At 33.4% G+C, this 279,284-nt stretch overlaps 3 protein-coding genes across 3 annotated transcripts in view; 2 read left to right on the top strand and 1 right to left on the bottom strand.

The window, feature by feature from the left end:
- Window positions 1-32,017, bottom strand: part of fng (Fringe glycosyltransferase) — a 510,279-nt gene extending 478,262 nt beyond the window's left edge. The window contains exons 1-2 of the mRNA XM_072525349.1: window positions 31,688-32,017; window positions 1,991-2,233 (exon numbers count right to left, since the gene is read on the bottom strand). Coding sequence (XP_072381450.1) covers window positions 1,991-2,233; window positions 31,688-31,792 — 348 coding nt within the window. The 5' untranslated portion in view covers window positions 31,793-32,017. The remainder of the gene's footprint in view (window positions 1-1,990; window positions 2,234-31,687) is intronic.
- An 8,794-nt stretch (window positions 32,018-40,811) lies between these two features.
- Taf2 (TATA-box binding protein associated factor 2) lies at window positions 40,812-77,549 on the top strand. The gene is made up of 14 exons (XM_072525343.1): window positions 40,812-41,043; window positions 41,116-41,169; window positions 41,239-41,402; window positions 41,454-41,670; window positions 42,039-42,531; window positions 44,609-44,842; window positions 48,420-48,619; window positions 55,567-55,775; window positions 61,255-61,494; window positions 65,033-65,282; window positions 65,407-65,953; window positions 67,852-68,071; window positions 68,790-69,099; window positions 76,860-77,549. Exons 1-14 carry the CDS (start codon window positions 40,984-40,986, stop codon window positions 77,223-77,225), a joined length of 3,564 nt encoding a protein of 1,187 aa, XP_072381444.1. The 5' UTR covers window positions 40,812-40,983; the 3' UTR covers window positions 77,226-77,549.
- Window positions 77,550-153,178: 75,629 nt separating this feature from the next.
- On the top strand, window positions 153,179-278,304 carry LOC140435683 (uncharacterized). The gene is given in 24 exon segments (XM_072524404.1): window positions 153,179-153,337; window positions 161,418-161,510; window positions 173,541-173,681; window positions 182,086-182,238; window positions 183,751-183,907; window positions 186,835-186,914; window positions 186,916-187,024; window positions 193,814-193,998; window positions 197,391-197,580; window positions 202,365-202,537; window positions 208,712-208,847; window positions 213,430-213,577; window positions 214,572-214,746; window positions 225,988-226,110; window positions 255,082-255,219; window positions 258,831-258,971; window positions 264,125-264,281; window positions 264,352-264,537; window positions 267,514-267,698; window positions 267,960-268,146; window positions 271,851-272,017; window positions 272,387-272,519; window positions 274,262-274,409; window positions 278,028-278,304. Coding segments are annotated over 24 exon segments (3,543 nt in total). The 5' UTR covers window positions 153,179-153,280; the 3' UTR covers window positions 278,209-278,304.
- The last annotated feature ends 980 nt before the right edge of the window (window positions 278,305-279,284 follow it).

The following is a 279,284-nucleotide window of genomic DNA, read 5'->3' as shown; positions in this document are numbered from 1 at the left end:
CGGATATTCGGATCTTATATATAAAAAATATTTTAAACATTTTCTTTACTTCATAAATCAAATCTTATTAATTTTGGAACGAGAAAAAAGAATATAATAAGGAAATTATTAGCTCTAGATTTTAATATGCAATAATCTGATGTCTTGTCGGAGAAGATTCTATTGCTGTTGTCGGGACCACATAAGTTCTGCCTTGTCCTGTGATAACTCAAGATCATGAATGAGGTCACTAATTGAGGTCACTCATTGCTATCTATGATTCTACTTCAATCTATGCAGTTTATTATCTTTTCTTTCAAAATCAGGGTCATAGCATGTGAAGGATTTATTTGGTTTTCCTTCTTTGATTTTTAAGTTAATCGATTATTTATGTTATGTTTAAAAAATTAAGTTTTGTGAGTTTTTGACACATTTTCCAAAGTCTTAACAGTTGATATGGACGTGACTCTTTCAGACTTGTCTCCTTCATATAGAATAATCGTCAGTTTATTACCAAAAAATATCTTCCTTGAATTGATTAAAGAGGCATTAGTTTCTTTAAAGACTACTGTGCTTCTTTCAGCTAATTATTGACGAGTAACATTAGTAAAAATAATGGAAACATTAATTGCAAAAGAATTAGCACCACTTTGGTTAGATCACCATGTTATTCAAGTCTTTCAACAGAAATCTCTGCAATTTCTACTCTCTAACAATACAATATTACTATCTTAATAATAAAGTAATCAAAATAAATTGGAAAATATAAAAATGTCAACTTTATATTGATCAGTTTTATACTGTTTAATTTTTTTTTCCATACAATTACCAATTTAGTATTGTTCTGTTGCGATGAATAATTTTTGCTATATTTATCTTGTTTAAGCAATTATCCGAATTTTTAATAATTTATCTTTGTTACAGCTACAGTTTAAAACCGTCCTGAACTCACTGATCCTATTAAGTAATAGACGGTCTTCTATTTTTAGTTTCTAATAACAGAAGCATTAAAATGCGTGTGGTTTACATAAATTGGTCATAATTAATTGAAATATGCAATAATCTTAATAGCTCATGGGAGACAACTAATAGATTAGTCACGTATAAAGCTTTTTCATTGGAAATTTGGATATGTAGATATATTTCTTTCTAACAAACTAAACAAACTTTTTTATTTATAAGAAATTGGTCAGTAAGTAACATTGGTAAATGTTATTGTATTCCTTTAATTCTGCCATTTCTTTCCGTTGGTTTTTTATGACTCTCCATATTTGTTTTTGTGTACCGTGGAAGTCACTTTCCATCCTTTTTGTAAACTGTTGATTTTTTGTTCTTCTTACCAACTGCTTTGTGTCATTTCATGTTCTTCTATAGGTGTCTCGGGATACTGGTGTGTCTTTGATATTTTGTACTTCGTGTAGGCCTCTCATTTCTCTTTACATTTCTCGTTTATTTCTTTTCTGAACCGTGGTGTTTTGTTGTTGTTTCTTTTGTTCAGTATGACTTTGCGTTTTCCTAGAGCTTCTATTGCTGCTTCTTCAATGTTGTTTTTCATTTTCTCCCAGCTCGCGTTTATATCTTCGATGTCGTCTGTTTGTTTCAGCTGTATCGTCTGTGCTAGCCTCCTTTGGTACATTTCTCTTGTAGGGTCGTTCCACAGTGATTCTACGTTGAATTTTTCCTCGGTGATTTCCTGTAGATAATGTTTTGGTGTTATTTTCATTCTTATTTTTGCTAGTACTAGTTTGTGTTCACTCCCTGCGTCTGCTGAGTTTAAAGTTCGGATATCTAGAATCTGCTTTCGGTGGATTTTTCTATTAGTGAATATAAAATACTAATCTAATATTCTAAAAATTAAAAATCCCAAAATAAACATGTTAAACAAGGACAGTTCTATATATTAACAATAAAAAATAATTAAACCAAAGCACATAAAAACAGTTATTTTATAAAATTATATTCTCCCAAAGGGACAACTTTATGGCAAAATTATGACTAATTCAAAAATTACCTGTTTTCTGGCCAGCTGAAACCAGGTCTTCAATATGATGGGTAACCTCTTATTATGGTAGGTTTTCGTAGTTTTTACGCTAATAAAAACGTCGTCCAATGTCGTGGACGGCGGCTTGGCAGTGGCGGTTACAATTTCGCCGACGTAATCTTGAGGGGGTTCGTACTCGGTTTGAGATCGGTCTTCCGCGAGATTCCGGTCGAGGTAAAACGGTTTTGATTCGGGTTGGTCGTTGGTCGATATCTGCAATAAGAAGAAATCATAATCAAAGTTTTTAATATAGCAATAAAACAAAGTTACTATATACCAGAATACTGTAACCTTTTTTATTCTGATTTAGCTAGAAAGGTCACTAATTGATATAATGCCACAGGCAACTTGTTGGTTGGGTTTGAAACTAGCTTTTGAAATTGGTATTTAGTTAAACAAAACAAATTACCACAGATAAAAAGAAAAGGTTTAGGAAAGGGGAACGGAAGAGGGCGCAACTTGTAAATAGAAAAATTAAGAAATCTTAGATCTTTAACAACAAATTACGTTATTAAAACCAAAAATATAAAATTAATTAAAGTTATAATTTTGAATAAAATGTTGCCAACACACTCTTTATATAAATAACAAAAATGTTAGGTAGAAATAATCCACACACTTACGTAAGGCTTATGCAGCCTGATTTTTCGTTCTCGCCTTAATAGAACTCTCAAATTATTTAAATTTAATACTCAATCAAGGAAATTGTAGTTAGTAAAAGAAATAAATAACTCAACTTGAAATAAGAACAATTTATTATATCAAATTGTTAAAATAAAATAAAACAAAACAGATGAACAACTCTATAAAGATTTTAGGTTGTAAAATACAGGAAAACTGCACTTTTACAATTCTCCAACATACAGTGAATGACATTCCAAATCAAATGGCGCTCAAAGCGGCGCTTGATGATCGTCTCGTACGCAAAACAATAAGAAGGGGGAGTAGCCGATTAATACAACGGCCGGTTAATGCGGGACCTGTTAAGGGGGAGTCTACTGTATCTACCAAAGAAACAAATAAATTCTGTATACAGTGAGGAGTACGGCAAGGAAACACAGTCTCTCCAAAGTTATTCACGACGATTTCAGAACATACTTGTAAGAATGCACATCTGAACGAGCATGGTATCAACATAAATGGAGAGAAGCTCAGTCATTTGAGATTTGCAGATGCCATGGTCCTTATAGCTGGTCAAGTATTATTTATGCAATAATAATGTTTGAAAAATTATATCACACTTTCTTGGAGGTCGAACTAAAGAATAATATAAACAAGGTGCAAATAATGACTAATCTGGTGCTAAATCGAAATATTGCCTTGATGGAAAGGAAATTCGGATGGGCAGAGATAACCAGTGTTATTCTCTTCTATTAATTTTTCACAATTATTTACAGTTTTGGCCCATATTTCTGTAGTTGCAGTTTTAAGAGCTTCTTGGCACATTTCCCTAACTGCATCGTCACTCTATCCACTGCATCCAACGTGATTATCATAATACGTTTTACATATACCTCAGATGTGTTCGATGGGATTAAACTGGCAGTGATACGGCGGTAACCGTAATACTTGATGTCCATAACTTAATACAATTTGGTCAACTATATAAACTGTTGGTTTTTCATTACGTTTCGAAATTTCCAGTAACTCTGATTTGAAGGCGTATTCAGGAAAACTGACATTATTTTTAACTAACCAATTTTTTATGCTCGGTACGTTCCACGTCTTTTTTGATTGTTTCTTCAAAATCTCCGAATGGTAAGGTGCATTATCTAAAACTATAACTCAGATGGTTCACTCAGACTAGGTAACAGTTTCTCCTCAAGTCATTTGTCCTCAGATTTTTATTTTGACGGAAAAATCTAATCTGCGTTTTCTATAAAGCCTTCTTTCCCCCCTGCATGAAGAATGATGTGTCTTTTGCCTTCGCTATCTGTGTGTTTTATTGATTTTATGCTGTCCTCTTGTCAAATTCTTTTAATTCTACCCTTTGCAAATATCCATGTCTCATCTAAGCATACGAATGTTGCATTTTCATGTCTAGTATATTCTCTCAAAAATATAATTCTTTTGTGAACCACACTACTCCTTTCACATAAAAGTAACCTATTATTTTCCTTTTTGAATTTAAATCTAGAGATACTTGTCTTTCTCTTATTTTGGGCCAGTAAAGTATTTAAACTGACATGTTGATTGTTTTTATGCATTCGATACAAAATATTGCGAATTTCACATTTTTCTCCATCAGGTAAGTCAATGCTCCTAGAATGTTTACGAGTTGTTTTATTTTCTTCGTGATATTCAGTCACAGTAAGATCTTCCTGAGAATCTCTGACAGTCTTTATTACAGTTTTTAGTTTACTTTCAATTAACTCGAGTGCGTCAGAAACGCGTTGATTTATACACAATAATGACTGTAAAGGTCCACCATTGTCTCTTTCCATGGTAAAGTATTTATGCACATTTGCAATTAATTCATCAACATCCAACTTACGTGTAGGCATGATGGTCACTTGAAACTACACGTTTGAATTACAATATACTGAGTATAGATCAATATAACAGAAACTTTCTAACTGTTGTGCTTGAGAGGTAAAATATAATATAACCGCTTACAAAGATCCTAACACATTAAGCAAATTAGCCTAATGATGATTAGAAATGCTGATTGTAATTTAATTATGTTTGATAAAAAGTTTAGAAATAGTTGGAAACCGTACGTAAACAAATTAAAATGGTTCCCACAAATATTTTTAGTACAAGTATTTTCATTTGAAAATAAAAAGTAAAATATATTTACCAAAACCCTAACTTTAACCCGTAATCGCAGACGTCTCAAAAACGGTACACTCTAACAGACATATGGTCAATCTAACCACCCCTATTTAAATTGACAAAATATTCTACTTTACTCGGAAGTATTTTTTAACAAAAACTAAAAGTGATATTTTAGTACTTTGTATATCTACTTTGTTGTTGTTGTTGTTGTTGTTGTTGTTGTTGTTGTATATAAATCAACAATAAGACCGAAAATGACGTACACAGCGGAAACAAGAGCAGATACGGCGAAAACACAAAGACTACTGGAAACAACAGAAATGAAAGTCTTGCGAAAAATAACAAACCAAACTCTAAGAGACAGAGTAAGAAGTGAGGAAATACGAGCGAGATGTGGTATAGAGGAAATAAACGCGTGGATCAAAAGAAGAAAAGTGGAATGGAATCAACACATCGAAAGAATGACAGAAAATAGAATAGTACGAATAGCAAGAGACAAATCGCCAAATGGAAGAAGATCATTGGGACGACCGAGGAAAAGATGGTCAGACAACGTCAATTGAGGCTAAAAACCGAAGTAAAACAGGCATTTTGCCTATTTATAAAGTAGGAAGAAGAAGAAGAAGTATATCTACTTTGAATAAAAATTATCCTTAGCACGGTAGTATTTGTTTAAAAAAAATTATTAAATAAGTAGGTGAAAGAAATTTACGTTACATAAAATTATGCAAGAATACTATTTATTTAAAAAAAAAGTGTAATAAAATATTCAAAACTATAAACAACGGGTTAATGACACATATAATTATTTTATACCTAAAATTTAGCAAAGTGTTAAACATTATGGAGAACACCAGTGCAGTTTACCGTACCTTTCACTACAGTTTTCTGCGAATTCCGTTAATCGTTTAGAGGTGTAAGTTGGTTGAATGTACTGTAACTTTTAAACCTCACACTTTATTATATTGTGTAAAAATTATATAAAACCATCATATGCACAATTGTAATATATCGATCAGAAAATTGAAACTTACTTAAATAAAGCTGAAAAAAAAGATTGATTAACATTTGAAAATCGACTTGTAAAAAAAAATTTGAAAGCAAATACGTAATCAAAAAGTTCAAATTGTTTCAAACGTAAGATTATTACTTAATTTTTGTTTTCTACTTTTAATTGTTCTATTTATTTACATTGAATATTAATTTTTTGTTGTATAATCCACTTCTGCAATAATTATGTGATGTATTTGATTTAAAATAAATTAACTGATTTTTTTTGTAGTTTGGCAACAATGTCAACTTAGATCTTTAACGTAGATAATGACGTGCATCGGGATTTAATTTGTTCCAACCGTATAATATGATGTTTTTTTTTAAACTATGCTTGAAATTTTAAGGCAGTGATTTTTTACTTGCATCAAATTCTCTTCTTTATTTCCTTATTTGTATTGTAACTGAAAACAATACTTGAACACCTGGAAAACAAAAACGATAATCATCGTTAAAAATTATATTGACAGTCTTCAAGGTGCCAGTCTTCCGTTGTTGCTTTGTTTGTTACCTGCAGCCCCTACTAATTTATTTTTTTTCCTTAAAATTTTATCAGATAGGAGTAACAATGATGCAGGTAAGAGACAAACAAGCCCGTGCTATGAAGTTAAGGGTATAATTATAAAGGATATGGGTATTTTTTGCACCATTTGTTAATGTTTGACAAGTAGGACTTAAAAAAACCCAGTATACATCGTAAAATTCTTTTGTTCCATTCTGATTAAGTTACAACGTCGTAACTTATTATGTCGTACCGCCAGAGAATTATAAATACGCAATAATGTAACAAAAAATCATTAAAGTGGCGATAAAAGATGTAAAAGTGTTATAAGGTGATGCAAAAGCTTTTAAAAATAGTTGCAAATGTACAAAAAACATCAAAAAAGCGTTATAAATCGTAAACTTTTACACCGTTTTTTTGGTTAAAGAATTATATAACTAGCCAGATGTAGTAAAAATAATAAAGGTAGACGGATTAAGATAGCCTGTCCATCTCAAGCGACAAGATCAGCGTGTCGTAAAGCTGGTCTGGGAAGAGAACCCGAAAGAAAAACGACCGGTAGGGAGATCAAGGATGGGGTGGAGAAATAATATTGCAACAGATTTAGACGCTATAAATATAGAACAAGCAGAGGAACGAATGATCATCATCACCATCATTATCATTCTGGCTTTACAACTCTGCGTGGGCCCTAGCCTCCTCAAGAATTTCTCCCCATCCATCGCCTTCCTCCGCCAAACACGTATTCCCATATTTCTCATGTCTTCATCGATGTTATCAAGGAACCTTGTTCTGGGTCTTCTTTTTCTTCTCTGACCAATAGATCTATCAAGGAGCGTTTTTCTAGCTGGGTTATTTTGTTCCATCCGCATTACATGCCCTATCCACCTCAGACGTCCTATCTTCCTGGTATATTCTATAAATTTCGAAGTTGTATCGTCTTCTCCACACTCCATTGTCATTCACTGCTGTATAGATTCGCCTTAGTACTTTTTTTTCGAAACATCCTAACATGTTTTCATTACTTTTTGTTAGAGTACAGGTCTCTGACCCATATGTTAGGACTGGGCATATTATTGTTTTGAACAGTCTTATTTTTGTATTTCTCGATATAATTGTAGATTTAAGGCGGAGATTGTGTCCAAAATAGCATCATCTGTTGACCGTGCAAATTCTGCGGTTTATCTCTGAGATAGTATTATTTTCAGTGCTCCCAGGTATACAAATTCATTCAGTGCTTCAATGACGTCGTTTTCTATAACAAGTGGTCGTAGGATTTGTAGTTGCGTGATTATTTTCATATACTTCGTTTTGTTGGTGTTTATTATTAAACTCCTTTTTGTAGCTGATACTTTTAATTCCACATACGCCTCTGGTACAGCGTTTTCCGTTCTCCCAACAATATTGATATCATCAGCATAGACAAGGATTTGCACTGATTTATTATATACTGAACCAATGGTTGTGATTTGTGAGATACGTATTACTTTTTCCAGAGCCAGCTTGAACAGTATACAGGAGAGAGGGTCTCCCTGGCGCAGTCCGGTATTTGTTTTAAAAGGCTCCCCCTGAATTCGTACTCTACATTCAACTTTTTCAAGTTAGTTTTGTTAAATTTACCAACTGATTTGGTATTCCTAGCTCTTTTATTGCTATGGACATTTCCCTTATATTCACAGAGTCCATAAATATGCGATGAGTAGGTATCTATGCCATATTCGAGTGTTTTTTCTAGCATTTTTCTCAGGGTTGCAATCTGATGAATTGTCGATTTACCACCTTTGAAACCTTCCTACTATCCGTTCTGCATATGGTGCCATACGGTGATATAGTACTGTGGAAAATATTTTATACGCTGCATTTAGAAGCGTAATTCCTCTGTGGTAAGATCATTCAAAGATATCTCCTTTTTGTGTATAGTGCAAAGTATTCCAATATTCCAATCATTGGGGAGGGATTTCTGTGTCTATATTTCTTTTATAAGCTGCTATAATGCTATTATGGTATCGTGGTCACCTTCTTTATATGGTTCAGCTGGGAGATTATTTATTCCGGGTGATTGGTTTCTAGCTAGTTTTTTTAACTGTATCTTTAACTTCAAGAATCGTTGGTGGTTCCTCTTCCTTCAAGTCTGTTCCCTTTACCTCATCTCTTTCATCTTCCAGGTTTTCTTTTTCTTCCTCTATATTAAGTGCCTGGTTAAAGTATTCCACCCATCTATTCAATACATCTTTCCTTGTTGTTAATAGGTTGTCATTCTGACTTCTGCATTGTCTTGTGGTTGCCTTGAATTATTTTCTGTTGATGTTAACTTTCTTATGTATTGCTCTGAATTCTTTATCTCTGTTGAGGTTTTCCATGTATTTAAGTTCCTTATTTAAGCAGTTTTGTTTCTTTATTTTGTGTATCCTCTTTTCTTTTCGTTTTTTTTTTCTCTGGTAATTCTCAACAGTTGTTACAGTTCGTCGGGTAAGCATCTTTCTGTAGGTTTCATTTTTTTTCCTTTGTTGCATTCTTGCATTAATCGTCAAACCAATGATTTTTACGGGCGAAATTTCTGTTCTTATTTCATCTTTCGCTGCTGCTTCCATATCTTATTTTATAATGGTCCAGCAGGAGTCTATATCTGTCTGGCCTTCTTCATTTACATTTTGATTCCATAGCCTGTTGGTGATGTTTTCCAAGTACCGTTCTACAATTGTCGCATCTCTCAACTTTTGCACATTCCATTTTTTCTGTCCATTCTAGTTTCTTTACTCGTGTTTGATCTGAGTTTATGTTTCCTCCTATATAACTTCTGCAGTTTATTACGTTTGTTCAATGTCTTGAATCTATTAAGATGTGAAGATACCTCTATTATCATGAGGAACTAATGAGATGGACCGTTGCAAATTAGATCAGCGAAGATTTATCTCAGCTTGTAGTGCTAGCGAGAACAAGAAGAAGAAGGACAGGGATCACCGGGGTGAAGAAATAATAGCACAAATGGAACTGGGTCGGAAACGTAGCGAAAATGAGTGACGCCAAATAGATTAAAGGCATAGTTGAATGAAGTCCTAGGTTTTAAAAATAATGGAGTAGGGATAGACCTCCAATAGGCGGAGCAGATATTAAGAATGTTATAATAATCTAAATTTACACGGCACAAGATCAGGAGCATTGGAAATTATTGAGAGAGAATTATGTCTGTGACTGTGCGTTGTACATGTAGCAATTGCACCTACAAACATAGAACAACAGTAAACAAAAAAATATATTTTCTTAGTTATCTCAAATATCCACTGATTAATATACAATAAACCAAAACGAAAATGTACGTGGCAACTTGCTATCTCAATTCACTATGAGAACTCTTCAGAAATAAAATTTTAAGTGGTCCAAAATAGATTTATATGTGAAAAAGCCATGACGAGAATGTAAAATATTCCACGGACCTAATCAATCTCACACTATCGTACTACTAAATACCCAAATCTAACACGGTAGTTCGTATCCTTCTTACCTGTACCCGTTCTTTAAGTAAAAGAATCTCGAAATGGCATCTTAAGCGGCCACTTTTTGAGTTCTCGCATGCTTGGGACTCATCTTATTTGAAATTTATTATTTTTGGCTACCTATTTATTATATTTTAAACGATATCTATTAATTTTTTTTCTTAAACGTGGGTCACGCAACAAAATATATTGTTGGATAAATATCATTAAATCCATATCGGAATCTTTAGGTGTATTTAGTTATTCGATTATGTCAATATGTAGCTGATAAATTAGCTCTGTAGACAATTGGGAAAAATAATGTTCAAAGTTGAGTTATTTTTAACAAAACTAATCAATTCATACACGAAAATGTTTGTCTATGATTATGAGACAGTTAGTTTCTTGTTTATTGCATATTAAATGGTATTAAATTGATATATAAATTTGCACGCCGTAGAAAAAATATGTTTAAAATAAAAAATTTAGTAGAGATAATTTTGAACTAAAATGTTTATTAGCACTTTCAATATAGAGTTAACTGTTCTCTTAGAAACAACATTTGATGCAGCCGGCGAATTTGTGTGTCAGTTACGCGCTCGAAATCAATTTTAACCCTTTTATAGTTTATTTTTATGAACGAGAGAGTAATTAGCATAATTTTAACTGGTAGCTCCGACCACTCCATGGGCGTGCTCAAGATTAATTGAAAAATTACTTTGAATAATTGTAAAAAATAAATGAATTATTTCAGTGTTATAAAGTGTTATGTGTATGTAAACAAAAGTGACCTCTTTTATCACACACTATATTAGAACTGACTGGCCTACATTAAAAAGGGTTTTAAAAAATTCACATTTTTTTTTAATTTTTAAAAATTACAAAAGGGAAAAAGAGTTTTTAAAACCGTCTAAGGTATGTTAAACAGATGAATAAAAATATTAATATAAAACTTACAGCTACTTGTTACAAATCCAAATCAGATTCAGAAGATGAACTTTCAGAACCAAGATTTATAATAACTGGCTCGATCATTTTATCAGTAATATTGTCCAGCTTCCACATTTTTTCCTCTTCTTTAATAGTGTGATTTACTGCCTTTTCCCAGTTTTCAGGTTTTACATTATTTACGGCCTCCAAAAACAACTGTTTAACATCATGAATTTTAAAAGTGGTATTTTTTCTTGAAACTTCACTCTTTATCTGTGCCCATACCAGTTCAATCGGGTTTAATTCACAATGATATGGTGGGGATCTAAGTACTGTCATTCCACGATTTTTGGCAATTTCATCAATTTCGTATTTTTTAAATTTTTCTTTATGAAGGGCACACAACGAATAAAGTTCCTTTCTTATAGATCCGGGATGGTACGTAATATTTTTTGAACTCAGCCAATTCTGCAAGTCTTTTTTTAACCACTTGGTTGTGGGCAGTCCTTCTATAAGTCTGGAGTGATAACTTGCATTATCCATTACTCTTACACAGTTCTTAGGAAGAAGACCTATCATTTGTTCGAACCATTCTTGAAAGACATCAGCGTTCATGTCTTCATGGTAGTCACCGGTACGAGTTGATTCAAAAGTTAATAAACCACCTTCAACAAAACCGTCTGAACTGCCAATGTGTACTATTATCAGTCTGCGTCCCTTTCCTGATGGTGGGTTTAAACCAGTAGATAAGTTATTTACAAAAGCGTGCCTTTGACTTGTAACAGTTTCATCCTGCCAAAATTTATTTGGTGTATGACCCTCGTTGATCCATGTTTCATCAAGATAAAATATTTTTCTTTTTTGGTTTCTCATTTCCTTTATGGTTCTTAGAAAATGTCTTCTCCATATGACAATATCGCTTCTTTCTAATAAAATAGACTTTCTGGGATTCTTTTTCCAGCGGAAGCCTATTTCTTTTAAAAGTTTCCATAACGTACTTCGACTCATTTCTGGGTAATCCTTATCATCTCGAACTGAGACAAGAACTTTATCCAATGTTGGAAATTCTTGTCTAAAGAAGAATTCATGCACTTTCCGTCGAAGTCCTTCTTTAAAATGATATTCTATTTGAAATTTTGGTTTCCCTGGAGCATTACGTGGCATTTGAAAACTACCACATTTCTCTTCTTTAATAACTCTGTAAATCGTAGATTTCCCAACACCAAGTGTACTGCTAACTAACTCAACGGTCTCATCAACACTTTCACATAAACGTTTGTCTGTAAATGATTTAAAACAATTAAATATTAATGTTTTTTCATTAACTGTTAGAGGACCAATTTTTCGGCGTTTACACGGCACTTCCAAATTTTCCATAACACTAGTATACACAATAAACTGCACCTTGCAACTGAAGTACCTACTTTTAGTGAACTGTTAAGAATTTTGAATACGCCACTTGGACCTTCCTACAAAATGGAAAAACCCACTATCACATTTTCTGTGGAATAAGTTTAGAAGGTAATTATCTAGTCAATTACTGTCGTAGATTCCTGGAATTAAAGAATTAAATGTTTGATTGTTGAAACCCTTACTTCGTGGAATGCACTCATTTCAGATAAAATAAAACGTTTTATTTTATCTAAAGAATTAAACTTTATTTTGCAAATAGGTAGGTACTTATTAAACTTTTATTGGTTATATATAACCAATAAAATAAAGATCTTACATTTCTTGCAAATTCATTAGTACCTGTTAACCTCCATCACTCCGACACTGGCAACCTTATTTAGGGATTAGTAACCCTCACAACTATTGTATTCTATTCTGCTCCAACCTTTATACCTGGTGGTCATACTCAATTTAAAATTGTTTTCCTATATACTTCTGTAAACTTGTTGACAAATATCTGTTTTTCATTGAGTCACCCGTATCAACAGTTTAGGGATTTGCATACATAATTTATTGTTTTATTACTCTCTCATACATAAAAATACACTATAGTCACACTAAAAGAAATACTACAAACAAAAATCTGAAACTTGCCAGCTTAGTTTAAAATTAAATTTAAAGTACTAGTGTTAATTTTTGTCACAATTTCATAATTATTCCGTCACTAAGAAGAATATAAAAATGCTATTACAGATGTAATAAAAAACTATAACGAGATCTAAAGTACAATTTCCACCTGGAAAATTTCTTAAAAAGACTTTTTTTAACAAAAATTCCTGCGCTATCAAAAACCTTTTGATAAATTTATTCCTTTGAAAGCGTCGTTAATTGCCCAAAGGGTTCCTTATTAAAATCAGCGATAAAATTGATTCCAACCGCCCACCTGCTGTCGTGTTGTCTGACAGATATTCCGGGGTGGTGATAAAGAGTTGTATGAGGGTAAGGAATTTGATTTTTCTAAGATGCGGGCTTGCGAGCAGTCGCTCGAACGGTGGAAGAGGAAAAAGTTTTGTAAAAAGAATCACGTAGCTCCTTGTTTTTTGTCATTAGTATTCGGAGAATGTCGGAAGATGCGGTATGGGTGTTTTGTTACAACTTGCATGCTAAAACATAAATAAACATTTTTATAAAATTTACGTTGGGTTTTGTTGCTTGAATCGTTTCGATGCAATTTTTCAGAATGTGTATGTATTCTGAAGAATACATGCAGATATGGGACGTATCGGTGAAAATATTGGCCAAAATAGCGAAAATAACGCTCAAATTAAATGAAACAAGATGAAATATACAATGCAATATTTTAGACGACGTAACTTATTAGTTTTTAATGAAAATTTAAAGTATTTGACATGTTATTTGGTTATTTATTTGTAGAATGTATTATATTCGTCTTCTTCTTCTTTTTGTTCTTCTTTTTTTCTCTTTATAAGCAATTCTGTTTGTTTATTGGTGGATTAATAACTCTATGGAAGGTTGTCACTCCAACTTTTGCCCGGTCATCCGATACTTATTTTGCCGATTGGTGACTTATCTCGTGCTATTTTGACAACACGAGTCTCCCCATTCTGCTTATGTGGTTATTTCATTCTTTTTTTTTTCTATTTAGTGTCCGTTTGTTTATACAAATACAATGGGTAATATGATTCAGGAACTAAAAGAAATTAGGAAAGAAAATAGTGAATACAAATTGCAAATGAAAGAAATAATAAGAGAAAATGAAAATCTAATGAAAGAAATGACTACGATGAAACAAAAAATAGATACAATAGAAATAACCTTGGAAGCATGTCAGAAAGAAAAGAAGAAAAATAACCTAATAATGAGAGGCTTACCAATAGACACAATAGAAGCAGAGCAACTAGAGAACTTCATAGAAAAAAAATGGGAGTAAAATCAGAAATAAATAGGGTACAAAAGATAAATGAAACAATGTGTGTTATCGAATGTAAAAAATTCGAAGATAAAATGAAAATACTGAAAGCCAAGGGTAAACTAATGAACTATAAGCAACATAGAGTATATATAGAATGTGACCTAACATTAAAAAAGATAGAAATACAAAGAAATCTTAGAAAGATAGCAGCAGATGAAAAAATAATGTGAAAAGGACAAAATTTGGATATGGTTTTATAGTTATTGAAGGCATTAAGTGGAAATGGAATCAAAAAAACAAGCCGGATAGAAAAAGTAACATACAATTCAGAACCAACTTGTTCAAAAAACTAACTGAAGAAAACACAATGACGGGCCGAGAAACAAAACAGGCACAGAACAGGGACATGAGCAGATCTAAGGATAATAACACAAACGGAAGGAAAAACAAATTGAAGTACAACTTAAACACAGAAAAGAACAAAACAATTTTGAAAATGGCATCATGGAATGTGAGAGGTATAAATGGGAAGGAAAGAGAACTGGGGGAAGAAATTAGAGATAAGAACATTGAAAAAGTAGCTATAGAAATACCAACAGAGGGAAGCGAACATCTTGGTCGAACGTTGAAGTGAAAAGAGAAATAAAAGAAAAGAATAAATTATGGAAAGAATACATAGAAGATAAAACACAACAAAAATATGAAAATTATAAGAGACAAAGAACAAAAGTTAACGAGATAGTTAAGAAAGAGAAAAAGAAAAGTTGGGAAAAATTCGGGGAAAAATGGAAGAAAACAGCACAGAAAACGTAAAATTATTTTATAGAACACTGAAAAACCTAAGAAGCAACAAAGAAACAAAAGTGAAACAAAGAAGGAACCACAATTAACGACGATAAAACAATATTGGACAGATGGAGGGAACATTTCCAGCTGATACTGAATGGAAATCAAGCGAATACAATGGAGAAGGAAAGCCACAACTAGAGAGTATCCATGAGAAACACGGAAAATCCAGAAACTATAGAAAAAGAAAAACTGGAAGAAACAATAAGAAAGATAAAGATTGGAAAAGCACCAGGAAGCGATGAAGTGGCACCAGAAATGATGAAATATATAGGAGTAAAAGCAAAAGAAAAATTGTTATACATATTATATAACCTAATATGGAAGAGAAAAGTAATACCCAGAGAATGGACAAATGCAGTAATTATACCTATATACAAGAAAGGAAACACAAGAGACTGTAAGAACTATAGAGGTATATCACTACTGTGTGTAGTAGCAAAAGTATACGAAACCAAAATAGAAAGGAAAATCAGAAAAGAAATGACCAATCACAAGACCATATATTCACCATGCAACAAGTAATAGAAAAAGCCTTAAAAAAATAGAGAAATATATCTGAGCTTTATAGACATGGAAAAAGCATTCGACTCAGTCAAAAGAAAAGATATATCGGAAAGCCTAAAGAAGAAGCAAGTAAGTGAAGAACTGATAGAAGCAACAAAGAGTATATACATGAAAACAACAAATACAGTAAGAATGTTAAATCTACAAATTGCAAATGAAAGAAATAATAAGAGAAAATGAAAATCTAATGAAAGAAATGACTACGATGAAACAAAAAATAGATACAATAGAAATAACCTTGGAAGCATGTCAGAAAGAAAAGAAGAAAAATAACCTAATAATGAGAGGCTTACCAATAAACACAATAGAAGCAGAGCAACTAGAGAACTTCATAGAAAAAAAATTCAGAAAAAATCAGAACCATTTGAAACAACTCAAGGAGTTAGACAAGCGGGAAGTCTCAGCCTAGTGCTTTTCATAAATGTAATAGATGAGATAGTGAAAGAATGTAAGAAAATATTCAAGAAATACTATCGGTTGGAACAGAATGCAAATGATAAACTCTGAGATGTGTATATTTGCAGACGACATAGTATTAATTGCGGAAACTGCAGAAAAACTGCAATATAACTTAGAGAAATGGAACCTAGAAGCAAGAAAATACAACTTAAACGTAAATAAAGAGAAGACTCAGATAATGAAAATATCAACGAAGCAAGGGACGGAAGATCAAATAGTAGTAATGATAGACCAACAAAAAATAATACAGACAAATCCATACAAATACTTAGGAACAGCAATCAACAACAAAGGAGACATCGAGGACGATCTTAACAACAGAATGGAAAACACAGGAAAACTATTTCAAGCACTAAATAGAGGGTTCCTTAATAACAAAGAAATATCAACAAAGACCAAGATGACAATATACAAAACAATATATAGACCTACAGTGACATATGGAGCAGAAAATTGGATATTAAACAAAAGACACCAGAGCAGAATTCACGCAGCAGAGATGAAATACCTCAGAAAAACGATCGGAGTACAAATAACTGATAGAATCAGAATGAAGAAATAAGAGAAAGACTCAAAATCAAACCGATACTCGACTCAATCAAGGAGAAAAAATTGGCATGGTTCGGACATCTAACCCGGATCGACAATAATAGACAAGTAAAAAGAGTGTGGGACGCCAAACCAATAGGGAAGAACAGAAGAGGAAGACCCATTAAAGAATGGAACAGTGACATCTCGCAGATACTGCAGAGTAAGGGTAAGACTTGGCAGGAAGCAACACAGATGGCATCCAATAGGAAGGAAAGGTACAAATGGGTCTACTGTATGAGTAAAGTAAGTTGTTTATACACTGTCCAAGTTTATCATATAAACTAAATAAAGGCTATTCGACGAATTATACGAATTTCAGAATGTTTCGAATAATTCTTGCATATATTCTTTCCATTTTCGTAATTTATCTTCAATGGTAGTCAAAATCTGGCCTTTAATGTCTATAACTATGCCTGCATTGTATTGTTTTCTCCTTTAATTTTTGTGCATATATGGAAATCATCATGTTTGCGTTGTAGTGTTTCAATTTCCGTACATTTCTCCGTCAGCCATGCTTCTTTTGGTCTTTTAATCTCCTTTAGTATAGTCTTATATAACTTTTTGTACTCGTTGTCATTTCTACCTTTTAATTTTCTTCGCTCTTCCATCATCTGCAATATTATATCTTTCATCCCTTCTTGCTTCTTTTCTCTTTCTGATTTTAGATATTCATGCGAAATTGTGGTGGTAATAAATGTCTTTATTTCATTCCATTGTTCTTCTATGCCTCTAGTAGTGTATTCAACTATTTTCGCAAAATTCTTATTAATTTCTGTTTTTACTTTTTTCTGGATGTCATTTTCTTTTAGTAGTCTTATCTGTTGAGCATGTTGCAACGACGTTATTCATGGGCTTTTTAGAACCAACCTGTTCATAATTTCAAGTTTTTACACACTGTGTAATCTTACTCAACGAAGCAACTACTGGACAACAAAGGTCAATTGTTTAATGTGGCAGTTTGGGTTTTCCCAATCCCAAACGATTATATAAAGTCTACCTGATTAGAATAATTATTTGGTAATTCAAAGATTATTTGAAACTTTTGTAAATCTAAACAGAAATTTCTATTGTAGAGTCTGTTAGAAACTTAGCGATTTCGTAGAACATTGTAAGATGTATTGTTTTGAAACAATTTCTTTGTGCTGTTATCTTTTTTTTTTAATATCTTAAATTTCGTAATTAAATTCTTAATTTGTGACATCTGAACTTTCATTTTTCATATAATTAAAGGGTTTATTTTATAGTCTGTGGTTTATTCTTAGGCAGATATTTGAAAAAATCATTATAGATTGACAAGAATATTATAAACGAACAACGGCATTACTTTAAATCAGCGCTGATTGAGTCTACAAAGACAATGTGTAAAAATGCAATATATAAAACAAAACAGGAAAAGATGATATTTAAAGAAAAGTGCGATCAACAATACAAAGTATACTGATATCAAATGTAAAATAAAATTATGGTGGAACAAGAAATTTTTTATAAAACACAATGTGAAGAATTTTAGAAGCTACAATATTGCAGCTTCAATGTATATAAAAAAGGCTAAAAAGTTAGCAGCACTACAATGACGGAATGAGACCAATATTATACAACATAGACAACAAAATAATAATAGATATTATAAAAGAAAAACTAAAACATGGATGTCTTTATTCTAGAAACAATTAATGAACAATTTGAGATTAACGAGACACGCAGAAGCTATTTTTTTGTAGATGTATTAATAAGACAAATTGCGAGTATATTATACAGTTGCGATCGAGCGACGCGCAGAGTTAAGCGCATCAACTAGGTAAATTTAAAATTCCTGTATTTTAGCGAAAACTGCATCAAAATGAGTACAGTAAAGCTCCAAATGTTCATTTTTCATTGTAGTATAGTGCTCATTAACATAATACTAAATTTTTTGATCTCAGACCACCGAAAAATCGTTATAAACAAATTCGTTTTTTTTACACCTAATTTCTATACGTTAAACTAATATAACTTCGGCAAAAATTATTAAAATTTAATTTTTAAAAATTTATTTTAAAGCTTGTAATTATACCTTTAAAATAATGTACTTTCAATTTTTCTATGTTGAGCAAAAGCAAAGTTTTAAGCAAAATTGTCTGATATAGTCGATAATTTGTTATTTTTTCATAATAATTTTTTTAAAAATAAAACATAATTTGAAAAAGGATATATCTAGAATTGCCATCTAGAACCTATTCAGACATCGCCTAAGGATCAGAAAGATCTTCTAGCAGAAGTTCATCTACAATACTGCCGTCTACTCCGTCTGGAAGTGGTACAGCCAAAATAGACATATTAACTAACTACAAGCATATACGTAGAAAACGTAAAAATTGTACAATTTACGACTGTTTAGAACACGAAGATTCAGAGAGGACACCCTTTCAAAACAAAAATATAAATGCTTCATCATTAAGTGAAGATGAAGCAACTGTCGATGTTACCAATGATTTTAAGAGGTGGCCTAAAGTACCAAAAATACATTTTGAATTTAAAAATTGTAATTATGCAGAATTCACGGGTTCGAAAGTGATACCGTCTTCTAAAGACCCAGTAAGTTTCTTTAATGTTTTTTTCAATGATACCTTATTACAAGACACTGTAGAACAGTCACATTTAATGCTGTCCAAGCCAACAAAAATTTGGATCTGTTATTATTATTATTATTATTATATTACAAATAAGGGCAGAGGAGCGAGCTCCTATTATGCCCAAAAATCAAAAATAAAAAACATCCTTATAAAACTAATACCAATTATAAAGTTAAGTAAACATAAACAATTAAGTATATCATACAAAAGTTGAATGGTGAGACAATAAATAAATAAATAAATAATGCTGTCCAAGAAAAAAAATCCTATAAATAAAATAAACCACTATCAAGTTTATTTTTAAAGATGTTAACACTAGTTGCCGATATGGTGTCTTGATCCAAATTGTTCCAGATATTAAAGATTCTATTTGGCAAGAAGTTCACCCTGGACCTTGCAGTAGTTTGTTCCCTTTTCAATTTGTATCGATGGCCTCTTAATCTTTCGTCTTGATTCAAAGTGAATATGGTGCTTAGGTTCCCAAAGTTATGTTTTAAAATACGGAAGGACATAATTAGATCACCTCGAAGACGACGCTGCTCGAATGTCGTAAGATGAGCCATGGATAATCTATCTTCATAGTTCTATGTTCTTTGATGAATTGAAAGCTTTCCTAGGAATTTTAATTCTAACGGGATTTAATAGTTTACCTTCTATCAAAAAATACTGGTCTGCAGATCCAAATTTTCATAATGAAAGGATTAATAATATTTTCCCTCTAAAGAGATTTCTTAAAATATTAAAATATATCCATTAGAATGATAACCAACAAATGCCAGCCAGAGGAACTCGGGAATTTGACAAGTTGTACAAAGTGAGACCTTTTATTCAAATATTAAAAGAACCCTTTATCGAATCTTTTTCTCCAAGCAGAAATATTTAAATTGATGAAAGTATGGTTGCCTTTAAAGGAAGGACTACTTTGAAACAGTACATGCCAATGAAACCCATAAAAAGGGGTATAAAAATTTGGGCAATGGCGTGTGCTAAAACAGGTTACATTATCAATTTTGAGGTATATCAAGGACGAGAACCTTGAGAACAGACTAACGAACATACTCTAGGTAGAGGAAAGAGCTATACTGAATTTAATTAAAGTTTTGGAAAAAAGGAGACACTGCTTGTACTTTGACAATTTTTTACCACACTTCCTCTTATGAATAAGTTATCAGAACTAGTCATTTTGGTTGTGGAACAGTAAGACAAACACGAAAATATTTTCCAAAAGCACATTTAGTAGATGACAGAAAAATGAAAATGGGTGAAATTGATGGAGTTGTCTGCAATGATATTACTATAAGTAAGTAGAAGAACCATTGTAGACTACAATATGTATCCGGGCGGTTTTGATCGGTTTGACCAACGAATGCAAACATACTCAATAGCTGGGTAAAGTCGTCGATAGTGGATGAAGTTATTTTATTATCTTTTCGATGCATCCATAGTAAATTCTTACATACTTATAAAGAATCTCTTAGGCACAGTAACAGTAGAAAAAATGTAATATCTCACATTAGATTTTTCTGCGAGAAAAAAAGTTGGGAGGCCATTGAGCATGGAGTATTTTCAAAATTTTGGTCATTTACTCAGAAAACCACGCAAAGACCATGCCAGCAGTGCTCAAAAACGGGATTACAGAAACGCAGTGATATAGAGTGCGTAAACTGAAAAGTGGCTTTGTGCTTGGATTGTTTTAAACCATATCATTCAAGTGCCTGAACTATTATTTTTATTACAATATTTTTGTTTGTTTATTAGAGAGAGAATAAGACAATTATTATTAAGTATTAATGAAGTTATCACACAACTTTTTCTGCAAAAATCCGAATGCCACCTCTCACAACCACCTCAAAACAGATCCTCCCTGGTCCAATAAATTTATGAAAAGAAACATAATTTGCCTATTAAAATATAAGTTTATCGTGAGCATTCTTAAAAATATTTTTCAAAGCTAATTCTTAATGTTTTACCTACACATATTTTGATTTTTTGGGATTTATAATAATTGTTAGAGAGACATTTCGACAATTCATAGGGTCCTAATAATCTGTAATTCTATTTTGTATGTTTAATATAACCATTTTAATCCATCCACATGCTCCTATATTAACCGAAATTTTAATATAAAGGACAATGAATAATGTTGTACTGATATCCAATATTTACCCACCGATTTTAATCAATCAGTGTAACATGACAGCAAAATAAAAATTACGGTAATGTACAAAACATGAAAAATTACAGTGCCGATGATAATATAAAACGTATTGATGTTTGTGCTTTATAGATTAATGTCATTTTTATATGATTGTTTATTTGTTTATGTACCTATACTAATATTTTTATGTATTGGGTGATTACTGATTCAATACTAAATGAGTCGATTAAATAAAAAAAATATGACAAGGAAATAAAAGATTCATAACAAAAAAGTGACTTTTTAACTAATAGTACAGGTAAATAAATGTCACTTAAACAGTTAATTGAGTCGTTATTACCGAATACTTAATAAATAATTTAATTATTATATAATAAAATATTAAATAATTATTAATAATAAGAAAGCTACAGAGAAATACACAAAAATAATAATAACTTTAAGTGTCCCATTCATTCGTTGTTGGTTCTTCTCTTCTAGCGTCTCAATATGTTTCTTTCCCATCTTTACATAATACTTATATATTTATATTAATAATATTATTACTTTGGTAACACTTCAAATTTCCTTTTGCCATCATAAAAGCTATTAATAACTAGTAGGTATTGTTTTTATCTGAATTTTTATGACTATCAGAAATATCATAAAATATAGTTCAGGAGCCATATAGTTTTAACTCTTGTTTCTAATTGTTACAGAGCTGTCTTTACCAATACCCGTGAAACTAAGAAGAAAGATAGAAAGTAATTCTATCGTGATAACTGAGGTGTTGAATAAAATTATTAATTATGCATAGAAGCAATGTCCTCATTAAGCAAATCAACTTAATGTAGGAAATAAACATAAAAATAGAGCAAGCAAAGAAAAAGAAATGCAATTTTCCCGAGAATATAATTTTCTGCTTGATAATAAAAGAATAAAAATTTGTAAAACGATGTTTTTAAACACGCTGTGTATATCAGAAACCTGGGTTACAACTGAATTGAAAAAAATTGGAGAAGGTGGCACTTTATAAAAGGATATGCAGAGACGCCCAATAAAATTGCAGAAGATCTTAAGGAAAGTGTGAGAACTCACATTAAATTTTTTCCATGAGTTCCTTCCCATTATAATAGAAAACATTCAAGGAAAATGTATTTGGAATATGGTTTAACTATTAGTAAAATTTACAGAATGTACAAAGAGCATATTGGAACCAATTTAGTACAGATTGCAAGTGAACGGCAATATCGTAAAATTTTCAACTCCGAATTAAATATAGCATTCTTTAAACCAAAAAAGGATCAGTGTCAACTATGCATGGGTTATACAGATGCTGATAATGACATAAACTTGAAATTGCAAGAAAAATATGACTATAGTGTATTTTTATGTATGAGAGAGTAATAAAACAATAAATTATGTATGCAAAGCCCTAAACTGTTGATACGGGTGACTCAATGAAAAACAGATATTTGTCAACAAGTTTACAGAAGTATATAGGAAAACAATTTTAAATTGAGTATGACCACCAGGTATAAAGGTTGGAGCAGAATAGAATACAATAGTTGTGAGGTTTACTAATCCCTAAATAAGGTTGCCAGTGTCGGAGTGATGGAGGTTAACAGGTACTAATGAATTTGCAAGAAATGTAAGATGTTTATTTTATTGGTTATATATAACCAATCAAAGTTTAATAAGTACCTACCTATTTGCAAAATAAAGTTTAATTCTTTGCCTATTTGCAAAATAAAGTTTAATTCTTTAGATAAAATAAAACGTTTTATTTTATCTGAAATGAGTGCATTCCACAGAAAATGTGATAGTGGGTTTTTCCATTTTGTATATAGGAAGGTCCAAGTGGCGTATTCAAAATTATTAACAGTTCACTAAAAGTAGGTACTTCAGTTGCAAGGTGCAGTTTATTGTGTATACTAGTGTTATGGAAAATTTGGAAGTGTCGTGTAAACGCCGAAAAATTGGTCCTCTAACAGTTAATGAAAAAACATTAATATTTAATTGTTTTAAATCATTTACAGACAAACGTTTATGTGAAAGTGTTGATGAGACCGTTGAGTTAGTTAGCAGTACACTTGGTGTTGGGAAATCACGATTTACAGAGTTATTAAAGAAGAGAAATATGGTAGTTTTCAAATGCCACGTAATGCTCCAGGGAAACCAAAATTTCAAATAGAATATCATTTTAAAGAAGGACTTCGACGGAAAGTGCATGAATTCTTCTTTAGACAAGAATTTCCAACATTGGATAAAGTTCTTGTCTCAGTTCGAGATGATAAGGATTACCCAGAAATGAGTCGAAGTACGTTATGGAAACTTTTAAAAGAAATAGGCTTCCGCTGGAAAAAGAATCCCAGAAAGTCTATTTTATTAGAAAGAAGCGATATTGTCATATGGAGAAGACATTTTCTAAGAACCATAAAGGAAATGAGAAACCAAAAAAGAAAAATATTTTATCTTGATGAAACATGGATCAACGAGGGTCATACACCAAATAAATTTTGGCAGGATGAAACTGTTACAAGTCAAAGGCACGCTTTTGTAAATAACTTATCTACTGGTTTAAACCCACCATCAGGAAAGGGACGCAGGCTGATAATAGTACACATTGGCAGTTCAGACGGTTTTGTTGAAGGTGGTTTATTAACTTTTGAATCAACTCGTACCGGTGACTACCATGAAGACATGAACGCTGATGTCTTTCAAGAATGGTTCGAACAAATGATAGATCTTCTTCCTAAGAACTGTGTAATAGTAATGGATAATGCAAGTTATCACTCCAGACTTATAGAAGGACTGCCCACAACCAAGTGGTTAAAAAAAGACTTGCAGAATTGGCTGAGTTCAAAAAATATTACGTACCATCCCGGATCTATAAGAAAGGAACTTTATTCGTTGTGTGCCCTTCATAAAGAAAAATTTAAAAAATACGAAATTGATGAAATTGCCAAAAATCGTGGAATGACAGTACTTCACAATGATCCCCACCATATCATTGTGAATTAAACCCGATTGAACTGGTATGGGCACAGATAAAGAGTGAAGTTTCAAGAAAAAATACCTCTTTTAAAATTCATGATGTTAAACAGTTGTTTTTGGAGGCCGTAAATAATGTAAAACCTGAAAACTGGGAAAAGGCAGTAAATCACACTATTAAAGAAGAGGAAAAAATGTGGAAGCTGGACAATATTACTGATAAAATGATCGAGCCAGTTATTATAAATCTTGGTTCTGAAAGTTCATCTTCTGAATCTGATTTGGATTTGTAACAAGTAGCTGTAAGTTTTATATTAATATTTTTATTCATCTATTTAACATACCTTAGACGGTTTTAAAAACTCTTTTTCTCTTTTGTAATTTTTAAAAATTAAAAAAAATGTGAATTTTTTAAAACCCTTTTTAATGTAGGCCACTCAGTTCTAATATAGTGTGTGATAAAAGAGGTCACTTTTGTTTACATACACATAACACTTTATAACACTGAAATAATTCATTTATTTTTTACAATTATTCAAAGTAATTTTTCAATTAATCTTGAGCACGCCCATGGAGTGGTCGGAGCTACCAGTTAAAATTATGCTAATTACTCTCTCGTTCATAAAAATAAACTATAACAAAGTTGCAGTCCGAAAATTGAAAGATGTGGATAAAGAACTGGGGATCCCCAGCTACTGTGGATAAAACTTTATGTGTTGCGTGTTTTGACCTGCAAAATGTATTAGTTATCCCTTAATCAGAAGTAAGTACATTTTATTATAAAAGTAAAATTGCCACCTATAATTTTACAGTCTACGACATAGGTAACATTAAAGGATTCTTTTACGTTTGGTATGAAGATTAGGAACCAAATGAAAGTAATAGTTGCTTGTTAGACTTTCTGAGGACACAAAAAACTAAAGGGGTTGAAGGTGTCATCTTATACTCCGACAATTGTGGGGGGTAAAATAGAAACCGTTTTATTTTCTCCATGTTTGCTTATGCTTCTAAAATTCTCAATATAAAGATAACATATAGTCGGTTCGCTATATTTACGCGGGTTTCGGATTAACAAAATTATGCTAATGACTCATTGATAACCAGTTGCAGTAAACGACTTAAAGTCTATCAAACATACTGATGGAGAAGGGAAGCGACATCATACGGTCATCAAGTTTTACGTCTGCCACCGTATCATTGCCAGTTTAATCCCATCGAATATATATGGGGAATAGAAAAACAATATTATGACAACCATATTGGGCCTAACGGTTATAGCGACGACGCAGGTCGGGAAACTTGGCGAAAGGCACTTTCAATTGTAACTCCAGAAGTGTGGTGCAACTGTATATTCGGGTACACGTAAACTCATCACCAATTACCATAAATACCCTCGTACATAGTACAAACTCATCACCGCCATAAAAGTAGGTTTTTCAAAATAGACCCTAAGAGATCGGTAAACTGATCACTGGCGTACCTGCACCCCGGATCAGGTATAGATCATAAAATCCTTGCAAACGGCTAGTTTCTGGTAATTTCACAGAATAATCCAAATCCAGATGTCTTAAATGTAACTGCAATTTATTGGTTTTTATTTTATCATTCCACAAAATTCTATTAATAGCTACCTAAAATCATGCGAAAAGAAAAATTTCTCTTCATTTGCCCTTGTTTCTTCAACATGGATAGTGAACTGCTAATTGATTACGTTTTAAGCGAACGCGGACAAAAAATGTTGGTTATGAATAATTTCAAATTTCAATTGCGAAAGACTCTAAAAAAATCGAATTGCCTTTTGTGGACTTGTGCGACGAAAGGGTGTAAGGCTAAAATGTCATACAACTGGTGAGTAGAAATTCTATACCGTTTTTTAGTTGTTTCGCACTGGTTTTCGCAAATCATCCTGATCAAACAGAAAAAAATCAGCGTAATTAAGTTCTTTAAGTTAACTGTAGAAGATGTTTCTTGTAGGTAAGGCATAATATTACTTTGTTGCTGTAAATTACTTTTTCTGATATTTATTACATTTTGAGATTTCTGATTAAATGGTTAAAATCACATATATATATATATATATATATAGTATCCAATTAAGTCGGCACCATATGTGAAACCTTTTTATTTTTAGTTTTATGAATTTGAAATAATTATGTTACATAAAAAGTTTTGAATGATCTAAAACCTAGAATACAATAATCAGATATTAAATTTTTTTTAGTTGTATACGCGGTTTGTAAAAAAAATGAATTGTGGATATTCTCAAGTCTTAATAAAATTCATGTTGTTTAACGAACCGCCTAAATGACTGAAGAATACTAATATCTGATTCTGATGATTGAAGTTCTAGATCATTCAGAACTAGAGATTAATTTTTTTTTATAAATATATATATATATATATATATATATATATATATATATATATACTGAAAAAGCGATAAAAACGCTTGTAGTCAACGCTGATCAGTTAGACTACAAAACACGACTATTTGGGTGTGCAGCCGAAGATAGGACAAAGAAGTACTCTTTTTAGTCTACCAAACTTTCCCAAATCTTTATTTGCATCATCAGGGTTCTACAATAAACAAAATTAGTACAAATTACAGAATAAAAATTATTTTGTATCTTACACTAATTGAGGTTAGTTGTCATGATGTTTATAAAATGAATTGGAACAACTCATCTGACTCCTACAAATAATGGCGAAAACTAACCAAAAAATGTAAAAAAATTGCTTTTAACAGCACTGTAGTTGTGGGATCTTTGTACAAGTTATTTAAAGATAAAGTACAGAAAACTGTACTTTAAATAGTACTTTAAAGTACAGTACTTTAAATTTAAAAATTTCCGCCAATGATGCCATAAAATGTAAAGCTTTTTACGTGTCAAAAATTAAATTTTACTTCGACTTCTATGCACTAATAGCACACTCAAGTTTTCAGCTTTTCCTATTTTTTAGATATTTTATATTTACTAACTGTCCAAAATCGTCTATTATTTTTAAGATAGTCAAATAACGCCAAAACGGTAAGATTTAGACCGAATGTATGCTTAACAAATTATCTCGAGAATTTAATAAGAAATATAAAAATACAATGAAAATCAAATAACGAAGTTGGGGACTACCTCCGATATAAACAAAAATAGCACATTTTGACAAATATTTTCATTTTAAAGTTCACTATCGAAATCCTATGCAACTAAATTATTAGATCTCAAAACCATTTAGATTGGCAGATACGCCTAATAGGCCACACCGTCAGACATATTAATATCTCAGTTAAATTTTAAAGCAACTTGTTTAAAATAATTTCTCAATTTATTAAATTATCACATAAACATAAGTATAACAGGTAAGAGGCAATCTTTCGCATTAGAAACCAGGCAAAAATCCCGGTGATGAGTTTACCTATCTGCGGTGATGAGTTTACCAATCTCCAAAGGATGCCGGTGATCAGTTTACTATATCTCCGAGGGTCTAATAATTTTATGGGGGGCTATATAGTGATGAGTTCGTACACGTCCGTATATTCAAGTGCGAGAAACTAATAGAATATTGGTGGACTCGTGAAAATAAAATAAACGAAATAAGTCCAATCATAATAACCATTAATGGTGATGACAGTGATGATGATGACGATTATGATATTTTTGATGATAATGACTGATTTTCATTTTTGTTGGCAGGTTAAATTTTTTTATTTTTCATTAGAAATTTTCTCCATGGAACAAATATACATAGACCATATTTTCTGTGTGAAGTGTAATATAAAATTATTATTAGGTTTATATTAGCCACATTAGACTCCATTAATGAAGTAATTCTCCTTATTATACTGTCAATTATATAAATGATTTTCCATTATTATTTAATTAAAAAAAGTTATGGATTATTTTTCATTTCATTTGACCAGTTGATATTTCCCCAAAGAGCAGGTAATTAAAACTGGGTACTTACAATAAAATTTTTAATCTGAAACCCGCGTAAATATAGCGAACCGACTTTACAGGTTTTTGGAGAAGGAGCATACTCAGAATGAAGGAGATAGTATGCATGCAGTAATAGATACAGCTAAAAAAGCGACAGGGTGCTGTCTACACCCCCAGTCAATTGATAGCATTAATAAAAATGGTGAAAGTAACTTGCCAAACCTACACAGTAAAAGAAATGTCCCAAGCAGACTTTGTAAAATTTTCTGACATGGTAAAAAATCAGAACTGGAGAATGGGCGAAACTTTTAATCGAGTAAAAATTAATAAAATTCGGGAATTGTCGTGGCTACCAGAAGTACCTAATACTGTTCAATTTAAATAGGATTTTGCAGAAACCCCAAAAATAATATGTCCTATGTCTGAAAAAAAGTAATCTCTATCTGTTGATAGTAAAAAATTGAAATAGAGATTTGCAGAGGTGATCCACCTTCAATACCGCGTTTATACCATAACTTCTTTTTTTCTTTACGGTCAAAGGAGGGAATACAGACGAAGAATGATATACTCCATTCCACGAATATACGACTGTTTTAAATTCGGTTTAAGGTATCGATTTAACTGGTCCAATGTGCTGAACTGTACAATAGTAAATTCTCCCCATTTTTAAATACTGTTATGACAGATATAAACCTTAGATTTAAATATGAAGTCATAATATAAATATAGAGTTGATAGTACAGTAGTTGTAATTCAGATTTTGAAGTATATAATTACTATCATTGAGTTTAGTATTGTATACAAGTTGGTTTAAGTGTAATGTAATGTAAAAGTGTAAAGTGGAAGTGTAACAATACTTAAGTGATTAAATAGTGTAATTTATTTAGTCGAATATTCAATTAGTATTAAAAACACCAAAAAACTTACTTATTCTCTAACTTTTTTTTTCTTTTCGCGCATTTTATATACTGTCTTACGGATTTCAAATTTGCAACCTTCGGGAAGATCTATAGTCTTTGGGGCAAGATTTATATTATGCGACATTTTGTTCACTTTGTCCACTTTTTTTTTGCTTTTTGCAAAACCGACTTTAGTTTTGTTTCACTAATACAGAGTGCATCACACACACGTTTATGTACGGACTGAACTGGTCGCAAAGGGCCCCCGTTGGTTTTCTCAGCAGCAAAATAAGAAAGTACATTAAATATAAAGTTGTCTACATTTAAAACACGTCTCGACATACACCTCTCTTTACCGGACACCTCTATACGGACGGTTTTCAAAACTAAAATCAGTCGGCGATATATGAAACTGTATGTAAATTTTCGTTACTTTTTAATATCTGTAACGATTCGGTACTTTAACTATCAATAGCCGGTATGTTATACCCGTTATTTTCGGAACTTTTAGAGTACATCCACTCAAAACAAACAAATATTTAAAACTAACAAAGTGAAATATTAGATTCTTTTTCTGGTTTCTGAACGATTGTTCTACCAATTTCTTTTTATTTATGTATATTAAAAATGGTATATTTCTTTTTATTACAGTTGTAGTACCTAATAAAGTAATAAAATAGTGTAATATCAAAGAAACCCGGCACGCCTCTGGTGTTTACATTTCACCGAAAACCAACCCAAATGTCTGATGAACTTTGGCTTCATAGACGTCATTTTATTTATTTGTAGGAGCGTTTGCGTAAAAATATAGAGAATAGAGAATATAAAAAGAATAATCATGAATGTGTTGCTTGTGTGAGTCCATTTCAAAAGGTAAAAGAAATAATAAATTAGACTTACTCACAATAATTTTAATTTAACTAATCAGACGACCGGTTTCGCTTTCTACAATATGCAAAGCATCTTCAGGTCACGATACAAAGTTAAATAAATGCTGAAAATAATAAACCCATATTAGGGTATTGTCTAATAAAGATAAAACAAAGATAGGTGATATAAATTATATAAATTACAGTAATTATGCCAATATTACATGTCTGTGGTTTTTCAAAATGAATAAAATGTTTAGGCAGACAAGGTAAGACCCACAAATTGGTAAAATAGTCTATTAAACTGTAATGAATTAATAAATAAACTGCAGAAAACAAAACTTTTGTAGGTGTGTTTATTTAAATGCAGTTCCAAAATTTATCACTAAAAAATTATATTTTTCTTAATATATTCTGTTTTTTTTTATAATAGTTAAGTACTACATTTTTCGTCGGAACAATTTAGGGAAAAAATGACATAAGTACGATCTTTTTGAAAGAAACATTTTAATATGAACTTTATAATTATATCTTAAATTTCACAAATTTGTATATTTTAGAAACTGTTAATCAGTGTTTCTTCTTCTTCGCGTGCCATATCAGAGTTATCCGACGTTGGCGATCACCAATGCGAAAGCTTCTCGATCTTCTGCAATATGGAATAATTGTCCTGTTTTCTTCCTACACCTCTACGGTCCTCTATTTTGGCTTTAAGTTGTAATATTTTATATCGACTTCCCTTACTATATGTCCCAGATAAGACATTCTTCGATGTTTAACAGTCTTTAGCAGTTCTCTATCTTTGTTGACGCTCCTTAGTATTTCATCATTAGTTTTCATAGCTGTCCAAGGTATCTTCAGCATTCGTCTATGAACCCACATTTCCAATGCTTAAATTTTGTTCATGATCGATACTTTTAGCGTCCACACTTCTGCACTATACAAACCAGTGTTTATACTAACTTGTAAATTAATTTTCTCAAAACCATCTATATCTAGTCTTCGTTGTATGAGTCGATACTTTTCAATCGTTTATACAGAAATTAACACAAGTTAGCATTCCTCTGAATAATCATGCATAGCAAAATACGTTTTTAAGACCCGCAATTCGTATATCTTCAGTATCTTGAATAGAGTATACAGACACCGTCTGCATGTTGCATACACTTTACGGAATTAAAAAAAAAAGAATGAATGTTGGCAGAATATAAATTAGATAGTATAGGGCAAAATACTTATCCCTATGACAACCCATGACAAACAACTCTTGAACATTAGAAACGTATAATTGTAATTTATATATATATATATATATATATATATATATATATATATATATATATATATATATATATATATATATATATATATATATATATAGAGTATAATTATATTAACAGATTCCGAAGCATATTCGGAGGTGGTTCAATCTTAGTTAGCGGTGGCATGTTTTGGCGGTTACATCGAGATACTAATTTTAGTTATATTGAATGAATTAATGACGATACAGAACAAACACTTAATTACTCTAACCATTATTCTCTTTTATCAACAAATTGGAGAAGAGAAAATATTTATATAAACCATTACATATACCTAATATAAACAATCTATCAAGATTTTATCAACTAATTATCTATAAATCTATTTATAGGAATACGGTTATTGTTTCAAGAGATACATAACCCCTATCATTAACTTACCCCATTATTCCCACTGCTAAAAGTCTGGTAAACCAACAATATACTATAAGCAAAAAGAACTGCACAACACAGAGTCTGCAAACATTTCTTGTGTTTGAAATTCATTTTGGCGCCACTATACACCACTAAATAAGTCACCCTTTTATATATCACAACTATTTAACAGCCCTAAATTAGAGCACTCCGCGACGATATCAAGTTTGTAAACACATTGACCGGTGCTAGAAATAAACAAATACAAGTCGGCAATGCGCGCGTCTCGATTCGACAAAATCAAGCAGGCGGACGTGCTCTCTACGCGCAGGGTAGATTGGGACTGTTCTGCTCGCGGCTCCATGTTGGTTGGTCGTCGCTCCATTCAATCAAGTGGTTACGGGTGGGGGTAGCAGGGGCACACGCCAGCGTTGGGCCTCTGTCTTTCATGTGGTACCGGTGAGAGAGAAGGGAACAACGATACATTAATCGGATTAGGTCTAGCAAGCTAAAGGCCCTTTAATGAAGTAATCACGATTCTTCAACAGGGATTAGTTTAGAGGGAAGCTTGTTGGAAACAAATTTAATTAGAAGCATTTTATTTGTTTTTGCCGAATCTACAATATTCTGTTCTATAGGCTCATAAATACAAAGATTTACAGAATTTAAGAACAATTTCTTTATTATATGCAAATGGAGAATGCAGGGAACTAACAGTTTTCCCATATTAACCGGTAGTAAATTATAATATGGAAAAGGGACACAATTTTATTGAAAAACCATAGAAACTCCTTTAAAATGAGGGTTTGTACAGTTATTTTTGTAAGTTTGTTGCTTAATACTTGCAACAATAGCTTCAAAAGTCGATTGTTTAAAAATTAATTAATAACTTTTTTTAAAATGCACAAAAAATTTAGATTTCTCGGGAACTGTAGGACTTACAACAAAAACAGAAAAAATGGTAACATGTTTTATAACACAAAATTTTTAAAGTCAGATTCCAAAAAAAATTAAACATATACAAACAAATATAATATACAGCGTGACCCATTTAGATTGGAAACACCTCTATAAAAATTGAAGTTGTTAACCGATTTTAACCAAATTTTTTTTAATGTCATGTAATAAAAAGTCTATTGCCGGACAAAATATGAAATATTTAGTTAAAATATTCAGGCCATTCTACGATACTTTTTCTTCGGCGAAAATGAAGAATTTGTATTAGCAATTGTTTTATTATAAAAATTTCTACGCCACTGGATTTAGAGTGGCTTCGAATAGCTATGACAAAAATTTCATTAAGATATATTTATTAATAACAAACTTATGACAACTTAAAAAAAACTCACTAAGAAAAAACACTCTGTATTAAAGTTAAAAAAACACTCTGTATTAACAGAAACATGGAAACATAATTTTAGTTTAAATCCTAGTTGTCTCTATCAATCCACCATCTAATTGGATACAATTGTCGTAACGTTTATGAATATTTCTTAGTTGTTGGGGAGTAATTTCTGCACATGCCTGTCGAATTCTTGCACGAAGTTCGTTTACGTCTCTTGCACGGGTTTGGTAAACTTTTTGTTTGATAACTCCCTAGAGAAAGGAGTCTAAAATTGTGAGATCTGGAGATCTGGGTGGCCAATCTATCAACGGACTACCCCGACCTATCCAACGGTTCGGAAAATTTTCATTTAGCCATTGCTTCACGGTTCTGGCGTAATGAACAGAACACCCATCTAACTGGATATACAAATTTAATCGTTCATTAATTGGGAGCTCATGAATAGCATCCCACAAGTCGGTGTTTAAAAATTCTAAAAAGTTCTGTGAGTTCAAGTTTTCTTCAAAAAAGAAAGGACCAATAACTCGCTCGTTCAGTATACCACACCAGACATTGATTTTTGAGTATACTGGCTTTTACAGTTTATTACCCAATGGGGATTATATGCTGTCCAATAGCGACAATTCTGTGATGATACTACTTCCATTTGTAGTGAAAGTGGCTTCGTCGGTAAACAACACGTTTTTTAGAAAATTTATATTGTTTAAATATTCCCCTTGGGCCCATAAACAATATTCTAAACGTTTTACTTCGTCGCCTTCTTGTAATGTGTGTAAGCATTTTGGTTTGAAAGGTTTAATATTATTTACCTTAAGACATCGCCGAATACTCCATCGAGGCACATTCAAATATAAACTGGCATTCCTTAAACTGGCTATTATTTCTGAATGTTATTTCTGAGGGTTATTTCTGAAATGATCTAAAATGATTTGATCATTTCCTCTTATTCTTTGTAACGGGTTGTTTTTTAAAATTAGTTTTGATACTGCACCATATTCAATAAATATTCTATTTATTTTGTTTACCGTACCGGAGCTAATATTAGGACGATCCACATGTCTGTCATTAAATATTGTACAAACTTCCCTGGCACTTCTATCGTTATCTCCCAACAGACGTTTAATTTCAATTTTTTCTCTCAAACTTAATCTTGCAGCCACGACACAAAATATTATTAAAAGAATTTGAAGTAAATATTGTTGCAGATATTATGCATAAATTTATGCTAGTACTGAAATTTGTATGACACAAATAATGTCAAACAGTAATATCGTTGTCATGGCAACTGAAATTTAAGTTGTAGCATGCAAAGTTAATAATAATGTAAGTGCGTTACTTGCATTAAATTTTTATGCTATTTTAAATTTTTTTTGTCTAGTAGTGTTCGGTTAACAACTTCAAATTTTATAGAGGTGTTTCCAATCTAAATGGGTCACATACAGACAGGCAAGTGCAGAAATTACTCCCCAACAACTAAGAAATGTAATTAGAAATATTCATAAACGCTACGACAAATGTATCCAATTAGATGGTGGATTGGTAGAGGCAACTAGGATTTAAACTAAAATTATGTTTTCATGTTTCTGTTAATACAGAGTGTTTTTTTTTTAACGTTAATACAGAGTGTTTTTTTCTTAGTGAGTTTTAAAATTTTAAGTTGTCATAAGTTTGTTATTAATAAATATATCTTAATGAAATTTTTGTCATAGCTATTTGAAGCCACTCTAAATCCAGTGGCAAAATTTTTTTAATAAAAAAATCGCTTATACAAATTCTCCATTTTCGACGAAGAAAAAGTATCGTAGACTGCCCTGAAAATTTAACTAAATATTTCATATTTTGTCCCGCAATAGACATTTTATTACATGACATCAAAAAAAAAATTGGTTAAAATCTTTTAACAACTTCAAATTTTATAGAGGTGTTTCCAATCTAAATGGGTCACACTGTATGTAGTTTAAAAATAGGTACATTTTATATAAAAAATTGTTAAAAACAACATAATTGCAATTCTGCACAAAACCTGCAAATCACAAAAAACGTTAAAAAACTATTCTACCCTGGTACAATTTATACAAATTTTTCGAGAACATTTCAAACAGACGGGTTTTTGACACGTTGTGCATAAATATGCAGTCTTTCTTCTTAATTTGGATGGACAGATGTAGCAATGTTTTCATATTTAAAGATTTTCTTTTCGGAAGGATACTTCCGATCAGTTCTTTCAGCTGCCTTTGTAATTTTGGCATTTCATATCTTCTATGCAAATGTGAGGAAACGAGTTCATAGACCAGGGCTTCTATAAATTTGAATCTATTCCAATTATTTTCGGGAATCGAAGTAAACCTTATATGAATTTACTCCACATACTGTAGCGTGCAAATCCGCTACTTTTTAGAATCAATTTTCAAATACCCACATTGCATTAGAGGTCCTCTCATTTAGCCGTGTTTATTTTCATTTTAGAAAATATTTGTTAGTTGGTCCATCTACATTTTGTGTCCGCCCGGTATAATACATTTTCAATTTTATAATGCACATAGTGAGATCCGATTCGGATTTCAAAAGGTATTTCCATTATCCCGAATAGTATTTATTGAGAAAATACTATTGCCATTTTCATTTTGAATCCCTACATTATTTCCCGTAAAATAGTCATTCTTATACGATATTTTATTCCGAAGCAAAATTATTTATCAAGTCGTTAATTTTTTTGTAATTTTAAAACATTCAAAGTTTGGCAGTCCCAATAGAAATTTCTGCTTCCTTATCAGCTAATACTGACCTTCAGGTAATTTCTTTTGCTGTTATAAATACCACGCTGGTCCCATTGAGTGTCATTTTCTATCGATTCCAGTCGCCAAGTAGGTGTAACGAAAATGCGTTCCTAGTTGGTAAGTTTTTTTATTTAATTGCTTAGTTTTCTGTTCACATTTTTATTAACTGGCTAACTCGAATTTGCAGACCTATATTTGTACTTATTTTTATTGTAAATTTTATGCATCAATAAGGTAATGAAAATGTTTTTGGGGTATTTATTTTCCGTGAATGCTATTTAATTCATATATCAGCAGTTATGTTAAATAATAATTATTTTCAAGTTTCATGTTTTAATTTAAAATTTGTTAATTTATAAATATTTGGGATTAAATTAATTTATTTTTATTTATTTATTAAATTGTAGTTTCTAATAGTTATTATGGGGAGTTTTAAAATAAAACATTTGGGTTCTAACTTTTAGTTCAGAAGTCACATGTAGGATTTTTTGTACTGCTGACAGGGGGTACTAGAATTTTATTGGCTTGGGTGGTGGGGGCCCTTCATAAATTTATGCTGCGGGTTATCTACACCTCAATTTCTCTTTTAGGCACCCAGGAGAAGGGCGTGGCCCTGATATTACGATGTTTCGTTCCCAGAAATAATATATAGTAGCGGTTGCCCAAAAATAAAGGAAATATGTAATAGGTACCAGTTCCCAGAAATAAAGGAAATATAATATATGTAATAGCAGTTCTCCAGATGGATCCATCCTTTTAAAAAAACCCAGCAGTTTCACAAACATCAGTTCCAGAGACAACAAATGAAAACTACCAACTGACGCCTCACGAAGAAGATCTTGAGCTGGAAATAACTCAGGACAGCACCGGAAGAAGCCCGCAGACCACAAGCTAAGTTTTTTTTTAATAGAATTTTGTACTTGCCTGTCAACAAGGACAGATTATTTTGTATACAGTAACTTCAATGAATACTAAAATGTAGATCCTTATTGTTACTAATAAATGAGAGAATAAAGCATTTATACCGAAGTTCATTTCTTTTACTGATAGTGTACCGTATGCATAGGGAATGCAGAGGAGTGGAATAAAAGGACCCACAAAAGTCTCATGCTCGCCGCGTTGATGTTGGTGATGTTATCTTGAATTTGTTTCTTGGTCAGTGTTGGCATTATGAAATAAGTTATATATTTCATCGTCAACATGAATACGACAATACGTCTACTATTTTATAAAATATAGCCATGGGCCATCTACGTGTTCTGCGGCTACAGGAATATTTTACACACTTTTCATCCATCACGTCCTACACCCCCTTTGGTCAAGTTGTAAAAAGAATTTATTTCTGGTAGTCCATTATCTGCATCTACTTCTATGGAATGATGCACGGAAGAAATTAATATTACAGCTTTATTTTTCTTAGTTGTACGGGATAAAAGTGTTAGGTCTTTGGTAAATCCATACAAAGTGTCGCCTTCATTACGAAGGAAAGAACTGTGGAGGAATTTCTTTTTTATTTCTTCGCATTGTGCCAACGTAAGTGAGTTTATGTTGTTGTAGATGGTGTACTAAATCAACTGAACTAAATCAGTTGTTGCCAGTTACATTTCTATTAGTATTATAAAGATGTTTGACCAATCTTATAACTGCTTGAGTAGGTGTGCTCATTCTTCTTTCTTCATTTGTGAGTCTAAATCCATTTGAACCTTTCCCAGCATAAATGTAAGCATTATGTAAATACCCAGTTCGTGCATCAGTCATACTCATCATACAATCAGTCATCAGTCAGGGTTTGCTGGGAATAAACATTTTAAAGCGACATCTGCCTCTGAAACCTACCAGCATTTCGTCTACACACACATTTTTTCCCAACCGTATATGCATCTTTTGAATTGCTTACAAATAAGTCAAAGAATTCTTGGATAGCAACAGCTGAACTATCCCTTGCTCTTTGTTCTCGTCCGAGGCATCGTCAAAACTTAAGGCGGCCATCAGGGTCAGGAAACGTTTCTGCGACATAACTGCTCTAATATAGACTGTCCTTTCCCGTTCGTAGCAAACAGACTTCGTACATCCTCATGATTTGACTTATAAGTCCCAAGAAAGCTCTCAATTCTATTTCATCAGTATCAGCCAACTCGGATTTGTCTTTTTTATATTGTTGATATTTTGGCCGAAAAGTTGCTAGTTTTTCGTTAGTTCTCTTGACAGCAAGACTATACATATCTGGTAAAAACAATTTACTAAAATAATAAACGGGGCTCATTGACTTTTCTACTTTTGAACAGATTGATGGGAGTATAACAATATTGCGAGCAGGCGTACGGACGTTTCTAGTTGCTCCTTTTTACTCCACTTTATACCTATTCTTTCCATAGTAATAATTGCTGGAATTGACACACTCTTCTTCATCTTTGCTAGATATCATTTCTGAGTCTTGTTGCTGTTCATTTTTACTTAGTTCTTGTTCACTGTCCGTAAAATTATGAACTTTCTATATTGTAATATCCTTCTTCCACATCATCATCACTAATGTCACTGTTCGCCTCATTATACCATTTTGTGCACACTTCTTCGAAATCATCGTATAATACTCTTACAGTTTTACAAGAACTATCCATATTAAAATAACACTATTGGTGACCTTCCGTCTAGTAGACTCCGCGACGTAAATACCTACATATTTCGAAAACGGGACGAGCGAGGTACCTCTCGGTACATCAAAATGGGATACATCCTTTTCGCAATAAACAAAGTCTCGGTCAATTTTTAAGAGAAAAAATGGAAAAATATTTATGGAAAAAACTTTGACAGTTTATTAAATGACAGAAAACCAATTCAAATAACGGCGAAAATACCAGCAATTGTCACTAAAATTACAACCAAAACCGTTGCTCAATTGTGGTATTTCTACCTCAGCAGTGGAATATGTCTCTGTATTAGTCTGGATCCTCCGTACGTGCTTACTGGAACAATAACAGATGTAATTTTTAATGTAAGCCATCCAGTAGAAAAATATAGGAATAAAGAATCAAACGCTCATATGGTATTCATTGATCTCGAGGAAGCATATGATACAGTTTATCGAGAAGTTCTGTGATGACTCATAAAGCCGGGATCTGACAGAACATGGAGCGGCTTTCTTCATCGGCGAAGAGAAACAGACAATAAATAATAGAAAAAGACACAAAAGACGGAATACAGCGCTACGTGGAATACCGTGTTCCGCTCAATATTTGTGGGCAAAACTGTCTATTTACGGTGGGCGCGCGTTGTCCCGTCGTTTGTCAGCAAATCAACAGGGTTCACCCATACGCGGACTAACTGTCGACTACTTCGCCGCTGTCCTTTGAGTATGCAGAAGAATCTGAGACAGTCGATTTCACATCGCTCAGAAAAACCTAACAGCACATTTTACAGCACCTAACTTAGTGAATTTTGCGTCGTGACCTGGGTTTGCAACCATAGAAAATTTAACTGATCCACACGCTGAAGGAAAATCACCATAAACAACGACGCTTTATAACAGTTGAAACCTAAGTCTAATTTCCAAAGCATCCGATGCATCCCGGAATAGTCACTGTTTGGTGTGAATTTTGGACTGGCGGCGTCATCGGTCTATATTTCTTTGAGAACGACGTTGGTCAGGCCATCGCCCTTAACGGCGAGTGCTACAGGTCGATGATTACCAACTAATTTTGGCCTTAATTGAACACCAACGACATAGTGATTTCAATCGGACAACATTACGAGTGACACAGTTCACTGCACATTCAATATTCTGCAGGAGTAATTTAGGAGCTTGGTCATCTGGAGGTGATGTGAACAGCTCATCGAAATCATGCGATTTGATCCCTTAGAATGTTAGATACTTTCTTGCGGGTTTTCTTAAGTCGCAGGTCTATGCTAATGAGCCACAAACCATAGCCAGGCCGCCGAGACGGAGTGGGCCCCGGTAAGAAGTGAAGGGCGGGCCCCCGGCAAAAAGTGAAGAGTAAAAAAAAAATTCGTTTAATTTTTATAGAAATAATATTATCAATAATAAATAATCATTAATATTTATAATAGATGTGCTTTTCGAGATTTACGATTGGCAAAGATGTCTATAATTTTCGAAAAGTCCCATCATTTTAACAAATCATGCTCAATGCGAAAGGTGTTAGGCCAGTTAACCGATCTTGCTCCATTATAGATCTCGTAGCATTTTTTGCGAGAAAGACAACTGAAGATCTTTCCGCTTCTGCTACTGTCACCGCTAATGTAAAAAATATTCTTAACGAAATAACGACATTAGGAAATAATGATAAAACTTGCGAAATATATAGTATGACGTCAACGTAAACTCTTAAATATTTCTGCCATTCGTTTTCCATTTTTTTTTTATAATCTGCTTCTGTAACTATTTTACAGTTGCCCAACTTTCGTGCTCTGGAATTCTACTATATAACTTTCTATAACCAATTTTTTGTCCCCAACCAACAGTTGTACATAATGCAGATCTTTGTGAAAGGGCGGTTGTCGACATGGAAAACAAAAAAGAGATTTTTTGCCATGACTCCATACTAGCCAGTCACGTTCTACATACTCATTATTTTGCATTTTACACCTCAAAACATATGTTTTAAAGGAAATAAATTCCTATACATATCATTTGAAAATACACTGGTACGATAGCAAAACCAAGATATCTGGTGTGAAATGTCCTAAGATATAGAATGATATAGGCTTATACAGCTATGAAGATATGTATTATTACCTGATCGCCGCTTATGTATACAGGTGGAGATAATGATAATGTATACAATAATAACAAAAAGCATAATAGTATATAAGTTTTTTTATAATATATAATTATTTTTAATTCAATTTCATCCTCATATTTATGTCAAAAATATTAAGAATTTTTTATTTTCTAATAAATTAATATAATCCTTGATTTAGAACTATGGTGTAGTTTGGGTCACCTATCACTTGGATGAGGCTATGACGTCATGGCTACCGCTAATGACAGTTGACGGGATATACCATAACCTTTCAGAACCGATGTTTGTTTTGTTTACATTTTACTATATTCAGTTATTAGTTATTATTAAAATACAATGAATAAACCAGTAATAAGAGTAAAGAAACATGAATTAAAACTAGAATATTTTAATTAAATATGTATTTTATGAATTAGAATTTTAATAAATACTAGCTTAATCATGAAAAAGGAAAAAACAGGGGATAATATTTGTGCTGCAGAGTGCCGACCTTTTAAATTATAAGTATCTTTTATAATTCGTACTTTTTTTTTAATTTAAGAATTATTAACTAACCTGGCTTTATTTTTTACAGCCCATCAAATCGTAAGCTTAACAGGTATAAGTTTTGAAAGGAAAAGTATAATAGTAAGTACCTAAATTATAAATAGACAATTTGCAATTAACAATTAACTAATCTCTTTATGTTACTTTTAGGGATTTGTTGAACTAACGGTAGTTCCTTTAAGAGACAACTTACGTATTATCAAACTAAATGCCAAGCAATGTCGTATCTACAGGGTGATTCTAAATGATCACTATGAAGCACATTTTCAATATTTTGATCCGTTTTTAGATGTTTGTCAGTCAGATACTGAAACGTAAGTAAACCAATTTTCAAATATTCAATGTCTAATTATTTGTGTTTACAGGAGAAGCCTCGAAGCATTTTCTCAACAGCATCTCACCGCTGCGCTAAGAGTGGATCCAGATAATAATTCTGGAGAACTAATTGTGACCATACCTCCAGAGGCATCACATCTAGTAGCAGAAGGAACGGCTTTACGAGTTGGAATTGAATTTTCTCTAGAATGCCCACAGGGTGGAATACATTTTGTGGTGCCACCCAAGGAGGGAACTTATGCAGAGGTTTGTACCAGAGCTTATATAATATGTATATGGGTGTGTATATATAGGAATTTACATGCAGTTCGAACCATACAAATAACACCTTAGCTGCTGGCTGTGGGATTTCTGAAAATTTGCCCTTTTGAGATATAGTTTATGAAAATTGGCTTTTTTGAGATTCAGTATGAAGCTCTTTCATACACTAATTGTAATATTTAGATAATTTAAGTATATTTTTCCAGTTTCTGGTTGTTCAAGAGATGATATAAATATTTCTTACATTTTTGATACCATTGATGTCTAACATGAACTTGATATTTCCTTGCACTTCATTGTTATGTGTGCTGATTTGTTCCGAATTATGTATTTATTGTATTTTTATATTTTAGAGAGGAGTCCATTTATTTACATATGGCCACCAAAACTCATCTCGTTTATGGTTCCCATGTGTGGACAGTTTTGCAGAAACATGTACTTGGAAATTGGAATTCACAGTAGATGAAGAACTAACAGCTGTTTCAAATGGAGACCTCATAGAAGTGGTCTTCACGCCGGATATGAGAAGGAAAACTTACCATTACACACTAAACATTCCCACGTGTGCACCTAATATATCTCTAGCTGTAGGACCTTTTGAAATTTTTGTAGATCCATACATGCATGAAGTTACTCATTTTTGTCTTCCAAATTTGTTACCGTTGTTGAAAGTGACCACAAGGTATATGCATGAGGCTTTTGAATTTTATGAAGAAACATTGTCCAATAGATACCCATATTCTTGCTACAAACAGGTTTTTGTAGATGAAACATATGATGATTATAGGTCTTATGCTACTATGAGTATTTTGAGTGTTAATTTGCTGCATTCAGCAGTTATTGTAGGTAAGTAACAATAACGGAATTTTGAAACTAATAAAATGTTTGTGTTTAGTAGTCATCAATAATTTTTATGTAGAATTTTCATTTGAGGTTTTTTTTTCTTTTATTGTGATTGTGACTGTGATTTAAAACCACAAAGCAGTTTAGAAGTGTTATTTTTGGGCCTTACTATACAGAAGTTTGTTTATACAAAAATACTCTAATATACCCACAAATAATCAATTTATGACAACAAAACACAACCAAAAAACAACTACCTAATGATTGGTGGTTTTAATATGGTCCATTAATTTGCTTTTAAACATTTGTACAGATGAACAACTTTTATCTATTTGAGGAAGCTTATTAAAAATATCAAAACCCTTAAACAACAAAGAGTTTCTTGAAGCTGTCTTTTCTATTTTCACAATGTGTAATTCACAATTACCTTAAGTAGGGTAGTTGTGAATATCACAATCCCATGTAATAAACTCACAAAAGTAAGCAGTAGCACTGTAGCATTCTAAGCATTGATGGTATCGCTGTTCTGAAAGCATATTGACACAACTGTAAAATGTTGAAAAATGACTGCATTAAAAACTGTAATTTTAGTTAAAGTTGACAAATTTTTAGATATTGTTGAAAAAAAGTACAATTTTTTAGAAATCCTTTTTAATATAATTAAAATGCTCATTCAAAGACAATAAATTATCCAATTGAAAACCAAGGTACTTAATTGTTGTGATGATTTCTATTTTATTATTGTCAATTTGAAGATTAATAGTATTTATATCAATATTTGAGTCTTTATATTTATTTGCCATTACAATATCCTTCATCTTTAAAACATTTAATTGTAGTTTGTTGATCGTCAAATATTTATTAACAGACTGTAATGCTGAATTCATTCGAGATAGAGCATTTTCTAAGTTTGCTTTCTATCCAATAAGTAATCTTTAAACAATTCAAGAACATTTCCTCCAATAATACAGCCTTCTAATTTAGTGATAAGTATATTACGATCAAAAGTTTCAAAAACTCTTTTAAATCAAGGAATACATAATTATCATTGTTTAATTTAGACCTGAATTTACAAAGTGAAAGTTACAGTGCAGTCTTGAAGGAATGCTTTTTACGAAAAGCTGACTGATTATTCATTAAGCTTTCATTTTTATCAATGTGATCCATGACTTGATCATATACTACCACCCCTAATAAGTTCTCAATGGACGGAAGTACATTAATAGGTCTAAATTCATCCGGCTTAATAGTATTATTAACTTTTGGTATTGGAACAATTGTAAGGATTTTTAATAAATCTGGAATTTTGGATGATCTATGTAAGAGAAGTATTTATAAAATTTAAGATAATGTGACCACAAGTTACAAAAAACTCTTAAAATTTTGGAGTTTAGTATTTCATTAATGTTATTCTTATTATCTAACGACTTAACCATGACTGCCAAGCTACTTAGTGATAGTAACCTAAATTCATGAATACTGGGATACAAATTCTGATTATCATAACTCCATAATGCTTCGTAGTCGATAGTTTCAAAAATTTGCTGAATACTAGAGACTCACCAAACTAACGCACCATTTCAACTTTGTCACTCAGAATGCATAACTGATTCTGAATCTTAAATTCAGTGCGATAAGGGAATTTTTTACAATTATTGTCAATTAGTATTTTTAATGTTTTCCACATAAATCTAGAGTTATTTTTATACCTATCGATTTTATCAAAATAATATTATTCTTTTTTGACACCAAACAAATACCTAATGAAATTGAAATATTTTGAAGACCTGCGAAAACTTGAAACAAGCATTTCAAGAAGTTACTTAGAAACAAATATAATGAGAACCTAAGCAGAAGAATAGGAATAAAGGTAATGGAATGGACAAAACAAGGAATGATAAAATGAATGAAAATATTTCAACAATGTAAAAGGTAACCTTCAAGAAAAATAAGCAACATGCGTAAATAAACGAAGAAAATAAGGTTTTAATTTCTTATTCACATTAACTAATGTTAAAAATAATATCCATCATAAATATTAATTTTTCACCTATTTATCTTTTTATATCTTTTATTTTAGACCAAGTATATATTACAAGAAGAGTTATGGCTCAAGCTATTGCAGAACAATTTTTTGGATGTTTTATTTCAATGCAAAACTGGTCTGACATGTGGCTCAATAAAGGTATCAGTCAGTACTTGTGCGGCCTGTACTGTAAGAAATCATTTGGTAACAATGAGTATAGGGAATGGGTTCAAAGTAATTTGTTTGATGTTGTCAAATATGAAGAAGATTTTGGAGGAATTATTCTAGGTAAGTCTGAAATGTAGATTCATTTTGATAATCTAGATATTCTCAGTGCCGAATGTGTTCTAATTTTGTAACGTATTATACCTTCACTGTCACTGAGCCATGAGCCTGTATTTACTATATATTGTACTACTTATACACACTCAGCAAAAAAAAACGGAGCATATAAATTATATGTATTCGCAATCGACTCCGGTCCAGGCAGTTGGCCAACAATTGGAGTGGGCTGCTGGATTCTGAACTATTTCCAAGCAAATAGGTTGCCTCTCCCCCCACATGTAAAAGTTAGGGAAACCACACATCATATTTCAGTGGGAGGGGGAGAGCATAAGATCGATTTCGGTAGTCAATAATCATTTATAATCGATGGGGTATTGATGAACTTGGAACATACATATTTTTATGTATTTCCTAAGTATTAGCTTTCGGTGGTAAAATTATTTGTAAAATCTGTTTACAAATACTGATTCTTAAAAAAATAGGTGTGTGGTTTCTTTTTGCCATAACGCCTTTAAAAATTAAAAATAAATTCTTATAAAAACAAAACGTGATTATTCCAAAACAAACTTAAAAGATAAAATTCTAAAAACAACTTAAAATACCTATTTAGATAAAAAATTTAATGAACCAAAGATTCAAATGATCCACTTGTTGCCAAACAATTAATAGCTGAAGCTATTAAACAACGATACCCTTGTATTTCTGAGTTGATTCGGCGTAATGTTGGCACAATACTGGACAATTTTCGTCTTTAACTCCATTAAATTTTCGGCACGTTCAAAATTGTGCTTATAAATGTTTGGTTTAAGAAAGCCCCAAAAAAAGAAATCATTTGGGGACAAATCTGATCTTGGAGGCTACTTGAGTGTACGGTTTTGTTGCAATTATGCGGTTGGGAAATGTCCTTTGGAGAAATTCGGTAACTGCCCTGGTATTATGATTGGGACATCCGTCATGCTGGTATTAAATATCTCCAAAATTCACAGGAAGTTGCTGAATTGCCGGCTCGATTTGATTTTGTAGCAGTTCGAGGTATTTAGTGCCGTTGAGGTTGCCCTCGATAAAAAAGGGGCCTATTACATAATCACCCAAAATTACCTGACAAAACTTTAAGTTTTTGTGGGTATTGTGTACGCACGGGAATTTTCCCAAGACCAATATCGAACAATGGATGGATTGTGTTTCCTGTGAAGAGAAAATGTCGATTCGTCAGTAAATAAAATGTTGTTTAAAACATTCTGATCATCATTTTGCTTTTCCATCATCTCCTCACAGAATTTAATTCGTTTAATATTGTCATCGGGAAAAAGTTCTTGAGTGGTTTCAACTTTGTAGCACCGATATCAATTTCTTTTTAAAATTCCTTGAACAGTACTTTGGCTTAAGTTTACTTCTTGACTGGCTTCAATAGCGCCGCAAACATTAATTTAATTATTTAAACGTCGTTCACTCTTTTGAGGAAGACGTGATTCACCAAGATTATTACATTTCTGATAGTTTTGAATACGACCACAAATTGTAAAATTTTTGAATTATTCAGTCAACTGTGGAACTTGAAGGAACTGCCCTATTCTCAAAAGCAACAACGAATAAATCTACTATTGCTCGAGTTGAGTAACCTCCAAAATACCAAGTTAAAATTTGTATCTTTTCTTTGACTGTATACATCTTGATGTATTTACGAAATTATTTTACTTAACAACCTACTCGGTGAACTGCGTAGGCGGGACTGAGTGTGAGAGCGACGTTCGATGTGAAGCAGCCAAACTCAGCTTGTTTGGCTGCTTCATTTACTATGTTTGAAAAATTTGTAGCTAAAGTGAGGCTCAAAATAACTACCCACTATACCATTCATAATGAAGTGATTCTACCGGCGTATTAAGCCATGTAACCTACCTTATTTACTGTAATTTCTGAATGAACAATCAAAATGGTTAAAAGTGATGCCAGGGAAAATCATGAAACTGGAAAGTTTTTACTTCTGCTTTCGAGAAATCTATAAAATGTATATTTACTTGTAAATTATGATAGCTATATATCATATATTATAAGACATTTTAGGCCAAGCTGTTCAAAGGCACAAGTTCAAATTTTGTCAAGACAGTCGAACAGTTGTTTCAATAAAACAGTCGAAATCCTTCGTTTGTTGTATGCTGACATTTCTTTTTCTCCTTATTATTATCTATATTAACTATAGTAACAGACACTTACAAATATCTGGGACACGAGATCAAAATAAACAGAGACAATCAAACAAATGAAATACAGAGGCGAATAGGCCTGACATGGGCAGCATTTGGCAAACTAAGCCATATTCTAAAAAGTTCAATTCCCATGTGTCTCAAGCGAAAAGTTTATAACCAATGTGTTTTGCCTGTACAAACTTATGGAGCAGAGACTTTAACACTCACGCAGAAATCTGCGAATAAACTAAGAGTTACACAACGAGCCATGGAACGTGCAATGCTGAATGTGAGCCTCCGAGACCACATAACAAACCGACAAATCAGGCAAAGATCAGGAGTTCAAGACGTCATCGAAAGAACCACGAGACTTAAGTGGAACTGGGCAGGACACTTAGCCAGAACACAAGATGGACGATGGACAAGACGAATTATGGAATGGAGGCCCAGAAATTATAAAAGAAGCCGAGGACGACCACCGACTAGATGGACCGACGACATAAAAAGAGTTGCGGGAAACTGGCTACAAGCGGCCCAGTGTAGAGAACACTGGAAAGAACTGATGGAGGCCTATGTCCAGCAGTGGACGGGATTGGCTGATTGATGATTATCTATATTTACATTTGCATTCCAATCTGCTATTATTGATACATATTCGCTATTTCTTCTTGATCTGGTAACTGTATTTTATAATTTGTTGTAATACTTTCCATAATATCATCTGCAGTTTCTTGTATCGGGGCGCAAATTTGGATAATTACTTTTATAATTATAGGTTAGAATTTGTCCACCCTTTTATTTAGTGAGGTTGCTACTACTATCCCTACTTCTTCCCACTTCCTATGTCTTATATGCCTGAATAGTAGAGGTTATATTGCCCAATCTGAATATTTCCTGAGTATATATTTTTTAACATCTATTTTAATAACACAAAGAGCTTTATGTGCCTATGATTGAGGAATGTATCTATTTTCCCTAAAGATAAATTCAGAACTTAGCGCTTCAGAAGTTAGGGCAGTTATACTAAAAAGCAGATCATTAATAGTTTTCTGTCTGGCTTGCCGGGAAGCAGTTAAAAAATTCTTAATTTGGCGAAGGAAGTGAGATCAAAAGAGTAAAACAAATCTAAATTAGACTTTTTAGACATCTTGAAAAAAAAATTCGAAAATGTAAGTCACCAATCAGGGTAATATACTGTGTACCCATCGATTTAATGATAGTTCAGAGCTTCTAGCTGAGATGAAAAATTGTACTATCAGATCAACTAATATAATATTGTTTTATGTTACAACCTTCTACACTTTTAAAGCGTTCTCCTGAAAAATATGTTCTTCTAGGGTTATCTGATTTTTCCTTTGAACTCTTTCAATTTTCAAAACATAATTCTTATTTTTTAGATCCTAGCCAACCCCCAGCACCTTTGCCAGTGGGATCCAATCAACCGCAAACAATGCAAAAAACCAATGAGGAAAAGTTCTATTTTTCCATCAGAAATCTGCATACTATGTCGTCAATGTATATAGATGCTCTTTATAAAAAAGCGTTCTTAGTAATGAGAATGTTGGAACATAGAATTGGTTTGGAACTACTCCTTCAAGTAAGTAATATTTTTATACTAGTATAATTATAATAACTAGCAAAATTATTGTTAAAGTAAACCAATGAATATACATAAAATGCGAACAAAACTTAAGCAATGAACAGTTCGGGTTCCGTCAAAGATGGTTATATGTAGTTCATTGATTATGAAAAAGTGTTTCACGAAGTAAACACATCAAATTCCTTGATCTTGTAGCAAAAAACTGGGGTGTGTAGGAGGAGAGATGTATAAGAAGAGTGGTCTATATATATGGGATAAAATTGATAGAAGTAAAATAGATAACAATTAAGTAAAGAAGTATGAAAAAAATATTGAACGGAATGTGGCTAGGCTAGCAATGTAGGCAAGAGAATGACCACTAGAAACTCAAGGATGGATACGGCCAATTTGCATGCCTTTTAAAGACAGTAAATCAGGAAAATATGTATGATGGATAGAAAAGAAGATATGAAAAATGAATAGATATAATGAAAATTAACAAAGAAAACAAATTGAGGGCGCCAGAAGAGGGATACTACTCTAAAAAGAGTAACGGTCACTCTTCCAGGTATCGTATACTGCTAATATTAATTAAAGTTGATGTAATAAACAAAAATGCTGTAAATGTAAAAAGGTAAGGAAATATTAATAAAAAATTATATGCAAAACAAATTCAAGTTTATTAAATATAACTTCTTAGATTTTGACAATCTCTAAGTTACCAAAAGTATATGAAAATTTCACAATATAATATTTTAACAGAAATGTTGAAAACAACTATAACAAAAAGTTGAAAACTACACAGAATAACTCTGATATAGAGTGTACAACCTACATCTAGGTTAAAAAACAACCCTAAACAAAATAATGCTAACGTTGGAAGAACGTATAGCCAAGTAAATATATTATACTTACCTACAATATGACCAACAATATTGCTAAACACCTCTAAATTCAAATATAAACAAAGTAATATATAAATGGGAACAAGCCAAGTTAAACAATTGAAACGGTCTATTATCCTGAAGGGATAATAACCAGAGTTAATAACGCAAGATGAAATATAAAAAAAATTTAGTTAAGTAAACAAATAATGAAATAATTAAAGTTAATAATGAAATAAATGGTTAATACAAAAAAAGAATGGAAGATAATCTCTGGGTAGAATTTGAGCTCAAACTTACTGATACCTTACACCAAGGGGAGTTATATTAATTAATATATATATATATATATATATATATATATATATATATATATATATATATATATATATATATATGTTATAAAAAAAACCTATAACTGGTGAAACAAGATATATATATATATATATATATATATATATATATATATATATATATATAGTTCTGAAGCAAAAACCAACTGTCCTCCTAGGTGAAACAGTTGTCTGGAAGGATACTCCCGAATGGCTTCGGTGTCCCAGCGAAGTCCTCTTTGAGGTCCGAAATTAGCACGGAGCTGGTGCTAATTGGCTCAGTTCCGATGGTTACTGTCCTGCCCTACCTCTAGGTGCAGGCTGGAGAAAAAATGAGGGTGGAGTAGACAATACCCCCTGGCTTGTCCCAATGACCCTGATTCTTATAGAGTTGAAGTGGTACTCTCCCTCGGATGTTCTGAGGGAAGTTTATAATTCCATGGTAGGTGGCTGAAAACAATTCCCCGTTACTTCTAGTCTCAACATTGATAAAAAGAAATCAAAGAAGAAGTGAGGAAAGTTTCTTTCAGCATAAGAAACCGGAGCAAAAAGATAATTATAGTAGATGAAAAAAAAAAACACATCCAATCGGATGTAGCGTGACCTTGCTTCACATAGAGTAAAAATATAATGGCCTTGAACAAAATACTATATTAAAATATGGAATAATGAATCTGAATAATAGGATATGGATAAAATACTCTAATGTTCATTAAAATATCTGTGGAAATTGTACTAGATGTTAGAGATTTACGGAAAATTCAGAATTTTAATCAGATTCATGCCAGAATGATTGTAAGCGGCCATACTATGCTTGAATTCGTGACCCAAGGTCATTCTGAATACCTTAAGGATGTGGGAACAAAAAGTTAGTTTTTATAATATAAAAAAAAAATAGTTACCAGATAGCTACTCAATTCCATGCTAGAAATTTCACTTCAGCCTCCCGAGTTTCCGAAAACACCGTCAATTAAATTGTTATGGTTATACTTAGAACATTTAACTTCTTGAAGTGAAGGAAATTCTATGCATTAATTGGATTTTCTTTCGCTAACTACCACATTTGTACCACTTCAAACTCTCGATCAAAAGTGAATTTTAATTCACAGTTAATTAACCGAGAAGAGCCAATTTCCACTTCCCCTAATCTCCTGTCATCTCTTTGGTTCGCAATGTTACCAAATTAGATCAGAGTGACAACTTAAATTATTAAAAATACACACTTAATGAGCAAATGAACACTTAAAGTTAGGCAACCCATACTACATCTCTGAAATTACTTTAATATAAATAGTAGTAAAAGTAACGACTGTTACAATCTGCTCACTAGATAAGGGTTATACGAATGAGATGTTAATTTGTATTAAAAATCTGTATCGGAATGAGATATCCAAGAGTTTCTGAGTTGGCTGGTTTCTTCCGTAGGACTCTAATGTCCTTTTTTTCGAGTAGTGATCTATATGTTCTCTTAAAGTGAAATTATATAACATCGATCTTGTGTCCCAACAAATTTCTAGTTTAATATATTTTTAAAATCCCATTTCCCAGATGTATGTATTTAGTATACTAATGAATTGAATCAAAGAATGCACACAGAACTCATAGAATCCGTTCATCATTATAAATATATGTATTTGGGCAGCACATCTAATGAAATATGGGATTTCACAAAAAATATGATCTCTAATACTAAATAAACTAAACTTAAACCAACTAAACAAATAGAGATCGTACATCCCAAACCAAACTAAACAATGGTTCGTTTCCTCTTAGAATTACAGGCAACCAAGAGATTTAACAAAATATATCATTACTTTCCAATAAGAGGCCATTTGTTTTTGCCTTTTGACCGAGATTTTGGATGTGCAAAACGGAATTTCAGAAAACATAATCGAATTTATACTCAAGAAGAATACGATGACTTAATGACTTCCAGAACAAGGTAACCATTTACTGTAAAGCAAATCCGATACACTGATTAACCGATTTTAACTGGAGGCCTAATTACTATAAAAAAAACGTGTAGCGCTCGAGGTATTGGTTCCAATAAAGAAACATTTGCTGTGTCAAAACTATAGGGAGTTGATGTATTACAGTTCAAATCCGGGAAATGTTAAAATGTGGGACTATATAGATGGTTTACAGTCCCACACTTTTAAATTGCTCAAAGAACACAAGAACAACCCACCACTGCCCACTAGTAAGGCGTATAAAGAACCCGTTTCAATTAATGAAAAAAAATCCTGGACATCAAGAAGGTAATGACTTAGACATACCCAAGGCGAAGCACTGGAATTATATTACCACATGACATCATGGAAAACTTCAAACTCTGAAAATGATGATTAAATGATTTGAGATATCAGTTTTGATATTATGTATTGAATAAATGTTAAAAATCAATCAAGAAATGTTTACCTATTTCTTTTCATATACAGGATGAGTCATGAGGAATTTTACATACTGCTACCATATATAGAGTCCCTCAGGGAGCATATCATGTGGCCACTAAAAAATGTCAACTCCTCTTCTTTATTAATTAACAAGGTAATTTGTGTAATTGACCATTTATTTCATTTTACTGTAGTGTTTATACGGCTCATTTGATTTTTTTAATTTTTGCATGATACAGTACACTGCTATCAAGCATTCGACTGGTATTAGCTAAACTAAAAAAATCCAGGACTGGCTTTGGAAAAATTAATTTAGGGATTCGTATTAAATATTACACCCTGTATATATATATTTTTTTTAAAATGCAATAAGTGATTTTCAAACTACATAAATAGCCAATGAAAACGACATATGCGACAATGTTGTCGCACTTTTATTAAATTTTTAGTGAACGATCAAATCTTACCAAAAATAGAACAACCATAATGAAGTATCAAATTATAAGGTAATTAATTTAAACAAATGCTATAAATTTCAAACATTTTAATTGAAATGATAAACTGAGTCACTGCACAACAAAAAACAGTAACTACTAACAATAACGAAGAACAATTTAAAAAAAAACTAAAAATATGTACATAGTTATGATAAACCCATAAATTAGAACTGGAAAAGATACAATAATGGTAACAAAATAAAAATAATTCAAAATAGATTTTCGAAATGGAACACTGCAGCCTGTACACATTTTTGTTGCCGAATTGTTAATTGACGTATTGAATTAGGGATACTCTGGGGATTGTTTCTAATAGTATTACAACAATGTATAATTCTATCAATTAATTGTTGTCGGTTATTAATATTCACTGCGTAAACTAGTTGCTTCAATCGTCCCCAAATATGGTAATCAACGGGATTGAAATCAGGGGATCTTGAAGGCCACGAAATAGGACCTGCACGTCCTATCCACCTGTTGCCATAAACATTATTGAGATGTTGTCTCACTACCAGTAAAAAGTGTGGGGGTGCCCCATCATGCTGAAAATACATCCCTCGGATAGCAACGTTCGCGTTGGCAAGCAAATTCGGCAAAATATTTTGTAGAAAGTTCAAATAGACCTGCCCTGTTAAAGGACCATCAAAAAAGTGAGGACCTACTAATTGGTTATTTATGACACCAATCCACGCGTTAACCGAAAACCTTAACTGAGAACGACGTTCTCGAATAGCATGGGGATTTTCTTCTGCCCACACATGTGAATTTCGTGAATTATTTATCCCGTCTCTGGTAAATTGGGCTTCATCTGTAAATAGTGTCCTGTATAGCGTTGGTCGATTATTGTTAATCCATCTACAAAATTCCAACCTATCGATCTCATCTCCAGCATGTAGTCGCTGAACCATTTGAATGTGATATGGGTATAGATTATTTTTTTGTAAGACTCTACTTACTTTTGATTGAGTAACATTGAGTTCTCGACTTACTTGTCTAGTGCTTATTGTAGGGTTCATAGTAACGGCGTCCATAATGTCATCTTCCTGCGCTTCATCTACATGTCGCTCTGTTGTTCCACTAAGAAAAGTGCCATTTTCTCGCAAATAATTAAAAACTGACCCAAATGTTGGATGACTGGGAGTTCGACGATTAGGAAATCTCCTGCGATATTCTCTACTAGCAGCCCTACCATTCCCATTACAGAATCCATAAACAAATATTATGTCTGCATATTCTGTGGTCGAAAACTGATGTGGCATTTTGAACGAAAGTAACAAAAGCTCTACCAAAACTAACACAATGTACTTAACGTAGATATGACAGAAGAAATATGTATTCTTGTACACATAAATAACAATTGATAATGACAATGGGTATAAAATATCAAGAAACGTCAAACGGTCAACGCCAACCTTCATTTTAAACTTTTTTAGATTTATTTTTATTTAGTACAGTTGATGCAATGTATTATTATTTGACATAAAATTTTAATCATTTACAATCAAAAAAAACTAACACATACAAGAGGTTTGACTTTTTAATCAATTTAATTTATTATTTATCGAAAATAATGCCCCAATACGATCTATGAGTAAAAATTTAAAATTGAAAATCAATTGATTCTATCGTAGAGATAATACAAAGTGACAGTAAAGATGTTAATTTTCTACGTATTAGATTATGTTGTAGGAACTCATTTTAATTAAAATGTTTGAAATTTATAACATTTGTTTAAATTAATACCTTATAATTTGATACTTCATTATGGTTGTTCTATTTTTGGTAAGATTTGATCGTTCACTAAAAATTTAATAAAAGTGCGACAACATTGTCGCATATGTCGTTTTGATTGGCTATTTATGTAGTTTGAAAATCACTTATTGCATTATAAAAAAAATTTATACAGGGTGTAATATTTAATACGAATCCCTAAATTAATTTTTCCAAAGCCAGTCCTGGAATTTTTTAGTTTAGCTAATACCAGTCGAATGCTTGATAGTAGTGTACTGTATCATGCAAAAATTAAAAAAATCAAATCAGCCGTATAAACACTACAGTAAAATGAAATAAATGGTCAATTACACAAATCACCCTGTTAATTAATAAAGAAGAGGAGTTGACATTTTTTAGTGGCCACATGATATGCTCCCTGAGGGACTCTACATATGGTAGAAGTATGTAAAGTTCCTCATGACTCACCCTGTATAGGGTTGAGTTCAAAAATCATAAAAGTTCATCCTCCTTTTTGATCTGTCATTGGTAGTCAATTTTATTTTCTAAAAAACTACCATTAAAAACACATTGCAAACTAAGAAATTTAAAGCTTTTCTATGCATGTCAGTAGTCTATGTTGGATATTGTTCTGAAGCTATTTTCTTGTGGCATTTTAAATTAATTAATATTTAAATGGGAATAAGCCACAATTAAAGGTTAAAATACATTTATTGACGTTTCAATTTCCACTTCGGAAATCGTTCTCAAAATACAAACTAATGTTTGTATTTTGAGAACGATTTCCGAAGTGGAAATTGAAACGTCAATAAATGTATTTTAACCTTTAATTCTGGCTTATTCCCATTTAAATATTAATTAATCTATGTTGGATAGTTTTAGCGGTAAAAGTTTATTATTGAATTTCTCGGAACGCAGATGTTGGACATGTACGTTTTTCAAACTCACCCATTCAATTTTTATTTCGATTCGTAAACGTTCGTGCAAGTATTATCCTTGCTCCTTACCATTTAATTTATTATCTACCTAGTTTCTGCATTATGTTTTGTATATCCAAGAAAATGAAAGTAGTCGTATTTGGTTTTAATTGTAGAGTGTAGCTATTTTATAGCAGCATTTTATTTTCAGGTATTCAATAAGCAACTGTCCTTAGCTACTAACGCTGCTCAACAGAAGATAGGAAGTGGACTCTGGGGCCATATGCTGATCAGTACAAATGTATTTACTAAAGCGATATTTACTGTCACTGGTAAGGATATGGCCGTCTTCATTGATCAGTGGGTCAGAACTGGAGGACATGCGAAATTCCATTTGACATCAGTTTTTAATAGAAAAAGGTAAGATATGTTGCTGAATTTTGCCGAGAAGGTCAACTTTGGGACCCCAAAAAAGCTAAATCCCCCCACGTAGGAGGGAAAATGGAAAAAAATCGATTTATAAAGAATCTGTACGCCATACAAAAAATGTTTCTAATAAAAAATATAGGTCAGATCATTTTGAACAAATATGTTAATTAGCATTTTTTATGTAGAATGAACCGTTCTCTTAGAAACAACGAACTGAGTTCATTTGCGGTAAAATTCAAATATTGCATACGAAATCTGCACTCTCCACCTTTAAAACGCATTTTGATTTTTGTCGATAGGACACTCTGATCAAAAGGTATCTAATTTTTTCCGTCGAGTTGATACAAATTTTATTTAACATTGATTTCGCGCGTAATTGATATTCAAAATCGCCGGTCGCTTCAAGCGTTGTTTCTGAGAAAACGGTTTATTCTACACAAAAAGTGATAATAAACATTTTTGTTCAAAATTATCTCAGCTACATTTTTTATTTGAAACATTTTTTTTCTACCACGTACAGATTCTTGTTAAATCGATTTTTTCCGTTTCATCCCTACGAGGGGTGGTTTTAGGGGGAAGCCCGGGGGGTAAAAGTGGTAAACTTTTATGCATCTTTTTTGTGCTATGTGTTGTGTATGATTTTTAGAGGTTCAGTGGCATTTTCTTCTCTGACATATCTCGCCGATCCGAATCTAATTGTTACCATTCGTTACAATAATATATATGATGAGAAAACTGGAGCAGGAATATACAAAGAATGGGATGGAAATAAACCTAAAGAAAACTGAATACCTAACAACGGAGAATACACAAAATAAAACAGCTGGAAATAGACGAAGGTAAACAAATCAAAGGAACAGACAAGTATAAGTATTTAGGTTTCATAATATCAAACAAAGGAACAACGGAGGAAGATATTAAAAATAGACTAGGACAAACAAGAGACTGCATACGAAAATTGAACCCGGTACTATGGGATAAGAACATCAGCATGAAAACAAAGAAAAAAATATATAATACCATGACAAGAAGTATCCTCACTTAGGGTGTGAAAATTGGACAATAAATAAGAAAACCAAAAACAAAATAAGAGCAACAGAGATGGAATTTCTAAGGAGAAGCTGCAGAGTAACAAGAAGAGATAGGATAAATAACATGGAGATTAAGAGGAGAATGGGCATGAACTCCGACATAATAGACTACATCGAACAGAAGAGGTTAACCTGGTACGGACATGTCAGAAGAGCAGACCAAAATCGGTGGATAAATAGAATAACAAAGTGGAGCCCGATAGGAAGAAGAAAGAGAGGCAGACCCCGAAGATCTTTCAGAGATGAGGTGGACGAAGCAATGAGTAGAAGAAACCTACAGGAAGGGGACTGGCTAAACAGGAAAAATTGGAGAAAACGGTTGAGTGAAGGAATACAGTGAAAACTGTGGAAATCCTTGTATATATTATTGTGATATTTAAAGTCTTGGTGCGCCAAGCAATAATTAGCTAATTAATTTTTTTGATTAATTAAAATTATTTAAATGATATGATTATGACTCTATCACAATTTTTAATTCTTTTATCTCAGGGTTAAATTCGTGCTTCAATATCTATGCTATTACATGTGAAAGGTAAGGTCCAGAGAATACCGGAATAATAAAAAACACATATGATCTAACACTATATATTGAAATAAACATAATGAAATAATTCACACTCAAAAGTTTTCAATAAACAAATCTCATATAAGGATTCTCAAAATTTTGTTCTCCGTACGTGAACAATCAAAATTAATGGTACAAACAATATTAATTGAAATCTCAAAATCCCAAACTATTCTAACTCTCCTAATCAAAATATTTATATCCTTTCTAAATTACGTGTAAAAATTGTGTTATCAATAAAAGAAAAAACTGCAGAAAACAAAAATATCTCTCTCTGATGATGAGTGGTCCAAATCCTTGTTCCTTGTAGACTGTATTATCTCCTCTCAACCGCTCCCTATGTAATCAGCAATCTTACATCAGATTGTTGCAAGTATATCGTGCTTAATGATCTCCTTCAAAAGCAACAATCATTCAAATTATGATAGCCTTTCTCCTCTCGATAAACTGAATCTCTCGTTGGCCCGAGTGAAAAATGACTCTTGGAATATCTTCTCTTTACGATAAACTGAATCTCTCGTTGGCCTGAATAGTGACTCTTGGAATATAAGTAGGAAAATATGACTTACAATATTTTGCTGCTTCAGCTTCTGTCAGATACACTAACTCCACAAAAACTCACTAACATTCAACACTACTGCTTGCTACTTCTTGAGAACCACCAGAGAACAATCACTGTTCGTCTTACAGACTTGGAAAACCAACTGCCTACCTTTTTTCTCTCCTAAATCTAGCCAAACTCTCACTCCTACATACCTATCCCACCTTTTTCAATCTCCGCCAATCAAAACTCGTCACAATTCCCCCATTTTTTCATTTCGATAACAAACAAATTTTTACCTATAATTATAAATTTCCTAAAACTTATTTACAAATAATATTTTTCTATAATTCTTAAAAACTAACAAAAACCTCTTTCTAAAATCCCTTCTATTGTCTTTGGATTTCACTTAAAATTATGCGGGTCACTCAAGTATAACAAAGAAATAATTTATGTATAGCTTACATTTTGTTTAGTACAGGAAATCCAAGAATTTAATAACTTTCCTTCTTCGAAATGTTTGTTGTTTATTATCCTACTTATCTGAAATATTTTAATGTTTTTGAACTTTGAAATATTTTAATCAACCCAATATTTTTCTCGATTTTACATATCATAACAAATCCCCGCCATTTGATCTGCCGAAAACTCTTTGTTAAATTTTAAAATGACAAAAGTTTTCCAGGATCAAATTATTTCGGGGGTTCGCTATAGGAAAAAACGTATTTAAAAAAAAAAAAAAAATTTTAGACGCTGTATTGCTGCAAAAAATCTGAAGAAATTCATGAAAGCGTATTTTTCAAATTTTTAGCTTGAAAATTAAGCCCAGGAAAAATATTTGAACCTTTCAGTGATATTTTAGGTTATGTCGGAAATTTTTGGCCAACTTTAAAACAATGTTTTTTTATGGGTTTTTCCCGTTCTTTCGAATGGCATAGGTATTATTATCATTTTCAACGTCGAAAATGCCTAAAAATCGAAAAAAAACTGCTTTTTTTGGTATTTTTTTAAAGTTTTTAGAAAGATAACATCGCGAGAAATTCTTGATTTTCCAGAGATGACAGAGAGAGATCTCAAAATATTCTTTTCGGGTACGTACTAGTTAGGTCAAGCTGTATGTTACCTAGCTACGTTATTGTTATTGTTGAGTTATTGAACGATAGAAACGAAATTAATTTAGAATACATCCGAATGAAACCGAATATTATCAAGGTTTTGATACAATCCAGACATATCAAAAAAAAATTTTGATTTTACGTCACTCGTGCGATTGTGCTAATGGATTGAGAACTGTTGGATTCTGCTCACGTGTTGCTGCTAAGGTACAAATCGGACATTATTAGAGCAGCTAAATTTTTTTTCAGAAATATTTGGTGAAACGGAGATTGATCCGGTAATCGACGAGGATAGTGAGAAAGATTAATAAAATGTAATTACCCTGTTATTCAATGTATCTAGATTAAATAGAATATTGTAAATATAGATTGTTAATTAGTAAATATATGAATTTTCTATTCCTCTAAATATCTAAAAAAATATTTTGTTTTCCTGCGTACGATCAGCTGTAATAAGTCTTTTGAGGTTATGTAGTAAAAACATGGAGAAAACGGGTTTTTCGGTTTTTGAGAATGTTGTGAGATAAAACTAATGCATTGAATAGCTGATTTTGATTGTAGAGGAAAAGATACATGTAAATGTAAATGTAAATTATCATTCATTTATACACTGAATTTAGAGGTTATATAGCGAAAGCTTAAAAACAACGACGAAAAAACGGGGTTTTTCTGTTTTTGGAGCATGCTGTAGGAAAAAAATAATAGTTTTAATAGCTTATTTTGATTGTAAAGATAAGAATATATATAAAAATATGAATTATCATTAATTTATGTATATGTTGTTGAGGTTATGAGTCAAAAACTTCAGAAAAATGCCAAAAAAGCAGTTTTTTTCGATTTTTAGGCATTTTCCACGTTGAAAATAATAATAATACCTATGCCATTCGAAAGAACGGGAAAAAAACCCATAAAAAAACATTGTTTTAAAGTTGGCCAAAAATTTCCGACATAACCTAAAATATCACTGAAAATTTCAAATATTTTTCCTGGGCTCAATTTTCAATCTAAAAATCTGAAAAAATCGGGCAGTTTTGTATTATTAAAATACGCTTTCATGAATTTTTTCAGATTTTTTACAGCAATACAGCGTCTAAAAATTTTTTTTTTTAAATACGTTTTTTCCCATAGCGAACCCCCAGAGGCACCTAGGGACTTGAAAATTTAACTGAGTGAGTTTTTAATTATGTCCTTTCGAATGGCTAGAGACAAAACTGAATCGATCATGGTGCAATTTTGACCATCTTATCCCGCTATAGCCTTTGGACCGAGACCCTAGATCCCAATTTGGGCCAGCGTTCCTTATCCCAATGAGGACCGAAGCTCACAATCCCAATTTGTAATTTGTATCGATCGAGGTCTATGTTACATTCATTTTAAGGAAATCTAATTACCCATCTAAAGAGACTGGATTTAATTATGATGTAGCACTTAATATTTAAAATCTTTTTAATACTTTCATTATTAATATTATTTGATATAGTTTTTTGTGCCTTCTCTATTTTAATCATGATTAAAGGTGAAATGGATTAACTAAACATTAATTTTTGTTGTTGTTCGGTGTATCTCTTTTGTATGTTTCTCACCTCCTTAAACTTAAACGACTCCGCCCGTCACCGGCAACGGTGCCCTCGAGTCAAGTGTATCCAGTGCCCTGAGCTTACTTCATAGTAGTTTAGTTCACTGTGTATAGCACATCCTATTATTGATTCACTTGCTTACTTCTTCTATCTCACATCTTGTTTTTTGTCTTTTTTCTGTCTTTCAGCGTTTGGTTTCTTATCTTTTGTAGGATTTCCATTCCCACTGTCTCCTTTAATCTTTGTTTGGTTATAGTTTTGTGTCTTCTAGGTTTTTGTTGTAGGGTATTTGTTTGTACATGAGGTCTCGCTTATACATTCTGCTGGTCTCTTTTTTTTTATTCACATGCTCTCGCATTTTTTTCTTTACTTTTCCGTTAGTAGAAAATTTGGTTACGAATATTTCACTTTCATCACTTGTTCTATTCTTTTATTATTAAGAAGTCGGAGTGTCGTATCATTATTATCTAGATTATTTTCTCTCGTATTGTATTATTTTCTTTTCTGAACTTTTTTGCGATTCCATCACATTGAAAATTAACGGACTTATTTATATTGTATAAATATTGTAATATTTTTAGGAATACCATCGAACTGGAAATCCGACAAGATGCAACATCATCCTTAGGGATCCGGAAGTACGTTGGACCTCTCTTAGTTACTCTACAGGAATTAGATGGTACATTTAAGCACAGTCTGCAAATAGAGAACACCGTTGTGAAATCGGACATAACTTGCCATTCAAAAAGTCGAAGGAATAAGAAAAAGAAAATTCCTTTGTGCACTGGCGAAGAAGTTGATATGGATTTAAGTGCAATGGAGTAAGTTATTTAATATTTATTTTGTTAATGATGGTACGGTCAAATAAATTCGCGGTTTTTTTCTAATGTAATTAAACATTGTTTGTATTTTGAAAACGAATTCCTGGAAATTGAAACGTCAATAAATTTATTTTAAACTTCAATTGTAGCTTATTCACATTAAAATAGTTACTTTAAGATGCCACAAGAAAATAGCTTCAGAACAATATTTATTGAAAAGCGAACGAATTGCAAATTTTACCTTGAAATTACCATTAAACATACAAATTACTGAAACACCAGATTGCAGCATCGCCAAAAATACAGCAATGTCGAAGATTTTAAAAGTATGTAAATTATACGCTTGGGATGAATGTACATTGGCCCACAAGAGGTTATTACAGGGAATGGACAGAACTTTGAAAGATATTCGAGACAATCAAAAACATTTTTGATGGAGCCATGATTCTATTTTCAAACTGTTCATTATTTAATAATTATTTACCAATTAACTGCTGCCGATGAACTAAACGCATGCTTCTTCTTCTTCTTCTTTAGGTACTGTCTCCTCTAAGGAGGTTGGTAATCATCACAGCTATTTTCACTTTCGAGATTGCAGCTCTGAACAAGTCGACGGAACTGCAATTATACCACTTTCTCAGATTGTTGAGCCAGGAGATGCGTCTTCTTACAATACTTCGTTTTCCCTGTATTTTTCACTGCATTATGGTTTGTAGCAACACATATTTATCCCCTCTCATAAAGTGGCCGAGATATTGTAACTTTCTTATCTTAATCGTATTCATGATTTCCATTTCCTTTGTCATCTTTCTGAGGACCTCAACATTTGTTATTCGGTCTACTCAACTTATTTTTAATATTCTTCGGTAGGTCCACATCTCGAATGCTTCAAGTCGATCGCTCATCTCTTTCTTTTAGGTCCAGGCCTCCACCCCATACAGCAGCACCGAAAACACATATGAACGTAATATTCTTATTTTGAGTTGCAAACTAAGGTCCCTACTGCATACTTATACTGCATACAATACTTTTCTCATCTTATTAAATGTTGCTCTAGCTTGTCCAATTCTCATTTTTATTTCTTCTGTATACTCGTTATTTTCATTAATAATTGTACCAAGATATCTGTATTTTTTTACTTTTTCTATTGGAACCCCTCTTATGTTTAAAATGTCTTGTTGTTGTGTTTTGGAAATTGTCATAAATTTGGTTTTATTAGCATTAAGCGTTAGTCCGCTTTCCTCACTAGCATTTACTACATTATCTAAAAGTGTCTGTAGATCTTGTAGGATCTCCTCCGAAAGTTCTTTGCCTACTCTAACTTTTGCTGTTTGGTTAAAGTAGAGATGAGTTATTATTCTTAAGTTTTTTTTTGTCAATGTGTTTATCTTTAAGTAACTGTATAAGACGGTTGTGTCGGACCTTATCGAACGCCTTATTGTAATCAATAAAACAAACATAGAGTGGTTGGTTTACATCCATACATCTTTGCATGAGGACGTTAAATCCAAATAATGCCCCTCGTGTACCCATGGCATTTCTAAATCCAAATTGGGTTTCAGTGATGTCTTGTTCCACTTTTCTGAAAATTCTTAAATGGATAATTTTTAAGAATATTTTTAGTGTGTGACTCATTAGACTAATTATACGGTGGTCATTACATTCCCTTGCGTTAGGTTTTTTTGGTAATGTAATAAATGTTGATTTGAGCCAATCTCTCGAAATAATACCCGTATTGTATATAGTATTATATAAGTCTACTAATACATTGATCTGATCTTCTGATATTAATATAATTATTTCAGTTGGAATTGTGTCAGGCCCCGCAGTTTTATTAGATTTTGCCAGATTTATTGCATGTATTATTTTATCCTTAGTTATATTTGGACCTATATCACGTTCCTCGCAATCGTTCATGCTATTTTGTTGTATCCTGTCATCCTCAAACAATCAAACAATTCTTGTACGTATTCTCTCCATCTGTTTAGTTTGCCTTTGATATCAGATATTATTTTACCATTCGTATCAACCAGGGTGTTACTATTGTTGGACCGTCTTATATCTGCTAATTCTTTAATTTTTTTGTGCAATTCAAAACTGTCATGATTTCTCTGGAGTTCTTCTATCTCTAAACATTTGTCGTTGTACCACTTCTCTTTAGCTGCCCGTATTTTTGTCCTGATCTCCTTGTGTGTGGCTTTGTATTCGTTTACATTTTTGTTTTTGTATGATCTTCTTTTGTCCATTAGTTGCTGGATCTCATCTGTCTTCCATGGAGTCTTAGCTTCATCGATTTTGTGACTACTCAGCGTATCTTTAATTGGCATCATTAATGTGTTCTTAAATGTTTCCCATTTTCCGTTGGAATCTTCATTATTATTGATTATTGTTTTGCTTAACTCTTCGATAATTTTCAACGTTAGTTCTCCTTTTATATTGGGTGTTTTAGCAGAGTGCTTATTGGTTGTGTCTTTTGTTGATTTTTTATTTTCTTTAAGTGGATTTCGAATTTTACGATTACTGGATTGTGGTCTGATGACACATCTGTTCCTGGATATGTCTTTGTCGATTTGATGGAGTTACGGTATTTCTTATTGATAAGGATATAATCTATCTGGTTTCTGATAATTTTTTCTTTCCTATCCATAGGTGATTTCCATGTATATAATCTACGTGGTGGTAACTGAAAGAATGTATTTGTCGCTATCATTTCAAACTCCTGACAAAATTCCGTCAGTCTTTCCCAGTCATGTCTTGGAATTTACCTTTTCCTAATTTGGCATTAAAATCCCCCATTGTTATTGTTATATCTCTATTATTGGTGCTGTCTAGTGCTTTTTTAATGTCATTGTAGAACTCTTCTATTTCATTTTCATCTTTATCTGCAGTGGGGGCGTACACCTGTAACATATTAAGAGTTCTATGCGCTGTTTGAGCTGTGATCATTAACACTCTATCCGATATAGGAACAAAACAAGTTACAGCCTGACAAAAACTGCGATCAACCACTATCGCGACGCTATTATAGTGGTGAATATCTTCATTTCCTGAGTAGTATATTTTGGCACAGTCGACTTCGATTTCGCCAGATCTAGGCCATCTGGTCTCGCTTAGTCCCATTATATTTAAAGACGCTCCAATTGACAAATAACATGCGAGTGCTTTTGCAGCAATTGTGTTATCGAAGCAGTTGTTAGATATTGAAAATGGTATATATAATGATATATAGCTATTGGCACCTCGACTGGATTCATTTAATTACCCAGAGATACATTATTAAATTAGAAAAAGGGCAATTAAAATATTAAGCTTAAACGTACCTTGGAAAGAAAGTGACGTACGCCCAAGTCCAGTAGCCTAGAAAGGTCCATTTTATTAGTGGCAAAGTTGGGAAATACAATTTATCCTCGGCAATCTCATTTCTTGCATCAAAAAGTTAGGTAGTTTTTTTTTAAGTTATGAATATATTATTAAGTCTGAAAATATGTTCACACTTTGACATGTTTAAGTAATCGGTTCTAATATAAATACTTTTTAGTGATTCACCGGTTTTATGGATACGTCTGGATCCGGAAATGACTCTTCTGAGGTCAGTTGTTATAGAACAGCCTGATTACCAATGGCAGTACCAACTTCGACACGAGAGAGATGTTACAGCTCAAATCGAAGCTATAATTGCTTTGGAGCGGTATCCCACTCCTCCGACTCGTTTAGCTCTAACTGACACCATCGAAAGTGAGCAGTGTTACTACAAAGTTCGATGTAGAGCGGCCAACTGTTTAACAAAGGTAAGATGTTAAGTAGCACCGCAGCTTGATCTATCTTTTATATTATATTCCAACGGCAAACTGTAAACAATTAACAGATTTTCTGATAATGTTTTGGAAACTTACTGTCTTGACTTACTTTTAGGTAGCAAATGCAATGGTAGCCAACTGGGCCGGTCCTCCGGCGATGTTGGCGATATTCCGAAAATTCTTCGGGTCTTTTGCAGCTCCGCACATAATTCGACAAAACAGCTTCCAGAATTTTCAGCACTATTACCTTCAGAAAACCATTCCTCTCGCAATGGCTGGTTTACGAAACACTCTCGGCATTTGCCCTCCTGAAGTGGTTCGCTTCTTGCTAGATTTGTTCAAGTACAACGACAACTCAAAGAACAGACATTCTGATAACTATTATAGAGCGGCTTTGGTAGAAGCTTTAGGTAATACCATAACACCAGTGGTGTCCGTTGTTGCGCAGGGTACTCCTATAACAGCTGAAAGTCTCAGCACAGAAACCAAGTTGATCCTGGAAGAGATTACCAGGCTGTTGAATTTAGAAAAAGCATTACCTTGTTATAAATATACAGTGTCAATGGCTTGTTTGATAGCAATTAGGAAGTTGCAGAAGTTTGGGCATTTGCCAAGTCGGCCGACTCTGTTCAAGAGCTATGCAGCTTATGGTCATTTTATTGGTAAGTAATACTTTTATTTCTTATATTTATCCATTCAAATTATGAATATGAAGTGACTAATTATAAAATCAACTATAGGTAGAGGTGTTTGATGCAGGTAATTCCATATTTAGTTTTCTATATACCGGCTGGTAGAAAAATTAGAAAAAGTTAAAACCTAAACATTTCACCATTTCTCTGCCAAGTTTTAACAGAAGTTGAGATAATTTGTCTATTTTTGGAAAATCATCAGTGTACAATGCGCGTCTACAGACTCTCACGCTCAGAAATTTGTTCAACTTATAAGAAAACGCACATTAAGTTGTCGCAGAGTTAAGTTGTCGGATTGCTGTTCTTGTTTGTCCTAATCTTTGTGTAATTTCTGCCTCTGTTCTTGCTTTTTCGTGATTATAAACCACAAGTATTTGAGTTTATCTTTTCCTTTGATTGTTACGTTGTCGTCAATCTGTAGATCTTCTGTCTTTTTCACTTGTAGATAGGTACTCTGTTATCGCGAGGTTAGGTCCATCCTAGGTAAGGCCAGCCTTGGTATATATGTAAAGCTTAACGTATATAGGTATTCGTTCCGTACCGGTACTCCCATGCCTTCGCATTTTCTTTTATATGTAGTCAAGGCTTTCTCTAAGTATATTTTGAATAGGGTTGGAGATGGGGAACAACCCTGCAGGAGCCCTTTTGTTGTGGTGAAGTCTCCTACGATGTTCCGTCTGTATTTCTAATTTGTACATCACCTCCCATAGTTTTGACCTTGGTACAGAGTCATACGCCTTTCTCAGGTCCACAAATGCCAAATGTATATCTCTATTTTTTACTTTTTTCTTTTCGAACAGTTGTTCCAGAGTGTATATGTGGTCTATGCATGATCTTCCTGCCGTGAAGCCTGCCTGATCCTCCCTGATTTTGCCTTTTATTGCTTGCTCTATCTTTTCTCGCAGTATCTTACCATATAATCTTCCTATTGATGATATTACGCTTATTCCTATGTAGTTTTCGTATCGTTTTTTATATTCTTTCTTAAATATAGATGTCATATTTTCCTCCGTCCATTCCTTTGGGAGCTGTTCTCCATTTATGGCTTTCTGAAATATCCATTGTATCATCCGGTGTCATTTTTTTGATCCGTATTTTATAAGCTCAGGTGAGATGACTCCAGGTCCCGGTGCATTCTTATATTTGATTCCTTTTAAGCTCATTAGTCATTACGATAATAGAAAGATTTATGAACTGCTGTTTCAGAAAATATCTGTTCTCACTCTAACTCACATGCATACCCATTTGATTTTAGATTTATTTATATCAATTTACGGCGTTATTAATCAAAATTCAGAGTTGGCACAGTGATATGAAATGATTGTAATTTCGATACGAATCTATTCATGAAAATTTTATTGCATTTGAGTGACATTACATATTCCATAAGATGTGTACGATCTCCTTTATCGATGTTCGGTTAACTGAACTATATTCATAGTTTCGATGACGTTTTAGTGACGTAATCAGTAAAAATGACGGACAGGTGCCTCTTCTAATGGAAATAAAAATAGTTTCAAATATGGCAAATAATACCTCATTCCAAAAATTCGTTTCTAGTTCATTTAAATAACACCAATAAAATGGTCAGGTTTTCTCAATGAGCTTACAATATGTATTGAAATACATATTGTATACATTGTATGCATTGCCGCGATTATCATTGCGCCTAGCTTTCGACATTCCCTTTGATGTCTTTTTTAGGGCTTCTGAGGTCTCAGTATCCCGAGCCCCCAGACGCTACTTCACCGATCACTAACCAATGAATGACTGCTACTGGAAACAGAGGACGGTTTATACGTCCGGGTGAATGCCCTTTTTTTACGTTACTTTCCCTGATTATTTACTCTTTTTGTGTCATATTTTAGATGTAAGATTATCCGCAATGGAATGCTTAGCAGACTTCGTACGAGCAGATGGTAAATATGAAGATTTGCAGTATGTGTTGGATTTTCTAGAAAATGATCCAGATCCTGGTCTCAAGCACAAACTAGCTACTATCTTGATTAAGAATCCTCCGTTCAAAAGAGCACACCGAAGTAAATTGGACGTTCCAGATCTTGTAGAAAGAATATGGTCCAATATAAAGTAAGTGATTTTTACTAAAAGTGGTGTTTATCGAATTATCATAAAATTAAAAAATAATAATGTAAATATACATTGTTATCGGGCGTTATAAGCGGTATTCCGGGATGGTTTGTACCTTCATCCCGTCATCACTTACTTTCTACCTTCTACTTACTCGAGACCGTTTACCTATCGAAGTGTAGCCTGTTGTTATTGTAACGTTTTAGTCTCTTACGTCAAAGTGTCCTACAGACGATGTGACAGACAAAAAGCAGAAGCCTTGACAGCCTCCATGTTAGATTAACCACGTGTTGACAGCTGACAGTCGCCATGTTGAATTGGCCACGTGATCTTAATGGGCGCGGCCACGTGACATCATTGGGTCAGTAGAAACCCGGCGGCATCTTGGAATGGAGCGTGGCTTACAACTCACCTGTACACGTGTCACATATGGCGGCAATAATCAATGGATGCCTACAAAAGATCAAAGGATGCCGCTTTTCCCGTGATGGGAAAAATTTTCGCATGCCCAACCACCCCAAAAATCTGCTTGCAAATCATGCACACTAATCGCTTTAAATGAATCCTGCTTTAAGAAGAATGCGTTTTATATATAGACATTTGTTAAAAACATTTTTCGATAGTCCACAACAGCATTTGCCTTCTGTTTACTTATCTCTTAAAGACACATCTAGTTACTATAAGTAATACATTTTAATGACTTCCTAATTATTTACAGCGGTATGTTATCCCACGACACACGACTTCGTTGCGACTTGGTCGACATTTACTACACGCTTTATGGAACAAAACGGCCAGTGTGCCTTCCTATTGCCGAGCTTCACGATATCATGAATCCCAGCAAACATGACGGAAGCAAGAAAATTAAACTACCCCCGATTCCCAAAACAGTACCACAACCGACTGAACAAGTTAAAATAAGGACCCCATCTCCAACAATACGGGAAAGTACCTCTCAGACTTTGATAATGGAAACAGTTGATATGGATATAGAGGTGGTGGCTGGCGAAGAGAAGATAGTAATTAAGGTCAGTTAGAAATTTGTTATATTATTTTGTTTTTAGCAGCATATTGTTAACATCTTTTTTTGTAGTAGTAGTCAAGGTGCAATTTCTATCTTATATAGAAACGTTACATTTTTGCATGTTTCCAACAATCTTTTTAATATTTATGGTTTTTGTTAAATCTAGTAGTTGTATTTTATACTTTAACCCGTAATAATCACGGTTTGCTTTATTTACATTTTTATTCATTTCTACAATCATCATCATTCTGGTTTAACAACCATACGTGGGTTCTAGGCTCCTGAAAAATTTTTCCTTAGTCTTATCTACCCAATGCGTCTATTAATGAGTGTTTTTCTTACTGGATCGTTTTGCTCTAACCGCATTACATGTTCTACCCACCTCAGATGTCATATTTTAATGTGTTTGACCGTATCTTGTTCTGTACACTTCGCAGTTGTATCGTCTTCTCTACATACAACTGTCAATCACCGCCCCATAAATTTCTCCTCTGAACACATCCTAAACTGCTTTTATTGCTTTTGTTAGAGTCTGGACGTCTGTTAGTGATATCTGATACAGAGAGGAAGGTGTGTTGTATGTTAGTCATAATGAAGATGACGCTGCAGATTTCATTGATGTGTTAGAATAATTTGCAAATTCTGATAGCCGTGATACAAAGTACGTTTGCAACAAAAATAATTTGCCTTATATTGTTTGGTTTGATAAATAGTTAATTATACCGCCAAATAGGATAAATTCGCTTATAAGTAAATGGGGTGTGTTCGAAAAAAGGCAAACGAAAAAAGAGTTGCGCATTCATTTACAGTGGCAGAAATCAACTGTTTTATTATAAAAATACAATGTTCTGTATATTATGCAATTTTTTGCCATGGATTTACACACACTTGTTACATATTGAGCCAGTGGTTTTAATTTGTGACGTGCATATGTGCATACTGTGTCCATCTAGTTCTAGGTTAAACAGTATAAAGTAGAGAGAGAGAGAGAGAGAGAGAGAGAGAGAGAGAGAGAGAGAGAAGAGATAGTTACCCTGGCGTAGACAGTTGTTATTTTTAAACGGTTCACACTGCACTCAACTGATTTGAAATTCGTATCTCATTGCCTTAAACGTCTCTCCTCTGTTTACCGAGTCGTAGTCAATAAATATGTGATGAGTATATATGCGATACTCAAGTGTTTTTTCTAAAATTTGTCTGAGGGTAGAAATCTGGTGAATTGTCGATTATCTTTGAACCTATCCTGGTATTTTTCAATTTTATTCTACATTTAGTGCCATACGGTGTCATAGTGTATTGGAAAATATTTTATACGCTGTGTATAGAAGCTCAATTCTTCTATAATTAGGGCATTCGAAGATATCTCCTTTCTTGTGTAGTGTGCAGTGTATTCCGATATTCCAATCACTAGGGTGAGATTTGTGTCTCCGTATTTCTTTAGAAGTTGTCATAGCGCCATTATTGTATCTTGGCCTTTATATAGTTTGGCCGGAAGATTATCTGTTCTTGGTGATTTGTTTCGGGCTAGTTTTTAACTGCCTCTTCAACTCTAAGAATCGTTGGAGGCTTCTCTTGATTGTAGAAACAACAGGGTTTTCGTAGTGGAAGGTCGTGTACAGATGCAATATTCGTTATGAAGCAAATTACTGAAAAATCACTAGAGTATGACTCAAAGATGTAATCCATCTTCTGTATAATAGAGAAGTTTCCATAAATATTATAAAAACTATCGAAAACATCTGCCAAAACAACACAATGGAAGTCAAAATGATGGACAACTCACAGAACCCATAGAAATAGACAGCGGAATAAGACAAGGAGATTCATTGAGTCCCATGCTCTTCAATTTGATCATGGATGAAATCATCAAAAGCGTTAACAAAGGAAGAGGATACAGAGTGGGAAACAATGAAATAAAATTACTCTGTTACGCAGTCGACGCAATATTAATAGCCCAAGATGAAGATAATCTACAAAGACTGGTCCAGAGTTTGAACGTTAGAGCAAAAGAATTTAATATGACAACTTAATCTCAGAAAACTAAAACAATAGTAGCCAGCGCAAAGTACTAACCAGATGTAAAATAGAAATTGATGGCATCAGTATTGAACAAGTACCTAATGGAAATAAAATACCTGTGAATTACACTGTCTAGCTATGGAGACATGGACAAAGAAGTGAGTACAAAAAGCAAATAGATTGGCAGGATGCCTTAATAACACTATATGGCGAAACAGGCACATTAACACTGAGATTAAGTCAAAAATTTATAAGGCCAGTATAAGGCCAATAATGACATATGCCTCAGAAACAAGACCCGACACAGCCACAACGCAAAGGCTACTGGAAACGGCAGAGATAAGAGTACTGAGAAGAATTCCAGGAAATACGCTGAGAGATCGAAAGAGAAGTGAAGACATTAGAAGAAAATGTAACGTACAGTGTATAAATGAATATAAATGAGTACAAAATAGAAAAAAAGAATGGAATAACCACATAAACAGAATGGGTGAGACCCGTGTCGTCAAAATAGCAAGAGATAAGTCACCAATCGGCAGAAAAAGTATCGGTAGACCGCACAAAAGATGGAGTGACAATTTTCCATAGAGGTATTAATCCGCCAATGAACAAGCAGAATTGCTTATAAAGAGGAAGAAGAATTAGTTAAATAAAGTTAAACATTTACTCGACAAATCTGAATATAGTTTTCCCCATCGAACGCGTATATTTAATTTCTATCTATTACTGGGTCAGGGTCCTGAATATATTGCTTTGCTGAGGTTTGATTATACAAGTTGTGTGTTTCTGTATTAAGTGGGTTAATAAATAATTTACACAAACAATTATTTCTAACATTAAAGGCGCATGCATACGTCAAACTTTTTTATTAATGAGCTTCTCCTATATTGCTTTATTGAACTTAATAATTCGATAAATTATGTTCATATCTTGATGCTGTTCCTGTGTCTCTCATGTTATCTTTTATGCCATTTGTAAATGGTGTTTTTTTAAAGGTATAGAAATGTAAGTTGGTAACACATTTTTAACTGTCGGCCATTTTGTCAGCTGTCAAGTGATTTATGTTAAGTTCGGTTTGGCATTTCAGCAAGAATAGACTTGACGCCCGGACAACATTTCCAAATTGTACAAATTTGGAAGCGTTTGGAAGTTTGGAAGAATTTGTACAGTTATATTAAAAAAAAAGGGTACAAGTATTAGAAAGAGAAGTTAACGTCATCCTATTTGTGTAAAACCGGCTGGGATTTTTGGAGGTTATCAAATGTCACAGGTTATTAAAAATATAAATCATTGGCGTTGAGCATTAATTAGACGAAACCATTTATTCAACAATTATATAAAGAATAATTTTAATGACTGTTACAAATAGAATTTAGTATTTGATGATAGAACCGTCTGCTTCTATAACTTTATTTAGTCTATTTGGCATACTTTGAATTATATTAGATATCATATTTGGATCAAGATCTTCCCAGCACTCTAAGATTGTATCCCACAATTGATCTAAATTTTGTGGCATAAAATTTCTTTTATATATTTTTTTAACAATTATGCCCCAAATGTTTTCAATTGGATTTATATCTGGACTGTGCGCAGGCCATGGCAATACTTCCAGGTTTTGCGTTTGAAACCAATTCCTTACGGCATTTGCAGTATGGACTGAACAATTATCTTGTTGATATATAAAAGTATTATTAGGATACAATTGCTCAATAGAAGGGAGCATTACGTGTTCCAAAACGTTAATGTAATTGTCGGCAGTAAATCTTCTCTCTAATCGCCAACAAACACCAGGTCCATGTATACTAATCCAACCCCATACATTTACAGAAAAACGTCCAGATTTATTATGAGAGTGAATATATCGTTCTTCAAACCTAGTATTGGCTGGACGATAAACACGGATTTGACCGTTATAGGTCGACTGAAAAGTCTTTTCATCAGTAAAAATGACGTTGTTCCAAAATTGTGGGTTGCGGTAAATATATTTTAGTGCAAATATTACTCTTGCTTGCCGATGTTCAACAGTTACTAATGGTTTTTTAGCAGCTGGTCGGTTTTTTAATTCAGATTCATTGATCCTTCTGCTTACAGTAGGTTGGGCACCAGGAAATCCCGTATGAATTCTTGAATCCTTCGACGTCGCAAATGAATTATCTCTTAAGAATTGAACTAAAGCAGCATCTTGTTGAGGAGTGGATACTTTGGAACGCCCTGAACCAACTTTTCTTTTTAATGATTATTGTTGGACCCATCGTTGCTTAATTCTGAAGATTGTTTTCAAATTTCTATTATAGAAATTTGCTAGCGCACGAATTGACCATCCTTCTTCCATTTTCGTAATTATTTGAGCCTTTTCAATCTCACTTAAATGACGAGGCATATTAATTTTTTATTGTACGTAACGTTAAACCTTCTATCAAATTAAACGTCTTTGACGTCTATGAGTTGCATTTTTGATCACTTATGACATTTGATAACCTCCAAAAATCCCAGCCGGTTTTACACAAATAGGATGACGTTAACTTCTCTTTCTAATACTTGTACCCTTTTTTTTTTAATATAACTGTACAAAACTGCACAGCAGTTGGATACGTGTTCATACATTTTATGGAAAATCCAACTCATTCAATCACGCAAGAATTGAAGGTATATCATAAACGAGCAAGGCGTAGATTCGGTGAGTGGGTCCAGAACGAGATTGCCGTTGATTCCGATATTAATAAGCAAATTTTGTTTGGCGATGAAGCTCGCTTTTGGTTGAATGGCTACGTCAACAAACAAAACTGCCCTATTTGGAGTTAAGTTAATACTCAAATGTATTTTGGGAAACCATTACATCCAGACAAACTGACTGTTTGATGTGTTTTATGGTCTGGTGAAATCATTGGACCGTACTTATTCAAAAACAATGTTGGCCAGAACGTTACAGTCAACGGTGACCGCTATAGAGCCAAGATTACTCCCTTTTTCATTCCCCAATTAAACAATCATGATGTGCAGGAGCTGTCGTTTCAATAAGACGGCGTAACATGTCACACAGCTCGTGCCACAATTGATTTAATAAATTAAACTTTTGGTAACCGCATATTTTAACGCTTCGGACCGCTAGAGTTAACACTGCTAAATTATTTTATGTGGGGATATGTGAAGGTGCTAGTCTACGCCGATAACCATGAAACGATTGACCACTTGGAGGACAACATTCGCCGCCTTGTTACCGATATAAGGCGACAAATATTGGAAAAAGTGATTGAAAATTGGACTCCAGATTAGACTAGGTTAGAGCTAGAAATGACGGTCATATCGCAGAAACCATATTTAAATTATAATCTTAAAAGATTATCTTTCGAATATAGTCAATTTCATGTACTACTACTACTAAGGATTTCCACAGTTTTCACTGTCTTCCTTCACTCAACCGTTTTCTCCAATTTTCCCTGTCATTCCAGTCTCCATCTCGCAGGGTTCTTTTCTCCATAGCCTCGTCGATTTCATCTCTGAATGACCTTCGGGGTCTTCCTCTCTTTCTTCTTCCAATCAGGCTCCATTCTGTGATTTTGTTTATCCAGAGTCCTCTGTCCGCTCTTCTGACGTGGCCGTACCAGGATAGTCTCTTCTCCTCTATATAGTCGATTATGTCTGATTGCACTCCCATTCTCCGCTTAATCTCTGCGTTTTCAATTCTGTCTCTTTTTGTAAGTCTACAGCTTCTCCTCAGGAACTCCATTTCTACTGCTCTTATTCTACCTCTATTTCTCTTGTTTATTGTCCAGTTTTCGGACCCATATGTCAGGATACTTCTTGTCAGGGTATTATATATTCTCTTTTTTGTCTTTATCGTAATGTTCTTATCCCACAACACTGAGTTTAGTTGTCTTATACAGTTTCTTGTTTGTCTCAGTCTGTTGTTTATATCTTCTTCTGTTGTTCCCTGGTTCGATATTATGGTTCCTAAATACTTGAATTTATCTGTTCCATTTACTTGTCTTCCCTCGTCTATCTCTAGGTTTCTCATATCCTTGTTTTCTGTTGTTAGGTATTCGGTTTTCTCTAAGTTTATTTCCATTCCGTTGTTTTTATATTCTTCTTCTAGTTTTCTGAGCATAAAGCTGAGATCTTCTTCATCTTGTGCGATGACTACTTGATCGTCGGCAAAACTTAAGGTGTATAGGTATTCGTCTCTTACTGGTATGCCCATTCCTTCGCACTTTCTCCTCCATGGTTTGAGTGTCTTTTCCAAGAATATTTTAAACAGAGTAGGGGACGTAGCACAGCCTTGTAGAAGTCCTTTTGTCGTCTTAAATGGATTGTAGGCTTTATTTCCACATTTAATAGCTACTTTGTTTTCTTTGTATAGTGGTTTAACTGCTTTTATTAGTGTTTGTCGGATTCCGAGATCATTCATTGCTTCCCATAATTTGACTCTAGGTATTGAGTCATATGCTTTCTTTAGGTCAACAAAGGCCAGATGGACCGGTCTACCTTTTGCCATTTTCTTCTCTATCAGTTGTTCTAATGTGTACGTATGATCTAGGCATGATTTTCCTACTGTGAACCCTGCTTGGTCTTCTCCAATTTTTCCTATTATTTCAGTTTCTAGTTTTTCCTTAATAATTTTCCCGTAAAGTCTACCTACCGACGATATTATACTAATTCCTCTATAGTTTTCACATTTTTTCCTGTTTCCTTTCTTATGTATGGATGTGATGTATGCTTGTGTCCATTCCGCAGGTATTTCTTCTCCATTTAGTCCTCTTTCGAACATTCTATGTAGCATGCGGAATAACTTTTCCGTTCCGTTTTTAATTAGTTCGTTTGGTATTCCTCCGGGTCCTTTGGCTTTTTTGTTCTTCAATGTCTTGATTGCTCTCTTAACTTCTGCCAGGCTTATTTCTATCTGGTCGTATGCCCCATTTCCTGCATGTTCTATATTCTCTTCCTGAAATTGGGGACGGATTTCTGTAAGTAGTTCTGCGTAGTATTCTTGCCACTCGTTTTCACTAATTTTGCCGATCTGGGTTTTCTCTGTCTTATTTCGTTGAAGTGCTTTTAATATTCGCCATGATTCTGAATTTCTCGTTCCTCCGATATGTCGTTCTATCTCTGTGCATGCTTGTTCCCATCGTTCGTTCTTTTCATTTGTTACTCTTTTCTTTACCTCTCTGTTTTTCGCTCTATATAGGTCTAAGTCTTCCTGTTTTTTGGTGTTTAGGTATTTTATGTGTAGTTTTTTCTTTTCTTTTATGCATTTCAATGTATCTTCCCTTAATTTGATATTCTGATGGGTGTTCCTTTGGTCGTCTTCTCCAAGAGCTTCTAAGGCCGCTGAAATCAGGCAGGTTTTTATATGTTCATGCATTTCATCTAACGTGTCATATTTGAATTCTTCTAGTTTTTGGTCTAGTCTTCTTTTGTATAAATCTTTTATTGATTCTTCCTGCAATAGATGTAATTTGAGCCTCTTTTCGTTTATTGTCGTTCCCGTTGTAACAATCGATGTATGTTTTTGTTTTGTCCAGATATAGGGGAATTCCATCCATGCCACCACAAGTTTGTGATCTGTCAATTTCATGTCAATTGATAAAAATCATCTTTGTTTTATTCCATTTCAAAGTTATATACCTCTAAAAAAACACGCTTTATTATCTTCACTCATTTCCATTTTATTTTACTTTGCTATGTTTGTACTACTTCTATGAAATTAACTTTCATGAATTATTAACCCAAATTTTCATATTTTAGGAAGAAGAAATCATGGATATAAAAATAGAAACTTCCATGGTCCAAAAACAGGAATACTTCTCCGACAATTCGGTATCGTTACCGGGTCTAGGACAAAGCGGTCCGATCGGTTTCGAACCGGGTATGTTCAAAAAAGAAGATGAAGCCCGGCATAAGAGCGAATCACCAGGAAAAATAAAGAAAAAGAAGAAAGATAAAAAGAAACACAAACATAAACATAAACACAAACACGAACATAAACATAAGGATAAAGAAAAAAAGGAGAAGGATCCGAATAAGTTGAGGTTGAAAGAAGATACGTTGAGCTCGATGAGCTCGACTCCTAGTCCAAATCCCATGTCTATAGGAAGCGCAGAAACAATATAATTTGCGGAAGAAGGGTAGCGGCTATATTTGTTACGATTGTGTCGTAATATTCTCCATCATATCTTTTTATATTAATGTCGTAAAACTAATTTCTCACTATTTCAGATGTCACGAAAGGGCGGAGGAATTTTGTGTGAAATGTGCATAGGGAGATTGAGGGATTCGTCCACGAAATGTTACCAAAAGTCCGGTCAAGAACTCTTCAAAACAGAATAGAATAGTGAAAAGCACAATATAATATAAGAGCCCACAATATAGCTAATATCACAAATTTGAGTTACATAAGATATTTTTTAATAAAAGTCATCAAAAATTTTTACTTAATATTTCTTTTACTTTTAAGAATTTTTTCATTTATCTTTGAACTTGTCATAGTGTGTGACAGTGTGGTAGATGTGTTAGCCGCATGCGGAACAAGCATTATTAAATGTATATATTTCTCATTTATATCATTTTATGATCAGTCAGTTATGATTGAACTATTGTGATACCCTTTTTTTTTCATTAATATTTGCAAGCAAGGTAATGTCTGTCAGATTAGTTCTTTTTTTTAACAAAGGACGAATTAAATTTTTTTCTACCTCAACAATTTTTATATTAAAATTAAATTAAAACGTTTCTTCATGACACAATACTTGTTAATACAACTTTCGCTCCAAATACAAGGTGGTCCAGAATTATGTACATTAATTTCTAGAGCTCATAGTACGTCCAAAAATAAGGGTACTTCTTTATGTACACTTTTTTATAAAACTGAATAATAAGGGAGATACAACCCTTTAAAGGGGTGAATTGAAATTCTTATTTTTTCAAATATCTTCCAAACGGTTTTGAATACGGAGTTCATATTTTGGGAGTGATTATAAGACATTAGGATAATTAATTTCATGTCACCACCTACCAAATCCTATATTAATACAGGGTAGTTTTGGAGGGTAGGTGGGGGATATTGCGTCACATGTTTTTTAATTTTTACATATTTTAAAAAAATATTTTAAAAATTGTTTCCTTAAACTTTTTTACGCAAAAAAGGTGCTCTTGTAATATTTCGATAGATATCACCGTTTTCGATTTATTTAAACTCGAAGGTATACATGTATTTTATTGTAATCGTTACATTTCTTAATATTCATCAAGTATGCTTTAGAATTGACACTTGTGTTAGCAATAATATTACAAATTAAAGGAAAACTTAATTAATACTTAACATTTAATTAATGGCGAAAATAATATTTCACAACAACTGTTCAAAATGTCCTCCATTTTGATGAATATATAATCTAATTCTTTTATTTAGCGAACGCATTAATCCATTTAATGTTACTGGATCGTTTTGTTAATCGGTAAATACTTGTTCAATTTTGTCTCTTAACTCATTTACTGTATTAATTGGAGTGTTATACACTTTTGATTTCAAATAACTCCATACTGTAAAGTCCATTGGATTAAGATCACAACTACGAGCAGGCCAATGAATCGGTGCATCCGCACCTCGGCCTATCCACCTATCAGGGAATTGTTCATGTAACCACCTTCTACAAATTCTTGTGTAATGTGGTGTAGCACCATCATGCATGAAAAACATGTTTCTTCGTATTTGTAATAGAATATCTTCCAAAATATTGTCTAGAAAATTGTAATACATGTTGCCATTTAAATTTCCGGGAAAGATGTGGTATCCTATGAAACTATTTCCTAAAGTAGCTGCCCAAACGTTTATCTTGAACGTGTGTTGGAAGTGAGTTTCCATTGTAGCCCTTGGATTTTCTTCAGCCCAGAAGTGCATATTTCTAGAATTGAACATACCTTGTCTTGTAAATGTGGCCTCGTCTGTAAACAGAATGTTGCTTAAAAAATTTGGTGCAGTTTGAACTTTATTTTGCAATACTTCACAAAAAACAACTCTAAGTGGCATATCGTCAGGTAACAATTCCTGCACTTGTCGATAGTGGTAAGGATGTAATTGCTCTTCATGCAGAACTCTTAAAACACTTTGATGGGAAATATTCGTTCTTAATCCTAACCTGCGTGTACTTATTGTGGGGTCATTTATTACAGCATCCAATATTTGCTGTTCAACGCAACATTTCTTGCTTCTCTACGACGACCAGCATCTGTATTCCTTCTTTGAAGACAACCGGTTTCTCTCAGTCGTCGTTCAGTACTTACAAAAGTCCTGGCATTGGGAATATTTCTGTAGCGTCTTACAGCGGCAGCAGCATTTCCCGAACATTCCCCTAATACTAAAAGTATGTCTGTCATCTCAGAATTTGAATAGTGTGCCATATTGCGGGCAAACAAATTTAAAAATATAGCAAAAGAGACGTGTTAAACAAATTTCACTGTCGAGTACAATAAAAATGTAGATAAAATAATTTAATTGTTATTAAACGTCACTGACAATTCATAGACTACTTGGGATTAAAGTGTTGTTGCTAACACAAGTGTCAATTCCAAAGCATACTTGATGAATATTGAAATGTAACGATTACAATAAAATACATGTATACCTTCGAGTCTAAATAAATCGAAAACGGTGATATCTATCGAAATATTACAAGAGCACCTTGTTTGCGTAGAAAAGTCTAAGGAAACAATTTTTAAAATATTTTTTTAAAATATGTAAAAATTAAAAAACATGTGACGCAATAACCCCCACTTACCCTCCAAAACTACCCTGTATTAATATAGGATGTGGTAGGTGGTGACATGAAATTAATTATCCTAATGTCTTATAATCACTCCCAAAATATGAACTCCGTATTCAAAATCGTTTGGAAGATATTTGAAAAAATAAGAATTTCAATTCACCCCTTTAAAGGGTTGTATCTCCCTTATTATTCAGTTTTATAAAAAAGTGTACATAAAGAAATACCCTTATTTTTGGACGTACCATGAGCTCTAGAAATGAATGTACATAATTCTGGACCACCTTGTATAATAAAAAAATTCTTCTGGCAAAAAAGTATTAAAAATTAAAAAAGACATATGTTTTTTACACACTTATGACAAATAAATGAATGGAGAAGTATTTTAAGTTTGTAAAATATTTATTTCCTAACTGAGCGCTAGCCTGAACCTGAACCTAGCGCTAACGGACATAGACGAGGGAATACTTATAAACGGAGAACGATTGAACAACATAAGATACGCTGATGATACTGTCATTTTTGCAGATAGTCTTAAAGGTCTGCAGAGACTTGTCTCCAGGGTGGCAGAAGTAAGTAGCAGGTTTGGGCTTGATTTTAACATAAAAAAAAACCAAATACATGGTTATAAGCAAAAATAGGATACCACCTGGTCAATTACTAGTTAACCAACAACCTATAACACAAATCACCAACTTTTGTTATCTGGGTGCAAACTTAAATGAACAGTGGGACCAATCGACGGAAATTAAGATAACGATCGAGAAGGCAAGATCAGCTTTCGTCAAAATGAAAAAAATCTTTAACAGCCTCGATATAAAATTGGAAATAAAAGTTCGTTTACTAAAATGCTACGTATTCTCCGTTCTTTTATATGGCGTGAAGTCATGGACCTTAACTGAAGCATCACTGAAGAGACTCAAAGCATTTGAGATGTGGTGTTATAGACGCATGTTGAGGATTTCCTGTATAGACAGAGTTACCAACGAAGAAGTGCTACATAGAATGAGTAAAGAGTGCGAACTAGTCATAACCATAAAACGTTAGAATACCAGGGCCATATAATGCGCAATGAACAACGATACAACCAAGGTAAAGTACATGGGAAAAGAGGTCCAGAACGAAGAAGAATATCCTAGCTGCATAACCTACGAAAATGGTTTAACTTAACCACTACCGGACAAGTCAGAATAGCCATGTTAGTGTCCAACATCCGTAACGGATAGGCACCATAAGAAGAAGAAGAACTGAGCGCTTCGGCTTACAAAGCCATCTTCAGAGCTGGGGTCAAATTAATAAAGTCCTCAGTTAAAGTCCGTTATATAAAAATATGTTTAAAATAAATCAAAAACTTTTTTTTGAAAATATGTATGTACACTGTATTTAGATATGTATATAAAAAATGCAAAATACAAACAAAATTCTATTTAATTGTCTTCGGACATTCGTCGTGAAGTGACGTTTCTGTTGATATCGGCGCGCTTGCTGTCGGTAATTCCGTTTTGAAAAAAGAATCAAGTTTCGTTTGCTCTTTCCAATTTGCCGTTTTTTTATGATAACACTCTAAAAATACGAAAATGCGTAGTATACAGTTAAACTTCGTTATCTGATGAATAATCAATAAATGTTATTAGATCATCAAGATGCGATCTTACCTCAACTTCATTTTTGGCAGTGTTGTTTTGTCGTCTTCTTTGTTATCTTCACTTCCATCCTCATTTTGAAGGTCCATATCTTCATCTGCTATTTTAATTTCAGTCATGATGTTATACCCTTGGTCACCTTTATCTACTTTATTGTAAAACATCTTCTTCAGCTACATGTTATCCGGCATTATGTATTGTCCTACAGAAATCAGTAGCTTCCAACCCTTCTAAGTCTATCTCTGCAACTATTTTTTAATGTTTGCTCTTTTACCTCCTTCCGTGCTGCAGGAAAATTAGAAATTGTTGATTTTAAATTGTAAGACCATAAGTTTTGCAAGGTACGCTTCCCTCGTACTTCTGCATTATGTACATCGTCCAATACAACCATTCTTCTTCTACTTAACGTGCCCTATCAAGTCCCCTTGACTTTGGCGATTAACATGGCGAAAATGTCTCTGTCTTGAGCTATTCTAAAGAGTTGCTCAGCTTTCCTCATTCCTGTCCACTACCTGATATTCTTCAACCAAGAGGCCTGCTTTCTACCAATTCCTCTGCGTCCTTCGATTTTACCCATCATAATAAGTTGAAGAATATTATATCGGTCTCCCCTTAGTACGTGTCCAAAATAGGCCATCTTTCTACATTTGATGTTATCAAGCAGCTCGCGAGCAGCATTTGCTCTCTCAAGGACTGCCACATTTGTCATCATAGCCGTCCATGGAATTTTTAGTATACGTCTGTGCAGCCACATTTCAAAGGCCCCCAGACGATTAATGGTGGATATTTTTAATGTCCATGCTTCGACACCGTATAAGAGGACTGACCAAATGTAGCATTTAACCATGCGCTTTCGAAGTTGAAGTTACAAGTTATCATTACAGAAGAATGACTTCATTTTTAAAAATGTCGTGCGGGCTATCTCGATTCTACGTTTTATCTCTTAATCTGGATCTAGTTGTTCAGTAATATGGCAACTAAGATAATTAAAACTGGACACTCTTTGAATTATATGACCATCAACATATAATCGTGCATCTTGATGTGCTAAACGGCTAAACACCATGTGTTTTGTTTTTGAACAGTTTATGTTTAGGCCAAACTCTCTTCCCACTGTATCAATGGTATTTAAAAGGCATTGTAATCCATTCATGTCATCACTTAAAATAACTATATCGTCTGCATATCTGATTGTATTTATCAGAATTCCGTGAACTTTCACGCCCCATTCCAAATTATGCAGCGCTTCTTTAAATATTCTATCTGAATATAAATTAAATAACAGTGCGGATTGTATACAACCCTGTCTGACACCTCTTTGTATTTTACATATTTCTGTTGATTTTCCGTTTATGCGTGCTGTCGCTGTTTCACGCCAGTATAACTTTTCTATGAATCGTGTGTCTTGACTATCAACTCCTTTATCTTTTAATATTGTAATTAATTTGTGATGCTGTACTCGATCAAAGGCCTTTTCATAGTCAATAAATATAGCAAAGAAGTCTTTCCTTTGATCTAGACATTTCTGCAGTAATACATGAAGCCAAATTGTGTTTCATCCTGGTCTTCTTCACATTTATCTCTGATTCTACTGTGGATGATGCGTAGAAATATTTTCAAAGTATGGCTCATAAGACTTATCATTCTATAACCGCTACAGTTTTTCGGACGTTGTTTTTTTGGTAGTGTTATGTATTCGGACTTTAACCAATCTTCAGGGATATCACCAGTCGAATAAACATCATTGAAAAGCTTGACCAGTATTCCAATGTTTTCCTCATTTATAAGCTTTAACATCTCTGTCGGTATGTTATCAGGGCCAACGGCTTTCTTGTTCTTTGCTAACTTTATAGCATACAACCATTACTTCCTCTAAAAACTTTCTACGATATATTCGTTTGGTTGCCAAAATTATTCCCTGATCCATGGGTTAATTAAGCGATGTTATAGTTGACAATAGTTCTTCTGAACGTAGAATATTTTCAGAGGGGTTGCCGTTTCAGAGCAGCGTTGTCTAAAAGTAATAAACATTTCACCGCTTCAGGCGATATTCCCAATTTCTTCTCTTGAAATTTTCTCATTGAAGGTAAAAATTCTTTGAAAAACCAATTTTTGAAAATATCTGAGGTGAACCATGCCTTCTTTGAGCTATAATATGAAACGGGCAGATGATGCATTATATCTTTTAAAACTATAGGTTTACGAGATTTGCCAACCATTATAGAAGTCAATTCCGTGCCTTTTGCAAAAGCGCCAGAGCCATCCATCACTTGCTCTGAATAGTATGTCCATATGATTTGCTATTTTATTTGCAGTAGATTTCAATTTGACTGCCTGGACCTGGTCCCCACTAGAACGTTGTTGACCGTCCCATTTTAAGATTACTTATTCCAGTGAAGTTTCACGAGCCAATTTCATTCGTTTTCTGAGATTACTGTTCTCTCCTACATCACACATTAATGCAAAATTTTTTTGCTTTTGTTTTTTTTTTTATGTCCGAAACAGTTTGCTTTTTTATCTCATATTGATCACATACATGAGACACAGACGTTCCAGACTCCAACTTTTGTATAATCTCTAGTTTTTGATTAATCGTTAGATTGATTCTTTCCGTTTGTCCATATTCAAAGGGTAGGATTGCGAAAATTTTAACTTATTTATTGGCGTACACTAAATGTGTTCATTCACAACGAATAAAGAAGTCAAACTGCTGTAGAGTTGCGTGAATATACGCGTTATTATATCAGGGAATCCCCTAATAATATGTGATGTTCTCACTTTCTGTCTCTTGCCTACAGATTTGTAAATTTATATCTAATGTGTGTAGATACATGATATTATGTTTATGATAAAATATTATATTTCTTTTACAAATGTTTTATTTATTTATTTATATAAGTACATATTACTACTAGAAATGTCTCCTCTTATGCTAAATTTGATTGAAATTCTTTGTAAAATACAGTGCTATGTGACTGGTTAAGTGTGTATAATATTAACAGTATGTTTTCACTTTTTTTACATTTGACCGGATTTTTTGTCTGTTATATCCGAAGTCAGTTAAATAGAACAGCACATTATTTGACCCTAGCTCTGAAAATGGCATTTGTAAGAAAAAAGTGTTCAGCCAGGAATTAAAATATTTTACATACTTCAAAAGTACTTTTCATTTCTATTCATTCAAAAAAATATTAAATTTTTTCACTTTGTGCTTTATTTGTATACAAAAAACAGTACCTCAGTACCTATGTATTTTTCATTAACTGCCTGAGTAAGAATGTCTCCACTATGAGTCAAAATCGGTAAAATGTCACGATGTTATTTTTGTCAATAAGTTTAATTATTTTACTATTATTTTTCCTGCGAATCCCACAACCTAAATGTGTTTTCATGATTTAATCTACTATCTAAAAATGAATCCTTATTTCCCTATGTCACGCCTTAACTTGGGAACGATTTTACCGATTTCATTCATCTTTTTTTAGTTTTCTAATACTGTGTAGAAGGTTCTTGCGGAAAAAAAATTGAGAATTAAAAAAAATTTGAGAATTAAAATAGCTAGTTTGCGTTAACTTTTACCTTTTGTTATACTTCTATTAAATTTTAATTCTAATTTTTTTAAATAAATACACAATATGCAAATAAATCTGTTTAACCTTATGGTAATAAGTTTTAGTTTTGTTATTGAGACTGCAATTTTTATATATTATAAATAAATATTTGTAAATAGTGTATTTTAATAAACACTCAACTCCTGAATCTTCATCTGGAGAGTCTTTTACTTCTTCTGTTCAAAAACCGACAGCTAAAACAGAGGTGAGAAATGAAGAAAGCATTGTGTTGGAGCCGAATGTAAATGCGATGGATACCAGTGATGGTAGTGCCAGTTCGCAACATAAAATAAAAAGGAAAGCTGATCCAAGTACTTGGAAGAAGAATATACGAATATTTAAACAGACTGGTAAGTGCTTTATTTCTATACGAGGCAAATAAGTTAGTGCAAGGAGTGTAAAAACAAAGGATTGTTCTAAACGCCTCAAACAGTGTAATAGTGAATTTAGTGAAAAATATAGGCAGCGCTGTGTCACTTTTCATTTTTGAATGAACTTGGAAATATCGAAAAGAAAAAACAGTATATTTTTTCTTTAATTGAAGTAAAACCAAAAAGTTTAGTTTGAACAAAAGGTGAAAATTCACGACGTTCATATACAAAAGAGTCTTATTTAGTGAAAGAGGGTAACAAAATCTAAGTTGTTCAGGGATTTTTTCTTGTCACGTTTAACATAATAGAAACTTTTGTGAAAAATATACTAAAAAATAGATCGGATTGTTTTGTTTAGACTAGTAAAAGAGGTCGTCATCCCCCTGGAGTAGCAAGACTGAAGACGTTGGGAATTTATCAGAAGCCATACTAGGTCTTTCCTACAGTTCCTTGACATTGTAGAAAGTCTTCAACCTATGAATATCTGCCACAATAGCTTAACGTACAAAAAAATGTATGATTGTTATGTTCACAAATGTAACATTGAGAACATAGTTCATCAGAAATCGGGGTTGTATAGACAAATTTTTCACAATGACTTTCACTTAAAATTTCAAGTTCCAAGAAAAGCATGTGTGATACTTCTTTTAGGTATGCAAAATGCAACTGAAGATGAAAAGACAAAACTGCATGAGAATTATGAATAAAATGTCAACAGGACAAATGCTGCAATAGAATTTCACGACAAAGGTAAGGCAAATGCGTTGGCAAACAAAATAAATTTAATTCAATTTGATCTGGAGGCTGTAAGATACTGCCCTTCCACAAATTTCGAAGTAATATTTTCCAAAAAACGAATGGCCGTGTATAATCTTACTGTTATAAATATCTACAAGACAATTGCGATGGTAAAGAGTTTATTGTAATGAGTACCACGTGGGGTGGTTAAAATCGCAATGTAAATGTTACTGCTATGTTGCTTTATGCTGTTCAGACATTAGAAATTCTGATGTATCAAATAATGTAGACATATTTGACCCCAAGGGGTGTTAGAGTCATTAGAGTGGCACCAAAGAAATCAAAATACACTGTACACGAGATTGGACAGGGAGATATTTATGACTTCAAAGCTGTTGTCTCAATTCTAATAAAAACTGAAAAGTGGACATCGATGGTAGTAGTATAAATTGGCTAAAATTAACATGGCTGCAGTACAGAAACGACGATAATAAACATATGTTTTTTAAATACAACAAGCAAAATGAAAATTTCGGGTCTTTTGAGGTTATCTCAGGAAAGTAGGAAATTTTCCATGCCAAACTTAACAATGGCGTATGAAGGACCAAGGCCCATAAAGAGGAAAGATATAAGGATTTAGAAGAGCTGTACAATAAAGGCATTATTCCTTCCCACTATCATCTCTCCTATAAGTCGTTGCTCACCAACAATGAGGTTAATCAATTAGCAAAGTGACATTAGGTGTGCAAAGTGATTGTCAATTGGAATTATTGAAAATGTTTTCAAAGTTCATGTTTCATTAAAAAAAAAAACAAATGATACATTATTAAAACTTTATTATGGTCCATTACTTTTATTTTGTGATTTTAAATAAAGTTATAAAATTAATTACGATAATTACTTTCATTATTAGTAAATTTGGGCAACAGTCAGTTGTGAGCTTAGGTTATAATGCTACAGCAACAAAGAATTACAAATAAATTACTAATACCCAACAGTAAGTCTCTTTAATAATAGACTTTTCAGTTAGACACAAAAAATGTATCGCTGCTACTTTATCTGTTGTTATTTTGAGAACACAAATTATCCATTGTTATGTAATAACCTATAGGTCATTACAAAATGTAAATCATTTTTAAAAAACCTTAAATAAGCTCTGTTAAATAAGCTCTGCCGAAAAGTACTTATTTATAAAATACAATTTTGTGTCCCTAAGCCGACAATCTGAGAATTAAATTATTTAGCCACGTAAAAGTGGAGAAATAAATACGAAAATAGGTTAATAGTACAAAGAAAACAGTGGAACATCTAAACGATATTTTATGGGAAAACAAATACTTCATAACTGAGACAATAACTAGGATATAAAAAACTATAAATAGTAAGGCGGATAATGACATACACTGCGGAAAAAGTGCAGACACGACAAAGAGATTATAGGAGACAGTAAAAATAGAAGAGATAGCGACTAGAATACTGCGTGATAATGAGCGGTAGATGAAAAAAACACATGCTTAAATCCCGATCCACATCTAGAAAGCTTTTCTCCTGAGCAACATACTTCCAATTTATTCCATCTATTTTTTAATGTCATCTAACGATTCCATTGATGGTCTTTCTCTTGGTCTTCTACCTTTGTAAGGTTTCCAATGTTTCATTGTGGCGTTCCAACATTCCATTGTTCATGTTCCTATTATGTACCAATTCATTCCTCTTCTAGTGTTCTAGTTCGTAGAGTTTTTCATATTTTGTCATGGAACATATGTTATATCTTGCTATAAGAGGTTATTTGTTGTTCTTCTTCAATGTCGACTTGCCCACCACCCAGAATCCTCGGGGTAGACCGCTACTTCGGTTTGGGATTGTGGAATAAAAATCTTGGATACCCCAGCTAACCAGCTGTGTTAAAATTGACATTTTTGTTTTCTATCCATCACGCTGGCCAGACGATTTGGAGAGGTAGAAAAATGTGTAATGTTGACAGTTTCAACCGAGGTTATGCAGTGCGAGCTACTCAGTTCAACCAACAGCCCTCGGAAAGACGGGTGTGCACCACTCAATGGAATTATATTTCCTTAATTCAAGTTGCTACAGTTATTCTGCTGATACTCGGTCGGCAGAGCCTCATTTGTGATAACAGGGTTCATTAACGTGAAGGTTATGTTGACATTTTATTAGGAGAGACTATTTCAGACGTATCACTACCCCCATTAGAATCTCAGAAAGCTAAAGCTTAAAATATACAAAACCATCGTAAGACCAGTTGTAATATATGGATGTGAAACGTGATACATGACCATCGAGCAAAAAGACAAAAGAGGGAATGTAAAGGTAGTGGGGGCAAAAATATTGTTAGACAGGAAGTGCCATCTTGAGAGGCCAAATTAAACAAGGAAAGAGAGTCTTTAAGAAATCAAATTTAGTTGGGTTATGAAATTATTTGTCCCAACTGTCACATGAAATCTTATTTATATTGAAGTTTTTTAACAATTGTTTCACATTTTAGACTGTTATCGTTAATATTTAATTAAAATTTTCTCGTCTAAGACACATTCTGAAAACTATTTTATAGCTACTGTTAATAAATGTCGGAAAATTTAAATTTGGCGCATTCGCATTTCGGGATATGTCCGCCATCAGAGGCCACTTTTTTGGTCGCCTTTTCATAACTATTAGGTTCCCTCTTTTGTCTTTTTGCTCGATGTACATGACTCATAAGAGATCAACAACGTCTTATAGTCTTTGAAATTAAAAATCTCGGATCCATCTTAGACCTGTATAAAGACCAGCAGGACAACTAGAGAATGTATTATAACCAAGAAACACGAACACTCACTGGACAGCCTTTCCTAATAAGTATTGTAAGATCCCGTATATTAGCCTGGCTAGCTCATGTATTAAGAAGTAATGACGACTGATACACGAAAATATCTTTACGACACAACCTATGCGGCCATAGAAAGTAAGTAGGGGAGGATGGGGCATCATGGACCATGGGGGTAATGTAAACCACATCGGTTATTTTGTTTAAAATTGGCAACACTGCATCTAGTAACTACTACAAACATAGAAACTACAAATATGCGTAGACATCTTATCTACTTTTAGTATGAGTGTGAACGCACGGGGAGTACGTTCAGACGTGTTATAATTAAAAACACGTGTTTCGTCACTGCTGATCTAAGGAATTTACTACTTTTGACTAAAGATTTCTCGGTAAGTAGACATGATTATTTTAACTTTTTGATACTGTGGTGTTGCTTGTAAAATGTGCTTTTAATAATTAAGATTTGCTTTTGATACGTTGTGAACTGGTACGTTAATTTCCATATTTTGAATGTGTACTACGCATGGGGCAACGTGGACTAGGAGTGGTTCACATTGCCCCATTATATTTTCTTGACACTTTTTTAATTATATGCTTCTTTTGCAGTTAGAAATGGTACGAAATTATGTGAGGAAAACTGAGCAACAATCCTGGTCTCTTGTTGCCTTGAAGAATGCTATCCGGACAGTTAAAGCTGGGGAAATGGGCTATTTAAAAGCTAGTAAAGTTTATGGTATCCCGAAAGCAACGTTAATTCGCAGATGCAAAGAAAAAGTAACAAGAATTTCTCCTGACGAAAAGGGTCTAGGTTTCTACAAAACGGTTTTTACCAAGGAACAGGAAGAAGAATTGTATAATTATATCTTAGATATGGAGAAGGGTTTATACGGAATTACTTTGCTTGATCTTCGTCACCTAGCTTTCCAGTTAGCCGAAAAAAATAACATAGACCATCCATATAATAAAACAAACAAACTTGCAGGTTTAGATTGGGCGTACGGATTTCGAAAACGGCACCCAGGGCTTTCATTACGTAAACCCGAATCAACATCTGCTGCAAGAGCTGAAGCTTTTAATCGTTACAATGTAAAACAATTTTTTGATCTGTATAAAGCTACTTTGGATTCTAAACATGTCAATCCAACGCGTGTTTTTAACTACGACGAAACAGGTCTAGGTACAGTCCCCAAATGTAATAGTAAAATCTTGGCGCATAAAGGACGGAAACAAGTTGGACGGCTTACTTCTGCTGATAGAAGTGGAGTAACAACAGCCGTTATTTGCATGTCATCATCAGGAATCTTCATACCGCCGATGTTAATCTTTGCAAGAAAGAGAATGAAAGTTGAACTCCAAGCTGGTGCACCTCCAGGTTCAATATTCGCCTGTAGCGATAGTGGCTGGATAAATAGTGAACTCTTTTTAATATGGTTTCAACATTTTCTTCAACAAACGAAACCAAGTGAAGACGATCCGATCTTATTGATTTTGGATGGACACAGCAGCCATACAAAAAACATAGAAGTAATTAATTTGGCTAGGGAAAAACATGTACATATCATTTGTTTGCCTCCACATTCCACCCATCGAATGCAGCCAATCGATGTTGGTGTCATGGTTCCTTTAGCACGATATTATGATATGGCATTAGAAAAGTTTCTTAATAACAACCCAGGCAGAGTGGTAACAGCTTTCCAAATCTCTAAAATTTTTGGTGAGGCTTTCTTACAAGCTGCAACACCTTTGACTTCTATTAACGCTTTTAAAAAATGTGGGATAGTACCTTATGATCCCAATATATTTACAGACCTCGATTTTGCACCATCTGCTACGACTGAAAGAGATTTGGAGAATAATAGTCTACCAGTGTCAAGTCAAGATGAGGCAATTCCTTCAACTTCAACTGCAGAGCCTCACTTAAGTCAAGATGAGGTAATTGCTTCAACCTCAGTTGCGAAGCTTCATACTGGTAACGATTTTCAATTGACAATTTCCCCTGCACACAATAGAGCAACAACTTCATTTGGAGCAAACAGCCTTAAAGACATTCGTCCTCTGCCAAAGAGAAGTAAATTAATGGAACCAAAGAGGAAATCCAAAAAAGGTAAAACGGCTGTACTGACATCTAGTCCGTATAAGCTAGAATTAGAACTTGAAATAAACACGAAGGAGGCAATAGAAACAATGAAAAAGGAAAAAGCTAAGAAAAAAATAAATGATGATAAGCACGAAGATAGTGAAAGAAGTAACAAAAAAATAAAAGTTTGTCCTTCCAAAGATGGTAAGGGAAAGAAAAAAAAAATGTAACCATCAAGTACAAGATGATGGCAATGGTGAAGATGCTGAATGTTTTTACTGTAACGAGTGGTTCTCCTCATCAGCCAATGAAGAAGGATGGGTACTTTGCTCGGCCTGTCTGAAATGGGCTCATGAAGCATGTGCGGGAATAGATCCAGAAGATGATGAAGAATTTCAGTGTGAATTTTGTATTTCTGAATAAATATAACATGTGTCTATTTTTACTAATGTTCTGTTACCGGTTTTCTAAGTATTTTTAATAAAAAAATTATTTTTACTTGATTTTATTTACCACACATAGCCATTAGATAATGAAATAGTGTGACTTTCCTCAGTAGTTCACATTGCCCCACCCTATGGGGCAATGTGAACTTTTGACATATAGTCAGTTGTCATTTTTTTGTTGAAAATACGTTAAATAAATTATGTTTCAATTGCAACTAAATGACAGTTAAATGTTTAATGAACGTCCCTAATTAATTAAACAAAACAAAATCATTTCTGGTTTAACAGTATGTGCATATCTTCCTTAGATGGTTCACAATGCCCCATCCTCCCCTATAAGAATCTTCAATGAAAGTAGAACAGAAAATTCGTATGACTATCATTAAAAATACATAAAAAGTATAAAAAAAAGGGACGAATCGATTTAGTTAACCAAGAAAATACAAAAAAATTATGTTTGTTAAGGAAATCTTTATACAATGTTATGTAATAGGCTAAATAATATAGTGATAAAATAATTCCGTGAAATATAAAAATTTATAAGGCAAAGTAGATTACAGGTTTAAAAATAAATGAAACATAAATATTTTAAGACACTAATGTAATTATCACGTGCATGTTTTTTCCAAAAAAATAGAGATTGCAGTATTTGTGAATTTTGCACTTGTATACAAGATAAAAAAATTCAGTTTGCATAATAATATGATACAACATGTTATATTATTTAACTTTGGGAGGTTATCGATAGGTAATGTCAAGGAATTTAACCAACTTTTAATAATTGCAAATTTATTGCACGCAAAATACAGATAGCTTAATTTTTTTATTTTAAAAACGTAGTCGCATCAACCTTGTGGTTATCAGCGATATAAAATATTGTTACTCTTCTTAAAAATAACTTTTTTCAATACTGACTTGTTTACAATAGGGGAGTGGTAGGAACACTGAAACGCAAAACTTTCAATGACAATAACTTTTATATTAAATGCTACTTTAAACTACTTATATTGTACCTCTACAGGGTGTTTCAAAAAAAGGTAACCCCGTCTCTAGGGTAGGTAAAAAACGGGGGTTTGCTTAGTAAAAAATTTTTGTAACGCCATCCGTTTTCAAGATACAGAGCGTTGATACGAATATGTTTTAGAAGCTGATACATCCCATGAATTTGTTTTTATATCTGATTCTCATAGAGGGCGCTAGTTATACCGATCGTACTAAGTATTAGCACCAGTCAATATAACTTTTTTAAGAGTATAATTATTAATCAAAATTTCAAGTAAACTTAAACATCATTCAATTTTACACGAAAAAGGTACTCTTGGTAAAACTCGATACTGTGTACCGTTTTCGAAATATTTTGATTTGAAAATTATAAAGTAATAATTGATGAAGCATATAAAATAGTTAGTAATTAAACAAAATTCACAAGAAGAAAATTAAATTAATGACTAAGAACATAAAATAAAATTCAATTACAGTAAGTGTTCACAATGCCCTCCGTTTTCGCGAATACACAAGTCTATTCTTTTTTCTAAAGATTCCATTAACCTTCTAAACGGTAGGGATCAGCTATGATGTCATTAAATTGACGTTGAATTCTTTCTTCCAATTCTTGGCGTGAATTTACCTCTTTAGCATAGACTTTTTCCTTAATATACGACCAAACTGCGTAGTCCAAAGGGTTAAAATTGCATGATCGAGGAGGCCAATGAATCGGAGCTTCTGCATCTCTACCAATCCATCGATTCGGAAAATGATTACTCAACCAATTACGACACCTTCTATCAAAGTGTAGTGGAGCCCAATCGTGCATAAAAAATAAAGATCTTCGCTCGTTTAGCGTTAAATCTTCTAATATCTCGAATAAGGAATTGTTTAAAAAATGAAAATACATATCACCATTTAAATTTCCAGGTAGAATATGATAACCTATTAATTTGTTACCTAAAGTTGCTGCCCAAACATTAACTTTAAATGAGTGTTGGTAATGTTATACCCTTTTGACTCGTGGATTCTCATCACACCAGTAGTGTGTATTATGGGAGTTAAAACTACCTTGTCGCGTAAAGGTGGCCTCGTCCGTAAAAAGAATGTATTTTAAAAAATTTGGATTGTGGGCTGTCCTTTGTTGCAATGTTTCACAAAAATCCACTCTAACCGGTAGATCATCTGGCAAGAGCTCTTGGTCTGTAATGATAAGGATGTAATTGCTGTTCTTTCAGTATCCGCCAAGTACTTGAAAAATAAGTATTTGTTTGTCTTACTATATTCCTTACGCTAGCTGTTGGATCTTGATCAAGTAAATTTAAAATATTATTTTCTTTATTAATTGTTCTTGTTGTTCTTGGTCTACCAGAATTTATTTTATTTGGTCTAACATTCCCAGTTTCTCGACAACGTCGTTTAACGGCTCTAAATATTTTTTTACTTGGTAAGTTACTTCTAGGAAACTTTTATATAGGCATAACGTGTCACAGCTGCACTAGAACATCCTAAACATTCACCTAAGGTTAATAACATGTCAGTGTATTCAACATTTGAGTACATTTTGATTTGATTTTACAAATAACAAGGTTTCAAAACTCTAATTATTGTTGATTTATCGTCATAACAATCAATAAATGTTAGATTTCCATGGCACACTTGGAGAAAATAGAAGTATACCTATTAGAACTTTATCATTACTACCAGCATCAATTATTACTTCATAATTTTCAAATCAAAATATTCCGAAAACGGTACACAGTATCGAGTTTTACCAAGAGTACCTTTTTCGTGTAAAATTGAATGATATTAAAATTTAAGGTTACTTGAAATTTTGATTAATAATTATACTCTTGGCCTGCGTAGCGCAAGCGGTAGGATGCTTGCCTCGCATGCCGGTGGTCCGGAGTTCGAATCCTACCGCCGGCAAGAACAACTAGACATTTTTAAAAATGTCTATAGGCCCCAGGTCGACACAGCCTGAATAAAATGAGTACCTTGGGTAAAACCAGGGGTAATAATAGGCGGGTGAAGCGTAGCACTGGCCGTGTTACCTTTCTTGTATACCGTAGGCCCTAGATATAGCAGACTACCCTGCTATACTCCCAAAGCCGTGAAGCGGTATAAAACGGGAGACTATTATTAATTATACTCTTAAAAAAGATATATTGACTAATACTTAGTACGATCGGTGTAACTAGCGCCCTCTATGAGAATCAGATATAAAAACAAATTCATGGGATGTATCAGCTTCTAAAACATATTCGTATAAAATTTCATTACAATGTTGCTAGTAGTTTCGACAAAATCGTAAAAAATGCGTAAAATTTTTTTTTCGTAGTAGTAGTCGTTGTCGTAGTATCATGTCAAATCTTATCAAGAGCCGTATCAGTTTTTTTAGGAACCAGCTAAGTTATACGCTAAGTTATAAGTAAGTACATGACCTAAAAATGTATTTTTTTTTCTATACAAGCATAACTTTTTTGTAGATGGCTTCAGGTCTATTTAATTATGTTGTCTATTTTACGAAAAAACCTATATTTCTGATTTTTTCAGATTTTTCGTAAAGCTATCTTCGGAAAAGTCCGAAAAACAGGGTTTTAGGGGTTTTAAGAGTACCTATATACCACAGAGGTCTATGTCACAGAATAAATAACAATTGTTTATTATTCTGTGGCTATGTACTCTGTTGGTTTTTGGAGATTTTCCCTTCAAAACTACAAAAAAAAACATGTTTTTGCTACCTGTCCCGAGTCATAATACTGTCAACGAACATCAATCAAAGTAATAATAATAATTCTTCTTCTTAACATGCCATACACCAAAGTGCGTAGGCGACTATCTCATTACTATAATTCTGTTCTTGGCGGCGTGACACAGCTCGCCTGTATTGTGTATTCCTGTCCATTCTTTAATATTTCTTAACCAGGATAATTGTTTGCGGCCGGCTCCTCTCCTACCTTCGATCTTCCCTTGTAGGATTAACTGAGGTATTTCATATTTTGCTCCTCTCAATATGTGCCCAAGGTAACCAATCTTGCATTTTTTAATTAATTTAAAGAGTTCTCTTTCCACGCCGGCTCTCTTAAGGACGTCATCGTTTCGAACTCTATCCACCCAAGGTATGCGCATCATTCTTCTTAATGACCACATTTCAAATGCTTCAAGTTTGTTGATAGATGTTTTTTTCAAAGTCCACGTTTCCATGCCATAAAGCAAGATGGACCATATGTAGCACTTGACCATTCTGTAGCGTATTTCGAAATGTAGGTTTTGATTACATAGAAGCGGTCTGAATTTCACAAAAGCTATAATAATAAATAATAATAATAATAATAAATAGTTCGTCTCATATCATAATACCTATGTTTCTGTAATTACATACCTATATCTAATTTAAAAAAAGTTGCACGTGATAATTTTGCGATAAATATCGATACCTATCCTTGAGATGACCGATTACTAATAAAATTTTGGGTATAAGGTGACCTTTTACATCCAAATCTGATCAATGACAAATTGGTTAAAAATATATACTGATTTTGATTGTTACGCAAGTCAATTTATTTTATTTTTTTTTTAAATATCACTCGTTAGTAAACATTGAAATGCATTATATTCTGAAAACAAATTTTATCTAATGAAAAAGTGACATCTATAAACAAAACTAAATATACTGCGCGGCATAAGTTAAGGATATTGTCAATATAATGATAATGGTACAGTGGAATCTCGATTATCCGTCAGGGCACTGGACCAAGGGTATGACGGATAATCGAAAAGAGGGTTAGCAGAACTTAAAAAAAAATAAAAATTCATAGTATAACTCTTAAATTTTAATTGTATGTTTTATTTGACAATATAAGAGGGATTTATGTTAGTACAGTCGAATCAATTTGATTTAAAATATTCCGAAATCTTTGTTTTATTGTTACTTCACATTTTGCGACAGCAGAATTTCTTAGTCGACGTAAACTCATTAACTCTACCTTATTTGCTTCTTCTTGCCGAGAATACCACTCGATGAATTGTTGTATGTGCGATGCAGCTTCTCTAGCTTCTTTACGCAAATCTTTGTGAGTTGCAATAGCATCATCAACATCGCAACCGTCAAAGTCTGTGTCAGCTTCTGAATCAGTTTCTTCCGCCTCTGTTGCCATTTCAACGATTTCATCATCTGTCAGCAATCGATAGCCCTTTGCGTCCTCATCACAAATTAAGCATTCGTTTATGCCATCTTTAGGCAACGAAAACAAAATAATTGATTTAGCCATAACTTCATTTGTTACCGCATCACGCTCAGCTATCACGGGGGCATTTTCATCTTGAGTTGATTTAAGGCATAATTTATTCCACGCTCTTTTCAGCGTTACTTCCGAAACATCAGCCTAAGCATCCACAGCATTATCAACTGCGTATTTGAAATTGTATGATTTCCAGTATTCTGGCAAAGATTATTCCTCTTCCATTTTTTTTGTGTATTTTCTTTTGAATTTTTCAATGACCGATTGATCCATTGACTGTTGGCAATGCTTTGTAGTTTAAACCAGTTTCATCCGCATTAAACACTTGATCGCGTGTCAAACCATATTCATCGATCACAGCTTGAAACTTTCTTTTATATTCGTCAACGACTTCAATACTTGCGGCGCTCAATTTTTCACCTTCGATTTTCAGTTCCTGTATACCGTGGCGATTTTTAAACTTTTCCAACCAACCGCTGCTTCCTTTGAATGAAGGATCGACATTCAATTTCATGTTGAAAACAATGCTTTTTCGGCAACAATTGGTCCAGACAAAGGAACACCTTCTAACTTTTAAGGGGTCTGGTATGCTCCAATCAGATACCATGCCTCAAAAATAAATAAAAAAAGTTAATATAATACCCTACTTATGATTTCATAAAAATTACCTGGAAGGAGCAGAGTATCTGCTCCTCTAGTGGATTAGCTGAGTCAGTGGACTCATCACTCTCTGTAGTACTCAACGCCTCGCCATTATTCGCTGTAAAATTGGGGTCAAAATCACTATCATCAAACTCGCTTTCACTTCCTATAGAAGGCGAAGTAATCTCTCTGTATAATCGTAACACACATTCTGTTTCTCGGTTATCCATCTTACTGAACCGTCAGTCAACTAACAAGAGCTGCTATTCCTATAAATAGTTCAACACTGGCACGAGCCGACCGCATTAACTTAGTCAGGTCTGTGTAACCAAGAGTACCACATTGAAGAACTACTAATACTGAAGAAAATGAAGGAGATAGTGAACATATTGAAGGAGAAGCTAATGCTTGAGATGAAATTTCAGACTTGGTTGTTTAAAACTTTTTTTTTCTAAAAATTTTCGTTTTAAAAATTTTTGCAATAAAAATTTAGTTTCAAGGAAAATGTGTATTTTTTTTCGTTCATATATCGTTTTTCTGTTGCAAAATCGGCAATCTCCAAGTGATTGAAGCAAACCAGAAATCTCTAAACTTAAACTGTTAATTACTTAAAAATCTAATGAAATAATTAGGTTCATTTTATTAATAACTAAAGCGAATGTAAAAATAAATATAAATAACAAAAAAAAATAAAACTTTAATAAAACTCTAAAATTTTATTAAAAAATTCTATTTCCTGAAAAATTTGGTCAAAGTGGAGATTAGTGTTGCCCAAAATCGGTCTTGGTCTTGCAGTCTTGGTCTTGTTCTTGCGTTTTTGCAAGACCAAGACCAAGACCAAGACCGCCTAATTTTAGCAAGACCAAGACCAAGACTGACAGTGCAAGATTTAAGCAAGAACAAGACTAAGCCTGCGAGACTCTTGCGTCTTGCAGTTAGGGCTGAGTGTGGTTTTAGCGAGTATAGTAGTTCGGGTATATGCTTAAAGACTCTATGAGATGCAAAAAATATGTAATAAAATTTGAAAAACTGGACTTATGCGAATTACAAACAATACCATAAACATACATACCGAATTAAAACATTCATTAAAAAAACACATTTGACACGTGCTCAGAGGTCATAATTACAATGTAAAAATAAAATATTTTGTACATTTTCCAGCAGACTCCTTCGCTCTGAAATTAATTGTCCATATTTTGAGAATATCCGCTCTCTAATCATAAAAATAATCTTCTTGCATTGCGACGCCGATAGTAATATCGTGTCGATATTTTTTAAAATATGTCACCCTAGCTAAAAAAATATAATTGTTACGAACAACCACTTAATAATTCAATTTTTTTACCATTATAATTTAGTCAGGAGTATCTAAATAAACAAATCTTATCGGCCTAAGGCTATAAATTGTTTCTGCTGAGTGTGCGATGAGATCATTCGGTTAAAGAAAATTTGCTGAAAGAGTCAAAAGTAACGAGACAAATTAATAACAGATAATGTCGCCTACCATGTAAACAAAATACCGAAGTAACGATATATAATTCTCGGTTTGTTATTAGATACTTAGGGTATTGGATAGTAACGAACATCAATTATAGTATAGTACATCACTTTTTTTTTTCGACATCACTTAACTTCATTCCCAATAATTGAGCTTTCCTTTGAGTCTAATGTAATAATTGTTTTTCATCTAATCCTTGTTGTTCCCGGAGTGACAAGTTTACAATTTGACATGAGGGACAAAGATTCAAATAGTTCTAGTCGGAGTAATGAGCGTTGGAGTTATAGATCTAAAAGCCCTAAAAGCAAATTTGATGAGTTTTTCGAAATAATTTATGCATCTCAAATTGCTTTGTGTAAATTGTGCCTACATAGGAAGGTTGAAATGAAAATGAACACCAGAAACACGTCAGGTTTAAGGAAGCATCTAATATCTTTTCACAAAAAGGAATTACAAATATTTCTTCCTGAAAAACCAAAATTCGGTGGAGATATTCAAGCTTTTTAATAACCGCTAGAAAAAGTGGAGATGTAAAAAATATACTTATTACCTTATTACCAATTACATAAATATTATCTACGTACTACTTTAGTTTGGTATATTAATGTATTTATTAAGTAGGTATCTCCTTAATTTAAAACAACTTCTCTTGATTATTATTGCTTTTGTACCTATTCTTTATTTTTTTTTATTCTTTATTTTTTATTTAGCTATAAGTTAGTTTTTTATATAAAAGTAGAAATAAGATTGGTAAAAACATTTATTTTGCTTTACTAAGTGGATTATAGTTTGTTATGTGATCACCTAAAAAATCTGTGCCCTTGATACATGTATGTGGATTTTTTGCCTATCATGTTCATCAATTCCTTTCTAGGCAGATAAGATTCTTTAAAATACAGGCATGCTGATGTCATTAATTTGTTTTTTTTGTGTTTTAACCACGTTTTAGCACATGTAAGCGTAGTAAATGCAAACGTTTATTAAGAAATAGATTGACTTCCGTGGGGCATGGTAGATAGATGAGTTAGTTAGAGCATAGGCACAGATCGCTTAGATCGTGGCTTCAAACCCCACCCGATGTCAGTTGTTTAGACATTTATTAATTTGGTTGGCCTTTATTATTCTTCTTCTTCTTCATGTGCCGAGCTCGATTGTTGAGCGTTGGCTATCAAATTGGCTATAGTAATTTTGTTCACGGCAGCTCGGAAAAGAGATGCAGAGGATCTGTTAAACCAATCTCTCAGGTTTCTAAGCCATGACATTCTTCTTCGACCTTTATTATGGCTATGTTAATTCAAGCTTAAAATGTACTTACTCTGTTCTAAGATCTAAAGTAACGTTTAATAAATAGCAATAGGCTAATGGGTAACTGCAAGACTTGCAAGACTCTTGCTGGACCAAGACCAAGACCAAGACCGGAAGTGCAATACCAAGACCAAGACCAGGTGCATTGCCGCAAGACCAAGACCAAGACTGTCTAAGTCTCGTCTTGTTCTTGCATTTGGGCAACACTAGTGGAGATTGCTGGTTTTGCTTCTATACCCCTCAAAAAAATAAACGTTGCGCGATTTTTGCCTTTTTTAACGATTCTCATGAGATCAATAAAATTTATCAATTTCATTCAACGGTTCATTCTACGGAAAAAGTGCCAACAAATATTTTTATTCAAAATGATTTCAGCTACATTTTTTATTTGAAACATTTTTGTTCTACGGCGTACACATTCTTAATAAATCGATTTTTCCCCCTGCGAGGGGGTGGTATCTACACAATTTTGTAACTCTAAATTTATGAAAACATATTATCATGTTCTACAATATCGTATTCCCCAGGTAACTGTATTGAATTAAATCAAAGCTCTAATCATATTTTCTAAACATTTCTACGAATTCTAGCTATATTTAATTATTAGACGTTAAGCAAAAACTTGCTATACTATAACATACTGGTTGGAAATTTTAATTTGTTGATTGAATATTTTAAGTTTTAAACGAAGCAAGATAAAAATAACTAATTTAATAATAATAATTTATAATGGAATATAGAAACAGTAGTTTTGTTAGATTTTTTAGATAGGCTTTTTTAAATAGGCTGGTCTGTATTTTTAATAAGGCATTTCCTTTAATTACAATTAAGTCAAAACGTCATAAACCCTGGACTACCAAAGGTATCCGCATATAAGCCAATAATATGCGTTCACTAGTTTACTGTCCATCTCTGTACAAGTACAGACAAACCTATCTAAAACTTATCAAAGCAGGTAAAAAAATGTACTATCAGAATCTTCTAGGAAGTTCTAAAAATGTTATAAGAGAAACTTGGTCCATAATAAACGATCTTCGAAATAAAACTAACACAGCTCAAACATTTTCTCGTCCAAAACCTGAAAATCTAAATAAATACTTCGTTAATACTAGTAAAAATATACCATCAAATATTTTGCCACAACAAGATCCTATCCCCTATCTCCCCAATTCAAAAAGGTCTCGAATTCATTCTTTATAAGACCAGTTGATAAATCTGAACTGATCCAAACAATCAGTAGTAACAAAAGCAAATCTTCCTGTAGTACTGATAGACTATCCATAAAAATTTTCTTAAATCTCCCAAAAAATGTGTTGGAAGTCCTGGTCTCACTAATTACCGATTCCTTTGAAAAAGGTATATTTCCAGAGTGCTTAAAGACAGCCATAATTATTCCCCTTCATAAGGGTGGTGAAAAATCGAATGTCTGCAACTATAGACCTATTGCCTTATTACCGGTACTATCCAAAATCATTGAGAGACTTATAGAAGCGCGACTTATGTATTTTCTCGTTAAAAACAATATTTTATCACAAAGTCAGTTCGGCTTTTTATATAATAAATGTACCAGTGATGTTATGTTTTCTGTACTACATGAGGTTTATCAAGCACTTAACAATAATCTTTACACTACCACTGTTTTTTGTGACTATGTCAAAGGTTTTGATTGTATAAATCATAACATTTTGATAAAAAAAAATAAATTTCTATTTAATTCGAGGTATTTCCTTGAATTGATTCCAATCTAACTTGAGGAATAGGAAACAACTTCTTCTTCTTAACATGCCATACACCAAAGTGCGTAGGCGACTATCTCATTACTAGAATTCTGTTCTTGGCGGCGTGACACAGCTCGTCTGTATTGTGTATTCCTGTCCATTCTTAAATATTTCTTAACCAGGGTAATTGTTTGCGGCCGGCTCCTCTCCTACCTTCGATCTTCCCTTGTAGGATTAACTGTGATATTTCATATTTTGCTCCTCTCAATATGTGCCCAAGGTAACCAATCTTGCGTTTTTTAATTAATTTAAAGAGTTCTCTTTCCACGCCGGCTCTCTTAAGGACGTCATCGTTTCGAACTGTATCCACCCAAGGTATGCGCATCATTCTTCTTAATGAGCACATTTCAAATGCTTCAAGTTTGTTGATAGATGTTTTTTTCAAAGTCCACGTTTCCATGCCATAAAGCAAGATGGACCATATGTAGCACTTGACCATTCTGTAGCGTATTTCGAAATGTAGGTTTTGATTACATAGGAGCGGTCTGAATTTCACAAAAGCTTGTCTTGCCATTTGTATTCGGGTTTTTATCTCTTGTTGTGGATCCGATTGGTCATTGATTGTGGTGCCAAGGTATTTAAAAGTTTTCACGCGTTTTATGCGATCGTCACATATGCATATTATCGGGTTTTCTGGAGGGTTTCTGCTAATGACCATATATTTCGTTTTCAAAATGTTAATTTTGAGGTCATATTTTTTACCTATGCTATTCACCCTATCAAGTAATAACTGCTGATCTTCCAATTTATCAGTTATAATCACTGTATCGTCCGCATAGCGTAGGTTGCTAATTGGTATGCCGTTCACCTTAATGCCTAATTCCGTGTTTTCTAATGCTTCCGCAAATATATTTTGAACATATAAATTAAAAAGCATCGGAGAGAGTATGCAGCCTTGGCGGACACCTTTCCGGATTTCAAATTCATCCGTATATTGGTCTTGATCAATCCTCACCTTTGCCATTTGGTTCCAGTATAATTTTGATCTCCTTCTGGTCAATGTTGGCCCTATGTAGTAGTTCCATCATGATATCATGTTTAACATTGTCAAATGCCTTCTCGTAGTCGATGAAGGTGAGGTAGACATCTCTTCGTTGATCTAAACAGTTTTGTATTAAAGTGTTCAAACATAAATTTGCATACATATGAATCTGTAGTTTTCTAAACCATTAACTTCCTATAGTAAAGCCATTCGGAGCAATATAAGATGCTAATAAATATATTTTGAATGGCGTTTTTGAAAAAAAGTTATTTACTTTTATTGTCAATGAAATATATTAAAACATAAAAGAGTTGTTTACTTTTATTATCAATGATATACGTTAAAACAAAAAATCTGTACTTATATTTTTTTCCAACTACATAATGTATAACTGTGTCATTTTTAACTGCTTTAAATGGTTCAGTATCATTCTATCATATATTTTCTAAAGATGTGAAACAGTTGTATTTATTCATTGTAAAGAAGTTTATTGCGGGCTGCAGTTAAGTTTATTGAGGGGCTGTTTGAAAAGGTATTTATTTATAGCCACGACCGGACCAAAAACGTAAAAAACACGTTTTTGGATCTTATTTTCTCTTGTTATAACCAAATTTGCCTCGCTATAGACGGTTATACTTCAATAGAAATTTCACGGGACATCTAATGTATCTCGTTATAAGCGAAACCTCGTAATAACCGTGTTCGTTATAGAGGGAGTATACTGTATATATATTTGGGTATCACATACAGCAACTTAAACGTATGTATTAGTTTTTAAGATATTATTATGCAATTTGCAATTTAGCTAAATTTTGTAATGGTTTCTATATTTTATTATCTTTTATTTTGTGATATTGACGATTTATGTAATTTTAGTAAATTTTAAATTGTTAATATTATTTTTTTGACTTTTGTAAGCTTTGTCCATTAAATTGTACAATATTCAGTGACAATAAAGCATATTTTTGACGTTATACTTCTATACGCGCGTTGGACGTTGGAAATTTGTACGGGAGTGAATCCGCTAAATCATTACATATGTAAGATATAAGTAAGAGAGAGACAGAAGATATATTTTCTCTCTCGAGAATAAAAATGTTCCTTTTGTAAATATATTTAATATTTATTTATATTATTATTTATGTCATATGTTTTGTATTATTTATTAAATGTTCATAAATATTTTAGGCCATTTTTAATTCAAAATAATAATTAGGTACAATAAATCACTGTATGACCGAGAACTGTCAATTTTGAAATACATTACTGTTATGTCTAATTGGCAAATTTTCTGCGTATTTTGTTCATACTCTGGTATATGTGAGTTCGAATCCCAATATAAATTTCCTTTTTTATTTTTGAAATATTTAAAAACCCCACGTTAATCTTATTAAATATATGTAATATAGGTACCCAAAAATGCGAAATTTTAAAATAAAATTTGCAAATTAAAAATAATCCGAGTTGTTGGTTTTTTATTTTTATCTTCCACAAACATTTTTTGAAGTTATACTTCTATACGCACGTTCGACGTTGGACATTTGTACGAGAGTGAATCGGCAAAATCACTACATATGTAAGATATAGGTAAGAGCGAGACAGAAGATATATTTTCTCTCTCTTTCTCTCTCGAGAATAAAAATGTTTCTTTTGTAAATATATTTAATATTTATTAATATTTTTATTATTTTTTTATTAATATTATTACCATAGTAAATTAAACATATGCGTAAGTAAGTTATGTATATTGTCATTTTTAAATACTTATGTACTTATGTACATGTACATATAAAAATTTACATTTTTATCAAAATATAGATTAAATCCTTCATTTACCATACTTCAATTACAGGTCAAATGTTGTTTATACAGGGTGGTCCTTAAGTAATTGTACAAACATAAACCGTAGATTCTGCACTTTAAAATATTACGATTTAAGCCAACTTGCTTTAATAAAATGTTGATATTAAGAAAGATACAGGGTGTTAAAGTGGAAATTTAAAATTTTATTTCAAATGCGGTGGTCAGATGACTTGAAGAAACACGCAGGCCCGAAGTGGATCCAAACTGCCTACAATAGAGAGACGTGGAAGAAGGAAGAGGAGGCCTAGGTCCAAAATTGGACAGCAAGGGCTGTATAGATAGATAGAAATCATTGTTTATTAAAAATGTATTGCACTTTTTTAGATTATGTTTAAATCTTCTGAATAACTAATCATAATTGTATAGTAGTTTTAATATTATTGAGTCCGGCCTGATCCCACCGCCCTATTGGTATGATCGTAAACCACACCTTCTGACGTCGTTTTTAATATACACGTTAATACGCTCATAGATTCTAACTCGTTGGTCTATAGTCAATACAATACCAAGGAGGTTAATATATCAATTATGTTATCACTTGACATCATTAGGTTAAAAGCCATAGCCTCTTTTCTACAGGACATGTTTTCCAACACGTGCTTTTTATTTAATTTTAAATATTTGCTCAGAAAAAATTTGACCCACTACGATTCGATATGAAGCAACATGAACATTTATCTTGCCGCATATCCAAAACAATAATTATTTATTTTACTAAAATAATTTTAAAAACTGGTAAATATAACAAGTTCTAATAACAATTTACACTAAATGTCAATTTAATCCGTTAGAATTAAAAATTGTTTATCTAACTTAAGACCTGTATGAATATTTATTTATAATCAGCCACGTGTATTATGCCAATAACCCTGTTAGTTTCCAAATATTATTTGTACCGTCCAAAATTAGATAATCCAAGTTCATGGTTAAGTAATACTGATGAAAGCATATCATTTAGAAATGAGTCACAAAATATACTAAAACATCATCCAAAATATGTATACTATGAGATATCTAGTTAAAAAAAAAACTTTTATAGACAATCGCGTAGTTTACCACTCTTAAGTCACTTTGATCATCTTGTGCAACCTGTACTCTGGCCCTTCTAAATCCATCACTTTCGGACAATGTTCTCTGCACATTGTACTTTAGTTCCTTTACCTTTCACCGTTGATTGAATAACCCAAATTTTGGGTTATTCAATCAACGCTTTCTCGTAATTAATCTTGTTTTTATATCTACAGCTTTGTTGAAAGCATAATGTGATAAGGCCACCCACATTATATTATCTGGTGACAGAAAGGCGGCGCTTTATATTTAAGAATAGCCAGAAACCTAATGTTAAGGAAAACAAACAAAAATCATTCGATTTTGGAATACCATTGATTTTTGGGGGTTTTTCGGGTACTCCATTGAATTATTCTTTAAACTTAGTAATTTAAGTTAAATGTATTCTTCGTTCACAAATTGTTGAGAGCACGAAATATGCCTCAAACTCATAAAACGGTCGTAAATCATAGGCGTTCCTAAGGTGTTTATTCATTAAATAATAATATAATGTTTTAATACTGTTATATATAATATTGATAATATTTTAATACTAATATATTTAGCAAAAAAACAATTAAAACTTTCACGACTAATGTTGGTTATTATATTATATTAATAAAAATAAGAATTTAACCATTAACAATTTTGTAAATAAGAATACCTTATCTCTTTGGATATTTCAATACTAATCTTCGCGTTTAATCACTTTACTAGAAAACCTGGAATTCATATCCGAAGGTACTATTCGTTGCAAGATAATTAAGATGGAATTCCCCATATTTTTAATAATATAATTATATTCGAAACTTAACTTGAAAGGGTGAAGTTATTACGAACGAAAACAATTTTTTTGTTTAGTACGTTTTTGATCGCATGTAATTTACGGCTCGTCGGTATTTCCGCGTCTACGGCAGTAATTAGCGTCTCGAATATTTCTTTTGCGAATTATATGCAGTGCGTGAGTGATTTTTTATTCCATATACCTACGAACATATACGTACCTTTCGCTCGTGCTCGTTTTGTTGGATTGTTTGTGATGGCTTCATCATCAAATTTTACACCGGTACTGTTGCGTTCAGTCAGTAAGTCTGTCTATTCACCAAGAGAGAAGACTATTGTCCTGAATGTTCACGATGCTCTGGTTTCTCAGAATCCCACAAACACTGTTCGCAACATAGTCGAAAGTTGTGCCAACATGACTGGCGTAGGAGAGTCAACTTTTTATAGGTTCCTATCAGAAAGAAAAAAACACGGTATAGCTAACCCAAACACAAACGAACACTTAAAGAGAGGGAAAAAGCCTATTGAAATTGATGCATTTGCCAAAAATGGTATTCGAAGGAAAATTCATGGATTTTTTTTCAAAAAAGAAATACCAAACCTAAACAAAATTTTACAAGAAGTTAGAGACGACCCGGATTTGCCTCATATCGGACGAACTAAATTGTGGCAAGTTTTAAAAGAATTAAATTTCCGGTGGGAGAAATCAGACCGAAAATCACTTTTGATTGACCGGGAGGAGAAGATGATGTTGGAGAAGAAATTATCTAAGATTCATACGAAAATTCCGGGCTGAAGAAAGGCCCATCTTCTACCAGGATGAAACGTGGGTAAACTCAGGTCATACTCTAAAAAAAAATTGGTCAGATAAAAATATATTAAGCTCCAGGCAAGCCTTTATGGAAGATTGGTCTACTGGTATCTCCCCACCTTCTGGTAAAGGCAGTGGATTAATAATTTCTCACATTGGCAGTGAAAAAGGATTTGTTAAGCATGGTTTGTTGGAATTTCATTCCAAAAGCACAAAAGACTATCACGAGAAGATGACAGCTGATGTTTTCGAAGAGTATTTTGAGAAAATGATTGAACACATACCACCAAATTCAATTATAGTATTAGATAATGCACCTTATCATTCACGACTAGTAGAAAGACTTCTAACAAATGCGTGGAAGAAACAGGATATTCTTGACTGGCTGCGGAATAAGTATCTGCCTTACTAAGATGGAATGGTAAAAGCAGAACTTTTAAAAATTGCCCGGCAACACAACTCTAAGTTCAAGAAATAAGTAGTTGACAAAATGGCGGAAAGGCGAAACATCACAGTCTTTAGACTTCCACCCTACCTATGCGAAATAAATCCAATTGAACTCATTTGGGCACAAATGAAAAGTTATGTGGCTAGAAAAAATACGTCATATAAAATACAAGCTGTACGTGAATTGTTATACGAGTCTTTATAACATATTACAAAACAAAACTGGAAAGATGCAGTAAGACATGTAATAGAAGAAGAACAAAAAATGTGGGATCTTGATAACATAATTGATGCGACCGTAGAGATTATTAACCCTCAAGACGACTCGGATTCCGAAGTTGATCCTATTTATTTTGAATTTGAATAGTTTTCTAATCGTAATTATATAAGGTAAGTAATAGTAGTTGTAATCGTAAGGTATTAAAGGGGAAAGGCGCAAAATGTCGCCTGTCAAAATCTTCAATGTGTTTTAAATGTATCGATTTTTTTTTCAAATCCTGAGAAAACTAAAAAGCATTTTTGAAAAATTTAAAGGCAGAATGAAATATTTTTTAGAATAAATAAAAAGTTTCTTTTGCATGCAATATTTTCAATTAAAAATTATACTATATTTTCTCTTTTATTTTCACCCCTGTTACATAACATATTAAAATAAACATTGTAGAAGTTTTCAGGGACTTTCTGCCCAGAGTAATAATGTAATCTTTCATTCTGCGTTTAAATTTTTCAAAAATATTTATTAGTTTTCTCCGGATTCGAAAATAATGGATACATTTATTTTCAATATACATGGATATAAATGGATACAAATTTTGCCAGGCGACATTTGGCGCCTTTTTCCTTAATTAAATAAATGTATCTTTTACAAATGGCAAGAAACTTTTTATTTTTGAATAAAATAAATAATTTTATTAAAAAATACAATTTACATAAGTACAATTTAAAAAATATATTTATTTAGTTCAAATAAATGTTTCAATCATATACTCTACGACACTGGTCGTTCATCTCTAACCATTCAAAATACCCCCGTAATAGGATTATAAGGTATTGTATTCCTTCAGATATAAGGTGGGTTAGTCGAAAACGTCTTAAACCGTCAGTTTTAGGTTGGTTTTTACTATTATATCGTATTACCTATCCTCTCTGTATTTCAGTTTTCTAATTAGGGTTAAACTTGTAGTGAGCTATCAACAAATTGTGAACCGTGTATAGGAGTTCTAAATATTTTCTTTTGTATTTAAGGAGAGGTAGGAACATGGTAGCAGATGATTGTAGACGACAAAGCAATATCTGGGAAATGGGATACTGATGGGAATTGGGAGTTGCTATCAACAAGTCCTCGTAGACTCTTTGTCTTAGGACTAGAAACCCACTGATGATGGAATATCAATTCCAAAAACGTTCTGTGATGTACCCCCATAGAATTTTTTAATATATACCTTTTATAAAGGAATTTTTAAATAATTTTTTTAGTTAAGTATTCTTCTATCGGGGACCTGAAATCGGTCATTCAAGTTATAATAACACCGATTGCCAATACGTCTTTTTCTTTTTCTTTTACCTATTGTTCATAACTGATGAAACACCCGGTGTAATCCCCAAATAAATTTTATACTGATGTAATCAAGGAAAGAAAGAATTATAGCAGATCATACACACGGAAATCGCCACAAGACAATAAAGAAACAGACTACATAATAATTAATTGAAGAAGTGCAAAAACCTCTCCCAGAGCAAACGTTCTTTCCTACCACACCTTGCTACTAGCCAAATTTAAAAATAAACTAAAAAGAATCAAAATAAAAAAGAAAGAACCGAAACTAGACATGAACTTGAAGAAAGAAGAAATGAAGCAAAATATAACACTGCTCAAAATGTCGAGAACTTTAAGAATAGAAATACGGAAAGCAGAGAGAAAGAAGATCCTGACAAGGTATCGATTGAATTAAAAACAATAATTAAACAAACTGTAGACAATCTATACAACACAAACCAACAGGCAAACAATCCATGGATGACTAATGAAATATTAGAAATGCTGAATTTGATAAGACAACATAAGAAATACGATAGGGATATACACAAGAGAGCAAAGACCATACAGACGAAGAAATCGAAATATTTTATGACGATATATCTACTGCGCTTAATGATTCTCGTACTCAATTTACTGTGGCGATTTCAACCCAAAAATAGGTGTAAAAGAAGCAGAGGTAGAAACATCCTTGGGAAAATTCGGTTCCCCAGGAAGAAATGAGCGAGGAGAAACGCTACTAGGATTCCTACTCCAGAATAATTTATTCAACATGAACAGCTTCTTTTACAAAAAAATGCACAGAAGATGGACCTGGGAAAGTCCAAACGGTAGAACAAACAACGAAATTGACTACATCATAAGTGACGAAAAACAAATAATCAAAGATGTAACAGTACTCAACAAGTTCACCACAAGCAGTGACCACAGAATGATACGAGGGAAAGTCCAAATCAACACAAAAAAAGAAAGAAACATGATTAAAAATAAATCTCATGGTATCTGGACACCCCCATTAAATATCAACTAATATCAGGCACATATCAATAATAAGCTACTACTGCATGAAACCTCCGAGAACGATCTTAACGACTTGGATAATTGCGTCATAAACGCCTCACAAGAAAGTCACCGACTGCACTGTCTTAAAAGAAAATCAAATAGTAAAATAAGTCCATATACTGAAACGCTGCTAGATCAAAGAAGACAAATGAGAAGCGATAAGAATCCACACTCTAAGAGAAATGAATAAAACTGTTTCGAAGGCAATCAGGAGAGATTTAAGTAAATTTAAAACCGATAATATTAAACGTAATATACAGGAAAATAACAGCTTAAAAGTTCTAAGTAGAAAACTAACGAATGGGAAATGCGAAATTCATAAATTAAAAAACAAGCAAAATGAAATAATATTATGTAGAGACGGGTTAATACAGGTCGTCGAAGAGTTCTACGAGGAATTATATGGAAGTAGACGAGAAGATCAAACAGGAATACAAACAGCCATTTCAAAGAAGATCATGAATCAAGGTTCCGAACTAATGCCAGAAATAAATGTAGATGAGATTCGACAAGCGTAAAGAAAAATGAAAAATAACAAAGCCCCAGCAGAGGATGGAATTTTAATAGAAGCTATCCTAAATGGAGGAGATATACTATTAAATCAATTAAGGAAACTGTTTATTCTATGTTTGCAGCAAAGAGAGGTACCCAAATAATGGAACAATGCTATAACCATCCTTTTACATAAAAAAGGAGATAGAACGGACCTAGAGAATTATAGACCTAGCGGAACTAAAATGAAATTGGGCAGGCCATGTAGCGAGAATGCATGACTCACGATGGACGAGCAAAATTACACATTGGAGGCCAAGAGCAGACAAACCTAGTAGAGGAAGACCACCACGTTGGGCTGATTGGGTTGACGACATCAGGCGTATCACGAAAAATTGGCAACAAAAGGAACAAAATCACAAAGAATGGATATGAGCCCAGAAAAATTTGGTTTCAGGAACAGTATGGGAACAACAGGCAGGATTTGGAAAACTTAGTTGGATACTTAAGAACCTCAAAATACCCCAATACTTAAGGAGCAAAGTGTTCAACCAATGCATCCTTCCTATCATGACATATGGATGTCAAACCTGGACCCTCACCAAGGCAAACATGAATAAACTAGCCACAACAGATAGAACAATGGAAAGAGCAATAAAAGGCAATGTACAAATTAGAAATACCGACGGAGCTCATAGAAGCTACAAAAGCTCTGTATAAAGAAAATAAAGTGTCCATTAAAATGGGAACAAGAATCATAGGAGATTTCACCACAACAAAAGGGCTCCTGCAGGGTTGTTCCACATCTCCAACCCTATTCAAAATATACTTAGAAAAAGCCTTGACTACATGGAAAAGAAAATGCGAAGGCATGGGAGTACCGGTACGGAACGAATACCTATATACGTTAAGCTTTGCAGACGATCAGGTAGTGATTGCACAAGACCAAGACGACCTCAGCTACATGATGAAGAAACTACAAGAAGAATATACCAAGGCTAGCCTAGATATTAACCTCGCGAAAACAGAGTACCTATCTACAAGTGAAGAAGACATAGAAGATCTACAGATTGATGACAACGTAACAATCAAAGGAAAGGATAAATTCAAATACCTGGGGTTTATAATCACGAAAAAGGCAACAACAGAGGAAGAAATTCCACAAAGATTAGGACAAATAAGAACAGCAACCCGACAACTTAACTCAGTATGGTGGGATAGACACCTAAATATGAAGACAAAAACGCAGATTTATAAAACAGTAGTGCGAAGTATTATGACATATGGGGCTGAAAATTGGATCATAAACAAGAAAAACAGCAGTAAGATAGTAGCAACAGAGATGGAATGCCTGCGAAGATGCTGCAGAGTAACAAGAATGGATAGGAGAAGTAATGACGAAATAAAGCAAAGAACATCAATAGAAACAGACATACTAACATATATAGAACAAAAAAGATTAAAGTGGTATGGACGTGTAAGAAGAACTAGCGACAGCAGATGGATAAAGAGAATAACCGAATGGAGCCCCATAGAAAGGAGGAAAAGAGGACGACCCCGAAAATCCTGGAGGAACGAAGTAGACGACGCCATGAGTAAGAGAGGCCTAAACGATGGAGAATGGAACACCAGAGAGAGATGGAAACGGTTGAGCGAGGGAAGGCAGTGAATACTGTAGAATCCCTAAATATATATAGATAAAAAGAGAAACGACTTGGGACCAAACAAAAGTCGAGAACATAACAACAAAAATTGCCAAACTTAAATGGAGCTTCGCGGGCCACACTGCTATACAAAAAGACCAACGTTGGAATACTACAATACAACATTGGAGACCTTACGAAAGTAAACGACCAAGAGGAAGACCACAGATGAGATGGGTTGATGACATAAAAAGAATAGCCGGAACAAATTTGAAATAAGTTGCTCAGGATAGAGACCGATGGAAGGAGTTGCGAGAGGCCTGTGTCCAAACATGGACAACAGAAGGCTAAGAAGAAGAAGATGGGAACCCGAAAGACTTTGTTTGGTTTCATTTTGCTCAGGCAAAAACGTCGCGATCAACAAAAAGATGCATGTTTGCAATAAAACAATAATATAATGTTGTTGATTGCAATAACTTGTTGATAGGTTGCTATCAACAAGTCCTCACAGACACTTCGTCTAAGGGCTAGCAACCCCAGTAAAGTCTTACGTTACCATGTAGCTAATTCCGTTTATAACTTAAACATTCTAGTTTTTTAATATCAAAGATGTAATTTAAAATTAATTCAACTACATTTAAAAGGTTTTTATCCATACATTTAGTGGCTTCAAACATGTAAATCAAGATAGCACTGATGATGGAATAGTTATTCCGAAATAATTTTTTTCATACATGGTATACAATACAACCAATTACATGATTTCAGTTTCCTTGTGGATTATAAACCTGTTAGTAAATGACAAACTAATTGAACAAGTTGAAAAGTTTAAATATCGAACTTTTTCACCAACCGGGATCTTGATCTAACTCTAGGATATCGCATGAAAAAATGGTACATACACATTATCCTACTATATGGGATGGAAACCTGGACGCTGACAATTAGCTTGTCACGACGGCCGGAAAACTTTGAGATGTGGATATTCCGCTGCAATGCTGCATGTTTTAGAACATAGAAATGAAGAAGTTTTGATTTAAGATACATGAATGGAGATCGTATAGAAACTTGTAGAAACTATTAACCCGGTATTTGGTTTTGATGCTCTCAGGCAACATCGTCGTTATAAGCTCTTAAATCAATTTCTACTTTATATAGCTGTTATGTGACAATGATAATTGTAAGCAACAAGTCATGTTAGTTATATAAAACTGGTGGCGACATCTAACATTCAATAGAGATATTTGAAAAACATAATTTTACTAGAGAGGATACCAGTAGAGACCTACGTGTAAGTGGGTGTCTCATAATTTTTATTATCAACCGTTTATTAGGAGTACTATGAGGTTGAATTTTTATTTGGTATATAAACAAAGGTTGTTTTAGGGTAATTCTCTGCTATTTTTTGCTGTATACGGTAAGTAATGATATTATTTTGTTGAACAAACATCATGTGGCTCTGAAGCAACATTGTCAGTTTAGTAATTGACTTTTTTTTCAGTATAAGATTTCAATATGGAAAATTTAAATGAAATATCAACTACCTCCTTTTATGGAAAAAAGACCAAAATGTTGTGTATTGTTCCTGTTAACCCTGATCTCTCTGATTTGTCTGATTTGGAGGAGTATGATGAAGAAATTGAAAACATTAATATAAATGAAATTGCCGCAGAATCAGATGAAAATGATGCACCTCATAATCATCAACTGCTAACTGAAGAGGAGGCTAATCAACCAAATGAAGAAGGCGATCATGAAGAACCACCAAGAAAACGTAAAAAAGTAGTGGAGTCAGTAAATTATAACTGGTCTGAAAGTGACAAAGAAACCATTCCGTTCGAAAATCCAACTATAGGCAATAATGCAGTAGAGGTAGCCTTGCCTCTTGAGTATTTTACGAGGTTTTTTTCACTAAATCTAATAGAGAATATTGTATACCAGACGAATTTATACAGTACTCAAAAAACTGGGTTAAGTGTCAACACAAATACTTCCGAAATAACAGACTTTTTCTCCATTTTGATTTTTATGGGGGTAATACAGCTGCCAGCAATAGAAGATTATTGGGCTACTTCTTCAAAAATTCCTCTTGTTGCTGATGTTATGTCCCTAAAAAGATTTCAAAAACTAAGAACACTGGTCCATTTCAATGATAACTTAGAAGCAACTTCAGAAACGAAAGACCGCTATTTCAAAATTCGTCCCCTCTTAGATCATATTTCTACAAATTGTTATAAGTATGTATCAGTTCGAAAACCAATATTCCATAGATGAGGCTATGGTTGCATACAAAGGTACATACAGTGGCAATTTACGACAATACATACAAAATAAGCCTCATAAATGGGGTTACAAGTTCTTTGTAAGGGCAGGTGTTTCAGGATATATTGCCGATTTCATTCCTTACCAAGGAGCTTCGACATTTTCACAACTACAGGGAACTATCAATCAGATTTCTGAAGAAGAACAATCCTTGGGTGTCGGTGCATCTTCAGTGATTGCACTATGTAAAACATTGGATAACCCCCAGAATTCAATGATTTTTTGTGACAATTGGTTTTCCAGTTTGAGACTATTTGATTACTTGAAGGAAAAGTATAATATCCTTAGCTTGGGCACTATTCGCTCAAATAGAATAGCAGGTTGCACCTTGGATACTGATAAGGTTTTGCTAAAACGTGGCAGGGGTTCCTATGTTTATAAATCCGATGAACAAAAGAATATTATAGTTGTCAAATGGGCAGATAACAAATGTGTACTTCTTGCTAGCACTGGTTGTGGGATTGAGCCAGTCAATCATGTACAAAGGTATTCCAAAGAACATAAAAGAAAAATAAACGTGCCATGCCCAAATCTAATCACTCAATACAATAAACACATGGGTGGAGTGGATAAAGCTAACTCTTTATTGGGTCTTTACAGAAGTCCAAGTCGTAGTAAAAGATGGTACTTTCCAATAGTTACCTGGCTCTTAGATGTCTGTATTATAAATGCTTGGATATTATATCAAAATGACAGTAAAGCCAATAATATAAATTTTATGCCTCTCAAGAAGTTTAGAATGGAACTAGCTAGGTCTTTGTCCAACACTGGAAAGAACAAAGTAAAGCGAGGCCGTCCATCAAGTATAGAAAATACAGATAACATTATTCGCCACCCTCTTGTTGTAAGACCTGATGATGCTACCAGAACAGATGCGTTAGGTCACTGGCCACTTTATACCGCTAAAGGAAGATGTAGATTTTGTAAAACTGGCTATACAACTGTGCAGTGTGAAAAATGTAACATGCGGCTTTGTTTTACACCGAACAAAAATTGCTTTTTATCATTCCACCGTTAGAATTAGGCCTATATTTATAATTTTTTAGTCTTAGGTACTTTTAATTTTTTTATTAAATCAATAAAATGTCCTTTAGTTAAACAGTTTTTTATTTATGATTAACAAAATTTTGAGATCTTCATTAGTGAAGTTATCAGTATCAAATAGTGTTTCTTGACTGGCAATGTTGCTTGTAGGCAACGGATTCAAAAACCACTTTCCTCTATCTCCTTCCGGTTTTTTTGTACCACAGTGTGTTTTTGAGAGTTATATAAGATTATATACACAATAAAATAATTTTGCGACATCTATTTTTGGTGTTGCCAGATACCGGGTTAAAAAAAGAGAAAACATCTTAACAATTGGATAGGACTAGTCTACCAAACCTCAATAAGAAAAACACAGAGAGGAGATGAATTTGGAGAGGTCATTCTCAACCTCCATTAGGGACGGCAACTAAGGAAAAAGTTGCAAGTTGAAGAAGAACCTATATTGTACGTTGGACGGAAGTTGATCATTCTGTAAATATGTAGATAAGATTATAAATGGAGTATTTTGTATATTTTGCCGAGAAGATAACTAAAGTAAATAAAGATTTCAATTAACACTTAATTCAAATTATTTAGTAGATTATATCTATTTTCACTGTCTATCACCTAACACCTAATTTAAATTATTTACTAATTTACATCAATATTATCACTTTCAGCACCTGCGTTTCTCACCTGCGATTTTTAATCGATTTATTTACTATTGGCAAATATTTAATATAATCGTTTTTCCCCTTATTTACATGACTTATTACAGTTTTTCAACTTGTCGCTATAACTTTTGTTTTGTTTTTGCTTCTAACTGAAAAGCTACATTCTTATAATTTCATTATAGTTGAGCCCATAATAAATCTATAGGATTTCAAATACAAACTTAAGGGGCAGTTACGTTTATTATTGCTCACAATGACCAACAACCATTTATTATATGAATATTTCTCAGCCATGAAGGCTGAAAGACCTGAGGAGATGGTCTGACCGCTCATTCACAGAAATCTTTCGCGCAGCAGTTTCCAAAACTACAATTGCCATTTGGATCGCCAACCTTCGAAAGGAGACGACGCAATAAGAAGTAGAGTTTGCTTAATTTTTAAACAAGGTAATAGATCGCAATAAGAAGAAGAAGAAGAATAAATACTAGACGTTAATCTCTTTCTGACATGACCTTTTTGATTCCATTAGTTCACGTAGTTTGAGGACTTCCCCTCTTCATTACTTCAGGAGGCTACCGTTGCATATTTTTCTTAAATTTAAATTTTTTTTAACATGTTTCAGTGTTTGTCTTGATTCTTTTATTTGACTTTTCCCATTATAGAAGTATTCTTAATTTATCCAACTTAGTTGATTTGCTGCTTTTGTTAAGCATCTTACTTGAATTATATTTTCTTTCCATAAATTGCATGTCCCAGGTTTTAGAAGCATCTCCCATTGGATTTTTTTATTAGTCCGGATATTTTGTGCTTCGAATAAAACAGGTGAAGACGAAGATGTTTGATAAAATAGTCATTCCCATATTTATATTTCTCTCTCTTTGTCAACCATTTTCCATCCACTCCTGAATGTAGGTCTCTCCCAATTGCTTCCATCTTTCTCTATCTTGCGCCAATCTAATCCACTGTTTGCCTGCCACTGTTCTTATGTCATCTACCCATCTTTTTTGAGGTCTTCCCGTGCTTCTTGTTGTCGTCCTTGGTCTCCATTCTAGAATTCTCCGTGTCCACCTGTTGTCATTATATCGGGCTACGTGACCTGCCCAGCGCCATTTCATTTTTGCAATTTCTTCCACAATATCCCTAATCTTCGTTCTACGTCTTATCTCGGTGTTTCTAATCTTGTCTCTTAGTGATATTCCAAGCATGATTCGTTCCATTGCTCTTTGCGTTGTTTCTAATTTTTTAGCAGATTTTTTGGTAAGGGCTACTGTCTCCAAGCCGTAAGTACAAACTGGTAGTATGCATGTGTTATACACCATTTTCTTTAAGTTTACAGGAGTGGAGGTGTTTTTCAAGATATATGCTAATTTGCCGAAAGCGCCCCATGCCAGTTGTGTTCTTCTTTTAATTTCAGCATCTTGATTTGGTTTTCCTAGTTTGATAACATGACCTAGATATACATAATGTTCAACATTTTCTATGGTATGATTTTGTATTGTTATATTTGTCTGGTCTCGGCTCAGTATTTTTGTTTTGCTGTAGTTCATTTTTAAGCCTACCGCTCCTGAAACTGCATTTAATTGTTGTAACATATCATTTAGTTCTTGGATATTATCGGCTATTAAAACTATGTCATCTGCGAATCGCATTGCGATTGCGATATTTATATTTACACTATATTAATTTGGCTTCATAAATTTCTTTGGTTCATAACTGTAATATGTCATAATATAATAGCTAATAAAAAAAATAATGGAGTACAAATTTTAAGTGCACCCAAACACACGCGAACATTAATTATCATTATCCTTGAACATCTGGTACAGTTCATTCGATTATTTTAAAAGACGCAACAACACCCAATGCAAAAATTGCATTTGCACATTTTTAAATAAAGCTGGTGAAAGGTTTTTTTAAATAGCAATGTGGATCTTGCGAACATGTGGTTAAGAAATATACAATGTATACATACATCAATTTATTTTGGTAGGTTGAATGAACTGATGCTGAGACCCTGACATATAGAAACCAAATTGGGATTCGGTGTAGGAATCAAATTACACAATTTATTAACCTCAATGGATTTAAATTAGTAAATATTTATAATGAACATTTAACATTTTTAAAGGGACGATAAATTAGATAATTTGATACAAATGTCTATATATATTCCATATATAGTTCACTAAACAAAAACTAGATGTCATAAATATCAATATTTTCAATATCTAGTCATCTATTCGTTGTATCAATGTACATCCTATAATATGGGACAGTTTCGACTGTATCAATACACAGATAGCCCTAAACCCTTTCGAATCTAAGATTGAAACTCAGAAGCGCAAATTAGCGCATCTAATTACCTAACAAATTCCAAAAACTACAACGTTGAAACCCACTTCAGTAGTTCATAACTTTTCTGATACAATCAATTGAGACAATCATCTGTCAAACTGAAGAAGCCACATCCAGTTTACCTTCCGAAGATGCTGAAATAACAAGACAAGATATCGCTAGAGTTCTACTAAACTCAAAGTCTCCTACTCCGAACATTACCCAATCCAAAAAAAGCCCTGAAAGAACTTCAGTCAAATCCAAATCTGGTCATTCTTCCCGTCGATAAAGGCAATACCACCGTCATCCTAAACATTTCTCCTTACATTAATAAACTCTCAAATCTCATTAAGATTCCAGACTACACACCTAGTAATAATATTCCAACAACCTATCTGAAGAAAACAACAAAATCCATTATCAATAAAACCTCTCTTTCTGTTGTTATAAATATCTAATTCCTCGTAAAAAGTCTTCCAGAATACTTCGAATATATGGCCTACCCAATATTCAGCAACTCGATATTCCTCTACGTCCCATTGTCAGTGCATACAACTGCTCTACACAACATTCCAAATGAACAACACGGAGTTGAATCCAAAATAGGATTTATGAACATTTAGCACTATACACGGTTCACAATTTGTTGATAGCTCACTACAAGTTTAACCCTAATTAGAAAACTGAAATACAGAGAGGATAGGTAATACGATATAATAGTAAAAACCAACCTAAAACTGACGGTTTCAGACGTTTTCGACTAACCCACCTTATATCTGAAGGAATACAATACCTTATAATCCTATTACGGGGGTATTTTGAAGAGTTAGAAATGAACGACCAGTGTCGTAGAGTATATGATTGAAACATTTATTTGATCTAAATAAATATATTTTTTAAATTGTACTTATGTAAATTGAATTTTTTAATAAAACTTATTTATTTTATTCAAAAATAAAAAGTTTCTTGCCATTTGTAAAAGATACATTTATTTAATTAAGGAAAAAGGCGCCAAATGTCGCCTGGCAAAATTTCTAATGTGTTTTAAATGTATCCATTATTTTCGAATCCGGAGAAAACTAATAAATATTTTTGAAAAATTTAAACGCAGAATGAAAGATTACATTATTACTCAGGGCAGAAAGTCCCTGAAAACTTCTACAATGTTTATTTTAATATGTTATGTAACAGGGGTGAAAATAAAAGAGAAAATATAGTATAATTTTCAATTGAAAATATTGCATGCAAAAGAAACTTTTTATTTATTCTAAAAAATATTTCATTCTGCCTTTAAATTTTTCAAAAATGCTTTTTAGTTTTCTCAGGATTTGAAAAAAAAATGGATACATTTAAAACACATTGAAGATTTTGACAGGCGACATTTTGCGCCTTTCCCCTTTAATACCTTACGATTATAACTACTATTACTTACCTTATATAATTACGATTAAAAAACTATTCAAATTCAAAATAAATAGGATCAACTTCGGAATCCGAGTCGTCTTGAGGGTTAATAATTAGGTTAATAATCTCTACGGTCGCATCAATTATGTTATCAAGATCCCACATTTTTTGTTCTTCTTCTATTACATGTCTTACTGCATCTTTCCAGTTTTGTTTTGTAATATGTTATAAAGACTCGTATAACAATTCACGTACAGCTTGTATTTTATATGACGTATTTTTTCTAGCCACATAACTTTTCATTTGTGCCCAAATGAGTTCAATTGGATTTATTTCGCAGTGGTAGGGTAGATGTTTCGCCTTTCTGCCATTTTGTCAACTACGTATTTCTTGAACTTAGATTTGTGTTGCCGGGCAATTTTTCAGCTTTTACCATTCCATCTTCATAAGGCAGATACTTATTCCGCAGCCAGTCAAGAATATCCTGTTTCTTCCACGCATTCGTTAGAAGTCTTTCTATTAGTCGTGAATGATAAGGTGCATTATCTAATACTATAATTGAATTTGGTGGTATGTGTTCAATCATTTGCTCAAAATACTCTTCGAAAACATCAGCTGTCATCTCCTCGTGATAGTATTTTGTGCTTTTGGAATGAAATTCCAACAAACGATGCTTAACAAATCCTTTTTCACTGCTAATGTGAGAAATTATAAATATATTGGCTTTACCAGAAGGTGGGAGATACCAGTAGACCAACCTTCCATAAAGGCTTGCCTGGAGCTTAATATATTTTTATCTGACCAAATTTTTTTTAGAGTATGACCTGAGTTTACCCACGTTTCATCCTGGTAGAAGATGGGCCTTTCTTCAGCCCGGAATTTTCGTATGAATCTTAGATAATTTCTTCTCCAACATCATCTTCTCCTCCCGGTCAATCAAAAGTGATTTTCGGTCTGATTTCTCCCACCGGAAATTTAATTCTTTTAAAACTTGCCACAATTTAGTTCGTCCGATATGAGGCAAATCCGGGTCGTCTCTAACTTCTTGTAAAATTTTTTTTAGGTTTGGTATTTCTTTTTTGAAAAAAAATCCATGAATTTTCCTTCGAATACCATTTTTGGCAAATTCATCAATTTCAATAGGCTTTTTCCCTCTCTTTAAGTTTTCGTTTGTGTTTGGGTTAGCTATACCGTGTTTTTTTCTTTCTGATAGGAACCTATATAAAGTTGACTCTCCTACCAGGCATGTTGGCACAACTTTCGACTATGTTGCGAACAGTGTTTGTGGGATTCTGAGAAACCAGAGCATCGTGAACATTCAGGACAATAGTCTTCTCTCTTGGTGAATAGACAGACTTACTGACTGTACGCAACAGTACCGGTGTAAAACTTGATGATGAAACCATCACAAACAATCCAACAAAACGAGCACGAGCGAAAGGTACGTATATGTTCGTAGGTATATGGAATAAAAAATCACTCACGCACTGCATATAATTCGCAAAAGAAATATTCGAGACGCTAATTACTGCCGTAGACGCGGAAACACCGACGAGCCGTAAATTACATTCGATCAAAAACGTACTAAACAAAAAAATTGTTTTCGTTCGTAATAACTTCACCCTTTCAAGTTAAGTTTCGAATATAATTATATTATTAAAAATCTGGGGAATTCCATGTTAATTATCTTGCAACGAATAGTACATTCGGATATGAAGTCCAGGTTTTCTAGTAAAGTGATTAAACGCGAAGATTAGTATTGAAATATCCAAAGAGATAAGGTATTCTTATTTACAAAATTGTTAAAGGTTAAATTCTTATTTTTATTATTATAATATAATAACCAACATTAGTCGTGAAAGTTTTAATTGTTTTTTTGCTAAATATATTAGTATTAAAATATTATCAATATTATACATAACAGTATTAAAACATTATATTATTATTTAATGAATAAACACCTTAGGAACGCCTATGATTTACGACCGTTTTATGAGTTTGAGGCATATTTCGTGCTCTCAACAATTTGTGAACAGAGAATAGGTCAACACCCCATTCACTTCTATAAACCAAAAATTATTCGAGAAGCCATAGAAACTGAAAAAAGGCCAAATTGTCTCAATAAAAAAGATGACGACATATGGTTACCTTCGACATGGAGACCCGCCAATTAAAATTTTACTGTCAGAAATGTTCGCGGCAACTCCCGCGCCAATCCCCGTGTCAATATCCGCGTCAATCACCACGCTAACCATCACGTCAACCTTCACCTAAACCACGTCACAATCCACGGTATACATTTACCGTCCTATGTTCCCAGTAGCAGTAATGCATCGGTTAGTAGTCAGTGTAATAGTGTCTGACGTCTCGAGAAACTGATACCTCGAAAACCCTACAGGAGACATCAAGGAGGATGTCGAGAGCTCGGCGCAATGATAATCGACGCAGTTTAACCCGAAAGACTGTTGAGTTCAAGATTTATTCTTTAATATTAATTTTAGCTCCAAGTTGAATTATATATATATAAAATTGAGAAAGAATTCTTTCTCAATTTTATTAATTCCATCTTTCCACTTTATAAAATGAATAATACTGTCATAGTAATTGTTTATTTTAACCTACTCGCTGAAAATTGTACAACGGGAATTCACTCTATAACATATTGCGGTTACCATAACTCCTTAATAGAATCAAACAAAAATATGTCATTTATTTAGATATGCCAGAAAAATTTAAATTTTCATTCTTATAGTTGTAAGTATTAAAATATTCATTTTGTTTACATATAATCATTAATTATTCTAATAAATTTACAGTTTTCTCCTGAAGAAGTCACAAAATCGTGACGAAAGATTGAGACTGAACAAATAGAGTTTTATTTCCTGACCGATTGCTGATACTCTAAATCAATATATATATATATATATATATATATATATATATATATATATATATATATATATATATATAATATAACATTTATTAATATTATTATTTATGTGATATGTTTTGTATTATTTATTAAATGTTCATAATTATTTTAGTCTTTTGTATTTCAAAATAATAATCTCAATAAATCACTGTGTGACCGAGAACTGTCAATTTTGAAATACGTTTGTGTCATGTCTAATTGACAAATGTTTTACGTGTTTGGTTCATACGCTGGTGTAAGTGAGTTCGAATCCCAATATGAATTAACTTTTTTATTTTTGAAATATTTAAAAATCCCACGTTCATTTTATTAAATATATCTAATATACGCAAAAATGCTAAATTTTAAAATAAAATGAAAATTTACAACATAATCCGAGTTGTTGGTTTTTGAAGTTATACTTCTATACGCGCGTTCGACTTTGGAAATTTGCACGGGAGTGCAAACAAAATAAACAATGAATTTTACTGCAGAGTACGCGTAAAATTTTTTTTTAATTCAATTCCTTTTATACATATATGAAAATAAAAATATATATTTTCATCAAAATATTGATTCAATCCTTTATTTACTTACTATACTCCTATTGCAGGTCAAATGTTTATAACAGCAAACGATGCACCATATACCTGTATACCTAATTCTTTTTCTCTTTCTGCTCTCTCTTACCTATAGCATTACATATGTAATGATTGTGCAGATTGACTCCCATATAAATTTGTAACGACGAACGCGTGTATAGAAGTATAACTTCTACCGGCAGTCCCACTGGACTGCCACACCCGTTTTTTGTATGTTTTATTAATATTGTATGAAAAATGAGACGTCAATAGAAGAAAATACCTATTTTACATATTTTTTGTCTTGTAGTATTTGTTTGTAAAATCAATAATTTAGAATATACAGCCACTTTCGTAAATGTAAAAGTTAAAATAATGCAATATAGTTTTCACGTAAAAATTCATTACGAATTTATTGTAAATCAATAGTATATTTCGCTTTATCTTCTATCGCTAGCTAGTACTTCTCAGCAGATTTTTATTTTAACCCAGACATAACCCGATCCAATAAATTGAAGTTTCTATTTTAATTTCGTAAGTATATATTTTAAGAATTATCGCAGCAAAACATGCATAAATTGCTTAAATTTACTACGTTTGATAAACACCCATTAACCTAATCATGGTTTACTACGTTGTACTATGATTGTTATTTTATTTTATGTAATAAACCTACAGTGTGTCGTGTAAACGGATGGGGTACTCAAAAGAAGAACCTTTTTATTTTTAGAGAAAAATATAATCCTTGTTAACAGTCTTGCTTGTTCTAAAATGAAATATGATTCAAGTTTTTCAAAACCTGCTTCATTTTATACTAAATTTTATGTGGATGTCTATGAATTTTTGCACTAAGTTCAGAAATGTAGTAATATTCAGTGAGTAACACAAAGTTTATAAGACAAAAGATACAAACAACATTAAACATTGATGGGTACTGTTTGTCAGCTTTCTACTGACGGAAGGTAAGAGAACATGGATACGTTGCAATTTTTAGCGATAATAAAATCTCTAAACGACCAGTTTGCTTAAATGATATATTATGTTAATGTGAGAGTGAATCTTGTGCGTGTGAGTAACTCCATCCATCCAATGGCGCTACAGCCCAAATCGGGCCTTGGCCTCCTTCAACAGGCTTCTCCAATCATTTCGATTTACCGCTGTTCTTTTCCATGAACGCGTTCCCAGGCAGTTCCTGGCATCCTTATCGACTTCGTCTTCCCATCTCTTTTTAGGTCTTCCAACAGGTCTTTTTCCCTGCATTCTTGCATTTGTGAGTGTGAGTAATTATAGATATTAAATGTATTCTAGTAATAGTGAAGAACTGGAAATGGAAATTTTAAACTTTTTTTGGACCCATTTGAAAAGTTATTGGTGTTTTCGTTCCTCTGCTAATTGTTTAGAATCAATAGCAATTGAAGATAAACTTAACAATTTCCGCGATCTAATTTCTACGTTGGCATAACAATAAATATTAACGAATATGCTAGAGTAACAGCTAGATCAGCCACTTGTTTAGATGTTCTTCTTCTTCCTACTTTATAAATAGGCTTAATGCCTGTTTTACTTCGGTTTTTAGCCTCAATTGACGTTGTCTGACCATCTTTTCCTCGGTCGTCCCAATGATCTTCTTTCATTTGGCGATTTGTCTCTTGCTATTCGTACTATTCTATTTTCTGTCATTCTTTCGATGTGTTGATTCCATTCCACTTTTCTTCTTTTGGTCCACGCGTTTATTTCCTCTATACCACATTTCGCTCGTATTTCCTCACTTCTTACTCTGTCTCTTAGAGTTTGGTTTGTTATTTTTCGTAAGACTTTCATTTCTGTTGTTTCCAGTAGTCTTTGTGTTTTCGCCGTATCTGCTCTTGTTTCCGCTGTGTACGTCATTAGCGGTCTTATTGTTGATTTATATATCCTGGTTTTCGTTTCCGTTGTGAGGTATTTGTTTCTCCAGATTGTGTTGTTGAGACATCCAGCTGCTCTGTTTGCCATGTTCACTTGTTTTTGTACTTCTTCTTCAACTTTTCCGTAGCTTGACAGTTTTATTCCCAAGTATTCAGTTTCCATCAGTTGTTTTATTATTTTGTTATTTACGGCTAGTTTACATCGTCTCGGTTCCGCTGATATCACTATCGTTTTAGTTTTCTCTGTTGAGATCTCCATGTTGTATATGAGCGCCGTATCTTCGAATTCTTTAATTAATCTTTGTAGGTCATCTTCATTTTCGGCTGTTATTATGGCGTCGTCAGAGTAGCATATTATCCTTTTCTCCCATTTCCTTTTCTCCCATTCTATATTCTCTTCTTTTTTTAACTTTCTTTATGATTTCATCCATTATTAGATTAAATATTAATGGGCTCAACGAATCTCCTTGTCTAATTCCAGTTTCATATTTGATAGGTTGCAGTTTAGATCTTAACAGCCATAAACATGAGATAGTTGGTTGTGGAATTATGGACTCATGTATTTCTGATTATCTTGCTTAACTTCTCAACTTAAAAACAAAATCTGAAAAAAGTCATACTGCTAATATATACAGACCACATATAACAGTAAAGCATAACGTGATTTTATTGAATAGGAACACTCATTAATGATAGCAGTTAGTTGACAGTAAACAATAAATATGTGCAGGCAATTACTTTAGCTGACGTAGGGTTAAGTTATCGTGAAATATACTTGACGTTAAGAGTATCTCATGCTACAATATCACGAGTCACTCTACATGTTCGACAAACAAATGACCATAAGAGACGGCGTGGACAAGGAAGAGAAAGACTCACAACAGTACGCCAAAATTAGTTTATCAGGATTCGTGTTATAAGAGAAAGTTTTGCCACAATGAAACATTTACAAATAAAAGTGGCAGATGTTCATAATATTTAAATTAGTAGAAACATTATATAGAAGTCTCGCTGAACAAGAGCTGAATGTAAGGATATCTACCAGTCAGAATACCAGCTTTAAACGTAAATCATTGTAGAAGTGGATAACAATTTGCCAGAGAGTTCTTTGACTGGAATGTTGATGACTGGGAACACGTGTTTTGTTGTTCACAGATGAGAGGTATTACTTATATAGTTTAGATATACGTGTGAAAGTTATTCAACAGCCAAGAGAACGCTAGGCACAGTGCAGCCTACGACTTATTAGTTTATTCAATAGGAGGATCTGTAATGGTTTGGGGAGGAATATTTCTTAGAGCACCAACGAACCTCGTTGCTTTACGAAGAGCTTCTTTAACAAGGAAAAGATGTATTAAAGACATTTTGTCTAACCATGTAGTTACATTTGCAAAAAAAATTGTGTTTATCTTAAATATGCAATGTTGTTCGAAATGACGCACAAAATTAGAATAGACAATTATTACAACCAAACAGGTGAGGTATCAAGAAGAATAGCATAAGAATGAGCAGTATATGTATGTTAAAAACGTACTTCAAGACGATAATATACCGATAAATCTGAAGAGGAAAGTCTTCGATCAGTGTGTTCTGCCCGTAATGACCTATGATGCGGAAACACTGTCCCTAAACTAAGAATAGCATAATGGATCGTTCAATGATAGGAGTAAAAATAAAATACGAGATCACAAATGAAGACCTACGAAACAAAACTTGAGTTATAGATGTTGTGGAGGAGTGAAGAGAGTTTGCAGATTTAAATGGAGATAGCTGGCCGCTTATCAAGGATAAAGGATAAAAGGTGGACACGCAAGTTAACTCAATGGAGACCAAGAACAGATAAACAAAAGAGAGAAAGACCAACTACACGATGACCAATATGATCTGCAAAATAGTGCACTCTGGGGAGGCCTATCTCCTGCAGTGGGCTTTAAACAGGCTGACGATGATGATCATAATCTACCCATTCTAAAATGTTTATTTAAATTGATAGTATCAGTTTGATTTTATTTGAATATCAATATAAATTTGCAATCCCAAGAAAGAAGCCTAGTTTGCTCTCAGAAAAATGTAATAACGAATTAATATTTTCTCTAAATATTTTTATTTCATGAATTTTAATTGATTTCATATATTACAGGCACATCTTATGTTATTACCGGTATAATCTAAAGATCAAACAATAATTTACGATATCTTGTTAATAAGTTTTACAAACTCCACGATAATTTTTATTTAAATTGTTTGTAGTTCCTATAAAACCCAGAATTTTTACCAAACGGTAAATGTCATTGAAATGAGCTTCCTAAAATTAAATTGCTAACTTAATTATCCGCCATTAAAAAAAACCTCTTCATACTTCTTGCCGATATTCTTTGATTTGTCAATTTTTCTTTTAATAAATACATTTTCAATTTGCTTTCTCTTCTTCATAGCTGTCTAAAAGAATATTGTAACAAAACTTTTTCTCCTTTTTCCTCCACCCAAGTTCTATCCTACCTATTAGAAAAATATACGAGCAATAATATCAAGAATTAATGCGTGTACAATTTGATTAAAGAAAACTGATGCAAAGAAAATTGTGAAAAAAGAGAAAGAAATAGGTTACAAAATCCACGAACATCCAGACTCTAGAAGAACGTTGCTTCGAAAGATAGAGTGCTATTTAATTGCCAACCCCCGCCGTTGGGCCCTATTATACGAAAACTAATGTTATCGCGTCAGCGTCGGTGGCATTGGTTATACCACGGAGTAAATTACGCGAACGACGTTGCCATCGGCGATTTTGCGTTATCCCGACGTCAAGCGTTGCTAACGCGCTCTGAGAGTGGGCAGCAAGTTATACGTAGCGCGTAGTGCTGACAACCCACAGTCACATATAACTCGGAAATTATGCTCCCTGCTTTCCGCGACGGCCGACGGCATTAGCGCTCGTACAACAGCTTCTTAACGGAGATGTCGATTAAAGAAGTAGATGTAGTATTAATAAGTGTACACAGATATATGGGACCTACAGTTTTACATCGAATGCACAGGTGAGAGGAGCTTAACTAAACCGATTACGACTTCGTGATTTATCAGAGTCGGCACCAAAGGCAAATACACTCACCTTTGAGCTATACCATTTTTCAAAGTAAAAACGTTGCACGTCACAATTTATATCAAGTGACGTCACTTATATTTAAAATTTCCAGAACATCAACCTTGGAGTTCAAATTTTCCTAACACAGCTAATAATACGAAACCCATACGGAACTGCTCGATCTTTCATAGGCGTCAACATAGTATAATAATCAGAAAAATGTAATCATGATTATTTTGGGAATTTTAGAGTTATATTGATTAAATAACCAATAACATTTGTTATTATTAATAATATAAATTTTATGAAATAACTGTTTAAGTCTAATATTCCGCAAAATAATAATTTTAATTAAAAAGATTAGACAATCGCATACAAGTGATACGGGAATACTTCAAATTTCAATGACAGTTCAACGTGTGGTAAAATTGTTTAAAGTGTTGCCGTTGTTTTAGAGTAAAAATTTTATTTATGTTTTGATTTCTTACACAATTTGATCACAATATATTATATATTAATAAATTGTATTTAAAAATACATATTAAATTTAACTTAATAGCTTTCAAATCTAATTATTGTTGTGTATTGTGATTCTGCTATGTCAAAACAACTAAATAGTCTGTAGAAAGCTGATATAAGCATTTTTACTATTAATGCTGTAAATAGAGGTAACTTTAAGATTTAGAATATATAATTTTGTATTAAAATGTTTTCTTATGTACACTCGCGATCATAAAATCCGGGTCACCTTGAAAATCACCAATATTTCATTTTTGACGAGCTTTATCGTAAATAGTAATAACACAAATACAAACTAATGCATGTTTCTGAGAATTGTTGTAGTCTTAGCGGTTTCCTTTGCAACAAAGAATTTCAATAATGTCAATTTCGCGGGAAAGCACACACTTCTCAAAATGAACGGTACCTGTAACTGCCGCTTGTTTTAAATGTCTCATTTGTGTTTCGACTTTCTGTTCAAACGCAACGAACAAACATTTATTATTGCCACCATTAGTGTTTATTAGTGCCTTGACTGTTGTTGAAACGGCACAAATTGTTGCTCTTGTGAAAGGCGGTCACACTCAATGGCAAGTCGCAAGAACAGTTGGCGTAAGCCTTTCTACGGTTCAACGAGTGCTTCAACGCTTTCAGGAGAAGGGTTTGCTATCCAGACGACCTGGCTCTGGACGAAGAAGAATGACCACGGTACGAGATGACCGTTTTCTTGTGTTTCAGGATTTACGAAACCGGACCTCAACTGCGATTATGCATCGAAATCGTCTACAGGAAGTACGAAATGGCAATGTTAGCGTTGCAACAGTCAGGAGAAGACTTCGTTCTTTTGGACTATCTTCTTGGGTAATGGCTACAGGACCTCCACTTCGCCTGGCGCATCGAGTTGCACGACAAGCTTTTGCTCGACAATATGCGCATTGGGGAATTAACGATTGGAGCAAAGAGTTATTCTCAGATGAATTCCGTTTCTGCCTAACTGGCATTTTCACAAGCTTGCATTGCTCCAAGAATGCCATTTGGTGGAGGCTCGGTCATGGCTTGGGGAGGTGTATCTTGCGACTTCCGCACAGAATTACCCTTCATCAAAAATGGGTCCTTAACTGCACGAAGGGACATTACGGAGATTCTGGAAGAACATGATATGCATACCATGGCAAGGCTTGGAGAAAACGTCGTTTTTATGCAGAACAACGCGCGAAAGCACTTTGCCACGATCAGTATGCAATACTTGGACGAGGTTGGAATTACGACTTTACCCTATCCAGCTAGGTCTCCGGACCTGAATCCCATCGAACATATCTGGGACGATTTGAAAAAACGTATTCAACCCCTAACATCTCCTCCTAACAAAGGACAGGAGCTTAAGGGTCTGTTAGTGAGAGAGTGGAATAACATACCAGAACATGTAATCCGGAGAAAAATTGAGAGTTTGCCCCGTCGTCTGCAAGAGGTCATTAGAGCAAGTGGAGGCAATACATGATATTAGTCATTGAAATTTCACTGAAATTTTACCACGTTCTGTATTTTCCATTTTTTTCGTATGCCTGTTTTATCAACAATTTGGTTTGTTTTCAGCTTTTTCAATAAAAACAATAAAAATCCGTTTTTTTTTCTTTCAAAACAAACATTGATGACAAATAAAAAATACGTTAACCTAAAAAAAGGTTATTACTCCACCAGAGGCAAAAATATTCCAGAAACTTGAAAGTTTCCAGGTGACCTGGATTTTATGATCGCGAGTGTAATTTAATGTGTTGCAGTAGTCTTAAAACTAAGTGTATCTACAGTTAATAATATTTCTCAACCTGTTAAAAATAATTAACTTTTAAAATCAATTTTGAAAGTGTGATTATATTCTTTATTTTAAAAATCCAATTGACTAGTGTATTGTATTCTTAAATAGTTGACATTTTAAAAATTCCTCACTTATTAACTATTCTAATGTTTTGGCAACGCTGTGGGGTTCTGACGTCGTAAATCTTGAATGACGTGCAATCATTTTTTTATGAAAAATTCTATACCTAAGCTCCCAAAATGTAATTACTATTTAAATGGGAATAAGCCACAATTAAAGGTTAAAGTATAGCCCGGTTACAGATAATTGAGAAATTTAAAGAGATAAACCAATTGGTCTAAAAATGGTACCGAACAAAATATATCCATGTGCTTAGATCAAATGACATCTGTTTTAATAGTTCCTCTTTAATATTTTGCCTTGTTACAGGATAGTATTCAGAAAAACGCAAAAATAATAATTACTGTAAAATATAATTTTATTAGGTACACTTATTATATATTATATATAATATATTATATTTAAATAATTATACCTGTTAGGTCTATTTAATCAAAATAATGTTTTTATCTTTAATCACAATAATGCTTTTATTTACGCTACTGACAAAATTTTACGATGTAAGCCCCTTTTTATACCTATTAATAAAAGTTTATGAGTTTATGACTCCTCTTACTCGATTGTCGGGTTCTTGTGGCTTTCGGTATTGTTATACATATAATTTTTAGTTTAAATTCTGTAAAGACTCTTTATTAGTGGCGATTTCGCTATCAGAAAAATATTAAGTACCTAAATAAAAATGTGGCGTCCATGAAAGAATAGTGCATTAGAAATTGTTGAGAATAATGAAGTAGAAATTGTTGAAGAAAATGAGGACATTCTACCACCAAATAATCCTGAAAATGTTGCTGGACCAAGTAGAGGAAGTATTAAAAAGCCAGAAAAAAAACATTTATCGAAAGACGCTAAAGAAATTCTGTTAAATGTGTTTAATGGATTATGTGAAGAATTGGAACGGCACGAGAGTGTTTTAAAAACTGCGGCTTTAATTAAAGTTTCATTGTTATTGTGTTATTGTTTTAGATAATGCATCCTATCATTCTAGACAACTTAAAAAAATTCCGAATAAATACTCTAGAAAGGATGAATTGCAAGATTTTTTATTATCACAAGATTTATATTTTGAAGACTGGTACACTATAGACCAATTAGTAGAGGAACTTATTACAAAATTATTTGTAAAGGAATATATTATTGATGATGCAGCAAGTAAAAATGGACATAAAACTTTAAGACTACTACCATATTACTGCGTTTTAAATCCAATAGAGTTGTTATGGTCTCAACTGAAATATAATGTGAGACAAAAAAAATGTAAGTCCAAAATGTTATAACACTGTCGTGGCTCCAATAGATTCTGAATTTAAAAATATATCTGAGGATAACTGGAAGAAAGCAATAGAGCACATAAAAAATATCGAAAAAGAATATCTTAAAAACATTCCTGTTCTAAATAAAATTATTATCAATGTGGAGAACAGTGATTCAGAGAAAAAAAGTGACGAAGTGTAATGCAAGACAACTTTCTCTCAATACTGAGTTTACCCGAAATATTTTATTACATAATCAGGTGTAGGGATTATCGACATATGTTCAACACCAAACTAATGCTTCAATTTTTCAAGAAAAACGTGGACTTATTATTTATAATTATTATGAACACTTCACTAATTGCTGCAATATCTAAATCTTTGAAAATAAGTTCTTAAGAGAAAATAATAATGTAAGTAAGTGTTGACTAGATAAACTTTTAATTTTTACTTCAAGGTTTTATAAATTATTTAAATATATATATTTTTATCTTTCACTACCTACCATTTGCTCAATTATTAATTAATTTTTGTATACAAACCAATTATTGTTTGAATGTTTTATAGAAAATGCATTGCAGAAATATGATCAAAGTAATTTAAACTTGCACAAAATCATCAAGACATAAAATTAAGCTTTGTTTATAACAATACAAATTTATAGAACCAATTTCTTATAAAATATACCATAATATTATGTTTCATGTAGGTCGGTACTATCCTGTTCTTCACCAGTTATATAGTGCTGCTTGTGGCATTTTCCTCAAATAAATATAACCGACCTATACGTTTATTGACGTTTCAATTTCCACTTCGGAAATCGTTCCCAAAATACAAACATTAGTAATTTAAATAATAAACTAATGTTTGTATTTTGAGAACGATTTCCAAAGTGGAAATTAAAACGTCAATAAACGTACTTTAACCTTTAATTGTGGCTTATTCCCATTTAAATAGTAATTACTTTAAAATGCCACAAGAAAATAGCTTCAGAACAATATTAAAAAATCCCAAAATGTACTTAAAAAATGTAACTTTTGAAAGATCAAGCTACCATTTTTAATTCAATTTAATATATGAATTAGCAAATCAGTAAATATGTACAAACGAATTCAAAACTACATCTCGACTACATGTTATCTGGTCAATCTTCATTTTTTACACCACGTGTAGTGAATTAAATAATTTAATTTTCAAAGGAAACGGCGGCAGCGTAACAAAATTTGCATGATGAGCAGAACAAAATTGCTTCCAGCTATAAAAATTATGTAATGTTTTTGTTTAAATTTGATAGCATAAATTACGAGCATGTTCAGATTTTTATTCCACATCGTGTTGATAAAATAGTTGACCTAATACATTGTAGCGATAAATGCGTTAATTAGTTTAAAATAAATTAATCAAAAAAAACTCAATAGCTATATAGAAATGTATAACACATTAACCAAGTTAGAGGAAAAAAAAAACGAATTTATCCCTACAGTATGAATAACAATTGTAATGTTTTATACAAGCAACTATTCTTTGTTTAATATTTATTATTTAGTACTTCTACATGACTTGCTCAAATGTATCTGTTCAAGTGACAAGTGACAGTTGTAACCTCACAGGTAAACTAACCCATGTTAAGTTTGGTTCACACTAAGCTGTTTATGTTAAATCTCCCTCTTTTACAAAACTTACAAACAACTGAAAACACTAACCTAAAAAATACAATAATTAAAATATGAAAAATCGGTAAGATAGTTTCGAAACAAATTCAGATTTCTGCTTTAATCTGGAGCCTTCTAAAAATTGGAAGGCATGGCCAGACGATGATAAAGATGTTAATAGAGACATGGGGAATCTAAAATTTGCATTCCACGACATGTTTATTTCACTAAGCAGAAATCCTTAACGAATTTGTTTCTTGTACTCATACAGAGTAGATCCGAATAAAATGAAAAAGACAGAAAAGATTTGATTTCACGTTCAAAGCGTCTATGTATCTATTGATACGTATTTCGACTTAATAAGTCTCATCAGAATAGTTATTCTGATGAGACTATTATTAGAACGGCTATGAATAACTATTCTGATGAGACTTATTAAGTCGAAATACGTATCAATAGATACATAGACGCTTTGAACGTGAAATCAAATCTTTTCTGTCTTTTTCATTCAATTAAAATATGATTAATCTCTATATCTAGCTGGTTTTATAATATAGGTAATAAATTCTCATTATTGGATTCCAGATACACAGAATTTGGATTTGGTCTCAAGAACGATGAATTCCATCTTAAAACCTTATCCCAATTCTCCCTCGCCAAATATGATCTAAAAAAATATGATTTTAGGAGTCCTATACACTTGAACCACTTCATCCGGTACCCAATAATTGGTTTTCTTTATCATTACACTCTGCTCTTCTACAAATGAAGGTCTTTCGTGAGCTTACTTGTCATAAAGTTTTTGTTTTAATCTTCTTTTCTTAAATTTTCTCAAAGTCAAAATCAGCTGTTTCTGTTAATAACCTCCTAGTAACAGGTAAATTGGTTAGAAGCAATCGTTTGTTAAATAGCTCTGATTGGGAAATATTTAGACCAGAGAGGAGGATGTTCTATATTCTAATAAGGCTTTATGAATATCATTACCTGTATTATAACATTTTTTAAGGATATTTTTACAAATACTAACAGCTTTTCCATTTAGTCCATTTGATTGTAGGTATTTTGGGCTGGAGGTTATCAAATTTATTTCCCAACTTTTAGCAAAGTCTTTAAATTTCTTACTGTTAAATGGGTGGTTATCAGACATAAAATTATTTGGTATGCCATGAGTAGAGAAAACAACTTTAATTGTCAATTACTTCCTCTGCAGTTTTATTTTTTAAAGGTGAGCAGTATATTTTAAACGCATTTATTACAACAGTATATCTAGTGATCTATTTTTGGCATGCGTTCACACTTTATAGTCTCTAATGAAATAGGATGAGGAGGGGAGAACTGTTTGTCTCAAGTTAGTCATTCAGAATTATATCTGTGTTTTTTAATTTGTTAATTTTCATAGATTCTGACAAAGATAGCTTAAGGCCTTTATTTTGAATGTAAAGAATTTTAAATTCGTCATTAAAAGAATGATTATGATCTAGAAGGTGAAGTGCGTATGTAGAATCTGTTTTTATTTTCATCATTTAGTAGTAATCAATAGTTTATAGGGGTGTAGGGTTGTGTTATAGAGGTAGTACCTTTTATTGGAACGACTACATCGAGCATAATAGACTGGAGATGGTTCTTGATAACTGGTCCTCATAAGACACCTGACTCTCACTTCTGGCTCCACGTGCCACACCCCGGGCAACTGCATTGGTCTGCAGGCTAAACTAAGTAAGGTTAGCCAGATATGGTGAAAATTTCACCCAGTGATTGCCGGTATAAGCTGCCCCCACTTACTGACCAACGGCTTCGGGCGGATGAGTTAGTAATTGTGTAGGGCACTCTTTTGTCCTGAGACTGAGAAATCCGCCTCGAAGGCAAATAGATAAATACAGAGCTTCCTCGGTCGTAAACCTGCGGAACCCTTGTAATAAGAAAAAGACAACCATAAAAATTGCTACATGGAATGTAAGCAGCTTATTCTCTTCGGGAAAATTAGATAAAGTTGTGTTGGAAATGGATCGTTTGGGTATAGACATATTAGGCATGAGTGATACACAATGGCCAGGAAATGGCAAATGTCCCAAAAATAATCATGGAATGTTTTATTATGCCGGAAATGACACAACAACCCATCGATACGGAGTTGGAGTCATCATCTCAAAAAAATGAAAATATGCTGTCGTAAACTTTACTCCATTCTCAGAGCGTGTGATGTTAATACAATTGAAAGATAAGAAGAACATAATAAACATCATACAAGTATACGCTCCTACAGCAGACAAAGACGAAGAGGAAATAGAATAATTCTATAATACTTTAAATGAGGTTCCGAAAACAACAAAGAGACAACACATTAACATAGTAATGGGCGATCTGAACGCCAAGGTAGGTCAAGGTAAAGTTGGAGAAAGTGTCGGTGAATATGACTTAGGCAACAGAAATGAAAGGGGTGACCGTTTAGTTCAGTTTTGTCAAAGTAAAGATTTAATAATAACTAATACATTCTTTAAATTACCCCCAAAGCGACTGTATACGTGGACGTCACCTCAACACACTCAAGAAAAAGTAATCAGAAACCAAATAGATTACATAATGGTGACAAAAAGATACCGTAATGCCGTGAAATTTACTAAATCCTGGAGCTGATATCGGTTCGGATCATAATCCAGTAGTATCTGTGATAGAAGCTAGACCAAAGAAAATAAGAAAAACCATCATTCCAGCGTTAGACTTAAGCAAGCTAAAAAGTGAACACCTACGACAAACAGTGCAAGAAGAAATAAACACCAGCCTCAGAATAGCAAAAAGTCAAATCCGCAAAACACACAACATAGATGAAAAACTTATGTATATAAACACTTCAATAAGAACTATGGGAAAGAAATACCTAACCAGATCTGCAAAGAAACACAAGGTATGAATGACACGAGACATACTAGAACTAATGGATGAAAGACATAAAATAAAGAATAATGCACAAAAATACAGAGAGGTTGATAAGATCATAAAGCAAATAATAAAGAAGGCCAAAGAATTATGGATTGAAGAACAATGTGTAGAAATGGAAAACTATAAAAGAAAATATGACACATTCAATGTACATAAAAAAGTAAAAGAAATTACAGGAACTCAAAGAAGACATCAAATAAGATTGCTGAAGAATAAAGACGAACAGATTATTATAGATTTAACAGAGCAAATTAATAGATGGTGAATACATAAGAGAATTGATTGAGGACAACAGAAATAACATTGTTCAGGTAAATAGTGAAACGGGACCTGAAATCCTAAAGTGAGAAATAGAACTGGCACTTTACTGCTATTTAATATTTATAGTGAAAGCATCTACCAGGAAACCCTTTTGCAAGCAAACGAAGGAGTCGTAATCAATGGAGAGGTTGTAAATAATATTCGATACGCAGACGACACTGTACTAGTTGAAAGAACAAAAAAGAATTACAAGGATTACTTACAAATATAAATATTGCCTGCAACAATATAAGTATCAATATCAAACAAACCAAGTATATGGTCTTCAGTAAGAACATGACACAACCAGCACATATTAGTATAAACGGCATTCAAATTGAAAAAGTATCAAGTTACAAATACTTTTGGACTTCAATAAACGAAATTGGAGACCAAAACAATAAAATAAAAAGACGTATCGAAATTGCCAGGGCCACCTTCATAAAGATGAGAAAATTCTTCTGCAACAGAGATATAAGCATCCCTCTACGAGATATTTGGGTCATCTGATGAGAGGACATAAATACGCATTACTTCAAAATATAATGCAAGGAAAAATAGAAGGAAAACGGAATCCAGGCCGTAGAAGAATGTCATGGTTGCGTAATTTGAGAGAGTGGTTTGGCTGTACCACTAATGAACTCTTTAGGTCAGCTGTAAACATGGTCAGGATAGTCTTGATGATTTCCAATCTCCGAAAGGAGTGGCACAAGAAGAAGAAGAAGAATAGTTTACCAGTTTTCCATGGAAACGTTTTTTAAATGTACTACTACTACTAAGGATTTCCACAGTTTTCACTGTCTTCCTTCACTCAACCGTTTTCTCCAATTTTCCCTGTCATTCCAGTCTCCATCTCGCAGGGTTCTTTTCTCCATAGCCTCGTCGATTTCATCTCTGAATGACCTTCGGGGTCTTCCTCTCTTTCTTCTTCCAATCGGGCTCCATTCTGTGATTTTGTTTATCCAGCGTCCTCTGTCCGCTCTTCTGACGTGGCCGTACCAGGATAGTCTCTTCTCCTCTATATAGTCGATTATGTCTGATTGCACTCCCATTCTCCGCTTAATCTCTGCGTTTTCAATTCTGTCTCTTTTTGTAACTCTACAGCTTCTCCTCAGGAACTCCATTTCTACTGCTCTTATTCTACCTCTATTTCTCTTGTTTATTGTCCAGTTTTCGGACCCATATGTCAGGATACTTCTTGTCAGGGTGTTATATATTCTCTTTTTTGTCTTTATCGTAATGTTCTTATCCCACAACACTGAGTTTAGTTGTCTTATACAGTTTCTTGTTTGTCTCAGTCTGTTGTTTATATCTTCTTCTGTTGTTCCCTGGTTCGATATTATGGTTCCTAAATACTTGAATTTATCTGTTCCATTTATTTGTCTTCCCTCGTCTATCTCTAGGTTTCTCATATCCTTGTTTTCTGTTGTTAGGTATTCGGTTTTCTCTAAGTTTATTTCCATTCCGTTGTTTTTATATCCTTCTTCTAGTTTTCTGAGCATAAAGCTGAGATCTTCTTCATCTTGTGCGATGACTACTTGATCGTCGGCAAAACTTAAGGTGTATAGGTATTCGTCTCTTACTGGTATGCCCATTCCTTCGCACTTTCTCCTCCATGGTTTGAGTGTCTTTTCCAAGAATATTTTAAACAGAGTAGGGGACGTAGCACAGCCTTGTAGAAGTCCTTTTGTCGTCTTAAATGGATTGTAGGCTTTATTTCCACATTTAATAGCTACTTTGTTTTCTTTGTATAGTGCTTTAACTGCTTTTATTAGTGTTTGTCGGATTCCGAGATCATTCATTGCTTCCCATAATTTGACTCTAGGTATTGAGTCATATGCTTTCTTTAGATCAACAAAGGCCAGATGGACCGGTCTACCTTTTGCCATTTTCTTCTCTATCAGTTGTTCTAATGTATACGTATGATCTAGGCATGATTTTCCTACTGTGAACCATGCTTGGTCTTCTCCAATTTTTCCTATTATTTCAGTTTCTAGTTTTTCTTTAATAATTTTCCCGTAAAGTCTACCTACCGACGATATTATACTAATTCCTCTATAGTTTTCACATTTTTTCCTGTTTCCTTTCTTATGTATGGATGTGATGTATGCTTGTGTCCATTCCGCAGGTATTTCTTCTCCATTTAGTCCTCTTTCGAACATTCTATGTAGCATGCGGAATAACTTTTCCGTTCCGTTTTTAATTAGTTCGTTTGGTATTCCTCCGGGTCCTTTGGCTTTTTTGTTCTTCAATGTCTTGATTGCTTTTTTAAATGTTTCTATCCTTATTTGTTGCTTCGAAAGTGGCAAAATAAGTCAGAAATTTTAATCTTTTATAAATATTAATAATTTTTTTAAATGACATAGCATGGAATGTTCGGAACTTGTAGTGCCTAAAATATGATCAAAATTTCAAAGCGGTCTAATAGTTTAAAATTTAAATTGTGTTTATTCCAAACGAATTTTTTTTGCAACAATATGTCAGAAAATAATGAAATTACAGTAATTCTACGGGTAGCTTATGCAAAAGATGATTTATTCTATCAATATTATTAAAAAAAAATGAGTAAAACAATTTTGAATCTTGCGAAATCATTTTGCAAAAACATTTCGGTATTTTGCTTATAAAATAAAAACAATTTTGGCTATTGCAAAATCATTTTGCGTACACATAATTATTTATTTATATTATATTTTATGAAAAAAAAAACCCAATTATCCTGTTCAATTATTTCTAAAAATAGTATTGGTTATTTCCTACTAAACATGCTATTAGATGAATGAAAAACTGAAGTTACAAAATCATTTGTAGATTTAGACAAGAATTAAACGCAATTGATTAGGGTTGGAAATTCAGCAAAGGACAGTTAGTACCGATCCGAGCAACAAACCTGTTACCAGAGTTTTTAGGAAAACAAATTACCTGCTCTTCCAAAACTGGCTGCAAGAGCCTGTGGGTGTAAAAAGCTTGGACTTTATTGCAGCAATGTATGTACCGAATGCACTGAGGAGACGTGCGAAAATTGGGATGTAGTAGATAGTTTAGAAATAAGTTAAGATGAACCGACTAAAAACGAATGCTTGGAAAATGAAGATAATTTTAATATAGTTATGGATGATATAAAAAAAATCGACTTGATTAATGTTCTATTATAATAATAATAAGTAGACTTCGGCAAATATGCATATTGCATATTTTGCATATTGTGCATATTTTATGCAAATATTTCATATTTTCTCATATTTGTATAAAAGTTTGCATAAAGTGCATAAAAGTTCAGATTTTTATACTGTATTTGAAAATTTTTAAACATACTAATTTATTTCAATTCTTGTATAAAATTTTGTAGTCATTTTAATCAAGAAATGATCTAAGTACGTAATCTCTACAGGTACAAAACATTTACAATTTCAAAGAAGATCAATTTAAGTAGCCCTCAACATTCTTAGAAAGTCTCGGTCACTGAGGCATTCAGTTATTGGATAATCGCTAAGGGTTCGCTCATTTGCATTTTATGATCTAATCCCCAAATCTATCTACAATTTATTGTATCTTAACAGCAGGTAAACGGCTAATAGTTTTGTTCCTAACTTAGGGATTTTCCAAAATCTCCCAGTTTATTGAATTAGGTACCTAAACATTTCTAATTTGATGCTCAGATTTGTAAATCATTTTTGTTTTGATATTCAAAGCGTAAACACTCGTTGTGCGTAACAAAAAGGAAGATTGTGATTTTATAATGCCTAAAACAACCAGTGCTTCAACTTGGATTAAACCTTATAAAGAGCTGTCTATGGATATGGGAAAAATATACTGTTCAGTCTGTGGCAAAATTGTAAGTATCTAATATTTTCTATTAAATATCTAATATTTCATACATACAGGGTGTTTCCAAATGACACTTACAACGTTTGACTGTAGATACTTCTCGAAAAATTGAACAAAACGATATAGTTAATGAGGGGTCAAACTTATTTACTTTTCGAGATACAGGGTGTTAAAATTAAAAAAAATTAAATTCTTTTAGTTAATAACAACAATAACTTTAAAACCAATAAACGTATTTACTTGAAATTTAGTACTCGTAGGTTGTTTTTAAATGAAAAATAGCTTCCTTTAGTGAGAAAAAATTGTCCATGGTACAATACAATGGTGTGTATTTAGAAAAATTTTTCACCTTTACTTTTTTTTATGAAGTCAGCTATTCTAAAACACAATTATTTTTATTGTAATTGAATTAACAAAAAAAAAACTTTTGTTGAATTTTAAAATAAGTTATATGATGTACTAATGGTTACTAACAAAAACTAATTTGTGGATTAATACTGCATTTAAAACACTTAGCGAGTGTTTTTTTTTCCAAACCAGTTATTTGATTAACCAAAAACACCTTGTATATTTTTATATTTTAAAGGTTGGGTTAAAATAAAGGTTTTTATTTTTATTTATAGATAGCATGTGAGAAGAAATTTCAGATAGACCAACATGTGAGAACTGCTTCACACATTGCAAAAAAAGGAAAAATAGGAGGAAAACATCAAACTTCAATGGCTAAATGTTTCCAATCTACTTCAAAAAAATTAGATGAGCAAGAAACTTTTAATGAAGACTTGTGTCGCGCATTAGTGTCTGCAAACATACCGCTTTCAAAATTAGCAAATGTAAATTTTAGTTCGTTTCTAAAAAAATATTGCAAACTTAATGTTCCAAGTGATCGGTCTCTAAGAAGAAATAATGTGAACGGGCTATACTCGTCGGTGTTAATTAATATTAAGGAAGAAATTGCAGATAATTATTTTTACATATCTGTAGACGAAACCACTGATTCCTCAGGAAAGTATATTGCTCATTTATTGATTGGTGTTCTTAAAGAAGATACCTTACCAAAATCTCATCTTATTTCATGCCAGCAACTTGAGAAAACAAATGCTTTAACAATTTCGCGTTTTATACAAGAAACATTAGCAACTTTTTTTCTTCCGACAACTATTCCTTCTAATAAATTACTGCTTATTTTATCGGATGCTGCTCCTTATATGGTGAAAGCAGGACAAAATTTAAAAATATTTTTCCCAGATTTAATACATGTTACTTGTGTAGCGCATGGATTAAACAGAGTTGCAGAGGAAATACGAAAAAAGTTTCCTCTTGTAAATACCATGATATCCAGTGTCAAAAAAGTATTTCTTAAATCTCCTATAAGAATTCAACTTTATAAAGAAATGCTACCTAACATTCCTCTTCCACCACAACCTATTTGAACGCGATGGAGAACATGGTTAGAAGCAGCTAATTTTTATGCAGATCATTTTATTAAAATAAAGAACATAATTGATACGTTAACAGATGAAAGTTCCAAATCTCTTTTGGATTCTAAACAAACTTTTCAGAGTAACCTGCTTCAACAAGAACTTTCATTTATAAAATCAAATTTTAGTTTTGTTCAAAAAACAATTACTCAGTTAGAATCACCAAAACTGTCATTGTTCGAAAGTACAGCATTAATAAAAGAATTTGCGTCATGTTGTCGGAACGTTAGAGGTAATATTGGAAAAGATATTTTAAAAAAATTTGAAGCTACTATGGAAAAAAATAAAGGTTACCATATTCTTTCTGAAGTAGTCAGTGTTCTAGCTGGAAATATTTCAGAAACAATTAATTTAGAACCAAATGTTTTGGTTAGTTTGAAAAATGCTCCCGTTACATCAGTTGATGTTGAACGAAGTTTTTCCATATATAAATATATGTACTCAGACAGAAGCCACAAGTTTTTGTTAGAAAATTTTGAACACCACTTGATCATTTATTGTTACCATAATTCTAAATAAGTTTATTCATACTTAAAAATGATGTAGTTACTTAAAATAAATGTAAATCTTAATCTAAATTAAATTAAAATTGTTACTATTTTACGATTTTTTTATTTATTTGTATGCATATTTTGTAAAATATTTGCATATTTTCGGGTAAACACGTGCATATTTATGCGCATATTTTCTACATTTTTATTTGCATATTTGCCGAAGTCTAATAATAAGTAATGAAATGTCAATTCTGTAGTTTCTCAACAGATGTAATACTGCTTGAAGCATTTTCTTTTCGTTTAATGTTGGAGAAGTACATGTGTTGTGATCTAGAGAGAACATTATTGATTTTCACCATTGAAACATAAGAATTTAACTAGTTCATAAATTAATTTTTCTGATTGCCATAATATTTCAACGCAATATAGAAATAAATATAATAATAGTCTTTCATTAAAGTCTGTAAATTATGTAATACAAAACTCTGGAGCACCTTGTTTGTTCACTGATTTTTTGTAAATTGCTTCACTGTGAGGAATGGGACATAGCATGCGTGGATGATCTGAGACATTGTCTGAGACCTCCCCTGTTGCATTATTTTTAATTTGATATTATTTAATTTATTTGAATAGTATATTTTCGCTCTGCTATAATGTAAGATGCCTCATAAGTAGAAGAAGAAAAACCCTAAGAGAACTGTTCCATTAAAGATTAAAGTCTCGCATTGTAAAGGCTATCTAACAGATTAAAAAGGGAAACAGCATAAAGCAGGTGCCAAAGACATAGTATTTCAAAATCTGCTCTTTAATGCCATGTAAAGAAATATGATCCAAACAAGGAATGCATTGTTTTTTGTTCTAATTTGATATGTAGTATGGTATTCTCCGAAGAGCCAGAATTGGTTCTAGTAGGATACATCCTGGTCACAAGTAGAGTACATAATGGTTTAACATTAGTTCTGGTCATGAAGTGTTTTCATCTCTGCTATTTCTAACATCCTTTTTGTCTTCTCTGTGTCAGGTCGTGTTTCTGCCGCGTATGTCATTATTGGTCTGATGTCTATCTTTTATTTTTTTCCCGATAGCTAACACCATTTTATAAAAATTATCAATAAATGATGAAGAAAACTGTTGAGTGTTCCCTGTATATGCGCATATGACAGTATATGTATAATTAATAAACACAGTTTTGATTTAGCTGGATATGACATTGTAGTTATAATTAATTCATAAATTTATTAACAAAATTTTGATTTATTTGGATATGATTGTGTATTAAAGTAATTAAGATAATGACAATTACTGTGCTCAGCCTGTACAATTCGTGAGGCTCAGTTGCTTAAAAAAAACAAATCGAAGAACTGGTCACTTAAAGTCAATAATCGTCATTGTCAGCTGAAGTATATAGAGAATTTATGTACTGAACTGAAACTTAGTGACCTAGGATGGTAATCCTAAGGTTGATGTAATGGTAATAGTAATTGACGAATCTCTGAACACAGTGGGTTTAGGCTGATGTTTCTTTATGTGATAATCTTCCATAGAAATTTCTACTTTACGGATGTTTTACAGCTTTTAATTAACTGTTGTGTGTATTTTCTTTTTTTAACTTCATTTTATGGTAAAAAAAAAATGTTACGCTCAGGATTCGTCCACAAGGCAAAAATTTGCCCACGTTTGGCCACCAGTCTCTGATTCTGAACTGACCGCTATCAGCGCAAAGCTACATCCACCGAGCTGTTAGTGTTAGCTGACCTCTCTTTAATTGGAGAGTCATGGGCGGGTAGGAATGAAATTTGTAAGAAGGGAGCAAGCGTGCTCCTATTCGTTAATTTTTGGCGATTTATATTACCACAGTGTAAATATTGGTTAGTCGGAAAAATATATCTTGTTAACGAAGTTCTTCTCAGCTACAAATTTAAACATCATTAACTGTCATCTACGATCTTAGTCATCTTCATTTCATCCTTACAACAACTGAATTTTGCAGGTTTTAAATAAACTCTTATGTAGTGCACTCAAGTCTGAAGAATGACATACATCATGTATTCGTACGGCTCTGCGCGAGGATGTATGTGAATCTTCAATGAAACTCTGCATTAAACCTAAAGTTTTATTGTAGTTTATAAGAGTTTTGGGTCTATATGTTCGAATGCCATCTGCCATCGTTCGAATGACGATTAAATACTAGTCCAGTTTCCTCAAAGCGCTTTACAATTTTTGTACTGTCGTAGAACAGTAATTAGCTCTTTTTCATTAAGATCCATCTTTATTGTAGAGCTTTTTAAGAAACAATACAAATTATTTTACAAAATATTTTAAAAAACGTCAAGCTATTGCTAGTTGTATGAATTAATGTCAAAATAACGTCATTCTTTATTTATATTTACTGAATTATAAAACTATTTGGCACTGAGAAGTTTTATTTATTAAAGATCTTCGTGACTAGAAAAAATACAAAGTGTTAGATGTTATTAAACTCGTATTGAAGTGACGATTCTAATAATAATACAATATAAAAAGTGCTGGTGGCAGGATGGGCGTGGCGCATGTGTTGACGCACTCTTAAGTTAGACTTAAAGGTGCCCTCACATATACGCAGACGTTTTCATCATCCAGTAGTGGTCCTCGGCAGCGTAGCCGTCGTATGTGAGTATCCATACCGGCTTATGATTACTTCCACAGATGCAGATGACCATTTCGTTCGATGGTTTGGAATAGGCTGGATGTGTGCGAAGAAATAACTTACTTACCGCTTAATTATATTATTAACTTTAAAACCTAAGCTCACAGGAAACTAGGGAAACTAGTAGGGTGTAGAGTCTTAAGGAGTTCAAAAACCTGAAAGGATAATAACTGTACTGGTGCGCGGAATTAAGGATCCAAGGACATTGACCAGCCAGAGCTTTAATATATATATATATATATATATATATATATATATATATATATATATATATATACATATATATATATATATATATATATATATATATATATATATATATATATATATATAGTAAACTCTTAAATATTGGGGAAATCTGCAAGAAATACTCTAATGTGTATCAATTGTTTCGCCGAACGTTTTCGCCAAAGAGAATTAATTTGGCTTCTTCAGGGCTGAAAGAGAATAAATTATAATTAGCTACCATATATTATCTATTAAAACATTATTGATCTTACCGTAACTTAGAATTGTAGAGTTAGAATTCTAACTCTACAATTTCCGCCATTTCTCGCAACCTAGCTTCCAACGCTTGCGATCGTTCCAGTCATCTACTTGTAGACCCCTATCTTCCATTGCAGCTCTTACTTCTTGTCTCCACGATCTTCTTGGTCTTCCCTTTTTCCTGCGGTTGGTGGGGATCCACTGTAATATTCTCTTTGGCCATCGTTGATCATTCATCCTTTCTACATGGCCATACCATTTCAGCCTTTTGCATTCTATAGTTTCCAGGACGTCAATGTCTATGCCCATACGCTCTCTGATTTCAGTATTCCTTACTCTATCTCTTCTAGTGAGTTGGCAACATCTTCTCCAATAATTCATTTCCATTGCTTTTATTTTGGATGCGTCATTTTTATTTATTACCCAAAGCTCTGAACCATACGTAGCAATGCTTTCTATGATACTTTTGTATATCCTAATTTTTGTGTTTCGGGTGATGTGGTTATTCCAAAGTATACTATTCAGTTGACGTATTGCTGAATTTCCTTGACCAATTCTAGTAGCTATTTCTTTTGTATTCAGACCATTGTTTGTAATGTTTACACCGAGATATTTATAGCTATCAGTATTTTGAATTTGTTTGCTTCCTAGTTCTAAGTGCTTTTTTTCACCTCCCACTACTACGTACTCTGTTTTTGATGGATTAATTGATAAGCCCCACTTAGTATATTCTTCATCTATTTTTCGTAACATGTAGTGGATATCATCTTGATCTTCTGCAAGTATTACTTGGTCATCAGCAAAATGCAAGCTGTACAGTGTATGGTCTCCAATTTTAACACCCATAGGTTCACATTTTCTTTTCCAAATATCCAAAACCCCCTCCAAATAAATCTTAAAGAGTGCTGCCTGCCTTCGCCAAGGCAGCATCCTTGGCGAAGTCCTTTGGTCACTTTTATCTTTTTTGTCACTTTTTGTCCAATCTTTATTACACTCGTCATATCATCGTACAACTCCCTTACAGCATTAATGTAAATCGGTGGAATATTCTTGTCTTCTAGCACCTGCCATAGCTTGGCTAATGGGACACTGTCATACGCTTTTTAAAGATCAATAAATACCATGTGTGTCTCCATATTATGTTCCAAACGCTTTTCTATTGTTTGTTTCAGGCAGAACACATTGTCTATACAAGAACAACCAGCACGAAAACCACTCTGATCTTCAGCGTCTTCCCAGCAGTCTTCGGCTTTTAATTATCTTCCCGTAGACTCTACAGATTGAGTTAGTTACACTAAGCCCTCGGTAGTTCTTACAATCTTTTCTATCGTCTTTATTTTTGTATAGATTGCTGATATATGCAGTTTTCCATTCTGGGGGTAGCTCTTCTCCTCTCAAGAATAAATTAAAAGTATAAGCCAATAGCTGAAATAGTTTGTCAGGGCCATATTTAATCAGTTTAATGGGTACTCCCCCCGGTCCTGGAGCCTTTCCATTTTTCATAGCGTTGGCGTGTTTTTTAATTTCTTCTGGTGTTATTTCAGTTTCTTCGCGGTAGGAAATATCATATTTTTGGTAGCCAATATCTTGGAATTCTGTTCGATCTTCTGTCAGCATTTGTTCATAATATTCGACCCATAATTCTGGGGCTATTAGAGTTAACCTACTGCATTCTTTTCTATCTGTTCTACTACCTCTAATTGTTTTCCAGGCTTCTTTACTTCTTGCTGTATCCATAAAATTTTCTACGTTATCGCAGGCTTTATTCCACATCTCATTTTTGGCTTTATTTATATCTTTTTTTACTTCTTTGTTTAAGCTGTTGTACTGTTGTCAATAGTAAGGGTCCTTTGTTGCTAGCCATTTGTTATACATATTCTTCTTCTTTCCCACAAGATCTTCTATTTCTTTATTCCACCATTCATTTCTATTTTTTATGCTATCCACTTCTCCAATAGCTTCCATTGCAGCTTCGTCAAGAGCTTTCATAATTTCGTTGTACGTATTAATTGGTGAGGAGTAACAAACATCGTGCAATTTCAGATCTAACCTCATTAGATACAGAAACTGAGTAGATTCATTTTCAAAACCTTGTAGATTATATCTCTTTGTTGAAATGTCTTACAGTATCATTGAACTTTCGTTTTCATTTTGTCGTTGGCTTCCTTTAAATGTAAATAGTAGTGACGCTTTAAGCAAATGGTGATCAGATCCACATTCTGCTCCTCGATGGACTCTAACGTTATTAACCTTTATTGTGGAGTTTTCTTTGCATATACAGTAATCGATTATTGATTTCAAATTCCTCGTTGGCTGAATCCACGTGAATTTATGAATATCCTTGTGCTGATAATATCCATTCATTATCTTTAAATTCATATGATCGCAGAAACTTATTAATCTCTCACCGTTTTTATTTATTTTTTCTTCTCCAAATTTTGCTACTACTTTGCTATTTACTTTTATTCCGGTTCTAGCATTTAAGTCACCTAGTAGAATTACTTCCTTCCTAGTTCCAATACTCTCTGCCAGGTCCGTCGATTCGTCGTAAAATTTATCCTTTACCTCGTCCTTTTCATCTTCAGAAGGTGCATATGCGCCCACTACCACTATGTCACGTCCTTTTAGCTTCATCTCAACTTTTATTAGCCTTTCGTTTATTTGTTCCGAGAGCTTTAATATGGCGAACATTTCCAATCAGGCACACCCTGTACAATCAGCGTTCGTTACTCGCCGAATCAGAGTACGTGCTCTAAAAAGTGCTCGTATTCCTGATCCAAAGAATACAGCACCCCAGCTATATTAACGTGGAGGTCTGTACTAGGATGGTTTTAGTGGTAAGGTGAACACGACGTTATATAAATATAACTAAAAAGAAGTGACGAGCGGTCTAAATAACGCATTAATTCGAGCCAATTACAATTGGCGAACAACGGGACAAGCAATACCACATTTGTAGAGCCAACGAAAGTGACTTAAGATATCAGAAGAATGGTAAATCTGGCAACATTGCAAGTATCAAATTTAAAATCTCCATATTGCAGAATAGACGTATCCCGGTGTTTGTAGAATTCAGATTATCCATTTAAGAGATAATTAAGTGTTTCCAGACTTTTGGTTCACTACAATATATACATACATATATACATATACTTCAGTAAGTAGATAAGACAATACGTGTTTGTAAACAGATTAGGAATTTTGAAACCTATTGTAAGATAAACAGCAGTAATAGTCTATTTTTCCATTTCGTCATTTCGGACGTGATCAAGTCTGGATATCTGACACGCTCTTCTTAGATAGTCCATTTCTGCAACTTCCAGTTTTTTCTTCTCTTTTATCGTCATCTGCCAAGATTCAGATCCGTACGTTAACATTGGTTCTACAACCGACTTTGTTAGTAAACTAATTTTCCCTGGCATTGCTAAATCTCCGTGACGGGTATGAGCCTCTTAAGTAGAATATCCTTAGTGTTGTCGTAAAAGCCAACTAAACGGAGAGGTGGTTGTTCTCTTGACCGGTCACGGTTGTTAAATTTTGTGAAGCTAGCACGACGAGACAAGCTTAGGACTGCTCAGGGAGGTAAGTGTGGTTCGGGACCGGAGTTGGGACGCCCTGTCCCACCTACGGTCATCTACCCCAGGCGAGAGCAGCCAATTCCAGCTGCACTGCCATATACCGCCGTGGGAGAAGTGGATAGCGGATGCAAAGCGGCTGTGTTCTGTGTCGGTTATATAGTTGCACATATGCGTGTCGGTCTTACTGGTATGCATGCGTGCGACTACCGCTGAGAGGAGTAAACCTCATGAAAAAATTCGCTATCTTCAGGTGTTATGCGACCCGTGCCTATGGGATGAATGGCCTAGCGTCAGATGGTATCCAACGGAGCCCTTGTGGAGAATGGCATCTTCTCGTTGTATAGTAGCCCTAGCGAGGTAAGGGCGCGCTGCCTCGTTGGACGGATATGTCGGACCTCGTATGATTTATATGGATATGAATAAAGGATATGATGTTGGAGGAGTGATCAACGTAATGAGTTTAGTGTTTGTACCACATTTCGGATTTCAGCCTGTAGTATTTTCTGCTGAATGTTCCTTTTTGACGGTTCCTAAAAAAATATCCATTGTTTATTTTGACTTAGTTTTTTCAAACCTTCATAATTAAAATAGTTATCACACTACAGACCCAACAATATTATTTATCAAATATGTCCTTATTCGTAGCTCCGAATGCAAAAATTCACATGCATCTCCTGATAGTTAATTGTTTAGATTTAGATACACTGGAAAATTCCTTGAAGGTTTTTGTTTTAAAAACTGACTGGACTTTAACTTTATTTACAACAGCTACATCACAAGTATCATCGAACTTTAAAATATGTAAACGTTGGATTTATCTAGTACTTGTGCAAAGTACATTTTTTTAGAATATGTGAACGAAACAATAAATAAAGATAAAAAATATTTCGCGGCGATATTGTGACAAAGGGTTTGGAATGAGACACGTGTGGTAAAGCAAATTTATTATACATATTAATACATCAATGTATATATTTTATTAAAATTTTTTTAAAAAACAATTCTACTTATTATTATTTATTCTACTCCAGTCGTCACAGATTTGACCTCTATAAATCATACGAACAAGATAAATTCTGCCGAGAATGTAAATTTTGGGAATTCCAAAAAGATCCAAAAATGTTTGCCACTCCTACCCTCCACCATAGGGTGGTGGCAAAAACGGAAAACATCGATTAATGTCGTGTTAGAGTTTTTGTACCCAGGACTAATAGTGAGCCACTATCGCGCATCAGAGTACTTTAGGGGGGAAGGAATGGTCTGGAGCATTGGAGTGCATCGAAGTGGTTCCTGATACAATACACCTCGCTCCAATAAATTGTAACACCCGAATGTCAGTCTGACAGAGCTTCTCAAAACAGATGGAACACGACTTCTACGGGACACAACAAGAAATATGGAGTATGATCGGACAGAGAAAAGAGATAAACGAACTAATAAAAACGAAACATATTCAAAAGGAAACATGGGTAGACTACTTTCAATCCCTATTTGCTAAAGGTGACGATAATGAACCACCAACACCAGAGGTGACGACAAACGAAGAAATAAATGTTTAGGAGGAAGAGGTAAAAGAAGCATTAAGGAAATTAAAAAATAGAAAATCACCAGGAGAGGACAGAATACCGAACGAACTTCTAAAGTACGGAGGACCAGATCTGACCAAACAACTATTAAAACTAATCCAAAAAATAATACAATAAAACAAAATTCCTCAAGAATGGAGATCAAGCATTTTAATACCTTTCTTCAAAAGGGGAGACAAATCGGACCCGGAAAATTACAGAGACATTAATTTATTAAACACAACACTCAAATTAACAACCAAAGTGATAAAAAATAAAATGTATGAGGTTAAAACAATAAAAGGAGGACAACAAGGTTTTAGGTCGGGAAGATTATGCACCTACGCTATATTTATAATGAGGCAAGTGCAAGAGAAATCATTAGAATACAACAAACCAGCATTTCTATGTTTCATGGACTCGGAATCCCGGATTTTCCGAGATTTCCAGGGGGGGAAGGGTGAAAATTATGTCATTTGAAAACTATGTAGTTAATCATATTTCGACGAGCTACCCCAGATTAGAACAAAAAGGATTCTAGCTGCAATGGAAACCGAGAAAATGAAAATTTTTCCGACGTGTTCCAATTTAAAGTTCCGATCTCAAAAAAAACGGGACTGAAACAGTTATCCCCTCCACTTTCCTATGTCGATCTTTCGAAATTACCTTCGTTTCGAAGGGCTGTAAGTTTTGAAAAATTTGATGAATTTTATAGCTATAAGTTTCAATATAAAGTTTAGATGTTCGATTTTCATTCAAAATTTGTGCAAATTTTACTTCTTAATGTTTATAAACAATGGCGATATGATTTTTTTAAAAATAGTCACTAACTTCGTTCCTATTGGTCATAGGTTTTTTTATTGTGAATTTTTTTACCAGCTATCCAATGGTTGTACGTACAAGTCTGTAACTTGAAAAATATAGAAGTTATTACAATTGTTTATAAGTAAAAAACATACCCCTTTTTATCCAATATGCATTCAACTTCTAAGGGAAAAAACTTATAGACAAAAAATCAAATAGTGACCATAAATTATTGTTTAAAAATTCGCAAGGTAAAGATAAGAGTATTTTTTCATCTATTCGTCATCTAGTAACCCCCACCTGTGTCTTAAAAATTTCAGATATCTGCGAAAAATTGTTCGACCTTTTTTTTTAACCAGACTGGGCTATTGTTTATTTAAATACTTTTATTAAGTAAATGCGTCAACGGTTTAGTGTATCAAATACCTTGTAATTTAGAGATAAAATAAATATATCTAAAATCGTCTTAAGAAGGTTCGATTTGTTTTACCGCTGTATCAAATTTTTTAGTACATAAGACAACGTATTGTTATGCTGTCATTCGAAATTCGCAGAAGTATTTAAATGTCTGATTAAACTGATTAAGCATCCTCGTGTATGAGCAGAACTAGACGAATCACAATTAAAAAAGTCTAGACGAGCACCCGTTTCCCCCACCGCGCACGCCTTTTATCCCATTTCCATGATGCACTTTAATCTCACCTAATTACTGGAAATACCTCATCCGAAATTTGCATTAAAATTTATTAATATCAATACCAAATCTCTTGTTATAAAAAAGACTTATAAGCGATTCATTTCAGTTAACTGCAGTATTTTGATTTGGCCTTCGGTGAAGAGAAGATGTGTAGTTCGTACGCGCTTGTGTTGCTCCTCGCGGGCTTTTGTTTTTGTTATAGCGTAAGTTTTTGGTTGTTTTTAATACTTAACGCTAAATGGGAGCACGCGGTGTTATGCGAATGCGTAATTTTAGTGAATTACGTCAAAAAAATTATGTAAATGTAAATGTTTATAGGTGTAATTTGGGTTTGTTTTTATATTATGTATTATAAAATCCAATCAAACTTAAAACATTAATTATTATTTAAAGATGAAATAGTAGTGTTTCCTATTACTTTTTATTGTATGTTTATATAAACTCAATACAATTAACTGCCCACTTGAAGCAACTAAAAAAATTCACACAAAAGCATTTACTTGTAAAAGTATAACACTTCAGTTACAACAAAACATTATAAATAATTTTGAATAAAATTTTTTAACGTGGATAAGTACATGTGTATAAAAATCAGTTTTAGTCTTTATATAGTCTTTCCCACGGTGTCCATTTTCTAGTTGCCATTTTCTTCTGTAATCATCACCTTTTTATATATTTTTCTAAGACCAGGGCAGATCTGTGAAAAAACGACTAAATTTGGATGTGAGAGGTGACATTCGGAATTTTACATAAATATTTAGCTGATAACCTCACAAATAATCAAATAGGTCGGAAATAATAATAAAAAAAATTAAAATATTTAAAAATTACTAAAACCATCGATGTTTTTCTATTTTTGTTGTTTATAACTAACATTTAATTTTGGATCTAATTCTGTGTTGATGTAAGCTCCCAGATATTTATATTTTGTCACTCTCTCTATTTGCTGTCCACCAAGAGTTAGTTGTTCATTATTTATTGTACTCCTTGATACTATCATAAATTTGGTCTTATCTGTGTTGATGTCAAGTCCCATTTGAATGCATTCACTATTTATTGTGTCTAGTAAAGTTTGTAGTTCTTCTATACTCTCAGTCATAATTACCGTGTCATCTGCAAATCTCATGGTGTTTACGATTTCTCCACCAATTCTTATTCCCTCTTTTCTTTCCCATAAGGCTTTTCTGAATATGACCTGTGAGTACACGTTGAAAAGCGTTGGAGACAAGACGCATCCTTGCCTAACCCCTCTCGCAATCGGTATATTATTTGTTTCTATATCGTTCAAATTTACTACTGCTTTCTGGATCCAGTATCTAGCCTTAATAAACTTAATGTCTTTTTTGTATAAATTGATGTTTAATTCATCTATTAACTTCATATGCTGCACTCGGTCAAAGGCCTTCCTAAAGTCTATGAAGCATACATATGGACTCTTGTTATATTCCCGACATTTCTGCAAGAGTACCGTCAACGTAAATACTCCCTCACTTGTACCCATGCCTCCTTTGAAGCCAAACTGCGTCTGATCTATCTGCTCCTCACATTTCTTATAAATTCGGTTGGGACTTTGCTATTTTTTTTGCTACGCCCCCTCAACTCAACCCCCAATAATACTTACCAATTTTAGTACTAGCCTAGTAACAGATTATAGTTATAACAAAAATAGTATTTGAACATTTTTATTTTTTTTTTGTTATAAATTAAGAACGAAATCAAAACGTAGGCACAAAAATGAAAAGGGATATTTATTTAGATAGCTGGGTGATTAATGCGAGGGATGTGCTTGCTTTTTTGAGCACAGTTTATAAAACTGGGGCTCCAGTTTGGAAATTGCCACTCTTACTTCTTTTTCTAAGTTTATGTTTGATTTGTACTTGTTTATATTTACTGCAACTGCAGAAAAGCTCGTTTCGCACAAGTACAAAGTCGCAAATGGTTATAATACCTTTATTGCAGCAGTGCTGATGGCATGATATTCATGAGAAAGTGAGCTCCAAAATCAAATAGTTTGTCCTTGTCATATTGAAGCTTTAGGCTGGAATCACAGGACAATTCTGTCAGTTGTTCTTCCTCTGCTGAAAGTGTCGATGGCGTGGATAACAGGAAAGAGTTTCTGACCTAGTCATATTGCTCCATATCTTGGGGAAAATATTTCTCCAATAAAATGTTCGTTCAATAATAACATGTGTTATATAAACATATTTTTTAAAGAGGGATTAAATATTTCTATGGATTTTTCTTCTAGAGTACCTTGTAAAGCAGGGAAACAGTCAATTTCTTGATCTTCTAATTCTCTCTTTCACAAGAGCAACTTCTTCTGAAACTCATTAATTTATCTGTAAATTGCAGGATATGAGTATTGTTTCCCCGCAAAGACTTATTAAGATCATTTAATTTGTTAAATATATCACATAGGTATGCTAATTTTATTATAAACTCTGAATTAATAAAGTTTTGCGCATCATCATGTGATTCTGTATATAGATACGTCTAAATTAATTTCTTAATTCATATACACGTGCGAGTACGTTGCCTTTGGACAGCCAACGAGAGTTGCAATAATAAATTAAAGAGGTCTGCACAAAGTTTATGGAAAAGTCTTAATTTCACAGGTCGTGTTTTAATGTAGTTCACCACTTTAATAATGCTATCCATTACAACACTTAATTCATGTGTAACTTTCTTTGCTGCTAAGACCTCTCTATGTGTGACACAATGTGTCCATTTTACACTTAGAGCCTTGGTGTTGATGAGAGCTTGTAGTCCTCCATACTGTCCAGACATCGTTCGGGCACCATCCATACACACGCCTACACAGTTATCCCAGTTAATATTCTTTTCAGTCATATATGAGTTTAAAATCTCGAATAAATCAGTAGCTTTACAACTTTCACATATTTTTCTACAAAATAACAAATCCTCACACATATTTGTTTCTTATATGGACCGTACATAACATATCAATTGAGCATCATCATTTCTATCAGTCGCCTCGTCCAGTTGAATGGCAAATAAACCTGAAAGTTTCCCCACAATTTACTCATTAATATCTTCTGCCATGTCGTGAATACGGCGACTAACCGTATTGTTGGAAAGAGGTACATTTTTTATTTCTTAAGCTGCCGATTCTCCAATCATTGTTACCATATCCACCGCTGCAGGTAAGATCAGTTCCTCAGCGATCGTATGTAGTTTTTTACATTTGGCAACACGATAAGCTACCATGTAAGAGGCGAGCAATGCTTTGGTAGAAATTGATGCAGGTCTTGTGACGTCGACGTTGCCGAACGGCTTTAAATTTTTAAGATCTTCACATCCTCTATCTCTTTGAACAGCATGTTCAAAGAACGGCTAAAAACCATCTTCATCAGGAAGAGGAAGTGGACAAATCTTTGCAATGCCACGTTTGAATGTCTTTTGCGCAGCTCTGACAGTTACAACTCGCACTGCACCATTATCCCCTGGATGTACATCAACTATTCTTCCTATAATGTATACAAGGAAGGTTATCTTGCTTAATAAGTATTAAATCGTCAATTTTAATACAGGCTTGCCTGTTCTCCATTTATGTCGTTTTTGTAATTCCATTAAATAATAATGGGATCACCTCTTCCAGAAACTTTGACTAAGTTGTTGCAGTAATTAAAACCTGGACAATCGATTGACCTTAACATTCTCATATGTGATATCTGGTGGTGAGGTAAGTGTATATCCAATAAGTAAGTGAGAGGGGGTAATTGGGTTAATTCTTTCTATCTCATTTTTTGTAGATGTTGTTAATATGTGCTTTTGTCCACTCTGGTGGTAAGTCATGTCCTTTATAGAATTGGGTGAAGATATACGCCAGTAATTCCCGCAATACTTGTGAGCTGTTTTAATAATTCGTTCGGTATACCTTGTGGTCTGCATGTTTTTCGATTTTTTAAATTTTGTATTGCATCTTCGACTTACTGTACTGTTATTTCATCGTCTTCATTGTATTCTACTTCATATGTTGTTGTAATGATGTTCGTGAATTGCAGTCTTGTTTCAGTCAGAAGTTGTAAGAGTAATGTTCGATCCAAGATCTTTCTTCTATTAAATCTATTAATTAAATCTATTCTACTCACTTCTTTTCTGTTTGTTCCAAGGTTTTTTACTGTTTTCCCTGCTTCTCTTGATCTTGTTGATCCTATATATATATATATATATATATATATATATATATATATATATATATATATATATATATATATATATATATATATATATTGGTTAAGCTCTTCACATTTACTTTCCCAAGAAACATTTTTTGCTTTAGCTACTAGATTTTTTACTTCTGTGTTTGATCTTGCGTATGTTCATCTATCATCTGGGTCAATTGTTTGCAGCCACTTCTGATATGCTTGTTTCTTGTTGTATAAGATCAGCGATGTCAATTGTCCACCACGATGGAGTATCCTTTTTGTTTCCTTGTATCGTGCCGAGTGCTTCATAAGCTACTTCATTGACTTTATTTATTATCTCTTGGTAGGTATTCTAACCAAGCCGAAACTTATATAAAAATTATGTTGAGTCGTTTTGCAGTGCATCAATATTGTATTTGGGTGGATTCCTTTCCAGTGGTTTTGATTGTGCTAGTTGGTTTGTTGTTTTGTTGAATGTTTTTCTCACGTTGAATACATTTTAAATTTATATAAGATACGCAATCCAAATAAGGCCCGGTTCCAAATAAGGTCCATGGATTGTTTTTATTAAAAAAGTAAAGATTTCTCAAGGTGATGTTGGTCTCTGGACGCTACTGTCATCTAGTGGCTAAATTTAAACTTAAATCAAGTTTAAGTACGATTCCGCCTTGTGGTTTAGTTGTTTGCCTATGCACGCTAGACAAACATCAAACTACTACTTTTAATTATGTATTTACGAATTTAATGATAAGATTCAAAGTAAAAGTATTAAATAATTGTGTTATACAGATTGAACGAATTTAAAACGGAACATACGAAATCAATGTATTTCGGCTCAACTCCGCTCTAGGTGGTTGGCTAACAAAAGGTTGTCAAATAATTATATTATAAAAATTCAATACTTCAGCGGGCTGCTGGATTCGGAACTCATTCAAGAACAAGTCAAAACTCCACCCAAATAGGTTCCCTAGAATCACTGAAAAAACTAGACTAAACAAGCAGTTATTATGCTGTCAAACCACTTATCGCTTCCTTATAGTCCAAGAGATAGAGCCGAAATTTTGAACTGATCAGTAATATGACATTTCTCTATTGGAATATATTCATTGTAACTGGGTTAAGACTTTGCCTTACAGGCGGACGTCCCTCGTGGTACAGGGGGTGGCTATACAGGGATGAAGTTGTCATTTTTTTCGGAAAAATTAACGATCACTAATATGGCTGAAAATGTGCCCAGAGTAAGATCTTGGTATAACTAGACGAAATCCCAAAGGGCGGACGCGAGAGTGGATACATAAGGTGTGGCGGACAGGGGTGAAATTGCAATTTTTTGGGGAAAAATTAACAATAAGTAATATGTCCGCCATTTTCATGGCTCATTATTTAGACCCTAAAAACTTTAAATCCAAAAGGGCGGATAGCTGGGTTGGTACAGAGAGCCACAAAACGGGGTCAAATGTACCACTTGCCTGCGCATTTTAGGTCTCGGTAACAATTTTCAAACTGATTTTATTATGATATTTTTATACCGATTGATTTGAAAATTTGTATGCTCACTTCTGTTACTATTCTGATAAACGTCAAGTAGAGTTTTCCTCAAATTTTTCCAAACAAATTTCCGTAAATGAAAATTTTCGTAATTTTTTGAGGTAAAATCTAATTTGTAGAATCCTTTCGATTTTCTGTTATACCATGATTTGTTTTCCAAAAATATTCAAACGATTTTTCCGATAAGAAAAAAAAATTTAGAAAAACTTTTCTAAAACATTTGATAAAACTCTAAGTCATCGTCTGAATCTTTTATAGAATATTTTGTAGTTTTAAAATGATAATATGATAATGTTTTTTTTTTCAAACTAAAGTCATATTTACTTTACAAATCACATTTTTTTCTTAAATATAAATATTATACGAATTAATTTTTAATTGAATAAATGTTTGATATTTGATATTTTATTAAATTAAAGTAATTTTATAATGTTAACTATTAAATATTTTTGGTATAACAAATAGTAATTTTACTTATTTTTTATTACAATAAAAAGGTTTTTAAATTTATATTGCATAAATAATGATTGTTCAGATATAAGAAAAATTTGATTTATTATTACATTAATAATCAATTACAAAATAAATTATTTCTATTTATCAATAGGTAAAATTCAATTTGTAGAATTCCTTTAACATTTTACAAATAATTATTAATAAAAATCAATTTAATAGTGGAGTTATCAATTTTTTAAGTTTTGAAATTTACTTTGTAGATATTTTCAATATTTTTTTTAACTTTCAAATTGATATAATTTTACAAATTCTGTTTGGACATTAATTTTGCATCATTATTATTTTAAAATATTAAAATAATAATAATGCGCGTTCATTTAGATCAGTAATTCTAGACGCATGCGCTAAATGATATAAGTATCAAGATGCTTTTATTCTACTTGGTGAAACTGACTTCGATTGTAATGAAGTTTTTGAAACCTTAGAAACTTTCATATGTCACTTATATGGAACAGGACTGACGAGAACAATTCCAAAAAGAAAAGTAAACGATGTCAGATTTTCACTATTTAACCGGCAGTATAAGTTGCATGATATAAACGAGCCTTTTTAAAAAAAAAACTAAAAAATTTCGATGCTTCAAGCTTACCACCATGTCAAGATGAATTACACCAACATCTACTGCGAGCCCATTATATTTCAAATATTTGGACAAATGCTCATAAAAAAGTACCAACAGAATTGATTGTTGAAGAACATGGTTGGGAGTTTAAAGATGAAACATATAAATTCAAATGATTTAGTGGACCTCAGATGCCAGAATCAGTTCGAGAAGTAGTGATTGAAAATGAAGCAGATAATGAATGTGATATCATTGAAAGTGAAAGTGACGAAGATGATGAATGTGATGACATCAATGAGAGTGAGAAAAATGACGAAATTTTTAAAGTTTTTCTAAATTTTTTTTTCTTATCGGAAAAATCGTTTGAAAATTTTTGGAAAAAAATCATGGTATAACTTACAGAAAATCGAAAGAATTCTACAAATTAGATTTTACCTCAAAAAATTAATTTGTTTGGAAAATTTTGAGGAAAACTCTACTTGACGCTTATCAGAATAGTAACAGAAGTGAGCATACAAATTTTCAAATCAATCGGTATAAAAATATCATAATAAAATCAGTTTGAAAATTGTTACCGAGACCTAAAATGCGCAGGCAAGTGGTACATTTGACCCCGTTTTATGGCTCTCTATACCAACCCAGCTGTCCGCCCTTTTATATTTAGAGTTTTTAGGGGCTAAATAATGAGCCATGAAAATGGCGGATATATTACTTATCGTTAATTTTTCCCCAAAAAATTGCAACCTCACCCCTGTCCACCACCCCTTATGTATCCACTCTCGCGTCCGCCCTTTGGGATTTCGTCTAGTTATACCAAGATCTTACTCTGGGCAAATGTTCAGCCATATTATCGACCGTTAATTTTTCCGAAAAAAATGACAACTTCATCCCTGTATAGTTACCCCCTGTACCACGAGGGGCGTCCGCCTGTAAGGCAAAGTCTTAACCCAGTTACAATGAATATATTCCAATAGAGCAATGTCATATTACTGATCAGTTCAAAATTTCGGCTCTATCTCTCCGACTATTAGGCAAGCTCCTCTTTTCTTTAAAGGAGACAGATAGTTGAACGATATTTTATACAATGTCTATCACCGGGTATGGATTTATTTTTGTCCAAGTTTTATATTGGTCCACTATTTCAAATGCAGTTCAAACAGACATATATTAAATTGTATGTTCCGTTTTAAATTGGTTCAATTTGTATATGATCTTATAATTTATAAAATAGACTACATGAAAAATAATGTACTGTAACTTTCGAGAATTTATACTTTTTCATAAAAATACAGAACATGACATGGGCAAAAAACCAGTTTCTATTAAGGCACACCGATAAAGTTCTAAACAAGGCCCACAGGCCTTATTTGGTGCCTGTATATTTTCAGCAATGTATATTTATTTAAGTCAGTTTTGGTAAATATCTACACCAAACTATTTTTAAATTATTTTTAACAATTTTTTACTGAATACACAATTTTGTTGTAGTTGAATCCGCTGGATATCACCAGTTCATGGGATGTTCCAAGATTTGATAATCCAAAGGCTTTCAAAGTTTTCTGTAAACTACTTCCTAACCACGTAAGTAATGGACATACAACCAAATTGGGTAGGTGATGATATTTATTACCAATTCAAGAAACTGAACTTTGTAGAATAATTTTTAGGCTAGCAGATGTTAGTATGGCTTTGAATGGTAAATTAATTCGACTGTCAGTATATTACTTCTGTACGCAGAATCGTACCAAATCTCATTTAATGATTTTAAAGGAACAACTGGTTGCAAATTGTTAAGACTATTTTAAAACGCCACACAGAGATTGCAAAAGGAAAAAAGCAAAATATTAACCCTGGAAGAGCAGCCAAACTTAATAAGTTTATAAACAGTAAAAAACTATTTCAACAGGTTAATAGAATATATAGTACTGTCTAAATTGGACATGTTTAATAAACCTCATATCATTTGCAATATGGATGAGAAACAATGTTAATTTGTCAACATAGTGAAAATGGATACACCACTTTGTAAATTTCAAAACGCAAGGTCCCGTTTTACATATTTTAGATAGATCTAAGTCTTACTTTTTTTCTCTCTGAGCGTGGAAATTTCTAAAAACCGTACCAGACTAACTCAGCTCTTAGGATGGGTGACGTGTGTTGGATTCAGGGTAGAGGAGTACATCCGAGCCCATTTCGCCTTAGAGGAAGGAGGTCCTGCAAACAGATGCCTTCCTGTTATAATAATGTTTCAGCTGGGTTTCATGCCACAGGCATCTATGCGTTTGACCTCAATGTTATCCCGGAACAAGCATTTGCTTCAGCTAAAATTTCCACGCAAGATATCGAAAATGATGAAGAAACTAGGTCCATCAGTAGTCCCAGGCACTAGTGATAATGAAATAAAAAAAATCTCCTGTTAAGAAAAAGTGTGACAAAAAAAGATTTATTCTTCAGACTCAAGCAAAACTTCAGTTTTTCTGAAGCTGTTCTAGGAACTTTCTTTTAGGAAATTCTTCGAACCCTGAAGTGAAAAAGAAAATAGTTAAGCCACGAACAAAATCTCTTAATTATACAGCTGTTACAGTAACTAAAGCTCTATTTACTGGAAAGGAAATTAAGAACTCTAATAAGGACGATCTGTCAACTCAGAAATACTTCCTAACATAGAATCCTTCGAAATAAAACAAGCTATGGCACAACTAAAGAACAATAAGGCTCCGGGCCCAGATGGAATAAATGTTAATGGAAGAAAACTGAGTCATTTGAGATACGCTGATGACATTGTAATATTCGCTACAAGTTTCGAAGAACTACAGACTATGATGACGCAACTATTTCAAGCTTCGGAAAAAGTAGGTCTTAAGATTAACTTGGAAAAAACAAATATAATGACAAATACACCAAACATTAGAAAAATAATGTTGAACGACATAAATTTAGAAGCAGTAAGCGAATACATCTATCTGGGACAGATAATGAAAGTTAACAAAGAAAATCAAACTGCCGAAATTACCAGAAGAATAAGATTAGCGTGGGCAGGATTTGGAAAACTGAATTGGATCTTAAAAAGCACTAAAATAGAATAATATTTGAAAACCAGAATTTACGATCAGTGTATCCTCCCTATACTTACGTATGGTTCACAAACGTGGACACTCACCAAGTCTAATATGGATAAAATAGTAAAGGCACAAAGAGTGATGGCAAGATCAATGCTCGGTGTGACTTATAGACAAAAAAACAAAAAACTGGATTAGACCAAAACCAAAATACAAGACGCAGGAGAACATGCTGCCAAATTATAGTTTATTTTTATGAACGAGAGAGTAATTAGCATAATTTTAACTGGTAGCTCCGACCACTCCATGGGCGTGCTCAAGATTAATTGAAAAATTACTTTGAATAATTGTAAAAAATAAATGAATTATTTCAGTGTTATAAAGTGTTATGTGTATGTAAACAAAAGTGACCTCTTTTATCACACACTATATTAGAACTGACTGGCCTACATTAAAAAGGGTTTTAAAAAATTCACATTTTTTTAATTTTTAAAAATTACAAAAGAGAAAAAGAGTTTTTAAAACCGTCTAAGGTATGTTAAATAGATGAATAAAAATATTAATATAAAACTTACAGCTACTTGTTACAAATCCAAATCAGATTCAGAAGATGAACTTTCAGAACCAAGATTTATAATAACTGGCTTGATCATTTTATCAGTAATATTGTCCAGCTTCCACATTTTTTCCTCTTCTTTAATAGTGTGATTTACTGCCTTTTCCCAGTTTTCAGGTTTTACATTATTTACAGCCTCCAAAAACAACTGTTTAACATCATGAATTTTAAAAGTGGTATTTTTTCTTGAAACTTCACTCTTTATCTGTGCCCATACCAGTTCAATCGGGTTTAATTCACAATGATATGGTGGTGATCTAAGTACTGTCATTCCACGATTTTTGGCAATTTCATCAATTTCGTATTTTTTAAAATTTTCTTTATGAAGGGCACACAACGAATAAAGTTCCTTTCTTATAGATCCGGGATGGTACGTAATATTTTTTGAACTCAGCCAATTCTGCAAGTCTTTTTTTAACCACTTGGTTGTGGGCAGTCCTTCTATAAGTCTGGAGTGATAACTTGCATTATCCATTACTATTACACAGTTCTTAGGAAGAAGATCTATCATTTGTTCGAACCATTCTTGAAAGACATCAGCGTTCATGTCTTCATGGTAGTCACCGGTACGAGTTGATTCAAAAGTTAATAAACCACCTTCAACAAAACCGTCTGAACTGCCAATGTGTACTATTATCAGCCTGCGTCCCTTTCCTGATGGTGGGTTTAAACCAGTAGATAAGTTATTTACAAAAGCGTGCCTTTGACTTGTAACAGTTTCATCCTGCCAAAATTTATTTGGTGTATGACCCTCGTTGATCCATGTTTCATCAAGATAAAATATTTTTCTTTTTTGGTTTCTCATTTCCTTTATGGTTCTTAGAAAATGTCTTCTCCATATGACAGTATCGCTTCTTTCTAATAAAATAGACTTTCTGGTATTCTTTTTCCAGCGGAAGCCTATTTCTTTTAAAAGTTTCCATAACGTACTTCGACTCATTTCTGGGTAATCCTTATTATCTCGAACTGAGACAAGAACTTTATCCAATGTTGGAAATTCTTGTCTAAAGAAGAATTCATGCACTTTCGGTCGAAGTCCTTCTATAAAATGATATTCTATTTGAAATTTTGGTTTCCCTGGAGCATTACGTGGCATTTGAAAACTACCACATTTCTCTTCTTTAATAACTCTGTAAATCGTAGATTTCCCAACACCAAGTGTACTGCTAACTAACTCAACGGTCTCATCACTACTTTCACATAAACGTTTGTCTGTAAATGATTTAAAACAATTAAATATTAATGTTTTTTCATTAACTGTTAGAGGACCAATTTTTCGGCGTTTACACGGCACTTCCAAATTTTCCATAACACTAGTATACACAATAAACTGCACCTTGCAACTGAAGTACCTACTTTTAGTGAACTGTTAAGAATTTTGAATACGCCACTTGGACCTTCCTACAAAATGGAAAAACCCACTATCACATTTTCTGTGGAATAAGTTTAGAAGGTAATTATCTAGTCAATTACTGTCGTAGATTCCTGGAATTAAAGAATTAAATGTTTGATTGTTGAAACCCTTACTTCATGGAATGCACTCATTTAAGATAAAATAAAACGTTTTATTTTATCTAAAGAATTAAACTTTATTTTGCATATAGGTAGGTACTTATTAAACTTTTATTGGTTATATATAACCAATAAAATAAACATCTTACATTTCTTGCAAATTCATTAGTACCTGTTAACCTCCATCACTCCGACACTGGCAACCCTATTTAGGGATTAGTAACCCTCACAACTATTGTATTCTATTCTGCTCCAACCTCTATACCTGGTGGTCATACTCAATTTAAAATTGTTTTCCTATATACTTCGGTAAACTTGTTGACAAATATCTGTTTTTCATTGAGTCACCCGTATCAACAGTTTAGGGATTTGCATACATAATTTATTGTTTTATTACTCTCTCATACATAAAAATACACTATAAAATGGAGCTTTGCATGACACAATGCCCGACTGAAGGATAATGATAAGATGGAACCACGAAATACAACAATGGAGACCATGGTTAGGAAAGAGAAGCAGAGGAAAACCACAAATGAGATGGGCTGATGACATTAGGAAGATCGGAGGACACAACTGGAAGCAAGTGACGCAAAATAGAAAACACTGGACGATAAAAAACAAGACAAAAACCTGTTAAGTATGAAAGAAAATAGACAAAACCGAAAGAAGGGGAATATATCTATAACTAAAATCTCCTAAATGTCAAGAAAAATCTTGATCAAAGCACGAAAGATTGGATACCTGGGCCATATCCTGAGAGGGGAAAAATACGCAATCCCTCAACTAATTATCCAAAGAAAGATTAAGGGCAAGAGAGGAGTAGGTCGCAAACAAATGTAGTGGCTGCGAAATATAAAGAACTGGACAGGCGTAACTAACACTGGCGAACTTTTGCATGCCGCAAAAGACAGACGTCTGACCTTAAGATAATTCGCCAACGCACTATAGGTGCACGGCACCATAAGAAGAAGAAGTCAAGAAAAATAAAGAGAAAATTCAACCTTTAATAAAAGATACTCTTGAAGCAGGTCCAAGTAGATTGCAGTCTCAGGTTTCAAACTCAAGAAAAAAGAAGGGAATTGGTTTTGCTACTTATGTTAAGAGCACTAAACAGCAGATAGGAGGCTGTGCACCAATTGCCATAAATATGTTCGAAATAATTAGAAGAGTCGAGAATGATGGTGGCATTACCTTTGTCGGCTGGAAGGATGACAATGTCAGGGTTGTTATAAAGTTCTTTGAGGGCACGTCTTTCTGAAAGGGTGATACATGACGGTGGAGATTTGAAAGTATGAAGAATTCTGGTGACATTTTGTCTGGTCACTTCAGCTTGCTCAGAAGGAAGATGTGAAATAGCTTCTTCAATTTGACAAATAATTTTCTGTTAGGATGGAAAGAGGAGTGACAGAAAAATTGAAGCCTTTAGAGAGAGATTTGGTAGCTGAATCGGATATGTAAATATCTGAGAAATTGCGAACAACATTAGAAGATTGTTGATTCGAAATGTGCTGTGGATTTTTCTGAGAAATAAGTTGGTCCAGTTTGCGTTTCTGCTTTTGGGTTTTGTTGTCAGAAATGTGTAGGGCTTTTTGGTGAGAAAGACGATCGAAAGTGTCTCATAGTAATGGATGGATATTGAAAGAGTGGATGTCATTGTAGGTTTTTAAAAAATTTGTTGTATCTAAGTTGCGTCGGGTGGAATGAATTGAATTTCGAAGAAGCGAAAAGCCAGTTGTTCTAAAAATTTTGGAAATTAATCAAGATTTAGTGTAATGTTTAATCTGAAGAGATTTTGAAATGACTTGATGGTCACGGCATGATTTAAGGAAAGCAAGATCACAGGAGAGGCGAATAAAATGTTCGGATAAATTTCCGAGGTCAGGTAAATGAAAATTACTAAGTTCTCGGGAAGAACGGCGTTGTGAATTGAATACTCGACGTTTCGGCACTTATTTTGAAGCCATTATCAAGAGTGATATGGTTCCGTTCGAGTTCGGGGTCTCAATCTGCCTACTCCCCTCATTCGTGACGTACGAGTATCGTGTTCTGTACAAATACAAGAACCGTCAAACGGCACTAAAGTCTCAATCTGCCTACTCCTTAGTGTCGAGTGAGTAATATATATATATATATATATATTTATATATATATATATATATATATATATATATATATATATATATATATATATAATATTACACTTTATTGTTTATATAATTTAGATAAAATATTCAAAATAAACTTATCTTAAGTTGCAATGTCTCATTACTACATAGATATCCTCTTCATCTCTTAAATGTTTAATGCAACAAAACAAATTTACTTAATTTATCTGAAGTACATAATATTAATTATTGCTTGATAAAATTTTAATCTTGCGAAAAAAAAAAACAAAAACATCACATTATTCAATTAAAATTATAAGGTATGATTTATTAGAACGGATTTTTTTAACCTTGTATTAGCTGTAGCTATAGCTGTAGCTGTAGCTGTATACCTAAATCGGATCATTTGAATTCATTATAATTATTTGCAATAATTTTCTTTATTATCTCGATCTTTGTAGTCTTCATCGTATACTCATTATCATTATCTTTGGCTTTAGTTTCGTTCAAGATCAGCTACTTGAGTTTTTTAGCCCATAGCTTATCTTGGTTATGGTTAATGTTCAAACGGGTTACACATATGTTTTATATAAGTGTCTTCTACAAGATTTTGGTACAGGTTTCTCATATTTTGGCATTAATTGGTGCTACACCTAGACTTCCCTAATATTTCTATTCTTAATTTTAGTTTTGTTTACTTCATTCACAATTATAAGAACTGACTTATGCAGAATTTAAAAGTATCCCGCTGATAAAGTCGACGCTATAAAGAGATTTGCCTCTTCAGGTAAATAGTAAAAAGGGCCGGCTTAACGAATTTTATATTTTATTTGGCATTTACTCAAAATTGATGCGAATAGTTGGAAAAATGCAGTCTCATATGTTATGAAAGCTGAGAATTCATATTTTCCTACATATAATATACAAAATATGATCATCAATTTAAAAGACGACAGTGATAGTGACACACATTTAACATAATATCTTCTTCTTTCCTTCTCTCTCTCTCTACGTCGTCTATCCATCTTTTACGGGGCCTTCCTCTTGTTCTGTTTCCTTGGGGCTTCCATCTCTGGACTACTTTTACAGCTCGATTATCTGGCAGTCTTTCTAGGTGACCAATATCTAGGTGACATAATATCTATGTGATGTAATATTTATACTCGTTTTGTGTGTGTGTGTGTGTGTGTGTGTGTGTGTGTGTGTGTGTGTGTGTGTGTGTGTGTGTGTGTGTGTGTTTTGTGTTTTATTGGCACTGGTTTTCACAACCAACTGGCCAGTCAATTTCATAATGATTTTTTTAGACTATAACTTATCACTAACTCAGGGGAGTAATGAACTTGCTCCATTCGCTTGAACATATATTCGAACCTTGTCTAATTCCACGTTCTATTCGGAACTTTTTGGTATCTTCATGAAGTCGGACACAAGCTGTGCTAGTTTCGTAGACGCTCTTAATCAGGGCAATATATCGGTAGCCAATGCAGCAGTCAATCAATGATTGAAGCATTTTGACGCATCATTGACGCCTTTTCATAGTCTACTAATATCTATGGGAGAGCAAACTAATAGGTCTGTAGTTCTTTAGGTCTGAAGTATCACCTTTTTTATAGATTCTGGTTACTATTATTATATTATGCCATTGGGAGATTGTTACGCCTCTCATCAAACTAACATTGAACATCTTTTTCAATAGATTTATTAACGTTGCTCCTCCTTCTTTGATATGTTCTATGATTATCTTATCTTCAATAATTCCAAAGTCCAGAAAGAGAACTCTTTTCGTCCATTAAGATTAGGTTCTGGCTTTTTCCATAGCTCTATGTATGTCTTCATAAAAGTTTTGAATTTCTTCATCACTATGGCTCTTCGTGAGTGCATATACTTGAATAATTTTAATAGAGCGCCTTTCGTTCAGTTTTAATATGAGGTATACAACTCTTGAGCTACACTCTCTATTTTTATAATTTTATCTCGGTGTTTCTTGTGGACGAGAAACCTAGGAAATGCAGCAGATGCAATGATTTTAAAACTAATTGGTTTTCTCCTTTTCTTCGTATTTCAGAAAGTTCCAATACATCTCATTTTTTGCAGTTAAGTTCTTCATGCAATTCAATGAGCTCCTCTTGAATTGCAAGCGTTATTACATTATAAGTGACAATATAGAATAATGTACCCTCTGCTCTTCGTCATTTACTTAGGAGATTAGCCATTTCACTACCACGCTGGCCTATGCGAGTTGGTAGCGGGATATAGCGGGATTTTGTAAGGATTGGAAAATAAGGGGAAAAAAAGTTTGGGGATCTGCCCTCTCCTAAAGACCTAAACATAGGAGAAAGCCAGTAGCTAGCGTACGGTAGGGACGCTACTCCATGAAGCAGCCTGTCCTCTACCTGGATCGTAGAGTAGTGCTAACATCTACCGTGTTTCTTGTGTACCGTATACATTTCAGGCAATGCCAAGTTTCGTCTTATTTGTTTCTTAGTATTTTTTCTATTCAGTACGTAATATTATAAGGAAAAAAAGTTTAGCAGTTCTTAGAAAACTATCTCTAAGACTCTTACAGATATTATCAAACTCCCTCGTATCATTGGAATGAAAATTATATTGAAACTAATAAATTTTATGTTCAATTTAAAATTATTAAAAACAGTTACCCAAAACAAGTACAGCTCGTATGATAATTTATATACTTAATTCCTCATTTTTGAACTACTGTAATTCACAACTACCATTTTCTAATAGGTTCAATACAACCAATAGGTCGTTTCGATACTTTTTGCTCCTCTGTTTTTAATGGCCATTCTAGCTAGTTTTTGTTCAGTTTTGCGGATACCTGATGGAATAAATTATATTTCTGAGAATTTCGAAGCTTACTTTTATTTTATCCTCCAACAGAACAATTACATTTTAACACGTTTTAATCTTCCGTCATGCTTGGGGCACTCCTTCTCCTTGTCTTCGTTCAGTTCAGCCGGCAAGAAGTAAGTCGAATTTTATTTTAAACTAATTGAAAATATTAGTATATTTACACATATTATGTGGGTACTTGATTTTAAAATAGATAGAAATTTTCTTTTAGAAAAATTTATATTTTTTTATTTAAGTTTAAGTTTTTTGTTTTTTTATGATTCTACTATGGTTTTTTGCATATTAATAAGTCGTGCAGGTTTCTGTTTTTTGATACCAAGCCTATAATACTCCTAGTTGTTTCATGCTTTTTTTTGTTATATCAAACGTATTACAGTTAAGTTAATATTGTTTTTTTATATTTAACATTAACCTCTTGTGATATACGAACTATTTTCATTGTAAATGTAACCAGTAAATAGGGTGATTTGACTTCTGGCATTTCTATTGTAATTTCTGGATGTCTTCCTAAAAATCTCTAAAACCATATTTGTCTCGGTTTTCCATCTCTAAACGGCGTTTTTAAAGTTCCATCTTTAATAATTTTCAAGTAATTACTATTTAAATAGGAATAAGCCACAATTAAAGGTTAAAGTACGTTTATTAACGTTTCATTTTCCAAATCGGAAATCGTTCTCAAAATACAAACATTAGTAAATTAAACAAATTTTGTTTTTTTTTCTCCACGTTCATCCGATAAAAAATAGTATCTTGCATTTTATTTTTTTTTAATATTCTGCGTACTGTAAGATCGTTCTTTACTCTGAATACGTATCTGTCCATATATAAATTCAGTTTGCAAATCGTGTCACTCTAATTCACAAAAAATTTTAAATAATATTTAAAAATTTTGAAACAATATTATTGTTTCACGTCGCTCTTGCGAAAACTTCGCTTTAAGGTTGATCTGCACCCCCAAAAGACAAACCCCAAATTCAAAAAATTTGAAAAAATTTGAGAAGGTAGATGTGATGACTAGAAGTATTTTGACAACTTTTAAACAAGCTTCATGGTTTCGTTTTTGAAAAAACTCAAAAAAACTACTTTTTTCCAAGTATAAAGCGGGAAAACCAAACATAGGATTTTGTTAATTTTTTTACAGCATCAAGATATGATTATAAGAAATACTTATGAATTTTTTTGAAAATTTTTGAATTTACAGTTTTGCCTCAATAGAAAAAAATAATATGTTTCGGCTTATAATAAAGTTACCGGTAAGAAACCGAAAAATTTTTTAATAACAACATATATAAAACTGTAAAAGTGGAAAATATTTGCAATAAAACGTTAAATATTTTTTCCTAAACATATGAAAAATCTCGTTAAACAAGAATTATGTCTTGAACTGCCGCCTTCAAATTGTGATGTAGGGACATGGCTCAATCTGAAGCAATGGTAGTATTTATCATCAATAGATAGCATTACGTTCGGCTTCGAAACGCTTCAAACGAAACGTCATACTAACAGGGTTGCCATATCAATTACTTTGTACAACACTTTGGCAGATTACAACAAAATTTAATAGGAATGTTATCTGTTTGAACTTTGAACCGGTCATGCTGAAACTTACAGAGTTACAGAATAGTAGATACTGCAACTTTTATTTTGAAAGTACGATATCATAAAATTCACACTCTATAAGTAATATATCTATAAAAACCTATTTAGTTTTAAAAACCTATTTAGGCGTTTTTAGTTAATTATTTTAGTACCTATTTATAAACATTAGTGTTTCTTGCATAACCAGTGGCGTACCCAGAATTTTTCTGAGGGGAAATTTTTTTATGCTACATCCATTTTGAGTCCCTAAAATTTGGGTTTTAGTTTAATTTAAAGTACTAAAGATAGCAGTGCCAAAGATTCAGGTATCTATTATCCTGCCTACCAACTAAAACCACCCTCTCTTACTTGTGTGCATTTGACTGTCACACGTACCGTACTCCAAAAGTGGGGTGACGACTTTTTTGGAACTCCCTTCTCTTATCTAAATCTTATCTATTATTCTGAAGCAATTTTCTTGTGGTATTTTAAAGTAATTACTATTTTAATGGGAATAAGCCAAAATTGAATGTTAAAACAAGTTTATTGACGTTTGACATTAATCCAACTTGTAAATACAATACATTTTGGAGACGGCTATCGCCGTATTCCCGTTCTTCTCCGCCAATCCTGCCGGTTTAAGGCATGCTCCTCCTCCAAAGCTTTCGATTCCATCGCTCTTCTAATTCCTTCATTCCATGAGCGTCAAGTTCTACCTCTTTTTCTTCTTCCAGGGGGCTTCTGTTTGTGAAGTTTTTGGGGCCAACGTTCGTTAGGCATTCTCAATAGGTGTCCAAACCATTTTGAACCTCTTTTTTTCTATTCTGTCAATGACCGTTTCTGTAGCGTTGGTCTTCCTTTCCTTCCTTGATGTTCTAGCACTTCTTTTCAAATAATCCATTTCAACTGCTAACAATCTTCTCTTCAGGTCTGCATTGACAATTGTCCATACTTCAGAGCCATAACAAAGAACTGATTCAACCATGGTTTGCCCTATTCTTTTTTTGTTCCTTTTGGAAATGTTGCGATCCCACCATAAGGAGTTCAGACATCCTACAATTTTACGTCCCTGAGTAATTCGGTGTTTAATTTCGGTTTGTCCCAAGCCGTTCTTAAATATTTAAATTTTTCCACTTGTTTGATATCCACGTCCTCGTCGATCAACACTTCAAACCTTGCATCTGAATTGATAACTAAATACCAGATCATTTAATTTTTAACTATCAACAAAAATGTAATATAATTATTATGATGTACGAATTTAATGGTAATACGATATTCACAGATTTGGTCGCAAGTACCTACATAATTTCTTTGCCGATAAAATTATTTAGATAATATGATTTATTTGGTATATTATATTTCGACTGACACAGCAGAACAGTAAAGTATTATACATAAAGATGTTGTTAAAGATATATTTGCTTACTTGGTCTACTAGTAAGCAGATAAGTTATAGCGTATTTGATAAAATTACTGTTTATACAACTTGGCAACTCAGCCAATGGATATAATGATTGCAAACTGCAATTTATGTTAGGGTTTGAAAATACATATTACAGAGTCATCATGTAGAAATCTACAATTAAGTTAAAAAATTTACCACAGTAACATGCCGCAGCAGAGCCATCTCTAGGATCAGAAACAAATTAATCGAGGGTGAAGTTCAACCTTAAACACATACAGTCTTTAGCCACTAAATTTTGACAGGCACAATATTTCCCTTTACACTAATATATTCTTGCACTCTTCTTTCTTTTCCTAATATTTCTTCTTTTTTACTCGTTTTTTTTTTTTCGTTTTAAATTATTTTTACCTTAAAATTTTTTTACTAATAAATACTGACTGTTTACTTTTTGTTTCACAGCCTCTTTGCGACCAGTTGCTCATTACATTACCAGAAGGAAAAATTAGAGGTCACGTTTTAGAAAGCCAAGATGGCAAGGACTTTTTCGCGTTCCAAGAAATTCCGTACGCGGCGCCTCCTGTGGGCAAAAATAGATTTAAGGTGAGTTTATTTGTACTAACTGTATTCAAGAAATTCTAGTGAGGTAATTTTTTGACAGTCATGTAAATCATAACTTTCGATTTTTTAAATTCAGATGTAATTATTGATTTATAGCGATACTCATTTTGTGTTATATATGCAGTGCCGGCAAAAAAATCTTCACACAGTGAATAACACACATAAATCGGGATAATTGTTAATTTAATTTTACAAATCAATACTTTGTCATATCACCCTTGTAGTCGATAATAAGCTGGATTCTCTTAGACACGGAGTGAGCAAGGTTCAAGAAATATTCTTCTTCCATGATCACCCACAACCTCTTTGACTCCTCTTTCAGCTGATTTATGTTGCTCGGTCGACACTCTTGAACCATCATACTACAAGAACTTTGACACTGTCTTGACTTTGTGAGCAGGAGCACCCTCGTGTACAAAGAAGTTACATTCGTGAATTTTCCACAAGTTTAATAAATGTTGTTCTAGAACAGTCACATAAGTTACTTGCTCTCATTGTAATATTCTTTGATAAGAAATACAACCCTGCCCTTCCTTTATTTCCACTAAACTCACCCCATACCATTACACTTTTAGAATGTTTGACGGATTGACTGTGAACTTTTAATCGTACTTTGCCGCGGTGTGTGGACGACAACAAATTTGGAGCTTCCTCTTACTAACCTGAACGTACTTTCGTCACTGAACATGACTTTTTTCCATTTTCAGGTGTCCAATGCTGATACCTTTTATAAAAATCTAATATTTTTTTCTTCATTGCTTTTGTAAGCAAGTCCTTCTTTGCAGCACGTCGACTTGGTAAGGGTAGATCTTTCTGAAGCCGGTGACGAATCGTTCTTGTTGAAACGTTCTGTTTCTATTAGTTATTTAGCTCATTTGGACAATCTTCTTCTTCTTATGGTGCCGTGCACCTATAGTGCGTTGGCGAATTATCTTAAGGTCAGACGTCTGTCTTTTGCGGCATGCAAAAGTTCGCCAGTGTTAGTTACGCCTGTCCAGTTCTTTATATTTCGCAGCCACGACATTTGTTTGCGACCTACTCCTCTCTTGCCCTCAATCTTTCCTTGGATAATTAGTTGAGGGATTGCGTATTTTTCCCCTCTCAGGATGTGGCCCAGGTATCCAATCTTTCGTGCCTTGATCAAGCTGAGCAATTCTCTCTCAGTATTTGCTCTTCTTAGGACTTCCTCGTTTCTCACCCTATCTGTCCATGGTATGCGGAACATTCTTCGCAAGGTCCACATTTCGAAGGCTTCCAACTTGTTAATGGAAGATATTTTCAACGTCCATGTCTCCATGCCGTATAACAATATGGACCATACATAGCACTTAACCATTCTGTAACGGAGATTGAAGGAAAGATTGCGGTTACAAAGTAGCGGTTTAAATTTAAGAAAAGCTTGTCTTGCTTGTTCGGTACGGCATTTTATTTCTTGTTGAGGATCCCATTGGTCATTCACCATCATTCCCAAGTATTTGAATGTTTTCACTTGCTCGATTGGAGCATTATCTACGTGCAGTTGTACTCTGAAAAATGCGCCCTTTCTTATTGTCATGCATTTTGTTTTTCCAGCATTTATCTTCAGGCCATATGTTTTTCCTGTGGTGTTTATTTTATTTAGTATCAACTGCATATCATGTTCGTTATCTGTGATTATTGCGGTGTCGTCAGCGTAACGAATGTTATTTATCGGGTACCCGTTGACCTTTATACCACAATCAGTGCCTTCAAGTGCCTCTGCAAAAACATTCTCCACATAGAGGTTGAACAGCATAGGAGACAAAATACACCCCTGTCGCACCCCTCGTAATATTTCGAATTCCTCTGTGTTTGTTGATTTGTTCAGCCTCACACGTGCCTTTTGATTCCAATAGAGATTCTGGATAACTCTTATATCTTTCTCATCAATATCAGCATTGTGTAGCATTTTTATTATTTCATCGTGTTTTACGGTGTCAAAAGCTTTTTCGTAGTCGAGGAATGTGATGACTATATCTTTTCGTTGGTCCATGCAGTTTTGTACCAAGGTATTCAAGCAGAATGATGCTTCGCGCGTCCCGAGTCCCTTCTTGAAACCAAATTGTGTCTCGCCGCTCAGCTCTTCTAGTTTTCTAAACATTCTTGTGTGGAGTATGCGAAGAAATATTTTAAGTAAATGACTCATCAAGCTAATCAGTCTGTGGTCCTTGCACCTTGTCGCTCTTTGTGATTTAGGGATCATTATGAAGGTTGAACAAAGCCAATCCGTTGGAATGTGGCCGGTGTCATATATGGCATTGAAGATTGTTACCAGAGTGTCGATGTTGTCATCATCCAACAGTTTTAGGGCTTCCGTAGTAATGCCATCCGGTCCAGGGGCCTTGCCCAGTTTTGCTATTTTTATAGCGTACTCCACCTCGGCGCGAATAATCTGAGGACCGGACAAAGTTTCTGTAGATAGGTTAGTAGTTGGCAGATTCGGTCTGTTGTCTGCAAAGAGGGACGAAGCATAATCTGTCCAGATTTTGGCTAGTTCTTTCTGGGTATGTACGTAGTCGCCTTGATCATTTTTCAGGTTTGCCTCGTGGTGTTTCTTGTATATATTCGAAATTTCTTTAACCTTTTTGTGTAGTCCAAAGCTTCTTGTAGTGATTCTAATTCTTTACAACGCTCTTTCATCCAGATTTCCTTTGCGGTTTTAATTTTTGCTCTTATCTTACGTTGAGTTTCATTGTATTTACGTTGGTTCTGATGTATTTTGTACTGTCGGCGCTGCTCCATTAGCTCAAGTATCTCTTCCGTCATCCACTCGTTTTTGTGATTTCTTTTTATTTTACTTGCGATTGATTCATCCGCATTGGCTACAGCCATTTTTATTTTCTCGCAGGTTTCCTCTATGCAATTTACTTGTATATTTCTCAGGTTCTCGTTGGTGTGTGGTGTGGTTGCCGTATGTAGTTCTAAGCTCTTCATCTCTCATTAGTTCTCTCATGTTTATATATTTTTTATTTGACGGTTTTTTAACCTTCGCCAGTTGAAGCCTTACATTTGCGATTAGGGGGTTGTGGTCAGATGAAATGTCTGCACCAGGGTAAGCAGCCACTCTATTTATATAGTTGCGGAATCTTTTGTTTATCAAGATGTAATCAATTTGATTTCGTATAATATGACCTGGCCTGTCTCCAGGTGCTCGCCATGTATACAATCTTCTTGGTGGGAGCTGACAATCAACCTGTCCCATCTAAAAGAGATGCAGGTACTGCTTTGGTTAATTTTCTCTGTCGCACTGGGGGGCGTTCCTGTATTGCAACGCTCAGTCTATTTGTATTTTATATCTATGTATTGACATAGACATAATATCGTCTATGCATATTGAACCATAAATCAAGTATTTGCTAATTGAAAATCTCATAATACAGCAGCAGGCAACATTTTTTATTTTTAAGCTGTGGAGTGACTGCAGAATTATCGTGAATAGTGTTTATACCTTGTTTAAAAATTAAGCAACAAATGCACACATACAGCATGAAATTTTAGTTTTAACTTTTGGCAACAAATGTGAGGCATTTGAAATATTCTTAAAAAATGCTGGATTTAAACTTACACACAATAAACGATCTAAAACGTTCTAAAATGTTTTTTCAATAACACTAGTACATTTTTTGAAAGAATAAAACTTGTAAATCAAATTTAACACAAACTTTTTATTTAAAAACTAAAATCTATTACTTTTTAATTGTAATAGTTGCTAATTACATTGATACTTTGACCGAGAAAACATCAATACCTACTTAACTTATAAAAATATTAAAAAGTAAATTAGCTGTATGTTTCAAGGTAGTTCGCGTTTTTTTATTAGCACTGTTTAAAATAATTCAGTCATTAAATTCACTCTTAATTAGTTTTTCATGTTAAACATCCAAAAATAGAAATCACTTTTAGACAATTAATCAAATATTCTGGCTAACAATCTAGGTTATTATGATCAGTATTTTTAGTTGTATTAGTGGAGGATGTTAGTGGACGGCAAAAATTGAAGGAGTGCATAAATAAGCGAAAGAATTAAAGCGAGGAACGGGGGTGTATCGAAAATATCACCGGCTACTGGAAGACATTAAGCTAAAAAAAAAACAAAGACAAAATATATAAAGCAGCAATTAGACTGATGATAGCATATATGAAAATGTGTCTTACGAAAAAAGATGAAGAAAAACTAAGACCCGGGCCCGACCCCTTGAGCACCAAGTCGCCGAACTGAGTCTAGCTCAGAGCGGAGACTTGAGGCCCAAGTAAGCAATTTTAGTTCGCGGATAAGCCATATTAAGATAACAGGAATAAAGCGACAATGCGCTGTCCTGAGTTTTGAATTCGGTTGGGAAACCATGTTGGGGTTCTATTACCCAGGACCTCCACATGAAGAGCATTTGGTTGATAGTTGTGTCCCTATCGCGCATCAGAGTGCTAAAGGAGGGAAAGGGATGGTATGGAGCATTGGAGCGCGGTGGAGTAACTCCTGTTTTTACTCGAAGTTAATACACCTCGCTCCAATGAATTGTTACACCCGAACGTAATTTTTAGGGGTGAACATTTCTCACAGGCTGGGTTTAATTAAATTGCTTGCTTGCAGAAAAATTCAGAACGATTGGAGGAAAAATTATGAGAAAATACACGGCCCAATAAAGTCAGAACAAGAGAATATAGAAGACTGATAAACCATGAAATGATAAATATAACCGAAGCTGAAGACATAGTAAAATTATTAAAGCACAAAGACTAAAATGCTTTGAACACATACAAAGAAGCGAAGAAGATGCATTAATTAAGAGGATAACAACTGGAAACCAGTAATAAACAGACCAGGAGAAAGACTAAAAATAAGATAGAAAGAGTAACTACTAGAGGATATATCAAGGATGGAAATTACAGACTGAAGAGAAAATATTCAGGACCGGAGAGAGTGGAAAAAGATAGTAGACAAAGCAAAAAAAAGATAATATTCTTTTATAAATAGCCTAAAGGATATATGCGGACTAGTCTACCGCCGTCAATTGGATAAAAAAGCCCTCGGAATATTGAGCGACCTATTTTTGTGTGGGAATGGAAATCTTCTTTAGACCGTACCAGGTAACTCGTACCTGCCATGAAATGAATTCTGACTAGATGGGGTACACCCTAACATAATTCCCCTTTTGGGGTCTTGCTCTCTGATGCATCCATGGTACAATGCCTACCAACTAAAACTTTTTTCAGACCGTTCCCGCATGCGCGCAGTGACCTTTTCTCGTTTTTTTTCTTTTCTCTTCTTTCTTCTTTCCTCAATATTAACCTCCTAAATTGTTTAAATTATAGCACCATCTTTTTCTTGGGCTGCCAATACTTCTTCGTCCATTTGGTGACTTATCTCATCTCATCTATTTATGTCTTCCATATTGCATGCTATTCTTATGTTTTCGCTTCTCTCCATATCCAACAGACTTTTCCCTGATATTCGTCGAAGTATATTCATCTCTGTTGTTTCTACTAGTCGTCTTGTTTTAGATGTGTCAGGTCTTGTCTCCGCCGTGTATGTTAATATAGGTCCAATTGCTGCTTTATAGATTCTTGTTTTTGTGTCTTATCTTTTATGTTTGTTTTTCCAGATTGTGTCATTAAAAGATCCCACCTCTTTACTTGCTTTTATGCTTTGTTGTCGTACTTCTTCTTCGAAACTATTTATATTTATTCGTAGATATCTAAACCTTGCTTCCTGCTTTATTATTTTCCCATCTATTTTGGTTTTACATCGTAGTGGGTATTTAGATGTTGTCATACATTTGGTTTTTCTACTGATATTATCATATTGTATTTCTTAGCTGTTGTATTGAAGATGTGTGTTAATCTTTGGAGCTTGTCTTCTGTCTCGGCGATTAATGCGGCGTCGTCTGCATAACCATGACCTTTACGTCCGGCTAGTATTATTACGTCCATTATTATATTAAAGAGAAGTGGGCTTAACGAGTCACCCTGTCTGACTCCGCTTTGTACTGGTATACACTGTTAGTTTTCCATTTATCTTTGCCTGTATTCTATTATGGAAGTAGATGTTTTCGACGGTTTGTATAATATTGATTGGTACGTTTCTTTTATATAGTAGGTGTAAGACGTCTTAGACTTGGATGCGATCGAAAGCCTTTGTCAGGTCTATAAAACATAGATATGCTGGTTTATTGTACTAGATGGCCTTTTCTGTGATTTGTCTTAGTACAAATACGGCGTCTACGCAGGATCTTCCGGATGTGAATCCTTGTTTATCTGATAAAGTTGTTAGTTTATTAATTTTGTTGGTTAGTACTTTTGTGGAAAGCTTAAGTGCGGTGTTTAGTAGATTTATACCTCTATAATTGTTGGGGTCTTCTTTATCTGCTATCTTGAACATTGGTATCATTATGTTGTTTCTTCATGCGTCTGGTATGTTGCAGTGCAATATTAGCTTTTGTATAAGTTTTGTCATCTCTAGAGTTATACTTTTTCCTTCGTGTTTTAGAAGCTCGTTGGTTATTCCGTCTGGTCCTGGTGACTTTCTATTTTTGAGTGGATTTATGGCTATCTTTATTTCATGAAAACTGATTTCTATTTTGTTTCTTAATTCAGGTACGTTATTGTGTTGATCATTCTTTTGTTGTACCCCTCTTTAAAATTTCTTCCCTTTTAACGATTTTTGTCACAGTATCTAGCACTTTTTAAAACTCATTTTCCCCCTTTCTTACTACGGTCACGAAATTGTGGGCTCCTAAGATACCCACTCTTGCATATAGCTCCGCTTTTGCGTTATTGAACCTACTACTTTCGAACACATAGTGTTCTGTTGTGTTGGTTATTCCGCAATACATATAGCTATAACCTAGTCTATCCTCTTAAGGTATGCTCTAAATGACTCGTGTCCCATAAGGAATTGCATGAAGAAGTAGTTCGTGCTTTTATATTTGCACTCCATCCACTCCTCCACAATTTCGATTAGAGTTCGTGTCCATAAAGGCCTCTGCTCGTTTTTGAGCTTTCTTTTGAATAAATCGTTATAAAGGATGTTCCAGAGAAACGGTCCTAGGACTATGCCCTATGGCACTCCTGCTGATGCCCGCATAACATCTCTTCTCACTATGTTAATCTGTCTACTTAAGAAGTAATGCTTGACTTGTTTGGTAAGTATTTCAGTTATTACTCTTAAGGCATTTTTTATGTCCAGAAAGAAGACGCCAGCCACTTACTCCTACATGTGGCAGTTAATTCCGTGATCCGACTGACTGCGTCTATTGTAAGCCCAATTTATCTATGACTTCTTTTTCTAGTGTCGTCTTTATAATTATTTCGAAGATCTTAGCGATTGTGTTTAATATGCAGATCGATCTAGAAGCTCCCAGTTCCCCAAGTTCTTTAAGAATAAAAGGGTGGACCCTAAAGGTAATCAGCATGAACCGAATTGAAGCATTAGAAATGTGGATTCGTAGACGGATGTTGAAGATTCCTTGAACGGCAAGGAAAATTGACGACGAAGTACTAAGGAGGGTCAACAAATATAGAGAATTACTAAAGACACCTAAAAATGTCTTATCTGGGATACATATTAAAGGGAAATCGATATAGAATACTAAAACTAATTCTTAAAGGCAAAATATAAGGCCGTAGAGGTGTAGGAAGAAGACAGGTTTCTTGGTTGAAAAACAATCGTAAATGGACTCAGATATCCAATCTATAAGCCTAGATCTAGAAGCCTTTGCAATGGTGATCGACAATGTCAGATAGTTCTGATATGGCACATGAAAAAGTAGAAGCTTTTACCATTATCGTCATTATCACTACCATTATTGCAATCTTGATCTTCCAAACTGTAAACCTAAGATTGACCTACGCCTCATAGTGCTAGTATATTGTGCTCTTTTTTGACAAAATGAAAATTTTGATTTGAGAACTCTTTCGCTATGCGCAGTGACATCGGTGGAGGTATGATCCAAGATTTATTACTTAAATTTGACTTCCCTTTAGTAAGCGTTGTGTACACTCTGTGTAGACATAATCGTGACTATGTGACGAAAAATTTAGATCGAAATTAACTTACAAAGTATTTTCTAGTCAAATTAAAGAGGTAACTAGGTCAAACTACATAAAAGACCTAAATAATAGATTTTCGTTAATTTTCGACTTTGTTGGGGATATTTTCCCATTTTCCCTACCCGGATATCCGCCCCTGCTTCTCCACTGCCCTTATTGTGAAACCTATAAAATTAGTGTTGTAAAAATAGACATTTTTATTTAATCAAATATAACTCCGATCCTTTATTTGCAGTGTATTTATTTGGAAACTAAATTACATTAATATTTGCTGTCAAAAATATATTTACTTGATTTAACTATTGTTTTTTTTTTAATTTAGGATCCAATACCTCCAGATCCATGGACAGAAATCAGAAATGCAACAAAAAATAAGAAAGTGTGCATGCAAAATAACGCAACGGCTTTAACCTCAGTACCAGAGGATATGGAAATAACAGAAGATTGTCTTTACATTAACGTTTACACTCCCAGGGTAAATAAAAATTTATTTTATTTTCATATGTATTTATATAAGAATATAATTATGATTATCTGTGCCTTTAACCAGTGGCGTAACTACACTTCAGGGGGCCCGGGCGGAAGTAGCCGAAGAGGCCCGCCTCCCCAATATAAGTAAAGTTGACACCATCTATCTATCGTCCGTCGTCAAATTCAAACAAAAATATATCTTCCAGACCATCTTTTACCACCTTTAGTCCAGGCAAATTAATATATGTATTTAATATATTTTTACCACCAAAAATAAGATGTTTTAACCAAATAATGCTGCAAATATAATGTGCAGAATAATTTTGAATTACGTTCCGCTAATAAACTTGCTTTTTTGTCCTTAAAAGCAGAAAAAAGTTTCAATTATTTGGCTTTATATTTCGTCTAAATATAATCGTCTAACGATTTTAACTGTACCAATGCCCAAGTATTAATTTTCAAGTTTTAAACTGATTGATTTACGATGAGTAATCCGGTTGTAAAAATACCGGCTGGTTTCTCCCTTTCGCAATGGGTATGTATATCAAAATAAAAAAAAAATGAAAGCCAGAGGACTACATAAAACTCTATTTTAAAAAGAAGTGAAATCAAACATAAATATACATAACCAAACATACAATTATAACTAAACAAGAGTTTATACAAACTTATATTAGTTAATATGAAACGACACCAAAAAGATAACCATATTGGTATTGTGGATCTTTCATAGCTTTTAATGAGTTTCAATTTTAAAAAAACTCCTTTTATTAAAAGCAATAGAGACACATACTGTTAAAATCAGTTTTATGGCAACACAATATTGGAACAGATTCCATCAGGTCCATATAAAGAATCAATTGTGCCATATTCAATGTAGTCCAATTTCTGGCCTCTTCATTTATTCTTACAGCTTTTATATGATTCATTTCATTAAAAAATTCTTGTTTATTGAATTCTTCGAAGGATTCACAAAATTTTTCAGCTGAAGCACAAAGTTCTGGTTACAATCATTATAAATACTCGAACTGAACGATTTTGAATTTTTCGAATAGTCTCCCTTCTTTGCATTCTAGTTTGAAGGTATTGGTGTAGCTTGGCTAAACATTCAAGCATAGACCTTTTAGTGTCACCTTCGAGCGATAGTCCGGCAACTTCGGCTGTTTCTCCAGGCTTTATTTTTTTTATACGTCTTTTACTTTTTTTTCAAGGGAGATTCCCATTTTATCACATTTTTTAGAAGCAAACTGGTGAGTCTTCGTGACCAACTCATATTGACTGTCCTCCAAAAAGACTTTCAAATTTCGGAGTTTTGTTACGACGTTTTTAAGGCTTAAACCCTTCGTAAATACCTCTATGCACTGTTTATTACTTACAAAATGTACCCCCATAAATGAAAGAGTCCCGTGTGTTAATATTTTCCTTGTCGTCGCACAATTTTTCAGTCACTTGAACTAATTTATCAAGTATGCAGTCCTAAAATAAAATTTGATTTTGTTTTATTTTGTCCTGTTAGGTACCATTATCGACACATGAGTTTCTGCCCGTACTATTTTGGATTCATGCTGGTGGATACTTTTATGGATCAGGTGCGCTGCAATACTACGATCCTAAGTATTTCATTGATTATGATATAATAGTTGTAACAATGAATTATCGATTGGGACCATTAGGTAAGTATTGTAATGTATTTTTACTACGTCTTATTGTATTGGCATTAATAAGAATATTAAAATTTTTATGGGAAATTCCCAGTGGTTGGCTGTATACCAGAGTTTAAAAAAACTTACAATGAAGTAAAAACTTCTAAAGTATAATGGTATACATTTTTTGCATTGAGATGCTTTATTAAACATCCGAACATATTTTAGAACAGCAGAATATATAGAACAATTTGCAAATGATATCCTACAATGCCAGTAATGAAAACAGCTATGAAAAAGATGACTAATTAGTTTTCCCTTGCTTCTACTGTGTCCTCAACTTTCTCCATACCGCTCACTTTGGTCTTGATAATATTATAGTGACTTTTGATTCTATATAATGCACAACTTATAGATTAATCCACGACATGTGGTAATTATGTCCTAATGCTTCAAAATCTTCAAAATATCAAGATTCGCATTTGTTCATCATGAATTCGATGTTGTTGTTTAACTGCTACCACTTTTACTACACTTATTTTTCTTCGCAACCCCCATCATGCTCTTTTGTTTATCAGACTTATTATCAGAACTGAAACTCAAACTAGTTCTTACTTTTCCATCCTCACTGACACTCTTACTCTCACTTCTACTCTTCCGCCTCTGACTCATGTTGTCTTCCAAAAACTGAGTAAGTTGGTGGAACTAGTGCTCCCACATCAGGTTCTGCTTTTGCACTGTGTCACCATTTTTATCGTGACGCCGTAGTTTTAAAATACCTGTAAAAATTTCTTTGATTTATTCAGAGGGGATTTTGAGAATCGAAGATACGTTCTTCCTTTTCACGTATTGGCTTTTTGTAAATTGATACAAAATATAATCTCTGGTTCTGTACATAAATTCTGCTATTGGCAGAAAATGTATTAGTAGGATACAAAATATCAGACTTAACTACCCAGTTGCCTCTGACTAAAACTGCTACAACGGGAATAACTTTCAATAACGAATCTGTTGCTGTCTTTTCTCCCCCCGTTAAAAGCACGAAATCTGCCAAAATAGTGAGGGTAAAAGTTATTTTTTTTCCAAAAAGGTTAAAAAAAATAAAAATCGACCTGTCAGAGAGCTTTAGCTATTAAGTCACAGTGGCGCACCAAGGGGGGGGGGGGGGTTTGGGGGTTAAACCCCACCCCAGGACCCTATTCCGACACTGTTACTTACTCATTTTAAAGACTTAAAATGGAGGTACCATCATAAAAAAAATTTGCTGACCAACTAAAACCCCCCCAGAGGCAAATTCTAGGTGCGCTACTGTTAAGTCATGATATAATAGACCATTTCCACACTTTATAAACACTTTAGTCTATTGTCGTTTTATATTAGATAGGCAAAATAAAAAACTAGGCGGACTGTAACACTGGCTTTATTAAAAACTGTAACAAAACGCTGTTAAAACTAAATTTTATCGTTTTTTTGTACATGGAAACCTTTACGAACAAATTTATTGTTTTATACCGAACTGCTTACAATTGTACATTACTTGTTGATGTCTCGCTATCGTCTCTCGTTCTCTCCTTGGCGCACACTCTGCTTGCTGAAATAACGCACTGTTGCCGGTTGCAATAAAAAGTCTGAAATAAGTCTGATTGCGGCGCAAACACTATGTATATTGTATTTCGAATAGACATTTTATTAAGCTTAGGTAAATGAGTAGTTTTTGTTTTTAAACGAGGTTTGCTTTTTCCAGGAGAAGATTAAACAGGATTTTTTTCTTTTATTTTTCTTATATTGTATACTGTTTTTCTTGTCAATTTAAGTGTAGCTGCTACCCTCTAAAATTAAGCTAAAATATTATCAATATTTGTAATTGAAATTGAAAGAAACCAAAAATAAAAAAAGTTCCTAATTATAAATATTTTGTTATGTAATAAAGTTGGCATATAAATATAAATATTAATAATATACCGGGTGGTGAATCGTCAAATGGGTCATAGGATACTCAATGGGAAATTCTGAATTGTTGAATTTCTGCTTCCCTAATTATTTTACATCAAAAGTCATAAGAATCTATTTGTAGAGGACTGAAATCTGTATTAAAACTGTTCTTCGAATTAAACGTACTCCTAAAAGTCAGGTAATACTTAGTGTAAGAATGTGTATGATGTGTTGCGTTTGATCATGTTGATGTAAGATGTTTTACAATATATTGAATTGTCAATATTTTTATTTTATGGTTACATTGTAAACAATAAATTTTACTAAATGCCACTACTACTACTACTGAACAATAAATATTACTTTGTAAACATTAAATTATATTTTTTACAAAACCAATAAATTTATTGAAATATACTCAGTTGACGAAAAATCGCAATAATGTTGTATTCAGGCAATAGTGCGAACACTACCTGATCTTTATTTAACTTAAGATATTCTAATATACTTCAATTCAATTCCAGGTTATACAACAATCCATATAATTTCAATATAGTTCGAATGTGATCCTTATTCCTAAAAATAATTAATGGTATTTTCTAAATATAAAACAAATAATGTTCAAACAATCCTCCATTTTGTAGCAAGTCTTTATTTTGAATTTAAAGTTTCCTCATAGAAAAATGACCCAATAATATTGTGTCTAAACATTCCTAACCAGACATTTATTTTTCGACGATATTGGGTATGGCTTTCATAAATATCCTCAGGCTTTCTTGTCGACCAAATTCTATAACTTTGACCATTTGGTTCATTATTTAATGTAAATGTACATTCATCACTAAACAAAATGTTTTTTAAAATTGTCTGAAAAATTTCAAACGTCTGTTACTGTTAAAAAATATTGAACAATGAAGATTCATTGTTTATTCTTACAGCAATCCATATTTAATAACTTTAAACGAACACTAAACTCCTTATGTCCTTTACTTTATTAAATATTTTTCGTCTTCTCTTATTTTCAGGTTTTTTAACAACAGGCGACAACGTTATCCCCGGAAATCTAGGACTGAAAGATACATTCTATGCTCTAAAATGGACATAAATATGATAATATCAATTTATTTGGAGGAGATAAAAATAAAATTACAGTAATGGGCGAAAGTGCAGGATCAACAACAGCAGGATTTATGCATCTTAGTAAAAGAACGCACGGTAAGCTATATATTTTTAAATTAAACTTGTTATTACTGCGGATCAGTTGAATTTTATTTGGATAAATAATTGAATACTGTTTCCTCGCATATAATATCATAAGAGAAAAAATTTTGCCGGCAATTTTTTCGAGTGGTATGAAAGTTTGTTGACTGGCAAATTTCACAAATTAAATTTTGACAGTTAAATCACGAGGTCAGTCGAGTGATTTTGTCAAAATTTCATAAGCGAAAATTGCCAAAAGGCAACAAACAATAAATCCAGAAGAATAGTATGCCGGAACATAATTTTCTCTCGAATGATATTCGACAAGAATATTTCAGAAGAAAATGAATGCACCACATCAACGAAACATAATCTTTATTTATTTGTTAACAATATTAACACGTTGAGTGCCAGATGAGACCAACGTGGTCGCGTCCATTTCTGGGACGTAATTGCTGTGTGATACCAACGTGGACCCATATGCAGCGTCGAAACATTTCGTTATATGAAGCAGCGTTGGTCTCGTTGTATTCATTTAAATCAATGGGATAATGAAACGTATGGCCTGACGGTCCAGTTGCTATATTTGGATTTATATTTAAGCCTAGCTGAGGTAAAAAGAACGATCAAAACTCTAAAGAACAAAAAAGCAGAAGGTCCCGGCGGAATACCAAATGAATTGATAAAAAACGACTTAGAAGACTTACCGGCAGAATGGACCCAAGCATATATGACATCAATATACAAGAAAGGAAATAGAAAAAACTACGAAAACTATCGGGGAATCAGCATTATATGGTCTATAGGCAGACTGTATGGAAAGACCATAAAGGAAAAATTAGAAATATATATACAAGATAAAATCGGAGAAGACCAGGCAGGTTTCACAGCGGGGAAAGCATGCTTAGATCACATTTACACGGTCGAACAACTAATAGAAAAAAGAATGGCCAAAAATAGATCCGTCCATCTGGCTTTTGTTGATCTTAAGAAGGCATATGATTCAATACCTAGAACCAAGCTATGGGAAGCAATGGAAGACATCGAAGTTCCACGAAGATTAATAAACGCGGTAAAAGCACTCTACAAGAATAACGAAGTATGCATTTAAGACGACAAAGGGAGTACTACAGGGTTGCTCCACATCTCCCACCCTGTTCAAAATATTCCTGGAAAAAACCCTGAAACCATGGAAAAGAAAGTGCGAAGGAATGGGTATACCAGTAAGGAACGAATATCTATATACGCTAAGTTTTGCCGACGACCAAATAGTGATCGCACAAGACGAGGATGACCTCAGTTTTATGATGAGAAAACTGGAGCAGGAATATACAAAGAATGGGATGGAAATAAACCTAAAGAAAACTGAATACCTAACAACGGAGAATACAGAAATAAAACAGCTGGAAATAGACGAAGGTAAACAAATCAAAGGAACGGACAAGTATAAGTATTTAGGTTTCATAATATCAAACAAAGGAACAACGGAGGAAGATATAAAAAATAGACTAGGACAAACAAGAGACTGCATACGAAAATTGAACCCGGTACTATGGGATAAGAACATCAGCATGAAAACAAAGAAAAAAATATATAATACCATGACAAGAAGTATCCTCACTTATGGGTGTGAAAATTGGACAATAAATAAGAAAACCAAAAACAAAATAAGAGCAACAGAGATGGAATTCCTAAGGAAAAGCTGCAGAGTAACAAGAAGAGATAGAATAAATAACATGGAGATTAAGAGGAGAATGAGAATGAGAAGAGGTTAACCTGGTACGGACATGTCAGAAGAGCAGACCAAAATATGTGGATAAATAGAATAACAGAGTGGAGCCCGATAGGAAGAAGAAAGAGAGGCAGAAGTGGACAAAGCAATGAGTAGAAGAAACCTACAGGAAGGGGACTGGCTAAACAGGAAAAATTGGAGAAAACGGTTGAGTGAAGGAATACAGTGAAAACTGTGGAAATCCTTGTATATATATATATATATATATATATATATATATATATATATATATATATATATACGAGACCGTTGTGGCACCCTACAGCAATATGACTTTTTTCTGTTTTAAATAAAAATCGTAATTTTTAAAGGTTTCTATAATTTAAATTTATTTATTTACTTACAAAGAAGTACATGTACATGAAAATAAAACTTTAGTCTGCATGACAACTTAAAATAAAGGGAACAAGGGCTTTGGTATTTTATATTTTTGTTGCGTTATGCGCTACAAAAAAAAAAACAAGAAATACAGTAATGTTTTTTACAATTAGAGCACTTCAGTGAACTTTGTGAGGTTTCTCTTGGAACCCGATTGTTCAGAAGAGATCTTCGCATAACAAATAACGCAACGTCTTCTATTAGCTTGACAAACATCTTCCAGTATATGTGAGGCTTCCTCGGACTCTTCATTATTTGGCGTCAAATCTTCACCTTCTCGCAATAGTCCCTTTACAACTTCCTCTCTAAATTTAGTAATGACATATTGACATTGGCTATTTCTTGATGAGCAATATAAGCATTTACAAGACACGTTCCCGTTAGGAGTTCCAACACCAGCTTTCTGTACCATTTTAAGCTTCGCCTTAAGGAAGTATTATAGGCTTTCACTTGATCGGATAAATCAATAAATGCCTTACATTTATTATAATCTATAACTATTTTTGGCTTGAAAATGTCTTGTCCTCTTTTCTTCACTGGAACCATCTCAGCTGTGTGCTTAGTACTTAGACACAGAACATCGCGTTTATCACGCCATTTTTGTAGCACAATTCCTTCCTTACATTCAGCAGCAACCGTTTCATCCTTTTTAAGTTTTTTTTTTTTGAATAACATCTTTTGGGTTGAATTTTCGATTTACACGTAATGTTCCTACAAGATGGGTATTTCGCTTTAATAATTTAGTTGCTAACATGCAAGAGGTATTCCAATTATCCGTGTAAAGTGTGCCTCCTTTGTCTAAGAGATTGTTCATTAGATCCATGACCATTTTTGATGGAACTGACATTTGCTCTTTTTTGGATTTACCACAATACACATATACTAAAGTTATAGGTATAACCCTTTTCAAGGCATAACTTCAACAACTTAATGCGAAACTTATGACGTTTGTTTTTGATATACTGTAAAAACTTTAGCCGTCCTCTAAACGGAACTAACGTTTCATCGATACATATATTTTCTGAAGGTACAATCGAACTCTGAAATGTAATTCTCAATTTTTCTAATAGGGGCGTCAGTTTTTGCAACCTGTCGTCTGACAAAATTGTGTAATACGGCCGCGAAAGACCGCTGTCACCACTGTAATAAACGCTGTTAATACTTTAACATCCTCGTCTATAATGTTAAGTAATACTTAACTCTGCGAGCGGAGGAAAGGCTTACTGGTCCAACTAGTCCGAACTGACGTGATTCTGCCCTCGCGGCTTTACTAGAAGGTAGGGAAAATTGGGATAAGGGGATGAAGGACGTTCAGATGCAGGCCCTGTAAAGAGTTAGAGGTTATTTGCTTACTTTAGAAGCCGGAGAGATGTACAAAGCGAAAAGTGTGTTCTCTTCTAGTCTCTACCTGAAACGGGCCGGGAAAGAACAAAAGTTGTTACAGACCGGGCTAACTGATTAACGATTGCGTTTGGGGGGTGGGGTTGTTTCCCTTGGGTATTTGGCTGATACATTACAATTGCATTATTGCTGAAATGGAGCATCTTGAGTAAAATTTAAAACTTGTTGCGAGGGATAACTTTGCAGATATAATTACTATATATTTTGTCTCGAGACCAATAGCTCCTCACTTCAGGAAATGGACATAAACCCATTCAAAGAGTAATTCCGAATAGTTTTTCTATTTCATCTGAGTTTGTTTGTTTCCAGGATTTTACGCGAGAATTAGGATAATCGTTTTTCTCAATGCACTGGTCAGCATAGCGACTAGTTTCAGTCACCTAAAAGTAGAAAAATAGTTAAAAAATTATTTTTGCCTATTACCATTAAGTTTATAATATCCTCATTTACAAACAATTTGTAAAAATCATACATAGTTTCATACAATTCCGCTCGAAATCCAGTACCATTTTCGTTTGCCGCAAAATCAAATTTCTGGTATTTGCAGTTTTACCTATTCAAGGTAATTGCCACTGACTGGCTCCCAGACATATGTAGCATTAGTAACTTGTTGGTCATCTTCTTCGTCACTTGATGAGAAAACCTGCATTTGTTGAATAACAGCTTCAATGGTATCTGCTATATTGTGTTGTGGTTTATTGACTGGTTGGATAATTTCACTAGATATCGATGTACCTAAGTTCACTTCTTGTAAATTGGCAGTGCGTTTTGAGCCACATATTTTTGTTACAACTTTCTTCTTCTTGCATGGCTGATATTCTGATGAATCAGAGTCAGACTCGTTCTCTGATTCGGGTTCAAATTCATCTGATGTTCCGTCGGGTTCAAAATCGTTCACATTCTCTTCGTCGGAAAAGCATTATTGCAATAACTTTTCTACACGTTGCTGTTCTTTCTCAAAAATAGACATCTTTACTCACCAAAAGTTCAACAATAACCGAACCCATCCGATATTGTAAACAACGTTCGCGCCGTGACGTAAACCTTTGCGAGTCGAAATCTGTGAATATATTACATCAGTATGGTGTGATGTTCAGATGGCTATCGACCAAGCGAAACGAAGGAAGGCTTCTGGTCCTGACGAAATACCTGCAGAATTGTTAAAACTATTAGATAATGAGAGTGTTGCGATTATCACATCCTTCTTTAATAAGATATACAGCAGCGGCAAATTACCAGACAACTGGTTAGAATCGATATTTATAACTATTCCCAAGAAAAACAATGCCAGACAGTGTAGCGACTATCGACTTATCAGTTTAATGAGTCACACGCTCAAAATTTTTATGAAAATATTGCATTGTAGCATATATAAACGTTGTGAGGGGATAACTGGTGATGAGCAGTTTGGTTTCCGAAACGGTATGGGTACTCGAGAAGCTCTTTTTTGCATGCGAATACTCTTACAAAAGAGCATTGAGTTTAGGAACAATATTTACGTATGTTTTATAGATTTCGAAAAAGCCTTTGATAGAGTACCACATACATTATTATTTCAATGCTTAGACTCAGTTGGTCTGGACACGTATGACATTAGATTGCTTAAAAATCTTTACCGCTAATCAGACCGCTTGTGTTAAGGTGGACCAAGAGGTTTCAGCTAAAGTTTCTATTAAGCGTGGTGTCGGACAGGGATGTGTTATGTCACCGATGTTGTTTAATGCCTACACTGAACCAGTTTTTGAAATAGCGTTAAATAATCGCCGCGAAGGTGTTAAGATCGGTGGTGAAATTATTAACAACATCAGATACGCCGATGACACCGCAATAATGGCAGAGAGTCTAGAAGATCTTCAAACCCTGCTGAATGCTGTAAACATTGAATGCACTGAAAAGGGCTTAACAATCAACGCAAAAAAAATGGATGGTGGTCGGAAAAATTAATATTGAAGACTAAGTACTAAGATTATATAACAAAATCCTGGAAAGGGTGGAACACTTTAGATATCTGGGTAGCTGGATTGACTGCAGGGTTGAAAGTGACGAGGAAATTTCGACCAGAACAGAACTCGCACGGAAAAACTTTATTAACTGGCGTTCTGTAGTATGCAGTAGAAGTCTGTCGTTGACCACACGTCTAAGAGTATTGAAATGCTACGTCTGGTCCACTTTGTTCTATGGATGTGAAACCTGGACAACAAAAATAAAAAATCTTAACATATTAGAAGCGTTTGAGTTATGGTGTTACCGTCGCATGCTCAGAATCCCGTGGACAGCACACATATCTAACGAACTCGTGCTAGAGACCGTGCACAAAGAGCGAGCATTGATCAACATCATCAAAATGAGAATGGTCCAATACTTCGGTCATATAATGAGAGGACCTAAATATCGCTTACTCCGGTTAATCATTCAGGGCAAAATCGAAGGAAAACGTTGGGTCGGAAGAACACAACTGTCCTGGCTGCGTAACATTAGACAATGGACAGGTCGAACGGTCAAGGAACTGTTTCATCTAGCTGCCGACCGAGAATCATTTCATCAGCTTGTCAATATGACGATAGCCAACGCTTAAATACAAGCACGGCACACAAAGAAGAAGATGGTGTGGTGACACATTGGTCTCATATGGCCCGAAAGCAAAAATTTAAACTCAGAGGCTGCTTGGGACCAACCTGTCACCATTTTTGTTTTTTTTTTGTTAAATTGCAGGTTTTTAATCTTTTTCTTTCAATATTTAATAGCACAAAAATTATTTATGGTTATTTTCATAAATTGCCAAAAAAATTTGGCTCCACGGACAGTTTTTTTTCTGTCCTTAGCGGCACTCATTGTGTTAAATATACAAGTATTATAAGCTATAGTAGTTTGTCCATTCTTTTCTACCAAAGCATGATTTTGTGTACTATTTCCCTGTAGCATTTGGGAATCGAAGGTCCAGCTTCATTTGTTGTTGTGAGGAATTCGGAAGTACTTCTGGTAGATGCAGTCTCCTTAGTTGTATCGCATCAGTTCTTCAATCATCATGATGACATTAAAATGTCAGTTGGTAGTTTAGATTTTTTCCTAGGTGCTTAGTTACCCTACCGGACAAACAGTGTGTCATCCGAGACTTTTAAATACATAGATAGATTGAGAAATAGAATAACTCTCAAATTAGGTTTAAATTAAAAATATATCATCATACTATGAAAAATTAATTAATTCTTATCGAATTTTCGTAAATATTTCAGGTATGGTAGCAGGATATATTTTGGAGAGTGGTACACCAATTTCCCCCTATGCTTTCCAATCAAATGCTAGACACTACGCTTTTAAACTGGCAAAAGCTCTCGACAGTACCTTTACATCTGAAGATTCCAGTCAACTTCGGGAAACGCTTTTAACCAAAACCGCTGAAGAAATTACAGACGCAGTGGTAATTATTTTTAAACAGTTAAATTATTATTTTATTTAGTAGTGTTTTATTTATCGTACCGCATATTGCTTGGGAATAATGTTTTTTATAAGGTAGTCCTTTTCTTCTTCTTCTTATAGTGCCGTGCACCTATAGCGCGTTGGCGAATTATCTTAAAGCCAGACGTCTGTCTTTTGCGGCATGCAACAGATCACCAGTGTTATTTATGCCTGTCCAGTTCTTTATTAGTATTATATACTTGCCATTCATGACATGACATGTGTCAAAATTTTAAGTTTTAAAAACAATTAGTTTGGTTTTTACAGCCGTCAAAAGCAAGCAAATTTTGTGTTTTCAAGAGAAATGGAGAAAGTCGAGTATCATTCGGTGATTAAGTTCCTCCACAAAAAGGGTAAAACGAATGTGCAAATCAAAGCCGACCTGGACGAAGTTTATGGTGAGGTTGCACCTTCGTTAGCAACAGTAAAATTTTTGGAAAGCTGAATTTGTTCGTGGTCGTACGAGTGTTTTTGATGATAAGCGTCCCGGGAGGCCACATGAGGTCACCACGCCGGAAATGATCAACAAAGTCCATGACATAATTATGGCAGATCGCCGAATTAAGCTCCGCGAGTTAATAGAGGTCCTAAACATTTCCTACGAACGCGTACACATTATTCACCATCATTTGGACATGAAAAAGCTATCCGCGCGATGGGTGCCGCGTTTACTGACAATCCATCAAATACAAAAACGTGTGACCACTTCGGAGACGCTTTTGGCGATGATACGACGCGATCCGAAGGATTTTTTTCGCCGATTTATCACTGTTGATGAAACCTGGGTCCATTATTACACACCGGAAACCAAAGAACAGTCGAAACAGTGACGCAAACGCGGCGAAGGACCGCCGAAGAAGGCAAAGAGTGCACATTCGGCCGGCAAAGTGATGGCGACTGTCTTCTGGGATGCGAAGGGCATCATCCACATCGACTACTTGGAAAAAGTAAAAACAATCAATGGTGAGTACTGCGCACCATTATTGGATCGATTCGATGCCGAATTGCGTCGAAAACGCCCCGGTTGGGAACGCAAAAAATTGCTCTTTCACCAAGACAAAGCACCGGCTCACCGATCGGCCGTCGCCATAGCAAAATTACTCGAATTGTCTATGAATTGGGTGAACACCCACACTACTCCACAACTTGTTTTTTCCATCAAAGGCAAGAAAAAAATCAATCCACCCTCGTAATATTCGTATATTCAACTGAACTTATTTTTTCGTTGACAATCCTGTTTTAATGGCTAAAGTTCCGTAATATAACTATAGATTTCAGTAATATAACTAAACAAATACAAATGCAAAACTGCAAAAACTGTGTGCAAAAAAGAAACTTAAGTGTCAACCTGATGCATACCTTAATAGCCTAGACAAAAGAAAATGGTACCTATACCAAATCAAGGTTTAGTTAAAAAAATTATCTTTCCGTAAAAGTATCGATTTAATTTTACAGGATCATTTTTTAAATATTAAAAACTTCAAAATTACCAAAACTGAATTTTTTAGATCCCTCAAAAAGTCGTCTCCATAAAGTTTTTAGACTTTCTAAATAAAATTTGACCTATAATTTGTTTAAGTACTTAAGAAAAATCGTTGAAATTAGTTATTCTGTTTGTTTATTAAAAAGTTGATTTTGACAATTTAAAAAATGCGGTTATTATTGTTCCATTTCAGGAGTCTATAATTGATATTTTTTTCGTTTAGACGTATAATTGCAAGATGTGTAATAAGAAATCTAAATTTCAACGATAAACCCCCAAAATACTGTAATAATTTAGTGATTAGACATGCATCTAATCACTAAAAAGTTTGGACTCAGTTTCATCTTCAGGAATAATCGAAGTGGCGCTATCTATAACAAAATGTAAAATATTAGATAAATGAAATAATATTCCTTTTCCAAAGTAATATCTTTGTGCCAATTTTTTATAACAATTTTAAAATATATATTGAAATTTCATTTTTTTTTTTTCAATACTTTCTTACTTCAATAGTTCAAAACCAGCTATCTTTGACTCTTACTAGCATATTTGGTACAATGGGCATATTTTATCGTATATCTTAAGCGGCATTATAGTGGATTATACACTGGAGTGCAAAATTAAACAGACACCCAGATTTTTCCTAAAAACTGGCGTTTAAAAAAGTTTAGGACATTTCTAATTGAATATTTAATAATAAACAATATTTAAAAGTAAAATTTATTACAAAAAAGAATTTAACAAAGAAAATACAATAAAAAATTGAAAAAATTTGAAAATTTTGCAGAGAAACAAAAATTCATTTTTTTAATTTTGAACATTTTTTGATGAATAACGATATTTAGTAGGGTGTATTACCCCCATGAGCCCTAATTAGGGCTCTCATTCGATCAAAAATACTTCATATTAAAGCAGCAAATTCTTTCTAAAGTATTTACTGCCATTCGTTACAAACTGCTTGCTGCAAGTCATTAATGATTTGAAACTGAACATAGTTACGTCTAATACATTGTCCCAGAATATCCCTTGTATGCTCTATTAGATTTAAATCTGGACTCCTTGGAGGCCGTGGTAATAAAAAAATCTTACTTTCACCCAAGTAATTTAGTGTTATTCTTGTAATGTGCGAAGAGCATTATCTTGCATCAGACGAAAGTTTTCTCCAACAAATGAGTCAAATGGCACTATATGATCTTCCAAACATTGTTCAATATACTTTTCAGCATCTAAATTGTCCTCTAGAAGTTTAACAATTTATTTCTAAGCCTTTAGGGAAATGCCTGCTTAGACCATTCTACCACCTCCACCAAATTGAACTCTGGGAGTAAAACAACATCGGTGATAATGTTCACAAGTTCTTCTCCAAATCCTACTCCATCCAGCTAATGAGTATCTGCTAAATCTTTCAGAACACCGCACACCATTTTTCAATAGCCCAATTAAGATGTTCGCGAGCGAAGTGTAAACGTGCTCTCCGATGTTCTGCTGGTATTTGAGGTATATTGAGGTATAATCCATATTCATTTAAGCGTCTTTAAAAGATGTAAATGGAAACTCTGTTTCTATGAACACCATTTTTTAATCGTTAAACAAATACTGTTGCTGATAATATGCGATCTCGTAATATTGCAGTCAAAAAAAGCGATCTTCAACTTGACTTGTGGTTCTTCTGGTCTACTGGTGTATATCAATATTTAAATATAGAATTATAGTGCATAAAATAAAAAACTTTAAGTAGGAAAACTAATCGAAAGTGGCTTTATTTTAAATCTGCCGTGAAAAAAATTATTATGACTTTGTAAAAGATTTTGTAACTGAACAAAACGCAAGATCTGCGTACCTTACCCATGTGATAAATTCTTGTATTGTAGATTACTAACGATGGATATACTGCCAATCCACTTGGAGCTTTGGTTATTTGGTTGCCAATAGTCGAGAAAAAAGGAACACCAAATGCTATCATTACAGAGCCAATGTACGAAATTCTAAACAATGGCGGCTTTAATGCAGTGCCCTTAATGACAGGATTTACTTCCGAGGAGTCACTTTTCTTCCTAAGATGTAAGTACAGAACGAAAGTTTGAGAGACGAATAAAAATTATTTATCATATATTTTACGAGTATAATATGGTCCATACCCATAAAAATCCTTAGTTTTAGAATAGAATAGAATAGAAATTTGCTTTATTGTCACTGAAAATTGTACAATTTTATGGACAAAGCTTACAAAAAGTGAAAAAAAATACAATAACAATTAAAACAAAATAAAACACAATAAAATATAAAATCCATTGCAAAATTTAACTATATTGCAAATTGCATAATAAAACCTTACAAACTAGTTTACGAATAAGTTTAAGTTGCTGCATGTGATATCCAAATATATATAAAAATACTTTAGTTGCTTGTACCTAAATTTACTGTAATTGCTTAGTTATTCGTTAAGAAACTCTTCCACTGAATAATATGGTCTTTCAGATAGATAGGCTTTTGTCAATTTACGGAACTTCAGGAAAGAAGTTGTAGATTTAAGTTGCAAAGGGAGATGGTTGTATAATTTTTTGCCGAATATAATATAGATTTCTTTACTAACTCGGTGGACGGGAACGGTAAATACACATCTAAGGTTGAATTCCTGGTGGAGTAGTCATGATTAGGTCTTGCTGGAAAAATATGTAGGTGTTTACGAATTAAGCAAACAGTTTCTAGAATATATAAAGAGAGAATAGTTAAAATACCGTGATTTTTAAAGTAGCTTCTGCAATATGTTATTCTACTGAGACAAAAAAGATACCGTATTACTCTTTTTTGTAGTTTAAAGATAACATCAGATTGGGCAGCTGTAATTGGAACCCTAAAAAGGAAGGTCATGTCGAAGATGAGACTCGAACAAAGAAAAATATGTTATTTTTTTTAAGCCCTTTTCTCTATTCGGATTGCCGAATATAGGCCTCTCCTAATTCTCGCCATTCATCTCTGTTGTTTGTAAGACGTTTCCACATTGGCCCTGCAGCTCTTTTAATATCGTCGCTACATCGCATTTGCGGTCTTCCTCGTGGTCTTTTGGCTTCATATGGCCGCCAATTCCCGATTTCTTTATTCCATCGGCCATCCGTAAAACGTTCGTTATGTCCAGCCCATTTCCATTTCAGTTTAGTTGCCAATTCGACAGCATCTTTTGCTTTTGTTCTATTACGAATGTTTTCATTGGTTTTATGGTCTTTGAGTGAGATACCCAGCATCTGTCGTTCCATAGTTTCTCTCTGAGTCTTTCTGATCTTCTCCATGTTTATTTTAGTGAATTTCCAGGTTTGAGCTCCATATGTAAGTACAGGTAGGATACAGGAATTAAATACTTTGGTTCGCAGTCTTTGAGGTATATTTTTATTTTTAAGTACATATGAGGGTTTTCGGAATGCTGCCCATCCCATTTTTACACGTCTGCTTATTTCGGTAATCTGATTTTCTTTGCTTACCTTGAAATTTTGACCCAGATATGTATATTTATCTACATGTTCTATCTCCGTCCCTTCGATGTTTATCATAGGTTTGTCATCTTTATTTGACATTAGTTTATGTTATGACATGTTATTTTGGAAGATGCTTAATTGATTTCCTTCGATACAGATCTTATTTCGTAGCCGGCTGAGGCTACTTTTTTACTTAACAAATCGATATGAAGAGACCATTTAAGGTTGCTGTCCATAAAAATACCAAGAAATTTTACAGAATCAATGATTCTGATCTGGGTGTTATTAAGAAGCAATTTTTGAAGAGCTCCTTTATAGGATAATGCTACTGTCTTATCCACGTTAAAAGAGAGTTAATTAGAGGATCAGGTTTTTATTTTAAGTAGATCAGAAGTTATAATTGCATCAAGAGTTCATGCAATCATTTGTAAATCATTTATAAAGATAAGGAAAAGTAGGGGACCCAGTACTGAACCTTGTGGTACTCCTCATACAATGCTTTTATGACTAGAGTCAGTATCATTTTCTTTAACTAGTTGTTTCTTATTCCTCAAGTAAGATTGAGACCAATTCAAAGAAATACCTCGAATTCCTTAAAAATTTAGTTTTTTTATCAAAATGTCGTGATTTACACAATCAAAAGCTTTAGCATAGTCACCAAAAAAAATGGCAGTGTAAAGATTATTGTTTAGTGCTTAACAGACCTCATGTAGTACAGAAAACATAACATCGCTGGTACATTTATTAGATAAAAAGCCGAACTGACTTTGTGATGTTGTTTTCAACCAGAAAGGACATAAGTCGGGCTTTTATAAGTCTCTCAATAATTTTGGATAGAACCTGTAGTAAGGCAATAGGTCTATAGTTGCAGATATAAGATTTTTCATCACCCTTATAAAGAGCAGCAATAACGGCTGTCTTAAGACATTCTGGAAATATACCTTTTTCACAGGAATCGTTAAAATACATTTTTTGGGAGATTTAAGAAAATTTTTATGGATAGTCCATCAGTACTATAAGAAGATTTGCTTTTGATACTTCTGATTGTTTGGATCAGTTCAGATTTATCAACTGGTATTTTTCAAAAGAATGAATTCGAGACCTTTTTGGAATTGGGGAGATAGTAAATAGGATCTTGTTGTGACAATATAGTTGATGTTATATTTGTACTCACATTAACGAAGTATTCATTTAGATTTTCAGGGTTTGGAAGAGAAAATACTTAAGCTGTGTTAGTTTTATTTCGAAGATCGTTTATTATGGACAAAGTTCCTCTTGCAACATTTTTTGAGCTTTCCAGACGATTCTGATAGTCCATTTTTTAGCTGTTTTGATAAGTTTTAGATAGGTAACTCTGTACTTGGAGATATATTCAGTGACAAAGACGTTGGTAGTAAATTTCTTGATGTACAGTAGTAAACGCATATTGTTGTCTGATTTGCGGATACCTTTGGTAGTTTGGTTTGTGATGTTTTGACTTAGTTGTAATTAAAGGAAATGCCTTATTGAAAATACAAGCCTGTCTAAAAATGACTGAAATTATAGTCCACGTCTACAGAGGGTAAGTGCCACCCAGAAGTCAAGCACAAATTTTGCAATTTACGAAAGTTCTGAGCGAAAAAAATCCTAACTAATCGTTGGGTTTTCGAGGATTGTTTTATAAGGGTGTTAAATTTGGTATAGACTGCTTTGTGAAACCATACGATTCGAATATATTGAACAAGGACAGTCGGGTAGCGCAAGCAACAGCGTAATTAATATTTAAGTCACCGCATAGAATCTTTCTGCTTTTATTGGGCAGGTCGTCTAACAAATTTAACAGGTTCTGAAAAAATAGTTCCGTGGAAGAATCACATAATGTTGACATAAAAATCTGTTTTACTTTGTAATCAGTAGTTACACAACATTAGGCAAGCTTCTTTTACGATTTGTTTTATTTTTCTCAACACCTGTAGTGTCATCTACTATTTAAATTTTGACTAAACATCCATTATTGGTCATCTATCATTATATAGAGATAGGTAGGGTATTAAAGGCGCTGTAATTTTATATATACTTTATTAAAACGTGGTAAAACAATCGATCTTGGATTGCCAGAGATTATTGTTTAAAATGAGTGTTTGCAGATTTTTTATTTTCCTCATCATCATCAATCGGCCCTGATTTTTCATTGTTGAACACAGGCTTCCTCTAGATATTTCCATCTAGGTCTATTCTGTGCTTCTGTTGGTTGCAATTCTGTTGAGGTCGTCGGTTTATCGGGTTAAAAATCTTTGCCGACTTTGCCTGCCTGTCCGTGGTCTTCATTCAAGCAATTTTTTCGTCCCCTGCCATATTTTATTCCAATTTTGCCTTGTAATACAAATATGTCTTCCACTTCTGTTTATATACAAATTTCCTCGTTTCTTGATCTATTTCTCCAGCTTATTCCATGCGTTAATCTCTTTATTTTACATTGTGTCCTTCCCAACTTTTCAGCTGATGTTTTTGATATGAGGACTAGTAGAACGCACTGGTTAAAAGATTTCATTTTTAAATTGATTGGGACATTTGTTTTTAATACTTTTTCCCTTTTTCCGAATAAAATCCAACCTAAACTTACTCTTCTGAGTAGTCCACATGTCTGGTTGTCTCTTGTTAATCTTATTTCGTGACCCAAATTCAGATATCTTCCCCTACTTCGATGAGTGATTTCTCGATTTCTATTGGCTCAAAAGGGACAATATTTGTCATCATTTTTATTTTCCCATAGTTTATACTTACACCGACTCCCTGTATTACTTACTATCTTCTTCTAAATGTGTCTATCTTCTAGAAATGTTGGCGACCACATTGACCCATCTTATTCTATTCACAGCAGCTCGAAATAGATCGGTTGACGTTAGACCAGTGAACTTCCTAAGATTGGCCAGACAGGATATACGTCTACATCCAAGGCTCCTCTTACCCTCAATCTTGCCTTGTATATGTACTTACTTACTTACTATACTACAATACTTACTATAGTTGTAGCATAACTCTGGTTTCTCCCAAGTCGTCCTTTATAAGAACAATGCCATCGGCATATCGGAGATGATTTAATTTCTGTCCATCGATGTTTATAACTTTTAAGTCCCACTCTAATCGTTTAAATGCGTACTCCGTCATTGTTATAAATAGTTGTGGCGACAAAGTACCTGCCTGTCGCACCCCTCTGACAACTTTTATCTTCTCTTATCTTATCATGGAATGAATGTTTACAGCTGTTTTTTATTTTCATATACATTTCGCATACCTATGGTCTATTCTGCATTTTCATAGTGTATACATGTATTTTACTAACAGCCCTCTTAAGCCTTAATTATATTTACTATATCTTTGAAATGTTTATTTTAGATTTACCACCAGCGAATTTACAATTTTTCAAGGAATTAATAGACAATAATACACAACTAATACTAAATCCAGCTCTTAATATTGATCCGGCGGCATTACCAGAAGCGGCTAAGGAATACAAAGAAGTTTTCACCACCAAAACATTCGTTGAGGATAATGGAGCATATACTAGGGTAATTATATTAGTCTACTAAAAGATCTGATAACAAATGGTTTTTCTTCTCATAATTCGTGTTAGACTTCAATCATAATACAGCCAATTATGTTCATATGCTTCTATTTAGTCACGATACCATTCCATATTTCTGGAACCCTATAAGTACACTTCTAGTGCATTGTACCTTTTGTTTTTGTAAGCAATTGATAGGCTGCAAAAAGTATTTAGATATATATGTAATACCTCTATATTATGCAGATTTTTCTTGATAGGCAATTGTTCAGTTATTAGATTATTATTATTCGGAGCTGATTTCGGCCTTTTTTCCATGGTACGTCAATCCTATTCGCACATGTTCGGATATGGGGTTTTACCCGAACGCAGCATTTGCAGACAGTACATTTTAGTACTTAAGCAATTTTATTTTAACGTTAGCACTTAAACTTACCACAAAAGTACTAACCAACAAAATCAATAAACTAACAACCTTCTACAACCTTGAGGTATGACCTTCTACACCTCATAATACAGGGTAAGATTTCCGGAAGGAGAGGCCCAGGCCGACGAAGAACATCCTGGCTCTGAAATCTCCGGGAATGGTATCAAGAGACCACCGCTAATTTATTTAGAACCGCCGTAAACAAAGTTATTATTGCCAATATGATCGCCAACGTTCAGAAGTACGACAACAAAGCCAAAAAGCAAGTAAAGCGATGGGATCTCTTAATAATACAATCTGGAAGAACAAACACCTAAGACAAGATACAAAACAATAATCTATAAAGCAGCAATTAGATCTATACTAACATATACGGCAGAGACAAGACCTGGCACATCTAAAACGAGACGAATACTAGAAACAACAGAGATGAAAATACTCCCACGAATATCAGGGAACAGTCTGTTGGATAGGGAGAGAAGCGAAAAATAAGAAGAGCAAGCAATATATATAGGAAACAGGAGTGTACCGAACACATTAGTAGAATGGCAGAAGATAGGATAGTACGAATAGCACGAGATAAGTTACCAAATGGACGAAGAAGTATTGGCAGACCAAGAAAAAGATGGTGCGATAATTTAAACAACTTAGGAGGCTAATATTGAAGAAAAAGATGCTTTAAAGCATACATACAAGAAGGAAGTAGAAGAATATTTTAGTACTCTTAAGACCGAATCTGGACGACCGAGGTGTGTAGTCATCTTTTAATAAGTTAATCAGTTAAAATCCACACCAGTGTGACATTGTTATGCTTCGCCATAATATGCCGATTTCTCGACAGAATTACCACAATAAACTACAGCGAACTTGTGGTAAGCTCTGAATGAAACAAAATATTTTTGTCATGCCAGCAATTGTTATTTTAAAAATATTGTACACCAGACGCTACAGCGATATCTATTAAAGAACAACAGAACATCGTTCGAAATCAATTTAGTTTAGTTTCGAACGAAGTTCTATTGGTTTAGTTAAAAAATGAATTTCACGCACGTAACTGACATTAAAAATTCAAAATCGCCAGTTTTGTTTAAAATTATCTCGGCAACATTTCTTGTTTGAAACATTTTTTTCTGAAGCCTGCAAATCCTTGGTAAATCAATGTTTTCCGTTCCCCCTTCCCCTATGAGGGTTGTTTTAGGAAAAAGCCCAGGAATAGAAGTGGCAAACTTTTTTATCTTTTTGAGATCGCTAAATTGATATTCTTAGCAAAATCTAGATTTTGGTATGATGTTTAGAGATTCAGTGGCATTTTCGTCTCTGACAACTGGACTAACTTGTCATTTACAAAAGCATTTAAGAGCTAGCTTAGAATTTAGTTATAATCAGTCTGCATACCACCTTGGCACTGTCCAGATGGATGGGTGCTTGTAGCCATACCAAAACCAAACTTTTAAATTTGTTTTTCGACCTCTTCTTCTTGAAAACTATTTTAAATTTCAATGAAGAAATTTGTCCTTTTTTTTAACCATGACATCCCTCCCTTTTTTCTCTACAATTACATCGAGGTTTTATATATATATTGAAATGATATTTATTTAACTGTTGTCTTTATTCAATTTATAATGTCTTTATTAAAAGGTTCTTATTTTAATTTATTAAAAAGCACGATAACTTATATTAATTTATTTAACTACTCAATAATACATAATTTATTTTATACGAACGCTACAATTAAAATCGCGGGCGCGAGTCTTTAGATTTAACTGTCCCCCCATATAAAAATGTTGTATTTATATACAAAATCCTGGTATACTAGAACATTCGAGAACCTCTAGTTGGATGATTCACCATAATTTGAATCTAGATCCTCCGCCGAAATTTCTACAACAAAACAGAATTAGTCATCATATATTTTTAGGCCATGATATTTATCGTAACAGTATTTTTTGGTTTCTTTATATCTTTTCTCTACTTTCCATCAATGTTTTGTTTTCCGCAGTATTCTTTATCCGTTTCTCTATTCTTTTTATTCCTTTGACTAACCCATTGGTCTTTTTTTACTTGGCACCGTTTCTTTCTTTTGATAACAGGTTCATCATATGCAGAATCAGTTTCACTGTAATCAACTAGATTTTTCATTAACTCAGGATAGGCAGTTGGGATTCTAGGTATAGGTGCAGGAGCCGTTAGCTCTTCTTGGTATTAACCGTATTTTCGGTGTTCACGGCAAATGATGGTTGACCGTAATTTTCATTATTAAGTGAGTAACCTTTCAACTGTCTGTATATTATTATGGACAAAACTTTGAGTATTAACCGTAATACTGTCGTTGAAGTATTCAGCGTTACACATCTTGTCTATTCGAGGCTGTTCATTGTCAATACATTCTATGTCCCTATTGGCAAAAAGATAGAGGAAGCAGATTGACAAGCTAAGCTATCATGCTTGTTCATGCTATCCAGATTATAGGGAGTCTTGCGACAATAAAGACTCTGTGGTGCTGTTAGTTAAATCTCCTTCCTGTTCATTTTGAGTACTCATTTGCAATATTTTTTAAGTGCGTGTTTTCAACATCAACATTTTTGAGGTAAAAATGATTAATTATACCGTTGATTGAATAACCCAAAACGTATTTCATCTGCTCTCTCCTAATGGTTGCACTTTTTTTATTCATGTAACAAAAATCTTTAAGAAACAAAATATTTTTAAATCGGTCACGACAGCTTAAAACAAATCATAACATTGGATTACTTCTATCAGTAGCGTGAAAACGAATAAAGCAAACCAGCCAACTCCTAGCGAATATTAAATATTTAACCCTTAAATGCCCGTGATATGAAAATAACCATAAATGCCCATGTGGGGTCTCCTAGGGACCCTACTAAAATTTTCAATTTAGTAACGTCATTTAGCACTGACTAAAAGGAAAATACGGTTAAAAATAATTTTAAGCATATTTGAATAATTTTTATTTATTTTTCATACAAAATTAACGGCTTTTCTAGAAACAAATTATTTTCAATTCGAAAAAAATTTAAATTAAATAATAATATAAGCATATAACTTTTAGTTGCAATTTTTACATACAATAGTTTTTTCTTCTTTTCTGTGCACCTGGCATATAAATTTTTTGCAAAAAGAGCAAATGGTATTCACTTTTCTGTCACAGTTTTGCGGACACTGGTAACAACGAGCACGTTTCTTAGCTGAACGGACGGATTGAGTTGCAACTTCGGTAGTTGGGTTTACCATTGGTATGCCACAATCTTTTAGAGCAGATTTTACATAGGCTTTATGTTTTATATATTTCGCTCTTTTTTTCATGTTGTTTCGAGCAAGCTCAGCCCCTAATTGTAACAGGAAAATACGTCTTCGTGAAAAATTATTTTTCTTCCTATCAGGATTTTTTTCAATGTATAAAATATAGGCATTTAGTGCACATATGTCTATAATATTCATAAAGAGCCTGAATGGCCAACGAGCAGTTCTTCTTTTACAGGAATATTCCCTAATCAGTTTGTCGGCATTATCAACACCACCCTTGGTATTATTATAGTCTAAAATCATCAAGGGTTTGTTTTGAGAGTCTTGACAAATTATATCACTATCGTGTTGACTTGAAAGAAGATGTACCATCCTGTGTATTTTAGGTATGTACGAAACCATAGCTAATTCTTTAGTAAAAGCAAATATTGACGACTCCGCAGGTCTTTTTGTCAAACATAGTTGTGGTGGTGTATCAGGTTTATTTTTGCGGACGGTCCCAAGTAAAGTAAGGTTTTTAGATAAAAGATATTGAGCAAGAGGAACACTGGTAAAAAAGTTGTCAGTTGTAATTCCTCTCTAACTGCCATGATATGGTTCCACCAGATCTTTCACAACACGAAATCCCTGATTTTTCTCTATTCTACCACCTGGTAGTTTTCCAAGGTACACCTGAAGTTTTGATAAATAAGATGTTTTAACATCCGCGGCAGCCCAAATTTTTATCCCATAGCGGCAAGGTTTTGATTTTATATATTGTCTAAAAGGACACTTTCCTCTAAAACTCACTAACTGTTCGTCAACGGTTATATGTTCGTATGGTTCAAAGGCTTTGTCACAGTTAGAGACGAACATGTCCCAAATTACTCGTATCGCCGCTAACTTATCCTGTTCCTTCCGCTCCACCCTGGTCACTTTGTCATCAAACCTCAAGAAACTCGATAATTCTTCAAATCGGTTCCTAGCGAATGCGGCTGTAAAAAATGACCGGCGTATTAAGGTGTCTGTAGACCATATCTCTCGTGTCGATTCTTTCCCACACCTTATAGCACCAGCTTTGATAAGTGCTCCTAAAAAGCTATCCAGTTCATTGTTGGTAAGTACCGTCCACTCTTTTTTGTTATTCGGATGTTTTTCGTTCCACTCTTGATAACGCCTAACAGCTTCTTCATTAGTATGAAGGCATATGACATTCTTCATCTCTTCGGTCAAAAATAAATTGAAATAGTCTAAAAACGTGTTGGAATTTTTACTATAGTTTGTTAAGCCTGGATGTACATTTATAATATTTTTTTGTTGCCTCTTGGATCTCACGAAAGGTAGGCTATTCCACTGCATTCCAGATTTGGATGTATATGTTGGACCACTAACCTCACTAATATTATCGTCCACTTCGGTAGGTTCTGCATCTGATTCCTCGTCACTGTTGACTTCTAAATTGTCCTCAGTTTCCGAAACATTTTCCTCAAAAACATCTTGCTCTTCGCTATCTGATTCGTCGGTAACCTCATAGTCGAAATCGGAGTCTGATATTCCTTCTTCTATATTTCGGATAATTTTTTCATGTTCTTGGTCGCTTATTGTCATTTTCATTCTCTTACGGTCCATTTTTCAATGTAAACTGACGAAAAATGTTAAAAATAATAAAAATATTCTGGTGCCTCTAAATGCCCAATCGGGGTCACAGCGAGACCCCACTTATCTAAATCTCTCTTACAGACCACTGCACCTCACGAATGTTCGTGGTATACTAACAGAAAACGTAGGAGACACGTCCACACAAATACCTGATTGCGCGGTTGCCAAATGTTTCAAATAAAGATATTATAGCCAAAAATGTATGTCTGGGGTCCCATAGTGACCCCGATTGGGCATTTAAGGGTTAAAAACGGGAGGTGAGCAATTATATCTTATTACTAAATAAATAAATATTCATACCTTGTATTACTATCCAACTGTTTGTCAATATTTTCTTTCCTTATGTTGTGTTTTAACAATTTTTTCTGCCATAAATTGTGGAACGATAACCTTACGTAATTGAAACGCCGAATAACATGGCTGACTTAGATGAGTTAGTTGTTAAAATCATAACGTTCCGAAGAAAACAAAGGTGGCTGGTTTTCGAATACGGATTTACACAGAAACTAGTGATTGTATTGAAGTTGTTGTTTTTGCAAATCATGCGAAATTATAATAGTAAACCAACTGCGTCCAAAAATTATTTTTGATAAAACTTGGAGTCTGTCGAGTTGCGAATTAAAGTATAGATTTAAATATATACTTACATTAAGTTATTATAATATAGCATAGCTTTAAAAATAACTTAAAAATAGCTTTTAAAGTACTTTACTCTTAAATTCATCTACCTAATTTTGCCAATACCAAAAAATCTTCAAAGTTTTAGGTCTGTCCATTATATTTTTATGATGTCATTTTTAGCATATAAATTTCAAAGCTAGATATATAATTGCCTATATATTTTTTTAGTACATAACTGAAGACGTATTTTCCACACCTAATATTAAACATGCGGAACTTTCATCACATAAGGCTTCCACTTATTTGTACGAGTTCGCTTACAAAGGAAAAATGGGAGGATTGATGAATCTGCCATATACTGCAGGTATGTATTTTTATATTACTAAGTTAAAAAGTTCTTGGACTAAGATGTAAAATGTACCCATTTACTTTTTGTGGATACACACAATGTTTTAGTTGAATAAAATCAAGGGGGATGATTTGTCTATTATCGAGCTTTATTTTGATCAACTTGGGACATCGTTTTTCACTTACTTCTTCTATATTATTCTCGACTGCTATTATCCATCTAGTTTCAGCATGTTTTTTAAGATTTTAAATTGATCGCAAAGTTTTCCACTTGCTATGTAATTTTATGCACTTTCGTCACATTTCTAATACAAATCTTTAACAAAATTGTTCTATTATCTATTTGAACACATCGTGTTGCGGATGAGAAACTCTCCTGTTAGCGTATCCTGCGGAGAGTACTGCAAAGCTCAATTTCAATCTTAGTCCGACAGGGAAATAAGTTACTGATACTATTAATCTTCTTCTTCTCCTTCTTCCTCTTTATAAGCACTTCTGTTTGTTCATTGGGGGATTATTACCCCTATGGAAGGTTGTCACTCCATCTTTTGGGTGGTCGTCCGATACTTCTTCTGTTACTTGGTGACCTATCTCTTGCTATTTTGACGACACGGGTCTTCTCCATTCTGCTTATTGGGTTATTCCATTCTTTTTATTTTGTGTCCATTCATTTATACACTGTACGTTAAATTTTCTTCTAATGACTTCACTTCTCTTTCGATCTCTCAGCGTATTTCCTTTAATTCTTCTCAGTACTCTCATATCTGCCGTTTCCAGTAGCTTTTGTGTTATGGCTGTGTCGGGTCTTGTTTCTGAGGCATATGTCATTATTAGTCTTACACTGACTTTATAAATTGTTGACTTCATCTCAATGTTAATGTATCTGTTTCGCCATATAGTGTTATTAAAGCACCCTGTTAGTCTATTTCTTTTTGTACTTGATCTCTCAGTTATTTGTTTAGGTCTCCATAGCTGGACAGTGTAATTCTCAAGTATTTTATTTCCATTACTTGTTCAATACTGATGCCATCAATTTATATTTTACGTGTAGTGGGTTTTTTTTGCTGACTAATGTTTTAGTTTTCTGAGATGAGATTTTCATATTAAATTCTTTTGCTCTTATGTTATGTAAATCTGTGGACCAGTCTTTGCACACTATCTTCATCTTGGGCTATCCATATTGCGTCGTCTGCATAACAGAGTATTTTTGTTTCTTAGTTTTCCATTCTGTATCCTTTTCCTTTTTTACAGCTTTTGATGATCTCATCCATGATTAAATTAAAGAGCATGAGGCTCATGCTTATTTCTATAGGACACTATTAATGATGGACATATTTTAAAGAATTACAAATAATCATTCGGCCTATTAATATGATGTATTAATTTTAAAATTGCAAATAGGAATTGTAAGAACACTCTTCAATAATGTTAATGGTTTGGTTCTCTCTACAGTAATATTAGGGAAGAATATTGTTGTTTGCTCTACTTACACAACATTTATGTGCATCTGCCGCATCGAGTTCGGATCCCATTAACGGTGGACCATGTTTTTCGTGGACAATCAAAACAATGGTGAACTTGGGTAATGCACTGCATGTTAGTATTCTGCCATGCAGTCGCTTTTTAAGACCATATATTCGCGATACTAGATAATTCTATTAGCAGATACTGTTTTTACGACCTTTTTGTATTTGTGTGTAACGTGGTAGATGGAATATGACCCAATACTCGGAACCATGGCGGAAGAGAATTAATTACCTCAGAAATCATTCCCTTGATAAAATGGAGCTTTTAGAAGCAATATGTATAAATGCAATACATTTTTCTACATATTTATGAATTTAGCCACGCAATTTAACCACACTGGAGCATATTATTCAGCAGTCGAGAAAATCCAAAGCAGTATCGCAAAATATCGATATCGCAAAATGTTTGATTCATATATTATTATATTATATATTTGTTAGTTTTATCAAATTATCCCTTAAAAAACTATTCTTTTTAACTTCACATGTATTTTTAAACCGTATATTGAGCTATCTTCTAGCTAGTTTTTGCTCCAGTTAAAGTAACTCCACTTAGAGTTACTTCTTCTTCGCCACTTAATTTCTTATATGTATATATGTATATATATATATATATATATATATATATATATATATATATATGTATATATATATATATATATATATATATATATATGTATATATATATATGTATATATATACAGGGTGGTCCTTAAGTAATTGTACAAACAAAAACCGTAGATTCTTCACTTTAAAATATTACGATTTAAGCCAACTTGCTTTAATAAATTGTTGATCTTAAGAAGGATACAGGGTGTTAAAGTGGAAATGTAAAATTTTATTTTTCGCTATAACTTTTACGTTTGTAAATATTTTTGGACAAAAATTTACAGTTGGATGCTTTTGACTAGGCTAAATTATAATTTTATACTAACTTTAATATAACTAATAGAGGGCGCCACATATGCCACATGTGTGGCATAAATTTGCGCTTAACTTTTTTCCTCTTTAAGTTAGCTCTATTTGTGTTAAAAAATATTAAAGATACATTATTTTTACAAAGAAAAGGTATACATTTTAGTAATCTGAAAATTTAACCGTTTTCGAGATAAATGCATTTTATAAGTCAGCTGCACAATAATTCTTAGTTTGATATTTGTGCGGTAAAGCACTAAATACCTGTAGATAAGCATAATTCATAGTTTATTCTTATTAAAACTACTCAAAGATGATAATGTAACATCACAAAATGCTTTGTTATATGTGCTAAATGTCTTATTAAAGAAAATATATTTCATCTTCTTCTTTAGGTGCCGTGTCCGTATTCAGACGTTGGTCGTCATCATGTTTACAAATTCCCCTTGCTATCGCTTTTTAAAATACTAAAAACCCAAAATATGTGGTTTATGCAAGATGGTACATAACCACATTCTAGAGAGAAGACAGTTAGAACCTACTTAAATACAACTTTTCTGAACGTTGGATTGGTCGCGGTAGTCATATTCCTTGGCAATGTGAGCGCAGGTATTGAATAACACATATGTGTCCTGTTTCATAATACTTTTGCTACAAATCTAACCTGAAAGACTCAGCATTTTTACAAAAACATCATCGTTGTCCTAATAACCGATATTGTTATAAATATAGTAAATACACAGGCAATTTGGTTCAGCATAATATAAGTTCGTTAGTAAATCATAATAGTCCATTTGTTCGAGATGTAATTATAGTTACTCGTAAGCTGTAACGTAATCATATAAATAAGTAATGTCATCGATATATTCATCCATTATACATTATAGCCACCACGTAGCCCAGAATTTAATCGGTTTGATTTTGGTGTACGGGGCGTATTAAAACAACGTGTCTATAAGAATCCCATAAACATTCGCAACCAACTATGGGAAGAAATAAATACTGCAGCAGTTTCTTTAGAACCAATGATGCTATTTAATGAGACGATCTTTTATAGAATATATTGACAAATGAATTAAAGAAAATGGTGGACATATCGAACACTTACTTTGACAAAAAGTTGTGTTATTTAGTTTAACTATTTCTTAATTTGGTTTTTAAACAAAATGTTTTGATTATGACTTTAATTTAACATAAAACGTAAAATGTTTGATGTACAATCCTATTATTCTGTTATTTTGTCAAATCCTATTATTAATTATCCTGCTGATATATTTATTTTATTTAATATTTCGTTAACTATTAACTTTAGTTAAAGGTATTTTATACCAAAATTCAGAAGTATTAATGTTTTTGTCTATTTTTTCTTCGTTGCCTGGAGTAATTGCCTTAGATCAGAATTATGCAGCTGATTTTTAAAATGCGATTATCTCGAAAACTATTGAGTTTTGATGTTATTAACAAGTATACCTTTTTTTTGTCAAAATAATGTATCTTTAATATTTTTTATCCCAAATACAAGTAACTTAAAGAGCAAAAAAGTTAAGTGCAAATTTATACCACATATGTGGCATAAGTGGCGCCCTCTATCAGTTACGTCAAAGTGTGTATAAAATTATAGTTTTTTATATCTAAAAGTACCCTGTTGTAAATTTTTATACATAAATGTTTACAAACATGAAAGTTATAGCGAAAAATAAAATTTTAATTTTGCACTTTAACACCCTGTATCTTTCTTAATATCAACATTTTATAAAAGCAATTTGGCTTAAATCGTAATATTTTAGAGTGTAGAATCTACTGTTTCTTTTTGTACAATTACTTAAGGACCACCCTGTATACTACTCATTATTTGCCACAACACATTAACTCTACTCAAAATCTATTATTATCCCCAATTACATTCTCATTTGGGATCTCGCATCCTCGGTCTCTCCTCTGGTGTTCTTCATTTAGCTACTTACTAAAGTACTTCTACCATATTTGCCTTATTTCAACATCGGATCTTAACACTCTTATCTGCACACTTAATCTGCCGCACGTAAGTCAAGTCTTTTGACGGCTTGTCCCTTTCTTTAGCCATATCATTCCTATTATGCTAACATTATTTTAAGCTCTGATTTTTAAAACAAAATATTTTTTTTTATTCCTTTTTAGGAGCTGATGATGTTGCCCATACTGAAGAACTACATTACTTATTTGGAGGACGAGAAGGAGTGAGAGATAGCATTAAATTATACCCCAAAGAAGATCAATTGACAATGAAAAGAATGTTGACTTTATGGACAAACTTTATTAAATATCAGTAAGTAAAATACATAATTACCAAATCCAAAAATTATATTCTTCTTCTTCCTCTTTATAAACAATTATGCTTGTTCATTAGCGGATATTAATACCTCTATGGAAGGTTGTCACTCCATCTTTTGCGCAGTCGTCCGATACTTGTTCTGCCGATTGGTGACTCATCTCTTGCTATTTTTACGACACAAGTGTCCTCCATTATGCTTATGTGGTTATTCTATTCTTTTTTTTCTATTTTCTGTCCTTCCATTTATACACTGTACGTTACATTTTCTTCTAATATCTTCACTTTTCTTTTGATCTCTCAGCGTATTTCCTGTAATTCTTCTCAGTACTCCCATCTCTGCCGTTTCCAGTAGCCTTTGCGTTGTGGCTGTGTTGGGTCTTGTTTCTGAGGCTTATGTCATTATTAGTCTTACACTGGCTTTATAAATTGTTGATTTCATCTCACTGTTAATGTGTCTGTTTCGCCATATAGTGTTATTAAAGCATCCTGTTAGTCTATTTGCTTTTTGTACTTGATCTCTCACTTCTTTGTCCAGGTCTCCATAGCTAGACGGTGTAATTTCCAGGTATTTTATTTCCATTACTTGTTTAATAGTTTTCATTCGGATTTTGCACAATACCAATTTGTGATCGCTTTGTATTTCCGCTGAAGTTAGTGCTCTTACATCCAAGATTTAAGAGGGCTGTAACTCTCTATTCAGTATTAACAATACATACCCAAATCTTGTTCTTTATGTAGTGCCTGTTGAAGTAGTATCGGTTATTTATTGAACAATTTTTAAACAATTTACTGTGACTCTTTGTAAAAATTATTTGTTCAACAATATTTGTTCAAAAAAAAAAAATGCTAAAAACATAAAGAATGAAACTAACGTAATGTCTTTCTTTTTTGCTTTACATAAAAATAACGATATTTTAGTATTAACGTACTGGTATACATTTTACTGCCACATTTTTCTGTTTATTTTCATGCTTTCAATTTGTTCCAGAAATCCCACGCCAACCAAAGAAGCAATTTTAGATAACAAGATTTGGCCTTGTATAGTTTGCGGAAATAAAATCAATTACCTTAGTATTAACAAGACTTTAGAAGCACGAATTGATCCGAAGTCTTACAAAAATGCAAACAAACTATTGGAGAAATATCGTAAACCACCCTATTATGTGTTTTGAGTGTCTGTAGTGTATATTTGTACTTAATTATTTTATTATTTTATATATAAACAATAAATATTTTTAATAAAACACGAAATATGCATTGTGTTTAAATGTTACCTTAACCCTCTAATGCATCAATTTTTGTTCGTGCTGAGAAATTCAGGAAAGTTAAGATTTTTCACTTACGAACACAAATGTATGAGGCAAAAACTGATATTATTCCCAGGTGTACCTCTAAAAGAAAAAACACACATCCGTCTTTAGGCGGAACTGTGCAGTAACCATGTGTTAGTAACAGCATTGAACTTTTTTTAATTATCAAACTAAGCAAATAAAAACATATTGAAATTATTGTTTAATATGATTGGTTAGGCTAATGAATCTAGTAATCCGCAGTCATATTTCCAACCATACACACAATTGTTTATTATGAAAATGCTAAAAACACGTTTTCATGGTTGAATTACATAAAGAAAAATTGCATTTCATCCTATATGCTTGGGTTCTAGATGTGCATTTCGGAAATTTGCACTGTTTTTACGAACCAGTACAATTCCGAAATACATACCAGTGCCTTTGATCATAACGGATGTCCTCTCCACCAAGATATGCTCTCTTTGGTGCTCTTGCAACAACTGAAATAACTTATATACCTTTACTTAATTATACTTATTTATATCAAAATTAAATTATAAACTCAAACGTTACACCTGGCAACATGCTTAAAAGATTGAAGAAATTACGTGGCTTTTGTTTAACTGAACCATATAACGTAATATATTCAAAAGATTAAAATTAGTCTCATAAAAAACTCTCAACAACGATTTTGATTGTAAAATTTAAATTCTCAATATCGCAAAAAAAATAGTCAATAAAACACTTACAGCAGAGTTTAACCCATTATGTCTATACCCAAGTACCTGTTACCGTAGTCTATACCCGCGCTACCCAGGTACCTTCGGTAAACTTCGCTTTTACGTTCCGAAAATAAGAGACTCTTAAGGAAGGAATTGTTGCCCAGGCATTTTATAATCCCGAAGCCACAAGGAAGTCCACAAAAAAAAAAGTGTTTTCTGATTAAATAACGTAAATTCATATTGATATATTCATACTTTTCATTAAACCGTTTTAACGTAAATTTACCTTATATAGCAAATATAGAAGGGGCCCGTCAGGCCTTCTATATACCGCTCCGCGGACTAGGCCCTTAAGGCAGATCGAATGAAAGATCTACTCGCGAAATCCGAGCACTGAGGTCATATGCAGCATACATGGGCTTGGTGGCCGGATCCCTCTCGGGTGCTCAGCCGACAAGGAGAACAAAATTTATTTTGCCAAATCGGCGGCTGAGTGACCGAGCACACACTCTTTTCCGGACATAGAGTCATCAGCTCAGGCTGATGGCTCTATGGTCGGAACACACGTTCTTTTTTCTTTCTTTTAGGGACTTAAGTCCCGACGTAAAGCTAGAGTAAAATCAATAGAGTCAGTAAAGTAAATAGGGAGAAAAGCCTAGATGTGGCTACCCCTACAGTTAGGTGGCATAACCACATTCACTAAAAACCGAGGATGTCCTATTACCCAGGGCATCTTAAGTAAATTTCAGATCATAAGCCTCCTCACGTAAGTCACACGATGAGAAGGGGTGGTGGAAAAGCCTGGGGTCAGATAGGTACCACTTCGACTAGCGAAGTGTGACCGGTTTGATCTTCGGACATGTGGATCCCATTCTTACATTGGTATACACATGTTCCTAGGGGCAGGGTTGATCACTGCGTGTGTGTGTGTGTAAGAGACTCTTAGCATTTTTGTTTGTTTGCTTTCAGTATTCATTTAACTGTGCTTACAAATTGTTCATATTTTTGTCACTACATGCGTGTTTTATGTTGTAATAATGACAAGAAGAGAAGTGAGTGCTAGCGAATTTAAAAGTTAAGATATTACGGTTTATTTTTACAACATTTTATACATAAACCAATAAATTTTGGAATGACGTATAAAAAGCAACAGAAGTACTTGCAACAATTTATAGATGATATAGATGAGGAAGTTGACAAAAATATCGAAAACCAGGAATTAGATGAGGACTATGTTCCCCAAAGCAAACCAGATGGAGATGAAGCTTCTGACGTAGAAGACGTTTTTACTGATATCAATAATAAGATTGAAATTGATACCGACGACAACGATAGTAGTGACGCAGATTATGACGATTTTCAAGGAAGTTCTTTCCAAAGTAATGTTCTGGTTGCAAAAGATAAAACGATTTGGCAACTAAAACCGTTTACTGCAAGTCGAACACTAAAACGTAACCATTTGCGTGAAAAGACGGGCCCAGTACGTTCTACTAAAACTCTTTCTACTAGAGGTACATTCAAATTTTTAGTGACGGAATGTGTGACATAATTATATGCAAAACATATTGATGTATATGATATTGATGTATAGCATCAATATTTGGTGGGTTTGTGATGCCGATAATTCGTATCAACTTACTGGACAAATTTTTACCGGAAAAAATTCAACTGGACGTGAAACTAATCAAGGTGAACGCATAGTAAAAGATTTGTATTACCGATACAAAAATTCTGGACAAAATATAACAATGGATCATTTTTTTATTCTTTCACTAGCTTGTCTTCTGTTGTCTTGGAATTTATTATTAGTTGGTACTTTAAAAAGAAATACTGCCTTCACCATATATTCCACACGAAATACTGCCTTCGCCAGAGCATGAGTCTGAATCGTTATTACACGGATTCAGTGCAGATCGTGTTACCATTTGTTCATATGTGCCAAAAAAGAAAAAAATACGTTATCTTGCTGTCAACAATGCATGACAAAGATAATGTAAGTGACTCAAAAAATAAACCTGAAATAATTCAGTTCTATAATAAAACAAAAGGAAGCGTAGAAAACATGGACAAAATGGTTTCTCATTATTCCACTAACGCAAAACTTTGCGTTGGCCACTAGCCTTCTTTTACAGTATCCTAGACGTAGCTTGCCTAGCAACCTATGTAATTTATACAGAGAAATAATCCATAGAGTTCTACTAAAAATAGTAAGCGTAGAATTTTTCTACAAGACATACAACTAGTGATGCCTGCAATTTCTGCTAGATCTAAAGTACCAAATGTATATCGAAATGTTTCATCAAGGTCAGGAATTGAGTGTATGTTAGGAACTCTACCTACAGATTCAAGTAATACAGCAGACTCATTACCTCTTCGAGATTCCACTGGACGCCTCAAAATTGTTGAAAATTGCTACATTTGTATATCTTTGACAAAAAAGCGGCTAAGAAAGACACGAAAATCATCGTAATTTTTTTCGTCGTAATTTGTAATCGTCCACTATGTAACGAACTCTCAGTAAATATGTAAGTAAGTAAGGACAATGTATTTGAAATGTAACTTTTATTTATGTTTCTATATCACTTAAATTATAAAAAAACTAGACACAGCTTTATGATTTACTAAACATTTGTTACCCGGATTCTACGGGTGTGGACGTAGCGGTATAAAAACTTTGACAGGTATTTTAAATATACATGCATTTTTTTCTTTGGTTTTTGTTACAAATCTCTTGGTTCTAAATAATTTTAGGAAAAACTAGAAGCTGGAATAAAAATATTTATACTATCGCCAATGATTTACATAAAACAATTACCAAGGATACCCAAGTACCTGGATATAGACTCAAAGGTTAACAACATTCGAAGAAAATATCCGATATGAGCAAAAAGCAGGTGCATTTCGGTATGACTTTTTTCTAATCGCTAAAAGAGCCGTCGTCTTCGACGAAATAAGGCAATAAACAACACAGGGCGGTATCCTGGCTTTGAATGGGCGGGTGACTATTGGAAAAGGGATTGAAACCCTAATAATTGATAAAAGAACCTTTCTATTTATTGAATGAATTATCGATAGATGGACAAATCTTACCACATAAAATGCAGGTTCCATCACAGATAAACAACACGAGATATTGGCAATGAATATAAACATCATAAGCCATTTGCGACAGACAACTAAGAACTAACTGAAATTAAACCTTGTATTTCTTCTGTAACTTCGGGAAAAGTTAATTGAAAAAAGTAGTGGTTCTGTTCCCATGAGAAAAATAACACTTTAACTTAATTATAGCCAAAGCTAATTTATTATATAACGAGGAACTCTAAAGTACATACTTTAGTATTCAAAAATATAAACATAATATAGACACAGAGCAAGAACTGCAAGTGTTTATGAAAATATGAATACTTATCTGTATTCAGATAAAAAATTAGACAGGGGGTTACCGTAAAAATACAGTTTCATTAAAAGTTCTAAAATTAAGGAACTTGAAATGCTACAACCTTTTTAAAGATAGGGATAAATGTTGATTTGAACCATTCATCAGGCTATTCACCTACGATCCATATCATGTTGCAGATATCCAATATCCAATATTACATCTATGCCTATCCGAACACGGATGGCAAACTGCTAGAATCAACGGAAGACAAACTGAAAGAGTGGGAAAACTATATTAAAATTCTTTTTCACGACATACGAGAAGAACCAAGATTGGAAAATAACAACGAAGGGCCAACAATTCTGAAATCTGAAATCATAAATGCAATTAATCATCTTAAAACAAATAAAAGCCCAGATCCAGACGGAATATACCCAGAAACGTTAAAATTAATCAGCGAAGAAAATATCGAAATATTTGTCCTTTTATTCAATCGCATTTATGATACATGTAAAATACCCCAAGATTGGCTGGAGTCAATATTCATCCCACTACCAAAAAAGCCAAACCCACAACACTGCAATGAGTTTTGTCTGATAAGCCTTATGAGTCATGCAGTAAAAGTCCTACTAAAAATCGTACATAATCGTATCTATAGAAAGTGCGAAACAATCATCGGAGACGATCAGTTTGGATTCAGAGCCGGCATGGGAACGAGAGAAGCCCTGTTCAGTTTACTAGTTCTCGCCCAAAAATGCTACGACCAACAGAAAGATATATTTATATGCTTTATAGACTTCGAAAAAGCATTTGATAGAGTAAGACACGACCTACTATTAGAACGTTTGCAAGAAGTCGGTTTAGATGGAAAAGACATCAAATTCTTAAAAAACTTGTACTGGAACCAAAACGCCAGAGTTAGGGTCGAAGGTTCCACATCCGCAGAAGTAGAAATTAGGAGGGGAGTTAGACAAGGATGTGTTCTGTCGCCTCTGCTGTTTGATCTTTACTCCGAGTTTCTATTTAAAGAAGCATTGGAGGATTCCAAGGATGGAGTCAAGGTGAATGGCGTAAATATCAACAGTATGAGATACGCCGATGATACAGTGTTAATTGCGGATTCCGACGTAGGTCTACAACGACTCATCGACAAGACCAACTCGACCTGTGAGCAATTTGGTATGAAAATAAACATTAAAAAAACCAAAGTGATGCCAATCCGAAAAAACCAAAACGTACCTCAACCTTGCACAATAAATGGGCACATTTTAGAACAGGTCAATAGATTTAAGTACCTGGGATGTTGGATCGATAGCAGCCTAAATCCTGATCTAGAAATAAGATCGAGAATAGAACAGGCCAGAAAATCTTTCGAAAAAATAAAAAAACTGCTTTGTGATTCTCGAATAAAACTCGAAATTCGACTACGTTTATCAAAATGCTACGTCTGGTCGACTCTTCTATATGCAGTTGAAACTTGGACCCTAAAAACATCAACCGTAAATAAATTGGAGGCCTTTGAAATGTGGATCTACCGGAGAATGCTCAAAATTTCATGGACATCGCATACCTCAAACGAAGAAGTGCTGCATAGAATAGGCAAGGAAAGAGAACTTTTTAACACAGTAAAAGTTAGAAAAACATCATACCTAGGCCACATACTGACAAATAATAAGTACCAATATGCCGAACTTATAGTGAAAGGAAAAATCGAGGGAAAGAGAGGCCTAGGAAGGAAAAGACTATCGTGGCTCAGAAACATCCGACAATGGACAGGGCTAAATTTTGAACAGCTAATAAGAACAGCTGAAGATAGAGAAGATTTTAAAATTGTAGTAGCCAACCTCCATTGAGGAGAGGGCACTTTAAGAAGAAGAAGAACATCTATGCCACTCTCACCCATTGATTTTAGAGCCTCCGCAGGTATGCCATCTATGTATAAATAAAAATAGAATAAAACTGTATGTTTTTCCCTTTTTTGTGCAGATGAATGTATAACCTATAAAATTCGATAGTTATTGATAATAATAACTAAATTAAGGCAGCACAAGCGTAAATATAACATGTCATAATTAATGTGCCCTTAATTTTTCTTTTTAATGACGTTACCATTATCATTAATTTTCAAATTACATATTCATGTAAACGCCTTTGGTGAACTAGAAACTATAAATACCAAAAAACCTTCAAAATACAAGCATATATAAATATTTAAATATATTTTTAGATAAAATCGCAACTATAAATTATAGATTCATCGATAATTCGTTGCGTTAGCTCTGCAAGACTTGCAGGTTTAGTTTTGTAAACTGCATTTTTCAAGTATCCCAATAAAAATAATCTTTAGGATTGAAATCAAGTAAACGTGGAGGCCATTCAATTCTACCTCGTCTACCAATTAATCGTCCGGGAAATATCTCATCTAAATAACGCCGAATATTTACACCAAAATGAGCTGGAGCTCCATCTTGCTGAAACCATATCTGATTAAAATTGGCCCCAAACAAGTTTCTCAGTGTAGGTACAATTTCATTTCTAAGTAACATTTCGTAGAGATAACTGCCTGTAGGAGTCTCATGACACGAGTAGACAGAACAAGTCTGTTGCGAGTGGCATGCGCCTACAGGACTGTGTCTGTGGCAGCCTTATGGACCATCACTGGATGTGTTCCGTTGCATGTTTTGGCGGTGGAAAGAAAAGAGCTTTATGAGAGAAGAGGTCCAAACCTTACTGTGGCCGAGAAAAGACAGGAAACGGAAAGGTCATTTGAAAGATGGCAAGAAGAATGGAACAATACGGAAGATGTGGCACAGTGGACGAAAATGCTGATCCCGAACATAAGAGATTGGGTGGACTGTGGCCACAGGCGACTGGATTATTTCCTGACGCAGGTGCTCACAGGACACGGGTGTTTTAGGGCCTACCTCTATAGGATCGGAAAGGCTGATACAGATGAATGCCTATACTGTGGATACTCGGACACTGTGACACATACGATGTTAGATTGCAGCAGATGGATAGTGGAAAGGAACAGAATGGAGAGAGAGACAGGTGTGAATTTGGTTACAGTGAGAGAAATGATTGAGAGAATGGTTGAAAATAAATTAGTTTGGACTAACATACACAGCTATTCCGTGCAGTGATCAAGAAAAAGGAAGAGGAAGAAAGACTGCTAAACCAACGCTAAACGAGACAGGGAACCTCCTTGCTGATGAATAGAGTGTGGATGTGTATGAATGGAGAATGAATGAATAAAGGTAGTGATTCGGAAGTGATGCCGGCCTTACAGCGGCCATTCCGCTTCCGGATCGCTGGATGACAGAGGAGGGTCTGGTTTAGCAGGTAGGCGTTCGGCGTAGACTCGGCGACGAGAGGGCATTTTTTTAAAGTACCTCGGGAACTATCGCCGGGAGTACGAAGAACGAATCCTGCACTAAAGTTAGTCAGGCGGCGCCCTGGACTGACTAACTTTAGTTCTAGTGACTATTCGTAACTATCTGACGTTAGATTTCCTTCGATAAAAAATTGACCAATTAACTGAGTAACTACTATACCTGACCATACATTTAATTTTTGTGGTCTCTTTGAGTATGGTTTTCACGCTTCCTGTGTGGATTTACGTCACTCCAGTACCTCAAATTGTGTCGATTTACACTTCCACACAGTTTAAAGGTTGCTTCATCGGAAAAACATATTCTGTTAACGAAATTTTCATCATTTTCAAGTTTATCCATCATTATCTCAGTAAACTCATTTCGCGGTTAGTATTAGTACAATTAAACCTAGAGCTATTAACAGGAAAAAATATTAAACTCAACAGTCTTCCGGGTTAAACCGCGTCGATTATCATTGCGCCGAGCTTTCGACATCCTCTTTGATGTCTTCTTTAGGGCTTTCGAGGTCTCAGTCTCCCGAGCCCCTAGACACTATTACACTGATCACTAACCAATGCATTACTGGTACTTAGAATAGAGAACTGGTCGTTTTTACCGTCGATGGAAACATTTCTGACAGTAGGTGTCACTTTTTTAGGGGATTTAATAATAAATTCATAGGGGATTTGACAAATCCCCTATTTAGGGTCTGGAATAGTTTTCCTGTAATCTCTAATTTGTTTTTGAGATTGTTCTCAATGCTGGCCTTGTTGGTTATATCCAGGTATTTGTATATGTTTGTTTGCTTTAGTTAATATTGATCTATCACCACTTCAATTAGGTTTTCCGTGCCTTAATAACTAAGGTCCATTCGCTCAATTCGGGCACATTTTGACGGATTCATATCTGGAAACCTACAACACAAAAGTTCCTAGCTCACACGCTCACAGTATTAACAGCTTAAATAAACTTTTATTACAGACTTCTTTCTAGGTAGGTAATATAATGGGTGTTTTTTTTAGAGGTATAGAACTTTAAAGTGGAATAAAACAAAGATTATTTTTTATATGAACAGGAAATTAACTTTATTTGAAAGATAATTTTCTGACATTATAATATTTTAAATATGATTTCTGGCATATGACCACCAAGGCTGGCTCTGACGTAGTCTAATCTGGAGGTCCAATTTTCGGCGACTTTTTCCACTATTTGTGGCCGTATATCGGCAATAACGCGGCGAATGTTGTCCTCCAGTTCGTCAATCGTTTCAGGCTTATTGGCATAGACTAGCGACTTTACATAACCCCACAGAAAATAGTCTAACGGTGTTAAATCGCACGACCTTGGAGGCCAATTCACGGGTCCTAAACGCGAGATTATGCGGTTACCAAACGTTTCCCTCAATAAATCCATTGTGGCACGAGCTGTGTGACATGTTGCGCCGTCTTGCTGAAACCACAGCTCCTGCACTTTATGGTTGTTCAATTCAGGAATAAAAAAGTCAGTAATCATGGCTCTATAGCGGTCACCATTGACTGTAACGTTCTGGTCAGCATTGTTGTTGAAGAAGTACGGACCAATGATTCCACCAGCCCACAAAGCACACCAAACAGTCAATTTTTCTAGATATAGTGGTTTCTCAACATACTCTTGAGGATTATCTTTACTCCAAATACGGCAGTTTTGTTTGTTGACGTAGCCATTTAACCAAAAGTGAGCTTCGTCGCTAAACAAAATTCGCTTATGAAAGTCGGGATCAACGGCAATTTCGTTTTGGGCCCATTCACCAAATCTACACCTTGCTAGGTGATCGTGTGGCTTCAATTCCTGCACGAGTTGAATTTTGTAAGCACGCAAACCAAGATCTTTTCCCAAAATCTTCGATAAAGTGGATGGACACATATCCAACTGCTGTGCACGATGGCGTATAGACTGATTCGGGTCTTCCTCTATACTACGCTCAACAGCAGCAACAACATCTTCTGTACGCACTGTACGACGTCTCTGTGGATGCGTATTATCATTAAGAGTGAAAGTGGTGCGAAAACGTTCCACAGTTGATCGAATTAATTGCTCTGATGGGCGATTATGTATACCATAAAATGGACGTAGTGCGCGATACGTATTCCGAACAGAACTATGATTTTCAAAATAAATTTGCACAATTTGAAAGCGTTGTTAAGGCGTCAGTCTATTCATATTGAAATGTCAAACTAAATTAAATAATAATCACCTGACAGCTGTCAAAATGGCCGCCCCTTAAAAACGTGTTGCCAACTTCTATTTCTATACCTCTAAAAAAAACACCCGTTATATTTAAAAAATATATTTCAGTTGTTATAATTTAACATAACTATTTATTATATGATGCAGATAAATAAATATTGGTTGTCGGTATTCGTAAGGTTCTATTTTATTTACTATTTAGTTTGTTTACTATTAATATTGGCGATGAGTACGTGTGCTTGGTTGTATAGTAATTTCCAGCCACTTTTAGTCTGTCAAAAAGTATCTAACTTCGCAAAAAAATAATTACTAAATTCACTAGACAGTTCGGACTGGGAATAGCGAACCAACTAGACATAGTAAACCTGCGATGTATCTCGTTTGTTGGTTACTTATATACATACGGAATAGCGTATCGATAACATTTCTTAATATATTAATTACAGCTTAGGAGTAACTCTAATTACATCTCGAATAAATCAACAATAATGTTTGACTAACGAATTACTATTTTTGACCACGATTCCTCGTTTACTCTTTTTATATCATAACTCCTACGACGAATCGACTCGTTCACTAGGCCTGATATTATTGAAATTGCTTAGCCTGGAAGATCGCACTTTACTTCAAGAATATGTTATACAATACGTGTTCTAGTTCTAATTGTACTAATAAAAATGGGTAAACAATTTACGTGATTTATAATTAACAATTTTTCGGGATTTTTTATGAATTATTAATATCTTAATATCTCAATCTCTCAACACAATAGTAATACGTATAAATACGCATACATCTGCAATTACCATTTGCATTCTGTTCTATCCTATACAGTAATTTTAAAGCATTTTTTTTTGTTTTTCTTCTATATATTTCGACATTTCTCGACTAACTTCATTGCTTCCAGGAGCTTTATCCCAGTTTTTATCTTGCTAACTGCTTCCTCTAGTTCTTCTTTCTGTATAGCTTTTGTCTCCTCAGTGATATTCTCTGATTCGCCAATTACGTTTGTTTGCATTTTCTTTAGTTTTTTTTGCCCTCCATTTAACAATTGTTCGATATGTTCCTTTCATCTTTTCATTATATCCTGTCGTCAGTTAATATTGTTTCGTTTTTGGTCATTATTTGTTTGTAGCTTTTTCATTTTTAATAATTTTTATTAATGTTATTATTTTATAAAAATATCCCCAGACTTTTTCGGCATAAAATTCCATTAATGGAACATTCTCATGATTAGTTCTCATAAATACTAAATATAACTATGGTTAGCACAGTTTACTATAATAAGAGATTACGTGATGTAAATTCCAAATTAAATGTGTTTCTTTGAAAACACGTTATATGTGGATTGACTAGATAATCACATGCTATTAGACTTGTTAATTTACATTCGCACATTCATTAAATTTATTTAAACTTAAATGCAGTCAATATAATGACAGATATGTCAACACCTTGTCTTCTAATTTTAAAAATGTGGCCAATTTTGGTATTGTTATTGGTGATATTAGTGTCAATTGATGGAATTAGTGTAGGTATTAAAATCTTTATTTCTATAGTAGTATATTTTAAATTAATTTTTCCTATTGTTTTATTATTTAATCTTATATCGGTGTTAAAAAATAGAAGTTACACTTCACAATTAATGAATTAATCTAACATTATGATCTATACTTTCTTTTCATCCTACTGTTTCATAATCAACGATGACATACTCCACCGTGGTCTGATTACTGCCTTATAGATTCGCAGTTTAGCGGTTCTTGACACATTTTTGCTTTCAGTATTGAATTCAGTGATCCTACGCCCTGTTCCCGTTAGTATATCCAAAGTTTAAGACGGGAACCTGCTTATTTTAAGAATTTTTCAACAAAAGAAATTTTTTATTTGAAACCAATTCATCCTTTCGTTTATAATAAGCAGGTTCCCGTGGGTAACATTGAGTAAAGTTTTTACTTTAGTATTGTAATATCATATTCTTTCAACTAAAATAAAATTCAGCTTGTGGGTAGGAAATAAACAATGTATTTGTTCATTACATGATACACTGAATACACAAGGTATGATATTGCGCATGACATTTGACAGCTGGCCCAGGAGTGTGACGTAGTTAAGATCGCCTGAACCACCTCGAACCCATTATTACAGCTTAACGTACACATTAATTTTGAAATTATGGTTAAAAAGTGATCTAATTTTTTTAAATGTTTTGTTTTGGTTATAATTGAATAAAAATATATTTTCAGTAGCGTAAAACCTTTACTTCTCCTAGAGATTCAGGCAAAATATTTATTTTTGTTTTCATACATAATACTAATAATATAAGTACACTTTTTGTATGCAAATCCCTTGAAATTTAAAAACTTTCTGCATAGGAAATACTGTGAATAGGTAAATAGTAGTAGATTTGCTTATTCTGATTCATTGTCACTCACTTCCAAGCAGTTTTACTGAAATAAAAACAAAATAGAGTACAATAGAGAAAAATCTGTTTTACAATTCAATATGGTATTTTAAACGAGTTATAATGAAATTTAGTAAAATAAAAAATATACACATTACTATAACCTACCGATTATTATATGCAAAATTTACTTATCAAACAATATAATAATATGAAAAATAAACACGAATTAGTTCAAACGCAAAACACAATAAATATCGACTTCAGACGACTTTACACCGGCAAGACAGAAAGCTTGTATAAAAACAAAAGTTCAGCAATAATATCGGTTATCAATGGTGACTATTGCAAATTGCAAGTTATGAGATAATAAATATATTTTAAAGTATCTCAATACTGACTGAGTCATCTATTTTATAATAGAAAAATAATTTAGATATATGCTTATATATGTGTCTTTATACAAATGGTGTTTAGTTACTATTTATTTATACTGTATAGTATTTTTTTGTAAAACTGAAAGTTTTTATTTGCCATTGTATATCTGGTTTTGTACCTTTTTCAAAGTACGCTGTGCAATTGCTTGTTGCAATAGTGACAATGAAGATAAAATCAGACAAATCAATTTAGGTTTCATACATTTCCTAAAGATAGCGTGACCAGAAAACTGTGGATTATATCTTGTTGTAGATAGGATAATTTTAATTGTAATACTGCAAGAATTTGTTATACACATTTTAAAACTGAAGATTACCAAAGAAATCTACAACAGGAACTTTTAAATTACGTTTCTAAAAAGGGTCTAAAACTCAAACCTGAGGCAGTACCTAGTCTTTATTTGCCTAAATCAACATCGGTTACCCTTTTAACCAACCAAAAGAAACGCGTACAAGGAGGCGAACACAGAGAGTCCAAAAAGTATATTGAGCAGCTTCTTACTACTTCTAGGTCAACGACGTAAGTCTAAATCTTTATTTTTATTAATTATTAGTCATGAAACCTTAAATGGTTTTTTCATATCGATTTGTTAAGTAAGAAATTAGCCTCAGCCTGCTATGCAATTTGCAATAAGAACTGTTTCGGAGGAAATCAATTTAGCATCTTCCAAAATAACATATTTTTCTTTGTTAAATCATGTTATCATTATTAAAATATACAATGTTATCATTATTATAAACAATACCAAGATAATTTTATGTGTGAATATTACAAAAATGTCATTTTAAATTTTGTGCAATATTGTGTGCCCTCACTACACTCATATTCGATGGCCAGCTAGCTCATTCGATATAAATAAAGTTGACTTTGTCATTATTTATTTTGATTTTGTGTTTAGTTCAGTAGGTATATATACGTACAAATTTTGTGTACCTCCATTACCACTTTTCTGTATCTTTTTGAACATCTGAAATATCGAACTCTGGAGTATAAGTTAATTAACCTGTACCTACGTGTAATAAAAGATAATTAAAACTTGTCTTATAAAGGATATCTATGTTTTATAAAGGATAAATATTATAATAACATAATTTTATCATCTCTTTATAATTACTATAATTAAATTAGCTAAATTATATAAAATAACTTAAAATTAAAAGTCTTTCCTATACAACTACATTCAAATGTTGCGGGAATAAGCGATCTTGACTACGTCATGCGCGAAAGCGAACCGATTTTGGAACATTAAGTATCATACCTTGTGTATTCATTGTACCATGTGTTCATTAGGGCTAAATATCCCGAAACGCAAAGGTATAAAAATTTATTTAGGTATGGATTTTTTTAACCAACTTATGCCATACAAAATCAAAATGGAATTGCGCATTTTGAAACTACTTGTATTGTAGCGGTTATATTTGCCTATCACATTGGGTATTACTTATCTTATAAGGGGTTAAAAACTGGTAACAGAAATTACGGGCAGGCACGAATTGAGGACCAAAATGAAATTTTAAGTAAGGGTTTACTTTTATACCTGAAAAAATCGCACGAATTGAGGACCAAGACTTTAATATTTATAACAATAAAAGCGTTACACATATTTACATTTAATAATTATACTTTATGAAAACATGATGCAAATTTTACAAAATCTATTCGTCTCAACAAACCGTTATTATATTCCGACATCTTAGAAGTTAACATGTTTAATCTTCGCCTAACAATTTTGTTCTTACATTTAACAGACTCCTTACCGCTTTGAATGCGAATGTAAGTATCTGTTTGAAAATTGTTCAAAACGTTTACAAATAAATATAACGAAGGGTGCATCGAATAGAAATTTGAATTAAATCGAGAGTGAAAGGACTCGCATGCATATGTAGAAGTTTCTGTAGTTACAGCTGCTTCAGCCCAAAGTGTTGGTGAAAATAAAGAATTTTCACCAACATAATTGTCTATTAAATAGTCCGCAAAATCTACCGCAGCTTTATGCAGATGATTTGGCTGAAATTCAGCCAAATCCAAAGCGAAACATTCTCCTCTGGTTTTAAAACAAATAGTCCAAAAAGACACTTCAGCCACTTTTCACTTTCACTTTTTCCATCTTGATATTCTTTAGCCAAGCCTAAACTCTGTATTTTCCTGTACCAAACTTGGCCAAGATGAAACCTGCATTCAACGATCTTTGTGGTGGGTCATTGTGCAGAAATTTCTTTATGAATAGCTAATTCATAATCAGCTACAATAATTTTTGGGGCAAATATTAAATTAGAATTGCGACACTTTACTTTAAGAATAACAAAAAGTTGGTTGGATTTGACGTCTCTTGTAATACATATTATTTCCTACGTAGGTAATGTCTTTTCTTGTCAAAGAATTCATAGCATCACTGTTTTCCCTTATTACAGAATGGATAATTTTTGTTGGACGCTTTGTGATATCTTCTATGACTTTCCGTTTGCTTGCCGTACTCAAAATTTGTCCATTTAACCCTTTGTGGGCGAGTGGTCCCATAGTGGAACCACAATTTCAAGAATTTTTATCCTACTGTCCCGGTAAGCGCCGGCCGGAACCACAGACAAATTCTTTAATCCCCTCTCTTACACTATCGGCCATGCATACGATCAGGTTTTGGAGCAGTGTTCCCAAACCTACCGATAAATCGGTAGATCTACCGATTTCGACGTATTTCTACCGATCTACCGACACAGGCTTAAATTCTACCGATTTTTATATTCCGATAGAAATTTTTACTTATTCTTAAATTTGAGAAGAAATATGTAAGAGACAAAACAATTTTTCTTCCGATACGTGTAATTTGCATTGAGCATTTTTGTGTATTCACGAAAACGTGTGAAAACATTCAAAAATTTATTCTTAAATGATACCTAAGCGGTACTTTACAAAGTACACGATGTCATAAAAGCTAATAATGCAATAAATGAATCCAAATCCATTGTGATCCCGACCGCTTGGTTCTGGGAATTTGTCAAGTTAGGAACGGAACAACGCATAGTTAATCTAAGCTTCCGAGTGCACCTCACATAAAAACTCGGTAGTTTGTTTGTTGAATAATATTTCCTTGTAAAAAGGTTTTATACTTGAGTTTTCGTTTCTCGGATAAGTATTCGATTCCTAGTCACAGACTCATTTAAAGATTTAAATTTCAGTCAGTTGAGGTTTGTGAAGTCGTAACTCGTAACGTCGTGTTATTGTATTAGTAGCGTAATTTTTTATTGTACGCGTAACAATAATTTAATAGTTATGTCGTCAAGTTCTGAAAGTGATTCAAACCTAGGTGAAACAAGTAGCAGGTGTCTATTTCAATATTTCATTTAGTTTGAGATTATATTATATGGTTTAAAATAAACATGACAAATAAAGTTTTTTAAGTCCTCTTTTTTTTTTCTCTCGTCTACTTAGTAGAATCCAGACCTTAATATTTATGTAGTATATGTACCCAATATAAATGTGACAACTTCGTATTTCCCACTTCGTTACTGTTGGATGTTACTGCCAGCCAAGTGCCAACGTGCCAGCAGTGCCAACCTTCTCGTTTTAAGTTTAGTATCTCGGTTCTCATTTTTTTATTTTATTAGATTTAGATGAATAAACATATTTTATTTTTTCTTAAATAAACGAATTGCAAAACATTATGAAATTTAAACAAAATAGTATATTTTGAAAAATCTACCGATTTTACACCACAATCTACCGATTTTTTTAACAAATTCTACCGATTTTATTTTTTTAAGTTTGGGAACACTGTTTTGGAGCGCTTTAGTGTGTTCTAGTAGGTGATTGATGTGACACGTTTTTCGCTATTTTGCGCGCCAACTACTAAAATTTCTACTGAACGTAAACAAATTGATAATGGCAGGTAAGAACAGCTAAATTAGGTAATTTTGATGGTTGTTAAAGAGATCGTATACAATTTATTCTGATATTTTTGTATATTTTCAAGTCATCTAAAAGGTGTGGTTCCGTATTTACCCACAAGTACTTTTTATTATTTTTTGTTGTTGTTTTTATACGGGGTAATATATTGATACGGGATTTGAAAGACTTTACAGTTCCTGAACATTTTTTTCATTTTTATTACAGAAAGAAAACAATGGACAATAAATAATTTAGAAGCTATGGGTAATGATGGTGTATTTGCTTTGATTGAGGAAATACCATCTGACGGAGAGTCAGAAGCGTCAGATATTGATTCTGATGTTGAGGATCTTGGAAATAGTGAACCAGATAACGGCATGCCGGGCACTCAACATTCATTGGAAGAAATGAATCAAATGGTTGACGAAGGTGAACATGAAAAAGAAAATAACGAAAGTGTTTTCAGTGATTCGGATGATTGTACGCCGCTATCTGTTTTTGGGAAAAGGAAAAGAAAGCTTACAAAACAAAAACAAACTGCAAGGAAAAAAAATAATAATGTACATGCAAAGAAAAATGAGATTGTCAAATGGTCAGAAAATATTCAAACTTATTACAAGACACCTTTATCTTTTGTTGAAGAAGTGGGTCCTGACATACCGGATTTACTTGAAGATCCGTTGGAGTTGTTCGTGTTGTTATTTTCAGAGGAGCTGTTAGATATATTAGTGTTTCAAACAAATCTCTATGCAACCCAAATGAATCAGGGAAATGCTAACAAATTTACTCCCACTAATCGCGAAGAAATGAAGTGTTTCCTGGGGATAAACATTCTGATGGGAATAAAGCATTTACCAAGCTACAAGGATTACTGGTCTTCGAGGACAGATCTACGTGATGGTTTTATTGCATTTTATATGTCTCGCAATCGATTCAGTTGGTTACTGGGACATATTCATTTAAATGATAACAGTCTTGAACCGAAAAAAGGTGAAGTTGGCTACGACAAATTGTATAAAGTGCGACCAATGCTCGATAGGTTATCTGACAATTTCATTCGATATTAAAAGCCAAGTGAATGCCAGTCAGTAGATGAGTCAATGATTAGATTCAAAGGTAGAAGCATTTTACGCCAGTATATGCCCAAGAAGCCTGTAAAACGGGGCTACAAAGTTTGGATTCGTGCTAATGAATCTGGTTTTGTTTCAGAATTTCAAATCTACACTGGTAAAGTTAACAACTTACCTGAAAAAGGCTTAGGTGCACGAGTTGTAAAAGACCTCACAAGCAGTCTTGCTGGAAAATGCCATAAAATATTTATGGACAATTATTTTACTTCGTATGATCTTTTGGAACAACTTAGATCCAAGTATATATATGGATGTGGAACAGTAAAAGCTAATACTAAATATTTGTCAGAATGTAATTTTCTAGAGGACAAAACCATGGAAAGGGGAGACACTCAATGGAAGATAAGTGATGTTGGTGTACTTGCTGTGAAATGGATGGATAACAGAGCAGTTCATTTTATGAGTAATTTTCATGATCCTACTGATGTTAAACTTATTTCAAGGAAACAAAAGGATGGCTCCAAAGAAAATGTTACTTGCCAAAATTTGGTCAAAGATTACAACGAGCATATGGGTTATGTGGACAAGTCAGATATGCTCAAATCTTGTTACGAAATTAACCGCAAATCCAAGAAATGGTAGCCTAGAATATTCTGGCATTTTGTTGACATAACGGTTGTTAATGCCTTCATTATTTTTAAAGAACGATCTGGTGGTGCATCAACACTTTCTCTAAAAGAATTTCGGTTAGCAGTTTCTGCAGGACTTATGGGTACTCCTTCGCTTACTCAGAAAGGAAGAAAATCGTCCGGTTCTGAGGTAAATAAATTTAAAATCTGCGTTCCTATTGAAATACGCACCAACAAGTCGGAGCATATGCCAATACATGGAACCAAAGTAAGATGTGCTCGATGCAGCATAAGAAACCAACCTCATCGAACGAGGTGGCATTGCACTGTATGCAAGGTGGGACTATGTTTATCTGAAAAAATCAATTGTTTTTTAGAATATCATAAAAAATAAAGTGAACTTACCTCCTTTATGAATATTTATTATCATTTTATAAAAATTGAGATAGTACTAATCAGTACCAGTGGTTCCACCATGGAACCACCTCCAAACTAAACCACCCCTTATATAAAAAAAATTTAATTGACACTTGACGTTATCTTTTGTATCACTGTATCCCTAACTTGTAATAACTTTGCAGTTTTTTGTTTAATACTTAATTCAGTCCGCAAAGGGTTAATTCCTTTATATCATTTTCATGATTGTGCACTGTTTCTTTTCGGGAAATGGTATTATCTACACCTAGCGTAAACAATTTTGCGTTATGTTTATTTAACGTCCAAAACTTTTCACCACTTTTAAGCACTTTTTTTCACGATACTTATAATCATCCAACACAAGTAACGAGTTTCCCTTTTCACTTAAGATCATTTTAATTTCACTCATTTTGACTACCTTTCAAGACAGCTCAAAATAAACTAAATCTAAAATAATATTAATAAATATTTTCTTACTCATTAAAATCTCGTTCGGTCCGTAATTCGGTGCACTTATTTTGACTGTTCAGGTAGCGGTCGTCAATTCGAAAACACCGGAAATTGCTGGGCTGGAAATAGGGTAATCAAACAAACCGAAACGTCTGCGAACGGCTACTCTTGGTTTGGTTGGAGAGCTGGGTCGTAAGTAAGTGAATAAAAGAGGGACTAGGAGTGGTAACTACAAAAAGAGAAATCAAGAAGTACTTACATAGATTTTCTGGGCAGCACAACACAAAAAGGTTGTGTTGCCCAGACGAACAGAAGATTTTCGTTTACAAAAGAAGGTGGATTTTCTATCATCGACTTCGAGTTCGAGCTTCCTCCCGTATTTAAAGACTCTAGGTTCGGCGTTTAGGCATCCACCTAGTTTCTGCATTTTTTTATTTTACCTTATTTTCTGACTGTATATTTTATTATTGCTAATTTATCGATATTTTTATGTGCTTTTACTGTTGTACTATTTTTGCGTAACATCTGCTTGCAGAACATACGCTTAAAACTATCCATTTCATATATATTTCTTGTGCTAGATTATTATTCCATTTCTGACTGTTATATTTGATTTTTGAAGAATTAATTTTCGTGTGATATTCCTACGGGTCATACACTAGAGTTAATTCTCGATATTTACGATTTATTGCCCGTAAGTCAAGGAAATAGACAGCACTGTATCTGTGGTACCATTTCATTGTCGCTATATATATATATATATATATATATATATATATATATATATATATATATATAATAAATTTTCAAGATATCCTGAAGACTTGTTATGCTATGTTAAAAATTGAGAATAATATTGGTTTGCTTTTAAAATATTTCAAAGTAAAAAATATAAGTCAAATAATTCACCTAATAAACTATAAAAGATATTTCGAAGAAATGAAAGTCCATTATCTTTGGATTACCTGTAGTAAACAAAATTTAAAGATATGCATAAATTATTTTCTTTGTAAAATATATTCGAGTGACGGAGCTTAAAAGAAATGAACAATACGACCGGGTTTTCCAAATGGACTTGTACAGTGAAGACAATAGGGTAGAATTTAGAAATTATATTTCTCCGTTAGTTAGAAACATGGACACTAAAAGCGCAAATAGTTAAAAAGATTGAAGCCTTTGAACTTTGGATATACCGGAGAATGTTGAGAATCCCATGGACTGCCAGGGTCACCAATGAGGAAGTGCTGAGAAGGATGGGTCGACACAAAAAATTGTTGAGAACGATAAAAGTACGCAAGACTGCATACCTTGGACACATACTAAGAAATAATAAATATAGTCTTCTGCAGGTCATCATGCAGGGTAGAGTCGATGGCAAAAAAGGGAATAGGTAGAAAGAGGAAGTCATAGCTGCGAAATATTCGAGACTGGACAAACATGACTGTAGACGAATTATTCCACGTTGCAAAAGACAGAGAAGCTTTTAAAAATGTGGTTGCCAACCTCCGTTAATGGGGACGGCATAGGAAGAAGAAGAAGTTAGTTCTTAAGAACGTGTAGAAACCGATTAGCATGTTAATAGTTTTTAGGAAAGTTATAATTGTAGTTAAGGTTGTTGTTTGTTATCTAAATGGTAGATGGGGATAAATATGACGAACTTTGATTGGCAAAGAGTGAAAAAAGTGGGAGATTTATGTAGGAATCAGAGTTTAGCTAGATTTTAGAGAGAAAAAAGATAATCAGTTGTTTTCCAAGGGTGCACAGAGTGAACAGTCATGTTTCTTTGGCGGTTCCCAAGTGATAGTAAGCATTAGAAGTGAATGTTTGTGAGTTTTCGTGGACTAAGTGTATCCTGACGGAAGCTGATCCAGTAAAATATTGTAAGTCATACTTTTCTACTTATATATTCCAAGGGTCACTGTTCAGGCCGAAACGAGAGATTCAGTTTATCGAGAGAAGAAGAGGCTAGCGTCTTTTGAACGATACGTGCATCTGAAGGAGATCATCGAAGACGAGAGGCTCGCAATAATTTGTTGTAAGATTGCTGATTACCTAGGGAACTGCGAAGAATAGATAGTGTAGGCTACAAGGAACAAGGATTTGGACCACTCATCTTCAGAGAGATAGTTTTTTTTTACCATTCGTCAGTTTTTCTTTATCAACAAAGTTTTTTTTTAATTGCTTCAGAAAAGATAGAAATATTTATCAGGAGATATAGAACAACAATTTTGATTTGAAATTTTAATTTATATAGTATATAACATTAAATTTTGAAGGTTCACGTACGTAGAACAAAATTTTGATAATCATTGTATGAGATATTTTTTGTTTAAGATATTTGAGTGTGAATTTTATTTCAATATATAATTTTGTATCATATATGTTTATTATTCCGGTATTCCTCAGACCTTACCTATCATATGTAAAGCATAGATATTGAAGCACGAATATAACCCTGAGATAAGAGAATTAAATAGTGTGATAAAATCATAATTGCATCATTTAAATAAGTTTAATTAATTAATTAATTAGCTAATTAATTGCTTGGCGCATCTCTGACTTTTAATATCACATTAATACATATATATATATATATATATATATATATATATATATATATATATATATATATATATATATATATATATATATTGCATTTTGTAGTCCCCGTGATATTTTCGCTTCATAAGTCGAATATCCGAGCCATTTTACGTTTCATCTTAATTGATAATCATTTCATATTATCTTGTACACCGTTCTTTCCTTTATTTGAGAGATAGTCACGTTAGAAGACATACACCTGAGTTATATTACCTGCGACTTGTGATATTAACCGTAAAACGGTTCCTACCTTGCTCAAATACGGAGAACTGCACAACGAAGAATGGTGGACACTAGAAATAACTCCAGGTCCTGTTCCCCGGACCGTAAGTAGCCTGACGAGCTCGGTATGGACCAAAGAGCCCCAACCAACGCCTCTTGGCAACATATACTGCCATGAAAAATGTAATATACATAATTATTTTGTTATAATACATAAATATAAATTAAATTTACCATTTAAATAATTACCCATAATCATCATTAAGTAAAGTAGTTTTGGTAATTATAAGCTTCACTCCCTACAATAATAGTTGGTGTGCATGTGCGGCTGGTTATTTATGTATTTGAATAAAGCAATTCATAGTTGTATATTGCAATTCGTAGTCAATTTATCATTAAAATCTTATGCAAAATAATTATAAAATAAAATTTTTTCTGATTGTTCATAGAAAAAAAATACAGAGCAATTAATTTATTAAACACAACACTAAAATTAACAACCGAAGTGATGACAAATAAACTGAATAAAATTATAACACTATAGTTTATTTTTATGAACGAGAGAGTAATTAGCATAATTTTAACTGGTAGCTCCGACCACTCCATGGGCGTGCTCAAGATTAATTGAAAAATTACTTTGAATAATTGTAAAAAATAAATGAATTATTTCAGTGTTATAAAGTGTTATGTGTATGTAAACAAAAGTGACCTCTTTTATCACACACTATATTAGAACTGACTGGCCTACATTAAAAAGGGTTTTAAAAAATTCACATTTTTTTTTAATTTTTAAAAATTACAAAAGAGAAAAAGAGTTTTTAAAACCGTCTAAGGTATGTTAAATAGATGAATAAAAATATTAATATAAAACTTACAGCTACTTGTTACAAATCCAAATCAGATTCAGAAGATGAACTTTCAGAACCAAGATTTATAATAACTGGCTCGATCATTTTATCAGTAATATTGTCCAGCTTCCACATTTTTTCCTCTTCTTTAATAGTGTGATTTACTGCCTTTTCCCAGTTTTCAGGTTTTACATTATTTATGGCCTCCAAAAACAACTGTTTAACATCATGAATTTTAAAAGTGGTATTTTTTCTTGAAACTTCACTCTTTATCTGTGCCCATACCAGTTCAATCGGGTTTAATTCACAATGATATGGTGGGGATCTAAGTACTGTCATTCCACGATTTTTGTCAATTTCATCAATTTCGTATTTTTTAAATTTTTCTTTATGAAGGGCACACAACGAATAAAGTTCCTTTCTTATAGATCCGGGATGGTACGTAATATTTTTTGAACTCAGCCAATTCTGCAAGTCTTTTTTTAACCACTTGGTTGTGGGCAGTCTTTCTATAAGTCTGGAGTGATAACTTGCATTATCCATTACTATTACACAGTTCTTAGGAAGAAGATCTATCATTTGTTCGAACCATTCTTGAAAGACACAGGCGTTCATGTCTTCATGGTAGTCACCGGTACGAGTTGATTAAAAAGTTAATAAACCACCTTCAACAAAACCGTCTGAACTGCCAATATGTACTATTATCAGCCTGCGTCCCTTTCCTGATGGTGGGTTTAAACCAGTAGATAAGTTATTTACAAAAGCGTGCCTTTGACTTGTAACAGTTTCATTCTGCCAAAATTTATTTGGTGTATGACCCTCGTTGATCCATGTTTCATCAAGATAAAATATTTTTCTTTTTTGGTTTCTCATTTCCTTTATGGTTCTTAGAAAATGTCTTCTCCATATGACAATATCGCTTCTTTCTAATAAAATAGACTTTCTGGGATTCTTTTTCCAGCGGAAGCCTATTTCTTTTAAAAGTTTCCATAACGTACTTCGACTCATTTCTGGGTAATCCTTATCATCTCGAACTGAGACAAGAACTTTATCCAATGTTGGAAATTCTTGTCTAAAGAAGAATTCATGCACTTTCCGTCGAAGTCCTTCTTTAAAATGATATTCTATTTGAAATTTTGGTTTCCCTGGAGCATTACGTGGCATTTGAAAACTACCACATTTCTCTTCTTTAATAACTCTGTAAATCGTAGATTTCCCAACACCAAGTGTACTGCTAACTAACTCAACGGTCTCATCAACACTTTCACATAAACGTTTGTCTGTAAATGATTTAAAACAATTAAATATTAATGTTTTTTCATTAACTGTTAGAGGACCAATTTTTCGGCGTTTACACGGCACTTCCAAATTTTCCATAACACTAGTATACACAATAAACTGCACCTTGCAACTGAAGTACCTACTTTTAGTGAACTGTTAAGAATTTTGAATACGCCACTTGGACCTTCCTATATACAAAATGGAAAAACCCACTATCACATTTTCTGTGGAATAAGTTTAGAAGGTAATTATCTAGTCAATTACTGTCGTAGATTCCTGGAATTAAAGAATTAAATGTTTGATTGTTGAAACCCTTACTTCGTGGAATGCACTCATTTCAGATAAAATAAAACGTTTTATTTTATCTAAAGAATTAAACTTTATTTTGCAAATAGGTAGGTACTTATTAAACTTTTATTGGTTATATATGTATAACCAATAAAATAAACATCTTACATTTCTTGCAAATTCATTAGTACCTGTTAACCTCCATCACTCCGACACTGGCAACCTTATTTAGGGATTAGTAATCCTCACAACTATTGTATTCTATTCTGCTCCAACCTTTATACCTGGTGGTCATACTCAATTTAAAATTGTTTTCCTATATACTTCTGTAAACTTGTTGACAAATATCTGTTTTTCATTGAGTCACCCGTATCAACAGTTTAGGGATTTGCATACATAATTTATTGTTTTATTACTCTCTCATACATAAAAATACACTATAGAAGAAGAAAAACAAGGTTTTAGGTCGGGAAGATCATACACCTACGCTATATTTATAATGAGGCAAGTGCAAGAGTAATCATTAGAATACAACAAACGGGCATATCTATGTATCGTGAACCTTTTGCCAAAAGATATTTGACCGGGCCAAATTAAAAGACGTTATCCACTTACTGTACGCAAGAGAGATACCTCTAGTAATAATCAAACGATCGAAAATATCTACTAAAACAACACAATAAAAGTAAAAGTAGAAGAAGAACTAACCGACCCTATTGAAGCTAGCAATGGAATAAGACAGGGAGATTCCCTGAGTCCTCTATTGTTCAACTTAATTATGGATGAAATAATAAAAAAAGTAAGAACTAAAAAAGGACACCAAATGGGAGAAAAACAACTTAAAAAAATTTGCTATGCAGACGACGCAATACTACTCTCTCAAAGTGAAGATGATTTACAACGTATGCTGCCCCAATTTAATATAACCGCCACAAAATTTAACATGTTAATTTCCCCAAAAAAGACAAAATGGAGGACAATCCCCATTAAAAGAATAACTGTCTAAGTACTCAGTTCTAAATAAATTTCAATTTACTAGATTTGCAGAAGACACTGCTGTTTCAGTTAATATATTTAATAAATTGCTTCAAAAATATGCTATCATTATTTATTTTAACATGGAATATTCCAAAACAGATAAACTTTTCAAGGCAAACTATAACCTCGAATAGTTAATATTTAACCGGGCTCAAAACGGTGTTGATATCTATAGCGGAATGAATTTATTGTTTATCCAAAATAACTAGAACTTTTTTTTTGGAAAAACGAATCATACTGACTTAAAACATGTGGATTAAACTCTTTTGTGTTTTGTGGGTGATCGTAGCATTATATGTGTATAAGGTTAGTATATATGTATAAAACAACCTACTACCTTTCAACCTAATGCTCCAGATTGATTTTTTAACTTTTCTAATAGTGTTCTTATAGCGACATTAAACGATCCAGTAAAAAAATGACGTTATATCAGAGTGACGTTATAAAAGAGGTAGAAAAAAATGAAATTTTAACGAGGCAAAATTTTATTGCAGCATTATTTATTATTACAGCTGCATTTAGGGTAAAAAAATTAAGAAGTAACATATCATGTATTTCAAACTTACATTTTTTATGAAAAAGTTCTCTAATGCTGAAAAAAGTGTTATTTTCTTCTTCACAACCCTTTCCGAAAAACAAAGTATTTCTGTAGTGTCCTTAATAATCTGAGCTGCTTCTTTGGTAGTTGTGGATGCCTCCCTGAACTGGTAAAACCTGGATATGGTCTCAGCAGCTCTCATTGCTTCTTGGATTGTACGACAATTAACGCCGTCTTCTTCTTCTTCATTATCTTCATCAACATACATTACCACATTTTGCACTTGTTACACAATTTATTTATCACTTACTGATCGTCTACTGAAATTTAGAAGTCAAGATCAGTCTCAAACTCTCTCTGGTTTACATTAAATTTTTATATCCACTCTGACTCTGAACATTGGGAGAAACTACTACAGTCAATTTAGCTTAACGAAAGCACTTACAAATTGTCACTGACGTAACCATACTCCACGCATTGTCTAAAAAGTGAACTACATCAAGGATGGTAATGTTCACGGGTTCCATATTGTCCATACAAAAAATTATCCTTTTCAAAAGCTGTTTCCGATAATGGCACTTTAAACTTCTAATGAGTCCTTGGTCTATAGGCTGCAAGACACTCGTGCAGTTGACTGGTAAGAAAGCTAGGTTAATATTGGTCAAATTAAGCTTGGGATGGGCTGCACAGCTGTTCAAGTTCATTTTTGAAGACAGTTACTTGTCCCACTTTCTCAATTCTTCTTAAAAATACCAGAGGTCATCCACGCTTTTTTGTTGGCTGTGTAGTTTACAGGCAGTGTTTTTATATATTCTAAACATCTACGATGTAAACTTTCCTAAATAACCAAAAGCTTTCTTTTCTCTGTACCTGTCATGTTTGCACAAACAACAGTTGTTACTCTTTGTTTTGTAAGCGTTCTACCGACACATTTTTGATTTTTAAAATTTAAAGTTTTGTCTGGGGTTAATTTGTTAAAGACACCAGTTACATCGCCTTTATCCTTGTATGGTTGCCTTAGTTGTAGCCATGTGTTTTGTAACCAATCACCTGTCATGTTCTCGTCCACACATTTTGCCTATCCAACAATTTTTGCGAAGGAAATTGAGTGCCAGGCTTTAAACCGATCTAGCCAGCCGTTAGAGCATGTGAAATCTTCACCAAACAGTTTTCCGAACTCTGTAGCTTTTTCCTTTAAAAGTGGCCTGGACACAAGAATATCAGAACTGCGTCACTGCTTGAACCATTTGAGTAGAGCTGAAAGTACATCACCACGAATGCACTTCCTAATATTTTTAACATTTTCTCTCTCCTCATTAAAGGCTTTTAAAATGTTGTCCTTGTTTTTTAGGATTGAGCCGACAGTCGAATTAATAAGTCCAAATTGCCGACATACATCAGCAATTTTTTGACCACTTTCAAATGCTCTTATAACACGAACTTTATCTTTGATAGGCAAAGCCTTTCTTTTAGTACTACAACTTGCCATATTAAAAAATAAAAAGTTAATTACTAAATTAAAATCTAAAAACAAAACGAGCGGAACACAATTTCACGGTAGCGAAAATTTCTTAAACTGACTGTGCTGAAATAGAAAATTTGACTGTTAAACGCCGTCTATACTCTTGATCGAAGTTCTTCGGACGAAGTGTCGAAGTAAAGTTAATCAAGGCGAGGTGATTCTCTACATACTCGTGAGGTCGAGTAATATAGTGTGACACTTGGTATTCGATCTTCGGACCTTTTGACTTGGACGCGAAAACCGACACAGAACGAAAGTAAAACGAGGCGAAACGAAGTCGCATGAAGTAACTGTCTACACTCTCGTACTCGCTGAACTTCGATCAACTTTGCCAGTGGTGTACGTAGTGGCCGCTATTTTATGACACTGATAAATAATGAGAAATCATAGAACTGTCAACGTCATATAATGCCGCAAAGCCGTAAAATTTTATGACAGTATAGACGAGGCTTACTTTATTTTAGCTGATAAAACCAGGTTTCTAATGTTATCGAATAGCTTTTGGCCGGACCTAATAAAAATTGACGTTACAACCGAGATGACGTAATTACCGATGACGTAATATCCAAGTTCCACTATATATGTATATATACACTTCTCCAAGAAATTAACGCACCACTTCAATAAATCAATTTTATTTGTAAACAGGCAAAGAATAAAAAACAAAACTTCACCAGATTTATATATTAGTAATTATAACAATTTGTCTAATCATCAGAAAATGTTAAAGTACAGGAGAAAACAAAAATAAAAAGGAAAATTCTAAAAAATAATGATAAGAAAAGTAAACTAAAATATGAAAAAAGTCTAATTGAAATGAATGTTTTCACATCCACTACGTATAACAGCCTCACATCGTTGGCCCATACTTAAAATTAATTGCCGTATTTCATTTTGGTCTAGTTCTCTCCTAATCTGGATCAGCCTCTCTCCCACTTCCTGTAAGTTGTTTGATTGGATTGGTGTCGCACTTAATCGCCTACCAAGGATATCCCAGAGATTTTCAATCGAATTTAAATCCGGACTATGTGCTGGCTATTCCATAGTGTTAATTTCTACCTCTTCTAGATAGATTCTGACGATCTGTGCAGCGTGAGGTCTGGCATTATCTTGCATTAGTAAGAAATTTTCACCGATATAAGGAGCGAATGGTACTACATGTTACTCAAGGATCTCCAATATGTACCTTTCAGCTGTAACAGTTCCATTTTGTATGACCACTAGGTCCGTACGTGCGGTCAAAGAAATACCACTCCACACCATAACGGATCCTCCACCAAAAAATGTGGTGTGTGAGAAGTTACACTGAGCATATCGTTCATTAGGTCGTTGCAACACACGAACACGTCTGTTGTTATTGTACAAACAAAATCGGGATTCATCAGTAAATAGCACTCGTTTCCAGTCAGCCTCTAACCAATTAACGTGTTCTCTGGCAAAATGTAGTCTCTCCCTTCGATGCTCTGCAGTTGATACAGGACCTCGGGCGGCAATCCTAGGTGTTAAGTTGTAGTCCCTAAGTCGCTGGCGAACAGTTTCAGTACTAATTTGTATAGCATGCACGTCTCGAAGCTGAATTTGTAGACTTCGATGTGTTACAAAACGTTTTCGAAGAGCAGAAATTCTTAAAAATCGATCTTGAATAGGGGTAGTTACCCGGTTTCGTCCTTGCCCTGGTCTGCGAGTATGATCCCCTGTATCAAGGAATCTTTCTAACACCCGTGAGAGGGATGTGTGGGACACATTAAACCGACGACCAATTCTTCGGTAACTCCAACCTTCTTCCGACAGTATCACTGCTTGGGTACATTCATCTCGGGTAAAATTACGTGATTGACGCTGCATAATAAACACAATAAACAATAATCAACAATTAAACAGTAGCCGAATAAAATTCGTGAACACTTGGAAATTAGTATATTTAGAGAATTAGTACATTTTTTACTTCTTTTTGTTTTGTTGCAAAAAAAACTATAGTGATAAAACACAGTCAATAAATATAGAGTGTACGAATAGCATATACAAGGGGATTGCAAAATATAACATTACAATGGAAATTTTTATTAACGCTAATAAAATATTTTAATATTTCAAAGTGGTGCGTTAATTTCTTGGAGAAGTGTATATATATATATACATATATATATATATATATATATATATATATATATATATATATATACATATATATATATATATATATATAAATATATATATATATATATATATATATATATATATATATATATATATATATATTAACTTTTTATTTCCTATTTTTATCGGTCTGTTGTAAATAAAACTATTTAATTATTGCTTAAACGTTTCGTCAAATTTCCATGTTCAATAAGCACTTTATTAACTTTATTTTATAAACATTACATTATATAATTAAATTTCATGTTTACACATTTTAAGAGTTTAATAAGAATTAAAAAATTGGTATTTGACATTGACAGATGACATCTGGCAGGTATCTTAAAATAGGAGTGGGTCAGGTTCTTATAATAAATATCTGCCATAGTGCATTTAAAAACACCTCAATTTATTAAATTATGATACATATTGGAAAGTTCGTTGATATCAGTCTTGTTATTGATGGAATTTGCATCTTTTTTTATGTGAATCATCTCAATATGTATCTTTTGTAGTAATTTTGTTCTTTTTCCAACATCTGTACATTTTTAAAATCAAAAGAACGCCTATTTTCTAGAGAATGTTTGGCTAGGGCTGTTGTGTTTAATGTATTGATCTGTATACTATGTTTGTGCGCAACAATTCTTCTATGTAGGTATTGGTGTGTTTGCCCAATTTATGTTGAATTCAAGCCTCTGCATATAATAAATGTCTTATAATCAAACCATTTATCTCCAAACCGCCTCCCAATGCTTTATGTAGGTCTTTCAAGAAAAGCGCAAACAGTAATGGACTTAAAAGACATCCCTGTCTCACTTCTACATTCCTTGCCATTCCAAATTACCAATTCGGATTCAGGGCTGAACATTCCACACAAAACGCATTGGTTGAAGCAACAACCTTCATTTTACAATCTCCTAACAAAAGAACCACGTCATAGGCATATTCCTAGACGTCCAGAAGGCATTCGATCAGGTCGGGCACACAGGCGGGATTGTAAAATTCCACCTTTCTGGACTGCCCACTCCTTTCGTTAAACTAATTAATTCCTATCTCTCTAATCGGACGATGAGGATCAAAGAAGCTGACCATCTATCCAATCCCTTTACTCCACAAGCTGGAGTACCCCAGGGCTCAATACTTGCACCAGTATTATACACAGTTTACAACAGTGACAGCCCCCGCCCAGAGCATAGATCAGAGACCAAACAGAGAGCGTGGACAATTGTCCGTATTCGAAAGAGGCCAAAATTTCTTAGACAGAGTCATTAGGTGGTGCAATAAATGGAGAGTGACTATAAATCCCTCCAAAACTCAATTAATTCTCTTTAAATCCTCAAATTGCCGCGAGGTCTGTGGCCGAATAACCCTGCCAGGAGAGGACCTTATTCTCAGAAACTCGGTTTCCTACTTGAGAGTTTATTTTACTAGGACTCTCAATTGGAAAACTGACATTCAAAATACCCTTGATAGGGTGAGAAAGAGGTTTAATCTCTTGGCAGTGTTATCCGGCAAATAGGGCAGGACGGCATCTAAAACACTATTGCACACCTACAAGACATTTATCAGACCCATCATCGAATACAGGGCATGCATCTACGCCTCTCTCAAACCATATGACATCAGCACCATCATAGCTACCGAACGAAAAATCCTTAGATCCTGTATGAGGGTAAGCTGGCATTACCCATCAGCGCACATATACATACTGGCCAACATAATACCAATCAAGGACAGAATCCTATCCCTCAGCAGGAGGTATGTCCTTAGAACCATTGCCGGCTCAAACAACAGAGCCAAACGAATATTAAAAACTCCATGCAATCGCCGAGGGCAAATACTCACCAGGCTTCCTCAAAGAAAATTTCCGATCCCTCCAGCCAAACTTCTACACAACACTGGACAAGAACTCCCTGATGAGTATTTTGAAATTCTAGAATCAACCCCCATCAAATATCGCAGTTAACTCTGCACACCAAAAACGCTGATCAAGAGCCGTTCAATTATATGGCTGGTATCCCCTGAAAGTACCTCCTTGATGTGCTTGGCAAAGTTCACCCAAATTCCTCTTGTGCGCTTCAGAAACATCGCCTACACAGGCACGCCACCTTCTGACCCCCTGCTCCTTAGTAGTCCACTACTTCTCCACTCGAACATCACTCAACACGTTTCTCCCCACCACTATACTTGGAAAAAAAAGAGGAGTACCCCTTCCTTGAAGAAGCATAAGCTTAAGCAAGGTTAAAACTCAGGATCCACTCCTACATTACATTCAGATAGACCTTCCGTTGACCAAACTGCCGATTTTGTATTCGCGAACATACTTTTTAACCTGTATATTTTTACATTTTTGGACTCTTCTATGCGTCTATGAATGCACATTTTCAATGCAAGTTTTTGTTACAGAGGTCCATGTTACTCAAAACAACTGTCGTTGGCTTGTCCGGTTCGGTGTAGGGATGGCGGTTTTTGACAAAACACCGGTTTTCGGTTATACCGGTTTTTTTGCTTACGGTTTAACCTGGCGGTGATAACCGGCCAAAAAAACCGGTTTTTCCAAAAACCGGTTTTCGGTTTTTTTAATCCAATAGGTTACAAAGTTACATTTACAATGCACTTTAGTTTGCGATACTTTATTCGACTCGATATCAATATGATCAAAATTAGAAGGTACTATCGGAAGAACATCAATATCAATATAAATAAACACATTTTTAATAAAACCATTTTATTCTATTAATTATTATATTTATTTATTATTTTATTATTATTATATATTTATTGATTATTATTAAATATAATATAGCGTAAGATTAATAAGTATATACATATTGCAATAATATACAATAAAAGTATAATATAAGTAGAAAGAAGTAATATTTTAAGTAAAAAAGTATAGGTTAGAAGGTTACAAATAGGTCATATTATATGAAATGGATTTAGCATTGTGTTGGCCAGTATTTTTTATGAATCCTATTGAGAAAAACTCGTTCATATATATGTTGATCGACACAATATCATTCAATGATGACACCAGTCTCTCTGATGCCACCGAACTTCCGACCAACGACATGTAGTTTTTAGCTATAAAAGCCAAGCCTGGCATATAGGTTCTGTTCTGCTCCCAGAATGAAAACGGATCACTTAATCTCGGCAGCAAAGGCTGCTGTAGATATAGAGTCAATTCATTTGGAAAAGAACTTTGAATCCGTGTGTAATGAGAACTTGAACTGGAATCACTGTTTACCAACCCCAGATCGTGTGAAGACCAAAGAGGGTTTGATTTTAAACTCACTTTGGCTTCTTCATTCTGGAAGGAGCAGGAAGGAGAAAGTTTTCCGATTTCGGTAAGGTACGTCCTAACTTCCGAGCCTAAATTGGATGTAAATTGATATAAGGTTGAATGCTGAAATAAATGAACTTTGATAAAATGAAAGGCAGATATCGAGCACAGTTTTATTAATTAAATCTTGCCCAAGTACTTTCGCCTCCTAGAGCATCTTCAGGGGCATTTCGTCAAATTTGGGCTATCCAACAATCGCAGAATGTCATAAACATAAAATTAAACATAAAATTGTACATAACACTACACTAAACAAGGACAAACAGTTTAAAATTATTTAAAAATAGTCGAAGCTACATTCTAATCGGCAACAGGAGAGAGATTCTCTCCTGTTTACCTGTTTCCTGTTACCCCAACCATTTCAACTTATAAAAAATTTCCCAGATTCTTTCAAATGGGATTTAAAAAAAAATAATATCAACATAAATATTTTACTTAAAAATAAATTAGATAATGCAATTCATCTTTTATTTTTACTAACATCAAAAAAAAAATTATCATGTATTACTTTTAACACGTTTGTATATTTGTATAATAGGTACATTTTAACTCATTTAATAATTCCTGTATGGGTGTATCGTTTTGAAAACGTAGGGAAATCCTTGGAGATTCGTATTCGTAATCGGTACCTAATTCGATATTCATAGTCAGAACATTACTTTTGGTAATCAGAAAAACCCATTCACCCACTTTCAATGTCAAGAATCAAGTGTGAAAAATAGATAATATACCAGATCACTTCTTATATAAATATTATGATTACAAATAGCTTTTCAACGAAATATTATAAACAAATTGTTTCTGGTTGATGTGAGTTTGCACTTTCAGTTTGCTTCTGTATTAATAAAATAAAATAAAATTTGAATTATGGTTTTGTTTGGAATAATTACTTGAGAATAATAATTATGATTGGGATCCAAAATAATACCTTACCTAATCCTAATCACCGTAAAAACCTAATAACCGGTTTTTACTTTAAAAATAAAAAACCGGTTATAACCGGGACAAAAAAACAACCGATAAAACCGGTTATTGCGATGTAAAAAAACCGGTTTCCGGTTAAAACCGGTAGGTTTTTCCCATCCCTAGTTCAGTGTCACAAACAAGGTACTTTTTTTGCTTATTTCCCTGGCTTACTTCACGAAAAAATCATTTCTTTTCACCTAAACTGGTTGGGAAAAGGTCGCAATTTGAAACCTAATACAAAATGCTTTACGTTAATTAAAATTTTATTTATCAGCCTGTATATTTATGTTTTCATATATCACGTTTCATATTTCACGTAAAATCCAGTCGTCAAAGATTTGATATCTAAAAACAAGATGAACAAGCTGAAATTTGCTGAGATTGTCAATTTTGTGACCCCAAAAAATGCAAAAAAGTTTACCACTCCTACTCTGGCTTCCTCCTAAAACCCCCACAACAACGCTTGAAGCGACCATTGTTTCTGAGAGATCGGTATATTCTATAGTGTATTTTTATGTATGAGAGAGTAATAAAACAATAAATTATGTATGCAAATCCCTAAACTGTTGATACGGGTGACTCAATGAAAAACAGATATTTGTCAACAAGTTTACAGAAGTATATAGGAAAACAATTTTAAATTGAGTATGACCACCAGGTATAAAGGTTGGAGCAGAATAGAATACAATAGTTGTGAGGGTTACTAATCCCTAAATAAGGTTGCCAGTGTCGGAGTGATGGAGGTTAACAGGTACTAATGAATTTGCAAGAAATGTAAGATGTTTATTTTATTGGTTATATATAACCAATAAAAGTTTAATAAGTACCTACCTATTTGCAAAATAAAGTTTAATTCTTTAGATAAAATAAAACGTTTTATTTTATCTATTTGCAAAATAAAGTTTAATTCTTTGCCTATTTACAAAATAAAGTTTAATTCTTTAGATAAAATAAAACGTTTTATTTTATCTGAAATGAGTGCATTCCACGAAGTAAGGGTTTCAACAATCAAACATTTAATTCTTTAATTCCAGGAATCTACGACAGTAATTGACTAGATAATTACCTTCTAAACTTATTCCACAGAAAATGTGATAGTGGGTTTTTCCATTTTGTATATAGGAAGGTCCAAGTGGCGTATTCAAAATTCTTAACAGTTCACTAAAAGTAGGTACTTCAGTTGCAAGGTGCAGTTTATTGTGTATACTAGTGTTATGGAAAATTTGGAAGTGCCGTGTAAACGCCGAAAAATTGCTTATCTAACAGATAATGAAAAAACATTAATATTTAATTGTTTTAAATCATTTACAGACAAACGTTTATGTGAAAGTGTTGATGAGACCGTTGAGTTAGTTAGCAGTACACTTGGTGTTGGGAAATCTACGATTTACAGAGTTATTAAAGAAGAGAAATGTGGTAGTTTTCAAATGCCACGTAATGCTCCAGGGAAACCAAAATTTCAAATAGAATATCATTTTAAAGAAGGACTTCGACGAAAAGTGCATGAATTCTTCTTTAGACAAGAATTTCTAACATTGGATAAAGTTCTTGTCTCAGTTCGAGATGATAAGGATTACCCAGAAATGAGTCGAAGTACGTTATGGAAACTTTTAAAAGAAATAGGCTTCCGCTGGAAAAAGAATCCCAGAAAGTCTATTTTATTAGAAAGAAGCGATATTGTCATATGGAGAAGACATTTTCTAAGAACCATAAAGGAAATGAGAAACCAAAAAAGAAAAATATTTTATCTTGATGAAACATGGATCAACGAGGGTCATACACCAAATAAATTTTGGCAGTATGAAACTGTTACAAGTCAAAGGCACGCTTTTGTAAATAACTTATCTACTGGTTTAAACCCACCATCAGGAAAGGGACGCAGGCTGATATAGTACACATTGGCAGTTCAGACGGTTTTGTTGAAGGTGGTTTATTAACTTTTGAATCAACTCGTACCGGTGACTACCATGAAGACATGAACGCTGATGTCTTTCAAGAATGGTTCGAACAAATGATAGATCTTCTTCCTAAGAACTGTGTAATAGTAATGGATAATGCAAGTTATCACTCCAGACTTATAGAAGGACTGCCCACAACCAAGTGGTTAAAAAAAGACTTGCAGAATTGGCTGAGTTCAAAAAATATTACGTACCATCCCGGATCTATAAGAAAAATTTAAAAAATACGAAATTGATGAAATTGCCAAAAATCGTGGAATGACAGTACTTAGATCCCCACCATATCATTGTGAATTAAACCCGATTGAACTGGTATGGGCACAGATAAAGAGTGAAGTTTCAAGAAAAAATACCACTTTTAAAATTCATGATGTTAAACAGTTGTTTTTGGAAGCCGTAAATAATGTAAAACCTGAAAACTGGGAAAAGGCAGTAAATCACACTATTAAAGAAGAGGAAAAAATGTGGAAGCTGGACAATATTACTGATAAAATGATCGAGCCAGTTATTATAAATCTTGGTTCTGAAAGTTCATCTTCTGAATCTGATTTCGATTTGTAACAAGTAGCTGTAAGTTTTATATTAATATTTTTATTCATCTATTTAACATACCTTAGACGGTTTTAAAAACTCTTTTTCTCTTTTGTAATTTCTAAAAATTAAAAAAAATATGAATTTTTTAAAACCCTTTTTAATGTAGGCCAGTCAGTTCTAATATAGTGTGTGATAAAAGAGGTCACTTTTGTTTACATACACATAACACTTTATAACACTGAAATAATTCATTTATTTTTTACAATTATTCAAAGTAATTTTTCAATTAATCTTGAGCACGCCCATGGAGTGGTCGGAGTTACCAGTTAAAATTATGCTAATTACTCTCTCGTTCATAAAAATAAACTATACATAAAGAAAAACTAATAAACATTTTTGTTAAAAATTACCTCAGGTACATTTTTTATTTATAACATTTTTTCCTACGGCGTACAATATTTTACTCAGCAGTGCAGAATTTATGCATAATCTTAACGGAAGACATTAAACATTTTATCTACCAAAATTAGAAAAATACGTTATTGATTTTTTAAGTTTAAAAATTATTATTGCTTACAAATTATGCTATTAAATAATTACGGGAGAAAAACACTGCATACATGTCTCCATATGAACTCAAAAATTAATCGAAAAAGTCAAAGTTCACCACATTATTTTCAAATATTAGGAATTGTTTTGACAAGCGTAAAATGAGCTTTGTAATCCGACATGAAATGTTACAAATTCAAATTAGAAAAAATAAGATTACAATTATTATATCAAATTAAACTAATAAATGAGCGAAAAATAAATAATTAATAAAAATACTTTTATAAAATATATCTTTTAAATATAAACAATCAGAATCTTTAATTTATAAATACAAGTCGTATTTTTTGAATTTTTATTAGTCATATATTCAATAGACCTCAACAAGAGTTGGGTTATCGCGGTTTCAATTCGAATATTGGTCTACTGTTTCCTCTTCTAATTCACTATCGTCTTTTTCATTGCATAAAGGAAAATAGTCTTAATCAAAACTGAAAGAACCTTCGTCTTTTATAATTTCATCTTCCTGAAATATTTCGTTATTAGAATCTTCTACATCAGAAGAATCTTTTTGTTCGTCATCAGAGCAATCTTATATTTCTTTTTTATAGACTATGTATTTTTTTACTTGTTATATAATTGTATCTGTTATGTAATTAAATAAATATTCTACTCGAGTCTATGCCATCCCCCATAGGGGATAGTAACAAATTTTTAAGCGGTATGCGAGTTTGTTTTTATTAAACACTACAATTTTAACAAACTAGCCGAATAAATGAAAGATTAATGATGGAGCAAACCCAAATAGAAAAAGTAGAGACATACAAATATCTGGGAACATGGGTTGATGACAAAAATGACCAAAGCAGAGAAATCAAAGTCCGAATTGAAACTGCAAGGCAAGCATTTGTGAAAATGAAGACAATGCTTACCAACAGAGACCTTCAGTTGCATCTCAGATTGAGGGCTCTAAGATGTTACATATTTTCTATCTTACTATACGGAATGGAAGCTTGTACATTGAAGAAACAACACATAAGAAAAATAGAAGCGTTTAAAATGTGGTGTTACAGAAAAATATTAAAAATTCAGTAGGTTCAAAGGATTACCAATGCTGAGGTACTACGACGTCTAAATAAGGAGTTAGAAATTATGAACAGTATAAAAAGAAGAAAACTAGAGTATTTGGGTCACATAACCAAAGGAGAAAAATATGAGCTGCTAAGAATTATTATGCAAGGAAGGATCCAAGGAAGAAGAAGCATAGGAAGAAGACGCATCTCCTGGCTGAAGAACCTTAGAGAATAGTTTAACTGTAGTTCACTACAACTTTTCAGAGCAGCAGCCAACAAAGTGACCATAGCCGTTATGATATCCAACCTCCGATAGGAGATGGAACTTTAAGAAAAAGAAGAAGACGAGCCGAATAAAATTAGTTTTAAATTATGCGGTAATTGCTTTAAATCCAACGAATTAAACTTTAACACGCGGAGGAAATAAAAAATGCATATCCACACTTTGAGAGTTACTTAACAATAATTGATGCCATGTTTTATCAATGATTTTTCTTATTCGGGAGGGGGGTCTCTAAGAAACGTCGTACGCCGCGTACAGCGTTACGTCATACGTCGCGTCTCTTATTCTTCTTCTTCTTCGTCTAGCCATTCACGTCCACATCTGAACATAAGCTTCTTCAAGTCTTCCTTTCCATTGTTTTTTATTGTACGCTACTTGTAGCAATTTTTCCCGGCAGTCCTTTTCAGATCATCTGTCCATCTCATAGGAGGTCTGCCTCTGGGTCTTTTGTGTTGGTATGGTCTCCAGGTTAAAATTATTGATCTGTGCCATTTGTTTAGATCGCTCCTAGCTACATGTCCAGCGTATTCCCATTTTAACTTTAATGATTTTTGCACCACATCGGTGACTTTGGTTTTCTGTGTTATCCATGTGTTTGTTTTCTTGTCCTTTAGTGATATACCTAGCATTGCTCTTTCCATCGCGTGTTGAGTGACTCTAAGTATATTCATATTCTTTTTTGTGATTGTCCATGTTTGTGCCGCATAAGTTAATATCGGAATAATGCATGCATCAAAAACTTTAGATCTAAGATGTAATTGAATTTGTTGATTTCTGAGTATATAGTTCAGTTTACCGAATGCTGCCCAAGCTAACTTTCTTCTTCTTTTTATTTCTTCAGTTTGAATTTCCCTATTTAGTATTATTTTTTGTCCTAAGTATATATATTCTTCAACTTTTTCTATAACTTTATCGTTTATTATTGTCACGGTGTCTTCGGAGTGCATGACCTTTGTTTTGTTTAAATTCATTTTCAGTCCTATTTTAGAAGATTCGGTATGTAGTTCTAAAAGCATGGTTTGCATTTCTTGTAGGTCAGTAGCTATCAGGATTATGTCATCTGCAAATCGTAGATTACTGAGGTAGCGGCCATTGATGTTTATTCCCTTATATTTCCAATTTAGGTTTTTAAAAACGTCCTCCAAAACTAAGGCGAACAGTTTGGGTGATAAAGTATCTCCCTGTTTGACTCCCCTGTTTAATGGTACAGGGTTCGTGTGTTCATTTTCTTTTAGGTAGTATGTAGCTGTAGCTTGGTTCATAGTTTCTTTTATTAAGTTAATATATCTGCTGTCTATTCTACAATTTTGAATTGCGTTTATTACGGCCGTGTGTTCGGCTGTGGTATCGAAAGCTTTTTCGTAGTCTACAAATGCTAGGAAAACTGGAAACTTGTATTCGTTACATTTTTCTATTAATATTTTTGTGGTTAACAGGTGATCGGAAGTTGAATAGCCTTTTCTAAAACCTGCCTGTTTATATGGTTGGTATTCGTCTAATTTCCTTGTTAGTCGAGTAGTTATGACTTTGGTGAGTATTTTAAACAGGTGTCTCTATGCTTTATATAATACTTAAGTAATGTATGCGGTCTCTTATTCTGTACGCTGAACGCAGTGAGCAACTGCTGTACAAGCATGCAGATGCGACGGTATACGCGGCGTAAGGCATTTATTAGAGAAGGCCGCCCTACTTGTGTAGGTTTATTAGATTAATGAATATATTTGTATAATGTTTTTTTACTTATTTTGGGTATTTAATATGTAAATTGAAACCTTGAATACAATTATTAATAATCTAATAATGTTCGTCCTATATTTCATGCTTTACGAATACATGATTCACGCTTTTAAAATAGAACTTTTTTAATATAATTGTATTTACTTTACGCTGGAATATGATTTGCTAATTTTAAAAAGGTAATTTTATAATTTTTTTTATCTCATTTATAGTGTAAGTTGTTAAATCGTTAAAATATTTATAGATAATTGCAATGTAGGTATCATATATTTACATAATATCGATATTTATGCAGGAAAATATTGACTTTATCGTCCAACTACCAGATGGAAAAATTCGAGGTCACATTCTCAGCAGTGAAAATGGCAAACAATACTATGCTTTTCAGGAAATTCCCTACGCCGCCCCACCTATTGGAAAGAACAGATTTCAGGTACTAAGTTTATTATTATTATGGTTAATAAAGAAGAATTTTACAAACAGAAAAATCATTTTTAAATTTAGAGTTGCCACTCTTTATTTTTATTAGCTGTTAGTGATACTGAAATCAGGAATGTTTGGAAAATTCACACTTTACGCATTTTTATTTCTTATACAAAAAAATTTTTGAAACTACCGATATCATTATTAACAAATTAGTTTTACTTTATAATAATTGTTTTACTGAATGGATTTTCCCAGATGTACTAAAAGTAAAAAAATGCTACTCCTGTTGAAAAATTGATCTTTAGATAAAATTGGAAATTATCTTCAATCATTCCAAAATTTTTAAAAGAATCGTAAGTGTTCGGTTTATTATAATCTTCTTCTTCTTAGCCTTCTGTTGTCCATGTTTGGACATAGGCCTCTCCCAACTCCTTCCATCGGTCTCTATCCTGAGCAACATATTTCCAATTTGTTCCGGATATTCTTTTAATGTCATCAACCCATCTCATCCGTGGTCTTAATCTTGGTCGTTTATTTTCGTAATGTCTCCAATGTTGTATTGTAGTATTCCAACGTTGGTCTTTTTGTCTAGCAGTGTGGCCCGCGAAGCTCCATTTAAGTTTGGCAATTTTTGTTGCTATGTCCTCGACTTTTATTTTGGATCTTACCCAGTCGTTCCTCTTTTTATCTGACAGTCATATACCTAACATTGCTCTTTCCATTGTTCTTTCTATTGTGGCTAGTTTATTCATGTTTGCCTTGGTTAGGGTCCAGGTTTGACATCCATATGTCATGATAGGAAGGATGCATTGGTTGAACACTTTGCACCTTAAGTATTTGGGTATTTTGCGGTTCTTAAGTATCCAACTATGTTTTCCAAATCCTGCCCATACTAGTCTTGCTCTTCTAGTAATTTCCGCATTTTGATTCTCTTTGTCAAGTTTCAGGATTTTACCTAGGTAGATATATTCCTGGATTCCTACCGAGATGCTACTCGCTCGTTTCAGAATTCTGTTGCGAGTTCCCTTTCGTCTCGTTCTTTTGCGGAGACAGCTCTCTGATAAATTTGTAGATCCGTGTCCACCACCATCCATCCCTCATCATTTTCTCCACCATTTCTCTCGCGGAATCAAACATTCGGCAATTATACTCTCTTTCATCTTACAAATGCACTGATCGGACTGTGCCCTCCTAAACCTAAAAAACTAGCTACGAAAGCAGTCATGGCCTACGAGCAATTGCGCCAGGTAATAATCCAGCTGCCTATGCCCACAGTCCATCCAGCTTCGAAGGTTCGAAATTAGTGACTTTGTCCACTCCGCCACATTACGTGTTCCCACTCTTCCTGCCAATGGCCGATTGAAACTAATCTCTTGGCCAGCCTTATCTCACTTACCTCTTGCTCTTCAATATTCTTTCCCTACGACTATGAAACCTGCTAGCATATGTAAAGGAACTCAGCCGACGAAAGTCACCTAAGGCTGGATAATAAAGAAAAGCCCCATCAGAGATAAATTCTTTTAATACTGTAGGTATCTTTTTTTTCGTCTTTATAGAGGGGGGTCTGGAATCTTCAAAAGACATCTCAGTCCAGAACGCACCCTCCTCAACGCAGCCGCACTATTCGCAGCCTTCCGAACCACCTCCCGCAGGTGCTCCTCCCATTTTCCATTCTGGTGCAATGTCACTAATAGGTACTTTACTTGTTTCTTGGGTGTTAGACATGCTCCCGCACATTGCAATTCAACACTTTGCCTGTTCCTTGTCCCCTTCAGAATGATGGCTTCGGCTTTCTCTGCCACAAGTTTCAGTCCGTGCTGCGTCATCCATTTCTTTACGACGCAGCCTGCGTTCCGAACCCGGTATTTGAGATCTGGCTCATCCCGGGCCACTACCAGTACAGCGAGGTCATCCGCGAATGCGAAGGGGGTTGTACCCTTTCCGTATTCACAGTGCATAACCCCGTCATATGCCAGGTTCCATAGCGTCGGGCCCAAGACAGATCCCTGGGGCACACCGACCGTCACGTCTACGATTGTGCCCTTTTCCACCATAATCCCTCTCGGACAGATACTCCGCCACCACATTCATCAGGTAACCAGGACATTATCTCTCATCCATTGCCTTCATTACGTCGTTCCACTGCAGCGTATTGAATGCATTCTTAACATCAAACAACAGCAGGGCCGCCCAACGATGTTCATCCTCTCTGTTGCGCAATGCTTCGAGTACACTCATGATTGCATCAATCGTGCTTTTCCCTTTACAAAAACCAAATTATCTCCGAGATAAACCACCTGACCTCTCAATCATGTCATCTATGCGTACTCGCAGCATCCTTTCATACAGCTTACTAATGCATGGAAGAAGACAGGTGGGGCGATATTTTTCCCTAGCCTTGGGGAGCAGTATTAACCTCGATGTCCTCCAAGGCTCAGAAAAGGTTTGTGCTTCCAGCAGTGCATTCATGTGTTCCAGAAGCAATGCAGGCGCCGCCCGTCCTAGACCTGTCACCGCCTCAGGTGGTATCTGATCCAGTCCGGGGGACCTACGCGTCTTGAGTGAACCCAATGCCTCGACAAGTTCATCCATGGTAAAGGGTACAGCCCACATATACTGTAGGTATCTGGGATAAGTAAATTTTTTCCTTAGGCTGAGAGGGAGGTGTATGACTTACATCATGATTAATGTTTTCAATTAGTTTTCAAGGCACCAAAATATGTCGTATTTTAAGTTGAAGTTAAATGGCATATATAATTGTGATACGAAATATCAAATAGTATTGCTATAACGCAAACATAGACAAGGTTGTTTATGTAGGAAATATTAGAAATAGCTGATTAATCAATTAAAGACGTAAAAAATAAAGTGTATATGATTGTACAGAAAAAGAAGAGTTGGCATAACTCAAAAATTATGATTGGCATAAAAGAGACACACTTACAAAAAAAAACACGTTTGAACTATTGCAGGTGTTAGGTAGGAGGACAGCGATGAGCGACATCCCGTGCAATGCCGGCAGTAAGAAATATTTCGATGTGTTCTCAAATGTAGGTGCTCGGGCCACAAAGTCTTGCTTAGTTTTTCTGGGTTTTGGTGGTGCATTTCCCTTAAATAGGCTCATTTTGTGAAATTCACAAAATGGAGTTGCCATCCCCTTTTTGAAAAATGCAATAAATTTTGATCGCTTGAAAAGTTAATCCTTTAAAAACACTGAACTGAAATGATTTGCAGTAATTGATTACTTTCCCACAGACGTGTGAGTGGTTCGTAGACAAGTGCTTTTCAGATTTGACAAAACATATGAATATGCCCAATTTTAAAGTGGAAAATTTAAAACTATTAAACTAGCAATTAAATAAGGTCATATTATGTTAAAAATATTAAGAATAATAAAAAAAATTGTAAATATTTATATTAAGCAAATACTAAATACTTTAGTGTTTATTTAAATGCTTTTTTTAAATAGAAAATAAATGTATATCGACGAATTTTGAAATATTTTATAAATCCAAAGCTGTCGAAGATTATCATAAAAATCCGCTATGTATACATACACCTGCAAATTTTTATTTAACTAACTTATTTTAAAAAGCTTACAAATTGTTTTTTTATTAGGAACCTAAAAAACCTCAACCATGGGACGGTATTAGAAGTGCTACGAGAAATGAAAAAGTATGTATGCAATTACTGTCCATACCAAGTTCTCTAATGATGTCAGAGGATTGTTTATATTTAAACGTTTACTCTCCTGTATCGGTAAGACATTTAATTAGTATTTTTATTTTCTAAATATTTGTTCACATACCCCAATAGAACGCCAACAAATCAGTTAAAAAATTGTCACAAATTACGGATATGGTGAGACAACATTTAATAGAATGAGAAACTAATAAGTAGGGTCAGCCAATCGCTGCCTCCGATTTTTAGCCACGTGATCGTTTTGACGTTTTAACTTGCGTGATTAGGTTAGGTTATTTTACTGTTTATTATTGAAAGAGTGTAATTCTTTATACTGAATTAGTAAAGTAAAACCTAATTATTGTTCTTACCGACAAACTACGTGTTTAATATTTTAAACTGTTATGGAAGAAGCACCTAAAGAAGTACTAAAACGTTGTGGCAAAAAGAAGGTTTCTAATCCAAAACTGTGGGCAAAAACGCTTAAAAAAAATAACAGGTAAAGATGTTTTATTAATTTACTGTCAAATCTGTGCTATAAATAACTAGTAAGTCGATAAAACTGTTTATTTAAGTACTATTTTTTCTGTATTGCTTATATCAATCTTATGTTTCAGATATGCGGCAAAGCAGCCTCGTATTTATCCAACATGTGGCCATTCCGAGAAAACTTTTCGATGTAAATCACTTAAAATGACTGATCTACAATCATTTCATGCCTCTTTTTATTCTTCAACAAACAAACAAATTCAAGATGCAAGCAGTCAAATGCCTATCGAAAGAAGGGTTGGTGGTAGGAGAGGAAAACATACTGACAAAAGAAGATTCGTGAAACAGTTTATAGAAAATTTAAAATGTATTCAAATTTATTCATTTTTTGCGTGAAGAACGTGATGAAATGTTGACATTTTCATACGACTGTCAGAAAAACTTAACTCGAAAATTCCCGATCAAATAGCGTATTACAGCAGACAGCTTTACACGTACAATTTTTCTGTTGTTATTGGAACTTCTTATAATTCCCTAACAAACGTAAACGTCGTTACTTTTACCTGAATGGAACATGAATATCAGAAGAGTTCTAACGAAATTGCGTCTGCAGTATTTCATATTCTTTCTTCCACTGGTATATATAACATTTCAAATATATTATTTTGAAATGTTATATAACATTATATATATGGTATATAACATTTCAAAATTACTACTGTGCGACGATGGTTGTGGAGGACAAAATAGGAATTATGTTATGACTGGAAGGTTAATGTACTTTGTAGGAAAAGTGTCTCCTCCCTCTTTCAAAACACTTAAAATGGTTTTTCCCGTAAGGGGACACTCCTTTCTTACTTGCGATTGAGTATTTGGCAGAATCGAAAGGAAATTAAAAAAAATGCCTGTTATAACCAACCCAGACACCTACATACAAATTTTCAAAGAAAGCGCAGCGGTCCATAAATCGGAAAATTGCCATGTAAGAGACTGGAGAAGATCTGCAAAGGAATTTCTCAAAGGTGTGCAATCTTGGCATTTTAAAATATCCCACTGTAAGCGAATCATTATAGAAAACAAGAATAAAGGAGATGTTACAGTAAAAGGAGAAGAATATTACAGTAGTAACCTTTGTCAATCATTGTCTCTCTGGAAACGTGGAAAAAATATTTTAAAAATGGTACTGTATGATTTGCCAAAGGGAGTTCAAGTTAAAAATGCCAAAATTAAAGATATTGATATTTTATTTAAAAGTCACTTTGGTTAGGAATGGAAAAACAATCCTGAGTGTTCGTTTTTTAAAAACTATATAGAAGAAGTTAATGTTGCTCCAAATAACATCACTGAGCCTAACACCGAGAAAGAAATAGAGAGAGATTACTGCGAAAGTTATTTTACAGAACCTGCGAATTTAAGAGTTTAATAACTAAAAAAAACGGGTGTGGCAGTCCAGTGGGACTGCCGGTGGAAGTTACACTTCTATACACGCATTCGCCGTTACAAATTTATTTGGGAGTCAATCTGCACAATCATTACATATGTAATTCTATAGGTAAGACATAGCAGAAAGAGAAACATAATTAATAACAACTTACTAACAATGAAGGATTGAATCAATATTTTACTGCACATACTCTGCAGTAAAATTCATTGTTTATTTTGTTATTAATATAATAATACAATACAAATTAAACTGCAATATTCATAAGTATTTAAAAATGACAATAATGTAATAATATTAATAAAAAAGTCCTCCCCGACTGGGAATCGAACCCCGGTCTCCCGCATGACAGGCGGGGATACTGACTACTATACTACCGAGGACATGACACAAACGTATTTCAAAATTGACAGTTCTGGATCATACAGTGATTTATTAAGATTATTATTTTGAAATACAAAAGACTAATATATTTATGAACATTTAATAAATAATACAAAACATATCACATAAATAATAATATTAATAAATATTTTATTATATGTATATTATTATATGTATATATATCTTTATATAATATATATAGTAATAAATTATATATACAAAAGGAACATTTTTATTCTCGAGAGAGGAAGAGAGCGAAAATATATCTTCTGTCTCTCTCTTACTCATTATCTTACATATGTAATGATTTCACAGATTCACTCCCATACAAATTTCCAACGTGAAGAGAGCGTATAGAAGTATAACTTCAAAAATGTGTTTAGTGTTTTTGTTTTTTAGCTTATGTGACCATAACATTATTGTTATTTTAGCCAAAATCTGTTTTAGATATAAGATTATGGTTTGGAATAAAAATATTCGTTCACACTACTTCCTTTGTTTACATTATTGTTATTCCAAAAAGCGTCTTATCCACTGCGTTGTTCCAAAGTGCGTCTTATCCAAATTATATTCAGTTTTTTTGAGTTTATGACGCAAAAACGATTTGAAAAACCTCAACGTATACTAATGTTATGTATTAATGAACAGTAAAAAGTTTCATACAAAAAGAACCATCTGATAATAAAAAAATGGTTTTTTTATAATTCTTCAACATTTTTCTCGAAGGGATAAGATTCACTTTGGAATGACCCTACTCATTTATGACTTTATTTTTATTTATTTCCATGGTATCATTTATTACTTGATATTCTTTTCTATGTTTGACTAGCTTAGTTGTTAGCCTCTTGTAAAAAAAATTCCTTTATTAACTCGTTAATCTCGTCAGACTGCCCTGAACGTTCTATATTTTTTTCTGCATTTTTTGTTCTTACTACTTCCTACAACCTTATTTTTCTTCTTCTATTCGTATGTATATATTATGTCTATTAGTTTACGTTGGTTATCATATTGGTAGAAGAGCGATGGAATCGAGAGGTTTGGAGGCATAGCGTGCCTTGGACCTGGTGGATTAACGGAGGAGAACGGGAATACGGCGATTGCCGTCTCCAAAACGTATTGTATTTACAAGTTGGATTAATGTCAAACGTCAATTAACTTATTTTAACTTTCAGTTGTGGCTTATTCCCATTAAAATAGTAATTACTTTAAAATGTCACAAAAAATAGCTTTAGAACAATAGATAAGATCTAGATAAGAGAAGGGAGTGTTCCAAAAATCTCGTCAGCTTTACAGCGGCCACCCCACTTTCGGAGTACGGTGCGTGCGACAGTCAACTGCGCACAAGTAAAAGAGGGTGGTTTGTAGGCAGGATAATAGATACCTGAATCTTTGGCACTGCTAGCTTTAGTACTTTAAATCCCAAATTTTAGCGACTCAAAACGGAGGTAGCATAAAAAAATTTCAAAACCCCCCTCAAACAAATTCTGGGTGCGCCACTGCTTCCAAAAAACAGAAATATAAAATTAAACACGAAAAAAGCAGATATGTATGAAATGATAACAGTTATTGATTGTACTATGGTTACCTGTTACAATAAAGTACCATCTATCTCACACTAGTGGTGGTCACAAAACAAATCACTTTCGAATTCCCCCATAAAAAAGCCTGAAAGAAATGATAATACATCAAAAACATACTAAATCGATTAAGTGGATTCTTATTTGAAACAAACTTTTGTAAAGGCGAGGACTGAGAATTCCCATCAGTCCATCGACGAATCAATAACTAAGTTTAAAGGAAGATCTGCCCTGAAGCAGTATCTTCCTATGAAGTCAACTCCTGGAACTCTAGGAGAACCAGTTGTTGAAACTGTAGCCAACACCATACGGTCACCAGATGTGTGTCTATGCTTATATAGAGTTTTCACTTTGTTCAACCTACTAAACACCCTAAATTTTCCATGTTTAGGAACCTATATGGTCAATCGGGTAAACGTAGTCAAATTTGAAAATAACACAATGTTAAGAGGTGATATAAAGTTTTTAGTTTCATCCGAAGGAATTTTAGCGACTAAATGGAAAGATACGAAAGAAGTGATGCTGATGTCCAATTGTCACAGTACAACTGTTGGAATTATGAACAGAAAGCTGAAAACTGAAGAAAAAGCTGAGTTCACTTGTCCAGAAGCAATTATTTTTTACAATAATTTTATAGGAGGAGTAAATCTCGTCAATCAAAAGGTTAGCACATATGATATGGACCGAAAATCTGCGAAATGGTGGAGAAAAGTTTTTATAGATTAGTTATGTACGCTATTATAAATTCTTGGATTATTTACAAGGATTTGAATAAAAGAAGAGAACAACAAGGTAAAACAAAATTTTAACTTTTGAATTTTCGTGCGCCACTAACAGAACAGCTAATTAAATTAGAAAGATCGAAATCAAATGTAAAAAGACGATAAGTGGCCGTTGTGGAAGAATATCGAAACGACAGAAACAGATGATCAACGTTGGAGACGATTTGCCACAACAAATACGTACTAAGAAAAGGTGAACTACGACTATTTGTACAGCTTGCAATGTGCCTCTATGCAAAAATTGTTTTTTACCACATCATTCATAAAAAGTAATGTTTTTTGTGTAATGTACTTTTTTTTATTTTGAATATTGATGGTTTGTTTCTTTATTGATGGGATTTATTTATCCCACCATTCAACACTAATGGGACATATATGTCCCATGTCCTTTGTAAGGATACAAGGACACGCAACAAAGTAAAAAAAAGCAATCACTTTGTTAGGTCTCTAAAGTCGTTTTAAACAGTATTATTTAGATGAAATATACAATGAAATCAGTAATGAATGGGTTAATCCCATACAAAGTAATACTAAACCTACCTATACTTATATTTTTAGAACTTAAATTTCACAAACCCTACTCTACCAGTTCTGATCTATATACATGGAGGTACCTTTAAATTTGAAAATGGAGCTTTTGAATATTATAGTCCAAGATTCTTAATGGACTATGATATTATTCTAGTTACAGTCAACTACAGACTAGGACCGTTTGGTAGGTAAATCTAATGACTTTAGTTCTAATACTTTTTTTACTAATACGTAACTATTTTGTGTTTTAAAAGGATTTCTAGCGACATCAGATGGTGTAATTCCAGGCAACTTAGCTATAAAAGATATGCTTCTAGCTCTACAATGGGTACATAAAAACATCAATCTTTTTGGAGGCGATAAAGATCAAATTACCCTTATGGGATATAGTGCCGGATCAATGTCTATTGGTGCTCTCCAAATAAGTCCATTAACAAAAGGTTGGTATTTTTTTCTTATTTATTTCAGTGTCTATTATATTATGGTTCTGTAATTAGCCTTCTTCGGTCCATCTTTGGACATAGACCTCCTAGATCCCACGTGCTTCTTGATATCATCTGCCCCTCTCATTTGGGGCCTTTCTCTGCTTCGTTTATATTCCCACGGTCTCCAACTTATAAGAATTTTGTTCCATCGGTCTTCTTTTTGTCTTATATTGTGTCCGGCAAATCTCCATTTCAATTTTGCAACTTCTTGTCTAACATTCCTCACTTTTGTTTTCTCTCTTATCCACTCGTTTCTCTTTTTTTATCCATTAATCTTATGTGCAACATTTGTCTTTCCATTGCTCTTTGGGTTTTTATGATTTTGTATATGTTTGCTTTTGTAAATGTTCACGTTTGGGTATCATAAGTGAGAACAGGGAGTACGCATTGATTGTATACTTTGGTCTTAAGATGCTGTGGATATCTTTTGTTTTTAAGAATGTAGCTTAGTTTGCCGAATGCCGCCCATGCCAGTTAACTCGTTTTTTTCGCTGTTTGGTTTTCTTTGTTAAGTTTTATAATTTGACCCAGATATATATAATCCTGATCTTGTTCTATTTCATCTTGTCCGATCGTCATTGTGATGTCTTCATCTGTATTTGTTATGATTTTGGTCTTGCTGTAATTCATATTAAGGCCTATCTTTCCAGCTTCTACGTCCAGTTTTTTCATCATTTTGAATCATTCTTCTTTTTTATCGGTTATCAATGCGATGTCATCAGCGTACCTTAGATGGTTCAAGCGTTGTCCACAATTTTTTATACCATTTTCTTCCCATTCTAATCTTTTAAAAATATCTTCCAGAGCCTAATTGAAAAGTTTCGGTGATATTGTGTCACCCTGTCTCACGCCTCTATTTATTTGTATTGTTATACAAAATATGTTATATGAAATATATTATTTCACACTTACTAATTTCGGTCTTAAGCATTTCATATTTTTGTTGTTCTGTATTACTTCTTCTATTTTTATTTCTTGTTCTTTTCTCTTATTTTCTTTTATCATTCTGCTTATTGTTTTATCGATTTCTACATATTCTATAGATTTCCTTTTGCCTTCTTCGTTCAGCTTCCTTCTTTTATCCATAAGCTTCTTTGTTTCTGTTGATATATAGTTCTTTTTTAGATCCTTTTTTGCTATTTCTTTTCCAGATGTAATCATCGTTGCTGTAAGTATGTTGTCTATTTCGTCTATATCTTTATCATCACTGTCTAATTTTTGGGTAAGTTGTACTTTTAATAGGTCTTTGTATATCTCTTTATATTGCCCTAGTTTGTTTCTAGATCCCAGTTTCTAATTATTTTTCTTTTCATTTTATAGTTACCGTCAACACTAATTTTTGCTCTGACCATCCTGTGATTGCTACCTGTTGTGAATCTGTTAAGAACTGTTACATCTTTAATGATATATCGTTCCGTGGACAGTATGTAGTCGATCTCATTTTTTGTGGATCCATTAGGGCTGATCCATGTCCATTTTTGTTGGGGCTTCTTTTTGTAAAAGGAGTTCATTGCGTATAGATGCTTTTCTTCTAGGTAGTTCATCAAAGTAGCATCGTTATCATTTCTCTGGCTGTACCCGAAATCTCCTATTTTAGTTTCTTCTTTGTTTAGTTTTCTACCTAGTTTGGCATTAAAATCTCCAATTACTAGTGCAAGACGATTTTTATGTTCTTCCATAGCCTTTGATATATCTTCATAAAATAGTTCGATATCTTCGTCATCATAAGCTGTCGTGGGGGCGTATACCTGGATAATTTTAATTGATGTTCTTCTTATTTTAAGTATGACATAGGCTACACGATCTGATATTCCTTTGATAATTTGGACATGCTTACTTATAGCTTTATTTATTATAAATCCTACTCCAAATTTACTATCCTTTTCATTTCCTTTATAATACAGTAGATTACCGGATTTTAGCTGTATTCGGTTTTCTTCTTTTCGTCGAGTTTCTGATAGGCCTATGATATCCCATTTTATGTATTATGTTATGGTTACTGGTTTATATATTGTGGTTACTCGTAATCTCAAATCAAATTATGTAGTTTTTAAACTGTATAGGGATAATTCTTTCTTAATTTTTTTTTATTATCAACATAAATAACACTTATTTTTTGTAACAATTCATCCCCTTTACGAAGGTGGGCAATCATCATGAGCACTATAATTTTTGAAGCCACTGCTAAGAGTTGCTTACTACAAAATATATTACTACGTTACTGATTCTTTTGCCCACTACAAACTCTGTCCCAAAGGTATTCTGCGTTTGATAATAGCAGTAGCATGCGTTTTCAAGTTCTCTTGGAGGGTTCCTACCCTTTTCCAGCTCATTTTTTGTACCATGCTTTAACCAATAGATCACTATCTATGTTTGCTCCTCTTAAAGACCTAATTGTATAAACATTAACATATATTCTTACCGGAGACCTATAAACAATGTCAGCTTTTTTACTCGTGTTCGTCGTAGATAAAATAGAGTATGCAGCTCGTTACGTTTTCCACACATGTACCAGTTTTAAATCGTTAAACAGTAAAATATGTCTGTCATGCTTGTGTCATATGCCCTGCGTCGGTAGACGGGACTTTTGTTGTGGACGGGACTTTGTTACCATTGGTCGGTAGCTTCGTTCTGACATTAACTGCGGAAAAGAAGAATTGACAGTTGACATACGAAGAAGAATTGACAGTCGACATTAGATAAGAAATAGAAGAAGAATTGACAGTTGACGAATGGTTCTGGTCTTGGCTAAGGTTCATGCTCGGTGGATAACGCAGATTCAACACTTACCGATAGTGACGTCAGAATGGACTTTGACCGTCTGTCTCAAGTAGCCCATACTCTGCTGACAATAAATCCGGTACAAATATTTTTGAGTACATTAACATTAAATAGTACGTATATTAATGAATGATTTAATAATTATTTTAGGTTTAGTAAAAGGTTATATAATGCAAAGTGGGTCACCGATAAGCCCACCTATTTACCAAGATGACCCTGATATTTACGCTTTTGCTATGGGTAAAGCTGTGGACAAATATTTTAATTCAACAAATACACAAGAATTGTTAAATTTACTTCAAAGCGTCCCAGCTGAAATTATACTTTATGAGCCGGTTAGTAATAATTTTTAATCGAATTAGAAATTTTTACATATTTAGGTATCATAAAGATTACTTAAAAAGATCTTTAAAAAAGTGTAACTTGACATATGATTCCATTTAACATTTAAGTACAAATTGGCACCTATAAGCCTTTTTAATAACTACGTCACCGAGTCTTCATAAAACTGATGAAAATAGTTTAGTTGCACAAAAAGTATTAATAATTAAACTTTTGTGGTTCAATAAAATCGATTTTTTTTATATATTTTGCAGATGTTCGAGCAGAAATACAATTTCAGTATTGGAAAAAATCTTATTTGGATACCAAGTATGGAAAAATCAGAATATAAAAATGCTGTAATAACAGGTTATTTATCCGAAAAATTATTAAGTGGGGATTTTGAACATACGCCTATGTTGATGAGTACTGCCCTAGAAGAATCTGTTGGATTAGTAATGGGTGAGCAATTTAATTATACTATAAAAAATCGCATAAAAATAAAAATATTACCTACATCTTGAATTTTTAAAATTAGACATATCTTAAGAATTAAATTAGTATTTAAATAAGTAACTTACCATTATGTAAAATTATAATGGATTCATTTTTGATTAACCTTTCCCAGTTTCTCGCTATACATTTTATCGTAGACGAACTCAACGAAGTGTTAAGTACCCTAAAGACACGAAAGGCTCCAGGACTCGATGGGATACCCCATAAAGGATGTAATGAAATTGTTTCATACTTTTATAAAAAAAATGTACCTTCTTTTTACCGATATTTCAGGAATAAGTACCTGTAGTTTCTCATCACAACTGGTACTCTTTGTGTCAGAATCACTAGAAATATGAACAGCAGCCAGCGACCGCCTAAAAAAGTAAGGTTGTATTTTTCCAAAATGTGAAGTACAATGTTTAATATGTTACTATTTCTTTCCACTCCTATTTTCTGGTAGATATTCAGAACCGGAGCTACAATAATCCGCCCAAGATTCATTTTCGGACACATATTATGACATTGCAAAACAAGATAATTATAATTTTAACTGATAAAACTGACATTTAACTGTCACCAATACCACAGAATAAATAACAATCAGAATGCCCACTCTCAGATGCCGCCTTTGAAGTTTGTCAGCACGCGATCGCCATATTTTAAACGGAAACATAGACTCGAATTGAGAAATTTGTGACAAGCTACGACAGAACTGTAATTTAAATTTTAAGAGATTAATAATTTAGTAAATTTGAAATAATTTGATCTATTCTTCAACAAAAAGTACGAATAAAATACTGCATATTATGTCTATGGTTATCGTAAATAAATTAAACCGGGTTAATTTTTCTATGCACAATAGATAAAATTTTACTGAACAGCACTGGTTCCGACTAAAACATGGCTGATTCCGTCTGCGCGAACGAGATGCGCGTACTTATTTCTTCAAGCAGAGTGGGCATTCTGATTGTTTACTATACTGTGCCAATACTCTCACTGTTCACTGTAGTACATGAAACCATATGATTCTAACCTTAAAGAATTTCGTACACTTGGAACTATATGACTGTGGCGCTATCTGTTAACGAATGGCAGAACTTTCAATACCATTCTATGCAGAATTCAAACAACAATAGATTTCTATTAAAAAACAAATTTTGTACAAATTGTTGCTTGGATCCCTATGGTTCTCAGCCCTCGATTGATGTAACTCTACAATATCGCATGACAAAATCCTATATATGGAGTACATGGAGTATTCCTACATGGTAAGGAAGTCTGGACGTTGACAATTCGCTCGTTACGTGAACTTATAGAAATTATTAAAAAAATGAGAAAATATCGTATCTTAGATATACATTCAGCCACGGGAGATACAACTTCCTTTATATGTAGTTTGTTTTACGAAAAATGGTTAAGTGCTTAATGGTTACCTGAGTTGATGCTATTGTGTATACAAGAGTCTCTATTCTTTCTCTCTTTCCTTCACACTTTTTACAGGCTTAGGACTGTCAGCAAAAACTGGCGTGTTTAAAAGTTTTTGCTCTTCCTAATCGGATATCGTTAAAAATGTACAGTAATAATAGTTCTATTTACAGTATATACATACAAACGAATACATAATGTACAAAAAATAGATGAATTGAAAAAAAATGTAGAAAAATATATACAAGTTATTATTTACAAAAAAAAAAAAAATACCCAAAATAACCAAAATATATTTATGAATTCCTAAATACCTAATTCTGTTTCGCTGTCGCTACTCTCTTCAAGATTAATAACAATTGGTTTAATTATGTGATTCAAAGTAACATATGAATTTTCTACGTTCATTACATGGCGTACTGAAATTTTCCAACTTTCTGGGGATATATCATCAACACATTTCCTTATTAATTCGACTACACTACCACTTCAAGTCGGACAAACATTTTGTGACCTAACATTTGACTTTAGTTGGTGCCACATATGCTTTATGGGATTAAATAAACAATAGTAGGGCAGAAGCCGCAACACTGTATATCCCATGTCCTCGGCCAATGCGTCACAAACATATAATTTTTTAATAGAAAATTATTTTAACACTTCTAACAGTTCATTTTTTAAACAACTTTCTTCAAAATATATATCGTTTTCTAACAGGTAGTTTTGAATTTCAATTTTCGTGTTATTTGCACTTGGAGACTTATGTAATTGACGACTGTGGTAACTTGCATTGTCCATTACTCACACTATTTTGAGGAAGGTTAGGTATAAGACAATTCTTAAACCATTGCTCAAAAAGCTCTGCTGTTGTATCCTCATGGTAGTCCACGCAGGAGTCTTTAATGTTCTTTGCAGAAAGCCATAAGGCATTTGGGACCCAACCATTTTCTGATCCTGCATGTAAAATTGTTATTCTTTTCCCTTTGTTTGATGGAGCTTTTGTTTGACACCTGTTGGAAGAATCGGACCATCCTTTGGATGGTGTTTCATGCGTGTCAAAGACTAATGCGGCTACAGTTTATTTGTGAATCATCATTAGTAAGCCGTTGTTTTAAAGCATCTAATGTAGGTATCCGTTGCTCTTCGTACATTGTGTAAATTTTTCGTCTTATTAAGTCCTTATCACTTTCGTCAATACATTTGGTAGAACCGGCATCCTTACGCTTCCTTCTTGACTTAAAGGGATTTGATGTAATTCTTTTTACTGTGGTTAGAGGTATTTTTGTTAAATCAGATATTTCACTGGCAGCAGTATTAGCAGTAAGTCCTCTTGTAAGTAAAGAACTATATATTGTTTTTATGATTTCTCTAGCGTCAGCAGATAAATGCTTTTTCTTTGCTGGAACACTGGAAGAAGCACCATAAATGTTTTTCCACGGACGCCACATAATGCTGTTTTATAGGTATAAATAGGTATAACACTGGTAACACTTGTAACACTTTCAACTAAATGAAACAAAATGTATATTTAAAAATTTCTCATCGGTTTTATATTCTTTTACAAATTATACAGAATAGAGGGAAAGAATAGAGGTAACCTGTATAATTATTCCAGGAAATACTTAACGATCAACAAATTTATTGGGTCATTAAAAGATCAACCATTGATAGTGAAACTCACTGTTAAAATGTTTACAACTTTATGAAATAAAATGTATTCTAATCGTTTTTATAATTTTATACGATTTTTTAATCATTTTTATATTACCAGGAATTTATTATACAAACAAGATAACGACACTCCAGAGTAGCTTCAATTTTACCTGAATACTTACCTGCTCAACTAATGTTGACTAAGCTGGGGTACTTGCGGTCGGGTTTTATTGCAATCATTAAGCACTCAACCATTTTTCGTGAAATAAACTGTACCCAATAATAAAAAGAAAAATAAAAGGAAAACGCAGTCTTGACAGATGACAAATAACATAAGTACTAACATCAAGGAATGGACAGGACTAGACCTCAAAACCTTAATAAGAAAAGCCCAAAATAGAGATTAATTTGAAGAAGTACCTGCCAACCTTCATTAAGGACAGGTTCTAAAGAAGATTTAGTTGTAGCAAAAGTTAAGAGTCTTCTCTTTTTAAGAAAATATAGTAAAAGACAACAGAAATTTTTAAAAACAGAAAAAGGCCTTGTTTTTATATTTTTGCTTTTGTTAAAGTTTTGATTTTTCCTTTTAGACATTAATGAACATATTCAGGATGCTGCCTCCTACGATCAAGATGTTCGTAGGATCATAAATCCAAGGTTAAATATACCTCCCGAAAAGCGTGCACAGGCTGGCCGAGAGTATAGAAGCGTTTATACCTCTTCGAATTTTTCGAATGATATACCAGCGTTTTTTAAAGTAAGTATTCTTAAAAAATAATAATTGATAACATATATGTATTTTATAGATGTCGGTTTGGTAGTTTGTTGCATACATAGTTTGTTAGTAATGTATTGGTTAGTGTTTAGCGTAGTAATGTCTGGGTACTCGGTAGACTGAAACCTCGGAAACTCTGAAAAAGACATCAAAACGGATGTCGAAAGCTCGGCTTCATGATAATCGACGTGGTTCAACCCGGAAAACTGTTAAATTTAATATTAATTCTATTAATAGTATGGATTGCTCGATGAAGAAGTTACTACTTCGAAATTATCATAATAATTTTAAAAATACTGTAATATTTACTGTATTATTTTTAATTTTAAAGAATTATTTCTTTTATTGTAGTATGCAGGCGAGGAACTAATGTCAACACCAGCCATTCACCATGCAGTACTTGCATCTGCTTATGTTCCAGTATATTTCTATCAGTTCTCTTATAAAGGACCTATGGGACATCTACAACCTTTAGACATTGCAGGTATGATAGAAATACTAATAAGTAATACTAAAATACATATAGAAAAGAAATTCAAACTGAACCGACTTCGATTTATACAGCAGAGGCTATTGCAATATATGAAGCTTTATTATATGTAGCTGAAGTTGATTTTGCCCATATTATAATTTTGTCTGACTCCTTAGCAGTGTTGAAATCTATTGGTAAATATGGACCACCAAACTTACAATACATTTATAGAATTAAACATTAATCAAACTCTTTTAACCAAAGGAATCAATATACATTTTCTCTGGATTAAAGCACATGCAGGATTTGAACATAATGAATATGTCGACTTATTAGCCAAAGAAAGCATTTCAACCGATACTAGCATTTTACATAAAGTACCGCTTTCTGATTATTTCTGAGTATTTATTATTTCTTTTTTTTTATTTGGAGGGTGACAGGTTTGGATGATGACAAATGTGAGTATTGTGGAGAGGAAAGTGAATTAGATCATATATTTTTTGATTGTTCTAAAAATACACTCTACTCATCCAAATTTATAAATGATTTATTAAAATATAAAATAACAGCTCCTTGGAACATACTATATTATCACTTGGCTCTGTAAATGTTTACAACTCTTTAATTAAATTTTTAAAAGATTATCATTATAGCAAATTATCATTATAATTCTCTAAAAATTATTTAGTTAATCTTGTTACCTTTGTTTTAAACCATTTGTATAACTTCCTCCTCTCCGTGATCTAGTGTTATTGTGTCTTATATAAATCAATGCCTTGATAGGTCCCTAGGCGAGAAGAGTGTGTCCCTGTTCTCCTAATATCGATGTAATCTTTTATTTTGATAGGGCATTTAGGTAAATTATAATAATGGATACTGTCTTATTCGTTTTGTGTCTGGCTGTATGACGAAAAGTCTAAGCCAAAAAAAAATACTAAAATATTGAAATACATACTAGAATAATAAATATAATTACCTGATAAACAATATATATTAGTACATAAACTAAATGAGCCAGAATTGAGTGACTATATTCTTAGCTGGATTGAATGTTTTTTGATATATCAGTTTGATTAACAGTCCATTTCCATGGAACTCCATTGTTATGCAGCTATCCTACAAAATTGCCATTTTAGTCCTATGTTTTTTAATCTGTTTATTAATTATAGCATTACTATCACAAACTTACACTTTTTACAAGTTGCTGATGACTGTAAGATATTTCGTTGTATATATAACAATATAGATAACCAGATCACGCATCCAGAGCTCTTAGTCGACGTTACCAGACTGGGTTACTCATTCCCAATAGGGTGCTTCCCAACGGCTAATAGAGAACGTCATATGGGTATATAGAACCATAGGGCAGATATGAATAAGAAGTGTGCTGTAAGAAGTGCCCAGAAGAAGGCAGAACCACAGACCCATAAAACTACGGTGGCTCACATCACGGAAAGGGTCTCACCTTTACATGAACTTTTACAGGACCTTTACATTACAAAAGCACTGTCTTAGTTCTGGTCCGCATCTATCTTCAATTTTACTCTCTCTTATGAGTTGAAGAAAGTGTCTATTATGTCTCATTGCATAACCAAAATATGCAGTTTCCACTTTTTAATGATTCCGATCAGCTCACGTTCGTCGGGTTAAAATGCCTCAGTATATTTCCTCAAAAATTTTAATTGTTACTTGCAGATGTTCATTTGTACATAAACGTTGAACGATCGCAATTATAAATTGAATTATTTTTACAGGCATAGGAAATGTTGGCCATGGTGAAGAATTAGCCTACATTTTTGGTGGACGCGGAAGAGTTATGGATGATCTCAGTAATTATCCTGAATTGGACATATTAACAATGAAACGCATGCTCACAATAATTACAAATTTTGTTAAATATCAGTAAGTATTTAGTTTCATTTATTAAACTAGAATAATGCTTCATGATCATGTTTTACTTACTGATCAGTATCTTTTGATATATCTATTTATCTTTATCGTTATTTATTTTATTTAGTGTAGGACATAATCTTTTCTTTGTATATGGAAACTATATATCTATACATTTGTTCTAAGGTAGAGGCCCCAGTACCTGACACTCTAAGGCCAGAAAGACACATTTTCTGATATTAAAACGTTCAGTTTAATTTTACTCAGATTTTTTTGTTCTCTTAAGCAAAATGTATGATTAAGTTTATTACTAATTCTACATGTGAAAGGAGATTTGATTTAAATAAAACTTGCCAAAGAAAATTTATTTTTAAATACATATTTTGTCCCCAATACCTGGCATTGCAAATTTTGCAGAATCCAAAAAAAATACCCAATACCTGACATATCAGCAAAGCTATTTAAATAAAAAAAATTAACTTATTTATTCAAATATCTAATTAAAACAGGAAAACTTTATTATTTCTGTAATTCTGTAGATTCCACCATTATTTAAACTTGCTGGTTCGTTGATCTTCTCCACAATATCAGTTTAATCATAACATATTGTATCCTCTTTATTTGGCAATTTCCACGAATTAAAGTTGCTGTTTACCATAACACTAACAAACGTCTTATTTTCTTCTACTTCTTTTATTTTTCCCGGGTAGTGTTGATCTTCATAAATAACAATAACATGGTCACCTTCTTTTAAATGAGATTTGTTGAATGTTGAAACAATAGCTGGAATGTCATCACCACTATCAGATTCCAAATTTAATTGCTCACCAGATAGAGATGTTTCAGAATCTGAATTTTTCTTGAAATTTTGTTTTGTTTTTTTTTAGAATCTTCTTTTCATCGGAATCTGAAGTTTCCTTGTAATTCTGCTTTGTTTTTTTTTCCTCTCCGTTTTCGTTTTCGCTCTTGCGTTTCCTGTTCTTTGAATTCTTTTTCCATTTTTTTCTTTAAATGGTATTAAAAAAGACTTAAATGTTGTATATTTCCGTTCCACATATCCGAGTCTGCTACATTAAATTCTTGTAACAAGCCAGGGTCAATGTAGGTCTCTAACTTTGTTAAAATGTTTTTTCTTCTGGAGTTTCTTCTACAGGGAATGGATTATTGTGAATTTCTGTATTATTTGATTTAAAATATTTTTGGTAGTTGATTGCATCGGCGTTGAATGGGCACAAACCGGCAGCACGAAAACCATTCAATATAATTTTCGGAGTAATGGATTTCTCTATGGCTTTTTCTAGAGCTGGTCCAAAATTCTCCTTCTTCATTTTTGAATCATTGTTTTGTATTCTCCAATTGTTTACTTCATTTCTCCAGCAATTTTTTAGCCGTCTAAAAACATCTACATCCTTCGGCTGCGTAATATGTGTCGAATTAGGATGCAATGCAATAAGAATAATTTTTCTTTCAGTACAGAAATCACTCATCAAAACTCATCAAGAGGCAAAGTCAAGTGACTAGAGTGTCCATCAACGAAAAATATAATTGGAAACTCAATTTCATTTTCCACAGCCCAAGGATAAAAAACGTTTGTGATATACTCATAGAACGTTTCCGCGGCCATCCATCCACTTTCACTTTCACCCATTGATAAACATTTTAGCATAGAAGCAGATATACCCGGTAGAATCCTTTCATAAGCAAACATCACCATGCCTGGGGCAATATTTCCTGCTGCGTTTGCTGTCATAAGAACAGTAAGGCACCCTTTCTCGTCATTTGGTAGATGGCTGTAGACAGTAAAATCTCCCTCGCGTGTAAGAACTAAACTTCCTTTAGGATTCATATAAAAAGCCGACTCATCAGCATTGAATACTCGTTTAAGATCATTAAAAATGTCGTAACAATTATTCTCCTTAAGGTACGATTTAATATCCCTAAACCAGCAGCGTAAATTTTCTTCATTGACAGATGACCTCCCGGTGGTTAGGTTTTGCGCGACTCTATGTGTCAACTCTGGATGTCTTTGTAGAAAGCAAGAATACCACTTTTTGCCAGGTCTTTCTTTTTTGAAATTATTTTCACGTTTGTTAAGTTTGAGAATTAATTCTACAGAATCAATGAGCTGAAGCTTTGTTGCTGGAAAACCACGATCAGAAATATAAAATAACCATTTGACCAACAGATTTTCTTCATCAGGGGTTAAATTTGTAGCAGGTCCCTTCCTGCATTCTCTAGGGTATTTACCACTTTTTTTATATATTAATGTAGTTCTTAGGATCCCATATTTTTTGCTAGACAACAGGTATTCCATTTGTGGCAACAGGTATTCCGTTGTCAATATCTGCCAGGGCTTGACGTAATGTCTCATTAGAATATTTCTTCGGCATTGTCAACTGAAATACAAAAAAAAATCTAAATTATTAAACAAATATTATTTGGAGCCAGTTGCTGACATATGTTAGTAACCAATATCAGACATGGGTATCAGCTATTGGTACAACATAAACTTATAAAATTTTGGTTGCATTTACAGGGTTATTTACGTGCTTCCTACTTAAATATTCATTTAAAGTATAAAAACATGTGAAACCCAATAGCTGACAACAGTGTCACTTACTGGATACTCGCTCGGATCTTGTACCAGTAACTGACACCCCCTATCTACAACATTGTAACATTGTAACCTTACTTTATTAACATAAGGTAATTTTAACAACAAATAAGTACATTTATATTACTGTTAAATGGATCTACACTAAAAGACTTACCCTTTAAATACACATTAACGTCACACACCCAATTTATATAAACTATTTTCTTAGCGTGTTTGCTTAGTAATTTCGGCAAAACGTACACTTTTACGTCACTTACAAAACTAGTCAATGCCACCAACCTTAAAATTTATTTTATCGGCGCATTGATGGCAACATATTCAAAACTATTACCCAAGGAAGCAAAGACCGCCAATACTACAGACTATACTGTTTCAAATAGTCTTAGTACATAAATAACAAATTCTGGTGCCGCTTATTGGGGTACTGTCAGCAATGAGAACCACTACCTTAAATCCATATAATTTTAGGTCTTACTCTTGTTCATTCAAATGCTTTTCCTTACTGGGCATGCGCAAGTCAAGGGACACCTGCGCACATTGAGACTTAATCTGCAAACTATGTCACAAAGAACCTGAAAGAAGAATCTTTCTTTAAACCACTATCTATCAACTGGGTAATATCCACAAAGTGTTTTTGGAGAAACAAAATACTTTTGGAAACTATCAATTAACTCGGAAAACATTTAGTAGCCATTTACTAGACCTGTACAGTCTAGGTACAGGGTTCCAGAATTCTGGATGGAAGATACCAAGTCTGGAGACAAACCAATCGGCAGTATGATTGATTTATAACAAATAGATCTCAGGATTTTTATGTTCGGACCGATCCCTTATACCCTAGCAGGACAAACTTTTGTTTATTTTATTATTCCAATTCTTTTCCAGTTTTTCTTTCTCAACTAATGCTACAATGTAATTTTTAATGTATTTGAAAGTGTGTCTTAGTCACATGCCAACATCGGATATCTATTTCACGTTAATGACTAATATCTAACTATTTACTAATTTTTCAGAAACCCTACCCCGACATCTGATGATTTATTGGATAATGTTATTTGGCCACGATTTAACGAAACTACGCTGCAATATATTAATATAAGCAACACTTTGGAAATAAAAGAGAGTCCGAAGCATTACACTAAAGTGAGAGAAGTCCTCGATAAGTATAGACAACGACCATTTATTGTGTTTTAAGTATTTATATGTTACATTATAAATATATTTTGTATTTTTTACGATTTTTTTACATTATTAATAATGTACCTGTGACGCAATAAAAATTTAGATAAGGATATTTGTTTTTAAAGATTTGCATATTAACGGGTACAATAAAAAACTTACGAGATCAGTAGTGTAATTCAAAACAATTAAAAAGTATAGAAAATAAGTACGACATCACAAAAACATTCAAACCGTCCAACACATTGAGATCTATCCTGACCAAAATCAAACCCAACAACAAACAAGAAAGATCAAAGAACTGCATCTATAAAAGACTCTGTGAATGCAACAATTTTTATGTGGGAGAGACCGCAAGGTCACTAGGCGTCAGATTAAGCGAGTATGAAATAAACATCAAGAACGGGGACTTCGACAAATATCAGATACGCAAACATACGAACGTCTGGTACAACGAATACAGAGTACAATGGAAACATGCTTTAATAATCATGAAAACATGAAAAAGAGAAAAGTCAAAGAAATAACTTTCATCCTGCTTAATGAAGAAAAATTATAGCGAACCCATCAGCCGAATGTAGCAGGCCTTCGTTGCCAATACTAAAAGAATAAGTTAATAACAAGAACATACCAACAATAGCAGATTAATAGGTATTAATAAGTCGTAACATACCATCTACAAACAATACATATGCAACACACAATACACAAACATATAATTTACGTTAATACACTTTACACAAAAATATAATAAAAAAAAACACAAAAACATAATTTGATATTATGCGCGTATGCGTCTATATTCTTTGCTCATATATTTAGTTTTCTTAGTCAGTTCATAACTCTGACTCTAACTTTATTGACTATATGTTATACGCCTTGTAGACTATTAGCAAATATGAGGGTATCATCTGGGTAGCGGAAGATATTGGGGATTGTAAATAAAAATGAGAATTTAGTTTATACTCTAAATTTTGTAGTAAATACTCCACGTGGTATGAATAAAAAACAGAAGTAGATACCCGGCTTAAGTAGGTACTCTTATATACAGTTTGTTGTAAGAATGTTCTCATTTTTGATATGAATAAAAA

Source organism: Diabrotica undecimpunctata, chromosome 3 (genome assembly GCF_040954645.1).
Source record: "Diabrotica undecimpunctata isolate CICGRU chromosome 3, icDiaUnde3, whole genome shotgun sequence".
Classification (NCBI taxonomy): domain Eukaryota; kingdom Metazoa; phylum Arthropoda; class Insecta; order Coleoptera; family Chrysomelidae; genus Diabrotica; species Diabrotica undecimpunctata.
This window is presented reverse-complemented; position numbering and strand designations above follow the sequence as displayed.

Coding starts and splice junctions, on each gene's coding strand:
- Taf2 (XM_072525343.1), top strand. CDS start 40,984: ATGAAAAAGGAAAAAACAGGGGATAATATTTGTGCTGCAGAGTGCCGA. Junction 41,671..42,038: donor AGGAGGGAACTTATGCAGAG/GTTTGTACCAGA, acceptor TTTATATTTTAG/AGAGGAGTCCATTTATTTAC. Junction 48,620..55,566: donor GTTTGGAACTACTCCTTCAA/GTAAGTAATATT, acceptor TTTTATTTTCAG/GTATTCAATAAGCAACTGTC.